At 41.4% G+C, this 288,358-nt stretch overlaps 1 protein-coding gene and 1 long non-coding RNA gene across 24 annotated transcripts; both read left to right on the top strand.

Moving 5' to 3' along the window:
* The first annotated feature begins 3,617 nt into the window (after nucleotides 1–3,617).
* On the top strand, nucleotides 3,618–18,031 carry LOC123373413. 3 transcript variants are annotated; one of them, XR_006580717.1, is made up of 4 exons: nucleotides 3,618–4,064; nucleotides 12,012–12,095; nucleotides 13,653–13,756; nucleotides 17,843–18,031. It is a non-coding gene; the product is annotated as an uncharacterized LOC123373413 (long non-coding RNA). The 3 variants fall into 3 exon arrangements; XR_006580716.1 differs by lacking the exon at nucleotides 17,843–18,031 and adding an exon at nucleotides 16,857–16,959; XR_006580715.1 differs by lacking the exons at nucleotides 12,012–12,095; nucleotides 17,843–18,031 and adding an exon at nucleotides 16,857–16,959.
* Nucleotides 18,032–82,457: 64,426 nt separating this feature from the next.
* SEMA6A (semaphorin 6A) lies at nucleotides 82,458–287,978 on the top strand. 21 transcript variants are annotated; one of them, XM_045020630.1, is made up of 25 exons: nucleotides 82,458–82,567; nucleotides 87,461–87,592; nucleotides 88,267–88,341; nucleotides 88,669–88,784; nucleotides 88,987–89,102; nucleotides 138,088–138,196; nucleotides 213,317–213,454; nucleotides 217,687–217,804; nucleotides 223,320–223,380; nucleotides 225,503–225,565; nucleotides 226,407–226,508; nucleotides 229,964–230,054; nucleotides 233,421–233,540; nucleotides 234,692–234,780; nucleotides 235,642–235,859; nucleotides 239,492–239,623; nucleotides 243,068–243,223; nucleotides 245,283–245,459; nucleotides 246,119–246,259; nucleotides 246,382–246,462; nucleotides 247,882–247,940; nucleotides 252,936–252,956; nucleotides 253,090–253,140; nucleotides 259,086–259,250; nucleotides 283,632–287,978. In XM_045020630.1, exons 7-25 carry the CDS (start codon nucleotides 213,355–213,357, stop codon nucleotides 284,819–284,821), a joined length of 3,135 nt encoding a protein of 1,044 aa, XP_044876565.1. In that variant the 5' UTR covers nucleotides 82,458–82,567; nucleotides 87,461–87,592; nucleotides 88,267–88,341; nucleotides 88,669–88,784; nucleotides 88,987–89,102; nucleotides 138,088–138,196; nucleotides 213,317–213,354; the 3' UTR covers nucleotides 284,822–287,978. The 21 variants fall into 21 exon arrangements, with proteins under 21 accessions (XP_044876565.1, XP_044876566.1, XP_044876573.1 ...); XM_045020632.1 differs by lacking the exon at nucleotides 82,458–82,567 and adding an exon at nucleotides 87,216–87,284; XM_045020634.1 differs by lacking the exons at nucleotides 82,458–82,567; nucleotides 88,669–88,784 and having other exon boundaries at nucleotides 87,453–87,592.
* The last annotated feature ends 380 nt before the right edge of the window (nucleotides 287,979–288,358 follow it).

The following is a 288,358-nucleotide window of genomic DNA, read 5'->3' as shown; positions in this document are numbered from 1 at the left end:
AGTATCTAAGCTTTTCAGGATTCCTCCAATTCATACCAAACCTGTAAATCTGTTGTAGCTTCATCCACACTACTTAAAAGTTCACCAAACAAACCCTGAAGTAGATGGATAATCCTTGCTCTTTTAAAAACAAATATTAGTAAAAGTGACTCTCAACATTTCAGGATCTAAAAAATTCTAAAAAGCCACTGCCTGGAATACAGAATGTAGTGCAAGTTCTAGGCAGACTCCCTGTGAAATTCAGGATTTTGTTTAATAGCCCATAGTTTGGATGGTTCATGAAAAAAAATGACGACATTTAAAAAAAATGATTCACGGCAAGTCTTTGTGTCACTGCACATTTCTTTAATTTCTAATCCTTAGAGCAGCTTCTGGGTTATAACAATATTTCTATTACTAAGAGCTGTGGAAGTTAAACCCTGGTATTATGGTGTATAATTTTTTTTTAAATCATATTTTTAGGAGACTTCACTGTGCTTAATTCTTTGGTTTGTCCTCAATATGTTGAAACCCTATAAATAATTAGTACCATTTTAGATTATGGGGAGAAACAATTAATTATGATTAATAATCATAATTAAGGGCCCAATTGCACCTTTGCAGCAAGATTTTCAAAAGCACTCAGGACCAAATTTCCCAGTGCTCAGTACTTGGGGTTGGTAGAGAGATGTGCCATCTCAGGAGGAGCTCTTGCAGGAATTATTTCTCAAGGAGGTTGATTCCTGAGTTTCTGGTGCACAGGGGGAGGAGGCACTCTCTTAAACCCAATCAGAAGGTGCAAAACACTCCTTCTTGTGTGACCACCTAGCTTTTCTGGCTGACGTGTAGGGGTTGAGGCAATGGCTCCTCCCCTCCTGAGATGTCTTGAACCCCAAAGAGTACACAGAAGGAGTATTCCCTGCATTCCAGGAAGCACAGGGACAGTTAATGCACCCTGCTGCCAATCAATGCAACCTGATGGAATCGTTTTCTGCCTTTCCCCTATCCTGAGCACCTGCAGAACAGCATGATGCAGTCTGGCTGTACATGACTATATAAGGATAAATAGGACTGAGAAGACATGGAAGGCAAGTGCATTTACACTCGGCCTATAAGTGCTCAGGAGCATCTTAAGTGGAGCTGGTTGGAAAACTGGTTTTTCCTCCCGCAAAGTATCTCAAGATTATATAAAAATTTTGAAACAGAAAATCAAAACGTTTCATTCTGAAATGTTGAAATGAGACTTTTTTGACATGTTCAAAATGTTTTTCCCAAATTTTTTCAGAACAAAATGTTGTCAACATTTGTACAAGTTCATGGAAAAAATTCATTTTCATCAAAGTGGCATTTTCCAACTATTTTGATGAAGCTCTTTTCAGTATTTTTATGCTTCTACCTCTTTCACTCTTCTGTCACAATCTGTGCTGTACCTATTAGATTCTTCCCTTTCTTAAAGTTCTGTGTGATAAGTAAAAGTAAATAGATGGGAAGAGATAGCCTTTGTGGTCGTACTTAGCAGAGCTGGTTCTAACCAGCCTTGTGGCATTGCATCCTTGGTTCATGAAGAGTTCTGCATTAACTCTTCAGTGGTCACTGTTGTATCCATTGTACTCATCATAGGACAAAATTAGTTTCCTTCAGACTTTCGTGGAGCTAACTGAAGTGTTCTTCACCTTTGTCTCCAGATCCAACAACCAATTTGTACTTCTAAGACCAATGTGAGTAAATTTCCTATCCAGGGAACAAACAGTTTTTAATGTACTATTAATTCAGAGAGGAAGCGAATAAGAAAATATATGGCTACACTGAAACAAAGCTCATCGGTTGTCTCCTAACTGGGTCAGAGAAAGTAAGGATAGCTGTATTCCAGCCAAATATTTGCCTCCCTTACTGTGAAAACTTCCTATTTTCAGTACACAGTCACATGTACCCAAAGTGTTTTCAAGACATGTTACATTAAGTTGTGTCAGCTACTGTATTTGAACAAGTTAAAAAGAGAGAGGGACTATCTGAGGGTTGTGAAAATTTCTATAATATCTCCTGTCACTCCTGAAGATTTAGTCTTGAAATATTTAAAAGAAAATACCAGTGTTTTTCAGATACTCCAGAATCACTTTACTTTGTTTTAAACACAACTATAAACTGGCACTTTAAAAATAATTATATTATTTTATTATTATTAATTATTTAACATAAAAAACATAAAGCCTATTAAAGAAACTGGAGGCTGATATTTTTGGCAGGAATTGGCTCAAAATAGGACGAAAGGAAATTCATTGTGCACTTCAATTAGTGCTGCAGAAAAAGTAGGAGACTTTGTAGTTTGTTTTCAGCTAACTTTCATCCTCTTGTCCCTGCAGATTGTGTCCTGTTTTTTTTTATAGAAAGACAAATGTGAAGATTTATGGGCTTGATGCAGCAATCTGACACACAAGCCACTGCAAGTATACAGCTCAACAAGGTGTGAACCTAACAGCAGCAGCACATACATAGGGAGAAAGAAGGGTGTCCCTTCAGAGTCAACTGATTTTCTTAGTATTAAAAACTAAACAACTCAGACAAGCTAAGCAAAGATAGGGCCCAATCCGGACAATCTTATTTCACATTGTCCTCGTCATTCCTTAATGTCAGTGAAATCACTTGTTTGAGTAAGGTTTAATTAGGTGCATAAGGGACTACACTGCAGTATTGTTTACCATGTCTGTGGACTGGGACAGGTGCATGTTTTGAATATGACAATGTGAGACAATATATAACCCAATTCTCAAAAGTACTGAGCATCCTCAACTCCTATTGAAGTCCATCGTTTTGCAGGATCAGGCTCTTAAGAAGCAACAAATATACGAAGTGACAGAACAAGGAGTGATGGTCTCAAGTTGCAGTGGAGGAGGTTCAGGTTGGATATTAGGAAACACTATTTCACTAGGAGGATGGTGAAGCACTGGAATGGGTTACCTAGGGAGGTGGTGGAATCTCCTTCCTTAGAGGTTTTTAAGGTCAGGCTTGACAAAGCCCTGGCTGGGATGATTTAGTTGGGGATTGGTCCTCCTTTGAGCAGGGGGTTGGACTAGATGACATCCTGAGGTGCCTTCCAACCCTAATATTCTATGATAAAAATAGAACACCCCAAAAATCCAGTAGTTAGGCCAAGAGCTGCCACTTGGTTGTGACTCAGCCTGTCCCCACAAACTGAGATTCCATTGGGAAGGAAGATCCCTTTAGGAGGGAGTTGCCTGCTTCTGCTGAGACCCAGGACTGTTCAAAACAATAAAAGACTATGGCTACATTTCTGGATAGAAATGAAAATAAATTACACAAAGACAATGTATGGTTCTAAGTGGCAGGAATCCAGAGAATATTTATATTACGAGCCAATTAAAAGAGTTCAAAGGAATTCAGATTGAGCAAATTTACAGTAAATTATCCCTAAAAATAAACAATGATTCAAATAGACAGGATGTTCTTTTCTTAATTTTACGAGGTAGCAGACAAGTATTCAAAATGAAAGTTCTTTCAAGAGTAAACAATACAGAGTATTACAAAGACCCCAGAAATAGATAGAATTAACTGATAAGCACATCCTAAGAGTCATATGAAACAGGTATTATTATTATCTATTATTTGTATTGCAGTAATGCCAAGGAGTCCCAGTGATGCACCAGGATACCTACCACTGCATATGTCATTACAGTTCTTGAAGAAAAATGGACAACAAGCCTTGACTAAGCTGTGGTTATACTTTTGTGCAACTTTCACAGGGTAGCTATCCCCTGTGAGTAGACTGGATTCACTGCCCCTGTATCAGAGCAGGTGAGACCAATCCAGACAATTAAAAGGGGCTTGGCTACACCTGAGCCTATAAAGGGCTATTAGAGGCAGCAAGTGATAGGGCTAGTTTGTATCTGGGAAAGGGAAGCCAGGGTGGAGCTGTGATGAGGGTCTAGAGTAAGGGCCAGGTGTTTAGGGAGGCAGCCCCAGTACAACTGCTCCAGGAAGGGACCAGAGCTGATAAGAATTGGGAAGGTTCCAGGAGCAGGATGCTGGAGGCCCCTGGGATGAGTGGCCCTGAAGCCTGAAAGCAAAGAGTGAGTTTCTGTTTGTTTGTTTTATGTGCTTGTGAAAGAGACTAAACCTGTTTAAAAGAGACTGTGGTAGCACATACCTGGCCAATAGCTGGTGTGGGAGAACTCCCTCATGATTACAACATCCAAGTTAAATATAGGTGGGATGTGGATCAAAGATTATGAGTTCAAATTCTTACATGCTATAAAAGTGACATTCAGTACCACTGAGAGAACTACTGCTTCTTAGTCAGCCAAAATGGGGGGGAAATCACACAAAAAAAAAAAACCTGTAGGTTTCCAGTGGGCTGAAAATATGGGAAGACATAAGAAAATGACTAGTTCTTTTACGCTGATTACTAGTTATACTATCTTAAGTATTATCTAACTTCTGAATGTGTGTATGGGAAAATTATATATTCAATAAAACATTTAAAATCTTTCTCACACAAGATAAATGCAAATTAGCAAAAGGCACTTGTATTGTCTTATACTGAAATCATAAGAACTGGAGGCATTTTAAACGAATTGATCTTTAATAGATCACTATGTATAGAAATTAGAAGGTAAACATCTAACTAGTTTAAAAACAAATAGCCACACTGTACAAACTCAGTAATCAAAACACCATTAGTGCTAATGTGTTTCCCTCTAACATGTGGGCTTTTGAACTCTATGGATCCAGTCCCACTCCTCTAAAAGTTGATGACTAGGTTCCCATTAATTTCAGTAATATTTGGATCAGGGCCTCAAGACCCAGCCCAACTGTCCTAGAAATCAGTAGCAAAACTCCCATTGACTTCCAGCGGCTTTGGCACTTTCCTTAACTTATTTAATTCTCTTATCTCTAACTTTGTCACATTAACTTGACCATTTACTCTTGTAAGGGGCTGTCACAATGATCACATATTGATATGACTGAACTGATCTACTTCTAATTTGAAAATGTTTTGCATATTAAATATTCTGGGTCTGTTTTTTATTTAGAAAAATGGTAAATGTACTATACATATTAATACTAAACCTTAGCCTGTGTTTATATCACATATCACTCCTGGTCATCTAAACTCAAAGTAGGTTGTACAGCATGAAAATATTCATCAATAACACATAGAATCCATATGGAGTAGCAAAGTATATTGTGCCTATCATTTTTGACAGGCAATTTTCTCCACTGAGACCAAGTCTTGGACCTGTGGAACATCTGTCTCTTGGAGAATACTGGACAACAAAGCATGCCTGTGCTCTATAACTTCTGATCATTGATGCAGCATGTCCTGCTCTGCAAAAGAACTTTTTATTTATTTAGTGTATTCTCCAGGCGTATATATCTGTATTTGCATCTTAATACCTTTTGTTAAGTAGAATAGTGTTTTCCCCTTAAAACAACTGCCACAGAATGTGGGGTGGGGATATTTTTAAAACGAGTGCCTCACTGTGTCATGTATTCTGCACCATTCCTTCAGATATGAGTTGCTGATAGCCTCACGCTAGAGGTAGGGTAGCTTAGGTGGGGAATCTGCTGTAAAATCAGGCCCAAACAGCAAATGCTTGATGACTCCTGTAGCTATGTCAGACAACCCTTGGCCCCAGGGGTCCAGCTCCCAAGCTATGCTGCCATAGGCTCCCCTGTTGCAGTTGTATAATTCAGTCCCCACTGTGGTAAATTAATGACACAGCAAAAGAGTTAATTCCAGCCCAACCAGCATTGTCTGCTACAATCTTCCACAGATACAGCATTTTTCCCAGGAGGGCAAGCTGCTTACAGCATCCACTATCTAGCTCTGACTCATTCTGCTGACTGTGCTCCAGGCTCTAACACCACCAACCTTTAGGGACTGATTTTTAGAGGTGCTGTGCAGCTACAGCTCCAATACAAGTGGAAATAGGGGGCTCGGCATCCCTGAAAATCAGGCCTTTAATGTCAAGGGGCTACTACAGATAAGGGGAGGGAGCATGATGGAAAATCACAGCTTCCCTTCCCTGCAGATTTGCTGCTACCATCCCTACCCTATATTACACATTAGTTCCCTTTATGCTCATGTAGCGAAAGGGAGCAGCAAGTCCATGAATACTCAGCTATAACGAATTTCTACTTTTCAGGCTGTCATACTAAAATCTACAACACCTAGAAATCAATTTGTTGCTTTATTCTTTCTGTTAAATAATTTCATTGTTTTATGCTTGGATCCAAATGTAGATATACTACCTCCTTCTATTTTTTTTCTTCTAATTTATGTACAAAAACTCTTACCCAACTGTAAATGCAAATTAAGAATTTTTCAGTAGTGGCGGGGATTAATCTACAATGACCTAGATGGAAACAAAATTCATACAAGATGTAATAAAAGTACAACTTCTGCAATTCTGAACTTGAACCCTTAGAAATTGGAAACAGGCATGTTATCCACCTGGCTACATAGTCTTTTATCTGATCTCCAAGAGGTTTTGGATGGTACACTCCCTCATTATAACAAATCTTTAGAGCAGAACAAGTTAAAAATCATTAAGAAATCAAATATAAGAACTACACAGTTCAAACAAAGCCTATTCCCTAATTCATATAAATATCTAAGTGCATAGAAAATGTCATGAAAATTAAACTTGCAATAATAGTCAGTTTTGCTTGAAGAAAAATGTTTGAAAATTTTTATTAAGGAACAAATCTTAGTCCAATTTAAGCCAATGGGAATTTAGCTACTGACTTAAATGGGAGCAAGATTTGGCCCTTAACAGCCTATTTTGGCATAATGAAGTATAGTTTGACACAAGGAAACCTAGCTATGAAAAGTCTAATAAAAATGCAGCTGACCTAGTTGTAATAGCGTTGTAATATATAGGATCACTTTATCCACTAGGCTGCTCAGTTTTGTACCGTTAACAGCCATAGGGATATATTGAGGTATCATCCTACAAGAGAATATTGAAAATTATAGGGAAATTTAATAAGTCAAATAAGTGCTGCATTCAAATAAAGAATATTCCTTAGTTTGTTCCTCTGTGTGTACAAAATTTAATAAACTGAAATAATCTGTGTTTTATTTAATTGGAAAAATTGAGATGGAAATGAAGAATAATGATTTCCCAACATTTCTGGAGATATTTATAGCTAAAAGGTGGCACCAATTAAAATGACCGTGGAATGGAGAGTAATTGGGTCTCTGCAAAATCATTGAAAGGATAAAGTTTAAGGGCTTGTTGTTTAAGGTTTATATGGTGATTGATCTACCTGCAGGGATAAAATGAGCTCTCACTTGCCTGAGTTTTTCAGCAAGATATCTGAAGTTGCCCAAAGATATCAGGATAAACTTATTGCCCATGACACTTTTATAAGAATCTTAATGGCTAGAACTGAGCCTGGCCCTTAAAGTCTCATCTAAAAGACTTCTCCCTCCACCCCCAAAGAAAATTGGAAGGTCCAACACAGTCTACTTTTGAAAAAATGAAGGGTCGAGCTAATAGTGCCATGGTGTCCAGGGTTTTCTATAATCTGAGCATTGGACTACAAACCCATGTCCACCAGTCAGCAATACAACAGAGTAGTAATAAAGCTCTTTCTAACTTGGATCAATCATTAACATGAACTGACAGACTCGTAATGGGGACCACTATTAGTTTGCGACTACCTGCCAGAAGCCACTGTCATGATGTCCAGAGTGGCTCACAACCATGAGTATCAACCTCACAGCAGACTGTCAAAAAGCAGGGCAGATGCCCTAAACTGGTTTTATGTTCTATAATTAGATTTGCACCAACTCAGTAACAAATGTGAACTTCTGAAGCACTGTAAGAGTTTTACCATGGTGTTACACAGTCCCTTTGGGCCCTCCAGTATCTTGATACCCAAGCAAGCTGGACTTAGTAATAGTTGGTTGCCATACACCAAAGATCCACAGTTGCCAACTTTAATGTAGTAAATAAGCACCCTGACTTTCACAATAAGCCAAAAATCAAGCTAATCCCATTTCAAAACAAGCCAATCCCTAAGAACCCCAACACTCTGTGTGACTAGATTTTCCCCTGCCCCCCTCCCCCCCGCTCCTCGTGTGCAGTCTGGGACTCTGGTGGGCCCGTTATGCACCCCTCATTCCTTGTCTCTCCCCCCCTTGCTTGCCGGGAGCTGATCCCCCCCCAAAAAAGCAACAAGCTACAAACCAAACAGGCTACCAGCCAACAAGCAACTCATAGCCCAATTAAACCAAAAACAAGCCCAATTTCTGTTTGTTTGTTTTTCCCCATGGGTTTGGCATGTCTGCAAAAATCACAAAAGATTCAGGTTGTTTCCAGTCCCAAGAGACTAGTTACTTCCCTCAGGTCAATTTGTACCTCAGATCTCTCACCAAAGACAACACTTGTAGCCAAACCTATAGTAAATTAATGATTTATTAAATAGGAAAAAAGTGTTATTTACAGGTTAAAGAAGGCAACATCTATGCGCAAATAAATCAATCCAGTGTTTTAAAAAGTGACAGTTGTAATCTATCAATTCAAAATGTCTTTCAGGGCAGACCCAAGGAAACCCTGGGGATATGTACTTCACTTTAGTGTCTCTGGCCCTGTCACAGTCCAAACATCAAAAGAGAGAGGGGATTTTCTTGTGTCCATGTTTTATCCCCTTCATCCAGCATTCAGGTTGATGGGATGGGCTTTCTTGCAAGTAGCACCCTGATGCGTGTGAAAGGGCCATTAACCAAGACTTTGTATCATGATGTTCCACAAGGACCCATTTAGTTTTGATAGCCCTTCTTGAGGGGTGGGAGAACCCCTCCTTCTGAGTGGGCTCACAAGGTCAGAGCAATCATTTTTACAGTTATAAAGCAAAGTTTACATATTATTTTATCATGGGACATTACAAGGAAGATTACTGCATGCAGCAACTTACAGGCATTTTATAGAGTCTAAACACATCCTTATAAATCTAACACCTATCTTGAACAATAGTAGCATATAGGTGAGCTGGTCTGGTTTCCAGCTATGAATTTGTAAGTGCTCAGCTGAAACCTACAGATTTGGCAAGAGCTGGCACGTGGTCTACCAGCCTCACAGCTGCCATCAAAGTATCCCCTTTGTTTTGCCAATTGATCTTACTGGCATAGAGAGATGCTCTCTTAGTTAAACCAATAACTAGTCACACTAATCTTCTTTGGAGAAGCTTTGTGACAGTAGGTGAATGTATTAAAACTTCCGGTCTTGCTCTGCTAAAACTGGTGAGGAAGAGGCTGCTGCTGGACAAAGTTTGTTCCAACTGTATTAGAGAATCTATCTTAAGCAACCAGTTTCTTTAAGTTGCCTAAAGATAGGGTAAATGTAACTTTCTATAAATATACACCAGTCTCTGGACACGCACACTGGAAAGTGGGGAAGGCAGGAGACTGGACTCCAGTATTTTATATTATCATTAATAAGTGTAAAATCAAGAGGTGAAATATCTCTATGATGTAGAAGGCCAGAGCAAAGTCCCACACATCACTTAATCCCAAATAGGGGGCTATTCAGTGGAATATTTGAGGAGTAGCTAGGCAGCAGTAAGTGGTGCTCCTCCTGCACATGCAACAGAAAGGGGCAGGAACTACAAGGCTGAGATGGAGATGAGTTACCTTTTGGGAAGGGGCCACAGTATCCGTGTAAAAATGGATTCTAAGACCCCAGTACCCCATGCAGCCCTGTTATTCCAGGCCAGGGCTTCTCAATGAAACTGTCCTGAAGTGTGGATGTCACCACCCTAAATCATCTCATTTCACTCTCATACAGCCTGATTATTCTGACCTTATGCAAGTGGGATGAATTTCACCCAAGGTAATTACTATGTTGCCACTACTCAGGACTGAAATTATGATGGTTGCTCACATACAAACATCTAAACTAGGGTACTAGTGCATTGTGAGAGTAGCATGGTGGCCGATCCTCTCCCAAACATAAATCACTAGGACATCAGCACTTAGTGCCAGAGTTCCTGTTACCTTCTTATCTCTTCTGTAGGATGCTCATATAGGGCAGTGATAAATACATAGGTAGGTAAACAAGCACTACCCAGACATCAGTCATTCATGCAGCAGTAGGTAAAATAAGGAGGAGGGGATTTAAGACATCTGGTCCATAGAGGATTAGACTTCTATTCATTAACACACATGAAATTAAGTATAAAGTTTCAGGGCCTGATTCTGTAGCCCTTGCTGCCTTTAAGTAGTACTTACTCACATAAGTAGTTCCATTGAGCTCAATGGGGCTACTCATAAGTCTAAAGACTTCTCAGACTCAGAGTTGAAGAAACTGGCCCTTAAGGAGTAAGACATCTATGCTCCATTTCCTACTAGCAAACTACTGATAGGCTTCCTGTAATAGCCTATCAGTGGAATATTCTTGGTGAATTTAAGGGTGAATGGGTGGAATTGGGGGGTGGGGAAAATAGCTTACAGATAAGGTACAAACACAATGAGAACAAAACAGTATGTTCACAAAAGTGTTCTTTCAACAGCACGTCTGAACTTGCAACCCAACTGTGAACAGAGAGCATTAAGAGAGAAAATAAGGATGTGTAGTTATAGCAGGTGATCTATTGCAAAGGCTTAGGAAGAAGAGGCATTATCCAAAATACTCATGATGGGGCCTGATCCTGTGAGGTGCTGAGAACTTTCTGAGAAGTGCTAAATGCTCTCTGCGCCTTGTGAAGTCAATGAGAATGGAGGGTGCTTGCCTTCACGGGATGGGGCATCAGCATATTCAGGTGCTGTTCACAAGCAGAATGTGGATTGTCTGATCTAGTGATTAGAGCTGGAGTCCTGCCTAGAGGTTAGAGCCAGGGCCAGGAACCAGAAGTTGGAGCCAAATTCACAGCCAGAATCAGTAGCCAGTAACTAGAGCCAAGGTTCAGAGCTGGAAACAGGAGAAGGCCTGGAGCAAGGCTGGAAACAAGGCAAGGAGTGATTTCAACTGCAGATGTGATCATCAAGGAACTATTGATCATCTGCTGATGGAGACTAAGCTAGCTAGTCCCAGGCTAATCTTCAGCTGTCAAGGTCTATGTTACAATTATCCTTGATGCTTTCATTCTTTTGCTACTCTAGGCACACAGTCCTCGGTTGGGTTGACTTGATTCTTGGTGCAGCTGAAGTGAATTGGGGAGGAAAGGGGCTTTAAGATCTACTTTGCCTGAGAATTCCTCTTTGTCAAGACTTGAGGAATCCTCTGCTACCCTTTAAGGGCATCTTTCCAGCTGCTATGCACTACGTCCAGGACTGGGGAGTGAGCCCTAGCTGATTGGACTGGTATACAAATCTTTCAAGCAAGTAAGACACACAGTACAAGTTCTCTGTCTCATGGAAAAAATCCTCCATCTCCAGAGAAACTCGCATGGTGGGGCAGGACTACCACAGTGATAGACAAGAGTGTCGACATCGCTGTGTTGCACATGAGAAGACTGGGGAGTTGATGGCAAGGAGCACCACATGACCACCTCAGTAACAGCATTAAGCAATCCAGCTCTAGCATCTGTACATGCTAGGTTGTCAAGATGACAGTGATTTTTAAATATAGCCAAAATTCTTAAATGATTGAGGTCTTTATTTTATTTTTATTTTTATCGAACCTGCTCATTTGTTGATAGCCCTAGGTTAAAAATATGTTTGTGCAGGAGCTCACTCACTTCCATAGCAGAAAGAAGCTAAATTTCTGGCTATCTGAGCAGAACAATTGTACTCTAAACACTTGGCAATAGATGGAATTCACCATTTGATGAAACTGTTTACTCTTACATTCTAGCTAGGAATAGCCAATAGTTAAGTGAGGCTATGTCTCACAAGAGTATAATCTATGGAAATGAACATAGCATCCCATGAATACTAAACAATTCATTATGATCAGCAGTATATCCAATGAATCTATAATGATGGAGCCCTTAAATTAAATTGTCTCTCTCAATTTTTCAGTGTAATCAAGTTCACAAACACATTTCTTCTTTTCTCTTTATTTAAGGCATCAATTCCTTAAGTTCCTCAAGATATATAGCTCTCCCTTGGCTGTGCAGCCCAAGAGCGAGAGGGGAGGAAGTAGAGGAAGGTATAATTCGTTGCACTTTATTCTTGATTTTAAAAACACACACACATTCACACCAAGACTTAAAAAATACAACACAAAGCATCCCTGCTAGGGCAATGCAGAGGACAAATTTTCTGTACTGTATTTTACAACTATACCATGATAATATGTAGTGATGAGCAACTCGGACATTTGAATTAGAAGTCTTGAGGAAGAGAGGACAATGATGATTCCTAAAATATTTTTATATAAAGCGCAACCCCTGAAGATGGCAAGCCCCCCAAACCTAACCCCCACACACCAAAGTCAGTCCCAAAAGTTTTCTCCTAATAGCCCTTGAATTCTTGGTAGTGACTTCAAAGGATTGTTTCCTCCTGGACTGATCAGAGAGTAAACTGATACCTCCTCGGGTATCCGCAGAGCACTCTTTTTTTCTTTGGGTAATCTAGCTGTCAGGACTCTAGGCTTTCCAGCTGGACCCAAATTCTTTTATCTTTTTACCATCACCAGTGGGTCATCAAGAAAACCCTGACTTCCTTGAGCCACTAGTATGCTACCGGCATAATTTCTTCCAAGCAGCGGTGGTCTTTGGTTGCATTATTTGCTCCAATACTGCTTGGTAAACTTCATGCTGTGCAGTCATCAGGCTGGAGCTACTCAATCTTCATGCGATAGAACTTCTGATCCCTTTTCTTCATCCTTCTGTGTGTGTTTCTGTTGGTGTGGATCACTGTTGGGACTCTTGCTTTTATCTGCTGCAGGAAATTCATTCATAAAAACCTTAAGCTTTAGTGTTTTGTCTGTTTTTAAGCATGCCAGTCAGCAAGCATATATGTTTTCAAGCTGAAAGCTCTTCTATCTATAATACAGATGCTGAAAAAGAACATTCATGGTCAGTAAAAGGCAACATTTATCAAGTTTATTGCTTGAGCAAGTCCATATGATTTGAGCACTTACCTGAGTGAACAAATTCCTAGGGTTTTTTATTCCTTTGTCATAAATTAATTTAAGAAGGGGCACTTTCTTTCTCTTTATCCATGTGCATATGCATAGATAAAAATAGTGTGTGCCTACCACATATCCGAATTTGAGCTAAATTAAATTATTGTGAACTATTCATCAACAAAACTTGCAATTTTTTTTCAAGTTGCAATTGCAAATTGATCATGAGCAGATAGTGATTTTTTTTCCTCAGACTTATTCATTAATTGAAATTGTTCACCAAATTTCTGTGAATAATTTTTGGTCTATAATTCATTTGCAAGCACTTCATTGAAAGAATTTGATATTCAAAATGTGAGCTGTGTGATTGGTCACCTGCATCAGGTTTCTGCTCCTTGATTGAATAAGCTTGACTCTTAAAGTCTGATTTCCTGTCTGACTTCTCTTCAAAAAGATCATTTCAAATGTGCTTCTCACTAATAGTCTCCAATAGTCACAAAAAGGGAATGAACATAGTCAAAGTTAAGTCCTTTAAAAAGGGAAAGGAATATTCTCAGGTTATCTTTCCAATATTTGCCTAGTGCTAATATAAACATAAATATCTTATTCTTATGTCTATTTTTCCATATAATATAGAAACATAGGAACATCAGACATGCAATCCTGAATGAGATCAGAAGTCCATCTACTCAGTATCCTGTCTCTGACCATGGCAAGTATCCTATACTTCAGAGGAAGATGTAAGTACCCAGTGGTAGGCAGGTGTGGGGTAATCTGCCTCCCACATTCAGTCTTACCCTGATTTCTAATAGTTAGAGATTGGCTTAGGCTCTGAAGCATGAGATGTAATATCCCTTGTAATCATTAGAGTTGAGTGATTGCACTACAGTTCAGATAATTCTGCCTCCCTACAAAGGAACCATTACAAAATACTGGAAACCTGTCCATATTTCATGCTACTAGAGGATGTCAAGTTAATTGCTTAACAAAAGGTTTTTAATGTGCCTGCGACAGCACTGTAACCAACACCTGCTCACTCCTAAGTTCACTGAATACCCTTCAAATGCTTGGGCTGTACATCTTTGATTTGTTTTAGTCTGTTGCATCTCCATGACAGAACTAATAGGATAAAAAGCGCAACATGCATTGTGTGACCTTTTTCCTTCAGTGTGAAATGACAGCAGTAAACACATATTTACAGGAAGTGGGCAATGCGACTAGAGAGCACAAATATTTTATTGCAAATACAAGCCGCTTTGTATAAATAATTCCCTCTTTCAATTGCCCTGTGAAATTCTGTTTCAACAGCACTTAGGACCCTGCTCATCAACATATCACTTATGTGGGTGGATCTTCATTTTTACATGATTCTTCAGTTTGGACAGATGGATGTGTTGGCAACACTATATTCATCCCCTGAAGTCCTCAAATATGTGGCACCATAGCAGCAACAGGGCTGGCTTTGCCTGGACCCTATACTTAGGCCCGGATTTATAATGCTGGCAGAAGGAATCTCCTTTTGATCATATAAGGCAGCAAAGCAAGTCTTAACAGATTTTACAGTTTCTATTATTTATTATGAAGGGGCTGATCCAAAGTCCATATAAGTCAATGGGAGTTTGTCCAGTAATTTCAATGGGCATTGGCTCAGGACCCAAATAATATGGTTCATCCTCTCTCCAACAGTGCTAGATAAAACATATATGCTTCATAACACTGTCAAACCACTTTGTGCTGATGTTTATAGTTGGAGGAATAAAAATAATTTACAATACAGTAGTGCCATAATCTGCTCACTGTGGACAAACATAAAGGAAGATAAAGTCCATGTTACCACATACCTATATTATGCAAGCAGTTTCCCACAAATCTTCATTCAAATTTTAAAAATAAATCACATCAGTAATGCTCCGGCTCCTTAGGGTATGTTTACGCTGTAATTAAAAACCTGTGGCTGGCTGGTATTAGCTGACTTGAGTTTGAGCTCAGGGACTGCTTAATTGGAAGTGTAGACATTTGGGTTTCGACTGGAGCCCAGGTTCTGGGACCCTGTGATTGGGGGAGGGACCCAGAGCTTGGGCTCCAGCCGAAGCCCAAATGTCTACACTGCAATAAACAGCTCCTTAACCTCACGAACCCAGTTCAGCTGACAAGGGCTAGCCACAGATGTTTAATTGCCGTGAAGACATACCCTTCATGTTTGTTCTCTGCAAACCTTCAAACAATTAAGTTTTACTGACATAGATATTTGTGAAAAGGAAATTTCAAAGTCGCCTGTTAGTATTTATAGAAACGGAATTTAAAAATCACGCACACAGATATTCAAATTTGAAGTCATTTTATGCTCAGAACAGAAGCAAATACCATGTGATTTGTCTTGCCAGCACATCTCAAACAGCCAATGTCAAATATTAAATCAGATTGTGATATAGTAACTCTATAAGCATGAACAAAAAAAGAAACATTCAATTGAGACCAGTTCTGTTTTGAAGAACTACCTGGTTATGCGGGCAGTACAATAGATTAATTTGCCTCCTTTGCTTCTGGGAAAGATCTGCCAACAGAACTGAAGAAACTTCCATATACTGGCCCAAATGTGGGTCTCTGAGCCTGCTAATTCTTGCTTTCTCAAATAAACTAAGACACACACAACCTTCTAAAGGAGGAAAACTTCAGAGACTGAGGCTATGTCTACACTACTGCCTATGTCAGCGAAATTTATGTCGCTTAGGGGTGTAAATATTCCACCCCCTGAGCAACGTAAGGTACACCAACATAAGCGCTAGTGTGCACAGTGCTATGTCAGCAGGAGAGCTTCTCTCGCTGACATAGCTTATGCCGTTCGTGGGTTTCCTTATGCTGATGGGAGAGCTCTCTCCCATCAGCATAGTGTCTTCACCACTATGCCACTGCAGCACTGTAAGTGTAGACATGGTGAGGTGAAACCCAAAAGCAATACTCAGGGCTTGTCTACACCACGCAACTTTGTGCGACAAGGCTGTATCAACACAGCCTTGTTGCTAAGTCAGCATGTCCAAACGCTCTTTGTTGATACTTTTTGCTGACAAAATACTTCCAGCCTCACGAGCCGTATTAGCTTTGTCTGCAGGAGAGCACTCCTGTCGACAAAGCCACATTCACACTGCTACTTGCATTGGCAAAACTTTTGTCTTTCGCAGGGGGGCTTTTTTAAGTGCCCATGAAAGACAAAAGTTTTGTCAACAACTTTGCAGTTTACACAAGCCCTCAGAGAAGTTGATAAACACCAGTTTAATAGTCTGCAAGTCCATTGAGGGCTTTCACCTTTTTTAAACATAAAACCTCCAAATTAATTCAAAACTACCCAGCTGTTTTGCTTGGGGAATCCCAAAGACATAAAAGTCACTGGATCTGGGTCTCACTTACACTAAGCTACTTTATGCTGCTGACAATGTATAAAGAGGCATGAGTGTAAATGAGAACCAGGCCTTGCAGTACTATTTGCAAAAAGACTTACCTAGCAAATATGGACTCAAGTAAAGCCTTCCTCAACATCCCCATGCATTCCAATTACAAGCGATTCCTAACATTCTCTCTGAAATGACTCCTATAACAATGGAGTGTAATGATATTGCTAATGGTTGCTCCAAGCATTTTAACAATAGTTATGAAACCAGTAATATAGCTCCTTAAGACTCTAAGAGTCAAAAGTTTTATTAGTAGTATTACATAGACAATATTAAAATGGCAGCAATCAGCAGATGTTAGAACTGCATATCTGGACCTATTGAAGAGACTGAGGACTGGTAATCTTTAAAAAGTCTATTTTAACTGCAAGTATAGAATGTCTGTCATTTACAGGGGAAGACACAGATCATGAAAAAGAAGAAAGCCGTTAAGTGAGAATCCACCCATTACTTGTCAGAGGCAGCTTTGTCCACACATAATGAAAACTAAGCTTACCCCTCATACCCCTCATAGTTATTAATAGGCCCTTAGATCTGATCCTGCACACATTCTTATATGTGCTTAATTATAAGCATCTGACTATCCCATTGACTTCAACAGGAGTACTCAGCTGTGTAAAGTTAAACATGTGATTAAATGTTTGCAGGATTGGTGTCTTAGGGGAGCCTGTATTTTAAAAAAAAATTAATCTCTCAGTTTCTAAATAAAAACTATATAAATACAGAGAACACAATGTCTAAAATAGAGATTTCCTTCCTTTTTGAGCCAAGATTGAGAGATGGGAGGATAAGATTTATTTCTAACTATATGATTGGCGATAGAATATTGTGGAAAAGAATTAATCTTCACTCTGTCTTAGTCCTCAGTTTAATGCCCCTTCTCTGCCCCTTCTCCCTTCCTTAATACACATGTGTATGTAATGCTAGTCAGAGCAGTAATTGTGTAATTAAAGTCTCTACAATACAAAGTGATACTAAAAATTCTTCAGTAATCGCCTCAATGTTTGAAGAGCCTGCATAGCTACCCGTTGTTATCAAACATCTGTTTCTCTCTCTCCCACTAGCTCTGTTATGTAAAATCTAAAGGAAGCTACTTAATTATCCTGAAGGGGTGAGCTACATAATGTGATAAATCTTATCACATTTTCAAAGATATTACTTTCATAATTTTTGTTTTAACTAATAAAATATAAAGAGACTCATCTGTCCCCCCCCAATGCTTTGAATGTCATATTATAGTTTGTTTTATCTTCATAAATGTAAACATCTGTGGAATTAGAGCTTCCAGCTAATTTCTCGTGAAATTAAAGCAATCTTAGTCCATTTTTAATCCACCCATCAAATGCAACAACATTTCTAAGCAGCTTTTATTTGTTTTAGGGGCTTTCACTAATATCTCCTGACGAAACTTCATCCCCTTCCACATGATCCTTATACCATGGGAGCCCCCCTGGCTTCCTTAATTGAAGTGGCAAAAGTGGAGCAAGTGCACAAGGAAGTTTCTGCACCCCTTGTGTTCTGAAGGCTTGAAATCAGCCAACATGGAAGGAATGATGGAGGTTGCAAACAGCCCACTGGATTTATGCTGACAGTGAAATCCCCTATTGGGAGTTCTGAAGGGCAGCAGCCACAATTCTTGCCCAAAGTCTGAAATTGTGTCAGTAGGTTGTGCTGCAGCCCTGCCCCATGCAGCAGACTGGGGGCGGTGGAGTGGGATTCCATTTTCTCCTCTCCCATCACCTGCTTAATTCCCAGCACAAAACGCATTTGGTTGGGTTCTGTGTGAGGAAGAGAGAATTTCACCCCTGTGAATAAATTAATGACAGCAGTCATCAACTAACCAAAGCTACTTGAAATCAATATCATGGGGATGACTTCATTTAGACCTAGGAAATTGAAGTCAACACCTGGCTAGTCATTATGCTACCTCAATGTGAATACACAAGGCACAGCTATCCAAACACTGGTTGATACTGCCTACAGTGGCAATAACTGTTATAACCTTTGTCATTGCCTTGGAATTTCACATTATGTAGCATTTCATATGTCATGAAACTGCAGACAGATTTCTAAGGCCTTTTCTGCCTGACAAAGTGGCATTGTTTTTGAACTGATTTAAACTGGCGCACTCTTATTTCAGTTTAAAACAGGTTTATTTCAGGTTAGCTTAATCAAGTAGGAATCCGTTTAAGCTAAAGCACTAAGTAAGCCACTCTTCAATCCCTCTCTGGATACTTTTATTTTAGTTTAACTAAATTGGTTTTTAAACTGGCTTAAGTTAAAGCAGTATAACTTTCTCATAATACAGTCTAATACATACCATGTAATAGTTTCCCAAGGAATATACATAATGGTACTATATATTCTCACCAAATAATCACTTCACTGCACTGCACCGTTTTAATTGAAAATAGCTTTATACCTGTGATTTTACTATCACTACTGCATGATTTTATTAATTTTTTTCTTGATCTACTGAGTCAAAACTACTCGAAATTCCACTCTGATATCTTACATTTGTACTCAAAAATATACATTGGTGCACATAAAAAGGGATTTGTATGGGCAAAGTAACACATCGGGGCATAATTAATTCCTTTTATACTCAGAAATACCCCTTTAGGGAAACAAAGTCAGGCTGGACACAAAGCAATTTAGTTTGAAAGTTTGGCGTACTCCATCACACATTTAAAGCAATGTCTGCACCTCACAACTTCTGGTCTCTTTTCCTTTTCGCAGTGTGGGATTCTTGGATCTATGAAAGGGATTTAAAACACAAAGTGTGGTGCCATTAGCGCAAAAATACAGAACTTGAGGGTGATAGAGAAGTGCTACTGCACTGAAAAAAAAAACAAGAACAATTCTAGCTTTGGGCTTGATCCTGTGAGGTACTGAACTCCTTCTGAGAGCCCTCAGTTCCCATTGTCTTCGGGAAGTTCTCAGCCTCTTGCTGAATTGAACCCCTAATTTTCTAAACTGGCTACCCATCAGTAACATTTCAGTTAGCTGTTAGATTATTCCACATAGTGTAGCCAGATTTCTTCCAGAAAGAAAACGGTGTACTGTTTATGATAATGCTAATAAAATATGAAGGGGGATTTAAAAATCTTACACTTATATAGGCAACAGTACTGTCTATCTTATCCTCAGGTGGGAGAAGGCTTCTTTTTTGGTGGCTCTCATTACTCACAAATACTGACCACCTTTGTAAAGCACTTTGAGATCTAAAAGATTGAAATAAATGCTAGGCATTTTTTACTTATTTTATTATCTATCTATAATGTTTAATTTTAAAGGAATTGTTTACATCTTTTTCTTTAAGAGCATTTATTCCTCTCTCTTCTCTTTGAGACATATTTTATTCTCTCTGAGTTTTGCCTTGCCCTTCAGCTGCTTCTTTTTCTCTCTGCTCAGTTTCCTTTCATTATTTTTTCTGCCCTTATTATATGCAAGCTTTTGGTTGCATTCAGGGGTTGGATCCATGGGCCAAATCCCCTATTTAGTGGGGGGCTACAGTGACTGCAGAAACTACAGTAGTCCCTGGGCTGCAGTCCCAGCTACTCCACTAGCACTTCATAATCTGGGGGAGAGGACTTCTTCTCCCACATCTGTCTCCCCAAAGAATATCTACACATAGAGCTTTTAAAACAAGCTTTGCACAGAGTGGGGTAATTTGGTCCTATCTCCCCTGGAACTTCAACCACTGGAATCAAGGATAATTTGAATAATATGCAGCACCATTTTTGCATCCTCTTTTCATAATGTACTACATCTATTGCAATACAAAAGCCTGAAGAAGTGAAATAAGTCCAGAAATTCAGCCTAAATGCTGAATTTCTGGACTTTTATAGGCATGTATGCTGAACATTGGGCTTCAAAGATACACATCTCCAATCATATTTACACATTTCATTCAGCCCTTTTTGCAGCATAGTGTTGGAGAAAGAAAAGACATTAGAAGGTCGTGCTTCCAAAGAGCAAACTTCCCATTGTTCTTTGAATAAGAGATTGTATTTGAGTACAGAGCTTTGCATAAGAATTAGTCCTTTTTCTTCTATAAAGTCAGCTATTTTCAGCTCAGTGCAGCAATCTTCGATTTCTTGTTGTAACTATGGCAATACGATTAGACGGCATTCAGTAAAATTCGTTTTACAAATTAACATAGCGGGGGGGGAGGGGTGCACCCATGACACGGATAGAGGAGCAATGCAAAACCACTATGGAATGAGATTGAAATGGAGTCAGGATTCAGAATATTCCTCTCACTAATGATCCTTGGATTCATCGGACACCCTCTGGTAGTTTGAGAGTGATATACAGTTAGCCACAATAAACATGATGTGCCTGATAGGATCAATGTGCCTGATAGGATATATTTCCTACTTTTTTTTTTTTAAATAGCACCACATCATCCCATTTTGAAAGTACATTTTTAACCCCATTTTGGGGTGTCAGCTGATTTCTTTGATCTGGTACTTGTATAACAGCAGTCAAATCAATTTCAAACACTTTCATTATGGTACAAAGCTCATTATGTTCTGGGGCAAAAAAAGTTTTGTGCTGGGCCTTGGGTCATGTTATAATAAGGATAAGAATGATCATTGGTGTGCTAGACAGAGTTCTGCCTCCTTACCTTTCTGCTGAATGGAAGGCCTCAATTTGCACACACTAATGATGGCTTCCTGAACTTTTGCATTGTTTGTAATAAATCTAGTTTTGATCATATTTCATTATGAATGAGTCTCCTATTCATTTATAGCCCATTCCTTTCTTAATGATACATGCAAAACAAAGTCAGAAGGAAGGGGAATTTTATGCACATATTTTTCAAATGTTTAATGTATTTCCCTCCTTCAAAGGAGACTTTTCTTTAAAAATAAAGCCGTCATAAAATTACTTAAAAATCTAATCAAAGAACTTATTTTTTTACTTTACAACTACATTACAGTTCCCCTCAAAAAAAAGGAAGAAAACAGTGGAGCATTTTCCTTTTTTAAAAATATTTTCCTTGATCTTTCTGATTTGGTTTTGTACATTGTTTAATCAGAAGGAACCAATCCTGCAGTCTATGGGCATACTGGGTGCAATTCATCTCTGAACACACAGCCTATGAACTGTTCAGATCTCAACTGAGTCCTTCAGTATCGCATAAGGCTTTTGCTGAGTTTCTGCACAGAGGTGAATGGCACTCAAGGAACTCCCATGGGATCTTTTGCCTGCATAAATACATGCATAGGAGTTTTGCTTCCATAAACAATTTTCTGCAGCCTTCATTCACATGGTGAATAGCTAAATGGGATTTCTCACGATTAAGGGCTTTAGGATCAGGCCACTCGTAGAGAAAATAGCAGATCATGTAACCTCACACAGTGCTACTACTACTATCTGGTAATGTCACCTTCAGAAACTGAAGTCTAATTGTTTAGCTGTTTTAGGGCCCAATCCTGGAGTCAAGAAGACTTGTAGGTGTCTAGCAGTTTGATGTCATGACTAGCACGTGAATTGGATTTAAGTGATGGAAAGTTGTGCAGTCTCTCCTTCACTCTCTCATCCATGCCTGTCTGAATCCAGTGGCACAACGATGTCAAGACAGGTCTGGATGCAGTAGGAGGTCATCAAGTCCTACTGTACCTGAACTGATGTCCTAAGCTGTCTACACAGTTCTTACCATCCACTTTCACACCTGGGGAGATAAGCATATCTGCTTGATTGCTTGGTCCACCAGCGAAACCTTTCTAGAGGGAGGCAGGTGTAGCTGTCCACTCTGCTCAACAGTCGCAGGTAGTATTGCCTACTGTTACTTACGGTAGCAGGCGTAGCCTGACCTGTCTTGAGAAGTTTGGACTGCGCTTCATCTGGAACCACACCTCAGATCTGTTCATCAAGGGTGGGCCTATCAGGAGTACAAGACTCCGGATGACAAAGTTCTGAGGATTGTTGGGATACACAAGCCTCTCCACCACAACAAGGTAAAGGTCCAAGGAGTAGAGTCTGACATGCAGCAGAGTATGGATTATTTCTCTTCAGCTTGTGACACTTTTTTGGTCTCTCAATCAACATCAGGAAGACAGAAGTGGTGTAACAGCTTGAACCAGGAAAGCCTTATGTAGAGCCTATCACAGTGAATGTTCAAATCCTCCAGGCAGTGGACAAGTTTACTTACCTTGGCAGTACACTGTCAGGTGAAGTTCACATCAGCGATTAAACCAATGCCAGAATTGCCAAAGCAAGTGTGGCCTATGGCAGACTACGTGCAAATGTGTTAGTGCAGAGGCATTAGTTGTCAAACAAAACTGAAGGTCTACAAAGCCATCATGTTGCCAACTCTGATGTATGCATGGAAAACCTGGATGGTGTACAGATGCCATGTTATAAAGTGAAATCACTTCCACATAGTTTGTCTGAGGAACTGATGATAAAATAGCAAGACAAGGTTTTAGATACTAAGGCTCTCTGAGGTATGGGCAGGTATTTCAAGCATCTATACTCTGTTGATGAAATCACAGATGAGATGGGCAGGCCATGTCACCAGAATGTCAGATAAGCAACTGGCAAAAAAGATCTTTTATGGTGCACTAAAGGAGGGAAGGCATACACAGGAAGACCAGAAGAAACATTTCCAAAACTCCCTCGAGGCATTCAACATTGACCCAGAATTTTTGGAATATCTCGCTCATGATCATTCTATCTAGCAAAGTCTCATCAATACTGGAGTTAGTCTGTGAGCAGAGGAGAACTGATGAGGCAGAGCAGAAGTGCCATCAGCCTATATCTCGCAACATCAGCATGTCCACTGTTAACCAAAGTAACCTATAGCAGCATCTCTTGTTCAGTGTGCAACGGACAGTTCAAAGTTCAAATTGGCCTGATCAGCCACTCATGTGTTCAAAGAAACCAAACTAATCAGTGATGTCATGATCATCTTGGAACTTGAAGGATGAACAACAAGGTGTCCAGCACTTTTAAGGATTAGGCCATTGCTGCCTGAGTGACCATCCAAACTGGCATTAAAACAGCAAATAAATGTTCTACTGTTTGCTATGTTTTCCCTTCAATACTTTCCTCCACAGTTATTTAATTACAAATCCTCTTTGAAAGACAGGAACAGAGAAATTACTTCAGTAGACACATAATGCATTATCAAAATTGCTTGAGTTTCTTCTCAGGTAGAAGCAAACTATTGAGGTGGAAATTTACTTGCTTTCACTACTGGTATCTAAATAAATGTTTGCAGTTCTGAATGAAAACAAATGAATGTTTGCATATAAATAACCATAACCTGTTTTCTTGCCAGCAAAGCGTACTCTAGTTGGCGGCATAGAGAGCACTAGTAACACAGTAGCTTCAAAACTGCTCTGCCTCTTTTTTTTTATCCTGTGGAACAAGCCATTTAAGAAGACTTTGTTTGTACGCAGCATAAGCAAGAGATAGCAGTTACCATGTTAAACTTGCAGTTCTCTTGAAGAACAAGAATCAGCAGTTTGTTCAGTTAGCTGTGAATCTCTGAAAATGAACACACTAAGGAACCAATTCATCTTAAACGGGATATGTATTATAACCCGGGGCTGTAAGGCAATGTGACAGCAAAGTGAGAATGACACACATACCAGATTACTAAAAACTGTATATCTGGTTCCTGTGTTATTCCAGTGCAGAGTGTGGAAATGAAGTTGAACAGTGGGAAACCTGAAATCTAATCCTGTAATTTAGCAGGTAATATCAGTTCTGGTTTCAAATGTAAGAAATTAAAGGATTGGGTGGAACTATGAACCTCTCTTTTCCAATTAAGAAGAGCCTCATGTTTGAGCATGCTTCAAAATATAAGGAGTTTGTGCAGACGAGGCTGAACCAGTGCTACCATATATATAGTAGCTATTAAAAACTTGATATTTGCCAGTAACTCCCACACCGTTACCATAGACTTAAATCACCCCTTCCTGAGGAAATGTCCCTGGGATAGAACTGGGGGCAGGGCGGGGCTCTTCAGGCATTCCCTCATGGAATTTTCACTGAATCATTCCATCGTGAAAGAGAGATTTGCCCTCTCCAAATGGGGAGCAGTTCAGCCCCCAAGGCTCACAGGTCCAATAGCTTCTTCAGGAGGCCAGAGCCAAACACCTAGAGGTGTTGCTTCTTGCAATACTCCTAGGGCCCTGGGCACCACAAGTCCATTCAAACACCATTGCTAGTGGTTCCTAAACCAGTGGCTGTCCCAAAAGCCCCCTTCTAGGGAGTCTCCCAGGCACTGAGTGGCATTCTGAAGGTTACCCATCTAATTCCTCAGTCTCCCTCTCCCTAGCCACAGATCACCAGCTTATTGGACCACTCCTACTTCATCTCTCTGGGACAGGGGAGAACCAGGACGAGAATCTTGTGTACAGCCCTTTTGGGGAGATGATGAGATTTCTCATTCTAAGTGCAGAGGGGAATTGTGGTATTTCAGATGGAAGTGTGTGGTAACCAGTGGCAAATGCTGATTCTTTAATAGTGACCGCTGTGACCAGGAGTACTGGGAAATCATGGTGACTGAGCCACAATTTGTGCTCCCATTTCTCTGGCTGGTGGGGATTCTGTCTGAGTAGCATAAAAATGATGTATGTGGTCTGAGTGGTCTGTGGTACACAAGAAGGTTCACCTGCTATTGACACCTCTGATCTTTCAGGGGGATATGAATGGCATTAGCAACAGGAGGTTGCAAAAAATTATATCCTGCCCACCCTAAGAAAAGGTGCAGGTTATATTTACAAAAACGGGGATGGGACCAGGCTTAAAATGAAAAATAGTTTCCAGTCACTAAGGTGACTTGCAGGACCACTTAGTACATCTCTCTCCTAGGTTTGCCCCTCTTTTTTTTTTTTTAAAGCCAACCAAATGTTCCAAAAAAGCCTTGAGGTTTAATGGGACAATCAGATGGGTATATCAAGAGCCTATGTAAATGTTGACTGTTTCTCTCCTTTTAATTTGTGAATGCAGAAACTGTGGTTTCATAATGCCTGCCTCTGATTGAGTGGAATGTCAAAGTGTAATAGGAGCCTGTGGATAAGGTTTACTCTTCTGTTGTCTTCAGTATTGGGAGAACAATGCACAAAATGAGTCATTACTTAGCTGACAATATAGCAGATCAGAAGTAGCTGATACTTATCTATGATTAGGAAGGCATCACTATAGTTCTTTTTACCAGAGCAATTTAAAACCTTTCCTTTAATCAGAGAGAAAGGAAGCTCTGCTTTTTTATTGAGTGAAGGATATTCTTAGAGTTACAGAATACTATAAGATCAGAATTTCCACCTGTCCTTGAAACAGCTTCAAGTTTTCCTATTCTTGTGTACTAGAATTTCTTGCACCAAAGAAATCTTTCTCAATGAAACCTGTCCTACACTTTGTATTCATATAGGTCTCCTGGGAAATGAGAAGTGTATGGATAGTGGAGGTACAACTGTGTGGGGCAGAAGGAGAGGAGTGAATGACTTCTGTCCCCTATATGGATAAATACATTCAGCCAAACTAAATTCATCTGTCACATTAATTGGAGAAGATATTTCTTTACTTCCTGTCCATATATTGCTGGAGCTGTTATAATGGCTGCCACCTCTAGGGTTGCCAACTCTGTAATATTTAAAAAACAGACACTCTAGCAGAAATGCCAATACCTCCCCCACCCACACCACCTCTTCCCTGCTAAGTCTCCATTCACTCCCCTTCCTCCCTTCTCTCTCCCTCTCCCTCTTCACCCGCCCCCCCCCCCCCCGCTGCCCCTGGCCCCCAACCCTTGCTTTTCTTCTCTCCTCCTCCCTCCCCTCTGCCTGGGTCTGGAGAGATTTGCCTGCACAGCCAGGGCTGCAAGCTGCAGCTGCCCAACACAGGTAAGAGGTGGCCCCAGCTTAGTAGAGGCTGGCACAGGTGATGCCTGGGTGTCTGGTCAGTAGATCTGACTAGACTCTGTCAGTTCCCCTTTTCGACCAGACTTTCTGGTAAAAAACCAGACACCTAGCCACCCTGCCTCCTGCCATGCTAGTGGCATTAGCAGTGGATGAAATGAGTACCACAATCCCTGTTTAAGAGTTCATTTATAGCATCTCTTGGATTTATAAGATGTTCAGATACCAAGGTGATGCACATAGTAAAAACCGCATAGACAGATACATTTTGTCATTCTGTAAAGTTCCTTGATGCTTGTGAAAGGCGCTATATCAATATTTATAAACAGTTTGAGTTTTAAGTAAGTTGCGAGGAAAATCACTGATTTTGTGTAAAGAATTCAGGGGTGGAAATGTTAAGTATTCATCATATATGAGGGTTTCCTGGTGCACAATGGAACTTCCAGCTGAAACAGTCTAGTCTAATGTCTTCTCTGATACAACTGCTATAAACAGCCTTGTTTTCCTCTACCCCAAACGTACAAGTGAGTTCCTCTTCTTTTTTCTTAAAGGCCCATACTATTTTGTCAGTCGGGTGGTCTAGTTATGGCTTGGGAGACCTGAGTTTGGTTGATAGTGGTTTGGAGTACTATGGCAATGCACTCTGCTCCCGAGGAATAGAGAATACCCATGTGGCCAACTCTAGAGTAGTACTGATAGGGTCTGCATTGAATCTTTTCCAGTCTCCTTCCTTGAAAAGCTGGATAGTATCTCCTTTGAGGGTTCAGGACTAATATGAAATATGGGAGAGAGGGCTGTTCAGATGGAGGAAGGGAAGACAGTGAGGAGTTGGGACCCATAAAAAAAAGGTTGCGTAGAGCTGAATCTCTTATCTATGTGTTGTACGTCACGGCAGACACGTCCATTACTGAGAAGGCGGATCAGAAACTGCATCAGCAGCATCACTGTGCTGATGACATTACTGCGGCCATTCCTCTTTCTCTGCTTTTCATCCTCATCATCATTGCTGATGTAGTGGGAGCTGTTCATTCCATTCACTGAGTGCAGTGCACAGGTCACTGATGCTTCCATTAAGAGTGGGAACTTTCATGAGGACCATGCTGGAAGGGTCCAACCCTGCTGATACTTATTATAGTTATTGCAATAATGCCCAAAAGCCCCATTCAGGAACAGCACCCTGTAACAGAGTGGTATGTAAGCCTCTTAAGGGCCGGGGCCAGCCAGCCCTATCCAGTTGTCAGACCCAGTTGGGAAGGGCTCACGACATCCCTATAAAGGACTGAAAGAAGACAGTGGGAAGAGAGCTGCAGGAGGAAGGTTGGCCAGTGAGTAGAGAGAGAGGCACAGAGTGAAAGTCCTCTGGGCCCCTGGAGCCTGTGTGGGTCAGGACAGAATAGCTTTGCTTTGTGTGTTACCTTGTGAGTTTGTTGGGTTGTTTTTGTTTTTTTTTTAAATTGTACCCTCCAGGAAGAACCTGAAAGAGATCTCGGAGGAGCTTTTAATCCTTCCTGGGCTGGAGATACAGGCCAGCAGCCTACAGCCTCACTGTACAAGCATATACAAAGACACAGCCTCTGCCCTGAAGAGCTGCTCTGGTTCAGTGTGTGAAACTGTACGTATGTCTTCCCATGTAATCTTTGCATGCTCTTTTCATCTTACTGGAGCTGCTGTCTGCAGCAGACTTATCTTATTGATCACTATGTCTTGCCTGATTTAAATTCCATCGTACCCACTCAGGACCCTGTGTTTACTGGCAGACCAACAGGAATGCTAGTACTCAGTTTACTGCCATCTTTATCTGTTGATATAGGAAGGTTTTGGGGGGGAGGGAATTCACGTCACAACCCTAGCATATGGGCTGGTTGTTGGATGATTTTTAATTTTGTATGTGTCAGCAGCCACAGGGACAGATTTCAGGAGTGAAATTTGAACAGGGAAAACCGATATTACTGCCATAGTGCAACAGCAGCAATATTCAGGCCTGGAGGCCTCACTGTACATTTTCTATGTGATTTTGCTTGGCCACTGGTTGTAGGGCAAATGAGGGAGAAGAGTATGGCACAAGGAACCCATTCCACTTCATGCACCCTGCCAACCAAGGTCCAGGTGTATAATCACAGTTACTGCACTCATGGGAGTGCAAAGATTTCACTTGTTCCACCGAGGATACACTCCAACTCGTGGAAAACAGGGGGAGATGAGAGGAATTGGAGCCAAGACATGTGGCTGGTGAGACAAAGGAAGCTGGGAGACTAAGCAAGTTAGCCAGCTGACTATAACAGCAGAGGGGGACCTGAAAAGTCTCCAAATATGTTAAAGGCTGTTGTAAAGAGAATAGTAATCAATTGTTCTCCGTGTCCACTGAGGGTAGGACAAGTAATGGATGTAATCTGCAGCAAGGGCAATTTAGGTTAGATATTAGAAAAACTTTCTAACCACAAGGGTGATTGAGTTCTGGAAAAGGATTACAAGGAAAGTTGTGGAATCCCCAACATTAGAAGTTTTCAATAATCAGCTAAACCAACACCTGTCAGGGATGGTCTAGGTTTACTTGGTCCTGCCACAGCACAAAGGCCTGGACTTGTTGACTTCTCAAGGTCACTTCCAGCCCTACATCTCTGATTATCCTCAGGATCAGTCAGTGGATCTGGCTGGCTTCAAAGTGAGGGGTACAATTCACACCATTTTCTGAGATAGTGCTCTCTGCGCCAGCCATGTTGGGAAGGGATTATTGTCTCCTAAAACACAACCCTGCTCAGTTCCTACTTGGACTGTACCAATTCACACAATCCCTAATGCAGGCCTCTGTTGATTAGGGACAATCTGGCCCATTTCATGTAATCTGTTGCACAAGCTGAGTGAGGCAACAGATGCATGGTTGACCAGTTACTCACTGTTCCCTGAGTTTGTGACCTTAGGCTACAAAGTAAGGCCTGGTCTACACTACAGAGTTAGGTCGACATAAGGCAGTTTATGTTGACCTAATTATGTCAGTGTGCACACTATAGCCCTGCCCCTGCCGATGTAAGTGCCCTACTACATTGACATAACTCCACTTCCATGAGAGGTGTAGGGCTTCTGTCGATGTAGTTAGGGCAACAGTGTCTGTGTAGACACTGCGGATTACTTACAACTGCTGGTAGCTATCAATTTCATGGCTCATGCTGGAGCCATGAAATTAACAAGAAAGCCACTTACAGCTTGGGCTGTCACCCTGGGGTAGGCCCAACTAGAGCCCAGCTGCCCCTCGGGCTCCTGATTCCCTGCTGCTGGGCGTCTGGCAGGGAGCAGAGAGCCTGGGGGACGAGGGGGAACTGGCTCCTGACAGGGATCTGCAGAGAGCTGAGGCCTGGGCCCTCAGTCCCCCATATTGCCCTTCTTAATTTGGTGGAAGCGCCCCTTGTGAGGACACGCATCACCAACAGAAGGAAGGCAGCGTGGACATGAACAACTGTGGGGGCTGTAAGCAGACCTAACACAGGTCAACTTAAGTTTGTAGTGTAGACATGCCCTAAGAAACAATGTGATGTGCGATGGGGGCTTTGTCTACCTACTGTCCTGTGTGCTCATTGAAAACTTGTCTTCATGCATCCCTATAAAAAGAGAACTAAAAAATAAGCCACTTACACACACAATTACACAAGCACAAAATTCAGTGGAAAGTAGGTTTTTGCATGTTACCAAGCAAAAGGGTAACCTTCTCCTCGAAATTTGCAGAAAAGCAAAATTTTAGGGGAAAAAAATTGTCTGGAACATAAGAAAAATATTTCATGCTGATTTCCCCACAAAAATTGTTGTCCCTTTCATGGTGCAATAAGAATGTAATCCACTCCTGTTCATAAGGCCTATGCTCCACTTATTTCCCACATAAGCCCCTTTTTGAGGATGTAAACGGCACAGAGGGCTTCTCCACGTGGAGACTTAATTCAAAGGAAGCTACAGTGTGACTGCATGGCAGACTAGCTTGCCATGCAGTAAGTCTGTGTCCCTGCCTTGGTGCACTAAAAGTTCTGTAGTGCACTTTGACGTCCTGCTCTCTGAAACAGCAATAAGTCCAAGCATGCTATGGAACTTTTAGCATGCATTAGCAGATTTCACGTGACTAGTTAGGCTGTGGGAGGCTTGAGCACTGTAGATATGTACCCTGGCTTGTTGTGCTCTAACTGACTGTGTAGACGAGCCCTTAAATAGAGCATAGCCATTGTGTGGGCCCTCTACATAAGAGAGAATTTCACTGTAAAAAAGCAACACAAAAATGCTAATGGGTTCCACTGAAATCTACCAGTGCCTCCCCTGATTGTCACTAGAAATAATCCCAAGATGTAGGTCCAAGTATGAATTTTCACAGATTTTGATATTCTGATGCAGGATTTTGTTTGGGTCAGTTTCTAACTGCAACAAAAAGGCAAAGGTTGGGTGGGCAATGAATCTTACCAGAGTGTGTTTTGTCAGTCTGGCAATTGTCATTAGCCTGCAGGAGAATGAGATCATTTTCTCTAAGAGGCAGTCAGCTCAAAAATGTCAACCAACTCAGAAAATTAATTCTTGCAGCTGCTTTATGTTGGCTTCTGCATATTGCTAAAGAAGATGGATAATATATTTTATTATGGGGGATCTGTTATAGATTGTGCTGATTTAAATATTACAGTTTAGTCATCATCCTAACTGAATGCATTTTGTTTTTAGAATCCTGGTGAATAAAATGTAATGTTAGCTGAAGTGAAAGGCTAAAATGTAATCTCATCAAAAGCAATAACATTTTTGAGCCAAAATGTTCTCATTTGAATCATTTTGTTGTTCTGATTTATTGAATGACTGCTCTCATCTGAAATCTTTAATGACATTAAAAATTCACTGATGCATTCATAAATCAGTTGAAATTTGAGTAAAATGCTTTGCATTCATTTGTTTAGGACACTATGGCTGCATTTCTCTTGACAGCTACCTAAAGAAATAAGACTGAAATTCTCTGTAGAGATTCATTCCATATTCACCAGTGAAAATCTTGACCAGGGCTTGTGACCCACTCTTTCATATAGAACTGAACTACTTCAGCGACATACACCAGATCGTAGGGAAGATAGCCTCCATTTTCCAGTAATGAAAATTCTTGCTAAGCACTAGTCTAATATAAAACAAGAAGAACAAGAGAAGATGTGGGCTTGATTATCTACCACCTTCCATCCTATGTGGTCATTTACGCCTACTCATAATAGGTACAAAATGCTACTGATGATGGGATTGAGTGGAGAATTTGCACTAGATAGCATTTTATGCAAACTTTGCATAGGTGTAAATGGCAATGCATGGCACCAGGCAGTGAAGAATCAAATCTACTCAACAGATGTATGTTACCTTCATTACATTCATTCATTCATACATAGTATTATAGAAGCAGAAAATGTATTTCCTACCAATTTCTCTTGTAAAAAGTAATTTGATACATCAAATAGTAAGAAGAAATAGTCTCCTATCTAAGCCTTTTGCACCTCTTCTCATTCATCTTGCGATAGCATTTCTATTCCAGTCTGTCTCAGATTCAGAATTTTTACTCTTATGATATTAACTATTTTTTCTTCTCTCACAACAATGTATAATCACTGCTTCTTTTGGAAAGTCCTTTTTTTTTTCATTTACTATTGCAAGGTACCTTGAATCCAATATGTTATTTTTTTCCTACATAGAACACATTTCTTTTCCAAAGGTAATGAAATGAAATGCCGTGATTTTTCCAATAGATATTTATATAGATTGTGGCAACTGAATTAATTTTCCTTTCTGATTTCACTCGGTATTGACATTAGAGGTAGTGTACATGTCAGTGATGATGATGCTTCCTTTTTCTATTTATCTTTTGAGAAAACCTTGTATGAACGTATGTCTTATCAGATTCAGCTTACTGAGTGCAAATGGAAAGCAACTAATTAGCTTCCTGTGCCATTGGTTATAAATAGCATCCAATAATAATCATTAATGTCCACTCTGAAATTTGCCAATCTTGCTTCCTCTTTTATGACATGAAAGATTTCACTGGAAGTACCTTTGCTTTATCTCACACTCCAAGCCATTTATCATCAAGAACCATGGCTTTAATCAGCCAACCTTAATAGTCATTGGCTTTGTTACAAGCGGTAGGTATATACCTTCCATCTTCAAGTGCTTGACTTAACATTCTCTAATTAGGCAGAAAGAGTAGACAATTTCTGTAATGAAGGAAAGACTATATGAAAGATTTTGAACTCTTAGAGCAGAAAAGTTGACACAAAAAGACTTACTGTCCTTGAATAACTTTGGGTTTTGCTTTCATGGTATTTATATTAATATACACCATGCAATACCTATTGAAATAGATTATTTATATTAAGGTAGCAGCTAGTGACCCCAGCAAAGGGCAGGGCCCTTTTGTACTAGGTTCTGTAAAAAACAAAGTAAGAGACAGTCTTTACCCCCAAAGAGATTACAACCTAAATAGACAAGGCAGACAAAGAATGGGAGAAAGGAAGCATCATTCTTATTTTTCATGTTTTAGAGATGAGAAACAGACATACAGAGAGACTAAGTGGCAAATTCTGTCCTATGTCCTGAACAGAGGTCTGACATAGCTGTAGGGGTCAAGATGGCAGGGAGCTCTGGTTCCCTGATCCTGAGGGCCAAACCCAGCCCCAGCTCCACTGAGAGTTGATGCTAAGCAGCTCTATGATATTTTCAGTGTATGTCCAGAACAATTCTCCCAAGATTATCTACCAAACAGAAGGCTGGTGTCTCTACCTACTACAAGACTGAGTCATCAAAGTATCCTGTAAAATTCAATCATAAACACACATGCATATTATAGTGTGTTCATTTATATATAGAGAGAGAAATATACTCAAATCCCAGTTCCATCAACACAGGTCATTTTCATATTTAATCACATATTGTTATTACTGTGTATTATATCTAAAAGAGCACAGGCAGGTATGACCTTTCTTATTCAGTTTTCTATCCAATTTTAACATAGCTCTGCCTTTTGGTTCACATAGAATAGTTGTTACTAAAATTAGACTTCTTAATAACAATAATGAATGTGAGCTTTATTCTGCATGCAGCTCAATAGTCTTACCCTGATAACATACTAAATTGGGAAGGTTTAGTGCGTTGTAATTTGGGAAGTTGTTCCTGGGCAATCATACACAGAGGGAACATAATCTTTCTTCCTCAGGATGGGAGATTCCTTCCTGCTGCTGAAGTAGGGACTATGGTTTCCTTTTCCAGGATACTGATTTTTACTGATAGCAACTAACTTACTCCTTAAAACATGCAATACACTTGATTCTGCCAGGCCCTTGGTTGTGTGACCTGCCCTCTTGATGCCGAGCATCCTGTACGTAAAACTATTGTGTTCCACAGCATGTGTGCGCGTGGAGAATGGTGTGGGTGTAGGTAATGTGCGTATGAAGAGAGAGAGCCTCTTTCACTGAGGTAACTGCAGCCTACCAGCTGGAACAGCAGACAGAAGCAAAACATTGAACTAAAGTCAAGGCAAGAAACAGGAAAAGAAGTTTGGCAGAAACGAGGGTAAAAACAAACAGCTTTTTACTGACTCTAGCAAGAAAAACACTGACATGAATCATGTGAAGGGGAAGTAGCATGCTCTCCTAATCAAATGCTTTTTCTGGCCTCTATCTGCATTGCCCCACATGCTGTGTAGTCATTTGCACCTGGCTGTAAATCTACCAAACCAAAATTTTCACCTTACACCTGTGTTAGTGCTTTTCATTTACCCTGCATTCACTCGGATCAAGATGCAAGGGAGAATCGGGTCTATGAGATGTTTGTATAATATAATCTTAATCTAATTTACTCCATTCTCACTGTGGAATAACACTGTAACTTTAAGAGAGTATTGTTTTATATCAGTGTAAGTGAGAGCAGAATCAGCCCCAGTGTATATCTCAATTACACCCAGAAAACTATGTTAAAATATTAAGGTTGCAAAGTCAATGTTTCAAAGATAGGAAAGGCCAGAAATAGTTGTCTGTGCAATTATCCAGGTGCCATCATTTGCCTTAACCAGGTGACCATCCTTTCTCTTCCTGCATTCTCCTGGCTTATTCACTAGACACCTTCCAATTTATGCAACAAAGGAGGCAGAAGTCCTACAGACAACAACCTCCTTCACTACATAACTCTGATTCATCCCCACAGCAGGTCCGTCCTGAGAGAGGCAGGGTCTTGTGAAAATAAATTATGATTGTGTAATTAAAGACTGTATATTAATGCATATGCACAAACAACCTTAATGCCGGCATTTCCTAACTTTTGAATGCTTGACTTAGAAACTTTACAATGCTTTCAATTTTCTAAAAACCTAGACATAATTTTCTAGGTTTTTAGAAAAGCAAAAAGAAATGCCATGATGTGGCATCATGATGATACCCACACTGGTCATCAACAGGATTGGAACCTATAGATCCATCACTCAGACCTCTGCTACCCAGCTAAAGGCAGAATTGCCAACCTCAATTGTTCAAAATGCATGAGTCAGGGCCCCAAAAATCAAGAGATTGTCTTAAAATCATGAGGGTTTTTTTAAAAGAATATATTTTGGGTTCTTCTCATTTGACATCTGTTTTCTGAGCCTTTACAATGCACTCAGATCATGTTTCCAAGCTTTTCTGTATAACCGGGAGGGAAAACCACATACTTTTTTTAAAAAGTGAAAGCTGAGATTCTTAGGTAATGCCATGACTACTATGTCTGAAGCTTTAACAAAAACAAGAAGTATCACAACTCAAGTTGGAAGCACTTTAACAAAGTAATTGATAGCAGTAGTAAATTGTCATCCTCTGTGCGGACCAGCCACTAGATGGGCATGAGACCCACAGTTTGCCAGTGTATTTCATCAATATTCGTTCACAGCAAAGCAATGGTGAGAGTCAGGAATCTTGGTTTCCATTCAAGGTTCAGGAGGGAAGTGTTCTTTCATGATCACAAACCCTTCTGTCCCTGTTCCCTCCAGCCTGTTCCTGTCTCTTTCCCCCTCCCCATATGGCTCCACGTCCCAGTCCAAGTCCCTGTACCCTCACCTAGCCAGTCCCATAGGCTCCTCGTTTCAGTCTTCTTACCTAGCCCGTCCCACTCTCTCTCTCTCTCCAGTGCTTCCCATATGAATCTCAATCTTCTTTTCACCCTGGCTTCTTATTCTAGTCTACATCCTCAAGATCCTCATCAGCCTTCCCCCCCCCCAAAAACCTCCATGTTCCAGTTTCCTTGCCCAACCAGTCCAAGTCTCTTCCCTCCCTCCACCCAGGCTCCTCATCCTGTATCCCTGCCCCTAACTCTTTGCCCCAGTCCCTCACCAGGATCCTTCTCCCAGTCTCTTAGCCCAGCCAATCCCACTCTCTTCCTCTAACCCTAGAGGAGTCCTCCTCCAATCTTAGCCTTCCTCACCCCTGTTCTCTCACCTCTTGGCTCCCAGTCCCAGACTCCACCCCTAACCCACTAACCAGCTCTCAGTCCCAGTTTCTCCCCTACATCAGGTCAAGAGCTGAATCAGGGTGTTTCTTCCTCCTCACTGCCTGGACGCCAGCAGTGAGAGCATGGAGAGAGAGCCTCGCTGCTCTGAGTTCTGGTGCCCAATGCCACAATGGCTGCTAGGAACAGCAATGGCACAGAGAGTGCTGCTTAGCCCCTGCAGCCCTGGGCTGGAGCATGTTCAGTACAGATGGAACTTTCCAAGAATTTAACTGCCAAGCCCTAAACAGTCTCTGCTGAGCATATGTGATCTGTGATTTTTCAAAGGCATTTAACTTGTCTATATTTAGGCAGTTTTTCACGGAAACAGCAAAAGGCACCGGGGGACCATCCTGCCAAATTTCAAGTCCTTGCTCCAAAGCACAGAGTCACTAGAGTTTATCAATCAAAGTATTATAAAAAAAAATGTTAACATGGGCAAAACAACATATTTTTCCACCATTCTCATAAATATCTGGATTTTTTTTTTACTGAAACTTTCCAAAAAATACCAGCCTAAGGCAGATACCCAGCATGGACAATTTCAGCCTGCCACCAGGAGGCTGACCCCTTTAAGAGAAGTCAGGGCCCAGTCTACTTGTGATGGACTAAATTAAGAGGAACAAGCCCATCTTGGCCCACTTGTAAACAACTTATTGACTAAGTGGCTGATTGGCAATTAATTGATTAACAAGCACCTGGACCTATTTAAGAGCACCAGTGCTCAGTTAAGAGAGAAGTGCTCTTAAAGACAGGAGCTCGCAGAGATGCTGGAGGCTTATGCCCCTACCCCTTGCCAAGCTGGCAGGCAAAAAGAGTGAGTAAAAAGAGGTTGGTTGGGAACCTTTGACTGGGTGCTATAGTTGGTCTGAAGCATCATTCAGTTCTGGCCCCTCATGATTATTATGGAGAGTGAGACTTTGGATGACAACCCAGTTTCTGGCAGAAACCTAGGGATTCCTGAACTTGTCACTTACCTGGACAGAAAAAGGGACTTGGCGGGCTAACAAGGAGATCTTTTGTATTCTGTAAAAGGAGCTAATAAATTAGAAGTTCTTGGGTTTGAGTAAAGGATTAGAGGTGCCAAGAGGGAGCTGAGAGCAGCAAGCCTTCAGGGCCACAAGAGGGCACGCTTGAGGATGGTGCCCCTCATGCAGCCCAAACGGTTACATTTTGGCAAAAGTTGTAAGCAACTGAAAAGTGTCTTATAATGGAAGTGTAAGGCAGCCTTAATTACAGGTGTCACTACTAGTTCTGCCTATAATAAAGGGAGACATATTCCTAATAGAATCTATACCTGTCTATGTGTCACTCTGAAGCCTAGAATGTCTGAGTCTGTGAAGTAAGGGAAACAGCCAAAAATGTGGTTGAGAGCTCTTTGTTCAGAATATCACCAGGTTCGATCATTACTGAGATTTGTTGTCTATTGCCATTCAATTTTAACTCTCTCATTTTTACTTTCAAATTATACCAACATGGTGTACTTCTACTGTAATGCATGAATCTATTCCATGCCAAGAGTTCTAGACCCTTCTGATATCAGAGGTAACTCAACCAATCATCGCCCTTACTCTATAGCTAACTTGCATGCAATAATTTCATTGGTTGTATGATGGAAATGGTGGATTACTTGACTCAACTACCACAACCAAGCCACTGCACAGGCTTTCAGCTACTAGTACCTTAATAACAAGATACCATAGTTAGCATAAAGTTAGAGCTAAGTATATATTAAAAAATTCTATTCATATTTTTCAAGAGATTCATTTTGGGTGTGTACACATCCCTTTTCTGTTCATTTTCTGATAATAATCTAATGAATGTCTGCTGGCAGGAATATTCTTGGAAATAGACAACTGTAAACAATTATTAGACAATGATCACAAAAAGTAAATCTTAAATTCTGATTAGGTGCCTACCATGCGATGTAGGTATCCAACCACTCAGCTCTGCTCCTGAATATTAAATGCTCACAGTCAGCATACCAGTGCCAGTTCAAGGATAAACTTAGCTCTGATTTGACTGACTAGCGAATAAATCTGAGACAATCATAAGCTGCTTCCTGACTCTTCACAAACAAAAAGGGGAAATGAAATGAAGAAATTATTTGCTCAGCTCTACCAAAGGCAGAGGGACAAATCATCAACTAATTTAAATCATCATAGTCAATGAAGAGATTAAGAGATGCCTATACTTGAGGCCAGAAGGGACTATTAGATTATCTACTCTGAAATAGGCCATAGACTAGCATTCACTTGCCTTATATTGTGTCTAATAACTAGATGTTTTTCATGAGTGATTTTAATGAGTTGTTTTGACTGAAATATTTTTTTCACTAATTTGAGTCTACTATGACCACTCTGGTGTAAGAAACCTGGTGAGGGACTTTTCAATGTCATTTGGTCTGCAAAAAGTATTCTGATATTTTTACCAACATGGTTGCATCACAACAATACACCTTAAAGGTTGAAATTCACTCCTTTCGGTGGTGGTGGTGGTTTGTAACAAGATGCTAAGCCCTATTTATTAAATCCAGTCCCTTTTATTTCTTTAAACAAAACCCCTTGGTGACAATTAGCTCCTCTCTCCTCACCAGCAGTTCAACAAAGGGTGGAAGGAGGAATGACCGATTCTAGCCCCTTCAATATGTCCCATAGAATGCAGTCAGAGAAGGAGGGGCTGACTTCCTCTCCTAGCATATCCAATATAGTAGTACCATAGAATGCAATCCATAAATGGAGGAGCAAGTAAGACTAGTACGCTCCTGTCCCTATGAGAGCTCCTCCCTCCACTGAAAGTACACAGTAGTGCTAATTGCTCATTCCTCTGTGGGGCAGTGTGGTGTGGCGGCTGCCTCACCCCCATGAGAGAGGGGGCTAGAGTAGGCCAGAGCGGCTGTGCAGGCTGGCAGCCAATTAGGAAAGGGCCTGCTGAGAGCCAATCAGGGCTGAGATTAGAGCCAGCCAATCAGGGCTAGGCTAGGCCCTATATAAAGGCAGCCCCATAAGGGAGCAGAGCGTCTGTCCCAGACCTTCATGGGGGAAGGTCTGTCTACAGAGCAGGAGACTAGCACCTCTGATAGAGCAGTGCTGGGCAGGCTCAGGAGGAGCATAGTAGGGCTCCAGCCCAATACCTGCCAGACTGTGGGCCCTGATAGAAAGGACCTAGAGGGTGTGAGGGGCCAGAGGGGAAGTGGCCCAGGGACAGTTGGACAAGGGGAGAGAAGGAGGGCAGGGAGGCTGCCACTAGAGGGTCTCTGGGTTGGGACCCAGAGTAGTGGGTGGGCCTGCCCCCCCACACACACACACACTTCCCCCTTGTACTGCATCTGGTGGTGGAGGACAATAGATGGATGGGACACTGCCAGCAGAGGGCGCTTCAGGACTATTAAGAGCTAATTCCCAGACAGAACAGAAGGAGGCGCTGTGGTGGTGAGTCCCCAATACTGTCACAGGCAGAATCAGGGGTATCCCTAAGAAGTGATGGTCAAGCATAGCCCCAGTATAGTTCTCTGCCCACACCTCGGGAGCAGCAGTGGGGTTCAGCTAGGAGAAAGAAGAGGCAAGAGGAGTGGGGAGCTGACCAACTTGTAATTGCAAGGAGAAAGAGCGGGCCTTTCTGTGAGGGAGTGACTCTGCAGTCGTATGAAGACCAATCCAGACTAGTTCTGAGCTCTCTCAAATTTTACAGTTCCTCAGCACGTTGTAGAATCAGGCCCCATCTATCAAACATAAGGCCAGACTCTGATTGCATGAACATAACTGCAAATCAGAACCTGCTACCAGCCTATCCTAAGAACCATTACCTTTTCTCTCTGCTTGGAAGTAGCATCTGGACTGTTGATAGCATTCTGAGAGACAGACTCTGTGAAACCCATCATGAAAGCTGCTGAGAGTGCTTTAGTGAAACACACTAACATAGACATTAAGTACCAGATTTTCAAATGGGCCTCTAAACTCATATACCCACCTGAATAAACACATAACTATTGGTGGAGCAAGTTTAGAAGCCTACTTGAACATGCCTTGAAGCATGAGGAGTTATCCTTAATACAATTTTAACCTCTTCACAGGTTCCAAGGCCAGATGGGACCATTGTGGTCATCTAGTCTGACCTCCTGTATAGCCAAGGCCATAGACCAGGACTCGGCAACCTTTCAGAAGTGTTGTGCCAAGTCTTCATTTATTCACTCTGATTTTAGGTTTCGCATGCCAGTAATACATTTTAACGTTTTTAGGTCTCTTTCTATAAGTCTATAATATATAACTGAACTATTGTTGTATACAAAGTAAATAAGGTTTTTTAAAATGTTTAAGAAGCTTCATTTAAAATTAAATTAAAATGCAGAGCCCCCCCAGACTGGTGGTCATAACCCTGGCAGTGTGAGTGCCCTGAAAATCAGCTCGTGTGCCGCAGGTTGCCTACCCCTGCCATAGACTTTCCCCCAAATAATTCCTTGAGCAGATTTTTTAGAAACACATCCAATCTTGGCTTAAAAATTGTCAGTGATAGAGATTGCTACAAGAGTAAATTACCCTCACTGTTAAAAATTTAGGCCTTATCGCCAGTGTGAATTTGTGTAGCTTCAGTTTCCAGCCGTTGGATTATGTTACACCTTTCTTTAATGGGCTTTTCAATCTAGTATCAAATATTTGTTCCCCATGTAGATACCGATGGACTTTAATCAAGTCATCCCTTAACCATTTCTTTGTTAAGCTAAATAGATACCTTCTAGTAATTGAGCTCCTTGAGTCTGTTTTCTATACCTTATCATTCTCATGGCTCTTCTCTGAACCCTCTCCAGCTCATCAACATCCTTCTTAAACTCTGGACGGCACAATTGGACACAGTATTTCAGCAGCAATCACATCAGTTCCAAATGCAGAGGTAAAAGAACATCTTCACTTCTGAGACTCCCCTGTTTATGCATCCAGGATCACATTAGATCTTTTGGCCAGTGCTACACACGGAGCTTCTGTTCAGTTGATAATCCACCATGACCCCCAAATCTTTTTCACTGGTAGTGGTGGCCCTTTCCTGGAGGAGTACTGCTCTGTAGCAACAGGAGAGTAAGCTTCTATCATGGGGACCTGACTGTGAGTCTCCCCCATCCTCCTAAATGTTCCCCAAGAAGGAGGAAGAATCATGGGCAGGAGTTTGAGAAGGCTGCAGGCATCAGCTGTAGTTTGGGAGGGTTGGAAGCCAACTGTGACCACCCCCCAAACTGAGATGCAGGGGTGGCTGGAAGTGGCCCAGGGGAAGATGACCAAGTGGACCAGCTGAACGTAGGCTGGTGCATGCAGATTCACTCGTGGAGAGGAAGGGCCCAGGTCTCCCTACACAGACTAGAGCTACAGCCCTGATCCCAAGGAGGAAAGGGCTAGGGGTTCCCATCAAAGGCCAGTCCATCTAAGACTTCATGCAGTGGGTAGGGATACCATGAACTAAAGGCTGGAGTTGGAGGCCCAGACCAATAGGCCTGCTGACCACCCAAACACCCTGCTACACACTAATAGAAGGGCTGGACTCAGAGCCCAAGGCCAGCAGGCCTGCCAGCTGACTAAACCCCCTGTGACAATCTGACAGAGAGACTGGAGTCAGGCCTGGAACACTAGGCCCACTGATTAAACAAACCACCCTGTTATAAGGCTGCACATTGGAAAACAGCAACTGCCAGCAGATAATGGCTATGCTGGTGAGCCAGCAGGAAATTCAGGTTTTCACAGTTAGGGGTGATAAAGGTCTTATTTATGATTATTCTGGGCATTTTAATCCTTGCGCTGCACATGCCAAACTTGTATGAGCTATTGGGAGTATGGAACATCTCCAGTCTCAGTAAACTATTTGTTTCTGGTAGAAAGAGAACTTTTACTAAGATTAGATCGGTCCCACCAGGTCAAAGTCTTAGGCCTTGTCTTCACTGATTAAAAAGGTGTTTGGTGGGGGTTGTTTTGGTTTTTGTTTTTGTTTTGTTTTTCTCTTCTCCCCCACCCCACAGCTTGGGACAACTAACCTGTATGAGCTGTTCAGACATAACTAAAATGTCTTGTCTTCATTGTGGGTTTTTTGTTTGTTTTTTTCTCTTGTGAGGTAAAAAGCTCTCTACTCCTCCAGGGGTTGACCTCAACGAATTTACCTCATGGTAAAACTAAACTGCCTGGTTTTCATTGTGTGTGTCGTGTATTTTTTTACCTCAGGGTAACTAATACGAACCTTTTTTTAGAAGTGAAGACAAGGCCTTTGTAAGACCTATTGTGTGTGGGAGAGAGTGATTGATGCTCAGACACTACAGACAGGTGGCCCATTGACCGTTCATGAGAATGAAAAGAAACCCACTTGTAAGCAGTCGTGATGGGCAAAACCACTGAGCCCAACTAAAGCTGCTCTCAAGGGACACCCCCAAACAATGTGGGACAGCTCCATTTCCCTCTGAGTACCATCTCTCACTATGCTTGCTTCCTCCTAAGGAAGCTGTCAAAAGCTGGCACAGCTGACTCTATATTGTCCCTACTCCCTCCACTGCTGTTGAGATGTCAGGGCCACTCAGGACCAAGTGGGTTTTTTCTGGATGTGAAAAGAGGCAGAGTTGAATCTCAATGTGTTTCACCCAACCATGGCCAGTGAAACAGTCTCTAGGAGGCTTTTCTATCTCTTTTATCTTAGAATGGCCCTGTTGCCGGCTCAAAGGGCCCGAGGAAAAGCAACAGCGGGGGTTCGTGGCCTGGTGTGCGTCGCACTAATTAACACATCAGGGTGGAGAAGCAAACCAAGTTTATTTGAGCCCAAATAAGGTGCCGGGGAGAAAAAGCATTCTCAAATCCTGCACACCCGCGCGCAGGCGGGGTCCCAGCATTTATACCCCCCTTGTTTGTGTAAGCCTTTTGTTTGGTTTTCCCCCTCACCCCTCCCTTCCCAACAGCAGTTACTTTAAACATTACATTTCAGCGTGTTAGAAAAGTTCCCATTCACATATTTATCTGTGGCCTTCACAGCACAGACACATGCAGATTTTCCTCCCCCTCCTCCCCGCCGCTTTCTGCTGTTTCAAACTGTCCTACAGCTGCAAGCTGAGACAGCTGACAGTTACACATTTTGCTTGCTGTCTGTTAGCATCTTAGGCTGGTTAAAGTTCACAGCATGGAAGACCTTTGGTTACCACTTTGGTTTATTTAGGCCTAGGGACACCAATAATTCCCCCCTTTGAGAATACTCAACAAACTTTTGGCGAGTTTTCTCAAACTTTAAAGACAAAAAGCAATGAAGCAAGCTCTGCAGAAATATTTACAACTGCTCTTTTGAGCTTAATCACCCCCAACCCAGGAATGAATGCATGGACAAAAGAGTGGAATGTTCATTTAACAACTAAGGGATTGGGGCACTGACTATAAATCAAGTAGGTATACCAAGTGGTTTAATTTCCCAGATGTCTCGGTGAATAATTCAGTCCCATATGCATGCTCCCCATGGACCCAGCAGGATTCGGTATGTGGGAGCCCACACCCACCCTAACCGGTCCATAAGCTTGGAAGGAGCACTGTGAATGTCCACACTTCCATCCAGAAAGTGTCCAAGTATGTCTCCACGACCACAGATCAGATGGTACTCCTGATGCGTCTGTAAGGGCAGTGGGCCAAGTCTGGTGCTTAAGATCACTCGAAATCCTGAATTTTTAAACATACTAGATCCCACTGCAATGCCTTGCCAGCCTCAATGATATTCAATACCATCTCTGTCAGTAACTTCTGGGTCATAGGGTGGAAATGACATGTAACTCGCCAACTCCAGCCTGTACTTAAGATAGATGAGCTTCAAAAATAAGGCTAGTAGCCTTTTCTAGTTGGCCCAATTTCTTATCATGTTCTTGGCTTTTAAGAATATTCCAAATGGCTGCTGCACTATTGGCCCCTAGCCCACAGGGATTTGGTCAATTCTCTTTCTTTCCAGAGGAAATAACCCAGGCCCTCTGTTGTGCTAATCTAATGGCAGCCCCTTGTGAGCAATCTGGGTATGTAGAAGTGATTTGAAAACCTGATAAGGGCAATGTCATTTAAAATCCAATTAGGGAGGGCAATACATACTGAAGGATTTATCCAAAACACAGGGCGCAGCTTGTAGAATAAACCCCAAAATCCAATCAATACCACATTCCCAAGCATGGTTCCCACAAAAAAAAAAATTTCTGCCAGTGTATAATTCTTTGTTTCTTCACCAGGGTCAGTTCTCAATGTCCTTTTTAGTCAGGAATTCCTGGACTTTGGCAATGTCAGTGGAGTGAGTGTTTCTTCTTCTTTCCCGAAGCAGTCGTGGTTCAGCATCCTACAGGGGAGATTACCAGGACATCACCCTGTAATGATTCTGCTTCTTCTAGAAAAGTTCAAAGGCACAGTAGGTCTGTCAGTGGACAAGGGAGAGGTTACGAGCACGTCACCTTGTCCTTTTTCCCTGCTGTCCAGAAGCACAGTAGAACTAGAAGAAAGAATAGGCTAATCATCAGTAGGAAAATTCTCCTGATGTGGAGGGGTCTTTTTGCAGTGAGAATCCTGGGTCCAAGCAGTCAGTCTTTGGCACTTCACAACAGTGTTGGTAGTCAACAGGACTTGGAAAGGGCCTTTCCAGCGTGGAGCCAAGGCAGTCTTCCGTTGATGGATCTTTATGTAGACCCAGTCTCCTGGTTCCAACGAGTGGCAAGGTTGCACAGGATCCTTCGGTAGTGCTTCCTTCACCTGTGTATAAAAAGACTTAACACATTTCATTAGTGCCTGACAATACTTAAGCATTATGTTATCCATCAAATGAATGTCCATCTGAGCTAGGGTTAGTGGGGGTGCAGCTGGTAGTCGCATTGGGCATCCTGTCAAAATTTCATGAGGGCTGAGTCCAGTCTTTCGATTGGGAATGGCTCTCATACTCATCAGTGCCAAAGGAAGGGCATCTGGCCACTTTAAGTTTGTCTCAGCACAAATCTTGGCCAGTTTTTTTTTTGTTTTTTTTTTAAATCCCGTTCTGGCGTTCCACTGTCCCAGCAGACTATGGGGGGTGAGGGCAGTGAAGGTTGTGTTGGATCTGCAAAGCTGCACATAACTCCTTTACAATCTGTCCAGTAAAATCAGTTCCACGATCACTGTTGATACTCACAGGGATGCCAAAACGTGGTACAAAATCTTTAAGCAAAATTTCACAACAGTCCTGGCATCTGCTTTCCTGCAGGAAAAAGCTTCAACCCAATTGGTAAATACATCAACTAAAACTAATACATATTCATAACCACAACATTTAGACATTTGAATAAAATCAATCTGAATATTTACAAAAGGTCCCCAAGGAGGAGGGTGGGCTGCCCGGTGCACACCAATCTCGTTTAACTGCAGCAACCATCCCCCCTTTTCTTGGTAGTCAGCCAAGTCTTAGCTGTGAGCAGTGTCCTTAACAGGGGCCAGCGCCTTATTCTTAGACTGAGCATGTTAGCTATTTTTTTCTCAGTTAACTCGTTTTCTTCTTTTTCCATTTTGGCTTCTTTAACCTATAAAGGAAACTTTTACTTATACACCTTTTGTTAACAATGAACACATACACATTGCTGTTATACAGTACATTAGTCTTATTATTTAATGTATGCCACATATACCCTTTCACTAAAATAACCTTATTACAGAGGTTTAAAACAACAAACCAGGACAAGCATACCCACTTTGAGAAGTTTACTTAATATAACCTCTAGTCCAATAGTTTCCCACAATCCCCAGCCCTTGCTTTTAAAGACTGTTAGTATGCAAATTTTAATAACAATTTTCACTTAAAAGATTTGGCCAATGAAGTTTCTTTCTCTTACTTAAGAAAATGTATTAGACTTTAGTATATCACATTTTTCTGATGTATCCAAACACTTTGTATTCTAAGTTGAACAGAACCAGTATCTGCATTTCAATCCAACCCTTCCGCTTGATTTCAAATCAGACCATCCCATGAAAATATTAAACACATCAATTCTGGCCACAAGACAAACACCACAAGACAGAACATAGAACACAAAACATAATTTTTACTCTGTTAGTAAATGCATGGTATGTTGAATGCTGTTCAGCTGGCATTAGTTTTCTTTGATTATCTGAAAGACAAAAACAGGGGTCTACCCCTTCTGGGCAGTCAATCATTACTTAAAATATACAAATACTCTTGTTGATTTCAGGCAAAACAGGGGAATTACCCCATATTTTCTTTGCCTGAATTTATTTACAAACATTTCAAAGACACCAAAAACTTTTCTCTTTAGCATTTTTACAAAGTTCAACTGCTGTTCCCTCCAGCAACTACAGAGTTAACTCTTCACCTTCCCTTAAAAATCACTTGCTTTTCCCTTAAATCACTTGCTTGCCTTCCAACAGCCACTTACCGATTCAAATCACCATTCCAAATATCCTTCTGAGTATTTGAAATTCCCATGCTTATACTCACTTACTCCTTTTTTTTTCCACTACCCTCAAAAGTTTCCAACCTGTTCTCCAATCTCTCTGTCTGTTGCCTGCCCACCTGGGCCCGATCCTGCTTTTCTCGCTGAACCGTCACTTCCATGGGCACAAACTTGTTCCACTACCAGTTTAGCTAGGAGGGTGGGCTTCTCAACTAGCCCCCACCCTTCTGGTCTTTTCCCTAAAACATTTTTACTTACAAGACTACCCGAGTCCTCCCTTGTGAGGCTTGCCACCTGGGCAAAAATACATGGCCATTGGGTAAAGGCCATTTACTTAACAAATAATCCAAACCCCATTAGGGGGTCTACCCAGAGACCCACCCATTTGTCTGCTGACACTTAAACAGAAAAGAAAATTACACAGAGAGCAGAGAAAATTACAGTCTAAGCCAGATTTTTCCTACTTCTATTACATTGTCCGTTACAGGGGGCGGGACAGAAGGATCTCAATACAACCTCAGAGCTTCGTCGCACACATGGCTTCCACCCTGAGGAATTACGAACGAGAAGTTCAGTTCCGTCCACACACCTAATGCCCAAATGAACAGAGCAGAAAAACAACAGTAACCGGTTAAACAGAACAGAACCAAAACTAGATAGTGCACCAAAACCAAATAGTGTTTCCTTATTCTATTAGGGCTCACTTTTAATCATACAATTCTTAACATATAACACCAACAGTACCAAACAAAGCAAACATAAAATAACAAGGGTAAAACAGATAGATGGTGTAAATTCTGCAGGGCTCCCCCATTCTTAATTGCTCACCAAACTGTGACAAATTTCTGTTACCAATTTATCCCTCATGTCAGGTGATCAGACTGACACTGCAGGACGGTGGGGGAGGATAGAGAAAATACACCATATAATCAAATTTTAAAGCTTCATTAAAAATAATAAAACAACAATGGAGAGTGTTGGGAATGCTCCCACCTCACTTAGGAAAAATATGAATGCCCCAAGCCTTAAGCCACTTTAATTCTCACACATGTCTCACTGGAAAGTTAAGCTTTGCAAATGTAATTTCAATTCTGTAACTTGTACTGCCTTTGGTTTGCCTGTCTCTATTTTTCCACAACCAGCTGGGGCTGAAAACAGTTTTTCTTTGCACTTAGCATAGTCTGCGCTGGTTCTTGACCTTGAACACAAAGCAACTTTCCCTTTATCTCTGGGACAAGCTGAATTTCAAATTAACCCGTTCCTAGACAAATTGCTCACACTGTGTCAGAGGCTTTTCTTTGGTGATTAAAAGCTCCTCTGAGATATATGATCTTATCTAGATTTAAGGTACCTTCTAATGGGCATTGTTTAGATGGATTTTCACACGTGTGAAGATTCCAATTCTCTAAATACCTGCAGGTTTTAGGACCATAATGTACGTACATGTAATATGCTGGGGTACCCTTAGGGGGTGAGGTGGAATGTTTAGACTGTCCCTTACCCATTTTCCACTTACACACACAGAGAGGGTGCCCTGTCCGCGCTAGTGGTTCATAAACTAAGGATCTCTCCCTACAGGACACTCACACAGAAGAGACTAACGGGGATGACCATGACTCTCCTACACCTCCCTTCAGCAAAGAGCATCGGCTAGTCTCTGGGAGACGGCGCCGCTTACTCTGATTGCATCCAGTGAGATGATCAGACTGTCAGTAGCCCACACGGAAAGGAAGTGGGGGGGAGGGAAGATGGGTTCACACACTCCTAGACCCAGGTAGCTTCCTCGCCGGACGATGCCAGGCCAAGTCGGCCCACCGTGGGTCGGATCTCCTAAAGATCCACTAGTTACCGGGCTTGCGTTAGAGTAGTCCTGATCATGAGCATTCGCTTCACAGGGTACTCTGGGCGTCTTCCGGTAACAATTACTCACACTGGTATACACACACACACACACACCAAGGCCTTTATTTCCTATTACCACGATGCATCTTATCTTGCTGCACAGTCAATAAGTTCAGATGGCATGAGCCCAACAGAGACAGACGTCCCCACGGACAGTTCTCCTCCCAGTGCAGCTCTGGGGCATATGATGGGGGATTTTTTACAAGAGCTCTCCATACAAACAGCTTCAGAAGCTACCTGTTCGCTGACAAAACAGAAGTAATTGAAGGATCATGTTGTAATTAAGTGATCCTTCTGCTGGCCACCTTTCCTGGCTCTCTAACTGATACTGAGGCCAGTCTACTGTACAAAATCTTTTCAGTTTACTTTTAGTCAATGGATCTGATTCAAACACTTTCCAATTCTTCAGAATGCATTCTAAGGGAGTACACCATGCCCTACCTATACTCTGTCCCTGCCCCATACTCTAGGGAGACACTGGGTGTCCCCAGGTCTTAACAGGAAAAAAAGGTTCACAGCACTGGACTGTTCCTACCTTATCCACAGGACCGGTTCCTCACTGTCGCCCGCAACTGCTTCTCCACTATCTGAGTGCGTTGCACCGTTGTGTCCTTCAAGGTCAGCCTGACGCATCTCTGCCGAGGCCCCCGGTAAAGGCACCGGTGCGTGCTGGGCGTCGGCTGTGACCATCGTCCACCGGCCATTGGAGGAGTCCGGGCAAGGGGCAATTTTGCCTCGAGCCCACCCAGGGATGCCAAAACTGTTGCCGACTCAAAGGGCCCGAGGAAAAGCAACAGCGGGGGTTCGTGGCCCGGTGTGCATTGCACTAATTAACACACCAGGGTGGAGAAGCAAACCAAGTTTATTTGAGCCCAAATAAGGTGCCAGGGAGAAAAAGCATTCTCAAATCCTGCACACCCGCGTGCAGGCGGGGTCCCAGCATTTATACCCCCCTTGTTTGTGTAAGCCTTTTGTTTGGTTTTCCCCCTCACCCCTCCCTTCCCAACAGCAGTTACTTTAAACATTACATTTCAGCGTGTTAGAAAAGTTCCCATTCACATATTTATCTGTGGCCTTCACAGCACAGACACATGCAGATTTTCCTCCCCCTCCTCCCCGCCGCTTTTTGCTGTTTCAAACTGTCCTACAGCTGCAAGCTGAGACAGCTGACAGTTACACATTTTGCTTGCTGTCTGTTAGCATCTTAGGCTGGTTAAAGTTCACAGCATGGAAGACCTTTGGTTACCACTTTGGTTTATTTAGGCCTAGGGACACCAACAGCCCTATGGCTTGCATCACCACCAGCTTCAATCACCACCAGCACCAGGATTGGAGGACGTGTAGAGGTAGTTTAGAGCCACTTTTGCCCTTTCCAGCCCTTCTCCTTTGAGGATTATGCACTGCAGTTAGGATCTAAACAAGGAATGACAGAACATCATGAAAAAGCCTCCCATTTTTTCTTAAAGGATTTTTTTCTTTTCATTTTAACACATCAAAACTTACCACACCTGTATCTACTTAGAATCAATATCGCTGAGAAACTCACAACATGTACCCTAGTTTTACCTCGAAAGTCACTAATGTCCTACACCAACATATAGAAGGTGAGAATCAAGCCCTTAGTATGCAGTGAGGGGTAAGATTTGCAGAGAAGGAAAGCAGATCATGCTTGAGTGCATTTGAGAACTCTTGTTTCTTGCCATGCTCATTTTTTTCAGAATTCCTTGACATTTCTTCTGCTGATGAAGAAAACATGTAAAGCTGAATGCAGTTAACTAGTGATTGTGCAAAATAATATAGGCAAAACAAAGCATCAATAAGGTAAACTTATAATACTGGGCACAAATCTTTCTATGAAATATCTTTCTCCATTTAATTACCCTTTTAGAGCACTTGAACAGGCACTGCTCAAAGCATTCTCACATAAGAATTCAGTTCTGCAGCCTGTTCTAGCTGTTGCTTTCCATTGTTTCTAAGTTTCCTGCTGTTTTTGCTCTCCCTCGGTGCAGGCCTGCAAAACATTTGCCTCCATTTGGGTCCTTGCAGCCCAAACACGAAGAAGCCCAACTTTAGAGTTCAGAGGAATGAAGACCTGATTATAAAGGTCATTGAACACTGCTATCCTGCAGACTAATGCTTAATGTTGGATCCTCATTCTGTGCCATGCCTACACATTGGGATTGTGTACATAACTAAACAATTCAAATTTTGGGCCTCACTCTACTACTCTGAGGCATTAATAGTACCTAATGCAATGTGACCTTTCGCAGAATAGTAAGTATGGTAAAAATCAAGCCCTTAGTCCTCTCTCAAGTACACTGCAGAGCTCTGTGGCATATTTTGTATTGTTTGGGAGCAATATTGTAGTTTTAGCCACTGCTCTACCTTGGAGAAAGTGCATGGAAGGAGCGCCGTGAGGCATTCTGTCTCTGAGAGCTTTCCCAGTGTGTGAGCTGAGTACATGGACTACTACACTTCTTTAAGGGTTACATTATGATACTGCTGGCATGAGGAGCACAGAGCCATTGCTCTGCCTATTTCTTGCCCTTCTCCATCCCTTCCTGCTACCTTCCAGCTGAGTTGCCCTTTGATGGGAATATCTAGATAGCAACCCCAGGCCTCCCTTGAGCATAGGGGCTGCAATTCTAGCTGACCTTTACAAAGACCATGCTAATGTGGTGGGAAGCTCCCTACTCAGTCCCGTCCCCACTACATGGCCATGTAAGGGCCAGTCATGATCTCACCTTTTGTACACATACCTTGCCCTTTGCATTCCAAACATTCAACAAGTGCAGAAGGTGGAATATATGGTCACACTGCTGCTACCTTTAGAATGAAGTGAACAGTTCAAGTCTTTGTCTTCCCAGTGTTTTTGTTTCTTCTAGTGTAGGTTGGGGAGGAGAAAGCCCAATGCATGATGCCACTATCCCCTATTCTACATCTTCAGTCTGGAAGACACTAGCCCAGACATGTCTGGTGGGCTTTATTGAGTCACAAAGTTGAGCAATCCCTCATTGTGTGATCTTTGTTTAGCCCTCTGACAGTATTGTAAATCCCTTTTTACAGCTCCCCTGCTGATTAATGGTCACTTAACCCCCTCCTGGGAGTGAATCATCACCTAGTAATAGAGACTCTCAAACTTACAACATTTCAGTAAACAACCATAGAGCAAAATTTCATAACTTCACATACTCGTGGAATATGTACATAAGGTGTGTAGTTATGTTTAAAAAATGGATGATTGAGATGCTGATGGTAGCTTTGACAAGTTGTTAGATTTGGTGACACAGCAATTATTATAGGTCATCACTGATTAAGTAAAAGTAGCCATCTCTGGCCTCGTCTACACTGGCAAGTTTCTGTGCAGTAAAGCAGCTTTCTGTGCTGTAACTCCCAAGGTGTACACACTACCAAGTCACTTAGTGTGCAGAAACTGCGCAGTTGCAGTGCTGTAAAAAACCACCCTGAAGAGAGGTGTAGAGCTTTCTGCTCCAGGGCTACAGCGCTGCGGTGCCAGCGTAAACACCCTGCTCAATTACTACACTGCAATTGGCTTCTGACAGGTGTCCCGCTATGCCTGTTCTCGTCTTTCTGGTCATCAGTTTGAACTCTACTGCCCTGCCGTCAGGTGACCAACTGTGAGCCCCACCCCTTGAATTCCTTGGGAATTTTGAAAGTCCCCTTCCTATTTGCTCAGTGACGCATGCAGTGGTCTCAGCGCATCTTTCCAGGTAACCATGCCTGCTCCATGCACCAGGTGATTCCCCCACACACACTTGGAGTAATGCCAAGCTGCTGGACTTCATCAGCATTTGGGGAAAGGAGGCTGTCCAGTCCCAGCTGTGCTCCAGCCATAGCAATTATGATACCTATGGACAGATTTCACAATGCATGACAGAAAGGGGCCATGACTGGGACACAGTGCAGTGTCAAAGTGAAGAAGCTGCCGAACACCTACCACAAGGCGGGGGAGGCAAACAACTGCTCCGGTGCTGCTCTCACAAGCTGCCAGTCTACAAAGAGCTGGGCACAATACTCTGTGGCAACCCCACCTCCACTGCGAAGGCCCCTGTGGATACTTTGGTTGTTTGTATGGCAGTCGAGAGTGGACTGAGCCAGGAGGAGGAAATCTTGGATGAGGATGTAGAGGGGGAAGGGAATCCAGAGGCAGAGGATGACTCAGAGGTCAGAGATGCATGCATCCAGGAACTCTTCTCTACCCTGGAGGAGGCTAGCCAGTCACAGCTGTCGGAGCTTGGCAAAGTGTAAACAGGAGAGGAGGCTCCTGGTAAGTGGCTTTGATTTTGGGAATCGCCGAAGTGAGTTGTTGGGGGCAGGAGGATTACAGAAAGCAGGCTTGTGTCTGTATGATGCATGCACCACCATGTGCCTAGTCTGAGCAGCAGAACAGGGTGTTGATTGGCTCTCTCACTTCATGGGAATCTGCCTCAGAGGTCTCCACAAAACTGTTGTGGCGATACCGGGCAATTCACTCCTGCAGGTTCTTTGGCAGAGCTGCTTTGTTTCTTGCCCCATTAAGGATAACTTTCCCACGCCACTGTGCCATTACTGTGTGGGGAGACCATTGCTGCACACAAGCGAGCTGCATAAAGGCCAGGGAGGAAGCCACAGTCTTGGAGAAGACCCTCCCTGGATTCCCTGATCACCCTCAGCAGCGAGATATCTTCCATAATGAACACCACCAGTAGAAAATGTGGGGACACTAATGATTATCAGTCCACTCCGACAGTGCTGGCTCTCCCCAAGAGCCACATGCCCAGTATACAGTATGGTCCTGGAACACTGATTTCCCCTGCCCCTGCAGTTGCTCACCATTTTGGGGGTCTTGTGACTAAAGTGTGCTTGCCTGGGGTCAACCAGCTAGTGACAGGTATGTGAATAGTAGCTGTGTTTTAGATCAGTGGTCTGTGTGCTCATGTAAAATGTTGCATTTCGGCTTCAGAGATGACTTTGGAACCCAGCCTCTCTCTTTATCGCCGGCTGAACAGCTGCGCAAAATGAGAAAGCAGCCCAGAAGAACTAAAGAGGACTTTGTGGCTGAAAAACAAGAATTGAAGGAGTGGCGGGACAGTGAGAAGAGGGACCAAAAGGAGAACGCAGTATGGCACAATGAAGCCACAGAGTGCCAAGAGGGCAGGCTCCAGGCGCTACTAGCACTGCAAATCGAGCAGCTCTGTGCCCACCCTCCCCTGCAGCTGCTGTCGCAAAACTCTTTCCCATGAGCCCACCAGACAACACCAACACACTCTTATCAACCTCCTGGCTCCAGTCTGTACCCGCTGCATTCCACTCCTGCCCCGTCACACTCCAGCCTGTGGACTCCCAGTATTCACTGCACTCAACACCCGTTTAGCCCTGCTGAAGTACAGCACCCACTGCACTGTACTCCAAAGGAGAATGTTGGATATGATACCTGGATATACACAAATCTTTAACTGTCCTGGGACCCCACCTCCTCCTGGGACCCTCCCTTCCCCCATACCCCACAGTACTGATGTGGTTTTTTGTTTAGTTTGTCTCTCTCCTCTGGTTGTTCTTTTTTTAATAAAAATTGTTTTGGTTTGAAAGCAAACTTTATTCCATTAACTGAAAGCAAACAGAGCCCTGCAAAGCAACAGGCAATTTTCTTAAACCTTCATAGTGCATCTTTTGCCCCAATCACAATCCTAGCAGTACAAGCACTGTACTTCTGAGCATAGCAACAAATATTAGTGGCTTTTAGCATCAAATTGGTGCCTCAAGACCAGGGGTGGCTCCAGGCCCCAGCACACCAAGCACGTGCTTTGGGCGGCATGCCGCGGGGGGCGCTCTGCTTGGGGCGGCGAAATTGCTAGAGCCACCCCTGCTCAAGACATCCCTGATCCTTATGGCCCTGTGCTGTCCCCTCTAATAGCCCTGGTCTCTGGCTGTTGAAATTCAGCCTCCAGGCGCTGAGCCTCAGTGGTCCAGCCCTGAGTGAAGCTTTCACTCTTCCCTTCACAAATATTATGGAGTGTGCAGCACAGGGCTATAAGCATAGGAATATTGTCATTGGCCAGGTCCAGTGCCAGTGGGCTTTTAAATGGCCAAAAGCACTCTCAACAGTCATTCTGCACTTGCCCAGTCTGTTGCTGAACCGCTCCTTCCTGCGATCCACGGTGGTCAGCACCTCTGTGAATGCAACAAGCAATGTCATGTCATAGCTACTATGCGTGGCGAGATCAACATTTAACTCCTTTTGCGTCTGTAGTTTAAGGAATAACTCCACTGCCACTCGTGACATGTTAGTGAGAGTAAGCAGCATATTGGTCAACCATTCCTGCAGACCAAAGAGGCAGAAACCGTTGAAAAATGGAGCCAAATGTGGACGGAAGCACAGGGATTGCTGGGATGGGAAGCAATGCATCGGTGGCACTGGGACAGGACTCAGGATGCCCTGCAACCCCCTTTGCCTTACCACAACTCTTAGCAGCAGAAGAGGAAGAGGTGCTCTGTGGGCTAGCTGCCCAGAGTGCACCGCTCCAAATACCGATGCAAGTGAACACGCTATTTCACAGGCAGCTAACAGCGTGTGAACACAACAGCGGTTTCTCTTCAGCGCTCTCTGAGTGGCGATGTAACTGCCAGCGATGTAACTCTGCCAGTGTAGACACATCCTCTGACAAAAAACCTTCCAGGGTTTTGGTGGCAGCAGAAATTGCTAATGAATGTTGAATCAAGGACTCGGGAGGGATGCAAACCTCAGGGGAAAGGGTAATCCCTCTGTTCCCCAGATTAAAAGTGATGAAAGGTTTAAGAATAAACCTAACCCCAACTTTGTTTAAAAAACCTCAAGGAAATCCAGATTTTTAGAACCTCTTATCCTAGGGTAAAACAGACAATTTGCCATCACTGTGGGGCTCCTGGCCATATAAAATCAAATAGCCCCAAACTTAATGACCCCACAGTCTGCACCCCGAACCCTCACCATAAGTGCCAGTGCTACCACCATGACTGCTGAGGCTACCACCTTGATCCCAGAGGAAATTGTGAAGTAGGTGAGTGACCTCATAAACTATATTAGAACTGAGTCTTGGAGTGGTAGTAAGAGTGTGAGAGTAAAGGGTATTGAGTGTACTGAGTGAAGGGACTCTGCCTCTCAAGTCACTTTGGTTAAGAAAAATTTTGTGAGGGAAGAAGACAAACTACCTGGCAAAAGTCTGAATATTTTAGCTTTGGTTGAATTTTCTGACTGTTCCTCCAGCTAAAGTCCACATTGAGTGGGAAGATTTTAAAGGTGATGTTGTGGTTGGCATTAGGAATTTGCTACCATAGGTAATAACATTTTAGCCATGTCCAAGCATACTAATGTTATAACCAGGTCCCAGGAAACACCTGCTTTGTCTGTGGTCAATGAAGAAGACTGTGAAGGGAGCGAAATCCTCCTCAAGCCTTTGTCTGTTGAGAATAGCAGTTTCATTGTAAGGTTCCTCTGTTTTGCCAGAATCAGCTCTGGGCTTAAGTGAAGCACAAAAGGAATTTGTGTCTGCTCAGCAAACTCATCCTACTTTGGAACATGAGAGATGTGCAGCGCAGAATGATATCCCGGCTGGGGAAGGAAAGGGTAGATTTTTTTTCTTTTTATGCAAGAAGGTTTGTTTTGGCGAGATTTGCAAGCAAGTAGTTGTGCCTGAGGCATATGGGAGAAAATTGCCCCAAATAGCCCATTCACAGGACAGCTGGGAGTGGAAAAAAACTGAGACAGGCTGAAGCAGAATTCTATTGGCCTCCTATGTTTGAAACAGTTAAAAAAAATTGCAAAAGTTGTGGTTTATATCAGAAGTGTTTGATCATTATTAAAGAGGCATTTGCCAGAGTATCTGTGCAAATGGTGCATATCAATAGATTAAAAACTTACCATTACAAGAAGATAGCAGTAAACATATGTTGTGCTGATGAGGAAACCTCTTCACCCCTTTAATTATTCAGTCAAAGAGAGCAGGGGAGAAACTCCTCTGGAAAGCATCGAGTTTGGGGATGGATTAACTCTACCCCCAAAGCAGGAAATGCTGACCCTTTTAAAGCACAACACACAGGTATTTTCCAATTGGCCAGGTTTGACTAACAAGACTGTACACTCCATTCAAACCACAGGGCCCTGCCCCGTTCCTAGCAGAGCATGCTGGGTAAAGGGCAAATGCAGAAGCAGATCCAGGAGGAGGCTGAAAATGGGGCTAATCACTAAGTCAAAACACCCCTGTTGTCTCCTATTGTGATGGTACCTAAAAAGGACAAAACCATGATAATTTGTGTAGATTACAGGACGCCTGATCCTTACTCCATACCCCAAGTAGAGGATTTACTGGACCTATTGGGAGTGTGTGCAAAATTCATAAGCACACTGGATTTGGCTCGTGAGTACTGGCAAATTCCCTTAGATGCTGATGTCCAGGAAAAATCTTCTCTGATAGTGACATCTGAATTACATGAAGTTAAGGTTATGGCTTTTGGATTAATAAACTCTGGGGCAACCTTTCAGTGACTTGTTAATGAGGTGCTGCAGGGGTTACAAACATTTGCCAGAGCCTACATAGATGACTTGGCTATTTTCAGTAGCTCCTGGCAAGACCACTTAAACCATGTGGGAATTGTGTTACTAAGGCAGAGGGAAGCCAACTTCACTGTCAAGATTTCCAAATGCAAGACAGGGCTGCAGATGTATCCTACCGAGGACACAGAGTGAGCAGTGGGTTGGTTTGCCCCAACCCTTTAAAGGTAGAGGCCTTTAGGATATGGCCTGCCTCTGGAACAAAGAAGCAAGTCCAATCCTTTATAAGTCTGACTAACTATTGCCATAGTTTTGAAAAGGGGTTTAGTGGCATTGTGGCCCCCCAAAACAGACCTTACAAAAAAAAGAGAAAACCAGAACAAGTGGTATGAACAGAGAAAGGTTTCAGTCAGTCCTAATTTCAGCAAATCATTTGGCTGTGTACTGATGCTTCATATTTTAGATTGGTGCAGTACTGATGCACGATGGAGTTGGAGGGGGTCACAGGCACCCCATTGCCTACTTAAGCAAAAAACTGACCCCCCTCACTGAACAAAGGGAGGGTCAAGGGGGATCCAGTGGACATAGTGTACTTAGATTTCCAGAAAGCCTTTGACAAGGTCCCTCACCAAAGGCTCTTACGTAAATTAAGCTGTCATGGGATAAAAGGGAAGGTCCTTTCATGGATTGAGAACTGGTTAAAAGACAGGGAACAAAGGGTAGGAATTAATGGTAAATTCTCAGAATGGAGAGGGGTAACTAGTGGTGTTCCCCAAGGGTCAGTCCTAGGACCAATCCTATTCAATTTATTCATAAATGATCTGGAGAAAGGGGTAAACAGTGAGGTGGCAAAGTTTGCAGATGATACTAAACTACTCAAGATAGTTAAGACCAAAGCAGATTGTGAAGAACTTCAAAAAGATCTCACAAAACTAAGTGATTGGGCAACAAAATGGCAAATGAAATTTAATGTGGATAAATGTAAAGTAATGCACATTGGAAAAAATAACCCCAACTATACATAGAATATGATGGGGGCTAATTTAGCTACAACGAGTCAGGAAAAAGATCTTGGAGTCATCTCGGATAGTTCTCTGAAGATGTCCACGCAGTGTGCAGAGGCAGTCAAAAAAGCAAACAGGATGTTAGGAATCATTAAAAAGGGGATAGAGAATAAGACTGAGAATATATTATTGCCCTTATATAAATATATGGTACGCCCACATCTCGAATACTGTGTACATATGTGGTCTCCTCACCTCCAAAAAAGATATTCTAGCACTAGAAAAGGTTCAGAAAAGGGCAACTAAAATGATTAGGGGTTTGGAGAGGGTCCCATATGAGGAAAGATTAAAGAGGCTAGGACTCTTCCGCTTGGAAAAGAGGAGACTAAGAGGGGATATGATAGAGGTATATAAAATCATGAGTGATGTTAAGAAAGTGGATAAGGAAAAGTTATTTACTTATTCCCATAATACAAGAACTAGGGGTCACCAAATGAAATTAATGGGCAGCAGGTTTAAGACAAATAAAAGGAAGTTCTTCTTCACGCAGCGTACAGTCAACTTGTGGAACTCCTTGCCTGAGGAGGTTGTCAAGGCTAGGAATGTGGCAGTGTTTAAAAGAGAACTGGATAAATTCATGGTGGTTAAGTCCATAAATGGCTATTAGCCAGGATGGGTAAAGAATGGTGTCCCTAGCCTCTGTTCGTCAGAGGATGGAGATGGATGGCAGGAGAGAGATCACTTGATCATTGCCTGTTAGGTTCACTCCCTCTGGGGCACCTGGCATTGGCCACTGTTGGTGGACAGATACTGAGCTAGATGGACCTTTGGTCTGACCCAGTACAGCTATTCTTATGTTCTTATGTTCTTATGAACAAAATGATGCTGTGATTGAGAGAGAGTGTTATGCCATTGTCTGGGCTGTTAAGCAACTTAAACCTTATTTGTGTAACAAATTTACTGTTTAAAATTATCATGTCTCCTTGACATGGCTGCACCGAGCTAAAGAAACCAATTCTAGCTTACTGTGTTGGAGTCTAGCCCTTCAGGAATTTGACATGGACGTAATTCATACCAAGGTAAAGGAAAATGTGATGGCTGATGCCTTGTCAAGAATGGGGGAACCCTGATGACAGCTGTACACTGTATCTAGACCAAAATTAAAGATTTGAGAGTCTACTTTTAAGATAATCCAATAATGTTTGTCTGTTATCTTTCAGAAAGTGGGAGGTCAGAACTCTCAGCCACAATGCTGGTTTTATGTAACTTCTTCATGGCAAACCCCAAGAGGCATGCATGGTGATTTCTTCTTGGTCTGTTATTGCATCATACTATTAAACTAGCAAGAAGGGGCAATATCAGAGAAGTCCAGGTTCATTTTCCTCCTGAATGATGTCCTTCTTCCTGAAGACTCTCTCTTATGATCTAGTGTCACATTTTATTCTGCCTGGTATAAATAATTGCACCAGGTTAATATGGTTAATGCTAGTGAGCCATTGAACCTCATCCAAAAAATCTGTCATCAAAGCATACTTCCACTGATGAATTCATTAGTAAAATACAAATCTCCTTTTATGTGGGATATATGCCACCATTATTCCAAAACAGTGTCAGTGTCTAAGCAGTTTCTCTATGATTATTCAGTTTTATGAATTTCAGAATATGACATGGGAACAAGGATAATGCTAATGAGCAATCTGGCACCAATCCTCAGGTCCCACAGAGCAGAGATCAGCATGCGACTCAAAGTAGAAACAGGGCAAGGGTAGTTGTTCGCCAAGCATCCCATGTTCATGAAAGCAGGGAGAGTACACATTTCTCTTTCTAAAATGTGTACTCTCATTCATCAGGAGCAAAGTTAGACGGAGCACATAGGGATGGTGACGAGGAATAGAAGATCTGGATGTATTTGTGGATATTACATTTTTTATGATCACATTATACTAGAAACCCATTGTGTAAAGTTCTTCAGTTTGTTCATAGACAAAACCTTAATGGATAGAATTACAGCTGGGAAAAATGATGTTGTTTCCTTTCCATTGGGTTCAATTCATTTTTTTTTCCAGTTCAAAAGTAGCCAACATTTTAAAATTGAAATTCATGGCATTTAAAGCCAGAAGGGACCGTTTCGACATCTAGTCTGACCCTCTTCATAAAAAAAGCCAAAGAACCTCACCTAGTAATTTCTGCATCAAGCCAATACCTTCTGTTTGAGCTAGAGCATATTTTTTAGAAAGAAATCAGGTCTTGATTTAAAGAATTCAAGCAATGGAGAGTCTACGATATCCTTCAGTAAATTGTTGCAATATTTGATTATCCTCACTGTTAATATGATCTTCATTCCCATTATTAGTGTATTGTATTAATTTGGCCAAAACCACCATGTTTTTCTTGGATTTTATCATCCACAACAGCCCTGACAGCCTTCAACAGTAAGAGAAGAGAAGACCCCACCCCCCCAAAGGGGCTGGGGAGTGAGGGATCATGGGTCTCTTCGGCAGTCCTCAAATCGCGGCCACCACCTGGCAGCTTGCTGGTACCAGCAGGGAGCATCAGCTGGTAGACCCTAGCTCACAAGAGAGACCACCCATGGAGCTCATAATTTGAGGAGACATCCAGCCTCTCTGGCTCAGATTAACTATTTGTGCCAGAAGGAGGCACAGGAAGTGTCTGAGCAACTAGGTAAATTCCTGGCTGGCTGCTACATTGGACCCTGCTTTCTTGCCTGAGTCTCGATACCCGCCTTGTTCCTGATTGCTGCCTTCCAGTTCTGTTCTTTTCCTGGTTCCTGCATCCTGCCCTCCTGATTTGTTCCAGATCTGTGCTTCTATGCCCTACCCCTGGCCTTGACCCCTGACTCCAGTGTGAGACTCCTGGCTCCCAACTCCTACTTTGACCACTGCTGTTAACCATTGGGTTTGACCACCTACATCCCAGTCCACAACATGGGGTAAGAAGACTAGAGTCACAAGTCTTATTCCTTACACGTAACAGACCTTGACCTTTCCTCTTACCTTTTGCCATTTTCTGAGTAGGCAGGCTTAGATGGCTGATAACTGTTAGAGCTCAGAAACAAACATATGCTGGGATCCCAGGCTGGCTAGGTCTAAGTCTAACCGGGTAAAACTCACCCATTTTCCTGTATGGGCCTGGTGTGAAGCCCAACGAAGTTTGCTTAATAGTTACTACATGTTCAATAGGCCTTTTGTTGAACCTCAGCAAAATCCACTTTCACAATGAAAAGCAGAAGTTTTTTTACCAAAGTTTTGCACAGCCCTGTGCAATATATAATCTGATGTCGTTGCTTGTGGATTTATTCATGTAAATCTTCACAAATCAAATTAAAAAATTACCTTTAAATATTTATCAGTTTCTACTGAATTATTTAGTTATTTTGATTTGTAAACAATGCATTCAATCAATAAAACTCATTTCATGTTCTGGGCAACTTTATTGACCATTAAAATTTTCATTCTCATCTAAAATACTAATAGATATCACACAGTGACATGGTAGAAGAGAAGAAAATAGACAGGTTTTATATACTGCTTTCCAAAGTGATGAGTTAAATAGGAGAGGCCTTTTTCCTTGTTTACTGGTATGTAAATTCTATGGAATTAAGTCACTGTGTACTGCTGAAAGTGAGATCAGATTTAGGCCTTAAAAGTGCAGTGACTATGTAAGCAAAACTCAGCAGTCATTTGTAATCAACAATAGCTCACACATTAGACACTGACATTAGAAACTGCTTTTATTGAGAGGAAGAACGTTGGCCAGGGTTGTGATGCTGTCACCAGTCCATTTTGAAAATAGCAATTGGATCTTTGTCTTTCAACTGACAAGCACCACAAATGAGCAGATAGGGCCTTAAAGTATGCATGCAATTAATTGTGTGGCAGAGCCAGGGGAAACTGCAGGGCATATCATCGTCAGTAATAAAGCACCTATGCAAAGCTAAATATCTTTAAAACACTTTACAAACAATGCATTAATCCTCACAAAGGGCCAGACTGTGAAACCCATACTCCCCAAAGTGAACAATTATTCCCACAATGAGTCATTTTACCTCCAATAGGACTACTTATGGGCATGAAAGTAAAAGGTTCGCAGTCGCCCTGTACCCCCCCCTCATACACACCCAGCCCTCTGCTTGACTCCTTCACACACACCCCATGACCCCAGCCCTGACTCTGGCACCCCCACACATAGCCAGCCCCACCACCCCCTGCCCTGATACCTGCACCCCCCTCATATGCCCCAGCCCTCTGCCCTGACTCTTGCACCCCCCACACCCCATGCACCCCCCACATCCCCACCCCAACCCTGAGCACCAAAACGGGAGCTCCTGTACCACCCCACCCCCCACATTCCCACCTGCACCCCTCGCACCAAATGGGAGCTGCTCAGGTAAGTGCCCCACACCCAAACCTCCTGCCCCAACCCTGAGCCCCCTCCTTCATTCTAGTTCCTGGCTAGACCCTTCACCCCCAGCCCTGTGCTCAGTGCACTCCCACCTTCAGCTGAGTGCAGAGAGAGGAAGAGAATGGGCCAGAACCAGGGAGAAGGTAGGTACCCACTGTATGTGGGCAGGGCCGGGGACCTCAGACCTCAGACCGGCAGTGGGCTGAGCAGGTCCACCAGCCAAGATCCCAGCTGGCAGGAACTGGTGGATGGAACCCATGAGCAGCAGTGGGCTGAGCCGCTCAGCCCACTGTCGGTCTGGGGGCTCGGCCACCGGCCCCGCACAGCCTGCTGCCGGTCTAGGGTTCTGGCTGCTGGACCCTTGCCAGCCGGACCCTTACCAGCCTAGCAGAACAGAACCCCAGACCAGCAGCAGGCTGAGCAGGCCAGCAGTGTAAGATCAACATTTTAATTTAATTTTAAATGAAGCTTCTTAAACATTTTGAAAACCTTGTTTATTTTACAATACAACAATAGTTTAGTTATATAACTATAGACTTAGAGAGAGGGACCTTCTAAAAACATTAATTTAAAGTTTCACGTGCCAGTAATACATTTTAAAGTGAATAAATGAAGACTCAGCACACCACTTCTGAAAGGTTGCTGACCCCTGAACTAGACTAAGAATTATGCAGAGAATCAGTGAGATGATTCTTTGGGGATAGATACCAAAGTTAACTGATCCATCTTAAAGACATTGTGCATGTACATGGGATCTTTATGTCCCCCTCTTCCTTCTGATGAAAAAGTGGAGACAAGCTACTGTTCTTTCAGACCTTTTAATTGGCATATATCAGTTTAATCTGGTTTGCATTTTCCAGGTGATCTTTGCAAAGAAATGGTGAGGTCCAGAATTTCTGAACTTGGATGCCTAAAGTTATGCGCCTAAGCCCATGCTGTTTAGGCACCTGAATAAATTATCACCCACCATTGCTTGACTTCAGGGCATTTCTAGCTTCCCCAGATCACGCTGACTGTCATAAATGCACGGGTGGTTTCTTCAGTAAACTTTGTCTTTTCTCAACAAAGAGCTTGGCACCCCTCTAATACTGTGTGTAAACACTGTATATGAACCAAAGTCCCATTATTAGGGTGACCAGACAGCAAGTGTGAAAAATCGGGACAGAGGGTGGGGGGTAATAGGCACCTATATAAGACAAAGCCCCAAATATTGGGACTGTCCCTATAAAATCAGGACATCTGGTCATCCTACCCGTTATGCAACAGGAACCTATGACGTCCAGGGGCAGAAGGCCTACAGAGTCATGCTAACACCTATTCTGTACTACCAACAAAAAACAATCTAACTACTAACCATGCTTTTAAGACAGAGGCGGGCAAATTTTTTGGCCTGAAGGCTGCATCAGGTTTCATAAATTGTATGGAGGCTGGCTAGGGGAGGGGGCCGTGGCCCAGCCCCCACCTCCTATCTGCCCCCGCCCCCAGGACCCCTGCCCCATCCACACATCCCTGCTCCCTTCTCCCTGACTGCTCCTGGAACCCCTGCCCCTGACTGCTCCCCCCTGCCCCATCCAACCTCCCCTCCTTCCTGACTTTCCCCCCAGGACCCCTGCCCCTATTCAACCCCCTGTTACCCCTCTGATCCCTATCCACACCTCTGACCACCTCCTCAAACTCCCCTGCCCTCTATCCAACCCCGCCCCCGCTCCCTGCCCCCTTACCACGGTGCCTGGAGCACCAGTGGCTGGTGGCGCTACAGCCACGCCACCCAGCTGGAGCCAGGTCATGCCGCTGCTGCCACCATGCAGCTCAGAGCACTGGGTCAGGCTGGGCTCTGCAGCTGTGCTGCCCCAGGAGCTTACAGCCCCGCTGCCCAGAGCATTGCGCCGGTGGCGGAGCAAGCGAGCTGAGGCAGCAGGGGAGGGGCTGGGGGCTAGCCTCCCAGGCCAGGAGCTCGGGGTCTGGACAGGATGGTCCTGCGGGCCGGATGTGGCCCATGGGCCATAGTTTGCCCACAGGCCATAGTTTGCCCACCTCTGTTTTAAGAGATAGTTGTAAATGAAATATATGGTAGTGCACCCACATTTTAGCAAAATGCATTGATTGGTGATTTGTATTAAGCTGTCTGTATATATCAGCTAAAGTAAGGTGAAATAAATCAGCTAATGGAGACTGTTTTAAAGTTTATTCATCGTGCACTTTTAAGGAAGCACAACTGCATATTAAATGTTTATTCATAGTGAGCAGATTTTTCACTTTGAAGGAGACATTAAACTGGCCATAGTAGACCATCCCAGAGGGATTTCCTTTTTCCAGGTACTATGGGGCCTGCTTTGTTGGTCCACTGGCATATTCACACTAAAGTACTATGAAGCTCAAAAGATCTTTTAATTATTCATTTTCCACCCCCTATGTTGACTTATGGTAACCTTTTCATTGTTCCAGTCCCTTGTCTGCTCAGAGAAACTGGGCCTGATTGACTCTCTGTAGGGATACCTTTCCGCCCTCCTTTTGTTCAAGAAGTATTTGTATAAGTGGGGTGATAGGAGTGAAACTGGAGAAGTTAAGACATTTAACTGTTTGCCTTCCATTCCTTTTAAAAATGTGTTCTGAGAGTTAGTAGGAAACATTCCCTGAGATAATTATACCTAGTGTGAAAAGAGGATGGAATATTCATTTTACAAAGGGGAAAGCTTTGAAAATATATTTTGTTGAGTGTATAAATTGAGGGGTTTGTTTTGACAGACCATGATGTCTTTAAGTGCTTTTCTAATATTCCCATGTATTGAATGAAAATGATGTTCATTAATTGACTTCTAGCTTTTGGGTTTCCAGTTTGCTTTCAAAAAGTTAATTAATGTATTTAGGCAGCTGGGGTTTACATTTAAATGGAAATGTGTTGAAAGTGTAGCAAGTAGAACATCCCCCAGTTATTTCTAGTGTGTAAACAAGGGCATATTAGAGAATGGATACAGTACATGGGAGAAAATCCAAGTAAAAGGTGTCTCAGACTAATTCATTTTGGGATGCATTAATCAATGTGAAGCAGGACAGTGAACAAGTCAGTTGAAAGAGTTATATTGATGACAATTAACCTAAGTGAGAGTTTCTCTGAAGTTTCATCTTGATTAGCCAATTCATTACTCTGAGGCTTTTCAGCTGGTAGCTAATTGGGTCTGTTTGGTCACGGCATATTCTGAGAAATGCTTTGTACAATATTGACATGTCTTCAGAGCTAGCATAGGAGCAAAAGTTGCCAAAAGGCTTCTCAAATAAGTCTGCCAAGGCTGATAAGCTTCCACAGAAAGGGATTATGTATTAAATATAGTACTGAGTGACAAAATTAAATTGCCATCCAGGATACACAGTGCAGTAAAATGGGAAAGGAGTCAGAGCTTGTGCGTGATGCTGATACACAAGTTTATGTGGCTGTTTATTGCTGAGTGCACCCTCATAGCTTCTTTCCAACAAGGGGAAGAAATAGGAACACCAAAGACAGGCTGTGCACACTCTGACCAACATAGAGGTCATCATGGTTTTTTTTAGCCTTTTTTTCTTGGCTTTCTCATTTGGAGATTTAATTTAGGATGGGAAATAGGTTAATGAAGAACTCATCTTAATAAAGAGAGCGTCAACATCTAAACATGAAGAATCTGGGGGCATGGGGTCAAGTGACCTTTAGTGTGAAATACACTTTCAACAACAAAAAGGGTTAAAATGCCTGCCAGCCATGATGTCCTGGTTTTGTGTGAAGGGAGGTTTTAAAAAATATTCCTAAAATTAATGAATGGATCCTAACTTTGGGATCTAGCATGTCAAACCATTTCTCTTTTGTTCTGACAATGCTTATATGTATTTTGATTAATTGTATAGATGGCAAGAGCGTAGGACCTGCACACATCTGTTGCCTAAACTCTCGCCATCTATTCACTGCATCTTCCTCATTATAGCAAAGGAAAATAATTGCTTATTTGATTTGTGTGCACTACTGCCCTAACCTATTTTTTCATATATATAATATATAAAAATAAAACTAGAGCAGTGGCACTAACATTTTACAAATCAAATAAGCAATTTTTTTTTTTTGCTATAATGAAGAAAATAAGCCTGAAAATTGGATTTTTGAATATTTAAAATAAAGGATAAGGGATTTGGTCCAAACTGACCTGTTAAGTTAGGTAGAGGAAGAAGGGTTTGTTTATTCCTTGACATTCTCTGGGAGGTTAAATGACACTGAGTAGTGAAAGCATAAGGTTTGGTGATGACATTTTTGCTGCATCAGTTGATTCCATTAATCTTTGAACAGTAGCACAGGTGGCTGTGAGAGGATACCCCCCAGCCAGCACGCTCATTAGGCTTTTGATGCAAGTGTAGGAGCATCAGCTTCAGAACACAATAAACTGTTCCTGGTTATCTCTTGAAATTGTTTCCTTTGTGAGGAGATTTCATTGTCACCATTCAGCTACTGGGACAGATGAAGTCCCTAGGAATGCAAGCTTATTCAAGGTCTACAGTTTCAAAAGTGAACAGTAATTTTGGGTGCTCCCATTTTTGGGTGCTCAATTTGAGACATAAAAGAGGCCAGACTTTTTTTCAGTGTATAGATATTCAGCACTTTCTGAAAATTAGGTCTCTGTAACATGTCTCAATCTAAGCCTGCAAAATTACTAGTGACTTTTGAAAATGTGTAGGCCTCTGCATCCTGTGCACAAATCCCAAATGACAGTGTTCACTTAATCACACCATATAAAATGTTCCCTATGTAGTATGTCAATGCTTCATTTATTTTTTTCAATGATGTAAACTTAGCACTGGTGAAAAGTGCCACACAACCCTGGCTTGAATGAGTCCATGATATAAGGGGTTTACAGTTTGGGTCAATAGCTCTCAGCACCCCCACTATACAAATCGGTCCAGCACCCTTGCTCCACCCTTCCTTTGGCCTTGGCTGCAGCCAGAAACATAAGAGTTTCCATGCCAGATAAGGCCAATGATTTATCTTATCTGGTAGCCTGTGTCCAAGAGCGGTTGGTACCAGATGCTTTAGGGCCAGGTGTAAGATACAGTTGGGCAATAACATGCCAGTGGGGAAATCTGTTCTTCCTACGCCCAATCTGTTATGTTTGATGTCCTAAAGGAAGAGGACTGATTATACTTTATAATTTTTTGCCCCAACTAGCGTAAGTGTGGATATTATTTTTATATGTATACATTTCTACTTTTTTGAAGCCTGCTAAGTTCTTTGTCTGCTTTGGATAAAGTTGAACAAACACTGCAAAAAATATCTTTTTTTTTTTTTTAAATCCTGTAAATTCATTTTGATGTCATATACATCCCCATGCTTTTTGCAGATAGGACCACATTCAGACATGTGACTACTACACTACATAAAAATGATGGCAGTGAGTGGTAGCAGGAAATGGAGATTAGTCATTCAGTCACTGCACTTAGCGAGAATACTCCATTGTTGTAGGATAGGAATAGAATACAACACACCAGTTCTGCTCCCAGAAACAGTTCCTGGGACAATGTTTCAACTCAGAAAGAGATAGTGAGCTGCAGAGCACTCTTGCAAATGAGATTATGCACACACAAACACAATCCAACTACTTGATGTGTGACAACAGAAAAATTGAATATTAAAAATCTATCTGCTTACCAGCCAGTATAAAGAGGTTTATCTCTCTCCCATGGTAAGAAAGGAATCCAAGGATATTAAAATGAAGGGTTCAAGTAAACAACAAAATGTTATGGCTTCAAGGTGGAAAAAATGGATGATGATGGTTTTAAAATTTCCTAAAATCCCCAAGTCTTATCTCCTCCTCCTTTCTCTATCTTCCTAAAGTCCTCCCAACTTCCCCCCCTCAAAGTCGTGGTGCGCTGAGCAAGCTGCCACCTTTCTGATAATGTTAGTTCATCTAACTAGGGAATAGGACATAATATGATTTGTTAGTCAAGTCCAGAGAAGATGGTGAGAATCTTGTAGATATTGTGGGCCCTGGACATTGACCACTGGAAATGGAGACCATAGAACTCATTTCATAAAGGTTAGTAAACAACCAATGCTCAGTCACTTCTAATTTAGACCGAATTTGAATCCCAGTCTTGAAGGTGAAAGGCTGTACATTCCATTACCATCTCCTGAGCCATCCAGTCCCCCTAAATATCCACTCTATTGCCACTGTCATGAAGGGACTATGTCTCAGTGCAACTACTCATGTAAGTAAAGAATAACCCTGGACCTCAGGCTTACAGACCTGGACCCCAAGCCTAGTAGCCAGAGACGGATATGAAAGATGGGAGCTCCACCAGTTGAGTTCAGGCGCAGTGCTCTGGTGAAAAATTCCAATTTCTGGGAGAGAAACACTGGGATTCCCACCAGGAGGGCCTGTCCTGACTTTGCCCAGAGACTCCATCTAATGTGTTGGTTTTAATGAATAAACGTCTGATCATTTTTTCTGTCTTCCCCCATGTTTCCTTGGCTGCCTGCAAGGACAATGAACTTTCTGTCACTTCTTGTCACCTGCAGGAAGGCAGAAGTCTGATCCTCTCAACTTTCTGGCACTGGCTGCTGTTCCCAGTGCTTACAGTGTGTGACAGGTGGGGATATAGCAAAAGAGGGTGTCACGGTGGTTGCAGACATGGGGCAAAGGAACCTTATTAATTGATCTGGGAGTGCACTTTAAGCATTTTTTTACCCATGTCCCTGCTCCCAGATTATGAGAGGACCCACCGCCCACACACACACACACACACACACACACACACACAAAATCACTCCTTACAGACCACTTAAAGCACTGGCTGTACACACTACCTCCCCCCGCCCACAACTCTCTTTCTCACTTCTCAAGGATGTAAAAGGAGGCAGAACCTGGCCATGTCTCCTGGCTTCTCGGGAAAAGGAGCTCTCTCCCCAGCACGTTTGCATCCCCCTACACCCATTGTTTGTCTCCTGGCTGTGAGATGCCACTCTCCTCAGCTCAGAGAGTGCAATTCTGCTTGCTTCTTGCACAATATCTCCTTGCAGTAACGCCACTCCTGGGTGCACCCACAATCTGGAAAAATCCATCTGTTCTCCTTCTGATCAGACCTGCCTAGTAGGTGAAGCTGTGCAATTAGATGTGCTCTTTAAATGCTGATTATACAAATATACAGTAAATGCCACTGTGCTCACATCTTGCTTGTTATCACCTCCTCTGAAATTTCTGAAGTTCATTTGCAAATTCCTTCTCAGAAGAGTCATAGGTTAGTTAACTGATATTAAGAGATCCAACATTCTCACCTACAGGAGACTCTAGTACAGTAATCAAACTATTAAACATAGTCTCGGATCATTATTGTCGGGTAGCAGTTAGCATTATGCTAGGCATTGTACAAACACAAGAGCAGAATGTGACCCTGGCTGCATTCCTGTCAGGGCTGGCGCCAGCGTTTTTGCCGCTCCAAGTGGTCAAAAAAAAAAATTAGCGGCAGCTCTACCGCTGCCGCTTCATTTTTCAGCAGCAATGCAGCGGCAGGTCCTTCCCTCCGAATTGCTGCTGAAGAGCTGGACGTGCCACCCCTTTCCGTTGGCCACCCCAAGCACCTGCTTGCTGCGCTGGTGCCTGGAGCCAGCCCTGATTCCTGTGCAGAGGAATCAGTGAATATAAAGAGCCACTTCACTCCCCTGCATAAGCTACTTGTATCACAAGTGGTAATGCAGTGGGGAAGAAGCTGCCACTGGGCTGCTAAGCTCACCCTGAATGGGTGTGCAATGAGTGGGAGAGCAGGGGTGGTAGTGGGCTAAGACTTAGCTCCACCCCTACCATCTTATACAGCTGAGACAAGCAACAGGAGGAAGTGAGCTGTGCCAGGAAAAGAGCTCATGTAGTTTACTTCTCTTCTGGAGTATGGGAGAAACGGGTTGAAGTGTGACTACACCTGTTTTGCTTGGGAGGCAGTGCAACTATGCACTCAGGACTGATTGTCAGGTAGGGGCCAGATTTTTAAAGGCATGACTCAGTGAACTGTCGCATGAGGGTGGGGGAGAGAAAACCAATACCCAAACAGCTGATTTCAATTAGCCAGTTCTCACAGAGGCTGCTGGGAGTCAGAGGGGTCTGAACCTAAATAAGCCAGATCCAACTCATTTCAAAGGGAGAGAGCAAGATGAGAAGCACTCAAGAAAACTGGGAGCCCTAAGAAGTGTGGCGGGGGATAGTTCCAGAAAGAGGAAGGAGACGAGCTCATTGCCTTGGAATGAAGGTATTGAGTTTCGGGAGGGTGGGACATCAACCAGGGCCTGCTTCCCTAGAAAACAGTGGACTTTGCCTGAGAGGCAAGAGAATTTGTGGGGAAATGAGACTAAAGACTTTGGGTGTAGATGACAATAAACTAAAAATTGATACACCCTTTTATAAGTATACTACCTTCTTTCTTATTCCTACCTTTCCTTCCTCCTATCTTCTTTTTTTCCTACAGTGATCAGGTCATCCTGTCCCACCAAGCAATAGTTTAATGACTGTGCTGAAAGGTATAGAGAGGCACCCAGTGCTATTTTCAAAAGTGCCTAGGCACCTAATGATACTCTTGAAAATTCCACTAAATGCCTATGTGCATTTTTAGGCATCTAAAAATCTAGCCCCTGGGCTCTTTCCCAAAGATCTCTGGATCTAGATAGATGAGAGACAAACAACTTAAATGCAAAATGGTAAAAGTACAAAGCTTGCCACATGTTTGTGGAGAGGAAGTGATTTATTTTTTATTTCTACCTTGATTATGGTTTTGCAACCAAATACAATGTCAGTGTTGCTTTCCTATCAGATTGGCTTTATTTGGTACATTAAAGAAAACATCCCTCTGATAAATGTTACAATGGGAACTATGACTCTGAAACCTGAGAGGACCTATCAAGGAATGATTTCAAGCAGGTTTTCATTGCTGCACCACTATCAGCTTTTCTGAGAGCATTCTGATGTCACTAGATGCATCTTCACCAAGCCTCTCCAGTGGAAAAACAAAGGGGGGACAATAGCTTCTAAAAACATCCTGACTATTCACTTCAGGCTTCATAAAGGGTGCCTGTGCTGTCTGTACTGCAGCACTTAAAAGAATTAGTTGAGCACCTTTTTTTTTTTTTTTGTTCTTTTTCTTTGTCAGCTGTATAAACTCAGGATCATTTACAAGCAGGTACTCAGTGTTTCCCAAAAGCAAATGGTGGGCGAGAGATACAGATATCTTTATTTCATTCTAGGATTTTTACTTACTACATAAAAATCAGAAGGTTGACTCATTTATCATGCACAATGATTCCCCTGGCCATCTTCTCAGAAACCAGAATGGGGCAACATTCTCTCTTGTCTTGCTGCCAAGTCTCCAGTTTTGGAGACGTGGCTTTTAGGATTTCTCATAAAAAGCTGAAGAAGCAGCAAAACTACATTTTGCCACAACCATTACTGCAGAAAATAAACCCTCCTACACTACCAGCCCTGGAACTTTTATTATTCAACTTTGGCCTTTAGTAAAACAGCACTGCCTAGCTCCAATTAACATTATCATTTATTTGTATTGTAATGCTTAGAGGCCTCAGTGAAGGAGTGGGGCCACACTGTGCTAAGCACTTCACACACATGACATATAAACAGTCCCTGACCCCCAAATTGCCACACACAGTTGATAACACACCCTCTCGTTCCCTTGTGTTGAGCTATGCTGCTTGGTGTTGCTATGCCTATTCTGTATCTATACTTAAGCATGGGAAAAGCTGCTGAATGCTGTCTGGTTTAGCTCTGCACACAGCCAATTAATTCACAGTTATGGCTCTCATGTCTTCCTGTGCTCACACCATTGCAGCCATGGCACTGCAGAAGGTGTTGTGCTGTAACATACGGTATGGAAGAACAGTGTTTTCTTTGATTCCTGCAGCACCTCTGCATGAAAGGCTGGGAAATAGAGAGAACCTGTAAACATAAGCTTCCTGCCTTGCACAGAATGCCTGTAAGGCTATTTCACCACTCTGTTTTGGGGCAGATGCTGATCCCAGTAGCATGCTCAGTAGCATTCCACTCTGCAAGTAGCCCCATTATAAGGGTAGCATTATCTGGTCTTTTGTGTCTAATCTCACTTGGGAGAGGAGCAAGGGCTGTACAAAAGAAATAGGGAGGAAAATTGTCTTTGAGATTGTGTACAGCACCTTATTATAAACATTATTCCCCCGCTGAGAATGCAATGGCTTCAGTTTCAAAGAAGTGTCTGACATCTGGACACAGTCTGTCTGTTTTATGGGTATAAATACAGAGTAACTCCACTGTTAGTGCACTTACTCCAGATTTATATCAGTATAATTAGTTCAAAATCAGATCCCCTCGTGTGATGAGGCCCCCAGGGTACAACCTGGACTGTGGGACTACTTAGCCCTCCAAACCCCTCAACCTGGGCCGCCTCTCACACTGTGATGCTGATGTCAAGATACAAACCTCTGATGGGCACTGCACTTACACATGCAGGGATATGCCCAACTGCGTTATATGAATGATCTCCCAGCCACACATGAATAATCAATAGGGGAGCTCCAGCCAGCTCCCCAGCCTTGCACCCCAGAACTGTACTGTCTTGTATGGGTCAGAAGCCTGGCTAGGTTGCCACTTCTTTGAAGGAAAGTGGACATGCACAAGCCTTTGTAACCTGAGCTGAGATTTCCCAAGCACTTCAATCAAAACACAAAGTTTTAGGTAAAATATAAAACAGATTTATTAACTACAGAAAGATAGATTTTAAGTGATTATAGGTAGCAAGCATAGAGATCAAAGTTGGTTACTTTAGAACTTAGACTGTGAATTTATTTTTATTTCTTCAAACTGAACAGAATTTGAATCAAACAGTGTCTCACCCTGACAGATGGCACAAGCAGGCTGCAGTTCCTCAATACACAGACTGGGACTCTTTTTCCAGCCTGGTATCAGTTCAAAGTCTCTTTCTTACAGACATGTCTTTTTCTTCCAGAGGGGAGTGAAACCAAGTGATGATGTCACTTCCCCTCTTTTATATTTTCTTCCAGCTTGCTGGAAAGGTCTTTGCTGTGATGTGGGGATCAGGCAGTCCCCATTGGTCAAGCAGTCTACATTGCATACATGCTTTCTCTGAGAAGTCTCTGGGATGGCCAGTGGGAGAGTGGATTCCCTTTAATGGGCCATCAGCACAAATCTGGCTGCTCCTTTGTTGCAATTGAAAGGTTAGCTGTGGGCATCTCCCAACCTCACAACATATTTCAGTAGCACATATAGTAATGCTTCATACAATCCATGAGGATATTAATGTTTAACAAATAAAGACTTTTAAAATGATACCTCACAAGGCATGCTTTGTACAAAACATCATAATTATGACAGCTGTGAATGTGGGGGTTCCAAGGTACTACTTTGAAGTACAGAGTGCCACACCTAGTGTTTAATATACATATTAATATTTTAGTCGTATTTTGAAATTTAATAAAACAAGCAAATATGCCAATGGAGACAAAACACAAGAACACAAAAGTAGAATGTTCCAAATCTTTCCCCAAAATCTGCTTATTGAAACAGCATATACAATAATAATGGCTTCAGAGGCCTTGGACAATGTTGATTATATGCTGTTTGCACCAGAATGTGACATGCCCTCACATGGGTTTGTGAAGGAAAGAGCCTCTTCAACACCTCCTTGAATCCACATGAGCTGGCCATAGTTGCAATCCCTAGGAAACTGCTCCTTCAGTGTGTCCCAGGGAGTGCCTGGCACCCCACGGGGGAAAATAAAGGGAGGAGAAAGAGGTGTACCAGACCATTGGGACAATGCGACAACACACTGTTCCCTATTTATGCTGCAAGCAAAATGCTACAATTTCACTCTTTCCATGTCAAAGTGCAGACCATTTTATGTATATGTTATGTACACAAATTACAAAAGCACTATTAATTATTGCAATACCAAGCACTCAAAACTTAGGGAATGCTAGGATTAAGGTTATACTCTCAAAAGCTGGGGCTGGATAACAGGGGATGAATCACGCAAAATTGCCCTGTTCAGTTCATTCCTTCTGAAGCATCAGAGACAGGATTCTGGGCTAGATGGACCATTGGTCTGACCCTATATGACTGTTACCTTTTCACCTTAATTTAGCCCCTTGTGCCTATGCATTATGATATCGTGTTTAATTACATGATCACATACTATTTTTCCCTAGGAGTTCTGCCTCATTCAGTGCAGGCAATGGATGGTGCTCAGTTAATGAAAAGCTAATCGATGCTTTGTTTTCTGTTCATTGTTCAACCTTTGGCTCTCCTCCCCATGCCTTATTTACTGCACATGATTCAAACCCTACTGTGAAGACAGAGTTTCTGCAGAGTATCTAAGTGACTTACAAATTTATTTTCACAACACTCCTGCGATGTAGGGGGTATCATCTCCATTTTACAAATGGGAATGGAGCCAGAGAAATTAAGGTCAAAAGTATCCATTAACTAATCTTGGGCACCCAACTGGAGGTGACTAGGACCTGACTACTTAGCATTATATTGCATTTCATGCATTCAAAACACTGCTCCTATTGGCACTCTCAGCTGTGACTGAATTCAATCAGGCATGGGGACATACGATGAGTGACCACCTCTCAAAATGTTGGCAGTGGCAGGAATAGATTCCAATTCTCTAGAGCCTGTAAGGTGTCATTCAACTGCTTAATAAACCCAAGACCATCCTTTCTCTTGCTGCTGTCCCCTGAAGTCTACATCCCACCCACTAAAGACTACAAGCGACTTCCTGGTCACCTACAGGTCAATCCACAGTCTGGTCAGCGCTAGGAGCTGTGAGGGGATGGAAGAGGCTTAGTGAGGGTTAAATCTTCTAAGGTTTTAGCTGCTAAATTCTGCCTCTAGTGAGCATGTATAAACTTACTTTTTTTCTGATGGTTTATAACTTGGCCAAATTTGGGAGGATTTTCATAGGAACAGCAAAAGTCATGTCTCAGATCCAAAGGCCACGCCCCTTGCCAATTTCAAGTCCCTGACCCAAATGATGGGGGCGCTAGAACTTCTCAAAGGAAAGGTTGCCAGGCTTGTTTTAAATAGCCTTGTTCTCAGAAACAGATGAACTGATTTGGCTGAAACTTTCCAAAAATATTCAGACTGAGGGAAACACCCAGCATGGAAACTTTCAGCGTAAATAGTTATAAGCAATTGAAAACAGGGAATTATAATGGCAAGTTTAGGAACATTAATAAAAGGTGGTGTTTCCTGCCCCACCTATAATATTTAAATCCAGTATCTACAACCCACTGCCATTATTTCCTCAACTCTTTACCTCCATGGGGCCTAATCCTGTCACCCTTACTCAAGGCTGAGTAATATCTTGCTCCCTAATTAGTTCCATTGACTAAGGGTGGCAGAATTAGACCAGCTGTAAATAGATGAACTATAAGTCCTCCTAGAAGGAATTATGAATACATAGAGCAGATTTTTGTACTACAGTAGCTCAACTAATTTTTTTGGTTTGAAAATACTCAGAGGCATTAGTGTATATTTTGGACTGACAGCTTGTACTCTACACTCAGGCCCTGATCCTGCAATTCATTGCATGTGGCTGAAAAGCTTTGCCCATGGGCAGTAAATTGCAGTATCAAGGCCTCAAATAGCTCCTCTGAAGAAAGTTGCTCAAGGTGCTTTCCAGACCCTTTAGAGCCATAAGCTTTTATTTATATACTTCACACAAAGTGCAGTCAACCAGTGGCCAAAACTATATGTGGTTCAGAAAAGAATTAGATAAGTTCTTGGAGGATAAGGTCCTTCAATGGCTATTAGCCAAGTTGGTCAGGGACATAACACAATGATCTGTGTGTCCCTAAACCTCTATCACTCAATAATTACCCTATTAACTGTCTGGCACTGGACATGATTGGAAGACAGGACACTGGGCTAGATGGGCCATTGGTCTGACCCAATATGGCTGTTCTTATTTTAGACTCTAAATCACATAATGTTTAGTCGTCCCTTTCCTCCCCCTCCCCTCCATACACACACATGTAGCCAATCTAAACTACATCTAACAAAAACTTTTAAAACTTACTGCAGAAAAGTTTTAGCTGATTCCAGCTTCACGGATGAGTTTATTATATTGAAAAAATACAGCTTAGGAGAATGAAAAGACAAAGCTCATTCTCTTTCCCCCGCCAGCCTACCATCCCATGCAAGGATGAATTTGTTCCCATGCTACATTTCCTAAACGTGCCATCAGATGGCATTGCAAAGTGTGGGGGAGGGGGGGCGGGGGGAAGGAGAGAAATCATGAGTTTTAGATGAAAATCCAACAGAAGCAACAACAAAAGAGGGAGGAAGCAAGACCTACTGCTACAAGGTTAAACTTTCTTTTAAAAAACTCATTATCAGTTGTCCTTTACTGTCCTGCTCCCCTTCATTGTGTGAGTTGTTTTGGAGCATGGCAGGCTTCCAGAGCCATTTTTCAGATGCTTTGCAGCAGATGTGATAATTACAAGATACACCATCAAAGGATTTTGGCATTTATCTGTTTTCCGTAATTTCATTTTTTACTACCTTTCCTTTAAAGACAGAAAGATATAGACTGAGGCCATAAACTGTCAGATTCTGTATCTTATGAGGCTACCAATATCCTGAAATGCAAGATGATTTAAATTTCCAATCAAATGGACAGAAATGAGAAATTCAGCACAATTCCTGTGACAGTAGCAATGGTTCCCAAGTGGATTTTTCTCCCCCTAATCCTTATAAATCCAGTATTAACACAAAATTATAGTTTGTAGAAAATTTTCACAGTCCAAAATTAGATCAGGTTAATAAGAATTGGACTTTAAATCATGGATTGTAAGTTGTTTTAATTTGCCTTTTGCTTGGTGAATATAGATACCCCATCCTCAAAGGAGTCAGGCTATATGGGGTGATAATACAATAATTCTTGTCCTGAAACAAGATGATTATGACACATGATAACCAGAATTAAAAGAAAAATAAGGTGGAAAATAGCTGTTTTGCTTTGCGATCACTTTTTTCTGTATCTAAAGATATAAATATTAATAAATTAGAAAGGAATGAGATGGAAAATTAGAGTAGGCACTCAGTGGACAAAGTAGCAGATGTTGCTATTCTCTTCTGATAAAAAGGAGGATCTTGAATTAAGGCTGTGAGTAGCCCCACCCCCACTCGCTATTTCATGTGTACACAAACACACACACACACACAGAGTTCACCAAGGAAGCTGCTGGGCATAAACCAAATAGATCATTGGTCATAGTTAAGAGTACTGAATATAACCCGCAAAGCAAAGGGGGAAGTAGAGCTAAGGACATATGGTGATGTTTCACTGTGCTTGCTATTGTCTTGACATGAAAGGGAACTCTGCAGGAGGATTTGCAATGCCCATCAAACATGCAAAAGGGAGCTTTCAGCTAAGCAGTTCTGATAGCATTCAGTGGCTAACAGGCATGGAAAAGTGAAGGCCACCTGGGATCACAGGATAATTAAATGCAGTCCTGGTTGGGTGTTGTTTTTCTTTTTTTTCCCACTGTGGAAAAACATAAGCCCTAACCCCTGGAAAACACACAAATTGCAGCTATTCTCCTCTCCTTAATTACTGTGTCTGGTTAACTTTATTTGCAAGTATAGGGGCTTTTATAGCATTTTCACATCTCTGTGCAAGGTGTGGTAGCATAATTAAAACCCAGGGGTGAAAGTGAGAGAGATGGTGGGAAGGAGAGGGGAAGTGACTCTCCCACCTGAGCTGCTGTAACCACTCACTCTGGTGGTCCTCATCCAATTAGTTATCTTGCATTAAAGCTGTATTAGCAATGTAAAACATTCAGGTGTCAAGAAAACACAGAATCATCTGGCCATAGATAATGATTGTACCATTCTGGGACAGAACACAACTGAACTGTCTGGACAAAAGGGACAGGGTATTCAAACTGCCCTGCAATAATTACTTTCCCAACATTCAGCTTGACGCATGAAGGCTTTTTGGACTCTGTAAACTTTACAAGCTCCTCCTTATTGAGTTGAGAACTATTTTTTTTTTAAATGAGCTGCTCACAAATAGTAGTCAACATACTTTTTTATGGGCTAGAGCTGATGTGGAAAATGAACTTCTCAACACACACATGCAGAGTACTTGCCTTGGCAACTGCCTCCTTTTAAACAAGCTATACAGTTGATGCTTTATGCTTACATAAGACCTTTACTGTTTGTCACAAGACATTTTTATGGGGGTAGAATTTTGCTTATTTAACTATTGTACTTTCAAGCTGATTCCATTTGGTTCATTCTTAATGTAGAGATTTCAGGCTTTTGGAAGCTCTGGCCAGGGCCGCCCAGAGGGCGGGGGGTGGGGGGCAAGTGGGGCAATTTGCCCCAGGCCCCGGGCCCAGCAGGGGCCCCCACGAGAGTTTTTTGGGGCCCCTGGAGCAGGGTCCTTCACTTGCTCTGGGGGCCTGGAAAACTCTTGCGGGGCCCGGGCCCCCGGAGCTTCTTCGCTCCCAGTCTTCGCTGGCGGGGGGTCCTTCCTCTCCGGGACAGAAGGACCCCCCCCGCCGCCGAATTACCGCCGAAGCGGGACCCGCCGCCGGAGTGCAGTCGGATCTTCGGTAGTAATTCGGCGGCGGGGGGGGGTCCTTCTGTTCTGAGACCCGCCGCCGAAGTGCCCCGAAGACCCGCGGTGGGGGCTGCACTTCGGCGGCGGGTCCCACTTCGGCAGTAATTCGGCGGCAGGATGTCCCCACCGTGGGTCTTTGGGGCACTTTGGCGGCGGGTCCCGGAACGGAAGGACCCCCCGCCGCCGACTTACCTCCGAAGGGGGGACCCCCGCCGCCCAAGACCCCGGGCCCCCGGAATCCTCTGGGCGGCCCTGGCTCTGGCTCACAAAAAGACTCACTTATTTTTAAAAATAATACTTAATAAAGCTATAATAATCCTTACCACTTATAGCATCATCTTTTCCCTTTAAAAGCACTTTTCAAACATTCATTAATCCCTGTTATTGGACCAATTTATGTTGGTGAGAGACAAATTTTTGAGGTTACACAGAGCTGCTCTTCACAGTCCTGAAGAAGAGCTGTATGTAAGCTCAAAAGCTTGTTGCTCTCTCTCTCTCGCTGAAAGAAGTTGGGCCAATAAAAGCTGTTACCTCACCCACCTTATTTCTCTAATAGTCTGGAAGCAACCTGGCTACAACAACACCGCATACATTAATTAATCCCTGTCAGATAGGGGAGTAAGTATTATTCTCTCCATTTTACAGATTAAGGAACTGAGGTAGAGCACATATTATTTTACCTTAGCTATTAAAAATCTCTCTCTTCTCCCATATTTCCACTGACCAGCATGTGGTGAATTGCTACTAGTGGCATTTTCACATTGCAAGCAGGCATGACCATATGACTCCCATCCCGTGACACTTTTACTGGCTTCTCATTCATTGCAGGATCCAATTTAATATAGCCCTTCTTAATTTAAAGGGTGGGGGAAATTCCCAGTCCCTCTCTCTACTTCCCTTCCACCGCCCACTATAGGTTTACTGTTGACTTCCTCTCTGTCACTATGTAATCTAGCCACTGGCAGTGCAAGAGCCTTTGCTTCTGCATTCCTTGTCATCTGAGAATCCCTTCATTATTTTTATTATTAAGAAGAATTTGTTTGTATTGCAGAAGCACGTAGGGACCCCAACCATTGACTGTGACCCGATTTAGCTAGGCACTAAACAAATGTAACAAAGGAGCTCACAATCTAAATACATCTCAACCTCATTAACCCCAAGGGCTCTTGACATATAGACTAAAGGTGTATTTTTAAACTGATTTAGTTAAGCCAGTGCAAGTTTGTGTGTAGACACTATTATTTGAGTTTTAATATAAATTAAGGTCTGTGAGGTTTTTTTTGATCAAGGGGGGTCACTTTTAAATTGGCTCCTGTACTGATTAAGCTAAACTAAAATAAACTATTCTTAAACTGAAATAAGGGTGTTTACACACAAACCAGTGCCAGATTAATTAAATCAATTTAATTTAGGAAGTGCTATCTAGCCCAGTATCTTGTCTCTGACAATAGCCAGCACTCAATGTATCAGGAGGATGAAGAACCTCGCAGCAGGAAGCCGTGTGATAACTATAACCAAGACTATGGGTTTGTCTGCACTGGTGCTTTACAGCACTGCAACTTTCTCGCTCAGGGGTGTGAAAAAAAACAAACGCTCTACCCCCGAGCGCAGCAAGCTTCAGCGCTGTAAAGCGCCAGTGTAGACAGTGCATCAGCGCTGGTAGCTACGCCCCTCGTGGAGGTGGGGGGGTTAGAGCGCTGGGAGAGCTCTTTACCAATGCTCTGCCGTGACTACACAAGCCATGTTAAAGCGCTGACGTGGCAGTTGCCAGTGTGGACAAGCCCTAAAACAGGGTTCATGGAGGATAGGCCCATCAATGGCTGTCAGCCGGGATGGGCAGGGATTGTGTCCCTAGCCTCTGTTTGCCACCAGCTAGGAATGGGTGACAGGGGATGGATAACTTGATGATTACCTGTTCTTTTCATTCCTTCTGGGGCACCTCGCATTGGCCACTGTCAGAAGACAGGATATTGGGCCGGATGGACGTTTGGTCTGACCCAATATGGCTGCTCTTTTGTTCTTAATCTGCCACTCACAAATTTGCATGTAGGCAAGGCCTTAGTTTTAGCTGACATTTGAAAGTCTCTTTCCTCCTTTGCCTATAATTCTTCATTTCTCTCCCCCTTTGGTAATATTTATCTCTGTAATTGATTTATTGAACCATTTGGGGGATATAATTCATAGGAATGACACTTGACAAAGGAAAGCTGTATTTCACTGTAATGTTTTTTGCAAATAGGGCCTGATCCAAAGCCTGTGAAGTCAATGGAAAGATTCCTATTGACTTCTGGCTAAGGCACTTCACAGAGAATAATGGGGTGGGTGTTTTTTTTCCTGAGGAGGGTTTACTTGATTGTTACCGTGTTATTTCAGGTATCAATAATGCTCTATTGCTCGTCAACATCTTTTATTTAGTGAAACAAATGTCAGGTAGGAACAGATGACTTGTGGCAGCAGTACTCTGATGTTTTTTAGAATACAAGCAACGCAGACATTTCCTCATTGAGCCACCCCAAAGGCACGCCATTACACCCTGTAATACACAGTACCTCATGAAGTGACAGGAACATGAGGTCAAAAAGTCAGTCTGTCCCATGCAGTTCACTGGGCTGATAAGGTTACAGCATGCTGGTTTCTAAAGCCACCAGTACACAAAGGAGACTGTCTTTCTGCATCAGATCAGCAAGACTTGTACCCAGGGGTGAGCTGGAGCCGGTTCGCACCGGTTCGCACGAACCCGTTGTTAAATTTAGAAGCGGTTTTAGAACCGCTTGTTAACTAGCTTCCCTGCGAGGGAAGCTTTGATGGGCTCTGCCTGGGAAGCCTGTAATTCCTCCTCCCGGCCGCCGGGGGGCGCTGCGCTGTGCTGCGAGAGCTATGTGAGCTGCCTCCTGGCCCTGTTGCTGCTCCTGCTCTTTGGACCTCTGGCCCTGGGGCTCCGGCTGCGTCCTGCTGCTCCCCCGTGTGAGTATCTGCGCCCCTCCCCCGCCTTGCCTGCCCCCTGCCAGCCCCTGCCCCCAGCCAGCCCCAGCCCGCAGCCAGCCCCTGCCCCCAGCCACCCACAGCCAGCCCCTGCCCCCTGCCAGCCCCTGCCTGCAGCCAGCCCCTGCCCCACCCCCTGCCCCCAGCCACCCCCTGCCTGCAGCCAGCCTCTGCCCACAGCCACCCCCTGCCCACAGCCACCCGCAGCCCGCCCGTCTGCATCACGTGCCCACAGCCAGCCCGTGTCACTCCCTGCCTCCAGCTAGCCCTGCCCCACGCCCCTATCTGCAGCCAGCCCCACGTCCACTGGTGCCCTGCAGTTCCCAGGGCAGTAACCCTGCACACGTGCTTTAATGAGGGGGGGCAGGGAGCACCTGGGACCCACACATGTGCACACCCTAGAGTGACCAGACAGCAAGTGTGAAAAATCGGGACGGGGGTGAGGGGTAATAGGAGCCTATATAAGAAAAAGACCCAAAAATTGAGACTGTCCCTGATCACCACCCACACATTTGAAACGGAGCTCATTTCTAGTTCAGCCCCATCTTTTTAAAAAAGAACTTTAGGTAGGGTTAAAATACATCTGTATTTCCCTGGACATGTCAGGCTTTTCGGTTCTTAATCACCTCCTGGGAAAATATGGACGTATGGTAACCCTATTGGTACAAAAAATACATGCTGTCGCACATCCCTTAAATCAGAACTTTTTATAGGGAACCCGTTGTTAAATCAGAACTTTTTATAGGGAACCCATTGTTAAGATTTTGGCAGCTCATCTCTGCTTGTACCCACAACATCCAGGATTGTACCCAAGCACCTGAACCACTCAGCTGTCACACCTCCTATGAAAGTGAGGTAAGGGACCATAAATTATTGGCAGACTGCAATGTTACAACACAGTGTACAGTAAAGATAATGCATTTTATAATCATGTATTTGTTATTGTTGAAGCAAGTATTTGCTCCTCGCTCAGCTAGTGACCCTTCAATCAGTAGTATCCCCTTTGGCAGTCTCAAACAAAGGCACAGCATTCTTGGCAAGCAAGACATTTTCAGCCACTCATGAATTGTAAACTGCTACGCTCGCCACACACACAGCACATTCTAGTCTTAAATCCTTCCTGCAGTCCAAAGCACATAGCATAGGCTGTGTGAGCCATACAGTTGCATGAAGTGACAAGGCCATTGTTCAGACCACAGTAGATGAATGAAAAACTGAGAAATCAGCCAAGAAACCTGTTTCTGCATCTTTCCCCTAATGTATTGTTAAATGCTGTGCCAGCTAGGGTGAGGGTAACACATTTTATTAGGAGTCAGAACTATGGTATGGAGTGTTTCCAAGATGTCTTTCACATGCCCTTGCTACTCCTCTAATAAATGGAGATCACAGCATTTTTTTGTTTTATTCAGTTCCTAGAAGTCTGGTGGCCACTCTGACAATGGTAAAAATAAATTAATAGTCATTTCATCTTAAACCCTTTCTTCTGCCCTTAGCACCAATCTATATCTTTCAAAATCAGGGTGATGTTGGATTAGTGTGTATATGTAGGACTGCATTAGTTCACCTCTATTGGACAGAAGTGGTTAACATTCAACAAGGAAGCTCTTTTTATTGTATATTGGTGTTTTCTAAAACAAACAGCTATTGACTGTGAAATTTACGGGGCTGAAAACACTAGATAGTTCTGAAATCCATATTGGTAGTGATAGCAAAAGGAAACACCCAGCAACAATAATCTATTTAAATCCTGACTTAGATTACAGCATACGTTGAGTTGTGAAGACAGAAAGAATGAAACTCTATGGGCCCATTTTCAGTTCCCCCTTTTTCCCCAAGGTTTGATGTATAACCATTCAAATAGGAGATATATTCTAAGAAATGTATTAATGACTTAAACCTTGCTGTGGGCTTGATTTTTCAACAGTCTGCAAATGCAGCCGGGGGGGCAAGGAAAAGATCCTACTCGCCATATATGTCGCTCCCTTGCCCCATATGTTATAAATTAGCTGACAATAAAGATGCACTGAAAATGTTTTCCACAATATCTTCTCTCTTTAAGAATCTTATGCTGTCGGACTTGTTTAACATATTATTGAACTTCAATGAATATGTGATATGGCATTAAAGTACTATACACAGATGCCCCTACTCTTTAATTAGCCAGTAACTTTCATATCTGCAATTCCTATAAAATTGTCTATTTATTTGGGATTATTGTAGAATTCTATGTAAATTTGCAGAAGGTGGATAATACTTGATTGTAGACTACAATTAACCATAGAATCTCTCTGGGCCCAATTCTGCCAGCCTTACTGAAACTGAGTAGTAACGTACGATGCCTGTAGTTCTATTGACTTCCACCTGACTACTCATGAGTAAGGATGACAACAATGAGCTTTCAAATCTCACCGAAAATGCTCTTTTGGTTTTCTTATGCAAATATTTAAGCAGCTAGAGAGGTACAGGACCAAAATCCAGTACTTTTAGGCTAACATAACTGGGTACAATTGTTGTATTGCAAATACAATACCCTCATGCCATTACAGAAGCTTACATTGTCACTAGCTCAGAGCAAAATAACTTCATGCTGCCTCCTAGTGAACTTGAGGAGTGCACATTGGTATCAAACTTCTGAAGCTTTGCTACTGCTGATGGGCACCAGATTTTCAAAGAAGCACAGTATTAGATTTTTCAAGAGCTCAGCCTCTACAATCAAGCCCAGATTTTCAAAAGAGCTCATCTATCAATGAGGCACCAAAAAATGGTCACCTTTTACAAAAGCACTCAGCAGCCATCAGTCGATTTGTAACACTTATAGTCACATTTTGAAAAAAAAACAGCCTCTGACATGATGCACTTTTATGAAAATCTTGTTTCAATTTGGGGGTGCTGAGCTCTTTTGAAAATTCCGGCCATGGAGAAATGCTTTCTCATAACTAAAAAAGCAGACAGAACCATTTGGCAAATAAACACATTCAGGTGCCAATTTTCAAAAGGACCAGCTTCCCTTTATGGGAGCAATTTGACCTTGCCTAATTTGAGCCCACTGTTTTCTCCCACAATTGAATTGTGGGAGGAATTTGGACCTGCACTTCAAATGCAAGAGCAAATCAGAGAAACTGCCTTTTGCCTACCTAATTAAAGGCATGGTTCATGTACTGAGAGGTAGGAGTGTTCTGATAGCTGCTCAGTTTTGCAATGAACAATTTTCACACATTGTCACAGGGTGACTGGCCCCTTTAAAAGGTAGTGGGTCCAGCCCCACTGTACCTCACTGAGCTCTCCTCCCTGGATGAAAGTTATCACAGTCACATGACAGGTAGTCCAAGCCTGGTAATAAAGGAGCCCCTAGAAAGCCAACCAGAAAAGAGTGAGCGGATAGCTTAAAAGAGGGCTGTCTAGGGAGAAGGATAGAATTAAAAGGGACCAGCTCAGAGAAGCTGATCCAGGGCTGCAGCCAGCCTGAGTTACCAGGCAACACAGGCCAATGAAGCAGGGTGATGAGGCTCTTGCTTAAGGGAAGGGGAATCTTCTTGGAGTATCGGACAGATTCAGAAGGAGAGCTATGGGAGCCCTGAATCCAGGGAGGAACAAGGGCTAAATTTAAAGGGCAAAAGATTAATAGATATTGTGTAAGAGACTTAATAAATGTGAGACCTCACAGGAGGAATTCTGCTCTGGAAGTGATTTTACACAATTCAAATGGGGGAGTAGAGGGCAGTGCAGTGGAAGAGCCACAACATATCACAAAGAGGTGTCCTGAGGGACAGTTGCCTGTCACACCAAAAAAACTTTTTTTGAAAATCTAACCCTGAGCATCACATTCTGGAAAAGGTTATACTTTATTCCTGAATGATATACTGAGGATATTGCATAGTGTTCAACTTGTGAAATTAAGAGAATGGGTTGAATGAAGAGCTTCTAAGAGGGACTGAGTGTATCATACTGTTTAAAATACTTGGAAATAGATCTGCAAGAAACTGCAAGAAAATGAAGTTGACATACTGAAATCGACTTTCTGTGGTGTCTTCACTGTGGTGAGTTGACTGCTGCCACTCCCCCGTCAACTCCACCTGCATCTCTTGCAGAGGTGGAGTACAGGAGTTGATGGGAGAGCGCTCGGGGGTTGATTTATCGCGTCTAGACTAGACGCGATAAATCAACTCCCGCTAGATCAATCGCTGCCCGCTGATCCAGCTGGTAGTGTAGAGATTCCCTTTGACTACTTTTGTGCTCTTCACTTCAGTCAGTGGAGTTACAGTAGCATGAAACAAGTTACTCAGTGGTAAATTAGGCCTTATGATTCTATGCTGCTTATCAGTTCAGTTGTGGCTTCTAAATCATGCTATGGCTGACTTGTTGCTGATTTTACATAAACATTTATTTTTAATTGATTTCAACTATGTGTATCTTTAAAACAATGAAATAAGAGTGAGCATCTAGCAGCACAATGCAGTCTGTGAACCTCTGCTAATCAGGATGACTGCTTATTTGGTATGTTTCTATTTTTACTGGTGTATGTAAATTAACAACTTTCTCAGATCCACTCTTTCTGTGAGGGGTACGCAAAATTGTAATGCCATAATCATTATCTTGGTGGGCGGCTGTAAGGTATAGCTCATGCAAATTGATTTAGCCAAAAAACTTTATGTAGAGCCTGAATGTCAGAGGTGCTGAGTACCCACAACTCCAAGTAAAGTCAATGGGAACTGTGGTGTTCAGCACCTCTGAAAATCAGGCCAACAACGTATATAAAAAGTATTTAATGCATATAAAATATGGATATATATTTTGATTTTATCTTTGCCACCAATCTCCATATGGTCTCTCTCTTCTTAGACCCCAGTTCCACAATCTGATCCATACGGGCAGACCATTGTGCGCAGACGGAAGTCAAGGACCCTACCCACAGATGCAAAAGTCCATTCATGCAGCTCAGATTTCAGACTAAGGCCTTAGATTGTAAACTGTTTGGGCCAGTTTGTGTCTTCTGGTGCGGGTGGACAGTACCATGGCCATTTTGAGCATTATCAACAAATAATGGGCCAGATCTTCAGCTAGTGCAAATTGGCATAGTTCATTGGCTTCAATGAAGCTACATTAGTTTACACCAACAAAGAATCTGGCTCACTCATAATAAATCTACTGTCACTATAAAAGGCTTAAAAGTTTAAAGAGTGAAATGCAATGCAAAATAATGTTTTTCCTTTTTCCTTTATTTCTTTAACATGTATAGAGGGGGTGCAAAGTATGTTTTTTTTTAAAAAGCAAACATTTCTGTTTGCATTTTCCATGAGAAATATTTGATCTGTATTTCTCTCTCTGCTGGAGGTATTCTGGGAATCACTTGGAACTGTCCATAGTGATGTCACATAAAGCTGTAGCCTGAGCTATGGCTCTCCTCCCTCAGATGGTAACTAAAGGAGTGGGATGCTGACTCTCAGAATCATCAGAGCATTCACTAATACTGTGGGAGACTGCTGGCCAGTTGTGGTAGACACGTGTTTGCCAGACTGCCTAGGGAAGCACATCTGCTATAGTTGGCATGGTGGTGCTGGTTTTTGGATGAGAGGTAAAACAGAGGTCTTGAACACTTGTGGTCACTTAAAATCCCATGGCATTTTTGACAAAAGTAGAGGCTTTCATCCTAGTGCTGTTGTTGAATTCCAGTTTGAGTAATTATGTTCTGCCCACCTCCAGTAAATCCCCCCTGAAATTTTAATAGGATATGGTGTTCTTCATTTCCAGTCCACAACTGAGGAGCAGCATTGCTTTGGACCTGATCCAAATACCAGTCAATAGGAGAGAGAGCCGACGGGCTGGTGCATTTTGCTCCAGGGATGTCTACATTTACATGCTTCCTTCAGAAAGAAGAAATTTGTAAGGATCTTTGGGCTCTTCAATCATTGGATTTTAATCACCACAAATAGTCAGGGTTACAGTTTTATGACCCATACAAAAACAAACACTATTGTGCCAGCTGTAGGGGTTCTATGTTCTAGGCAAACTGGAAATGCTAGATCACATCCTTGGTCCTGCTCCCACCCATTTCACTGTTCCAGTAACACAACAGGGTCAGAAAGTCATCCTGCACAATCAAGCATTTTGCAGTAATCCCCATATGGCATGTGTTGGGCATATAACCAGGAAGAAAGGGATTGTAGCAGGAGCACCACTGCTCTCTGGCAAACCTCACCTGATGAGATCAGCTTTGAAGCTGGTAAAACTATGCTGGGCATGTGGACAGAGTAGTACCAGCTTCAAGATCAGGGAACAGCACAATCACCTTTACAACTTCCCTTCCTCAGCTGTGTCAGATCTGATTAGGGGCAGCTGAGAACAGAGCCCACAGTATGTAACACCGACAAACAGGTACTAAAAAGTTAATAAATTTAAATAGCTATTGAACCTTTGGGGGTTGACCTGTTTGCTGCAGCCAGCCCTGATGCCTCCAACCTCCATGAAAGCTTTTAACTAATGCCCCACCTTGTAAGGAAGAGTACTTCCCACTGAGTCACTACCACCACTTCCTGTGGCCACTGTGTTTCTCCTAGAAGTTGTCCCTATCCAAATATTTACCTGGCCTGAGTCTGCATGGGTTGAAACCTGACAACACTCAAGCTTGAGAGGTATGTCTGGCTCCATGTATATAGACGTATATTGTAACATTAATTGCAAATCACTCAATGATGCATTGCTAGTGGCTCTGTACGTTTTTTATTTTTAAATTAATGAGTGTGATGTAGATAGCTTTGTAATTGCTATTATTTTGTGCCATTCTGTGTTCAGCTCAGCTGCAGAGAGGACACATACAAAGAGATTTTAGCCCAGATCCTCAGCTGATATATGGTGGTGTAGCTCCACTTGGTCCATCTTGTTTTGTTGTTCCTCTTTAAGATAAGTTGCATTTTGACTGAAAGTACATAGTAGCTCATTTTGTCTGGAAAACCTAACAGATAGAAGCAGGTCTGCGACGCTGACCTGAGTGAGAAGGGAGGGTAAAAGAGGCAAGACCTCCGTGTTCACCTGAAAGAGAGCCCATTATTTCCTGAAAGGATATCATACTGTACAGGTATCAGTCCAAGCAACTGTGGAAAAGTGTCCTGGTTAATAAAGCACTAGGATATTAACCTACAATTTATTCCATATTATCCCAGATTAATTACATGATAACTCTTGTACTTTAAAATGATATGGTACCATTTTAATGATATATAATTGTATATTATAATATACTTGAATTATGAAGGAACTCTTTGTAATTCTCCTGACAGTAATGGCATGTTCCAGTCCTCTGATGCACGCATGCCCTAATTGAGGAAGAGAGTGAAGGGAGCCACTTTCCACCCCCACCAACCTGATTCAGGAATGTATCTGATTATTTTAAAAGGTAAGCTGTACTTCACAGCATGTTGACCGCCTCGTTTCCCCCTTGCCCTCCTAATTCCCATCCCCAGGCTTAGTGACATATAGTGAGTGCTCTGCACAGGAAAGATGGTTCTGAGGTCTAACAACTAGCCAGCACTGGTCCATTCCTCCCATCTCTGACTCCACATGGTAAAAGCTAAATTTTGCTCTTATGTGAATGGGTGGGCTCCATAATTGGAAGTTGATTTTACTGCACTCAGGGCCTAAATTCAATCTCATTTTCCTCAGTTTTACCCAGTGTTACTCTTTCGACTCAGCTAAGTTCCTGCTGACTGAACAGTAAGGCCCTTGGACTCGACGTACATATTCTCCATTGGGTGTAATTCTATTGATTAATTATAGCAGCAGACAACTTGACCCAGTAATTCTCCCAATCTACAGTCCACACATTCTTTTCATTATATACAGTAATAATACATAAAACTGCCACCTGCCAAAATAATGTCAAATCTAAATTAACACACAAAGATAGCCTAGTTAGCCTATTTGCATTTGGAAAACACATCCTACAGGAAGATTTAATCACCAAATGCACTGAAACTGCAGCTAAACAAAATAGCAATCAAATAGATATGAACCAGAAAAAAAATTAGCAGTCCATTTCACCAACAGAAATTCAAACAATAAATACTGTGTGTAACTGGAGAGCTTTCACTGTGTGATATAAAATGCCTCTTATTATTTCTGCTTGTACTCAGTGCTTGGTGAGACCACTTAGCTCTCCCTCCCCCATTCTTCTCATATTTACACAAAGTGAGTCTTTTTATTTGTTTGTTTTTGCAAGTTACATTTTCGAATTCATTTTATTTATGGAAAAAGAGAGAGCTCTGTCATGTCTACTAATTCTATAAACAAATATGAAATGCTGCAAAGCCAGAAAGAAATCAAACCCTACCACTGGAAACAGCAGAGGAAAACATGCTTTTAGTAATCTTGATTTTTAATTTTCAGCTGATGAAATTATCAGTGAATAAAGGGTGATAGTCTTATGTGAAGAACTTGGTACAGTTTTTCTCTTGCACTTTTCAGTAGAAGAATATAAAAAATAGTCTTCCTTGCTGGAACACTGCAGTTTGGCCTGTAAGTGTGACTTCTAGGTAAACTTATGAGTGAAGTTCTGTGGTTCAGTTTGCAGAGTGTCAGTGGAATTGTTTCTTCCCTTTCAATTCAGGCGGGTTTCAAACTAACCCAAAGCTTCAAGGCTAAATACTGTCACAATGGCAACTGTCCATAAAACTATAACTCAGCTCAGATTCACTCAAACTTTCCAGAGGTTCACGAGATACTAGGCCCCGAGAAGTTCCTTTTGTCAGACAGAGGAATCAAAACTGCCTTTAGTGAGAGGCTGAATCATAGAATCATAGAATATTAGGGTTGGAAGAGACCTCAGGAGGTCATCTACTCCAATCCCCTGCTCAAAGCAGGACCAATCCCCAACTAAGATTTCCCCCAACATAGTGGCAGTGTTGGATAGGGGTCAAAGCACTGATACAGTGCATTGTGCTCAAGTAGTCTCCACCATCTTGAAGGAATGATACAAGATGGCACAATGCGGAGCAACCATGACATGTCTGACAGGACTCGCAGCTGCTCCCAATATTGGAGGGGTAAGCCCTGTATTACTGTCCCCGCACTTCCCAATATGCGCTACAGATTCAACCCTAAAAGTGTGTAAACCTTAACAAACCTTTCAACAGGCCTGATCTGTATCTCCAGTTTAGTAAAACTGAGCATTTAGATAATGCTTCACATGTTCAAAGCACTCTGTGAACAATGGGGCAGATTATGATGTGACGTATATAGTGTAAATACAGAGTAAAGTTTTCTTCACCAATAGAATTAGTGCAGTTTTCCATTTGGTCTAAATCAGGCCCATTAAAAGCTCTTTTCTTATTGTCTAAATCTGTATAAGATGGTGGCAAAATATGTAAAGGAATCATGATTTTAATCTTTCAATTCTTCTTACAAGTTTTTGTAATTTCCCTTTTGGCTCTTGCTCTCCTTTTAATTACGAAAGTCTCAAAAATGCACTTTCAATTGCTAACCAAGATGCTGAGTAATTGAAATGAGTGGAGGATTACTTGTTCTGACACACACACGAGCTAAATTTCCTTGGGTTTCCATACTAAATATCAAATTCCAACCTCTTTCCCCCCCCACCCTGGGGCCTTTCTGTGGGCTTGGTGAGTTGTTGGTTCCCCCCCCCCCCCAACTACAAAGCAGACATGTGGTAGCGCTTTGATCACAAGGGCTGACACACACATCTTATCATCATGCTTTACCCATTTTTCTGGTGTAGATGGGCAGAGACATAGTTCAGGATTCAGAATCTTATTCAGATTCTATGGATTTACATATGATGCTATTCCCCCACCCCAGCCTTTCTCCTTAGGAAAGGCTATAGTAATATTTCTAATAGATATCTCTAGTAATTTAAGGGACCAACCTTCCCTGGGTTTCAAATCATGGGGATTCCTTCATTTGGGAGCAGTGCTTTTGCCTTGTCTCTCAACTAGCAAAAGTATTGGGGGAGCTTCACCCCCCTCCCCCAACCCCAAGAGGCAACGGGTTTCTGAACTGAGACCCCTTACCTGTGCACTGGCACCTGGCCTCTGCTGCCACAGAGAGCACAGTTCTCCCAGAAGACGTTGTCAGGAACTTCCCAACCTGACTTGCCTCTGGGAAGAATCCTCAAGGGGGAAAACATGACACATAGGAGGAAGGTTCTATCTGCAATAATTTATGCTGCTCATCCTTTGAGTACTTGACAGTTCACCATAGAGTCCTGCCTGGCCATGGAGTTTCATCCTCCTGTTTAATCACCATTAAGACTAGTCTGATATTGCCTAGCACTAGATAAAAAAAAGTATTGATAAATGATTACACTCAAACAACAAGACAGTCATTTAATGTTCTTCCTTTTATCTGACATGTTCTACTTGCCTGTATTTTTTGCATAGATTGTGATTTTGTTTTTTATTGTAAAATTATTACAAATATTATTTCTACTGTGCATCTTCCTCACATGCTCTTTGAATATTTAATAACTTCCTATTGCCTTACCTTTAACCTTCCATGACACACCCTCTAAAGTCCTTTAGGAGTCGTATAAAAATAATCAGATTTTATTCCCATGAATGCTATGAAGTCTTCTACTCTTTCAGTACTAAACTATTTCAGCTTTCATGTTGACACATAACACAACTTTGTTGTCAAAATACTTCACTTTATTTATGAAATAGCTTGATTTCACATGATGTTCCCCATTCGCCTTACATGATACATGCTGGATAGTTTTGAAATGATTTTGATATTTGGTTCTGTTAATTTCTTTGTGTTGCTTATAGATTTGCTGATCACTTTCTTATCATGTTTACTTCGCTCTTACTGTTTTATACTCCAATTTAGTTAGTTTCCTGCTATCCACCTTCTTAATGCTTATAAATAATTGGCAGTTCTGACTATAGATCTCAACCAGCCCTACCTCTTTACCACGATGCCAGCCTAGAATAATGCCTTCAAACATTCTCTGAATAACTGATAATTAACTCTCAAAACTTCATTTTTCATATTCTGAACAAACCATCATACTGTTCGGAGAATTCATATGAATGTGTCTCATAAAGCTTTAGTATTGCAGAATATCTGAATTTATAAATATGGAAACGCAGGTGGAAGAAAAATTAATGCTTATTTAAAAATGAGGTTCATCTGATTAAATCCAGGCTGGAAAGTTCTGAACTGTGAAATGTGCAGTAGTAATGAGCACAAAATGCTGAGAAGGTGCCGTTATCTCTGACTCAGTATTGGTTTGAGTGTGTCAGTGGCATTTAACACAGTTGATTATAGAATACTCCTGGGAAGTCTAGAACATGTATGTGAGTAGAGAAATAATTTGCAGCTTCAATTTTTTTTTAGCTTCTGGATTATTGGTGAGAATATCACTATTTCCTCAACAGTATTTATAGTTCACAATATTTTTTACAATTTTTTTTTAAAACTCTGTTGTCCTGTCGTATTAGGTATAGTGCCAGCAACATTTTTTGCATGAATGTTCATGAAAAGCAAATTCAGAATGGGCTACAAACATGGCCAAGGCTGAGTTCATTGAAAAAAGTCAAGCAGATATTCACAAAAACATGTCTGCAGTTATTTGCCTAGGTTTAAGGGAGAGGAATTTTCTTTTATTGGCCTTCCCTTGTTTATTCATGTGCAGCTGGCCAGCACAAGTATGTGACCCTTGTATTTCTAAACACTCATTTTCTGAGCCTTCTCCCTGGTCAAAGGTGCATAATGATTCTGACGTAGATTTTACTGCAGAAAACTCTGAGCATGTGAGATCTGAAAATAGCAGTGAGGATGTGTACTGTTCATTTAAGGCTATAACACACAGGTAGTGAGGAAGAAGCTGGGAAAGGTTCTAAGTAGATGCTGTGTGTACAGTGAAGCAGACAGAGCCCGAGTAAGAGCAATTACACGGCTTTTTGTTTCCTTATTCTAACCTTCTTCAGTGTTAGAAGGGAGTAGCTTTTGGTGATTCTGTAATACTATCACATGATGTAATCTCTACTGGACTAGCTGCTATCAGATTTGCTCAGATGCTGCAATGGAAGCTGCAGGATATCAGCATAAGTTCAGAGTTGTTATGGAAAGAATAGTGCTTTGCTAGCATAGTTATACTTGTCCAAACCACCAATCCAATAAGAATATTGAAAAGGATTTGGGCTTGAATTGGTGATCAAAATTATTCTTATTTTTCTCACTCCCTCCATATAGGGTGACTAAGTGGAGGTCCCCAATAGAAACAATTTGTTGAAACTGATCCGATTCTTCCTTCTGCTGTTTAAAAAGTGGGCAAGGTTGTGCTACAGACTGTTCTATCTGTCTGATTTGTCACTCACAGAACACAGCTGGAATTTAGCCAATGCTATCATCACGGACTGATGTAGTGCACGTGTCTGTAATCTCTTAAAAAATAGACTATTGTACTGCTTTACTTTCTGGCTTTCCTGAGAAAATGCTGCATAGCTTCCAACACTGGCAAAATGCTGCTGTCACTAATCATGAAAGAGCTGCATTGGCTCTTTGTCAAACATCAAATTGATTTTAAAATTGCTTTGATGACTTATATAGTTGGGGAACAGTTTGGGGCCTATGTGTTTCTCTGTATGAGTCTTGTCACAGTATGAAGTCATTGGGAGCTTGTCTATTGCCCATGCCAAAAATATAAGTTAAAGTCTTATAGTCCATATGCTTTAAGCTGCTGTGCACCTCAGATCTGGAGTACAAAGCTGGCTAAAGTATTTTTTTAAAAGACAAACTACATAAGAACAGCCATACAGGATCAGACCAAAGGTCCATCCAGTCCAGTATCCTGTCTTCCGACAGTGGCCAATGTCAGGTGCCCCAGAGGGAATGAACAGAACAGGTAATCATCAAGTGATCCATCCCCTGTCACCCATTCCTAGCTGGTGGCAAACAGAGACTAGGGACACGATCCCTGCCCATCCTGGCTAATAGCCATTGATGGACCTAACCTCCATGAACTTATTTAGTTCTTTTTTGAACCCAGTTATAGTCTTGGCCTTCACAACATCCTCTGGCAAGGAGTTCCACGGGTTGACTGTGCATTGTATGAAAAAATACTTCATTTTGTTTGTTTTAAACCTGCTGCCTATTAATTTCATTTGGTGACCCCTAGTTCTTGTGTTATGAGAAGGAGTAAATAACACTTCCTTATTTACTTTCTTCACACCAGTCATGATTTTATAGACCTCTATCATACTGCCCCTTTGGCGTCTCTTTTCCAAGCGGAAAAGTCCCAGTCTTATTAATTTCTCCTTATATGGCAGCCGTTCCTTACCCCTAATCATTTTTGTTGCCCTTTTCTGAACCTTTTCCAAGTCCAATATATCTTTTTTGAGATGGGGCGACCACATCTGCACACAGTATTCAAGATGTGGGCATACCATGGATTTATATAGACGCAATATATTTTCTGTCTTATTATCTATACCTTTCTTAATGATTCCCAACATTCTGTTTGCTTTTTTGACTGCCACTGCATATTGAGTGGATGTTTTCAGAGAACTATCCACAATGACTCCAAGATCTTTCTTGAGTGGTAACACCTAATATAGACCTCATCATTTTATATGTATAGTTGGGATTATGTTTTCCAATGTGCATTACTTTGCATTTATCAACATTGAATTTAATCTGCCATTTTGTTGCCCAGTCATCCAGTTTTGAGAGATCCTTTGGTAGCTCTTCACAGTCTGCCTAGGAATTAACTATCTTAGGCCTTGTCTACACTACAGGACTATTTCGAATCTACTTAATTCGAATTTGTGGATTCGACCTTATGAAGTCGAATTTGTGTATCCATACTAAATACACTAATTCGAACTTCTGAGTCCACATTAATGGGGCCGGCGTCGACTTTCGAAGCGGTGCACTGTGGGAAGCTATCCCACAGTTCCCGCAGTCCCCGCTGCCCATTGGAATGCTGGGTAGAGCCCCCAATGCCTGCTGGGGGAAAAAATGTGTCGAGGGTGGTTTTGGGTAACTGTCGTCATTGAACCGTCAATCACGCCCTCACTCCCTCCCTCCCTGAAAGCGCCTGCGGGCAATCTGTTCGTGCACTTTTCTGGTCAGTGACAGCGTGGACGCCACAGCACTGCAAGCATGGAGCCCGCTGCGATCCTCGCCGTTTTCTCCTCCTCGCACTTTATCGTCCACCTCTTCCACATTCAGCTGCTGAGAAATTGGGCTACTTTTCAATGGTTCTGCAAGCACTGGGGGACCATAGGGGCCTTTTTACCAACATGAACGTCGTATGGCCAGGCAAGGTTCCTGATGCGTGTGTTCTCAGGAAGTGTGGGCTGCTCAGACGCCTGCTGGAAGGTAGTTTCTTCCCGTACCACGAAATAACTGTTGTGGATGTGCATTTGCCTATAGTGATCCTCGGTGACCCAGCCTGCCCGCTAATGCACTTGCTCATGAAGCCCTATACAGGCGCCTGGGACAGCGACAAGGAACTCTTTAAATACCAGCGAGCAGCGTGACCTGTGACTGTTCAGTTTCTTTACAGAGAAGCTGACCCTGCCCCTGTTTCTTTACCCAGTTACTGTTGACTCTCCTCTTCGGTTAAATACCCCGTTCTCCCCGTTTCCCCCACTTCCAAGACACGTGTAAAAATAAAATACATGTCACACTGTTACTGAGGAGAGGTTTCTTTATTCATGACTTTTCGTTAAAGGGTCGAAACTGGAACGCAGACTGCGGTGGGTAGGGTGTGCGCTGATGTAAAGACCGCCTCTAAACTCAAGGAATGACAGGCTCCTGCTCCTACAGCGGTCCGCATTGCCGGACTGCTTGTTTCAACGGAGCCTGCCATCCCTCCTTTTTGGGATTCTGTGTGCGGGGGGCTATGTGGCCTTGTGGCGGAGGAGGACGGATACAGATTCCTCTGCTGCGTGACTCAGCGGTCCACGACAAGGACCGCTGTATAAGATCTGTACCCGCCCTCCCCCGCTAAAAAGTCACATCCCCACCGCCCACACAGAACCTGGAAACCACCTCCCATACCAACCACAGTGCCTGCTGACTGCACTGTGTGTGTTACCCGCTGCTGATCCGGCCCCCGTGTCTGTACCCTGCGAAAGGTGCCTGTCCTATGCAATTAGCAACGCACTTCCCCACGCACCCCATTCAAACACAGTCTTCAGTGAGGAAACATGACGGAAACAGTACTTAACAGCAAAGTATTTTTATTACTTAAGTACACAGTTATGGGATGGGACTGGGATTGGGACTTGTTTGAGTCCGGAAGGGAAGGACTTATGCAAACGTAGGGTATGAGAGCTTTTGGTTACTTGAGCACTCTGCTGGGGTGCAGTGACAGTATTCACGGCCCAGGGTGGGCATCCTCCTGGTTATTTAGGGTGAGGGGGGTATGTGACTTTGTGGCGGGGGAGGGCGGTTGCAGAGATACTGCCGGGGGCTCTGTCCTGCAGCGGTCCTGCAGAACATACACAAGTCGCCAGAGCATGTCCGTTTGCTCCCTCAGTAGTACAAGCATTGCTTGAGTCGCCTGCTTGTGTTCCTCACGCCACCTCTCCTCCCATTCGCTGTGTGAGCACTGGTACAGAGAGACTTTCTCCCTCCACTGCCTCTGCTGGTCCGCCTCGGCTAGGTAGCAGCCCACACATTCATCGAAAATCGTCTCCCTTGTCTTTTTCTTTCGCCGCCTAATCTTCACCAGCCTCTGCGAGGTGGATGCTGTGGAAGGTCTGGAGACAGTGGAAGCTGTGAGATGGGAAACAGTTAGTTAATTCCTTGCAATGATACTTTTTTGCGAACAATTAACTGAGTCTAGGCTGTCTCTGTGAATTTTTTGTTGAGACCCCTGTGCCTGCTGTTGCACAAATCATTTGCGCGGTGGATTCTGGGTAAATGTCGCCAGTCATTCCTTCCTCCGGGAAAGCAACGGCAGACAATCATTTCGAGCACGTTTTCCATGAAATGCCCTGGCACACGCCATAGCGTGGCAACAATGGACCCTATTTTGCCTTTTGTGTATGTCACCGTATGTGTACTGGATGCCGCTGACAGAGGCGGACCAGCAGCGCTACACAGCAGCATGCTTATGCTTTTGCATGACAGCAGCGATGGTTACCAGGCATACTGCACCGTCTACCATACCATGAACTGGTAAGAAGACGGTAATAAGATGGTCATGGTTACCTGTCCTTTTGCACTGCGCCATTTGGTGCTGTCATAAGTGCCCCTGGTCGATCAGCCAGGGGCGCAAAAGCAAAATTTGGGAATGACTCCCCGAGTCAATCCCTCCTTTTTGGGTATCTAAAAATAGAATCAGTCCTGCCTAGATTATGGGCAAGTGTACTAGAGAACCACTGTATCATACAACCAGAGACCACAGCTGCTCTCTGTCCAATCCTGCATAAATTTTGAGCTGAACGCTATTCACAGGGTGTGCTCCTGAAACAACCCCAGCTGTTCATTCCGTTCTTCCCCCAGCCTTCCTGGGTTCCAATACCATTGTCCCCCCACTTGTGTGATGAAGTAATATAGAATGCATGAATAAGACACAGGTAGTCGTTTGTGAGAAATGAGTGGAAGGAAGCCTCCAGCTGCAATGATAGTCCAGAGATGACATTAAGGGGTGTGGAGGAGGGAGCCACTCATCCCTCTGCTAGTCCAGGGGCAATTGAATCTTTTCTTTACAATGAAGGGTGGGGGCTGATGGAGCTCAGCCCCCTGTTGCAATGATGAGGACGGTTACCAGCCATACTGCACCATCTACCATGAAAAATTAGCAACAGGCGGCCTTGACCGACCTGTCCCAAGCAAGTTGGTATGGTCGTTATGGTTACCAGTCCTTTTGCACTGCCCCATGTGCCAATAGGCTGATGATGAGGATGGATTTCCATCTTATTGTACCATCAGCCATCCATAGCGTGGGGGGAGCAAGGATGTTGGTGTTGAGTGCTGCACCATCGCGTCTATCTGCAGCATTCAGTACAGATACGGTGACATGTAAAAGAGTCAACAGAGGATTGTTTTCCCTTTAACTTCTGGGGGTCGGGGGGGTGCGTAAATTGCCGAGCTATGCCCCGACCCACCGCGGACACTGTGTTTGACCCTAGAAGCATTTGGAGATCAGCCAAGAATGTAAATGCTTTTCGGAGACAGCAGGAACTGTGGGATACCTTGCGTCCTCGTTCCCCCCTCCCTCCATGAGCGTTCATTTGATTCTTTGGCTTTCCGTTACGCTCGTCACGCAGCTGCGTGCTGAGTCTGTGCTATGCCGTCTGTCCGTTTATTTATTAAAAATACTTTGGACCCGGCAGTGCTCCCTGAATACCGCATGAAAGCCTCGCGCAGAAAAGTGTGCTATCACGGAGCACCCAATAAGGCAGCTCTCCCCAGGAACCTCCTGCTGATGCTTATCGATTAACGGCAGGAGAGCTTCGTGGAGTTCTCCCAGGAGGATTTCTGTTCTATCACCATATATACAGAGACCTCCTTTTCACATACTTCAGATTCCTGTTATATTAAGAATAAAAGTTAACATGGTTAAAGCACTTACCGACTGATCCTACCCCTGATTCAGGATCCGGGTTCCTGGCCGGGGAGGGTTGGTAGGGGATCTCCATGACGGTGATGAAGAGATCCTGGCTGTCGGGGAAACCAGCGTTGTAAGCGCTATCGCCTGCCTCGTCCTCCACAAACCCTTCCTCATCTTCCCTGTCCGTGAACATCGTCGAGGAACTGTCCGTCGACACTGTCCCATCATCAGAGTCCATGGTCACTGGTGGGGCAGTGGTGGCAGGCTCCGTAGCGTCCGTTGGCCGCTTTGATTTTTTGGTAGGCTTGTCTGGGGTCCTTGATTTTCACGCGGCACTGCGTTGCATGACGGCTGTATCCTCTGTCTGTATCATGGCTTTGGAGACCTTCTCGTAGGTCTTTGCATTCCGTTTGTTGGAGCGCAGCTCCGAAAGCACAGACTACTCGCCCCCCACACCGATCAGATCGAAGAGTTCCCAGTCAGTCTATGCCGGGTCCCTCTTTCTATTCAGAGATTACATGAACTCCTCTGCTGGAGAGCTCTGCATTGCTGCCGGTGCTGCGGAGCTCGCCCCGATGTGCAACCAGAACGTCAGATTCAAACCGCCCAGACAGGAAAATGAATTTAAATTTTCGCGGGTCATTTCCTGTGTGGCTGGGCAGAGAATCCAAGCTCGGGCTGCTGTCCAGAGCGTCAACAGAGTGGTGCAGTGTGGGATAGCTCCCGGAGCTACTAAGTTCGATTAGCATCCACACCAAGCCTAATTCGAGCTAGCCGTGTCGAATTTAGCGTTACTCCACCTGCCGGGGTGGAGTACCAAATTCGAACTAAAGAGCCCTCTAGTTCGAATTAAATGGCTTCCTGGTGTGGACGGTTGAGCGGTTAGTTCGAATTAACGCTGATAAATTCGAATTAAAGTCCTAGTGTAGACCAAGCCTTAAGTAGTTTTGTATCATCTGCAAATTTTGCCACCTCACTGTTTACCCCTTTTTCCAGATCATTTATGAATATGTTAAATACGACTGGGCCCAGTACAGACCCCTGGGGGACACCACTATTTACCTCTCTCCATTCTGAAAACTGACCATTTATTCCTACCCTTTGTTTCCTATCTTTTAACCAGTTACCAATCCATGAGAGAACCTTCTCTCTTAACCCATGACTGCTTATTTTGCTTAAGAGCCTTTGGTGAGGGACCTTGTCAAAGGCTTTCTGAAAATCTAAATACACTATGTCCACTAGATGCCCTTTGTCCACATGCTTGTTGACCCCCCTCAAAGAATTCTAGTAGATTGGTGAGGCATGATTTCCCTTTACAAAAAACATGTTGACTCTTCCCCAACAAATTATGTTAATCTACGTGTCTGACAGTTCTGTTCTTTACTATAGTTTCAACCAGTTTGCCCAGTATTGAAGTCAGGCTTACTGGCCTGTAATTGCCTGGATCACCTCTGGAGCCCTTTTTAAAAATTGGCATCACATTAGCTATCCTCCAGTCATCTGGTACAGAAGCTGATTTAAATGATAGGTTACAGACGACGGTTAGTAGTCCTGCAGTTTCACATCTGAGTTCCTTCAGAACTCTTGGGTGAAAACCATTTGGTCCTAGTGACTTATTACTGTTTAGTTTATCAATTTATTCCAAAATCTCCTCTAATGACTTCTCAATCTGGGACAGTTTCTCAGATTTGTCACCTAAAAAGAATGGCTCAGGTTTAGGAACCTCCCTCACATCCTCAGCCATGAAGATCAATGAAAGGAATTCATTTAGTTTTTCCACAATGGCCTTATCATCCTTGAGTGCTCCTCTAGCATCTCGCTCATCCAGTGGCCCCACTGGTTGTTTAGCAGGCTTCCTGCTTCTGATGTACTTAAATTTTTTTTTTGCTATTACTTTTTGAGTCTTTGGCTAGCTGTTCTTCAAATTCTTTTTTGGCCTTCCTAATTATATTTTTACACTTCACTTACCAGAGTTTATGCTTCTTTCTTTTTTCCTTATTAGGATTTAACTTCCACTTTTTAAAGGATGCCTTTTTGCCTCACACGGCTTCTTTTACTTTGGTTAGCCACAGTGGCTCTTTTTTTGGTTCTCTTACTATGTTTTTTAATTTGGTGTATACATTTAAGTTAAGCCTCTATTATGGTGTCTTTAAAAAGTTTCCATGCAGTTTGCAGGAATTTTACTTTTGGTGCTGTACCTTTTTAATTGCTGTTTGTTTAACCTCCTAATTTTTGTGTAGTCCCCCTTTCTGAAATTAAATGCTACAGTGTTGGGCTGCTGTGGTGTTTTCCCTGGCACAGGGATGTTAAATTTAAGTATATTATGGTCACTATTACCAAGCAGTCCAGCTATATTCATGTCTTGGACCTGATCCTGTGCTTCACTTGGGACTAAATCAAAAATTGCCTCTCCTCTTGTGGGTTCCAGGACTAGCTGCTCCAAGAAGCAGTCAGTTAAGGTATCAAGAAACATTATCTCTGCATGCCTTCCTGACATGATATATATCCAGTCAATATGGGGATAGTTGAAATCCCCCATTATTATTGAGGTGGTTTTTTTTTAGTAGCTTCTCTAATCTCCCTGAGCATTTCACAGTCACTCTCACCATCCTGGTCAGGTGGTCTGTAATATATCCCTACTGCTATATTCTTATTAGTCAAGCATGGAATTACTATCCATAGAGATTCTGTGGTACAGTTTGGTTCATTTAATATTTTTACTTCATTTGATTTTATGCTTTCTTTCACATATAGTGCCACTCCCCAACCAGCACGATATATTTTGTACCCTGATATTACTGTGTCCCATTGATTATCCTCATTCCACCAAGTTTCTGTGATGCCTATTATATCAATATCCTCATTTAATACGAGGCACTCTAGTTCCCCTATCTTATTATTTAGACTTCAAGCATTGGTGTATATGAGCATTTTAAAAACTTGTCACTTTTTAGCTGCCTGCCATTACATGATGTCATTGAATGGGTTTTTTTTTCATTTGACTGTTTTTCTCATCAGATCCTACCTGTATTTTATCATCTTCCATCCTCTCCTTCTTATTAAGACATAGGGAATCTCCATTTAAGGGAGGTCCGAACCACATGCTCCTATGCACCTGTCAGCTTTCCCCCAGCCCTTAGTTTAAAAACAGCTCTACAACCTTTTTAATTTTAAGCGCCAGCAATCTGGTTCCATTTTGGTTTAGGTGGAGCCCATCCCTCCTGTATAGGCTCCCCCTTTCCCTACACCATCATCTCATCCACGCACTGAGACCCTGCAGTTATGCCTGTCTAACTGGCCCTGCGCATGGAACTGGAAGTATTTCAGAGAATGCTACCATGGAGGTTATGGACTTCAAACTCTTACCTAGCAGCCTAAATTTGGCCTCCAGAACCTCTCTCCTATTCTTCCCTATGTCATTGGTACCTACATTTACCACGAACACGGGTTCCTCCCCAGCACTCCACATAAGCCAATCTAGATGTCTTGAGAGATCTGCAACCTTTGCACCAGGCAGGCAAGTCACCATGCGATTCTCCCAGTCATCACAAACCCAACTGTCTATGTTTCTAATGATCAAATCACCCATTACTATTACCTGTCTCTTCCTAATAAATGGAGTTCCCTCCCCCAGAGAGGTATCCTCAGTGTGAGAGGCTACCACAACATCATCTGGAAGGAGGGTCCCAACTATGGGATTGTTTCCCTCAGCTCCAGCTGGGTGGAAAGTCCTAAGACTTTCATCCTCCTCAACAGGACAGAGGCTGTCAGACCGGGGGTGGGACCATTCTACTGTGTCCCAGAAAATCTCATCTATGTACCTCTCTGTCCCCCTTAGCTCCTCCAGCTCAGCCATCCTGGCCTCCAAAGCCCATACACAGTCTCTGAGGGCCAGGAGCTCCTTGCACCGAATGCACACATATGCTACCCGCCCATAGGGCAGGTAATCATACATACTACATTGAGTACAATAAACTGGGTAGCCCCCACTCTGTTGCTGGACTTCTGCCTGCATTCTCTTTCCTCCTGCAGCTGGTTCCATTGATGTTGTTTTGTTTTTATCGGGGGGGGGGTTACCTTGAGTTTAAGGACTGTTAAGTGTATGTAGCCCCACCCCTGTAAACTCCCTCACCAAACTTCCCTGTTCACTAGCTCCTCTGGTCACTTAGGAGGGGGCTTTTTAAAGCCCTGGTCTTCCTGAGTAGCCTGCCCCCTGGTTAAGGGTTGATGGGTGCTAAAGGGCTTAGGGATCAAAGCCTCATTAAAAAGCTCTCAGCCTTGCCTAGCAGGCCGCTAGGCTCAGCACCCACACGGTCAGCACACAACAAACAGACCACATGGTATATTTCAGTCCAGCAGCAAGCACACCACAACAAACACAAACACACACACAACAGACAACAAACTTACCCCAAGGATCATATAATCGCTCCTCCTTCACCTGGAGAAGTCCCTCACAAATTTCCCGTTAGCAGCTCCTGTTTGCTAGTTGATTTAAAATTAAACTTCCATTTTATCTATTTTTTTCTTTTAAAAATTCCTTTTAATGGTATATCACTGCATTTTAATTAAGCTTATATGTAGGCTGTATATAATTTTAGTTAGTATTGTATATGTGAGAGAAAGAGACCAAGAGAAAACTATGGCTTTGTCTACAAAAAAAAATCATGCTGCTTTAACTATACAGGCTGTTATACTACTATGACACTACTTATACCTGTACGGGTTATTCTCATAATGGAAGGAGAATAAGCTACACCAGCATAATGCACCTTTATACTTGTGTAACTGTGCCCATACTAGGGGATGTACTGATTCAACTAGTTCGGTAGAAAATCACACCCCTAACTTAACTATTTAAATTACTACAAAAACTTTGCATAGACAAGGCCTGAAATAAAACAGTACTCAAACTGCTTTTTAAATTTATCACAATACATGTTTTAACCCTCCTAGTTCTAGATTATGTGCTAGTCATCAGCAGTGGGAATTATTCTTTTCTCAAATTATGTACCTGAAAAGAAAGAAAAAGTCACTTTACTATTGGACTGGAAAGATTAAAGCTTTCTGTTCAAGCAAGAACTGAGTATTAAAAATTCAGAAACTGAAGACCAAGAAGAAATCTGACCCAAAGGTCATGTTGAATTGCTAAACTTTCTACATTATTTGTAAATTTAGTAGTGATGTTAATTAGGTGAAATTAGGAAGGAAGAAAGTAGGACAGAAACATGATAATCTGAAAACAAAACTTTCTAGAATTCTTGATCAAGCATGATTTGAATCTAGGGATCTGTCTCTAACATATTCACAATTTTACAGAGAGGCAAAAAGCACCAGACCTTGAGACATATTTGATGGATTAAACTAAAATCTAATGTGGAATATACAGTATATAGCAGCATGTATGTGTAACATGAGTTTAGAGAAAACTTCATGATCGAGGGACTGGATGACTCCAGGAATGGGTAATGGGATACAGAGCCTTTTACCTGATAGTACTAACTTTCAGATAGTATCAGTGGCTGTCTGGTGGCTTATGAGGTGGTAGCTTTGGTGCACTCTTCTTTATACTCTTGGCAGAAAGTAGGGACAGAAATGAGATTGAGGCTGAACCCTCAGCACCAAAGGTGGTCCCTCCAGAGTAGATTTCAACATATTGATGTGGGGCACTGACAATGTCCAGGCTGGATAAATAGAATTTCAGGTGACCAGAGCATCATCTGAGGTAAATCAGCCTAGCTCTGTTAGAGTCAATGGACTTGGGTCAATATACACAAGTAGAATATCTAATCCACAGTGTCCCAGGCTGTCCAGCTGATTGCTTTCATGAGCCACTACATTTAAAAGGAAAGAAAGAAACCAACTTCCAGATTTACTAGGCCTGTTTCAGCCCTATGTTACCCAAGTTTTATTCTGGTGTAATTTCATGACTTCAGTGGAGTTATTCTGGCATAAAACTCAAGTAACCCAAGGGTGAACCAGGCCCAATACGTTTATATACCACAAAGAAGCATTAAGGGACAGATTCTGACATCCTGACTCAGACTGTTTCCCTTGTCCTCAAGCAGTCTGGTTGCAATCAGTGATGTATGTCACAGAATAAGGTACAATTTAATGTGAGTAAAACTATCCGAATCTGTCCCTATGCGATTAGCTTAATAATGAAGGACATTCACTTGCCCATAGCTAGCTGACTTCTTAGCTCCAGCCTTTCACAGAGATGGAAGAGCTGGTTTAGTTGTTGGTATATTTTAATTACAAAATCTCTGATTCTTTCACGACACACCTAGCAATTATTCCCTGAATAATGCTAATTAACAAAAGGAGCAGTTAAAGTAATGCACTGCCACATTGCCACATCCTCAGGCTTCTGAAGCCTAGTTAGTATATACTGATCTCGCAACTGCTCAAGTCCATTAGATGAACAGGTAGAGTTCATCGCAGAGAAACAATTATACTCAGGACACACAACAAGGCCGAAAACAGTCAAGACAGAACAAAAATCTGATCATTTTACCAGGGTAAAGCTACAAGGTCCCAATTTAAGCTCTCTGTTATTAAGTGACAAAACTTGAGAGACCCATTAATGAGATATTTAACCTTATATGTTGCAGTGATACTGTTCACACTACAATAGGTAAAATGGGGCCAATATTTCCAGTTATAAAGCCATATTTTCAGAGAATATAGGTCAGATTCTCTCTGGCCTCCAGCTTATATTGAGTGCAACAGTGAAGGGAAACCATGAGGGAACTGGCTATTACCCCTTGATTCTCTCCTTAGCCCCAGACACAGGCTTGAGTAGCTTGGGGTTTGCTGCAGCCTGTGGCAGCTGTCTATGGTCCCCATGGCTGGACCACATCACGCTAGCAATTTCCTTCCTGCCCAGCATGCCCCTTCACACACCCCTAATTGCCCTGGTAATGAGGGCATTAGGAAGGGAGACATAGGAGCCAGTTATGCTGGATCACTATGTACAGGAGTCATCCTCGTGCCCAGGGTATCCCCAGCTGGAGAGTTGCAGTTAGTCTGCACTCCTGGTTGCACCACCTGAGCAGTACAAATGGAGCAGAGCAATGGCAAAGAATCTGTTCTTATGAGTTTAACAAAACAGGCCTGATTCTTCCCTAATTTACCCTAGTGTAAACGATGAGTAATTCCACTGAAGCCAATGGACTTGCTCTAGCATAAAACCAGAGTAAATGAAAGGAGAATCAGGCCTAATATATTTGCAGGTATGCAGATATATATGAACCTTATTTTTCTCTCATTTAAAGTGGGTTTTACATCTGTGTATCTTAATTGACGTCAGTGGAGTAACCGCTGATTTATGTCAGCATTGTGAAAGGAGACTCAAGTCCGTAGATATGAATAATCTGTGCACTCTTAAAAGTGCTGTTAGACCATACACTCTTGGTATATATAATCCCTTTGGTAGATCAGAGGCACTATCAAAGCATTCTGAGTACATGAAAATGCCAAGGGCTATTTGTTTGGGGTTTTTGGTTTTTTTTAGTTCATGTTAATTAAAACTGCTGTATCACAGAGTTTAAAAAAATTAATCCTCCAGATTTGTGAGGCATGTAAGAAAATGATAACATATTGTCCATATAACAGGGCCGGGCTCTCTCAATATGCAGTTGCTTTCAGTTTGAGAAGTATCCTGAGAAACCAATTAAGGCTTTTCAGAACCTCTGAATGTATGCAAAAGTAATTAGAGCACTGTTCAATATACCGGAAAAGACATATGATCCCTTCTTGGCACAAAAGATTTTAGTTAGGCTCTCCAAATAGAGCAGTGCTTCATTCTTACCACTGATGTTCCAGGTGCTGCCTGACCAGACAAGAGGTTGCCAGAGCAATTGCTTAGGGCCCTGAGCCACTCAAGGCCATCCCTCTACCATTTGCTTTTATATGATGTTTTGTTGGCCAAAAAATATTCCTGCTTAGAGCCCCCAATTGGCTAGGACCGCCCCTGCAGGTCACTATTTAAAGTCTAAGACTGAGGGGGGGAAAAGGAGGGGGGTGAAATATCAAATTAAAATCTACTTTGCATATACAGTATAATTCCAGTTATCCAAATTCCCTTGATCCAAAAATCTTAATTATCCAGACCCAGTGTGTCCCACATGTAACCCTATGATAGTTAATAGCACTTCCATTTATCTGAGCATCCAGTTATCCAAAACTTTCAGATGTCCTCCAGGCCAGTGTGCTGTAAAACCAGGCTCTCACACAACCTCTGCTCCAGAGATCCCTGTGGGTATGTTTGATGCTCATGCAGAGGCCTGTACCCTTCCAGAATAGTGAGAACCCCTGTATACTCAAATGCACAGGGTTATTCATATAGGAAAGGATAAACAGGAGAAGGGGATGCATGGCAGCATTATAACATCTGTGCAATTCAATGAATTACTTACGTTAGAAAGGAAAGACAGTACATTGGTTCAGGAACTGGACTGGAACTCAGGAACAGAACCCAGATCTTATGACTCCTCAACAGACTTCCTGACTGACCATGGATAAGTCACTTAGGGTAACATTTTTAAAAGCACACACGTGACTTAGGAGCCTACATCCTATTTTCAAAGATGACTTAGGCACTTGGCCTGACTTTCAGTAGGATATAGAATCTTAGGTGCTTAAATCTCTTTCAAAAATGGGGCCCTAGGCTCCTAAATCACATAGGTCTTTTAGAAAATGTTGCCTTTTTAACTACAGAAGAAGGTTTTCTGGATACAAATGTCTTTTCCTCCATTAAAACAATGAAATCAAGAAAAGTGCTGTAAACAAAGGTATAGTTACGTGTACTAAAGATGTTATTCCATGTAGAAAGTGAAAGGCAGTAAAGAAGAGCTCCTCTTCAACAGAGAATTCTTGAAATTGTCTCCCTGAAATTGTATGCAAACCATTTATTCTTTCCAAGGCTTTTGTGTTCTAAATTTTGCAGTTCTGGAAGCTGTACTTTATTTACAAAGCAAAATAGAAGCTACAGAAATAAAAACTAATAAATTAAAAATAACTCCAATAAAAACACTGTAAAAAAAGGAACAGGGAAACATTGGAGTTCTATTTGTTAGCATTTCCTGGCTAGGCATACGTCAAAGTATCACTTGGCAACAAACTGGCAACCAGCCAGAACAATCTAAAGCACATGACAGTGCAATTAATGCAGCCTTAAATTCATTGTAACTGCTGCTTGGTAAAAATCACGTAGTCCTTTCATTACCAGGTGGTTATCTCTTTGTCCATCCTCCCACACACACACACACACAGAGAAAATCAGGTATATAGCAACTTTTCAATTTCTGATTGCTCTGGAATACTTGAAAGTATACACACTCAGAGTTCACTGAAGAGATGCATTTCTGAATTCGGTTGTATTTTAAAGGTAATAATTGGAGATATACCAATCTCCTAGAACTGGAAGGGACCTTGAAAGGTCATCAAGTCCAGCCCCCTGCCTTCACTAGCAGGACCAATTTTTTGCCCCAGATCCCTAAGTGGCCTCCTCAAGGATTGAACTCACAACCCTGGGTTTAGCAGGCCAATGCTCAAACCACTGAGCTATCCCTCCCACCTTGCTTGTACAAACACTGCCCACTCAAAGAACCTTTTGCTTTACAAAATCAACTATTGTTATAGGTTTCCAATCAACAAACAGTTCTAAATGTCCTTTAAAATTCAGTCTATTTTGGGTTCTGTATTGCAATAAGCCTTTTTCCCCCCCCAAAAAAAATTGTATCAGAAGCAAGGCATTTAAGAGGCTGAGCCATAGTCCACTGAAGTCAACAGGAGTTTTTCCACTGAGTTCATTGGGCTCTTGATCAGGCCCTCAAAGGGTTATTGATGATCATCTAAACTTTCCCAGGACTATACCAGTCAGCTGGAATTGACATTGGCCCACCTGTGCAATAGGCAGTGAATTCTGCTCCGCACAGAAAAACAATGAAATAGCCAAGAGGATTTCTGTAATTTACTCATGCCCTCATTCGAGTGTAGGAAACTGATGAGGAAAAAATGGGACAAAATCAGTCTTTTGGAAAATGTGGGCTCTAAAGCAGAGTACAGTTCATAAAGTAAAATTCCTGCAAGGCATATCAGTTGATTGGTTTTTAATGGAGTGCAGACTTTAATCCAGTTAAAAACCAAGTCACACCTAAATCAATTTAGGATCCCTCTAACTGACTTCAGGAAAGGAATGTATCACAAAGCAGCTAGTTTGTTATCGCTTTCATAACAGGTTATTATGGACGTGGTGATGGGGAACACTTGTACAGGGTGCATAAGAAATATGGTATCTGCACATACCTCAGTGTTGGTGTAATTAGTGAGTAGACCTACAATGCTTTTCCCAGCATCCATTGCCATCTGGCATTCAGAAGGCAAAAGTTTTTGTGTTTGCTGAATTCCCCATCATTTATTTATTTACTCTGGAATTTATGAGCATACAGCCATCTATAAACTTTTCAGAGTATTTAATTGATACATAATCCAAACCACCCTTAAACAAATACTTGAGCAAACATGACCCTTGTACCATGGGTTAATAAACTCCAACTTTGGTGAACCAATGGAAAGCAAGAGGATTCTCTATTGAGTATGTCTTGCCTCCAGATCCCCAGAGTCAACAGAAGCACCTATACATATCTCAGTATTAGGAATGGTACACAGGAAAAGGTGTGACCTTCATATTAGCCTGAACCCAAATTCTGGAGGCCTCGTGTAAACCTAAAATTTAAGTTCACCTAGCTATATTGCTCAGGGCTGTGAAAAATGTGCAATCTAGTTTGGTCAACCTAACCCCTGATGTAGATGAAGCTAGATCAATTGAAGAACTCTTATGGCCTCTGAGAGGTGGATTTACTATAGTGAGGGTAAAGCCCTTTGCCACTGTAGTACTTGTAGTATAGACATATCCATAGGCTTTTTTAGATTAAAGCCAGCACTTGGAAATGCACTCAGAAACAGATAAAAAGTAAGTGGAGCAATATTTTCAATACAACTTATGCTGCTGAGCAGGTGGGCTACATTAGCTGAAAATTCCCAGTTCTTTCCGGGGTTGCTCCAAGTAAATTGTATTGTAGTAGTCTAACCTGGAGGTAACAAGGGTATGGCTGCTTCCATAGAGAAGCAATCAGCTCTGTTCTGAGCAGGCTCAATGGTAGCCCAGATTGATCAGGCTCTTACCAGTCAACTGTTCTATTGGTGTGAAAACTTTTCTTTCTTGTTTCTCAAGGAGTAGTTACAGAAGGTCACTTTGAGGTTGGTGTGACACTGCAGGTGATTATGTGAACTGTAATCATGATGATTTCTGCATATCCAGAGACTTTCCCTTTAAAAAAACAGTAAATTTATCATCTCTCCCCTTTCTCTGTCCCCCACCCTCTCTTTTTGTCCAGAAGTAATACCATAGCTGAAATACTAATTGATAATAATTAATAATTCTTGGCAATTATATAGCACTTTACATTTTCAAAGACCTTCAGAGATACTAACTACAAAACCCTAAAAACACCCAATGACTTTCTATTAGTGTGCATCATGCATAACCATAATTTATACCTGGTGAAATACAAGAGGCTGCTTTCTCAGGACCACCTTGTTCTGAGGCTGGCTATTTGCTTTCAGGTCAACTACACAGTTGTGCATGCTGTGCTACCAAATGCATTTCTCATCCAAGCTATGTTGGGAGACAAAGTGGTTTCAGTAGAGTATGTACATGAGCTTACAATCGTAACCTGCTGTTAAATTGCCCAATCTTTTGTTAGACCAATTACAACATGCTGTGCATTTTCTGATAGAAAGTTGCTGTTTTTTAGGGGGAGAAGGGTGTTTCCTTGGATACAAAATGAGGACATTTCTTTAAACATATAAGACTACGGGGAGGGTAGAATTGATAGGTGAATATTAAATGCCCCAAAGGAATGCTGCCCTCTCTCTCCTCTTATAGTGTATTCATTGTTGATAGAGGCTGTCTTCCCTTTGTTTGTGTTCATTGTGGAGTGAAATGCACTAGTTATTTACTGGTGAAAATGAGATAGTGTTGTTTTTCATTTTGCATTGATGCCCCTCTACAGAAGCATGCATTTCTCACATTAATCTTCTCAAAGCCTTTATTGTCCTAGCTTCCTGTTACAAATCAAGCTAGTGATGGCAGCCCCATGAAATCCCATTAGAATACTGAGAGCAGTGTATTACAGTACCAGGCAATAGAGTAAATGTAGAACAATAAGTATAATAGGGAACGTATTAACCCATAATGAAATGGAGGCACTATACCACTAACGTGCCTTTTCTGCTGTTTGAAAACAAACAGAGTATTTGGGGTTCAGCTTCACAGCCAAATGTTCAAATGACAGAAAAGAGATAAGCAATAAGAATTGAATGCTCAGATGCTTCTGCCTGGTCTCCCTAACTATTCATGGACTCTAATTTGAATTTCCCTGAAAAGAGATTGACTTGCAGGCATAAAAAGCTGTGTACATTTGATCTCAGGATCTGCAGAGGTGATTGGAGCCTGCAAACAGATGAACTCATTTTGGAGACTTTTCATCCAGTATCGGATGCAACTCATGGTGATCATTTGCCTTCAGGAGAGATGCTATCTTTAAAAGCAGCAGGGTTGATTTTCAGTGTCAGCCCCTGAAGGATAGACTGCAAGGGAAGCTGCAAGTTTGTAGCCAGGGGTCCAGGAGCCTGAGAGAATATGGGTGAATGGAAAGACAGCTGAGTCTTCAGCATATGCCAACACAGCAATTATGCTGACAGCTTCCCAGGGGAAGGCCTGTATATGTCTTCTCTATTGGTGGTCTTAATGGGTTTGCAGTAAAGGCATATGCACAGGCAACTGCAAGCCACCTGTGAGAGACAGTGTATTTTTGCACTAACAATAAATTGAAATCTAGTATAGACACCACACTAAAAAGGAATTAGCATTTACCCCTCCCTGGAAAGAGCAAACCTTTGAAAAGACTCTCTGAAAGCCAGGCCAAAACTGTACATTCCCATTGTCTCTCCTGCCCCCAAATATCTGTGTATTGGAAGGGTGAAAAATCAGCTTATATGACTTCAGAATGACAGCAATCATCAACCAAAAAAGATTTTTAAGAAGGGATGTCTGAGTGTCTTTTTTCATGTTTATTGTTTCTTATGACAAATCATGTTCTAAAATGGAATAAGTGCATTGTACTTCTAAAAATGGATATTGGCATTTAAAAAACCCACATGCACATCATAATTGCTGTATCACCAAGACAGTCAGTGTCTGAATGTGGACATACTTTTTTTCCCCTGAAATTTAGTTTCCAACTTGGGCCCTGACTTTACAAGCTGACCCAATGAGGCCAGTGGGGCTCTGTGTAGGCTCAGGGTTTTGTATACACAGATCAGTTTGCAAAATCAACACAATTCTATTCACCCTAATAAAAGCAAGTGGTGGGTGACCTCAGAAAGTCAGACTGATTGCGATAAGCACCAAAATAGTCACTTATTTAACTGAAAATAACTGAACCATATGTTTTGAAAATGGTTATTATATTAATATTTCTATGTTATATTCTGCTACAATTTCCTTTGGAAAATGCAAATTGTGAAATTGAACTTGTGCTGGAAATCTCATAAAAACAGCCATCTATATGAAATTCTGTATTTTCTGATTCCAAACAGGTTAAATTACCTAGGTTAAGACAAATGTAGGAAGTTTTTTAAAAGCAGTAGCATTTTAAAAAAAGCCAATGGGGGGGAAATCCTAACTTAAATACCTTTAGAATCTTGCAAAAATTTCCATTCAGGCTCGATGTGGTTTCTGGACAAAGATTTAGGTTGGACAATAGAGAGAGTCATCGTCCCCCTCCCCCTTTTTGCCCCCCCTTTTTATTTTAATGGACCCATTCCTACAGTTAGACCCCTTTGCCATGGAGACAACTTTGCCATACAAACTTCATCTAGGTTCCAATATGTCCAATACCAGCAAAATAATAGTAGTTTAATGATATTTTCAACAGTATTTATGGAGTTTGTTATTTATACATCCAGGGACAGGCTATATTTCTCCTCTTAAAATATTCAAGAAACTTCTGAGAAAGGTTTTAGAATTCCACTTCCAATGATGCTTCAGTTGTTCAACAGCACACATAGAATCATAGAACTGGAAGGGACCTTGAGAGGTCATGTAGTCCAGTCCCCTGCACTTGTGGCAGGGCTAAGTATTATCTAGACCATTCCGGACAGGTGTTTGTCCAACCTGCTCTTAAAAACCTCCAATGATGGAGATTCCACAATCTCCCTAGGCAATTTATTCCAGTGCTTAACCACCCTGACAATTAGAAAGTTTTTCCTAATGTCTAACCTAAACCTCCCTTGCTGTAATTTAAGCCCATTGCTTCTTGTCCTATCCTTAGAGGTTAAGAACAACAATTTTTCTTCCTCCTCCTTGTAACAACCTTTTACATACTTGAAAACTGTTATCATGTCCCCTCTCAGTCTTCTCTGCTCCAGACTAAACAAACCCAATTTTTTCAATCTCTCCTCAGAGGTCACATGCTCTGTGAGGTTTAAGAGCAGCTGTCACTACAAATGAAGGTTATCTCACTAACTCTAGATTAAACTTTGAGGAGTCCCCAAATGTAGAAAACTACAGAGGCAGCAAATGGTAGCATCTTTATTCATGATGATGATAAACCTTTTACTCCAAGAGCATTGCTCTTCCAAAAAGCTAACAATGAACTACTAGTAATCCCTCCAATTTGAAGATCCATGTTTAAGCAGAAATATCATACATATTGTAAGAAGTAATATAATATATTATTACTAAAACTGTAATTGACCATACCGCGATAGCAATGATGATGATTACTACTCCTATTTTATCTCTGTTGTACCAAGTGCATGCATGACATTTCACAGGCCAAAAAAAAGGGCTACATGGCCTCTAGTAAGTATAAAATGCAAAAGCAAACACTATTTATTTTTACCTCAAACTAACCCACTTGTAAGATTCTCCTTAAAACTACTTTGAAATTATCTCTGTGTCATTCAAAGAGGAGTTCATTCAATGTTACATACTGGATCAGGTTATTGCATTCTTCTTGATTCCCTGGAAGTCTTCTGTGCTTCAACACCCTCTTGTCCAGGCTTCCTAAATTGTGAAGGTCACAATGATTACATGTTAAGTCTTTCTTTACTTTTTCAGTAGTGGTGTGAATGGGGTATGATAATATATTGGACCCAATTCTGAAGCCCTTATTGGGGTACTCGCAGGGTAAGTGTTACTTAATATGAGCCATCAAAGGTCCCTTTATCAGATCTTAAAAATATAAATGTGTAACATTAAATTATTCAGGAATATCAAATATAGCTCAGCCCCCAATAAGAGAAAGCCATTAACAAATATTTTAATAAATCAAGACAGTCTCTAAATCTCCACAAGAAAACCTTACTACAACAGTAATCCCCACAATAATACCCTCCTATGGTGCTAAAGGCAAACTGGATAAAAATCATCTAAGGTGTGTCTCAGCATAATTTACTTTGTGAGCTGGAATGTAGTTTTATGACACATTGAACTTCATTTCTAGTTAGCCTGAAGAAGTTCTCTAACAATTAAAACATTACTACTGTGAAGAATGGATGTGGTATGGCAAACCATCATTTGGCCTAGGTGTTCTTTGTGGCTTCCCCTTTTTTCAGAAAAAATAAAGAAACAATGTATCCTTAATAGAAAAGAAAATGCAAAGCCTTAAAGTATCACTATTGATAACAGACCACTAGAAAATATTATTTATTTGCATTACAGTAGCATCTAATATCTCCAGCTCAGATTAGGGGCCCTCTAGTGAGGTGGTGTGGCCTCCCTATGAGCCAGAGGTAGAGGAACCCCTCTCTCTGCCTGGGTGGGCAGAGTCAGGGGTTTCTCCACCTCTGGCTCATAGGCTCAACTGGAAGCTGAGAGGCGGGGCAGGAAGTATGAAAAGGAGACAGATGTGTCTTGCTGGCTGCAACCCACCAACGCTGCGGCCAAACTGGGTGGCACCCTGGACTCAGAGAGGGCTGAGGCCGGGCAGGAGCTGGTGGGACTGCCGGGGGCTGAGTACCCTGATGAAGCAGAGGATTCTAAGGCCACGGAGCCTGATCTGGAACTCTGGTAGGAAGTAGCCCAGGGAAACCAGACTTCAGTTTGGTAGTGGTGTGGCTTAACAGTCGGTCAGTGTGTTGCAGGAGGATCCCCAATGACCCAGTGGTGGGACACCCCACCACTTTTAGGGCCCTGGGCTGGGACGCAGCAGAGTTGAGCAGGCCTGTGGCCCCCTGCCTTTGGCACCCCACCCTGAGGGCTAGAGCAGATACACTACTTGTTAGCCCAGCCCTGCCTGAAAGCCTAGGGCCTATTGACTGTTTGGGGTTCCACCCTGTTACAAAGGCTGGGACAATAACATCTAATCTGCTAATTCCCCTGACACTAGGCCGTGATCCCGGTGACATAGTGAGCTGGTGTGGCCTCTCTCTGACCCAGAGTGGGAGAGATGATCGTAACACCACTACAGTCCCATTGCCCTGAACTCTGTATGTATTTACACATTGTAAGAGAGTCCCTGAACTGATGAGCTTACAGTCTAAAGAAACAAAGGGTGGGAGAATGGACATTTTTTATTATCCCCATTTTAAAGTGATTTGTTGATGTCATACCAGAAGTCTGTGGCATAGGTGGGAATTGAACCTAGAAGTCCTGAGCCCCAGAACTGTGCCTTAGGACCCGAGTCAGCAAAGCACCTAACTTCTTCCTTTAAATGCATGATGAACAAGACGTTCCTGCCACTCTAAAATCTGATTGGTATACTTTGAAAAGTATGGGAAGGATAGTGGAATTTAATTTTAATGGTTTATACTCAGAGTGCTACTCAGCTGCATCAATCCAAAATTACTTTGCAAAATTTCCTGTTGGTGTCAGCGTGTTGCCCTCATAGTGATCAATGAGGCATCATATCTGGATTGGAAGTGATTTCTTTAATCTCCTTTGATATGTACAAAAGTATAAAAAGACTTGCCACCTTTTGGAATGCCACTGATCCACAGTGTAGGGATTGTGAGAAAGTCAGTTGAAGCCAGTTACACCCTTACAGAACTGCTAGAGCTTTAAAAAGCCAAACAGAACTTCTCGATCCTTGCAAGATGGCATCTTGCTTCTATTTATTGTCTGATTTGGAGACGTTACAGTCTTATAGATCTGAATTTAGAGAGTATTTGGTTATAACAATCAAATTGGGGTTAGAGCCTTACTAAAGATTTCCACTTGTTTCACTAAGGTATAGTTTGTCCATCTTGCATGTTTCCATTGAACTGTATTATATTGTAAGTAATGCCTTTATTTTGAATAGATATGACAATGTTAGAATAAGGTATGGGCAAGAAACTGATATGAGTAAGGTATAAGTAAGAAACTGCCTAAGCCTTCAAAATCTGAACTGAACATGAACCATTTTGGGAAATATTAAGGTAGGTTGATGATTACCTGTTCTGTTCATTCCCTCTGGGCCTGGCATTAGCCACTGTCAGAAGACAGGATACTGGGCTAGGTGGACCTTTGGTCTGACCCAGTATGGCCATTCTTATGCTCTCATGTTAACATTTTTATTTTATAGGTATCTCTGGTGTTCCTACTTTCAGCCAAAGCCAAATGTGGATGTATTACAAAAGACAATAAATGTCTTATGTGAAATTCTGCCTCATGGGACTTTCAGCCCAGTTTCTTCTCCAACTTTATTTATTTATTTAGGTAAGGTTGGTTAAGATTTGAATAAACACCCAAAACTTGAAACTACAGTGTACCTCTGTGCCATTTGGGATTGATTCATAAACTGCTTAAAATACCATCAAGACATGACTAACACATTTGAGAATTTCACTCTGATCTCACACTAGTGTAGTTCCATTGACTTCACACCGTTAAATTTAACTTACATTGGAATAAATGAGATCAGAATCAGACCCCAACGTATATTCTACACTGGGGCCAGATCCGCACATGTAGCATAAGGATTTCCTCACAGAGATTGACACACACAGAAAGGTCATGGAGCACACCCATTCATGGTACATTGATCCCAGGGAATCTGTAGAAGGCCATGCAGGCTGCCTGGAGGCCCTGTGCCTCCATATCAGCTATAGCCACGAGCTACCTCCATCCCTCAATTCCATAGAAACATAGCTCCATTATCTCAGCATGGCTGCTTTGTTCTCAGAGACTGAGGGGGGACATAACTGTTTTTAAGTACATAAAAGTTGTTGAAAGGAGGAGGAGGAAGAGAAATTGTTCTTCTTAGCCTCTGAGGATAGGACAAGAAGCAATAGGCTTAAATTTCAGCAGAGGCAGTTTCGGATGGACATTAGAAAAACTTCCTAACTGTCAGGGTGGTTAAGCACTGGAATAAATTGCCTAGGGAGGTTGTGGAATCTCCATCATTGGAGATTTTTAGACAAACACCTGTCAGGGATGATCTAGATAATACTCAGTCCTGACAAGAGAGCAGGGGCCTGGACAAGATGATCTATTAAGGTCCCTGCCAATCTATGATTCTATGTTTGTTTTAAACCTGCTGCATATTAATTTCATTGGGTGACCTCTGGTTCTTGTGTTATGTGAAGGGGTAAATAACACTTTCTCAATGCTATTCATGATTTTATATATCTCTATCGTATCATAGAAGATTAGAGTTGGAAGAGAGCTCGGGAGGTCATTTGGTCCAACCCCCTGCTCAAAGCAGGACCAACCCCAACTAAATTATCCCAGCCAGGGCTTTGTCAAGTCAGGCCTTAAAAACCTCTAAGGATGGAGATTCCACCATCTCCCTAGGTAACCCATTCCAGTACTTCACCACCCTCCTAGTGGAATAATTTTTCCTAATATACAACATAGACCTCCTCCACTGCAACTTGAGACCATTACTCCTTGTTCTGTCATCTGCCACCACTGAGAACAGCCAAGCTCCATCCTCTTTGGAACCCCACTTAAGGTAGTTGAAGGCTGCTATCAAATCCCCCCTCACTCTTCTTTATTGCAGATTAAATAAGCCCAGTTCCCACAGCCTCTCCTCATAAGCTATGTGCCCCAGCCCCTTAGTCATTTTTGTTGCTCTCCGCTGGACTCTCTCCAATTTGTCCACATCCTTTCTGTAGTGGGTGAGGGGGCCAAAAGCTGGATGCAATACTCTAGATGTGGCCTCACCAGTGCCAAATAGAGGGGAATAATCACTTCCCTTGATCTGCTGGCAATGCTCCTACTAATGCAGCCCAATATGCCGTTAGCCTTCTTGGCAACAGGGACAGTGTTGACTCATATTTAGCTTCTTGTCCACTGTAATCCCCAGGTCCTTTTCTGCAGAACTGCTGCTTAGCCAATCGGTCTGTAGCAGTGTATATCCACTCTTAGTCATCTGTTTTCTATGCTGAACAGTCCCAGTCTTTTTAATCTCTCATAGAAAACTTGTTCCACTCCCCTAATCATTTTTGTTGCTCTTCTCTGTACATCTTTTTTGAGATGAGGTGAACAGAATTGCACACCGTACTCATGGATTTATATAGTAGCATTTTGATATTCACTATCTTGAGTAATTTTGTATCATTTTCACTTTGTCACCTCACTGTTTATCCCTTTTTCCAGATCATTTTTGAGCAGCACTGGTCCCAGTAATGACCCCTGAGGGATCCTGCCATTTAGCTTTCTCCACTGTGAAAAATGGCTATTTATTCCTACCCTTTGTAATTGTCTTCTTGCTCAATTGAAGGGAAAATACAAGAAAAAAATTCTGTTGTTACTGAGTCCCATTCAACTTTCTCCTGGCTGACCTAGACAGTCAGAGAGGTACTGAACACCCCATTCTCCATCAGTGTATTCAACACAATGAAATATACTCTTCTGAGCCAGAGGTGAAACTAGAAAGGATTGTTAGTTCTGCTAAAAACAGAAAATCTCAGATGTCTGTCAATTCCCAGTCTTCTTAGCTAAGGCAGCACTTAAAGACTGAAATGTATTGGTTTAGTTCATTGTCAGTAGCCTTTGCTGGGTCTTCAAGTTGTCCACAAATTTTTATTTCAGACTTCAGGAATATTTAGGAAATCAAAACTATATGTTATGACAAAAGAAAATCTATAAACAGTTTTTTAATATTTAAATTGTTTAGGAAACTAGATTCTTTAATTCCTTTTATTCTTAGAACTATTAGTAATATTGCTACAGTTGACTAAGGCATTACAAATAAACCCTAGGCACAATATAATTATGTTATTTGGGTTTTTTGTTTTGTTTCATTTATTTATTTATTTATTTATTTATTTTAATAATCCACATTTTCTCTGAAAGTGAAATCGAGTGATCTGCCCTTCTTTTAACCTAGCAGATTAGAATAATCTCTTAAAACCTCATTCTCAGAAACTGTGCAAAGAGGTGTTTTACCAAAGCTCAGTCAGGGCATTTTATCCAACCATGGTACCCTAGAAAATAGTGAATGTTTCAATCAGAACTCCCACAGTTCATTAAGAATTCTACCAGAACTTTGCTGCTAATTGAAGAAATGGATAATATGTCTTCACTTCAGCAGCCTTTATTTATTTTAAGGATATTTTTCATCAACTTTAAGAGATTTTTCTCTTTGAAATGCAACATAATTTAATGTTCCCCATCTGGAAAGTTAATAATGTGCATTAAGAAAAGGAAAGGTGAAAACAAAACTTTAAAAAGGTATTTGACTCCTGTTTCAGTGGAACCAATTAGCTGCATCAATTTCCAGCTGTTTGAGCTGAAGAAGAGGTCAACAGCTGCATCCTTCAGGAAGGCAGCTGATAAAGCCATGAAAACCTTTTTAGCACCTGGTGATCCTCCCTCTTCACTAATATTACAGGTATCAAATCAACCAGGCTTTGTGTGCTAGCTTTGAAAACTCAAATCTAAAATGAAAAAACAAAACCCCTTATTATTTTTTCTTTTGCGGTGAAATCCCTTTGCAGGTTCATTTATTTAAGTGGTTTTGGTTTCTATTTTATTTTCTGTGAGTTGGATTGAACAGCATAATCCCATATGTGTGGAAATGTATGGGTTTTCTTGTCTGCCCATCAGTAAACACACCAGAGTAATATTGCAAATTACAGAGCAATCAATGAGTTCCTTTGGCACAGTCTAACTATTCAGTTAATTCATAATATATATTGTGTTGGGTGGCTTGTACTTAACTTATTTATTTGCTTAAAGAAATACTATAGCTAAACGGTAGGTATCAGTTTATACCATGAAAACCAACTTATTTCTCACATTTAAAGGGTGCTGTACTTTTCTTCTGAAAAACAGGAGCATGTTTACTGTAGGGATTGGTAAACCTCAATGAGTCCATAGTCCAGGCATAGCTGGATTGAGCAACTAAAAGTTCTGATGTTTGTTCAAAGCAACTCTTGAGCCTGCAAAACAAGGCTGGAAATTTCAAGACAACAGGCTTTCTTGCAAGATTTCTGGTGCTTCTGGCCCTAGCTGGAAATATTGAGAGAACAGCATTTTTCGTGATATTTTGATGCTTCTGTTTCCAGGCCACATCATAAACTACAAGTGAAAAAAATCACTTTTCTGCACATTTCAGAAACTTTGATTCAGTTTGGGGTTGGTTCTAAAACTGAGTGAAGTGTTTGGAGAAGAGCCGGCAAAAAAATTTGAACAAATGGTTTATTTGGCAAAAATAGCTGCTTCGGTTGGCCCAAAACTATTTGAAAATTTGACAAAAATAGTTTCAACTATTCACAAAATGACCAGAGGGGAAGATGATGGTGATGATGGCAATGATGCCCCCTCCCTGCAATATTTAGCCCAGCCGTTAGGATGCTCAATGATAAAGTGGGAGACTCATATTTGAATCCCCCCTGTGGAACAATCCCCAAACAGACTTTTTCAATTCACAAAAAATTCTGAAAAACTTCAGATTCGGTTCAACCCAAACCAATTTCTTTTTTCAGTTTTTTGGAACTGCCACTGAAGAGAAAAATCAGTTATTTGTCCAACTCTGGTTTGGCATCAATCCTATTTCATCCAAATCAGTTTGTCCATCATTAATTTCACAGCAAAGAAAAAGAACAAGAGACAAAGCAAAGCACACTATTCATAGTGAATAAGTTATGAATCTGGGCCTTTTTCTGATTTTACATTATTCATGTATTTTGCATTCATTATATTATGTTACTCATTCATTTCCACTGTGTGGTTAGACACTTTAATCATGTGGTATGGCTGAGTGACACTAATAAAGAGCAAGAGGACATGGCCAATTCATTGGGTCATTCATTATCTCAGAAAAAGCTAGAGTTTCTGAAATTGGGAAGCCTTAGGCCAGCCAGATTAGGAATTTTCTTTCTAGGTTACCTGAATATGTAGGCCTTGCCTGAGAAATCACTGGTAGAAAAATTAGGCTATTGTAATATTATTGGTTTGTGTCAGTCAGAATTAAAATTTAATTTTGTCTCAGCATATTTACAAAAAGTAACTGAGCATAACTATTCATGCACAGTCCTGGTTAAGAAGTTTGTGAGCAGATTCTAGTTAGATTTATTTAATTGTCTCAGTCAGAACTCTGGTTGGGGGAGTTGTGTGGTCCTATTGTAAAGAGTGTGTCACATACATTGCCTCTCATTTAAATTAGCTATCTCCAGGTCTGGGGAATTGGCAACATAATCTCTCCCTATCCTGTTTGTTTTTTTCAAACATTTCACGCATGTTACCTAGTGTATTTACCAGTCTTCAATTATTTCTCATACCACTATTTCCCACAGTAATTCTCACAAAAAATTAGTAATTGCAGCATGAATGTATGTACACTGTCATAGTCAGGAAGGGTGCAGTCAAATTCTCATAATATCTCCATCTCCTAGTCTGTCCAGAACATTTGAATAAATTTTTGTCCCTCTTTTGTGTTAATTAAGCTTTGTTCTATTTGTAGGTGTCTTTGCTGTAATCAGCATGCACAGTAAACAAGAGAGGTAGCAAAAAGGGAGTAAGAAATATGTATCTGAGCTCTGTGCATATGCCAGGGAACAATCCTAACAAGAATTATATCAACACAGCTTCATCCTCACAACCTGACATTTCTACTTTGGAAATCTGTGTGTGTCTGTCGCTTTCATTCTTTCATTGTACATGCATAGAATCTGTTAATGGGCACCTAGGAGTAGCCACATTTATTTAGCAGACTTAGTTTATTTTCAATGTATTTTATAGCACAGAAGAGTTGTAGGTAAACAGATTATATGACCATTCCTTTGAATGTCTGCACTATGCTGGGGATTTGGGCAATTTATTAGTCTACCTTAACAGGCTGGCCACATTGGAATAGCAGCTAAGGAGGATATAGCATGTGAAAAACAGGAGATTGTGATGTCCTGTATATGGTATAAGGGGAATGACATTGCTTCTCCTTCCTTGTCTACTTTATATATTTCTGTAATTTAATTTATGGGCCCGCATCTAGATGGCTTCTATGCTACTTCCCCTTCCGTCTGAAACAAAAGTTGTTTTATCATGGGCAGTGGCCTAAAATGTGTTTTCCATGAACATTCATGTGAAGAAACCTTGCTCAAATGCATGTTCATGGAAAAAAAATACAGAAAGTCATGCCACTCATGTTGAATTGATATTCAGTATCTAACGCACCAAATTCCTCACAAATAGTTTTTCTCTATGTTCCCCCACCTCAAAAAGAAACATTATCTTCTAATGTCAGCACATGGAATTAACTACGACCAAGATCCTAAAAGATTTATGCATGTGCTTAAATCTTTGCAAGATAAAAGCTTTAAAATATTCTCCTTTTAGACTCTGTCATGATATCCAAAGCCCCATATAAACATGATAATGGTTTATGACAAATACTTATTTCTGAAGTATTTCAAGCCTCAAGTTGCCAGTATTTTCTCATTGTATATTGTTTATTATTATTATTATTATTATATCCAAAAATATGTTAAAAGAACATTGTCGAGCACTCAAAAGTTAGGAAATGCCAAAATTAAGGTGCAACCTTAATTCAGCTACCTTGTGCCCCTAGAGTCTAGGAGCAGCAATTACAGGGAAAGTCCTGCTCAGGCCCTGGAGTCCTAGGACAGAGCATGTTGAGTCACTCTGTGGAGATGGCATATGTGCAGTCTGGTCAGCACAGCTGTGAAGGAAAGGAGCATGTTCATCACCGCTAGAAGCTTCAGATAATTTAGGTGCCAAATTCTAACAAGTCTACTAAGCATGTACAAACTGTGATTAATTTTATTTTTAAAAGCTTTTTTAATTTGGGCAAATGTTCATAAGGATGGCAAAAGATGCTTTCCCAAGACTAAGGTGAGTACTCTGCCAAATTTCAAAACCTTTGCTCCAAAGTATGGAGTTACTAGAGCTTCTCAGCAAAACAATTGTAAGATTTTTATTTATTTATTTATTTTAAGATGAGCAAAATGATGCATTTTCCCTAATCTTGTTCTTGAATATGGCTGAACTGTTTTTACGGAAACATTTGAAAAAAAAATCAGCCTGAGGCACATCACTGAAAATTTCAGCCCAAACAGTTTAAGTTTGGCAAAGTTATAAACAACTGGAAAAGGGTCTTATAATGGGAAGTGTCAGGCAGCCTAAACCACAGGCATTGCTACCTTCACCACTTATAATTTGTATTTATTTATGCATTACTGATTATATTTTTTTAAAAACGCAGCAGAAGCAACAACTAAAATTGTAATGATGATTTTTTAATCTAATACAAAATGAAGGGCTTTTTTACTGGCAATGAATTTCTAAGATAAAGCAATGCATGCAAAAACACAGAGTAGTACAAGAAAGCTTTTAAGTTATTCAATATTTTGAGTCCTCAAAGGTCCATATATCTTTGGAGGATAATGACTTTTTTGACATAAAAATCACTACCTTACAATGACAATATCTGATGTTGAAACTGTCTCTGTTAACATATGTTTCAAGCCCAAAGATACTGCTTATCTCATGAATAAGAGAGTTTAAAATGACTGAATCTTGGATCTTGAATCACTAGGCTATTGTGTTACAAACTCTTATGCTGAAGTATAATGTTTCTCATAAGTATAAGGTTTACCAGTACCTTCTCTCTTCATATCTATCCTTCTGTTCTACTTTCCTCTTTTTGGCAATTACCCCCGACAATAAGTATTTCTTGACAATATTACCCTTTGTATCCAAGAACACTGCAGATCATAATAAGAGATTCTGCCATTAGCTTTCGGAGATGAGATAAAATATCCATAAATCAGAGATTAAGCTACATTGGCTAATTATATTTTTCTTTATTATTGAAGCTATTTGTAGAAGGTTTATTCTCAACTTGTATTCAATCTCTTTTAAACTTACTTCTAATGTAGCCAGCTCATGCTCCAAAGATTTATAAAAGGTGTCTCTCCATCCATAAAATCAGCTCCAGATTTTAGACTTTCTAAAAACTGCACCTAGTCAGGAAGTTTTCTGCTCCAGCCTACCCACTATAAACATCTAACAGCTAAACATTATTAGTCTCCACTCACAGTGCATCTCTATCAGAGATTTTGACATCAAAAAAAGAGTCTTATAAAGTTTAATGTACTAGGTAGTCTCACCATTATTACCCTTGTTATCACAGTACCTCTTGAGAACACACAAACAACTTGGCTCCTGAAAATGGTTTTATATTGTACAAAGGGTTCATTAGCTGTATATGGTATATTATATATCTATAGATCAAGGAATGGAGAGAGAGAGGGATAATGGGCCAGAGCCACTGCTTTACAGTGGCCAAGGATCTGGCCCGGTGAATCCTAGGTGTTTTCCTGATAGATCAAAGTAACAGAAAAATATGTAATTCTACCTGGTAAAAATAATGAACATTTTTTAGATTAGAAGACTGAAATAGGGACAGGAGCAACCATCTCTGCCATGCCCTATATCAGTGTTTCTCAAACTGGGGTCGCCACTTGTGTAGGGAAAGCCCCTGGCGGGCCGGCCAGTCTGTTTACCTGCCCCATCTGCAGGTCCGGCCGATCGCGGCTCCCATTGGCCACGGTTCGCTGCTCTGGGCCAATGGGAGCTGCTGGAAGTGGCGTGGGCTGAGGGACGTACTGGCTGCTGCTTCCAGCAGCTTCCATTGGCCAGTGGGAGCCACGATCGGCTGGAGCTGCGGACGGGGCAGGTAAACAAACTGGCCCGGCCCGCCAGGGGCTTTCCCTACACAAGCAGCAACCCCAGTTTGAGAAACACTGCCTTAGTACAATAATGTATTTACACACTTTATAAGTATGTACATGGGAAACAAAAAATTGATAAGGGACTCTTTAGTCTAGCAGATCAAGGTCTAAAAAAATCCAAAGGCTGGAAGCTGAAGCTACACATATTCAGACTAGAAAGAAAGTACATATTTTTAACAGTGAAGGGTAATTAACCATTGGAACAGTAAGTTTTATGGTGGATTTCCCATTATTCACAATTTTTAAATCGTTTGGATGTTTTTTCTAAATGATATGCTCTAATTCAAACAGAAATTAACTCAGGGAATTTCATGGCCTATGTTGTACAAGTGGTCAGACCAAATGATCACAGAGGTCCCTTTGGGCCTCATAATCTGTGAATAGTCTGTTAAAAATTAGTGTGTAATATATTATACACATCTCTCTCATTTCCTATTTTGTTCTGACTTTGATAAATAAACTCTGCCTATTGTTATTTGTGTGATTTTTATCAGCTTTGAATAGGACACAATGGAGCAGTGGAGAGGTGAGAAGGTGAGCAATAGGAAAGTGAGGTGTAAGGATGCATTTAGGCAAGGGGAAGAGGAGAAAGTAGGGAAATTGTTGAAGGTGGGACAGGGCATTTGGTGAGTGCAGGAGGAATGGGGCGGGGACACAATATATTAACTGTAAATGACCACAAAGAGTCTAATCCTGAAGGTAGGTGTCAGTTTGAAAAATGTTGGCTATAATGTCAGGATGTGCTTCTATCCATCACAGCTGCTGCTCACAATCCATCCACCCCCACCCACAGATGCCTGAGGAAAAAATATGACATTTGCCATATTTCTGGAAGGCTAACACATTCAGACTCTGGTGGACCAACAGGTGGGGAAGAAAATTCTAAAGTCTATGTGCCCTCACAGAGTATGCTCCCTTTGGAAATCTCATTATTTACATCACTGGAGCACCCAATTGGGCACCTCCAATCATCCCAGTGATATTGCCCAGTATTATACAGTGGTAGATGTTGTCTCTTGGGTATCTAGGTGTGAAAAAGATATAGTTATCAACAAAGGGCCTAACTTTGAACCAAGAAGACTTGTGGCAGTCCTATAAGAAAGGCTTTGTATCTGAGCTTTCAGTTTTATGTAGTATTTTCATACTGTACATTTTCTTAAGAAGAAACCTGGATGGATTGCACTCAGTGACTCAATTTCAGATGCTGTAGAATAAAACAAAGGAAAGGGAAAAGAATTCTCAATGGAATTAAGCACATTTCATGTCAGTTAACCAACAATATCTTCTTGTTTGTCCCACATGAATTATTCTACTAGTTGTTCAAGACTTCATAGGTTTCATTTTTTCTTTTCTTTCTGGTGTTGCAATTATTATGTAGGTGAAATCACTGCTATAAATGAATTTCTTCTGCTGCTTATGTCAAAGCAGCAGTAGCCCAAGTGTGCCTTTCTAGTTACGTGTAAATGACAAACAACAGGAAGGAGTGAAGTTAATTAAAAAGTGATGATAACTTTAATCTATTGTTTTTCCCATTTGTATTGTGTCCTTACAACCCCATATGCTCTTTCTTGATGTTATGTTGCCATGTGAAAAATAATATAGCTACTTGAATCATTTTCCCAATTCTCTTTAAGTCTACTGTAGACTCCCACCTATAACAACATTCACTTAGACAAAAGGCATTGTTCCACTGGATTTACCACAAGACTCTTCTGGTAAACAAACTCACCTTTAAAAAAAGAGGATTGTTGAGCTTTCAAGCTTAAGAAGAGCTTCTTTAAAATCACTAGTGAAATCAAAAGTCTGAAAAATTAATGCAGCGAAACACAGAGGCCACGTCTACACTACCCGCCGGATCGGCGGGTAGTAATCTATCTATCTGGAATCGATTTATCGCATCTCATCTAGATGCGATAAATTGATCCCCGAATCGATGCCCGTACTCCACCTCAGCAGGAGGAGTAAACAGAGTTGACGGAGGAGCCGCGGCAGTCGACTTGCTGCTGTGAGGACGGCCAGGTAAGTTGAACTAAGATACTTTGACCTCAGCTATGCTATTCGCATAGCTGAAGTTGCTTATCTTAGATCGATTTCCCCCTTCCCCCGCCCCAAGTGTAGACCAGCCCAGAGAAAAGGATAGCAGAGAAAATTAAAAAAACATGATGGGTCAAATTCAGAGATGGCGCTAAGCAAATCTCAGTTCATGTATAGAAAGCCCACTTGATGCAACTTAGACCTACTTCCAGTATCTTAAGTGTATATATTATACAAATTTTGGCCCCAATCCTACAAAGACACATTTGCTTAACTTTACACTCTGTGAATTGTCCTGAGATTTCTCACAGTATATGTAGATTAGCCTGGATAGATAAATTATATATGGGTATATGGATGTCCTGAACATCTCCTAACTCTGTTTCTACCAGAATCTCTTCCCCAACCCTTTTCCCCAACCACCTAGCAGATGGCTTTCATTGGGTACAGCTATCATGGGTTAACCACTACACTTAGTGCTTCCATATATAATACTTGCTGCATGTTCTTTATTCCTTGACATGTCTACAAAAAAAATCCCGACTCTTTTAGCTGTTTAATCAAGGGCAGGGGTTCTCTTGGAATAACATCTCTAATATTTTGTTGTGCTTCAGGAAATTCTCTGTGGCTAAACAGCTCCCCAGTCATACTGGACACAATAACAGCATAGCAAGTATCAAAATAGGATCCGCAATATTTTACCTTCCTAAGGGTATACCTACACTTTGAGCTGGAGGTATAAATTCAAGCTCAAAGAGATACATCGGTGCTAGCTTTGATTGAGTTAGTGTGCTAAAAATAGAACGTAGCCATGGCTGCCCTGAGCAAGTGCCTCATATCTCGGATGAGTATGTACTTGGGGCAGCTAGCCCCTCCCATGGCTTGTGCTGCTACAGCTTCATTTCTATTTTTTGCACGTTAGCTCAATCAGAGCTAAAACAAGTATGTATCCTCCAACTGGAATTTACACCCCCAGCTCAAAGTGTAGACAGGAGTAGTGGCTAATATTCTACCACTTGTAGATCCTGTGCTAGTGTCTTCACAGTCACCACACCTATTAGCTGAGCTTGCCAATGGGAAATCTGTCTCATTCCCCTGGACTCATGGCTCAGTTCTGACACTAGAGACGTGAGTTGGGTGAGATTTATTTTAGACTTTTACACAAACTGAGATAAGGAGCTATATTGCATTGTTGGAAACTAGTGATTTTTCTATAGCGCTCTTTGGAGTGTTCAGTCATCTCTCAGTGTTTAAGATGCTTCCTTAAACTCTACTTTATTCTGTGTGGATTCCAACTTGCTATGCATTACAATAAACTAGACCTTTGCAGCACCTCACTCAGGGCAGGGCTACACTTGCAGATGTAGGGCACTGTGAGTTAAACCAGCCTTCGTAGAGTGCAGTAGGGAAAGCACTGCAGTCTGTCCACACTGACCGCTTCAAGCGCACTGGCGTGGCCACATTTGCAGCACTTGCAGCGGCATTATGGGCAGCTATCTCAGCATGCAGGTGACTGCAACGTGCTTTTCAAATGGGGGAGTGGGGTGGAGTGTGACAGGGAGTGTGTGTGTATGTGGGGGGAGAGAGAGTGGGTTTTTGGGATGCTGAGAGTATGTCAGCATGCTGTCTTGTAAATTCAGACCCCCCTGTCCCCCCCCCACCTCTCTCTCATTCACTCAAAGCAAACAGTAAATGTTTGCTTTTCTTGGAGCTGATAAGAAGCCAGGTCCTCCGAAACAGAGCTTTGAAAGGGCATTTCTGCATTCCTGAAGCCAATTTCAGAGTGGCTACTTGACTTAAGGGGATTATGGGACGTTTCCAGAGGCTGATCACAGTGCAGTAACGCAACACCTCATTCACACTGGCACCATGGCGCTCCAGCGGGGGCGCAGCAAACGTTATTCCACTCACCGAGGTGGAGTACCAGCAGCGCTGTAGCCGCGGAGTCAGAGTGCTCTACGTGCCTTGCCAGTGTGGACGGGGAGTGAACTAGTGTGCCCAGGGCTCCTTTATTGTGCTGTAACTCTCAAGTGTAGCCAAGGCTCAAGAGTTGCTGTCTGGGAAGCAAAGCCCTTAGAGGCACAGTCCCCAATAGCATTATGTACAATGTTATTTAGTAAATATTTATATTACCTATACAAAGTTAATTTTCAATTTTCAAGAAATACCTGCCTCTGTTTCAGTATCTCCCTTCCGAGAAAGGCAGAACCAGCTCCAGGCACCAGTGCAGCAAGCAGGTGCCTGGGGCGGCCAACGGAAAGGGGCAGCACGTACAACTCTTCAGCGGTAATTCGGCGGCAGGTCCCTCAGTCCCTCTTGGAGAATGAAGCGGCGGCGGTAGAGCTGCTGCCGAAGTGCCACCGATCGCGGCCTTTTTTTTTTTTTTTTTCTGCTTGGGCCGGCAAAAACGCTGGAGCCAGCCCCAGTGAAAGGAATATTTATTTTACTCTGGGGAAGCTACTATATACTAAAGCATGTTTCCAGTTAAGATGATTTCTAACATGGTTAGATTAGATGGGGTTAAACAATACTTGAATATGTTTTAAACATGATTCTATCACTTTTGATCCCATATTCACGTTGGTTGACCAAATCACATTAGAAACCTGTGTAGGTGGAACTGCATCTAAAACAAGTGTAGATGGGGGGGGGGTCAGAGGGGGCTTTTCACACCCATCTTCCTTGACAACCTTTCAAAAATAGAAAAAAATATTGTACTAGTCAGTGTGAATGTAGATGATTTTGCAACTTTGTGAAATGGCTACAAATAGAGCATGATGGAAAATAAAATGGAAAATCCCCTGCCCAGTGAACAGAGAATATAGCGAGAGTTGAGTAATGTCAAATCTGATGTTCTGTTTGATATAGCAAGAGATGTACAATATTCCTCTTCCTGAGACCCAGTCTCAAAATCTTCCCCCACACAAAAGTTTTCCAAAGATGAGCAACAAAACCATTCAAACATATTGTTTTTCTTGCCATTTCCATGCGTCATATGTGGACTCCCATGTAAAAAATGATCTGAAGCCTGTGGAGAAAAATCATTCTCTATGGAGCAATCTCCTTTTTTAATAACCTTGCCCTCAAAATCAGAACTTTTTAATATAATTTTCAAATAACAGTATTACAGGGAAATGCTGAAGAAACAAACTGTGGCCCTGATTTCTGCATATAAAAAGATTTACATGCATAACACAGCTTTACTCCTATGAGTTACCCCATTGACGTCAATAGGAGTTTTGCCATTGATTTCAATGGGGCCAGGATTTCACCCAAAGCGCTTACTCATGTGAATAAAGTTAGTCACATGGGGTAAGTCTTCACAGGACAGGACTTTAAACTGTCTGCTGGGATAGCACAGAGAAATCAGGTAACAAATGTTTTTCTTCTGAGTTTAATGGATGAAAAGTGGTTGAGGAGAGGACTTGTTCAAATCTCTGGCAAACAGCTTGCTGCTGCAGTTCTATTTATTAATTCTGCAGTGGGTGTTTTGTAGACATCACACAATGCCATTGAAGGTTAGCACAGTAACACAACAAAGTAGCTGAGTACTACAAAGTCATTGGCAGTTTGTTTTAATTCAGCTGGAAAGACTGACTTGTGTTTTTATCAGCCTTTGTATTTGGCAAAGGTTAAGATTTATCTCAGTTTCACAAGGTGCCAAACTGTTGAGTAGATCCTGCCATTGTCTCAGTGAAATCTGAGTTGAATATTAAATCTGAGATCTAAGCTTCTGCATCAAAAGGCAAAAGGGTAACCAAACATTGCCCAGCTGGAAGATGGGAATCTCTGGAGCTAGATGGGATTGTTTAATTTGACAACCGCATGAATCTGATCCAATTTTAATTTTTCCTACAAAAATGTTACTGACTCCTTTGAAAGTTTGACTAGAATTTGCTACTACTTGTGGCTTAAAATGAATTACTGTAGACCAGCCCACTAGCGCAGCATGATTACCTTGTATGCCATCGAAATGACCCAAGTTTGGAAACAACCTCAGGGCCCCTGCTCTCAGGGCCCCTGGAAGCCAGGTACATCATGGAGATGAAACACATGATCTCCTAGGTGATGTATTGATGACCCACACTGCTGCGTGCATACCCTGTACCTGCTAACAAAGACCCAGTCAAGAATAGTGGCTTCAGAGGGACTGCATAGTTCTCCTTTCCAGGGGGTAGATGATTGTGGTGAGGGCAACCACAGCAGCTGAGGGAGGAGTGCTTCAGAGTGCAAAGTGATATAGCCTCTGTTTGCCACGAGCTGGGAATGGGAGATAGGGGATAGATCATTTGATGATTACCTGTTCTGTTCAGTCCCTCTGAAGCATGTGGCATTGGCCACTGTTGTTGGAAGACAGGATACTGCACTAGATGGACCTTTGGTCTGACCCAGTATGGTTGTTCTTATGTTTTTAACAGGCAACAGTCATGACTTACTCGATAGCTAATGATTTAAGTAGCCACATTTTGGCATTTGACAGACTGTGTGTCATAAATCCATCACCCACAGCTAATTTGTACAATCTAAATCCAAATCTGAAGTTAAAGAAATGGGAAAATGTGTTTTAAGAAAAAAAATGTTCAGAGGAAAAAGCCGTAATTTAAAATTGAGTCCTTGAGGTAAAAATATTATTTGCAATTTACCCAAATGCTTAGCGGTGACTTACAATCCCCACCCTGCTCCCAGGTCTAACAAAAAAGAATGTTTTTAAAGTAGTTTTTTCTAGATAAATTATGACTTCAAAGAAAATGCATCCCATTGACAAAATGGGTCACTCAAAAGAGCTTAAGGGTTGAAGGAAACTATAACAAGCAAGGAAATATGAAGAAATGGGAAGTTAATTTCCTGAAGTTTTCTTCATATTATATAAAGGAGATCCTTGGCCCATTCTTGTTCTCTGCTGGGAACAGTTTTTATCTGCCTTGCTTTTTCTAACACAGAATATTCAAACTTCTGTAACCATGAACAAAACCTTGAGAAAATGACAAGTTTGGTTTTCTCTTTAATTTTTGAATTTTCCGGGAAGTTTTGGCTGGAATCTTCAAAAGGACCTACCCTACTCTGTTGAACATCAGTCAGTGCAGCACCTAGCTCCCATACAAATCTGACCTTTTATGTTTGCATTACGGAACAGAAGACTAAGAGATGGGAAGCAATTCACCTCCAACTTCCATTCTTTTATTTCCCCATTCACCCTGATTGACTCAGCTCCTCCACAGGATTCCTTTTCAACCTATTATTCTGATGTGAATTTGACCCTTACGAGTGCCGTGCGCATGCCTCCACAAAATTATTATTGTTGTTGTTGTTGTTTATTTTATTTATTTTATTTGTATTACCATAGCACCTAAAAGCCCTAGGGTCATGGAGCATGGCCCTATTATGCTAGGTGATGTACAAAGACAGACCAAAAAGATGATCCCTACCTCAATGAGTTTGCAATCTAAATATAAAACAGTTGTTTAGCCAGTAAGGAGGTACTTGTCATATATATATATTAACAGTGTTTGCTCTAAAACCTGCACCCAGCATGGTGGTACCTATGCTTCCTAAAGGATGTAGTACCTTGGTTATCTACATTCTTGGAGCTGACTTGCACAAAAAAGTTGATTGCTCCTCCCTTTTCAAGTAGAGTCAAATACTGCAGCTGGAATTTTGAAAGAGATGGATAATTTTATCACCATTAATAATATGTGCAGATATGCAAGCTGTGATACTAAAGCTAATCAAATCTCCTGTGTCACAATGTAAACTGGTCTGCTGCAGATATGTTTTTAGTGCATTATTGGGATTTTGGCCGCCTTGTGAGAACTGCTGGAGGCAGAATAAATTGGTTACTGTTTAAAAAATCATCATTACTATCAGTTACTATAAAGTGCTGTTTATGATGACATCCAAACCTCCCCTACTTCTCCTCCTGCCCCCACCACATTCTCTATATTGATGGTTGCATGGGTAATTGTTGGCATATTTTAACATTTTAATGGCAGTCACTCATCTGTGTCAGTATAATGAATACTACTGTCTGTTTCCAAATCTTAAAGATAGGTAAGTTTCCTTTCGCAGTTCAAGCTTAAATGAGTATCTATAGGACTCAACCACATTTTTTTTCCACTTTGACAATGTGTGCAGCAATATATGCAGCAGAAAACTCTCTAACCTTCTGGTTCTATTGTATTTGCTTCCAAAGATGAGCTCAAAAGGGACCTTTTTTTTATTTTTATTTTTTTTGGGGGGAATGAATATCCTGTATCTTCTGTCTTCACCAATCATGCATACTGTGTAACATAGAGTTATAACTTTATCTATAGCACCATTCACTTTCTTATGTGAAAAAGAGGCAGTACTGTTGCACTTCACATCAAAATCAGCCAGTTTGTAGCTGCTGGGACTTTTAATGATTGATGAGAACTTTGGCATAGTTTCTATTGGGAAAGGATAGCTTTGAACTGATGGATGAAATGTGAAAGGAAGAGGCTTAGATAAAGGGCCCATCTCCCCCTAATCTCCTCACCAAAGAATACTCAGGAAGAAAAACAAGGAGTCCCTTGCAATGACAAGTGCCTTGTTTAATGTATTCAGTTACTTATTAGTAGACCAATATAAATCTTGCAGAACTGTGTGCAAAGTCAGCAGGGGATCTGAATCCTGATGTTATTTTTCCCACCACAGAATAAATGATTCCTATCACTAGCTTCAGAAGCTCATCCTCATTAGTATGTATGAAATGAGTGGAATAAGCACTGGGAGATTTATATTGTTCTATATGCAATTTAATTAATAAAAGGCAGCGCTGATTTCTGGGGGAAAGAGGCAATGTCCATAAGATTCCTGTGCACCTTTCATTGTAATTAGTGATATAAATCTATCACAGCATGGAGACCTTAAAAAGTGCCCTCATAATTTTCTTATCCTACTGATATTCATTAACCAGACCTTTCAGCAACCTGCATATTACAACGTGCTACCATCATTAAGGTGGCAGCAGAGTTTTTATTACAAGGCCCTCTACTTGCAGGGGTTTATAGCTCTGCTGGAAAATTAAGGACGGAGGTGAACTGCTAAGGAACTTTTTTTTTAAATACAGTCTTTGCAGAAATAGTACCTTGACTATTTTAAAATTCTAGACAGGTAAAAACAAAAAGGGGGAGGGGATGTAGCTTTGAGCCCATATGATTAATTTTTAAACCTGATCTTGTGGGCCACTCCTACCTAATCTGGCCATGAATCTTGCAAAGTCTTGAGAGGGACACTGAAAATGCCTACTTATCGCCATTTGAATAGTGACTAATGAACATGAACAGCCACTTCTACAAAAATGTCAAAAGTTCACTAACCAAACCCCTGTCTCCTCATATGTGGAGGTTCCCCAGGCACTGAAATCTGTGCAGTTCTGCTCCACCTGGGTGACTGGTTGGGGCACTTATAAGTGTATGTACTCCCTTTGTGGCATGGATTACCTTCTGCAGAATGGACACTATAGAGCCTTGGGGATCACACAAGGTTCCAATGGGCTGGACTAGGCTATGCATTCCATTAGATGAAGTAGGCTGTGGGAGAAAAGAAGGGAAAATTCCTCCCTGCCTGTCCCTCTGTATGTATACCCTGTGCCTGGCCTGACTGCTTGGTGCTGGGGTCTGGATTTGCACCTAGGGGCCAATTCCTTGTTGCACTCGTCAATGCCAGTTTTGCCATTGGCTTCAGTGGGACCAGAATCTGGGCTAGACTTTCTAGGTATGTGCATATTGTACCACATATCACAAAGTTTAGATAAATACTCTGTCTGATGCTCTGCAATCCCAGAGTTTAGAAGATAGTATCACAAACTGATTTATGTAAAGAATTTTGAGCATCAGAATTGAAATCCACTGAAGTGAATGACAAAGCTCCCAGGCCCATATTCAGAAGGGGATAGAAGGTATGTATACATTGCAATAAAAGACCCACAGCACAACTGTGCCTGGCCCAGGTCAGCTGGTGTGGGGCTCAGGCTATGGGGCTACAAAATTGCAGTGTAGATGGTCAGGCTCAGGCTAGAGTCTTGGCTCTGAGACCCAGGGGGAGGGGCTCAGATCCCAGGCTTCAGCCTGAGCCCAAATGTCTCCACTGCTATTTTTAACCTCACGGCCCTCAGGAGCCCAAGTCAGTTGACCTGAGCTCTGAGACTCGCTGCCATGGGTTTTTTTTAATCACAGTGTAGACAGACCCTTAAGTGTTGTTTTAGGCATCTAGAAAATCACTGGAACAGCAGTGGGATACACAGAACCTGAGTTAGGTGCCAACGGTCCCTATATAGTGCAGAGAGGTGCCTTAGAATGCAATCCACAAAAGCCAGCATGCTAGGCTGCTCCCTGCCTAAGCTACCCAATGAAAGATACTGACTAGAGGGTTGTGTCCTAAGTCCGGGCTGCAGAGAGGTGCCTGTCTTTTGTAGGGAGCCACAACCACAAACCAGGTACTTAACAAAACAGCCAGAGGAGGAGGAACCTCCCCAGGTTAGAATGTTTAGACTAATGGTTAAAGCACAAAGTTTGCTCACCTATTTTGCATATGGAGTCCAATCCAGCAGGTGTCATTCAAAACCCATCCAGAGGAGATGCTGATGCCCATCTGTGGTTAAAGCACTCACCCAGGATATGGGAGACCCAGGTTCAATTTCCCCCTCTGCCTGGGCGGGTGACCTAACTACTGGTCTATACAGTCACTCTCTGTCCCAGTGACCGTTTAAGTATTTATGCAAAATGGAATAGCTCCAACAGACAGAGAGACTCACACCAGAATATCCCATAGCCCAATGGCTAGAGCATTTTCCTGAGGGGTGTGGAGGACCACTTGCAAAAGGGAGGATTAACCTTGGGTCGCCCACATCCCGAGTGAGTACTCTAGCCACTGGGCTAAAAGTTATAAGATGGGCATCAGCATCTCCTCTGAATGAGACCTAATCTGTAGGCAGCCTCGGGGCACACCAGCCGGATTGGACTCCATATGCAAAATAGGTGAGCAAACTTTGTTCTTTCAGGGGCTTGGGCAGGATAGGCTTCTAGGCACCTACAGTGAGGCTGCAGTGTACATGCCCAGAGGCGGAAACGTAGGTGCTTAAAGATCTTTTACTGCAAAAACTTATGCGCTGAGTGAGTTTAGCTGCTCACAGGGTTAGGCAGCAGCCAAGCTGGGCTTTTGCAGACCACAGTGGTACCTAAAAATGGGACTTAGGTGCCTACATACCTGTGTGTATCCAGGCCCCAATTACTTTATTGGGGGCCATGATTTTACCCCAGGTGTTCTAGCCCATAGAAAATATAGGTAATTTATAACACCAGATTTGGCCTTTATGCAGTTAAAAAGAAAAAGACTTAACTCTGACAGTGAAAATTCACTACTGGGCAGAGGGCCCATACAATGCTTATGCGCTGCTTAAATTCACTTATACCTTCAAAATAGGGCTAAAGTGGTGTGTAGGCCCTATGTGTGAGCTCTAATGCATATTCTATGTGAAATCCAAACAGCCACCACAGGAAGTCACAGCAGTAAGGGAAGGGTGCTGATTTCAGATATAGCACCAGTAAAAGAGCCAGTCACCAATAATGTTATAAATGATGCTGTTGAGAATAATATGCGAAATTATTTTTCAGAGAATGGAGTTTCATAAATGATAACACAAATTTAGTGTGATGTTTATTTCATGCAATTTAATGTTTTTCCATATTTTCCCTCTGTTATATATAAGCTGTTCAATTCTATTGTTATTTGTGTATATTGCTTATGTTAAAGCATATAAATATATAATGTCAATATTTACCAGTAGAGGTTCCATTCTTATGTTTATGTTTGGTGAGCTGGATTAGAAAAAGGGCAAAGTTTTAACTCAGAAATCAAAGTTTGTGTCCATTAGTAGCTGGAAAATTCCCATTTGTATAAAGACTCAAACAGGCTTCTGTTCCTACATGGTTTCCTGACCACTTGTTGGTTTAATGAAAAATGTTCTAACTGGCTGTACTCTCCAGTGTATTTCACTTCCTTCCCATTTTGTTATATCAGTGTTGGCCTCAGGGGAGTAACTAGAAATTGTGACAGATACAACGATTTCCTGCAATATCTTTGGGAGAGCTTACTGAATGAAGTTTATGTATCGTTGTAGGCCAGTGATTGTATGTAATTGTATGTGGGAGGGCAAGCACAGCCCCTCCAGGATCTAGGAACAGTGGAAGGTGATTAGGTAAATTCACTCAGGTTGTAACACTTCCAAAGATGTACCACCTCCTGGGGAGGCTCACATATACTAGTTTAAACTAGATTCTCCAGAGGCTAGCAGGCAAAGAAAGGACTTTTGGATAAATAGTCTGAGTTTAAAATGACTCAGGGCCTTCTTTCTGATCTAGCAAATGGACAGGGCCTTCTATCCAAGGAGGGTAGGGGATGGGTAGTGTTTAATTTGTGCCAAGGTTTGCCATGGCTGACCCAGCATCTGTAGGTTTGGCAGTTCTAGCCCCAGCATCTCTGGATTTGCGGTGTCAGTTATGAAAGTAAAAAAATTGCTTGAGCCTCGTCACCTCTTTCATTACAGATTACGCACTGGTGTGAGGGCACAATCCTTAGAGAAGGATTGGAAGATCTGACACCTACTAGAGCCCAAGGTTGGAGCTGTGGGTGAACTCTGCCAGGCTTTATAGCATGTATGTATTGTTTTGATACTTTTTTTTTCTGTAATGGTTTCACCTGAAGAATAAATGTGCTTGTTTAAAAGAACTGTATGGTAATTAACTGTGGGAAATTATGCTCATAATATCTTTGGAGAAGATAAAGCAGGCCTGCCTAGGCAGACTGACTTGCTGAGGAATTTACAGTGTAGGCAGGGAACCATGCAGCCTGAAAATACCCACCTCAGGAGAGAGAGAAGAGAGATGTCTCCATCCAAGAGAGGTGATGGCTGGGGAGCCAGAAGCTTCAGAGGGGGTTCCCTTGGTGAACTATAGAGGGGGAATACAAGTGCAGTTGCCCTGAACTGTGACAGAACCTACTTAAACAACCCTAGAATTTTTCAGCTGGGATTTACCTGGGCCTGTCACAAGTGAGAGAGATTAGCTAACAGATGGTTCCAAGGAAATGAGCAGACACACACCATCTTCTCTCTCTGGTAACAGGGCAGGCTTCATTAGCAAATGTTTTTCAGCTCTAATAATCACCAGTAAGTCCCAGACTAGAATTTCCTCTCTTGTGTAAATGTAATCTAGTTACTTCCCTAGCTAGGCCAAGATACTAAAATTTAGTTTGCAGAGTGCAATACTAATTTCTCATAATTAGTCTGAGGGGAATTTAATGTCCATCACTGGCATTTAACTTCCACCAAGATGATAATATTTTTCAGTTAGAATAAGGCAAAGAATGGTCTACTCAGTGTAGCAGGTCACCAGTAGTGAAATCCTGACTCAAGTGAAGTGAATGGCAAAATTCCTATTGATTTCAATGGGACAAGGATTTCACTCCAGGAGTTTGGGCTTCTGACACTCTTCCGGATTCTGCCACTGATTCAAGCTGCAGGACAAGTTACATCGTAGCTCAATTTGCCCATCAGTTCCATGGGCATCACAATACTCTCCTACCTCATAGGAGTCTTGTGAAGGTCACTTAATTAGGGCCAAAATTTGCATTATATTTTCTGAACTCATCATATAAACAATTTTCCCTCTAAACATATCAGGCATTGGTAACCATTCTGTAGTGCCAGAAGAATAAATCCCCTAGATATAATATATAGAATACACACACATCTATTTCTGTATCACATATGTTGCCCCAGTTCATTAACCTGTTCTGAACCCGAGAATTCTCTACCCTGGTTGGACTGTGGTTGGGAAATGATCTCCCAAGTTGGGGCAGCATATTTTCTCCTCACAGTGTATCCAAAGTATCAGAGGGGTAGCTGTGTTAATCTGGATCTGTAAAAGGCGACAAAGAGTCCTGTGGCACCTTATAGACTAACAGATGTATTGGAGCATAAGCTTTTGTGGGTGAATACCCACTTCATCAGATGAATGTAGTGGAAATTTCCAGAGGCAGGTATAAATATGCAGGCAAGAATCAGTCTAAAGATAACGAGGTTAGTTCAGTCAGGGAGGATGAGGCCCTCTTCTAGCAGTTGAGGTGTGAACACCAAGGGAGGAGAAACTGCAAAACGCCACCCACGAAAGCTTATGCTCCAATACGTCTGTTAGTCTATAAGGTGCCACAGGACTCTTTGTCACTTTTTACTAACCCTAAGTCAGCTGGGCTGCACTAGCTGGTGCAATAGGAGAGGGTGGAGCTCAAGCTCACTCACTCTCAATTTCCTCCCTGCCCAGGAGTAACAGTCAGGTAAAACCTGCTTTCCTCTCACTCCCAGAGTTGCAATCTGGGTAGGCCATGCATGGAGTGGTGCAACCTCGCAACTCTTTTTAGCTGCATTAGTCTTGGCTGTACTCTGGACTTAAGTTCAGAGTATCTGTTGTTCACCTCTTGCATATCATATATAACTTTTCCTGCACCCAAAATAAGGTCAAAATAACTCATCAGACCTCTTTGTGAGTTGATTGACATAGATGAATGCTGATCAAACAAAATGGAGACATACTCTTTTCTTTCCTTCTTCTTTTTGTCATTTCTTTTAACATGCTTTCAGTCACTCCTTTCTTTCTTAGCAGGCCATAATGTGTTTGCCTTTAATTTCTCCTTTAATATGCAAAAGTATTATGCTGCTTCAGAACCCATGCAAACACAGAGCAACCCAGGCTCCCCTATCCCAGGTTCCCCTTATATTTTTAATTCTATGCTCCCACAAGATGAGAGGAGGAAATCTGTTTCATATGATCAGTTTTCATCAGTCGCTATCATTTTTCAGGGACCATCAGTGATTGGCCAATCACATTTTTCCTACATTCTCATCCTCTAACCTGCTAATACGTTGCTAGGCATAATCCTATTTCTCAGCTTTTTGATCCTTAGCTTCCTCTCTCTCTCTAGTACCTTTCTCTCTTTCCTTAGTTCTTTCTATTTCCCACCCCCCACACACACACCTCCACTGTTTTCTCAGTCTGTTCTAATCTCAGCAAACTCTTCTCAGCTGGGGCCTCTCTCAGCTCTTCCATTTTCTTCAATCTATTCTCTCCTCTCCTCTCCTCCAAATCCTTTTCTTTCTTCCACTGTCATCAGCTAGAAGGGTTTTTAAAAAGTCAGCTGTATGAGATTTAATGTTGTGAATTAAAGTGTGGGGGAGGGGGGGAGAATAAAGCATCTTTCTTTCAGCTACTGAAACCATTAAAGATTTCTCTTTTGGTAATATTGTATTGCCTAGCAATTCCACACATGGAGTGTTCCTAAGGGCTCAGTTCAGCTGAAAGGACACTGAAAGCAATGATTTTTACTTATTTAACTAACTACTTTTTATTATTTAAAATTGGATTTGCTCTCAGTTTGATGCTATAATTGTATTTTAAACATTTTATTATAATATCGACCTCTTTCAACACTGTCTTTTCAATTATGATAATTTTACACTTTTCTTGCACCCCCACATCTGAACTTTTCATTGCTATTTTGGGAACCGCAATAATGGTCTGCTTTGGGACACATTCATCCGCAGTAAGAACACAGACAAAGCCAAAATAAATCTACTCTTCCCTCACCACCTTCCCTAAGCTCTTGATTGATGCCCTGATTTTATCAAGTCCTGCTGAGAACATCATGAAAAATGCTTAAACTGGCTTGACTCTCCAGTCCAGATATCTTTTGCACATTCTCAGAGCGCTTTTTTTTCACCCCTAAACAACACCATTGGGTTAGCTTCAAACCTTGATCGCATAAACAGGGACAGCAACTGAGAATCTATGAATTTTATTATCTTTGGTTCTTAGCTGTACTCAGAAAGGATGTAACGGCAATGAACAAAGCAGAAAGAACTAAAGAAAAAACAACTTCAGAAATGGCGAATAAAAAATGTACAGTACAATACTACTAACTAAGCTACTGTGTAATTACTAACTAAGGAGCATATCACACCTTCCCCCAGTAAAACCCTTGAGAAGGACAGTCTAAAAACTCCACACAATTCACCTTATACAGTTTCTGCTAAATTCTCCCCTCAAAGAGGACAGGGTTTTGGCATTGTAGGAGACCAATGTGCAACCTTCAAAATCCAAAAAACCTGGGAATGTGTGAAGAAAAGAAGCTTTCCCTTATGGAAAATCTTCTAGAATTTAACAGCAAATGATAACTTTTCTATAGATTTTTGGGACTGTTTTATAGAATTCAATAGAGAATTGTATCCTTGCTATAGAATTCTATAGGATGGTTAAAAAACTCTATACAAAGCGAACCATTCTCAATTAAATTCTATCAGCCAGATCCTCAGGTGGAATAAATCAACTATAGTGGGCGCAGCTGATTTTTCTTTCAAATGGCAAAAAAGGTTAGCGACATTCAACCAAGTCCAGATTAGTGAGCCAGTGAGTTACCTTTGGAAGTGGCTAAGTGTCATCTGAGATGCCAACAGCAAAGGACTGAAGCAAGCAATGTGGTCTGCAGTTTGCAACTAGTGTCCATGCTCACATTGTGCATTGTCTCTTATATTCCAAAGATGACAGCATCTGATGTATGATGTTTTGAGATGGTTCAGTGCAGACCATTGTTTCTGGGATAGGCTGAAGTGTGGAAGTTCTTTTGTGAGGTCAGCAATCAGGTGTTGTATGGGACATTAGCATTATCCCAGAATTATTTCAAATGTGCGCCAGCCAGGATTCAATGAGGATGCTTTGAGAGCTTTAGCCTGATCCCCAAAGGGCTTGCAAAATTTCAGGCATGTCTTTGGAAGGTTCTAGAAGTCCTCATAAATTGAGAAGACCAACTTGGCCATGAATTGGTAAGATCAAGTTGTTCTCATGAGCTCTGTGTGGGTGTTTTCAGATTTTGGGTGGAGTTATATGTGCCAGAATGGGCAACCATTGAACAGGGGTTGACGTTAATGTTCAATTTAGAATTCTCATTGCAGCATTCAGTTGAGCATCCAGAGATTTGGTATGTGAGCTACTCACCCAGATTAGTGCACAATATTTAGTGGTCAAGTATACCAGGGTTAGAGTCACTGTTTTAAATGTGCATTGGTATCCTATATTGTGCCCACAAGTTTTCAGGTGAGGCTAGACCTTGCTTTTACTTTTCTTCATATCTTTTTTCCAGGTTAGCCTTAAAAATCAAGCTTCTGTCCAAAGTTGCCCCCAGGCACTTCAGATAGGTCTCATTTCAGACCACAAAAGGTGGCACTGAGTGGTTCCTTGAGGCCTTTTTGTTTAGGTGATAGGCTATTACTAAGGATTTGAAGGCACTGGGGAGGAACTTCCAATACTGAAAGTATTCTGCCATTATCTTGAGGTTGCTAGAGAGGGTGTTGCTGATGGTGGTAAGATCTTTGCTTTGTGCTGCAAGAGCAATGTCGTTAGCATAAATGAATTCATGCAAAATTTTGTCAGGTAGTCACTAATATTGATGTTGAATAGTGAAGGAGCCGGCATGAACCTCTGAGGCAGACCATCATTGAGGGTGCATGCTTCCCTGATCTGATGATTTAAAAGGACATGGTATCTATGATAGCGCAATACTGTGACCAAGAGTTGCATTGTGCTATGGCATTTGATGCTCTTCGTCCTTTGAGCAATAGTTCATATCCCCATACTGTGTTGTAGTTGGCAAATAAATTTATAAGTGCTGTTTCAGATTTTAGATTCTGCTGGGAGCCAGCCTCAATGAGACTAGTAATAGTGAGTATCTGGTTGCAGCAGCTTCATACCAGTCTAAAACTGGCCTGTTCCTTTGAGGATGGCCTCAAAGATAGGGGTGTAACTGGGCATCTTCATTGACTTGAGAGTTGTAGAGAGGAGTGATATTGGGCATTAGCTGGTGGCATAAGGAGGTGGTTTCCCATGTTTGAGAAGGACAATGACTATCTCCTCACACCAGCTTTGTGGGATAGTCCCTGCAAATAAATAGGTCTGCCAACCATGCTTGTCCCGTTGGCCAAACTCTTAAGGAATTTTGAATACATGCTGTAGCCTTTATTTTTATTTAAAGTTAATTTTAATGATGTTATATTACACCATGGAGGGTTCAGCTCTGACAGCTACAATCTCGAGTTCAACAGAGTTCTCTCTGCCTGGTTTAGATCTAGAGCTCATAGGAACACATGAAACCATAGGCAAGTAACATACAATCATGAGAACAAGGTCCACTATCTCTTACCAATTTTATTAAAGTTACCAACAAAGTTATGAATGTCACAGCATATACAATTCCTAGATCGATCCATGCACCAGTTATAATTACAGACATATCCACCTCCTCCTAGATAGTGTTAGGGTCTGATCGGTCACTCATGGATTGATCATCAACAGACGGATGGTTCCTGCTGGAGTTTTCCCATAGGAAGCTCAATTTTACCACTCTGGGCACCCCTTTTTTATAAGGGGATTCTGCCTATACCTACACTATGTGCACATAGAAAAGAAGGTAAAGAAGTTATGTCAGTGGGCATAGGCAATTCCTGAATTGCATCCACCTTCTGTTGGGCTGCTGTTCAACCTCCTTGAGACAATGTGATACATAAAAACAAAAGGAAAACAAACAAAACAAAAAAACACTTTTGGGACTATTAGTCATACCTTTGTTGGGTTACACTTCAGTCCTGCTTCCTTGATGATTTGTAAAAGCTCATCCAGGCACTCCAGCTGTTCCTCTTGAGTCTCTGTTGCTAAACAAATGTCAACTACATATTGAAATAAAACAGATGGCTTGGAAAACCTATACAGAATTTGCTTCATTTGTCAATGAAAGATAGATGGACTGTTACGGAATGCTTGGAGTAAGACTTGGAAAGGGTACTGAACCTCTTCTAGCATGAAAGCCAGATGGTGTTGACTTTCCTTAAAACAGGTGCTGACCAGTAGCCATTGGCAATATCAATGGTAGAAAACCATTTTGCTTTGGATATAGATTTATTTAGGTCAGGCATTTTGGCTACAACACCTGCACAAGCTGGAGTCACTTGATTTAATTTTCGATAATCAATAGTAAGACGCCATGACCCATCTGGTTTTTGTACTGGCCAAACTGGAGAATTGCATACTGAAGTACACTCATGAATGATTCCTTGTTGCAGCAAAGATTCAATGGTCTTAGCAATATGAGGTCTGACCTGATCTGGAAAAGAATACTGCTTCTGTGAGGGAAAATCCCCTCCTGCAATTTCAATAGTTACTTCCATCCTTTCACACTCATGCTTGTGTTTAGCAAAAGCGTCAACATGTTTAGCCACTAATGCCTGTATATCAGCTCTCCCTTCTGCAATGTTTTCTAGGGTACACATGCCTGGTTTTGTTATTGTTGAAACAATGTCACATATGGGAATGACAGCAGGCTGATTGTCTAATGTCTGTGCTGTAGTTACACATAGTGAGCAATTGGTCAAATCTATAATGTGCCTATGTTTTCTCAAAAAATCTACTCCCAGTAAATTGTAGAGTTCCTTCAGACTGGCAAGTGTAAATACATGTGTTCTCTTCATGTCTCCTATTTGTATCACCACTCTTTTAGAGCATACAGCTGTGACCTGGTTACTTGCAAATGTTGTTAGCACCCTAGTTTGTCCTGCTAAGAAGATAATTCTGGATTTTTATCACTGATTATGCTAATTGATACCCCAGTATCAATAATAAATAAAAAATGGTGGCCCCCTCACCATTGCTGATACCGTGGGTCTCCCATTTACATCTCTTCCCAAAGAGGCTATAACTCTCCATGGGGCCACCTGGCATCATGCGCTCCATCCTTGTGAGTCCACATTGTCCGTTCCCTTCCTGGATTTTATACTCCATGTATGGAGTTGAAGTTCAGGACAATGGTTCTGTAACTATGGCAATGGATTGAGGTGGAGTGTGTTAACCATCCAATATCATAGAGTTCATTTGCTGCTGCATTTCTTGAGTTTCAGCCTTACTTAGATAGCTAATACATAATTATTCCTTCTAAATACTGATCAGTCTTATATTTCTATAATCCTACAACTTAATTCTGTTTAGCATATATATTATATATAACATGACATGTTAATTAATCATAGCATCACACAATAAATGAATAATAAATTAAAATAATTGGTTACAATGCCATCCTTGCCAGCAGCTTTTCCACTTTTAGTGGCCATGAGGGCTTTGTTCCTATCTTCTATAGTATATGGAGATGAGAGCAGTGAAGTAGTGGGGCTTTGTCAGATAGGAAGAACTCTTTCTGAACCTTGTGTCCAGTCATTTTGTTAATTTAGGTCTTTGAGTTACAGAGAAGATATGAGGCAACGGCATTGGCCATCACTTTTGGTTTTACAGGGTCAGTGATTTCAGGCTTATGGAGGAGTGCCCAGGCTTCGCAGTTGGAAAGAATGAAGTCAAGACCCTCCACAGTCTCATTCCATCTCTTTGGGAGGGCAGAGTTCAATGACTCTATTAGTGCTTTTGCTGTGTCCAGATCACAGCTCTTCTCATACTGTTTGAAGAATGCTTATCTCTGGCTGCCAGCAAGGCTTGCAATAGCTGAAGAGAATGTGTTTCATGGCAACTTTGATAAGAAGTTGAACAAAGTGGTCATAGTTTTCTGGAATCAACTTGGTACAATATCTCGTTTTCAATACCAGCAGTATATGCAACCCAGTTCACTTTTTGTGGAAATTCCAGTGCAGTTTTGGTGTTGATTCAATCAGCAAAATTCTAAAGCCAAAATGCAGAATGTGGTGTGCTACATAAAGAAACTTTCCCAGTACTGTCTATGAAGTTTACAGAGGAACACCGCTATTGTCTTTCATTAGAAAGCACATGTCTGAGTTGTGTTCGGTGTTCCATCTGGCCAAGTGAAAAGTCTGATTGTTTAGGGTAAAAAATGAGGCCCAGTCTGTGAGTTTCTCAGTTTTCCCAGCTTGCTCATTCTCTGCAGCATGAGTTTCTTATAGAGCTACAACATCAGTTTTATGCACTTTGACAACTCTTTAAAGGGACTCACACTTGACATGTGACAGACCTTCTACATTAAGTTGCCAGACACATAGAACTGGTCCTACAGTTCTTCTGTGCTGTCCCAGACAAGGACTTTTAACACATTTCACATAACTAAAATTTGATGATATTCATTATGTAGAAGACACACCCACACCCACATATACAAGCACGCATATGCATATGTGTACAATCAGTGCTCAATTCCTAAAAAAAAGAAGAGCCAGAACACCCCCTTCCCTAGAAGGAGAGAGGCATGGTTAGCAGCCCAGCATTAACCTGTTTTTACTTTCAATATTTTTACTTGTTGCTTTTCTTTTGTCCTCCCATCCCCCAATATTTATCCAGGAAAATGTGAAGTTAATTTTTTCACTGATTTTTCATTTATTTGTTCATAAACACTAAAATTCCTGAGAAAATTTAAATAAAATCTGGAAAGGAAGAGCCAGGATAACATGTAACAGGAGTACCATGTGAAGACTATCATTTTGGAAGCTGCACTGATGTCAATATAATGCCACTTTATATCAAATGAGGATCTGACCCATATATTTTTAGAGTTATTTCATAGCAGAACTCTATTAAATAGCTATAGAACTCTACTGGTTTAACATCTATTAAATTCTACAGTTCTTTTCCATATTGTGCTCCTGATACCTGGAGTCTTTGTGTAGGGGACAAGTCAGTCTGTTCTCCTGACCCCATCCATGACTTTCTCAGGACCTCTGCTGCCACTACCTACTTTGGCCAAACCTGTGCACCACTTCCCCTGTATGGGAAGCAGATGACACAGATGAGAAGTTATTGTTGCTCCTACAATAGCATGAGTTTCTGCTGATTTTTCTGGCAGAAATACAACTGACTGACCAAGGCATAAACAGCTGCTCCCTGGCCCTACTTCCCTTCCATCATTCCCCACAGCTGTGCAGACCTAGTTGCATGGAGTTGGCACAGAGAGGTTCTCTGTGGGCTCCCGGGGCGGGGGGGACATATCATTCTGTGGAGCCACTGCTCTCCTGGTGTGGATTATGTGGCCTTTATAACCACATTTCTCTCTTAAGCACAACGCACAGGGCCATCCTGCTCTTACCCTGAGTTCAGTTCACTTACAATGTATCTGAAATATGTTGAAAGCTTACAACTCCTAAATCATGGGCTTCATTCTATAGCCCTTATTCAGGCAAAATGTCCATTGACTCCTTGCCCAAGTAAGGAGTTCAGGATCGGGACTCCATAAGTTAACTATCTACCCAGCTTGTTCTTCCTGCCAGCAATGGTGTGATCAGGAATGGTTATCTACTGATCTAATATCAAACTGCTTTTAAACATACTTGAAATACAGCTGAATTTTGAGAATTCCTCTGATGTGATTAACAGAAGGATCTTATCTTCTCTGTGTAGGAGTAATTACTTTGCTAGGCATTCAACAATGTTGTCTTGACAGAAATCATATTTACAGTTTGGGCTTTCCTTGTTGCAGTAAGATTAAGAAAAGGAACAAAAACATATCTATATTAAGATGTCTTTTTGCTCAGTGCTCTATTCTTGCATTTTAACACAGATGTATCTCCCAACTTTAACGTCATCTTGGCCTGGATGCACAAAAGAATGCCACCTGGAAAATCAATGCAATTCATACAGCCTGAATTAGGAACCAAAGCTTCTGTACAATGAATGGGGAGAGACAGGTGCCTTAGACTACAGTTCACAAAAGCTAGCATGCTAGGCAGGGAGCCTCCTAAACTAGCCACTTGAGCCAACCACAGATGTGTGTGTTAAGACCCACACTTATCAAGGAGATAGGCACCTACCTCTGCTAACAATTCACAGCCAGGAATCCTCTTTGGAGCTAGGCGCCTCTGCCATTTTTGGAAGAAGAAGGAGCAGTATAAAATTAACATGAACATATGAAATGGATGAACAACTGGCTAACCAACAGGTCTCAAACTGTAATTGTAAATGGAGACACATCATCAGGCAGGTTTGTTTCTAGTGGGGTTCCACAGGGATCGGTTCTTGGCCCTACGCTATTTGACATTTTTATCAATGACCTGGAAGAAAGCATAAAATCATCACTGATAAAGTTTGCAGACGACACAAGCCTGGAGGAGATCTGGTTCACTTGGTAAAGAGGGTACAAGCAAACAATATGCATTTTAATGTGGCACAGTGAAAATGTATTGTGATAGACCCAGGCCAGTTGTGAACAGCAGAGTAGTAGAAGGGAGATATACTGGCCACTGGATACGCAGTTTTCTGTTCCCTGAGTGACCAGAGCAGGGGCTGCTCCAGGCTAATGAGAACCCCTGACTCCAATTAACCTGCTAAGAGTCAGGCGAGGCTGTTAAGACCCTGATTCTAATTAAGGCCCCTCTGATGCTATAAAAGGGCTCACTCCAGTCAGGCCAGAGGAGAGGAGAGGAAGTGGCGTGGCGTGCGAGGAACTGGGAGCAAGAGGCATGCAAGAAGCTGAGAGTGAGTAGGCATACTGCTGGAGGACTGAGAAGTACAACCGTTATCAGACATCAGGAGGAAGGTCTGCTGGTGAGGACAAAGAAGGTGTTGGGAGGAGGCCATGGGGAAGTAGCCCAGGGAGTTGTAGCTGTCGTATGACTGTACCAGGATGCACTCTAGACAGCTGCAGTCCACAGGGCCCTGGGCTGGAATCCAGAGTAGATGGTGGGCCCGGGTTGCCCCCAAAACTCCCAACTCCTGATCAAACACAGGAGGAATTGACCTGGACTGTGATTTCTACCAGACGGGAAGGTCTCTGGGCTGTTTCCTGACCCACAGGGTGAATCTGTGAGGCGAGCAAATCTGCCAATAAGTGCAGGACCCACCAAGGTAGAGGAGGAACTTTATCACTGTATACACCTAGGAACAAAGAATGTAGGCCATACTTATGATAGGGGGGACTCTGTCCCGGGAAACAGTGATCGTGAAAAAGATTTGGGGGTCATGGTAGATAACCAGCTGAACATGAGCTCCCAATGTAAGGCTTTGGCCAAAAGAAGTTAACGTGACCCTGGAATGCACAGACAGGGGAATCATTTGAGTAGAGAGGTTATTTTATCTCCGTATTTGGCTCTGGTGCAACTGCTGCTGGAATATTAGGTCCAGATCTTGTCCCCACAATTCAAGAAGGATGTCAATAACTTGGAGAGGATTCAGAGAAGAGCCACAAGTGTGCTTAAACTATTAGAAAACACGCCTTATAGTGACAGACTCAACGGGTACGTCTACACTACAATTAGGCACCTGCGGCTGGCCTATACCAGCTGACTTGGGCTCATAGGGCTCGGACTAAGGATCTGTTTAATTGCAACATAAATGTTCAGGCTTGGCTAGAGCCTAGGCTCTGGAGCCCTTCCACCTTGCAGGGTCCTAGAGGCTGGGTTCTAGCCAAATCTGAATGTCTGCATCACAATTAAACAGTCCCTGAGCCCTGCAAGCCTGAGTCGGGTGGCACAAATTGCTGTGTAGACATACCAAAAGAGCTCAATCTATTTAGCTTAACAAAGAGAAGGTTAAGGGTGACTTGATTACAGACTATAAACGTCTACATGGAGAACAAATATTTCATAATGGGTTCTTCAGTGCAGCAGAGAAAGCTATAACTCGATCCAATGGCTGGAAGTTGAAGCTAAGCAAATTCAGACTGGAAATAAGGTGTACATTTTTGACACTGAAGGTAATTAACCATTCGACCAATTTACCAAGGATCATGGTGTAATCTCCGTTACTTACAATTTTAAAATCAAGATTGGATGTTTTTCTAAAAGATCTGCTCTAGGAATTTTTTGGGGGAAATTCTATGGCCTGTGTTATACAGAAGATCAGACTAGATGATCACAATGGTCCCTTTTGGCCTTGGCATTTAGGAGATCCCTCATGAATTTTGGCCCAGTGGTTAGGGCACTTACTTGGGATGTGGGAGAACGCCATGTTCAAGTTCCCCCTCCAGCTAAGAGAGAGATGGGATTTGAACAGGAATCTGCCATCTTGCAGTTGAATGCCCTAACATTTGGGCTAGGGATATTCTGATGTGGGGCTCCCTCACACTCTCCTGTTGAACCTGTTGTACTGTGGATAATAAATACAAAAAGTTATTGGAGCAAGGGGACTGGATCCTGAGTCTCCCAACTCAGTGCTCTAGTCACCTCAAGTTATCAGGTGAGAGAGGGACAGAGAGAGTATGAGAATGATGCTGACTCTTTAGCCTGAACTGGGAGGTGGGAGACTCAAGATCCAGTCCCCCTGCTCCAGTGACTCTTTTTATTTGTTAGCCACAGTGCAACTTCAACAGGAGAGATTTAGGGTGCCCTACATCAGAATATCTCATAGCCCAGTGGTTTGGGTACACACCTGAGAGGTGGTAGATCCTAGTTCACAATCCCATCTCCTCAGGTGGAGGCGATACTTGACCTGGGCATCTCCCACAGGTACAGGTGAGTACTCTAACCACTGGCTAAAAGTTAGGAAGGAGCTCCTCCTCTTCCCATTTTGTGCAAAGCTCACCTATAGAGAGTGATCCAGTAGGCAAGGTCTCGGTGCGCTTACAGGATTAGGTCCTGCAGGCAATTTATATGGAGGAATACCTATCTTCTCCCCAGTTTATGCATCATTCTGGGTTTTAAGTGTCTGGATGCCTCGTGTACAGCTTGTGCTCAGAGGCAGTAACATAAGCACCTAGGGAACTCTTACTGCAAAAATGTAGGTGCTGAGCAAGTTTAGGCACCTACAGAGTTCTGGGGCAACAGAGCAGGGGTTTAGTGAATCTTAGTGGCCTGATTCTGGGATTTAGCCATGTGAAGTGGCAGTTAGCCAGTACCTTTACCCTACATTAAAAAGTAGGCTCATGGGGCCAAATCCTCCTTCTCATATTCACGTACATAGGCCCAGCAAGTTAACTTATTAAGGTGAGCAGGATTTGTCACTCAGTTTTCAGAAAACCAGACCCCACCACAAAATAAAGATAGTGTGAAGGCTGATGTTACAACGCTATTAAAAATAGCACAAAATGCTTTGCCGAGGGAGTTAGAAGAGAAAAGGAGAAAGAACACTTCACTGAGTTGGGTACCGAGAAAAAGTGAAAATGAAGTAGAGATGGAGTTAAGTAAAAGGAAAGAGCTAAAATGTTTGAAGCAGTGAAAATGCAAATAGGTAATTTTTGCAGACTGGTTCTAGTCAGCTGAGAATGGAAGGTTGCAGTAAGGAGAAAAAGGAAAGGCGAGTTTCAGAGGCTGAAGCAGAAAGGGAGTTTTGAATGTGAGATTTGAAGAGGAGAAATGAATCAATGCAGACTGGAAGGAGAGAAATGAAAGGAACAGATAGAAAGTGGTTGGATAGGAAACTGTTTTGCAAAAGAACTCAAACAATATAACTTCTCACTACTAATGTTGTTTGGTAAGTAAGGAAATAGGTTTCTCAGCTGCCTCTTCTTACAAAGCCTTTTGAAATATAAAAATCTGGTCTATATTCATGAGAACCTACGTTTAAAAAACCCCATCCAGTTGAGAGTCTTTTTTCCTCTGACGAGAGGAGAGCAAGTGTCAGAGTATTTCTGAAATTTTGGTAGAGTATGAAGTGTACAGTCTGGGCTGGATCTTGTTTTGCTTCCCCTTCAAATATCCAGGAAAGTCAATGGAATTTTGGGTTCCCAAGCAATAGATTATCTAATGTAAATGTTGCATATTGTTGAATAGATGACCTCAGTCTGTGGGGGAGATAGTCTTTCAGTGTTCCTATTTCTGGTGAGTTATAGAAGCATAATATTAGTCTGGTGCCACTTTAGGGATGTGGAGCTAGGGTCTTGTCAAATCAAGTCCCATTCATCTGGCTTCATCCCTGACACTGGCTTTGGTATCCAAAGAATGGGTACTGTACTAGTTCAGTTCAGTTTCTCTAATTTCAGATTTAGGGTAACATTTTTGTTTAGTTAAAATGTATCCACCCTCAGCAATTATTCTGCTTGGTGCAGAGCTGTCTTGTTTTAAATTTCCAGTGAAAAGGAAGAAAATATATAATGTGTCTGTTCCTTTGGTTAGAAAATTACTCTAAGTACATATTTGGTTTAAACTGTCAAGGGTTGGGGGTGGGGGAATTTTCTTGATACCAGAAAAATCCTTTTCCTTGTAAGCTAACAACTAGAAATTGAATGTGTTTGTGTGTAACTTTAGATCCTAAAACAAATACCGCAGCAAAGCCAATTTCTAGCAGTCCTTTCATTATCTAAAAGTAAAAAGCAGAAAAACAGTTGTCATAAACAAGTAATTATTTTAATGCCATGCTTCTTATGGCCAGCTAGTAAATCCATCATTTCACTTACCTGGTTCTGAAATTACTTGAGGCTGTTACTGTAACATGGGTCAGTTGAGACCTGCAAGATGCAAATGATTATTGAAGACATTAAGGTCCATACCACATAATTGAAGACCGCAAGAAAATATACAATTTTGTTATTAATTTTTTTGAAGTTACAGATCTAGGTTGTTTAATCTTTGATATTTTTATCTTATTCTGCTCCAGTATTTTTTTAATTTCCCAAACAATAATTTGATATAAAAAGTGAATGGAGCTAAAGATTCAATGCAGTACAGTAGAATTATTGTTGAAAGGGAAAGAACAGCAGCCCTGTGGATCTATTCATGGGGCACAGATACAGTAAAAGTACTGTTAGGAAACATTTGCACACTAGTTAGATCAAGACAAGAGGAGATGGTCTTGCATCCCCCCAAATGAATTCAGGTTATAGTTTAGCTCCTTCCCAGGACTTTAAAGGTTATGTTTTATAGCCAGATTTAAGATCCTTGAGAAGTCTCCATGTGCTGCGCTGAATTGCACTTCATTCACTGTAAAGAGACTCCACTGTGGTTTGCATCCCTCCCACGTCCCAAGCAGTGCTTTGTTTCAAACTGGAGACTAACTGATTGAAGTGGAATTGAGCACTGTGAACGTCAATCCTGTCTGTGAGCGTCAGGTTTTGACCATATAGCCCCTAGGCTTTAGAGGCAGCAGTCAGCGAAGGAACAGGCTGAAATCAGCAAAAGGGGGATGGGGGATCTTTTGCTTTTATTCCCCCTGCTCCTTCGCTTGCTGTCAGAAAGGCACTGGTAAGAGTCTTAGAGCTCCAAGCGAGCGGATTTACACGTGGCTTCCACTACAGTTTCATGCATCTCATAATCGAAATCCAAACGGTTTAAAATGATAGCTGTCTAACTGGATCGTAATGCAGCAGGATTTGCAAAATCAGAGAGGTGGGCCACAGCTTTCTTTAGTGATATGCTATGAAAACATAAGCAATTATAAATCAGTGTATTACTGGTTGGATTGTGCAAAAAAGTCAATAGAAATATCCTCCCCCTATAATGACTCTGTGAAATAAAATAAATAAACATTAATATTCAAAATAACAAATACATCCTGCGAAAGAAAACACCCCCCCCCCGCCCTCTCCAGAAAAGCAACGTGTCTCCCATTTCAACGATATCCATAAAGCAAACAAGACAGCTTAATTGTTTGTTTCTCTAAGGGAAGGAGCTAAACCTGGAATTAATTTGGTTCAGCCTGTGAAACAATCCGTTTGCTCTGCCTAATTCCGGCAATTAAAGAAGTTTTCCCAGACACAATTAACATGTAAATCAGCCGCGGAGTGTGGGGCTGGGGCGGGTGCTGCTGCTGGAGCCAAGAGTGAAAGGCAGGCTGCACTGTTCCTGCGCCGCACCTGAGCCTGGGGGGCGCTAGTGCTGCCACTCGCCGGAGTAGCAGCATTGACTGGCAGCGGCAGCAGCAGGGTTTCTGGGCGGGGGATGGGAAACCGGAAGATTAATTTATTAGCTCTGTTCTTGCTCTGAGACACGGACGGATTAAGCCAGCCAGCAGCTAACAAACTGGGATTGGTGGGGTGGAGAAGACAACTGGGACCTGAGCTGCCAAACCCGTCCAGCCCCGTTTCCCTAGAGGGTCATCGGACGGATGGCATCATGGTATTTCGGATTAGTGCCATCCGTGAATGTGTAATGTCAGTAAAATGCGATTAGGAGGTTACACAATAGAATGGGATACTTCTCCATATAGCATGCGTTGTGGAAACTGTATAGCGGTAGCTAGAGACATACAGAGCAGACTGGAGCGGGAGGAGCTGTGTCTGTGTATCTGCGCACACAAACTGAACACGCAGCTGAGAAGTGCGCCACAGTACTACACTAGCATGACAAGAGGCAGGGGAGCTCCCGCTGTGCTAATACGTGCGCAACTCAGACGTCCGATCCTGCTGCCACCGAAGTTAGTGGGGGTTTTGCCGTCGCCTTCAGAGGAAGCCGGATCAGGCAGCAACTTTGCAAATTTAATCAAGCCTCGCATTGTTTGCCCAGGCGAATTAGTGCAGCGGCCCCTTCTGGCACACAGGGAAAACCGCAAGAGATAGCTCTGAGACGTCCTTCTCCCAAGGCTAAACCCCTCTAAACTAGGTAGAGCTATTGTTTGCGTGCATGTTCTTAATCGTATAATCTGAGATGCACACACAGACTGGAGTTATAATATAGGCATATGCTGGGTAATTTGTGTACATACGCAGTGGCACTTAGGTTTCAGAGGTGCAAATTAGACCACCTGAGGCTTCTGATTTGTTTTTGTCTCCGGGCACTTTTTTATTGTCATCTTTTCAGCTCTCTCCTTCTGCAGATTTTGATATACAAGTATAGCTCCCTGCTCTTTTGCTGCTGCTTTCTCTTAAAACGAAACATTGCTACTGGTATGGAAAACAGCTTTAGTGAACAATCGCGGTGGTGGAAAATTTCGATTGCCAGCATTTATGGTTGCCTCACTCAGTACAAATCTGAGGTAGACCTAAGCATATACATATGGGGTAGAAATAAGGATATGCCTTGGGAATGGAGAGGAATGAGGATGTATTGGCCTTTGGCAAGTTTCCTTTAAAAAAAGTCTCTTTTAACGCGGGCGATGGATGGAGGCTGTGTCTTGGCAAGTTAATGTCTGTAGAAGAAAGGTTATCCCTTTTCCTCTCTTCATGCACCTGTATAAAATAAATCAAATATTTAAAATGTGCTTGTGTAGGTGTTTTTATTGGGGATTTTTTATTGGCACTACATTCACTTTTAAGGATTTAAATACAAATTTTCTCATTGCATGTAAATACAAAATTTCAAGCACAATGTTCAGACTATTATAATTCTGTTAGTTTATTCTTGGCATATATTTTTCTTTCAAGAGCTGTTATATCTACTTATTTGTATAAGAATACTATGTACTGAACAGTTATATTTTACATATATTTACATATCTTCTAGTCAATTTGCTTTATGTGTAGGACGTTCATTGCTCTAGGATTTGAGCACTGGAACAGTTCTCAGAATTAGAAAGTCTTAACAATTCACTTACCCTCATCCTTTAAAACTTTTTCATTTAAGAAAATCGATGAGCAAATCCTTTCATGTATCTCGTCTCCTGGAGCACTTCTTCCTTGCCTTTTTTGCGTCAGGAATCAGTAATACTTCTCTCGTCACTGCTTCATCCTCAGTCCGGATTACAAACACAGTACTGTACATAAATACTGTATATGGGGTAAGGGCTTTTTCAGCTCTTCACTTTCGTTATCTTCTTGTTTGTATATGTCGGGGGGGGGGAATATCCACTTGGAAACTCGCCATGCTCTCACCCTATCCCCTACCCATTGCACATGCTCATCCTTGTTCGGTATAGCAAGGGACTGGAGAGGAAGGGTGGGTGGAATCAAGTGAGTCCATCTGGAGAGATCCAGTCCGGGATTTCACTCCACCCGCAGAGAAGCTGCCTTCCTTTGACAGAGGAGTTGGGACTCGGAGACTAGCAGTGGGAAGAGAGGCAGGGCACAAGGAGAGAGGTTGCTCTGAACTCCTCTACAAACACAGTTCAATGACCAGGAGCTTTGGGCTAAAGCAACCGCGCTTTCCTGCCGTGGCGAACAGAGTGCCGCCTGCCTAGGAGTTTTCCTGAAGCAGCCTCTACACCTGGCGCACTTTTGGTAGAAAGGGAGCAGAACAAGACCCTGAAATGACTTATTTCCTAAGATTCGACTGAAGGGGACTTCCTGGAGTGGGATCCTAGTGGAATTTGGGTTTGGAGAGGAGTTGCTAAACCTTTTTTCCTCTTCCCCCTTTTGTCTCCCGTCATTGGAAATGAGCAAATTGCATTTGCATTCCAGAAAGTAGCAATATTAAACATCCCATCCCCCAAAGAAGCACACATGTAGTAATGACAAAGGATTGCAAAGGAGAGAGTGGATCCAGTTTCCCAGAGAGATCCCCTTAAATGGATTACTAAATGGGACACTACATCAGCTAGTTCTGTCCTCTAGCTGCCTAGATACATGCACCGAAAAGGTACAGTACTCCCCTCTCCATATCTATATCTAATCCTTTGGGTTGCTTGCAAAGGAAGGCTCCTCCTGGTTTGCACTGGCGGGTCCGGGAGGAGCGTGTTCGGTGTGTGGTTAAGGTTGGCTGCTGGTTTCTAGCTCGGCAGCGCTTCGGGAAGGCGGGGGAGAGCCGCCTGCCCTAGCACACGTTGTGCGGCTGCCCCTGCCCGGTCAGTTTGCGGCTTGGGCTGCCTTTTTTATCAGTCTGGCTGCTCAGCCCGCTGGCAAACAGGGGCGTCCCTCCCGGGCTGGGCGCTAGCGGGGCTGAAGGCGTTTGTCCTCGCGCCTCGCTCAGCCCCGCTTGGTCGCAGCGGACGCGGAGCCGGGCTGCTTTGCCCCGCCGCTGGGCGTGCGCGCTGCCTGCGGTGCGGGGCGCCCCGGGCCGTGTGAGATCCGGAGCGGGCTCTGGGGCTCCCAGCCCCCGCCTGTAGCTGCTCAGCCCGGGACTGCAGAGCGTCACGGGGGAGCTGGCGAGTCTTTGTTACGGGGACAATGTGGGTCCCTTGCACGTGCGTAATCCCTGGGCGCTGCTCTTTAACCCGGGTATTGACGCGGTTGTTGTTGACAGGGGCGCTGGGTGTGGAACAAAGGAGCCTCCTGCCGGCGGGGAGCCCCACACGCTCTGCCCCGTGCCCATGCCGGGCCTGGGTGTGGATGTGCGCGGCTGCCTGGCTGGCTTTGTTCGCTAGCATGGGGCTGGCGCTCCGGGCTGAAACCCCCCTCCCAGCCGCGGGCTCCTGTCATTGCTTTGCCAGCAGGGAGCGGGGGAGGCTCTGGCGCTGCCCCCCCTGCGCCCCCCACTCCTAGCTGGGGTGTGTGTATGTGTCGGGAGCCACCACGGGCTGACTCCCCGCAGCAGCAGCGCCAGTCGGCGGCTCTCGGGCAGGACTGTTCCCCGCCCCCTCTAGCCGCTGCTGTCAGCTCCTCTGGCAGCGGGGTGGGGGCGGCTCAGGCACTCCCTCCCCCACGGGCCTGCCAGCCGCACTGGAGGGGCTACGGGCTGACCCCCTCTTGCCAACTGTCCGCACTGACCCGAGCATGAGGGAGCGACCACACGGTCCTTTAGGAAACCAAAGTCCTCGCCCTTTCCTTGCCCTGCTGCTCCCCCAGTGTGTCGTCCTCCCCCCCACCCCCACCCCGACCCTTCAAACCCCGGGGAACCAGGCAACCCCATGGCAAAGTTTGTCTAAAAGGGAATAACAGGCCTGGATCGCACAATGGAGTGTTTGTTCCGAGCTCCCTCCTAAAAGTGCTGCTTGGGTGAAAAATACAAGGCGGGGGAAAGGGAAGGGGAGGCGAGGGGGGGCTCCCTGCTGTAGGGAGTAAGAAGGGAAGGAACCGTCCTGGGATGGCGATAAGCCCCCTCGCCCTCCGGGCTATTTCAGACAGAGGGTGTTAGATCTGAAGGGGCCAGAGGGCTTTCCGCCACTCTCACCACCGAAATCCCAGCCAGCAGCAGGGGGCGGAGGGGGATGATAGTGGCAGGGAGGATGCTGCTGGTGGGAGGGATTTTGTGTGTGTGTGTCTGTGTGTGCAGGAGCATGAAAAGCTCTCAGTTGAGAGTAATGTGCATTAAGTGCTCTGGCTGTGAATTTGCATGAGCGAAAGTGGGAGCCTGAGCCTGCAAATCCCCATGAGTTGTTTTCCTGCCTGCTGGTGTATTGGAAAAGTGGAGCAGAACTGAGACAGCCTGGGGGAAGGGGGAAGGTTGAGAGCTGGTGGCTGCTGCCCTCCTACAAGCAATTACAGAAGTAACAATTATTAGATAAATCAGTCTGGGTCAGGGGATTGTTGGCTCCGGGGCCAGTGAAGCCATTTGGGGCATTCTCGTGGCCCGGGAAATGTTAGTGAAAGTTTGAAAGTGTGAAAAGGCATCTGGTTTGGGCTGCACGGAGCGCTCTGTGCCAAAGATTTTTGCTTTGCTTCCAACTAGTTTTGCTTGTGATGAGAGGAGGGGAAACTGGTGCTGATGACTGACATCCAGAGGAAGGGTTAAATGTAAAAACCACAGCTTTCCCTGTTCCTTTGAAGCTAGGCTCCCAGCAGCTTTGACAAAGTTAAGGCAGTAGGGCTTTTTTTAACCATAGTCAAATAATTTCTCACGAGTGACTATTTAATGGATAGTTGTAAAATAGTAATTATTGGGTTCTTCCTACATGTCTGCTTGACCACTTGTTTAGAAGGAAATTTGTTCTTCTCTTTTTTCTTTCCAAGATAATTGCTGGTCTTTAAGTATGTTTGTAAACCTACATACTTATGCCAACGTTTATGCATTTTCAGACCTCTTTAAAATTGATGCAGAATGAAGATCATGAAGTTCATTGCAGATACAGAAATAGTGGCTTTAATTAACTTGGTTATAAATAAAAAACGCAAATTCCTAATGGGGGGATGTTTGGGTCTGTAAATACATAACAGGAGAGTTAAATCATCCCAAACACTTTCTATCTCTGGTCTACATATAGTATGGTATTAATTGAAATACACCCTGATAACTCCTGCTTAATATAAACCAGAACTAACGTTAATTATTAACCGAACCTTAAATAAAAAGGCAAAATCATGTCTCCAGCTATTATCCTGTCTTTGTAAAAAACAATTTCAATGACTGTGCGAGTTTGATTTACACATTCTTATTTACTTTGGGCCTCATCCTGCAGTCATTCCTCATGTGAGTAATCCTTACTCACAGGAGTAAATTCATTGACTTCAATAGGACTCTTCCAGTGAGTAAAAATTACTCGCAGAAGCAACGCTTCCAGGATCAGGCCCTTTATGCAGCTCTTGCCCAGATTATTTGACTGGTTTAAGATGTGCATAAATATTACCGTTTTTAGAGATTGGTTTGTGGATTTCAGAAAAAAATTGAAAAAGACAAATGACCTTGTTTTGGTTAATGGGGCTGGCCAGCATATTTTGAAGAAAAGTGGGCCATTGCCAGCAAGCCCTTCCTTACAGCGGTAGTCCCACAGGACTTTGAATGGAACTACTGGCATGAGTAATAAAATAACCCCCCAAACCACCTACAGTGCCAATATGTTTCTCTGTTTATAGTTTTCTTTAGAATATAAAACATCCCATTTTTATATTGGTAACAATTTATAAAAGACCCAAAGACAATAAGACAAAGGGAGTATTCTTCTTGTATAAAACCAAACACACCCTAAATATAAAAAATATGGGTGCAATTCTATACTCCTTGTACAGGAAAATCTTCCGCTGACTTCAATGGAAGTTTAGTCAAGGGACTGCAGGATCCAGCCTTACCTCTGTAAATGATAAACCGGTGGTTTTTTTTTTTAAGAATAATTAATTTCATGCAATACAAGATATTTGCTACATTTGCTTTTCATATAATAGGAGTCAAAGAAGATATGAAACATGAGTGAATAGTTTGAGTGAAAAGAATCATATGGTCACAGATGTTCTGCATATTCTCAATTAGTTTACATTAGAACTGTATATTTTTCTTTTGATGGCAAAATCTACTTTATCAGCTAAAGCAATACTCCTGAAGGGGGGGAATAATTGGGCACTAAAATTTACTAGGAACATGTGTATTTAACATGTCTTAACTACTTGAAGATAAAAGTAGATGGTAGCTATGGCCCCTTTTTTAATGTTTGTAAATTGAGGAGGGCAGCTATTGCAATTGGAGTCAGAAGAAATAGGTAGCAGAGGGTATTCATTGATTCATTGATTTTTTTTAAAAAGGAGCAAATTAATGACCTGTGATAAATCCAAAATAGAACTGTTTGCATTAAAAAGGAAATAGGTGATTGTGAACCTGTTTGTGTGTGTGTGTTTTTGTAAGGAAAGGGGAAATTTGTCATCTTGTTTTGAAGAGCGAGAAGAGCCATACATAAATACATCTGAAAGGAGTTCACACGGTTTACAAAGGGAAGACATAAAATGTTTTAGGATTAAATTGGCCTGAGATAACACGTGGGTTGCAACCTACTTGTTTGCAGGAACACATTGTTATTCTACCCAAACAAATGTTTTATGTATAGTACATGGCTACCATACATCATAATAAAATGCTCAAAACAAACTAGAGTAAAATCTGGAAAGTAATATTCATTCTGATATATTTTTATATATTTTGGCAAACCGTATTTAGGGAGAAAGGCTAATCATACTAAAATAGAAATATTATATTCCTAAATAGGTACAGATGCTGCTTTTACCTTTTTTTCCATGTGACCTCACTAGTAATGTCAATTCCAGAGCCGGATCTTCAAAAGCTGACTCACATGAATAATCCTTGCTCCTCTGAGTAGTTTAATTAAAGTAAAATGGGATCATGTAAGCAGGGCTTACTCTGGTGAGCAAGAGTTTGCAGGATTAAGTCCCTACACTGGAAATTGTATCCTATGGTAAGAAATGATCCATAGTCAGGGCCTGATATAGTGAGGTGTTGAGCACATCCTTGCAGTATGAAACCCTTGATGCTAATTTGGCCCTAGAGCTCTGTATCAATGGTCTGATATGAGTGAGGTCAGAGTCAGGTCCGTAATAAATTGTGCTGAACTCCATGTCTTTTATTTCCCTCTTACACCTACCAGCACACCTGGTGATTCTTAAAGCATTTTACAACCATTAACCAATTATCACCCATAGCATTACAATGAGGTGGGTAAGGAATATATGGAGATCACTTTGACAGTGAAATGTGGCCACCTCTGTTACAGAGTGGAATTGTTGTTCAGTAGTACACAACTGTTAGGATAGGAAGCAGAGAAAATTGGGTCCTGATCTGTGAACTCTTAGGCTGGTGAGTAACTTTACTTTATCTCAGTGGGGCCACACATATGCTTAAAGTCACTCGGTAGTCAATAGGCAGACCTGGGTCCAAATCCGGACCACCAGATACTTTTGAATAGACCACAAAATCTTTTTACAGTATTTACTTACTATCATCATCATTGTTATTATTTTTGTATTACTTTCTCTGGAGTCTGGACCTTGACTATATCTTGACTAAGAAATTGGGACCTTGACAACAAATAATTGATTACCCCAAGGTGTTTGCAACATTGGACAAGCAGAACTTAATTTCCAGTTGGAATTTGGTCTGGCACCAGAATTAACATCTCTCCTTATGATGCACAAATCTATTTTATCAACTAAATCAATATTCCAGATGGTGGAAATAAGTGAGCACTGAAATTTACAGTTTTTGGGGATATTTAATTATCATAAGTGGTCAAGAACTTGGTTTAGGGCTCATCCAAAGAGTGGCACTGGCAGATGTATAATGCCTCCAAGCACAAAGCTGGGATATTGATATAGCACTGAGAGGGAAGAGTGCCCCTTACTGAATTGCCATTTATTGCAGATCCTAAATTTCTTCTGAAAATCTCCAAACCACAAACTGATCTGGCCTGTTGCTTTTTAGCAATAGTGAGCTCTAAAAGGGTCAAAGCAACAGGGGAAATGAAAATAATTTTAAAAGTGAAGACGTACAGCTAATAAATCAATCGTTCAGAAAGTCATAGTTTGTTTTAAAAATATATCCATAGAAAGACTCATTATTTTTTACATTTCAGAAGCTGAAAAGCTGCTAATGGTTAATGAAGGGGCCACAGGAAATATAGAAGGGAAGAGACACATAGGAAATATCCCACTTCCTTCCCCCGCACAAAATCAGCAAATTTTTGGCTTTTGTGCACCAGATGAACAGAAATAAGGCTGCCAACCTAATGCCTTTTGAAATTTAGAGTTTGACTCAAGGCATAATTTTACAATTTGAAATAGATATCACTTTATGAAAACAACTTTAAAAAAAACAAGAACAACTAGAAAAGAACCACAACCACATTGTCCCATAATTCAACTGTGAAACCCCATGAAAGTTCAGTCTTCCATAGCCTTCCACAGTTTGGAATTATAGTTATTTATCAGCTAAAAAGAGGGGTAGGTAATGCTGTGTGTGAAACACACAGATTTTCTTGTATGAAAGGATTTTTTTCAGTTCCCAAAATATAGATGTAGTGGTTGAAACAGAGATGTAAAATGAAATAGATAAACTAGCTATTAACAGAACTGCCAGTTGCTGTATCTCAAGAGTGAAGACATATGGTAATTCATTGGCTTCATGATGACCTTTTTTTTTTTTTTAACTATTGTTAGTAATAGCTATTTCTGCTCTAAAATACTGTATATAGATACTTGGAATTCATGTTTAATATGCTGCCTTCTCCTATTTCTTTTCTGTGGTTATCAAACAAAACTGCTACTGAGGGGATTTCTGCAAAAGTATTTGTTAAATGTTCATGCCATATTGGAAATTAATAGGATTTTTGCCTGCATGAAGGAGTGCAAAATTATGCACTTAGTGGTAGGTTAAAAAGAAAGTATGTTCCAATACATAGGTGGTTTCTATATCTAATTGCCTTCAGTGGAAACCAAATGTTTATGGAAGCAGAAGGAAGTGAAGAGTGTTTTTTGTTACGGGATCTTTAGGGTAGCCTCAGACCAATGAATAGAGGGTATGTATCAGAAGTTTTCCTGGAGGGGATAGTGACTTACTTATTGATTATGCATTTTTATAAGTGTTCCAGGCCTTTCATCAATGTTGTAGTAACCACTGGCCTCCAGCAGTGAAAATGAGTGTCCTGATGCTGCTGATGAAAAGGAATGTACCTCTTATGAATCCCAAACACAATGGGGAAAACTGTATCCCAACATATTCCCGACCCCAGCAAACATTACCCCCACTTCTTTATACCCAGCCATGCAGCCTCAATTGGATGATTCCAATATTAGATATGCTTGCATTTGGCTTTGAAACATCCAGGTAGGAAATTGTCTGTATTGTTCCCTTCATCACTCTGGTGGATTATCTGTCACTTGTATGGGAGACACCCATCTTTTCAGTGTGATATAAAAAAGCATCTAAACAATGTTTTGGACTTAGGAGAACAAAAGCCCAGTTTTGTTGATGCCTATCAAAATCTACTTTTTATTGGTAGTTTGAGATGGATTCTATGCTAATTTCTCCTGCTTTCTTGAATTATGGCCTACCTAGACACTGTCGCTGGGATCTTCATCTATTAATCATGGAAGCTGCTTTCTTATTCGGTTGCCATAGTTTCAGTGTCTCAGATAGTGTTGGGGTGCCTTGGGAAAGGCTTGAGATATACTAGGACTTGCAAACCTTGCAGTTATTTTGGCAGTAGTAGAGCTCTAAAAGAATAGAAAACAGCTTCCAACGTAATTCAGTGTTGGATTAAAAGAGGCAACTCCTAGATATGTCTCTCTGGACCTTGTTATGTGAACATCCAGCTGATTTTTTAATCTCAAGATTTGCTTCTTGCTAAGTCTTGCTGGTAAAAATGTACAGTTCAGAGACTAATGGCTACTTTTATCTATTGCAAGAGCAGAAAAGGCTTTTCATTAGGACTGTTGATAAATGGTTGGGTAAATTAGGGCATTTAGGGCTTACTAAGCAGTCCAGGTAATGTTTTAGAAGTTCTTGGGCCTAGGTACATGACATCATGTTTTTGACAGAGTAAACATTTGTTTAGTTTCCATTATTAGTTTAATTTAACCTTTCCTTTTTGGGGAGGGAGGTCTTTGTTCACAGTGAGGAACATTTTACTGGCTACAGTGGCCATTTGAGTTATTCAGCAGGGAAAAAAGGAAGTAAACTTTTGGCATCCAGAACTAGTTCTCTTTCAGCACTGTGTGAGAACAAACATTTACTTTTCTTTAAGGTTGTAGTATCTGTTTTTAATTATAATATTAAAACATTTGTAGCTTTGTATAGGCAGAACTAGAAACAGATACTAGTAGCTCACCTGTAAAATGATGTCATGTTTGACAGTGAGGGGAAAAAGTGGTAGACTGGTAAACTGTTATAGTAAGAAACACTAACTATTGCTCAATATGCATTTCTCACTCTGTTTAATTATTTGTGTCTGTCATATATGATGTAAAATACTGCACAGCTTTCTTTTGGTAAGCAGATTATGGATCTGCCTGTCTTCCCATTGAAGCAAAATTTCCATTGACTTCAGCATGAGAAGGAATGAACCATTTGTTTTTAGCAGATTCTTAAATCCCATTTCTGTTCGATTTTATTTCCAGTTTCTCAAACAAGAATCAAGTGCTTCCCTCCAGTTTTAATAATACAATTTGATTCCCATATAGATAAACTTGACCAGTATTTTCCCTGTAAAATTCATATTAAGCAAGGCATCATACTAAAGGCTGTGCAGTGAGATTAAAGAAAGCTTGACTTCATTATAAATGGAACTAATCTGAAAAATTAGCCCCTTTTTACTGTAAAATGGCTAGCTTTCATTCAAGGATGAGCTTCAGAGCTTCAGTTTGGGATTTCACTACACCAGCTTATCAGTTTTCCGAAAAGATCAACAAATAATTTTAGTACATGTGCCTACTATACATAACCCTCCTTCATGAATTATATCAAATGACTGATTTCAAAGTCCAACAATTGAAAGTAAATTAGAGGGGATAACAAGGCTTTAATTGCTGTTAGCTTCTGCAGATTTCTGGGCCCAGAAATCCATATAGTGAAGTTTTGTACTTTTAAGTGACACAGAAGTTTTTCATCCTGGTGTGTGACTTTCCCTTATGCTGAAATTAGCCCCCCAAATCTTTTCCATTAAACAGAGAAAACATGTGTTAGTGTATCCATCATTGTGGTAGCTTGATGATTTAACACTTTAAATGGATATGCCCTGGTCACTTCACATTTCCCTTATGGATGGGAGTAGGTGGTTTCAAAAGCAAACTGATATTAATGAAAAAATACTTCAGCTCAAAGGCAGTAAAGACAGTTTGCACTGGTTGTGCTTTCTGCTTCCTGAACTTGTAGTACTCCATTTAGTCTCAGGTTAGACAAGGTATTGTTCATGCAGCTTTAAGGAAAGGAAGCAGCTCTTTTTTGGGGATGATAGTCGTATATAATTTGGAGTTGAAATAACCTTAATTAACAATTTTTGATTACATATTTTTGTGCCTCCAAGGCATAGTCATATCTGAAGTTATGTTACTTCAAAGTATTGTTTTAAGCAGCAAGTTAACTACAATTGTATTGTCTTTGTATGTACAGTGTGCCTAGTCCTGTTCCTATTGAAGTCAGAGGCAAAACTCCCCAGGATTGGTCCATGAGTATATTTTCAATTTAATAAAGCATATGATTGATTTGAGATTGGGCAACTGAAGAATGTGTACACATCTCTTTGTAGCGAAACTGTAATATTGTAACACTGAATCCAAGGATCTCATCAAGGAAAGACAACACACTGCATGAAGAGGATTAAAGTATATTTCCTAATAAGTACTGGATTTCAACAACATTATGCAGCATGTTCTGCCACCCTTATTCATACAGAGTAGTCTCTTACTCTGTGAGTAGTTCTAATGGGCTAAATTCTGATTTGGACTGTGGCCCTGTGCAGAAGCTTAAGAAGGAGTAATGTCTCCCCACTTCTTCTCCACAACTACATAAGAATGGCCATATTGAGTCAGACCGCTGGTCCATCTAGTCCAGTATCCTCTCTTCTGACAGCGGCCAATGCCAGGTGCTTCAGAGGAAATGAACAGAACAGGCAATCATCAAGTGATCCATCCCGTCGCCCACTCCCTGCTTCTGGTAAACAGGCTAGGGACACTCAGAGCATGGTGTTGCATTTCTGCCCACCCCGGCTTAAAGCCATTGATGGGCCTATCGTCCATGAATTTACGTAATTTTTTTTTAACTCTGTTATAGGTTTGACCGTCACTACATCCCTTGGCAAAGAGTTCTACCGGTTGACTGTTTGTTGTGTGAAGAAATACCTCCTTTTTTTTTTAAAAACCTGCTGCCTATTAATTTCATTGGATAACCCCTAATTCTTGTGTTACATGAAAAAGTACATAACATTTCCTTACTCACTTACTTCATAGAGGACAATTATCATATCCTTTCCAAGCTGAAAAGTCTCTGTCTTTTTAATCTCTCATATGAAAGCTGATTCAGTCGCTTAATCATTTTTGTTGCCCTTCTCTGTACCTTTTCCAATTCCAATATATCTTTTTTGAGATGGCTGACCAGATCTGCACACAGTGTTCAAGATGTGCACACACTATGGATTTATCTAGAGGCATTATGATATTTTCTGTCTTATATATCCCTTTCCTAATGGTTCCTAACATTCTCTTAGCTTTTTTGACTGCCACTGCACATTAAGGATGTTTTCAGAGAACTATCTATAATAACTCCAAGATCTCTTTCTTGAGTGGTAACTACTAATTTAGACTCTATCATTTTTATATATAATCAGAATTTTGTTTTTTAATGTGCATTGCTTTGCATTTATCAACATTGAATTTCATCTGCCATTTTGTTGCCCAGGCACCCTGTTTTGTTAGATCTCTTTGTAACTCTTCACAGTCTGTTTTGGACTTATCTATCTTGAGTAATTTGGGGTATGTCTTAACTACTGGCCGGATCGGCGGGCAATGATCGATCCAGTGGGGATTGATTTATCGTGTCTAGTCTAGACACGATAAATCGATCCCCGAGCGCTCTCCCGTCGACTCCTGTACTCCAGCTCTGTGAGAGGCACAGGCAGAGTTGACGGGGGGAGCGTTAGCAGTCAACTCACCCATAGTGAAGACACAATGGTAAGTCAATCTAAGTACGTCGACTTCAGCTACATTATTCACGTAGCTGAAGTTGTGTAACTTAGATCGATCCCCCCCGCAGGCCTGAGTATCATCTGCAAATTTTGCCATCTCACTGTTTACTCCCGTTCCCAGATCATTATGAATATGCTGAACAGCACTGGTCCCAGTATAGACCCCTGGGGGGACACCACTCTCCATTCTGACAACTGACCATTTATTCCTACTCTTTGTTTCCCATCTCTTAACCAGTTACTGATCCATGAAAGGTCCTTCCCTCTTATCTCATGATTGCTTACCTGGACCGTAGGTCTGGGCAGCATCAGTAAATGGGTGCTATGCACCCACTGCTTCCCTCCTAGAGAAGAGGGATGGGGAGAGTAGTTGGAGCCTTGGCTTTGCTTCCCCAGTGTTCTGGTACAACTGAGCCATTGTGGGCAATGTTGTACGGTGGTGCTGGAACAGGTCAGCAGCAAAGTACTACCTCCCACGGACACATGACAGAGGAGTGGGGACGCAAGGTGGGATTTGTGCTGCCAAGAGGCACAATTCATCTTCTGTACTACTCCTGGGGTACAGCTATGTGTCTTCCCATACACAAGTCTTGTTCCAAAGTAATGATCTAGTCCCAGGGGCTCTCCATGGAGTGTGGTACTACCCAACGTCAGCATGGCAAAATCTGACTCAGTATTTGTTTTGAAACACCTTTTTCATTATCAGGTACCTCAGAGCAGACCTCAACCTATTAATTACAATCTTCAAGCCCAGTTGATGAATCATCTCATCAAAGCCCGGTTATCTTTCATAGTACTTAGCTTCTAGGAATAGCTTTCTACTGAACATAGGGTATAATACATTAGAATTTTAAATTAAATTTCTGCGCGTGAACAATAAATTTGTAGCTTACATAAACTTCTAGTAGCATTCAACCCATCAGTTTTAGAATAATTTGTACTCGTTAATTATAAATGCTCAGTTTTTGTATTTATGACTTACTGATCTTTAGCCATCTTACTGAGAAAGGTCCTAAATTAAATTGATTTTTAATATTTGCTGTAATGTGTTCTAGGAAAGTGATTTCATAACATAACTTTTCAGAACTGTACTCATCTAACAAGATTTCCTCTAATAGAAATAAATTCACGCATAGATTTATATGGATTTTTTTCTAGGGGCAATAACTAGAGTGGAGAGAAGAAAGTAATTTAATTTTTTGCAAACAAATAATAGAGTGTCTCTTTTGGGTCCCAATACTGCAGTTCAGGCAAAAAAAAAATCTTTGAATTCCATAGGAGTTTTTCCTGAGTAAGTCCTGCAGAATCTGGCCCTTAAAGAGAGATTCTGGGAATGGGAAAGACTTTTGCATAAGCTATTACACTTTTTAAATTATCTTCAAGGTGTTTCCTTTTAGTTCTGAGGAAGGGAAGTTCACTGTGTTCAAATACTGATTAACTTCCTTACAAGAAGCATATATCGTAGGGTGGTGTCGTCTTTTTTCGCCTTTTATCCTGTTCTGGACATAAGACCCAGAGATATTGCCAGAGCATTTCCTTTCCCAAGGAAGAAAAAAAAAAGGTCCTGTTCTTGTTTAACAGTCCAAAGGGATAGTTAGCCAACCTGGAGCGAATAGTCTGAAAACCTGAGATAGAAGGTGGATGGATGACTGACCACTGGAATAACACAGTTCTTTCATTGACAAGATATGTTTCACAGTATATAATTCAAATATGTTTATAATAAAAGTTTGACTATACAGACACTACCTGGGTTATGCAAGACCCAACTTATGCTAATTCATACTTATGGAAAAAGTTCCATAAGCCAGAAATAGGATTTTTTCGAGTTGCAGAAATTTTTGCGTAACGTACAGGTATATGTTTCCGACTTAAGCAATATTTGAGTTACGCAAGGCTTTCCGGAACGGAACGATTGCATAAGTCAGGGGGCGTCTGTAATTGGAAAAACTGTTTTAAAAATAAAAATATAGTCTGTGTAATAATTAGACCATGTTCTCAGACAAAGGTATTCTATTTCCTTTTTAACAAGTGCTTTACATTTTAACAGATATATGTTTATGCAATAGTTATATTTATCTGTGTTTATGTCTTAAGATACCTTGTGTAACTGAAATGCTGGAGATGACATCACTTGCAAAATCATAAATAGCACCTAGCAAGTGTTGTTTGTAACATTGTGCTGAAAGTAAATGCTGATGTACTGAAGAGGGAAGGAAAATGTAGAATGTGTAATGATAGTTAATGTGAAAGAAGGGATCTGTAAGAATACATGTATTGATTCACCTTGAATAGCAAATCAGTTCTTTTAGACATTTTTCAAAAATGGTCAGTAATCAGTGTTAGTTTAAAACAGATGGAAACACTGATTGTCATTGCAATCCAAGAATCCTAAGAACTTTTCAGAATCTAAATCTCCTTTACAGTATTTTCTGAAAACAGGGCCTAATTCTGCAGTCGTGATTCATGCTAAACTCCAGGATGCAACTCTTGGGGCCTAATTCTGCAAATCTTTTTCAGGCAAGTAGTCCTTACCTATGTGAATCATCTAATCAAAGCCAATTAGACTGCTCATATGAGTAAGAACTAGTTGAGTGACTACTCATGAATTTTTTGAGACTACTCACAAGAGTAAGGGTTAGGAGGATCTAGCGCTCAATCTATTTACACCTGATTCACAAAATTAAGGGCCAATCCTACTCCAAATGGTAAAATCTCCATTTATTTCGTTGGGAACAGGATCGGTCTATAAGGGCCCAATCTGATTCCCACTCAAATCAATGGAAGGACTCCCACACATTTCAATGGGAGGTGGACTGGGCCCTTAATCTGGGAGATTTTCAACTCTCTAAATAAATGAATGAGAAAATTCGGTGACATTCAATCTATGAAGAAGTGCTTTATTTCTCTACATATATAAAGGTGTTGAGTCTGAGTTAGTAGTTGTATTGAAGAAATAATATCTTTTAGAGTCCATGTGGTTGAAGGAGTTTAGATGTGAACTTTTTTCAAAAGTTAAACCTGGAAAAGCTTGTTATTTAGTATAGCAAGACTGAAACACACTTCCAGGTCACAATTTTGTTTACTTCTTCTGGAGTAAATAGCCAAAAATGAGCTGCTCTATGAATTGCTGAGGAGATAAACAAAGAATTCTGCAAAGATGGGTGAAATACACTTACACCCTTAGACTGTGTCTTTCTAGAGAGTTCTGCAGGTAGAATTTACTTGGAGGGTATATGTTGCATTTTCACTAGTTGGAACAGCAAAACTGGCACAAAACAAGCAGCTTTCCTTAGTGTTATAAAAGAGCTTCAGAAAATCCCTATACTTTCAAGAGAAAAAACTTGTCACTTTATCACAAAGCTGGTTTTAAAATCAAGTCTTCTGTAAAAGTACCACTAACAATGAAGTGCCTAAGGGAACAAAGAAGGGCTTAGCTAGATATTTTTGTGTTGAAAATTAAAAATATTTGTCTTAAGTCTTGGTTTTTTTCACCTCAGCAATTTAAATTGTGAAAACTAATAGGAAAATATGCATTTCTTTCCTGTTCCTTTTCATGTTATATATAGTCTGCCCTCTTGTGTTTATAAATCTCAGTGCAGACACTCTTGTCAACCAGATTTTAGTAGGGGTAGTGAAAACATTGAAGAGAAACAGGAAAAGACAGACCCAGGCAGCACTTTTGAAATGCGCTGTAGCTTTTATGTTCATGTGTTGTCTTGCTGTTTATAAGTAAGCAATGTAGTTGATAGCTTTTTGCAATAGAGACAGCTGATATCTCAAACTGGGTTAGTGAAACTGACTCACAGACATGCACTCAGAGCCAATTTACAGCAGTGGGTAAAGGCCATAATGTGTCTGATTCAAATGAGATTCACTGTCTGCCCTGAGGAACTGCCGCTAGGATTAACATACACTTTTAGGGCCCAATCCTGCTTCTAATGAAAGTACTGGTAAAATTCCTGTTTAATTTCAGGGATAGTAGGGTCTTGCCCTAATACTCTGGGATAAATAGGAATTTCAGGATATACAAGTGTTAACAACTTAGATATGAAATAATACAATTTTTCCTGCATCGAGGCCATGGCTGTTCATTTTGGCAGTACTTCATCTCAGGTTAATATTAAAATAGTGTGGTCTAGCTTTAGCAATAAATTTATTTGGTTTTCTGGTTATCATGCAAAAGGGAATTCCTAAAATTGCAGATTAAGTTCAAACAAATTAGCTGGATTTCCCTACAAAGAAAGGAAGGAAGCAAGGAAGAAAGATTTCACGGCCTTTAAACAGTCTTTTTCCCCCCTGGTGAAACGAGAGTAAAAATGGCTCCAAATTATTAAATAGTTTCTGGAAATAGTCCCAACTCTCCCCCTTACTCAGATGAAGTATATTTTTCCTGGCTCAAAGGAGTATTTATCCCCTATTTTATGTTTTAAACAAATATAAGCATTTTGAAATGTAATAAAGTTTTTGGAGGATGCAGAAAAATAGGCTGCCACAGTTCAGTATTAAGCGAGTGCTCAGCAGCACAAAGAAAATCAAGGTCAGTTGCTGTTTTTATTGTAAACTACGTTCATAATTCAACTAGTGGTGGGCCTCCCCTACCGATCCAGATCCTGGTGAATCCTGAGCCTTATCATCCAGATCTGACTTCCTCAAACCTTGGTGTGTATTTCGATCTAGGATTTTGGTACAGGTCCACTTCAAAACTCAATGGTTTTAAAACATTTCATTTGCATTGTGTTGAAACAGGGCACAAAAGCTATCAGCCTTTACACAATTTATTGCTTTAAAACTTATCAACTTGTAGATCTGGAACAGGCGAAAAATAATTTTTGTAGTGTTTTTTTTAACCACTGCCTGATTATCAGCATTTAAGGCCTAATTCTTAGTGTGCTCAAGTCCTATTGAAGTCAGAGGGTTCTATTTCAGACTTTTCTCCAGATCATTCTACTTGGGGATGAGGTTTATGTGTATGGAGTGAATGGAGGGCCATGCAGAACCTTTGAAATCCATGAGGATGCCAAGAAATGTGCAGAAGAGCAAAGCCATCTCCTTAGAGGCCCTGTGACAGGGGCTTCCTAACCCTCTCTTGCCTCAGGGCAGTGTGTCACCATAGAGTCTCTCCTGCCAGGGCATATTCATCTAGTATTTGCCACTTTTGCCCCAGGCACCCTTCACCTCTTCTCTGCCCACTCCTCAGTCACAGATCTATAACCTTACACAAGTCCTCTGGGGAGGCAGTTAACCTCTCTTTCCATGGGAAAAGGAGAGGATCGGTGCACAAAGGGTTCCCTCAGCTCACCAATCTGAGTGGGGATAATTAGGTGTATTTGTTTGTTTGCATTATTGTGAATGTTTATAATATGTTTCAGCCCCAAATGGCAAGGGACTAGCAATGTAAATAGCCTAAAATTCACATGTGAATAAAATGAGGGAATTAGGCAAATCTAAAGTTTTTCTCTCCCTGGGTGTGTCATGGAAGTGAGCTACCTACGCTCAGATGTGTGAATGAGAAGAGGGATGATGCCTGATTGCTTCACTGGTGCCTTCTACCTGCCAGTAAACCAACCTTTCCAGTCAAGCCATTTATTTCTTTGGATTCGTAAGATGTGCTAGTTAATAATCTTTTAGCATACGTACAAATTTAAAAACTGTACTTAAAATGTCTAAAACTTATCTCAGTGTCAACCAAAGACTCTCCAGCCATCTACTCCAAAACCCTAATTAACAGCCCTCTGCCCATTAAAGAGCTTGGGAAAATACGTGGGCCTTGCAGTACATCCTGAAGGACACCAAAAATGTAGTCTGGCTGACAAAGGTGGGGCTGGGGAGGAGGGAGTTCCAAAGGCAAAGACCTCTCATTGAGAACACCTGCTCACCAATCCCATCTCTTAAACCAAGATGTTAACTTTAGCTCCTTTTGTGCAACTGATGCAGAATCAAACAATAAGAGAGGTGGTCTCTGATGATGCCTAGATTATGATGGGTGTGGCTAGGAAGAAGAACATCTGTTTAATAAAGGGGAGGACCACACTGAGGATAGTGTCTGAACTGGCTTTCAATTGGAGGTAGAAACAACAAAATAATGGACAAGCTCAAATGCCTGGGGTAGCCTACTACCTCTAACACAGAAAAAATTGTGTTAAAACACAATCTTAGAACATATGATTTCCTAGAACTGTGCACAGTACTGCCATTAACATCAGTGGGGGTTCAGCGTGCAAAACAAGAGCAGTATTTTTGGCTATAGCTTTAATTTAATCTAACAAAAGCAAGAACATTTAAAGTTAAAGCTGTCACTCTGTGGTTTAAACTCATTCTATTCCGCCTCTACGTTACAGTACACAATATAAAAGATCAAACATGGTTCTGGAAGCCTGCAGTACTAAATGGAAAGTTAAGGATGGAATGGCTCCATTATCTACATTTCTTTGCTTTCCTTGACTGAAATGAAATCCTTAACATTCTTTAACCAAGTATTTTGTCTCTAATACACAGTTTTAGTTCTGTTAACCCTCCGTTGGCTAAAGTAGCCATAGGGAGATGTGTCCTCCTGGTTCAGCATACATCTTAGAGCAATAAATAATAAGTTAGTTACCTAGAGGTAACACCTGTGAGTTTCTTAAGAGAGGGTTTAGAGACATCTTTGGAAAGTATATAATGTTTAAACAATAGTTTATATGACAAGCTGATACCTACTGTGTATGTTCAGTACAAAAGCTTCCAAGCTGAAAAAAACCCCTTCTAGATAGCCTTTTGCACAGCAGCAGTTCTAAGGTGGTCCAGTACAAGGTATCAGATTATCTACCTCATCTACATTTTCTTTGGATGGAGCTTCACTCTATTTGAATTAAATGGACAGTGCTGTATTGATTGTAAATCCCCCCCACAAAAAAACCCTTCATTAAACTGAAATGAAGATTGCAGGAACACATCAGTGGTTTACATGTATATTACCTTTCAGGGGTAAAAAGAAATAAATTAAATAAAGTTGTAACCCAGTAAATTCAGAGTTAAGATCAAGCTCACAAGAAGGACAGGCAGTTGCAGTGACGGTAGCCTTCGGTTCTTGGCAGGTGCCCTGCCATCCTAACTCTTGGGACACTGGTGGAGGGAGAATAAAGACATCCAGGGGAGTGACAGTGTGACATTTAGCCAGGGTACAATTTGGACTGTTGAACAGCTGTCTCTCTCCAGTTTCTCAGCCTAGGGTACCTCTTACATTGCTTTACTGTGAGAACAGTCACTCCTGGCCGGTTAACACACAGTGTCCAGCGTGTCCCAGTTATATGGTATTGCATGCTCGTAACTAGCCATTCATGAATTAAACTGCAGAAGAACACTTTACCCCAGAAATGTGCATCTCGCACTGTCCACCACACTGCTGAATAATGCAAGCTCATATAAAGTCTGTCATTTCATCAATGGAAAATGATATGCACCAACCTTGTTATCCCAAATGGAGCTTCCCGCATACTTTAATCCAAACACACTGGTTAAGATAAAACAGTTAAACAAATTTATTAACTACAAAAAGATAAGAAAGATTTTGAGTGACTACAAGCAATGAGGCAGAAAAGTCCGGATTGGTTACCAAAGAAATACAAGATAAAATGTGAACTGATGGCTAACTTAACAGACTAACAGAATTCAAAGCAAAGGCATTTATTTCTCTTACTGCACTCTGCAGTAAATTTCACAGGCTGGGTCTCTTTCCAGCCTGGAACCCTTCCCCTTTAGTTCAGTGTCGCTCAGGTATTCATTGATGTCATGAGAAGAGAGATGGGAGGAAGATGAGTGAAGTCGAGCATTTTCTTCCCCTCTTTATAATTCAGTCTCTTGTACTAGAAACATCCTTGCTGAGTCATGGTGACAAAACAGACTCTTTTGGCTGTGAGGTTTGAACCTTCCCTGTGGTGAAATGTAAATTTCTTGTTTACCCCTTCCCCTCTGCTGGAGAATGGCTCTTAAGCAGGCGATAGCCTTTTAGCACCTGGCTGGGGTGTCAGTGTGTCTTTGTCTCTGAGAAATGGGTTTGCATCTGCTTTTCTTAACGTGGGAGCATATTATAACAATATTATACAGTAGAGTCTTGTAACTTTATGTACAATGCTGCCACACATATTTTATCATGACAATAATGTTCAGTAGATTATGACCTTTCAAATGATATCTCACAAGGTATATTTTGTACAAAATCTATCATAACCTTATAAAAGGGTACAGGTTGTCACAGGAGACATTCAGGGAACATTTGAGGGAGAGGGGCTATAGGGAGCCAGTAGGAACAGGTCTCTGGGTGGGCCACAGGGGGACTTCCAGGACTTGAGGTGGGGAGGTGTGTACTGGCAGGAAGCTCTGAGGTTCAGGAGCTGAAGTGGGGAAGAAGCAATAGCACCTTTCCTGTCTTCTTCACCTTACAAATCTGTGGTTTGCACCAATGAGATTTCTTTCTGATGAACCCTTCCATAAAAGGACCTCAGGAGATCCACAGTGTGTGTGGGGTGGGTGGGAGGGGGGCAGTCAGAGAAAACAGAAGGTTTAGGGAACAGGAGATCATCTTCCCATAGAACTCCTGAGATTTGTAGGTGGGGAAAAATAGATGTCCCCCACCTGACTTCTCTTTCCTACAAAGTCTCAGGAGACTTGCTGACCCCTCTTGGAAGCCTTTGGTGGGAAAATTGTCTTTTCACCATTAACAAGTGATTGGGTTAGAACTGGAGGTTTAGCTCTCAAGGACAAGAGCTTGATACTTACTTGTAGAGAAAGAAGATTTGCCTTCCAACAGTCATTTGACATTCCACATGAGGGTCACCAAAGGCAGAGTTGACGCTCTTGATTCAAAGCAAATAGGTTTTTAAATTATAATTGAAATTTTGGTTCTGAACAGCTAAAGGGCAGTAAGGTAAATTTTATTGCTCTCCTGCTTTCTTGCTTGCTTTGTAATAAAGTGGCAAAAAATTAGAAGACATTTTGAACTCTGGTGAATACCTCTATTTTTAAGGTGTCCAAAATTAGGAAGCTAATTCACTTCAAACTATGGATCTTGGTAGAATATTTCTACTTTGACCTCATCCCTAACCTATCAAGCACCACCTATCAGACGCTTTTAATGGATTTTATGGAAAGGGATCAATTTGGGGCCTCTAATGGAAACTCTGTTTTAATCTTAAATCTACAATAGGTTGAAGGAGGCTTTTCCAAGCATTGGTCTTGAAGCAGTTATAACAAAGAAAACATGTTGATCCTTGCTGAACTACCCACTCATCCGTGGAGGGTCAGACCAAAATTGCGGCATTTGGCACGGCTTGCATTGCTGCTGTCCATGCTCTACCTCTTCTGTGATGGGCAGGGGCATTTCTGGCATTTTTCATAAGGCTTAAAGAACCTGTTTATTGCAAAGAATATATTGCAGTGACTTTCCAAAACCCAAACTGCAATGGAAATATTCCCTGACATATTCAAAATACAGGAATACTGGACTTTTCAAATGAGTGCTTTATAAAAATGATTAATCCCTACCTTGATTAGGAACCTTGCTAGAGGAGCTTGTAATTCATTAGTAACAGCTGTGATTTTTTTTTCAAATATTTTGATTATTTTTAAAAGGATAGATTTGAAAAAGTCCTAAATTATTTTCAACTGGGCTTTTCAAAGCTAAACGTGGTTGACAATGTCCCATTAATAATTAGATGGACTTGCTCCTACTTGGATAGGCTGCAATTAACTGTCTTTGGTTTGAACAGACAAACTGTCTTCTCAGTTCCTGGAGCGCTTTGTGAATGTTTTTAGTATTGGTTGCCTGTGTGTTTTGAGAACAAGTGCTAAAACCTGGCTTTATTATAAATGATGCTATTTTGTGCCAAACTGTTTGAACTCAGCAGAAACCTGTCATAGTTACATTATAAATTAAGTTACACATATATGTATACCATACATATTTTCTAATGGTAGTTATTTGTTTATGACCCATGTCTGAATTGGTTTATTCATGGTGCAGTGCTCCATGGAACGTGACAGCATTCAGAATGTAAGGACCTTAATTGTCTTCCCTTCCCTGCTACCCATCCCCCCTCTGCATGGAAAGTAGCCCTGATTAAAGGAGCCAGAACATACTCAATCGGTAGTGCTGTGTGCTATTGAATCCATTGTTTTTATTCTTCCAGTAAGAAGCCAAATCTCATTTTATAGCACAATGTGTTGTAGAATTTTCACTTCATTAGGACAACAGGCTTCCCTATGTCTCCGTTTTTCCCATTTATTGCTACTGCTGACAGTACTGTACTATTTGCTGCAAGTGTGATTATAATCTACTTCTCTGAAAATTTGGTCCCTAATATTATCAGGCACCATATACTATATCATGTGTATACTAATGATCTTGTATACTAATGAGATGAAGAGACAAAGATGGCAGTGTCTCTGATATTTATTCTTAGTGTAGCTTTTTGGACTTATTTGGAATTTCAGGGTGGTCTTGGGGGAAGAGTTTTGATAAAGCATTTGTTGTGTGTCTTAATATTTGCTAACATTGAAGTAAAACATTATTAAATTATTCATTCATTGTGACACCACAAAGTTAGAAATATAAAAATACAGTTACATCAACATTATGATATAGATAAAAATACCATAGGGAAACAAACATATTTGTTTGAAATTTGTCAAAATTTCTGTATATGCCACCTATATGTGGTGTCCATGTGATGAATGGCAGAGTCACACATTAAATATCTTTGGCTGCCTCACCTGCATTTTGCCCACTAATATAGCCCTCCTGGGATTACTTACAACATTCCAAACTTAGAAGCATCTTCATACAGCTGCAACTTTCTTCAATAAACAGCCCACCAGAAAACAGCCCTCTTTTACCCAGTAAATGAAGAATTATGTGCCCGAAACTACACTTTGCCCAAGATCAAGGACATTATTCAGTCCTGCCCACAGTGAGAGGTTTAGGGGTTATCTTCTGACCTATCTTCAGGGTTAGCGAAGCATACAGCTGAGTATCAAACCCCATAGCTCTAAACTGTTGGAAAAAGGAGATCTGTATACTGCCAACCAGACACAAGGCACTTTCTTCCAGGGACATTTTTAGATACCAGAATTTAAAATGTTGACATTATTATGTCTAGAAAGGCTAATTTGGGTCATTCTGAGGTTTCCAGTGTTATCATGTTCATAATTTCCCCCCTTGGGATTTCTGTAAACTTGGATGCTGAGTAGCTAAAACGGTAGGCTCAGATGTTAACAAAGGGATACAAAAATAGTACCAAGTGCTAAGTGTGCTTTAACATTGTTATTGCTAATAGTTTTCAACAACAGTGTGCACAGAGCCTTAATTTCATGCCATAGTTATTTTGAAATATTATGTAAAACAGATTTTTTCATGGGAAATAGAGGAAGTTTTGAATGCTGATTCAAATGATAGAAATGATATTCCAGCTTTCTGCAGCACTTCTCAGACTCTCACAACCAATGGAGGTAAAGGATGAGAGAACTATGGAGCCACACTGGTAACAGAATACCGCTCTCAGAGAGCTTCTGCACAGCAAAATATTGTTAGCATTAGCAAATTTGCTAGGTTATTTCACAGTGCTGATTTCAAACCCCAGAACTGGAGCATTGAAGCTCTGCCAGTATCAAGTAACATTCGAGATAATTCTTTCTGTAACCTTTTTACAATCCATATAAACATTGCTGACATTGTAAAATTTGTCGCAGACCTTCAGTCTAAAAGTGCAGTTCAGTTTCACTCACCATGGAAAACAAGTGTTACTTATGGTTTTGTCTGTTGTATGAGAGAATCACAGGTTTAGGGAATTGGCATTGGGAGTAGATTGCATTAAGCGGATGACAAAAATCTGCAGGCCTCTGAAAATATATGCAAGAAAGATGTTAATAAAGGATTGATGCATGTTATACAATATGATCTTTCGGAGTTCTGCTCACTAGCTTATTAACATTCAGTATGTACCAGAACTGATACAGACTTTGTAAAGTAAAATGGAAATAGGGATAGATAATCTCTTTTTGTATGGATTATATAGAAGAAGTATTTGACTTAATTATCAGAGACCTATTTACATGCTGCATGGGAGAGAAAGGAGGGATGGCCTCATAGTCGAAACACAGGCTGTGGAGTTAAACTATTTTCATTTTAATCCCCACTCAGATTCAGATTTCTACACAACCTTGGGGAAGTCACTAAACCTTTTTCTCCCATAGTTCCCCCCATCTGTAAAATGGGGATAGGTTAAATGTATCTGGCAGGCGTATTACAATGTTAAATTAATTAATGATTGCGGAAGATGCTGCAGAAGTGCAGTTTATTCATTTATTTAATAATAATGGCTAATATTATTAAAATGAATGTCTTATTACAAATTCATATGATAATTTTCCTTTTATTACAAATGAAGGGATTTTTTTCTCCAGTGTTTTGCCTTCATGATTTATCTTCCTCATTCATTTTTTGCAGCTGTTAAGAAAGATGTTTGGTCTGACTTCCAGACTTGCTGGATACCCAGCAATGACAGCTGCAGAGGCTCCCTCCCTCTGCAGATTAGGTCACTAGGTCTTTACGTTCAGCAAATAGGGTAAGTAACATTGGTATTACCTTGAGCCAGATCCCACAGTTCTTCTTACGCAACTCTCCCATTGCCCTCTGTATGTGTCGCACATGCATAACGGCGTCAGAAGTGGGCCCTTAATGGATTAACTGACATGGAAGGTACATAACAAAAGCAACCAGATCCCCTTGCCATTTTCCCAGAAAGATTATGACGAAAACCATTGCAACACACCAAGTTTTCATAGGCAGAGTCCATTCCCAAATGCAGGTCTCACAAGTGGCACTAAAATGTGTCACTGGATAAGCTATGTCTGGTTAAAATTAAAAGAAGACAATAGTTTTCAGGAAAGTTTTTAACTTTTTGAGTTCCTCAGAATTCCAAATAAATACAGTATTGCCTATTCAAAAATCATGAGTCAAGACTCCAAAAAACGTAAGGAGGTTGACTTCTAAATCATAAGATTTTGAAAAATACTTAATGTTGAGATCTTTTTGTTGCCTTCTGGTTTTTGTGTCTTTTGAAATTCACATTTTCATTCTTTTCTCCTTAACTATACAGGCTAGAACATAGGAGTTTTTTTAAATAGAGATTTAGATTCTCATATAATCACATGATTCTGGAAGCTGAAGCTTTAAAAGAAACCCCAAATATCATGTGACTCCTAATAAAATGGCAAGAGTTAGAAACAATGGAACTATAAAAATATTGCTTTAAAAATGTAAAATGGGCACACTGCATTTCCTGACAATTGTTCCTCTGGGTTAGGGGTTCTCAAACTGAGGATCGGGACCCCTCAGGGGGGGAGGGGGTCACATGATTCTTACATGGGGGGGTCATGAGCTGTCAGCTCCACCTCAAACCCTGCTTTGCCTCCAGCATCTATAATGGTGTTAAATATATAAAAAGTGTTTTTAATTTATAAGGAGGACTTGCACTCAGAGGCTTTCTATGTGAAAGGGGTCACCAGTACAAAAATTTGAAAACCACTGCTCTGGGTCATTCTCTTTGCAAACAACATTTATTTTTGTCACCTGTCACTTAGCACAAAAGATACCTTGAGTAATAAAGAAATGAAGGTTTGCTAAGTGGTTACATCATTCACTCATTGTCAGTCACCATCGTGTAAACAAGATAACTGCACCACAGTAAACAGACAGTTTGTGAAACTAATGCTATTCCTGTGGATTTCAGGATTGCATTGGTTAGGGGATGGATTGTTTGTGAATCAATTGTTGGATATACAACATGGTTTAAACAGGATTTCTCACACAATAAGGGACTAGTCAGCATGGGTAAGTATGGCAGAATCTGGCACATGGTGACTAATGCAGAAGAAACATTAGTATAGAAGAAACAGCCAGGCCTACAGATAGCTCTTAATATGTACAGTTTAAAAAAAATAGCATTTAATCTTAAATTTTCACAGGCTGAAAATGTACATATTTTTGTATGAGAGAAAGATGAGAATAATTTTAGAACTGTATCAATAATAGTCTAGTGTGTGATACAAATCCAGATAAAGGTGATTCTCAGGGGGTAGGTGTTCAGCATAGTATGTGAAAAATATGATGCACAAGTATGTTGAACTTTATTCCTTGAGCTTTACACAGAAAGTTTATCCTTTCATGATCAGTGAAATTTTATTGAAAAAAATGCCATGTGCAGTGAAAGCTATTTTATTAACCCCAAAAGCCTTCAGCACCTGAATCTAATGGTTGGTATTGGATTGGACACCAATTTTATTTAAAAACAGGAATTAAATCCCTTTAATCAAGGCTTGAAACAGAAAAAAAAATGTTCAAGTGAGCAAGGTCACCCTAACTTGGCCAGGCGCAGTTCCATAGTCACCAGCTACAACCACGATGGAAGAATGTGCCAAAAAGCAGGGAAAGAGGTCCAATATCTCTGTTAAAAATATATTTCATGGCTGGATATCTGGGTTCTGTAGTTGGCAAAAATAACCTGTAGCTGCAGGAGCTAGCTTCTATGTTACAGCAGATACAGAAGGATAAGATAAACAAAAGAAGAACATTCTCAACCCTTACTTGAGGTCATCTGAAAGCCAGAATAGAAAATACATGATGATTTACTTTAGCAAGCATCCCTTTCAGCATTATTCATGAAGCCTGCATAATTTCCCATGGCAGGAATATTTCTCCAATAGCATTTAATATTTACTGTTTCTGCTGAAAGTTGCAGCCAATAAACTAATTTATTGGAGTATCTACAAGAGCAAGCAAAACAGGGACATGAAAACAGTAAGAGAATTTATTTAAAAATTCATAGGTATATTTTGTAGGATATGCTCAGCTCTAGTGATAAATTAATGAAATAGACTCTTGAAAGTTAAGGATGAAGAAGACATACTAGATTATTGAGCACATCCCCTAGCAAAAACAGGATATAGTCTGCAGGCAGAGCAAACACCAGATGTTAAACTGACATGATATTTGTTCTTAGCCAAAAGGCCAAGAGAATATTTATCGAGTACTTATAGACAGAAAAACCCATTTGCAATTCAGATGGGAACCAATAAGCAGCATAAAAAAGTTTGTGAAAGAAATAAAACTAATTCAGAAAGAGAAATGATATGTTAAGGTAAATGTTGTGTGCTTGAATATTATTCATTAGTGGGTTCTAAGGAGTTTTAGATTACTGGTATTGTTATAGTATCTTAGCACCTTCCACATAAAATCAATTAGTAGCAGTGAAGTTCCTGTTGGACTTCTGGAGGTTACAAAGTATTATTCACTTACTTCTCCCACATTTTTAATGTTCGGCTCATTGGAATTCTGTGCTGTAGAGGAACTACAATACTGTAATTTTCATGTTTTGAAAGAAAAATTCATAGACCCTGACCACATATTCTGTATTTAAGAAAAGCTCCCCTTGACTTTAGTGGTCTGTAAAATAAGTGATAATTTCAGGACATATACACATTATATACTGAGCCTGTAGATTAGTCATCACTTTTACATAGAAGGTCTTATTCTGGGCTGTGATGAAGAGTACATAGCAGAACACAGCTCATGGGGAAGTTCTGTGAAAGTTGTGCCAAGGGGCAATCCCAGTAGGTGGAAATCACCAGAGCATAAAAGCACTTTGGTTATATCCTCATTCTTCTGCGTTGATGGCTTGGAGGGCAATAGTGCAGGCATGTCTGTAGCAGGTCTATGCCAGCAGAAGATCCCCTTACCAAAAGGAGTCCTCAAGTGGTTGGATCTGATAGGCTTATGTCAGTTTTGCACTGGGGGAATGGAGCAAATAAGATGCTGGAGAATGAGAGCCAGAAAACTATTTTGTGTTACTTATTTGAAAAACTATGGTATTTACAAAGTCCAAAAAACACCCACAAAGAATGAAAACCCAAAGAATATGACACAGCAGCTCTTTGTCATAAAACAAGGAGGGGCTTAGAAATGTTTCTTTGTTTAGCCTTGCAATTCCTTTTAATTGTAGAACATGATTATATTTTTGTTAGTCATTATACTTTAAACATATAAAACTAGACCTCAACATTTTGCATGCCTTATGGAACACAACACCTGCACTATAGAGGATAGAATTCTTAGCTGATATGACTGGAGCCATATTCTATCAGGGTAAACAGAGACTGTAGATTTTACTGACTGGATTTGCTAGGAAGAATTAGCCTAGATTAGACTGTTGTTTGGATTAGTTTTATCCTTATCACAGTGTTCAACAACACTTACTTGGGGAAAGGGCCTTTATTTTATTTATTCAGTGAGTGACTGTAGTTTGTAGTTGAAGACAAATTCAGAAGGCCTTTGTATGAAATGAACAAGGGGAGCAAACAGCTTGCATGTGTAGATGTGTCATATTATATGGCTGACTGTAAAATAATAGTTTATAAATCACCACTAGTGATCAAGGGGCAAGGTGAATAGGGAAACTTGTTTGCATGAGAAGGAATAGGCCAGTTCATGGCAAAGTTCTGCTATCTTAGCTGCAGCCTTGATAATTATTAAATAACAGGAGCAGCAAGGGCAGAACATGCTGTGCTTTTGTTTGAAATACATTTCTACTTGTAGTATTTCCAATAGTAATTCATGGGGTATTCAACTGATTAAATGCATCAAACTGCATGTAGTGCTTTACATGGACAATTTCTATGATGGACAAGAGACTGAGTTGGGTTAATACACTTGGGAGAATCATTTAAGACCCCACAAGCAACTTTGGATGTTAAATCCTACATATACCGCTGTGGAAAAACTGGCTATAAATAGTGAAGGTCAAATCTCAAAGATCCGGCTTTCAGAAGCCATAAACCCTCATAGATCTGAATGTCATCTGAACCTTCCACCTTTCTCCAAGTCTTATCCTAGGACATGTCTACCAGGGAATGCTCAGGAAAGTTAAGCTGAGTTAACTAAACGTGTAAATTTCAAATGCAGTATTTAAAACTCATTAACACCCTGTGTGGACACTCTTATTCAGAAGCAAAGTGGCCTTAGTTTCCTTTAGCTTAATTCACTTTGGAAGTTTAATGTACTTTACTTTAAATTCATCTCTTTAGTTAATGTGACAACTTTCCTGAGTGTCTTCATGTAGACGAGTCCCTAGCATTCTTCCCAACTCAACCTGATTCTTCCTTTCTCCCAAACTATGCTATCCAGATCCAGATTCTTTCTCCTTCCCTCCTTTTGTATGCAATCAACTTTCTTAATGATTTTCCCAGTCCTACAACTTGATTCTGATTATGCCTTTTCCTCTATGTTTTTCTTTTTCTTCCATTTTTTGTATCCCTAGTCCCCAGTCTTACTCTCTTATCTTTATTATTGCCCCAAATCCCCAGTAACATCTCAGCAGTTCTGGTCTTCAAGTCACTTGCATTACAGGGCTTTCCCAATTCATAGGCATCCAACAACACCGCACACTGCATTCCTGAGGAAACCCTGGATTACCTGAGATTTAGAGATAGCAGTCAACCCAGCAGAGACTTCTCCGCCTGTTGAGCACCATATGATAGAGACTGATATTATCCTAATAACTAGGGGGTCCTGACGATGACATCAGAAATTACTTATCCAAATCTTTAGAAAGATTCAGATTTCATTCAGTGTCTAGGCTGAGATTCCAGCTGGTAGTCATTTGTCCCCAAACAAATGCAGCCATCCCTAAGTACATTCAGTGATTTAATGTTGTATTAAAGGAGACTCAAATCTGCCTTTATGTACTGTTGATAATACCTTGATCAAGATGAATCCCCTGCTAGTACAAATCAAGTCATTGCTATCAAAGCTCTTTGTGAAAATTAAATCATTTTTATTCATTACTGTAACTGTGGAAAATACTAGTTTTAGTGTGCTTTGGAGTGGATATCATAGAGAATCAGTGGACTGCAGATGTGTGTCCTGTACATGATTAACTTCATTAATCATCATTTTTTAAAACCTTCTTGTTTAGTTGCAACTGTCAGATAATGAACCTGTGTCCAAAACAGATGGAAAAATTATCTGCCAAATGCATCTAAATACAATGTTCATCTTAAAAAAAAAGGTAGTTTTCCTGCTGACTTAAATAGGAGCAGAATAGGGCCCTAGGAGTCCAGGGATGAAATCCGAGCTCCATTGAAGTCAAAGACAAAACTCCCATTGACTTCCATGGGCCACGAGTTCACTCCAGATTCTCTTTTCAGCGAGCTGGAATTCTGGAAAGATAATATTCTAGACTAGATGCATTTATCTGCAAGGTCATTATGTGCTAGTCATCAGGTTGGAAAGTCTGCATAATAGTTATAACATTTTTGTAGTGACTTTAATGGGCAAATGGCTGGAAATGTATCCTATTGAGTTTAGTTAAGAACCAGGGGGAAGTAACCATGAAGGTTAATCCTTTGATTGAAAGTAATCTCTCAAAAAGAAGAAAAAGAAAAAAAGGGGAGAAAAGAGGGTGAAAAAATGGAAAAAGAGAGATCACCTTTCTTGTATCATGTTCAGTTTTTCTACAGATTATATGGGTGTTTCATTCCATATCCCCAAAGACTGGATGTTTTTCTATACATTAAGAAGGAATGAACCTGAGAAACAGTTGATGGGCTCTGGCCAAGTAAAACAAAAACCAACACAGGTCCTTTTACACTTTAAAGGTGTTCTAGTTGCAGCTGGCACTTGGTCAAAACTCTCATCACCTCCATTGCCTTTGAACTTAGAAGACGTTTCAGTAAAAGATAGAGAAGTATGTCTCCCCTCTGGTTTTGTTTACAAAACTTTTTTTGATCTTCAGCCACAAGAAATGCTGCCTACATACAAACTGATCTCCACAACATCTTAATTTATGGAAGTTCATGTTTATTAGCTTGTTTTAACATGCTGATCATTAATTACAAGAAGAGACAACAAATGTGAAAGAGAAAAGGGTGGAGGATCGTGTGTCTGTGGTTAGTATAAACCCTTTAAGTAGCATAGTATAAAGATCAAAAACAAAGAAATGAAAGTGAAAATCCATCTACTCTGGAAATTCCATAAAATGGGGAAATGCTGTGATTCTTAGAAAATATCTTTACATTTTAAACTCTGCATCCTTCCTGGGCATTTATAAAATGGGCTTTTCAGTGTATGCTTAGATCTAAAGAGAGAAAATGGAAAAGAAGCAGGAATGTGATAGGCAGGAAGACAAATGCTGATTACTCTTTGGAAGTTATTTTAGTGAAAATGGCCTACACCTCTGAATTAGACAAACATATTATTAAAGACTTCAAAGGCTAAAAGTGTGTAATTTCTAATTATAGCCTTAGAGTATTACATGATCTGTGCAGCAACCAACTCCATTTTTGTAAAAAGAATATTGTACCTCATTCTGCTCTGACACTGGTGTAAATCAAGAGTAACTCCATTGAAGCCAATCAGTAATTCTGTCATTGGGTACTAGTAAACCTGGTGTAACTAAGATCAGAATCTTTTCTTTAAATTGAACTTTGTCTGGAATTTATCTGCAAAGCATATCTCAATCTGCTAAACTTCATGTAAGACCCTCAACATTACATGGATGGTATTCTTTACCAGGACTAGTATGATAAACTTCAAGTTGGTGTAAATAAGGCAAGTAGTTTGGTTTGTTGGCTACGAAGAGTATACCACCACAAAGCAAATGTTTGTGAAGCTGGAGATAGTGCTCTTAGTCTAAAGAAGAGCAAGTTGTGCATCTTTAATTGTTACTTCCCTTTTTAAATAGAAGTGTGTTTTATAAGACCTGGCTGCAGTGATATAACTCACTGAAGGAAGATGGGACTAATTTAGAGGTGAAGATTAATGCAAGAAAGCAAAGATGCAAACTAAGATGTAATATATTAGAACATGAGACTTCACATCCTCATGGATCAAATTTCTTTAAGGCTTGCAGAATTTAGGGTTTTCTCCTGCCCTGAATATCCATTCATGTATAAGATACAACTAAGCGCACTGGAATTATTAATGTGTGCTCTGGAATCAGTATTTGAACAGTAATGAAATCATCAGTATTGACAGACAAAGTTGTGTGGGCGGACTATTATCAGCAGCATATAGCAATTAATCCTTTGCTCTGTCCATGGTATTCTTGAGTTTCCAGCAAAGTTGTGTGCAATTATATTATTATATAATTTTCCATTCAAAGTCTGTGAACCATCATCACCTTCAGAGGTGAGAAATCATTCTAAAGTTTTAAAGTATCTTTTCTTTTCTTCCTTAAATTAATCATTTTAGTTTCCAAAAACTGATGGAAAGAAGGATTGTGGTGTTAATTTTATTTCTACAAAATCAGAATTTTTTGACTACGAATTGATTATTGCTAATTAGCAGTTTGCCTCAGCAAAGCCAGCATGTAATTCAAGCATTCATCAAAGACTGGGCTTTCTCTCTCCCAGAATAATGTGCATAAATGTTCATAAGGATATTCAGCCTCGAGTATATAGGGAACAAATCTAGTTGTCTAGTTGTTGACCTTCAGCTGCCTTGCCTTCTTTTAGAGATCTCTATAAAGAACCATTGCAGCAGGGATAAGAGACCTAAATTATATGTCACTGTCAGTGTGACTTGTTTTAATTCCTATAGTTTACACAGAAAACTCTGACATTGACTTAACTTTGCTAGTGGAAATTATATTTGCCATGGGTTTCTAGCCTGAATTTAGAGACAAAGCAATAAGATGTAGCCCCAGGACTGAGAGAGAGAGTAAAAATGAAGCAGGGAAAAGAGAGAACTGTGCCAACTGGAAAAGGGGGAACTGCCAAGGAATAATATTATCATGTACTGTATTGCATCTTTTATTTGAGGATCTTACAGTGCATTACAGACATTAATTAAGCCCCCAACAGCCCTGTGAGGTAGCTATTATTATACAAATTTTGCAGATGGATAAACCGAGTCACAAGGTCTTAAAGAAAGTAAGAGGAAGAGCTGGGAAGGGGAGCAAGGAGTGACTAGTCTAGACTTTTCCTGGAAGACAATGGAGTGAAAATGATAGATAAGTTACCCATACTGTATCTGGTCTTGGATGAATAGAAGGCTCAATCTGTAGGACTACTGGACGTCTTTCACCAGACTTGAAACACTTAATGCACATATTTTGTTTGTTCTTAAGAACAGAAGGGGAAATGAAGGCAGAGATATTTGAGAAAAGGAAAAATCAGGAACTCGTGTATTTCAGTTCTTCAGAATTTGTTCCATTTAGGTTGCCACTATCAACAGCCCTGCCCTGCCTTTTGGCACATTGTCCTCTTGATGTCTTCTTATGCTGTTTCTCTTATTATTATTTCAGTTAAAATCAGATAATCAGGAGCCAGTAATAAATATTTACAGTTTGGTGAATTTATGTCAGTAGCTAATACCCTTTAGTCAGCATCAGCACAGGGATGGACTCAATGATCTAAAAGGAATTTTCCATCTCTAATTTCTATGACTATGATTTATTGGGGGGGGGAATTAGGTTTTTTGGGGGGAGGAGGAATCCAACCTTTTTTTCATCTGCCACAGGGCTAACATATAATGACAGCGTTGTGTCCTTTATTCTTCTCTCTGCTGGAAAACATAACCATTCAGAGGAAAATGCTCCATTTTTACCTCACTGTGTACAATGGGCATGAGTGGCACTGTGACAGAATGTTTGATCACTGTATGCCAAAATAACTGCCTTATAATTGACATAAAAGCTGCTCCTGGCTTGGTATTTAGGATGTAACGCTGCTCTTAGCACAGGTCTGGCTTCCAGAATAAAGCATATTCCTTTTTCTCATGCATGTTAATGCATTGTCCTTCTTCCTTCTTCTAATAGCCCGTGAGATTTGAACTTAGAGTCAGCAAAGTACTGGCTTTGTGATGCACAAAAGAACACCAGGTTTTTATCACACTATGCCTGTATAAAAAAAGCTGTTCAACCATTCAGTTGCTGCTTGTATTGTGCAGCTGTTATTTTACTGCTGAGAACATCTTGCTGTCGACAATGTAGTACCTGAAGGAAACACTAGCACACTGAGCTTTTCAGGAGGAGCTGGGATTGGGATTTTGCCAGTTCACTCACTCTCTGGAAGGTTCAGGCTTTTTCTTTTCTTTTTTTTCCGCCATCTTAAAATCTTTGCAAATAAGTTACACTTTTTTGCTTGTTTGCCAGTATTTGCTCCAAGATTTTTTCACAGTGACGTCTTCTCAACGCGTTGGCAGTCACAATTTGAGCCCACCTCACTAAAACTTACAGTGAGATTTTGATTGGTCATAGTCCACTCACAGTTTGCAATACATCATTGTGTTGACTGAGTTCCCATGAGTGTGAATTCCTGGGACAATGTCCCTTTCTTCACTAAACCGACAGTCAATATCTGGTCAGTCTCATCTATTTAAAGTCAGCCAAGCAGGAATCCCAGTGCTCATGGAGAGGTCTCTTTGTTTGCTTACAAGTTAACAGGAGATTCAATTGTTCCTAATTAAAATTAAATACAAACAACTGTGTTAAAATAACACTAAGGGGCTGATTTAAACCTACAAACCCAGGAAATTCAGAGATAACTTCAGCCTCACATAGGTGATAGACTAAATCCTGCTTTTGGGGGGGTGAGGTGGGAATTCAATTCTTATTGCAGTCCATGGCTCAAATCCTTCTTGTCTCAGTAATGCAAATAGCCACATTTTTTTTAGCAGCAACTTTTTCCCATACACAAATGGAGCATTCCTGACACAGGATAGTGCAAGGCTGAATTTGTGTATTAAGATTCACAGTGCACAATACAATCTATAACAAGACACAAATTATCATTCTAGTTGGTACAGAATACTAATTTCATAGGGCTCCATGTTGCCATCCCCTAGCTGGCTACCCTCCCATTCACTTAATTAAATTCAATGGCAGATTTGCAGGATCAGTCTAGTAGTTTGAATGTGTGACAGCGTAAACTAATGCTATGGTAGCATCTAAAGCCCTGACCTTTTCACTTCATAGAATGCTAAAAGTTTGTGCAATAAAAGCAACCCCAATAAAATAAAATGGTATTTTAGTAAAAATTGGTGAAAAAATCAATGTCTGCGCTCTAACAATCATAATGTGTTGTATAATGTGAGAACTAATGGATTCTAGTGTGTTCTGTAAACCAAGTTCAAAGAACTATTTTACATGCTCAGGAGATATTTTTCAAACTTAAATAGTGGTGTTTTGTCTGATTTTTTTTTTTCTCCAGAAAATGCCCAAACTTTGAGTGTGTTACTGATCCAGCTCCTATATTCATTGAGAATCTTTCCATTGACTCTAATGTGAATTTGAACTGGGCCCTATAAGTTTATAAGCGTTTCTGTTTTTTAAATTAAACTGTCCTTTCCTTTTCTTAGGAACTGTTTACAAAGGGTCCAGACCTCTTTAAAAATACAACATCAGGGTCCAAAAAAGAGTTTTGAACAGATTCTGGGTTCTTTTTTTTTTTTTTTTTTTTTGTGGTGGTGTTTTTCTTAGCTGAATTGATATCTGGGGCTGCTGTCCATTGCATTTGGAAGACCTGATTTACAATGTTAAAACCTCTTGAAAATAATGGATTTATGGTGGAAACATGGGGATGCATGTTCATCTTTGCAGCTGTATAAAATGGAGGTCCATTTTATTTAAATTTGACAACAAGGATTCCCACAATCTATTAAAATTAAGTTAGTGTGTGTCAGGGTTTGTTTGCAAATTCTTGCTTTCTCTCATTTCTTCCTGATTCCCCTCCTGCTGCCTAGACTTCTCCCCAAACTCATATTTATATCCTTATGCTCCTTCTTCCTTGTTGCCCCTGATACTTGGAAGCCTTTCTCTCTCTTTATGGGCTATTGCTTACTCCTCTTCTTTCCAGGCACTGTTTCAGGTATACTTGTGTTCATCAGGAATAATTTTTTTTTTTGGTGCTTCTGTAACAAGTCCATGTGCACACATGAACCCATCTAGGGTGCTGGGACTAGAATCCAAGCGCTTTGCCTCTAAAACCACACAGCTAGAGAATTCCTTAAGTAAACTTTTTCAGTTTGAACCGCATATGAATACAGTGATTGTTTCAAGGACCACCCGCTTTTACCATTCATGAACTGAAGGCTACCTCCCCTCTCATATGTAATCAAAATACATCCCTGTGGAACTTCGGTAATTGCTGATGTGGAAATGTGAGATTAAAGAAGTATGTAATGTATTTTGGCTCTTTTAGTGTGAGTTAGCAGCAGGAAAAGAGGGGAAGAGCCAGCAGCAAGTGACCAGCCAGATGTTCACAGAATGATAAGGAAGTGCCCCTCAGCCTACATGCTACAGTCTACATGCTACGGTTTGAGAATGTCTGCTTCTGCTAGCAAGAGAGAGAGGGTCATTGTCCTCTCTGTGGACCAGCCGCTAGAAGTCAACTTCATTCACTCACTAATATATACACGGTGTCAATATACACAAAATACTTTGCTCTTATCCTTTCACCTATGTAAGATTAAAAGGGTTGGTGAGATTTGAAAAGCAAAATAATATATCACATCCATGAGAGCCAACCTCCAAATAAAGACTTGGAATGAAAATGAATAAAATAGACAGCAGTAACTTTAAAGTTGGGGGGAAGGCGTTTTTTCCTCAGTTTACTTGTTTTCCTTCTTTATTTCCCTCTTTTCCTGCTGGGTCACTTTTCTCTTGTTCTTTTTCACAGTGAACCCTCATTCGTCTTTTCCTTCTGCCTCTGCCCATGATCTCATTTCCTTCCTTCTAAAATCATCTCCACTTTTAGCCCTCTTTGCAATTCCCCTCCTGCCCCACAGAATCATCCTTCTTCCATCTATTTGCTTTTTGGGATTTCCCTCCATCTTTCATTCCCTCATCCATCCTACTTCCCTCCCACCCTTCTTTTCCACTCTAGATCATGTCCCCCAAACACTTCCCTTCCTCGTTCTCTGGAATGCTATCAATAACTCCCCTCCTTCCTGGTTTCCCATTCTCAGACCTGTCTCCTTCCGCGCCCCCTCCCCCAGCCCCCTTTCCAGCTATCCTCCCCGTCTCCACCACACTCTCTCTTTTCTCTGTCCCTTTTCCAGGTTCTCTTTGCCCTCATCTCAGAATAAATTCTACTTTCAGATACTTCCAAGTAACGTCTGTTGACTACGATGGGAAATGCTTGTACAAATCTGAGAGCAGAATTTCACTCCTGGGCCTAAGATTGCCAGAGCAGGGCAGGAATTATCTTGAGCTTTCCATTAGCACACCCCACTCCTTTGTTTCCTGTTGTTAGGAAGCAAGGAGTCTTACTACTGTCCAGTCAGCAAGGGGGCAGAATGAGCAGCTGTTGCCTTGCATCCCAAGAGTTACTGTGTTCAATGTGAAGTAGTACTGCTATGGAGTAGACCAGCCTGGGAACAGTGGCATGGGAGAGAGGAGCAGCCAGAGTCTGTAGAGGATTTTTTGAAACTCTTGCATTGTGACACCCGCTTGGGTCTACACATATGTTCACCACTACAACTTTTTCATAACCCTCTTTACAGGTGTTTCCATGAGGCCTAGCAATATTAACCCTCCTTAATAGTGTTACGTATACATAAAACAAATTAACTCCATCATATTGCTGAGTCTGTACTGTATTGTTTGTATCACTTAGTGCTCACTTTTGCAACGGCTTCCCACAGAGAATACATCCCCTCATACAGTGCTGAGCACACAGCCATGGCCCAGTAAATAACAGATACATAGGAATAATAATGAATAAGGCTAAGTTTTTGTCACGGATATTTTTAGTAAAAGTCACGGACATGTCACGGCCAATAATGAAAAATTCCCGGAAGCCCATGACATGTCCCTGACTTTTACTAAAAATATCCGTGACAAAATGGGGAGCCTGGGCAGCTGCTGGTGGGCTGGGAGCTCCAGGGGTGGCACCTGGGGCTGCCAGAAGCAGTGAGGGGCTCCCGCCGCCTGGGGTGGCAGATGTACCCCACAGCACCCTGCTTCTGCAGGCGACACAGGACCCTGCAGCTCCCAGCCGGCGCTGGCTGAAGTCATGGAGGTCTTTGGAAGTCACATATTCTGTGATCTCCATGACTAAATTGCAGCTTTAATAATGATGCTCTTGTAGATTAAACATCCTTGTATAATCAGGAGCAAAGCATTATATTGGCAAATTTTATAATTTCTTTCAAGTTTTGAAGAAAGTCATCCAGCCTATACAGGGAAAACTCACTGAAACTTTCCCTTTGCACAATATGTCCCATGTTTCAAGTGACAAGGAGGGTAGGTTTTTCTCATCAGTAGGACGCAATGTGATTAACCTGTCTGGGCACCAGCAGTAGGCAGCCATTGAACAGATCGTTATTAGGGTGGGTATAATTACATTCAAAGTGTCGGCAGGTTATCTGCTTTGAAAGCTGAGGATGCAAAGGCTTATCTTCTTTAAATGTTGAGTTCTGGGCTGTCAGTAAAGTACCCACAGATTTTTTATGTAGTGTCAATCATGTCTTAGGCTGTTAACTGCTGATGTTTGCTTTTGGAAGCCTGCGTGTTTTTACGATTATGACTAGGGGGATGTAAGATATGAACCAGTGATGAGTAAAGGGCTGTAAATGGTATAGCTGTGACACTTCCACAAGTGCTGTCATACTATTTCTCTAGTCATTAGCTGAGTGGATACTTGAGCCTAATCAGTATCAAAGGGACGTCCACAAAGTCATCTATTTCATTAAGCTAATTTACATGACTCAGCTTACCCAAGAATCAAATTTTCATGTAGTGTCAATCTTCCTATCAAGGAAAATAAGGGGTTGGGGAGAAGGAGGCCACAAGGCAAGGCCTATGGATGTGCGTATTTCTTTAATCAGATACCCTCTAGTCTTTCATAAGTCCACATTGCTTTTAAAAACCAGAGATAAGTACCAGTAAGCTTTGAAAAGCTTAATTTTAGTCACTTCTCATTACAGGGGACTGACTTAGAAGGAAGAAATTGCATTGCCAAAGTTAAAATTTTAGAACTGGCCTAAGTGCTTGAAGGCTTTAGCCTCTCCTCAGATTAGAAATGAAGGTAAGTGTTGTTTTCAGAGAGGGGGATCTGAGGGTTAGAATAGTTTGCGCAAACAGACCTTGAAAGCTCCAATGGTCCCTGAGAGACATCAGTGACGTTTGTATATAGACTCACACAACAATGTGATCCTAGGGGAGTCGTGGCTGCTATTTATATCATACAGGAACCAGCTGTTACTTTAACAGAAAGCTGTAATGTGCTGCAATGTTTTCTTTCTTTCCCCTGGTCGTCAGCATACCATCTTTTTGTAATCTGACTTTTTAAAAAAATCATTACAATATTTAGTATCATCCTTTTCATCATTGCTAGAACTGAAGCTTAAAAAATTAATGACTCCTGAGTGAAACCTTATGCCATTAGTTGGATCAGCTAGTAATTGTTCATATGTTAAATCTTGATCTTATCTAAAGGAGTTGTTTCTGAGTTTTGTTTTTAACTGTGAATTTGTAGTGACCACTGGCATATCCTTGTTAAATACAGGTGCCAGAAACCATTAATTACAATTCATTTTACATGACAAACAAAAACTGTTGTGTTGGATTTAAAACTATGTTTGAAAAGCACTTCTAGTTATTGGATGAAGGACGGGGTTCAGCTATCTGACCCATCTTCAAAGGTTTCTAAACCTGTTCCAGCTTCTCTAATAATGATTTCATTGTTTATCCAATTGTTGCTCTATTTTTGATGGCAACTTTTCAGGATAAAGATCTCACAGCAGTCCTCTTGGTATTTATGTAGCTCTTGTCAATGCACCTAAAAAGTGCAGCTCTGAGTGACCATTCAGTAATGAGGAAAACACAAAACAAAAACATCATTCTGAGTTGACTGTTACCAGTGAGATGACACATCATATTTGTGCTTCTTGAACTGGAAACTGTACTTTCAAGCCATGTCCCTGCTGGAACACAAACTGTGCTAGCAATAACTCATCTTTTTTGGTGAACATTTCCATGTGAATGCGGAGGGTGTTGATGGCCTTGTTACAGGACTGAGGAGCAATAGTTTTATATATTTGTCAGAGTGTTGGCCATGAGTGACGAGGCATGGCTCAGGGTTAAAACTGGTGATTTAAAAATCAAAATGACTAAATATAAGTACCCAGTTTAAAACGTCAGAACTGCAAATGAGGACTACTTTCAACATGCTTAAGTGAGAAAAAAAAATCTTGTATTTCACCTCATCCCTCTTTTCCTCTTTGTCAGTTTATATGAATTGTACAGGGCAGGAACCTGTTTTCTTATGCTTTGTAGACCTCTATCCCACTTTTGGGAGATATATAAATAACAATTGGATGGTTTGGTCCGGTGTGGCCAAGGCTATTTATTTATTTTTTTCTCCAATTAAGCAGTCTGGTTGATCCCAGGGCACAGATTAATCCCCAGCAGTATTCTGGCACTGGGATGTTGCACAAGGTTTGTAATTTGTATGTATGGTAGACACAAATTGGGTTACAACCATCACTTTATGTGTGAAAATGGTTCCAAACCCAGTTACAAGCACTGGTGTGAAGAGGGCCTCATACTGCAATCTTTCCTTCAGCTGGCACAGTGTCACTAAAGCCTTTTAGGACATTGGTAATGGTGTGCGGTTGGTTAGAAGCAAATCAGTAATCAAATTTCTAATGTATAGGTCACTGGAGTCAAAGAGAGAGGATGAGCCAGGGAGGTGGGAGGCTTTTGTTGGATAAGCTGGGGGGATAGGTTTCCTATCCCAGCAGTCACACTGCCTTAACTCTAAGTAGCATCTGGTTTTGCTAATTAGGGCTGCTGTATTTCAGGCCTGTCATAAAAGAGAACATACCTTTTGTCTGTGTTTACATTAGAAATACTTTGAAAGTAGCATATTAGAAATGAAAGGTTTTCTATGGCTCTATGTATTTTTTTTAAAAGTGATAATAAATCCTGTTTAAAAAAAATCCAGAGAGAAGGAGAATGCTGGCAAATATTTGCATTTTTTAAGCCGCACTATACAGCTTATATTAGGCCTGCATTTTTTCTGATATGATTAATTCTGTTCATTTCTAAACATGCATAACAATCAAACAAAGACTGTGACTTGAAGAAACTGAAGTGGAAAATGTTACAAATTAGATTTTTTTCACCATTTGCATATCCAGTCAGGCAGAATGCTGCTGGGGTACCGCCCCTCTCTCCTGTAGCAGAGGGGCCTCATACTACTCAGCTGTTCCCGGGAGAGAGAAGCAGCACATTCCACTCCAAGGGGAAGAGGAGGCAAGTCGCCCAGTTCCATGGGGGAGCAGGCAGTGAACTTCATTCTGTGGGGAAGAAAGAGGTGAGGGGAGGAAGTGCACTCAGCTCCCAGAAAGGTGAAGGCAGCTTCCTATACAGAACTCCCTCCCACCCCAGTACAAAAGCTAACCACATCTTTCCATTGTAGTCTCTCCTTAGAACACACCTCTTCTGCAAAACCTACCAGTGTTTTCCACTAAGTGAATGTTACAGTCCTGATTTCCACAAACACAAATCAAAATGTACCTTCCAGCATTGTGAAATAAAATAAGACCATTTTCTGGCCATCTAGAGCATCCTGGTTATTTGAAGCACTGACCGCGTACTTGGCAGTGTCCGAAAGGCAGGGGAAGAGACTGTCTCTGTCCCTCAGAACTTGCAATCTAAATAGGCAAACAAGACCATTTGGATATATCAACTCTTGGGAGAGCTGGAACTTCAAGAGGTGTCTGGGTGTAAGGGGGCGGGGTATTCAATTCCTAGTGTAAAGGAGGCAGCATTCTTAGCTTTTGTAGGTGAGGGAGTCATCATTATATCTAGCTCTGGTGATGGAAAGGAGATGGTGGGGAGCTTTTGGGTTTAGGACAGAAAGCATGCTCAGTGTTTTCCTGTACCATATACTCAGTAATAACCTTAGAAGACTCCATTCTTATGAAACTGAACTGACTGTATATTAAAGCAATTTATGGCTGCTCCACTTGCAGCTTAGTCTTCCTAACTGTGTGCAAACTCTGACTTCCTGGAGCCTTTTCCAAATACTTCTCTCCTGCAACCCTCGCTTATCCCTCCAGATTCCATTCAAGTTGCTGTACTCAGCTTCTATGGGAGGAGGTAGTTTGCCCAGAACCTTAGCGGAAGGTGCGCACTTGCTTGCTGGCTCAGTTCTAGAGCTGGAATGAGGACCAGAGTGCTTGGATCCTGAGGTTGGAGGTGAACTCGGGTCCTAAGCAGAGTGATAATGAAGTACTGGGTGAATTTCAACCCTTTTTCTATTTGTAGATTCAAGTTTTTAAAAATGTATTTGTTATTCAAAATAATTCATCAAAATATTTTGCAATTTCATTTATTCTGTGGATGATTCTTTTGGCTGTGTTGCTTAGCTGTGATTGGCCAAGTGGCGGTCTTTCTGGGATGAGCCTAACTCTTACAATCAAGTTCCTGGTGGGAATGTTGTAAAAAATGAATTCAAAATTTGCTTTCCACAACTATTTACAAGTATTGTGTCATTCTGCAGCTGCTTCATTGACTGATTCAGCTCTGTGATGGATATCCATGAAAAGTCCCTCCTGACAGTCAGGAGATAGGAGCAAAGTGTAGAGATTGGGAGTAGAGATGCTCAGCACTTCCAGAACAAGAGATTTAGACAATAAGATTTTTAATTAAAAATATTTTTTCTAACAGAACTGGTGAACACACACCAAAACTTCAAGAAAAAGAAAATAATGCTGGCCCTTCACACTATCTTAATCTCATCTCTGAGAGAAAGGACCTCTAAAAATCTGTTCTAGAGGGGATACTGTGTCCTAGAATTTTGTACATATGCACACACACCCCTCTTTTAGTGTGAATTTTAAACTCCTGTGAATAATGTGTTGGCTGTGCTGCATTTAGAGTTGAAAGCCTCTGAACTGAGCAAACCATATACCATCACATAGATGATATTGATTCTGTTGTTCAGGACATCAGAAACTCTCTGATGGCTGGTTAGGAGGGAGAATTCTGTTATATTTCATGGGCAGCTGAACTGCAATATGTGCCTTTCCTCATTTCAGCAGAGAGAATGGGAGTCAGGACATTGGTCAGTAAAGCTGTACGAGGACAGGAGAAGGTAGTTGATTCCAACGGGATTTATGAAAGAGGTATTGCAAAATCATCCATTCCATGAGCCAAATGCTCAGAGATGCTGAGCACCTACGACTTCTGCTGAAGCCAGTGGAAGTTGTGGATGCTTAATCCCATGGACATCAATGTCAAAATTTCCACTGATTTCAAAAGAAGCAGGTCTAGGTCCTTTATTTGTAACTGGTATTTGGCATTTCTATAGCAAGCCAAAGAATCTGCTCTAACGTAATGAGAAAACATAAGACTCAGGCCTTCAGCTCGTACTCATGTGTGTATTCCTATAGATGCCAATGGTCTTATTCATATGAGAAAGGGCTGGAGGACTGAGTCTATGGCAAGAACATGAAACCATCATGCCAGCAAAGATCTCTCCAGGCTTTTCAAGTTACCACAGTACACACATACAGCCTGCAGTCTCATTAAAAAGCTATTTCAGTATCTGATCTAATTCCTTTTGTGCTTTTTAAAAAAATCTGTTCTCTCTCTGCTGGCAGAGATTCTTGTCTTGGCTGTAGATCAACAAACACTGGCAACTGACCAATTGAACATACAGGTTATTGAGACCCATCAAAAGTGATAGGAAGTCGCTGTCTGCCATACTTGATATAGGTTACATAACCAGCCGAGGTGCAGAGGGAGAAACAACAGAGCAGCAGCTACAATGTTCCTGTTCCTACACAGGAATTATACTTTTCTCAGGCAATTCATGAAGTATTAATTCAAGCCAGGAAAATACACGGCCATGCTAGAGAGATCACAAATGTTCATGAATTTTTCTTTTCATGCACCCCTCCCCACCTTCGAAGGGCGAAGTTTGTGGTTGGGGAGGAGGAAAACTCTTCGGTCATCTGAAAAAGCACTACTTTTCAATTACAGCCAAACCAAACAATTGTATATGATCCAAACGTACGTCGATCCCTAAAGTTAGCGAGTACCCTATCCCGGCAGTGAGTTGGTGGGTATAATTTCATAGTTTGGCAGAGTGCCAATGCATTTTTTTTAACTCTACAAAATTAGCTAGAATACTTGTAGTAATGTTTTCAGCATCAGACTTAATTGTGTTTCTGAGCTGTTGAAGTTTTTTCCTCTCCAATATATCTCATTATTGTTTGTTGGAACACAAGTGCAGTCAATCATTCCTAAAATAACTGTAGAAACCATCAGTGATATAGAAATCTTTTTGTTTTACTGTTACGGTGGTGGGCTGAATAGTTTAGCCTGGCCTAGCATGCTACCTGGAAACAGATTGCTGACTCATCCATGTGACATTCTTTGTTTCCTTTGCAAAGACCCTGTATAGGTTATTGAAAGGGCAGAGAATATTTCCTGCAGGAGAGGAGAATGACTTTGCTTTGTTCTACCAGTTATCCAGACAGTGGATTAGAGGTTTCCCCTGTTGACAAGAAAGCTAATCCATTATTTCAGTTCATGCATTCATACTCTGTAGACCCCTTTTCTCTCACTGCACTGGACTGGATCTTTTCCTCAACCTTTCCAAAGATGTAAAGTACATAATAACAGAGTTATTACTCGTATAACTTGCACTCTAGGCAGCTATCAGAGTTGCTCTGACTCCCTTTCTATACTATTCTGAACCCCCCAAGAAACAGGTGTGAACGAATGCATACGGATGCTTGTTGTACTCTAGAGTAAATGGGTGAGGGCATGTCTATATTAACAGTGCTGCAGCTGCACCAGTGCAGCGGTGTCACTGTAGCGCTTAGTGAAGACGCTACCTATGCCTACAGAAGAGTTTTTCTCATCATCATAGGTACTCTGCCTTCCCGAGAGGTGGTAGTTATGTCAACAAGAGAAATCCTCCCGTGAACATAGTGCTGTCTACACCGGGGATTCAGTCCACACCCATGAGCAACGTATCAGAGTAGCAGCCGTGTTAGTCTGTATCCGCAAAAAGAACAGGAGTACTTGTGGCACCTTAGAGACTAACAAATTTATTTCAGCATAAGCTTTCGTGAGCTACAGCTCACTTCTTCGGATGCATAGAGTGGAACACACAGACAGGAGATATCCTGACATAAGTTTGTAGTGTAGACCAGTGCTGAATGCATGCCTGCATAGAAATGTAGTGTGCCTCCTTGGTGCCATGTCTGAGCTCTTCCTGAATTACCACCTTTTTGTCTGACCATCAGTATCTCAGTTTTGTGCCTGCTTTTCAAATCCCTTCACATCAGATAATTTCACATATCCTCTTGATACTGGTCTCTTGGTAATTAGAGTGATTGTGCATGTTCTATTTATTAAAGAAATTGTGATTTTATATTTAGGGGTTAATTGGTGATATCTGCATATAACATTTTCCTAAAATAAATTAGATTACAGTAATTAATCTTGTGTCCAGTATAGCAGACAATAAGCGTTTGTCTTAAGAGCATCCTGGAAGTAGGATCATTTAATATAGCTATTGGCTCCTTTCATTGACTTTTTTCATATTACCAAAGTAGGTGAAATGAAGCTATGGATGAAAAATATGCCATGTTGTCATGAGTGATCCTTTTTCCACAAAAAAATTCTCGGATAGGATTTTTTCTTGTATCAACCTCTCCATAAACTGTTAAAATTATAGATGATGTATAATTTGGTAATTTTCTGGGCATAAATCCAGGCAGAGTAGAGCTCAGACTGCCACTTGCAACTAGCAATTACCAGCAGACTGCAGGAACTGGATGATTGGTAACTGCAAGCCTGGGGATCATCCCATTTTGGAAAAGCAAAACTAGAAAGATGTCCAGAATCCTTTAGGGTTTTTGTTTGTTTCTTTAAGGCCACACACACTAGCGAAAAGATCTGAAAAGTATATGATTCCACAAATTACCAGTAAAAAGAATCAGAGGGGTAGCCGTGTTAGTCTGGATCTGTAAAAGCAGCAAAGAGTCCTGTGGCATCTTATAGACTAACAGACGCATTGGAGCTTGAGCTTTCGATGAAGTGGGTATTCACCCACGAAAGCTCATGCTCCAATACGTCTGTTAATCTATAAGGTGCCACAGGACTCTTCGCTGCTTTTACAGTAAAAGAAATAATTAAAGACAAATAAAGAACTAGACAATCTATCTAAATTTTACATGCCCCTTACCTTGATATGTGAGCACATGAGATAAAGTGTGTGTGGAATGGTGGAGGCAACATTCCAGACTCATTCTTGCTGTAGTGCTCTTAGCTTTGTTATCACCATCAACTTATGCTTACCTACAAGGTGCTTTTAAAATTTGCCATAGGGATTACATCTGTTTTTCGGCCATTACTCATTTTTGCAGCAGTCTCCCTCTTGCCATTCTGAAAGGTGGAAAGAAACCAAAGAAAATTGATTTCATAAACAAATAAGGGAATAAATGTATAAACACAAGTCTTCAAGAACTCTTTGCTTACCTGCAGTTTTTATCTGTCAGGGACATACATAAATTCTCATGATGAATTGGTTGCTTTCCAGGGGGAACGTCTTACCTTTACCTTCTCATTCTCCTTCACAAGTTGTGATGTACATTTATAAAAGTCTTCTTGCCTGAGTGGAATGTTGCTGTATTTCACTGAGCAACCTTTCATAGATTATGATCTTGAAATTTGGCCTACCGGTAAATCCTGGACTAGACTATTCTGGTATATAATGGGTACTGGATTCTCTTAAAGTTGCCATCGTTGCTGTGGAAGTAATGCACTTTCATGGGGGCATGGCACAAGTGATTGGTTTAATCAAGCCATGATTTAAATTTTTAAAATTGATTAGCATTGTGGGATGGTTACAGTAAATTTGATCCATATTTTTTGGACTGTGGAGTTTCAGTCACTTTTGAGCTGAAGTTGATTAGTACCTTTTGAAACATATACTGTAGAAAGTTGTTATTCTACTGAATGTAAATCAAGCCAGGTTAGTGACTCTTTTTTCTGAGTAAATTGCATTAATGTGGCCAACATTACATATCAGTAATTGCACAAAAGCTAGATGATGTGCTCTGATTATTCAACAGCTGAACTTAAATGTGTTCTCTGCTGTTTCGGGAAATTAAAAAAAGATGGACATTTCCATTTCAAACAAATAAAATTAGTGTCTTAAAGCAGCCAGATGCCACAATCAAAAGATAATATTTCATTTCTTGAGTTTAGTTTTGAACTTTAAAGAAATACGCAAAATAAAAAATATTTATTTATTATTATGTTAAGCAGCAATCAGCCACTCTAAAACACAATGATATGTTATGTGGGATCCTAATTTTGGTCTGGAATAATGCTATGCTCTTCATATGATTTGATCTGTTGTGCAGACATAAATCCATTGTAAATTACTTTTTTGTTTTCCTGGGTGGGGGAGGAAATTGAAGAAAGGACTGGAATCTATTTAAATATGCACCCATAATAATAAAAGGGGGCATATGCTAAGCAACTGAGGGAATCTGACTTGAAGAGTTTAATGCACTAGAGGGATTATTTTAGGATTACTGCCTGATCCTGATGTTATGTTTAATGCAGACGTGTAGCAGCTCGGACGATGTCTGCAGGGCTTTGTCAAACTTTTAATCAGTGGCAATTGGCAATACTGTTGTGAAAACATACATGGTTTCATGTTTCACCTTTGTTGTTATCGATAATAATAAAAAGGAATAACACATTTCATTCTCTCTATACCTGTGGGTCACAGGCTACAGTGTAATTTTTATTCCATATGCCGAAAGAGAGAATAGAAGGTCTATTGACTAGCACTGATATTTCCCAGGCAAAGTTAGGGTCAGGAAGACTAATGGTATTGCTGGTAGTGTATCTGTTTTCTATTAAGGTTGCTGAGATTCAACAGCAAAGAATATATTAGAGATGGTGTTCTTTCTTGTCAAAAGGCAATGTTACATTTAGCTCTTCCATGAGTTAAAAATCTTGACAGTGGTTTATTGAAGCCCCCAAACAATCAATAGAGCTATTTTTATCTCTTAAACAAATGAGGTGTATTTAAAATAATAAAGACATCATTGTGATGACTGAACAAGCTGTTCTAAAGTTAGATCTGTTGCTGTGTGTTTCTGGTGGTAAGGAAGAGGAATAATTTGGCCACTGTCTTTGTTCTTTAATGCAGGCTTATTGCCTCAAAAATAAAATTGAAAATGTTTCTAGCAATAATTCTCCAAGCACAAATGGCTTTCTTGCTAGTTTTGGCAAGCCTAGCAATTATCAGAATGTGAAATATTGCATGATATAATACCACCATCAGCATCAAGACAAACAACATGTTCATTGTGTCTTTTGCCATGTGAGCAGGTTATTGCCATTGCATTATCCATTCCTCTAAGATGTGTACCTCTGATACCCTGACAAATAGATAACCAGAGAAGTAGAGAGGAGCAGATGCTTTAGCAAGGAACTGTGGCCATTTTCTCATTTGTGTTGGCTCCGTATTTCAATGCAAATATCACTGAACAGGTGGCTGATGAGGTCCCTGTAAATTGTTTACAGTAAAGGTTACAACCAGAATCGATAGGCCTGAGATACTTCTAATTCCATTTGGGAGATGTTCATCTTCCATCTAAACGTTCCCTCTCTGAACAACATCATCCTATTAAAGCTGAAGTCACTGGAACTCAGGTCAATGGAAGGTTCTTCCTATTAAAGCCTTCATTTGTTCTTCACATTTTCCTTTTGTACCATTCTGGGGTGATCAGTAATGATGATCTATACAAGATAGGTTGCCAGCATTACCTACTGACATGACACCTTCTTTAGGAAGAGGTTCATCAGTTCTGACTGGGGAGTTTCCAAATCTGTTCATCTTATTAGTCACTGAATCAGGGGGTAGTGAGATAACACACACAGCTGATGTTGCAGTGTATGATTTATTGCTTGTGTAACACTGCAGATGAGTACTCACATTTACACAAACATCAGCACGCTACAATAGACCCAAATCCTCTTGAAACATATTTGAGAAATATTTGCATTTTGATTTGAAACTTGATTTTAGCCTTAAGTTTGCCCTAGCTTTACTGGAAAGTTGCATACATCCTTGAATAGATGATGACATAGTATCTGTTATACTTGTTTGGTAGGTTTTATTACTCTCTTCGATAAAGGTGTATGCTGTCACTTGCTATATAAGAAAAAATATATCCTATGTTCCACCCTTGTATATCCCCCGAGCCCAATCGTTATATCTGGGATGTAGCCTGCAGCAGGGAAATGAGTAAGCAAATGCTAAATCCAATTAAAATGGTAGTAAAGTGCATATATCACAGGATGCCCATATATTCCCCCTATGTGTAAGGAGCACTTTGGGGTGTGCATAATTGATGTGCATAGAATGTTTGTGCATGTTTCATTTATTTATTTATTTGTTGTGGTTGCACCTATGGAGTCAGATCATAGACAAGGAGGCCATTGTACCAGGCACTATATAAACACCTACAAAATGTTAGACCTTGCCCCAATTAATAGAGGGCATACTCAATGGAAAGTGGGAGGGATATGGGCCTCTCTGCACAACCCTGGACCATGTGGCATTCTCTGCCTCCTAGTAATGTGGTTCTCTGCCCCCCTAGTAATCAGTGGTTCTCTTTTACTGGCCAGATACCTGGAGTGTTTGAGACATGTTTGGCCACAGGGATCGGATGGGCAGCTGTAGAGACAACAGGAGCAGGACAAGATAGGGAAAGATGAATGACGGATGCACAGTGGATCACAGAGAGATGTTGATGGTTAGTAGCTATGGAGGAAGACGAACCTGGCATGAGTAGTTACAGCCACCTGCACTCAGGTGACTGATTATCATCACAGGAAAAAAGAATTGGCCATCCCAGACATCACCTTGCTGTGTGCCAGTTCAGTGCTAATTTCTGGCACTCAAAGCGGTTTCCTGATGATTACCACTGTGTTATCTGCATTATAGTGCTTGTTGAGCTCTGCAAGCACCCTTGAGCTTTCATTGCGTCTGTTCATTCCTTTTTGTCTGCTGCCTGTGGCACCATTCCATTTCCCAGTGGTCATCAGGACCCTTTGTGTGATCTTTTTCACTGCCACACTCAGCCACACCTGAGAGTGGTACCTGGGTGATAGATCTAATTGTTACAAAACAGAACCGCTACCCAAAAATCACATATAGCAATAGCATGTCCCCCTGGACACCTCCCTTAGCTGCTTGCACCTGCCTAGCTTTCCTCTTTTCACGGGGACTGTGGTTCGCAAGCTACATTCCTGTTATTGCTGTTTTATTTCTAGCCTCTTTTTCTGCCTTACATAGAGCCATGTCTTTCTCTGTCTAGGAACTGTGAATTTAGAAAGTAGTAAACAACAATAATATAATAATTAATAATAATGATACTCTGAATTTATAATAGTGCCTTTTCAAAGGATTTCCAAAGGTTTCTCCAGCTGCAGGCAGAGGGGCATAAGTGAATTGCCCATCAACACGTAGCAAGCCTGTGGTAGAGTGGGAAATAGAATGCAGGCTATGTGACTGAGTCACATACCCTGCTTTTACCACTAGGAAGCACTCTCCTTATATAGATCAAGAGGGACACACACACACACTCTTTCAATGAGAGTTAGGCTCCAAGTGTCTAAATCACTTTTGAAAAATGGGACTTAGGTTCCTAAGTCACTTTTCAAAATTTTATACCTAGAGATGAACAAACAAATTCACATGAACCTGCCTTTTAGAACGTTTTAAATGTTTTTAAGTTGTGTAATTCCTCCTCCCATCCCTTCATTATTTTTCATGTTTGCTGGGCCCCTGAATGTGATGAGAGCGCCTGTTCTCCAGATATTTATGGGGATCCCCCTGGATTGTGGATCCATGGATACTGCTGGTTTTACTGGTCATGTCTCCTTTCCTCATGCAGTGGTTGAAATTCTTTTCCCTGGAGGGAAGGTATGACTTGAACTCTTAGATTTCTTACTCGCAGATTCTTCAGCACATTTTATTCCACACATACTCCAAGGCTTGTTTGCAGGAAGGTAGCTTGTCACCTTTAATTAGTACAAATATATACGTCGTCTTCTTATTAATAGAGTCATAGATTGTTATGGTCATTAAGGTCATTTAGTCTCACTTCCTGCCTTACACAGGCCACTGGATTTCATTGAGTAATCCCTGCATTGAGCCCAATAGTTTGTGGGTTGAATTACAGCATATCTTTTGGAAAGACACCCAGTCTTGATTTAAAGTAGGTTTATGATATGTGTGAATCCAGCAAAAGCTATGCAAGACTGATCATGATTGGAGACCCACAGAAAAACCCTGGCATTGTTCTGTATTCTTACTTTACTTGGAATTATACCTGATTAACTGAGGGTACAGCTGAGCGGAAAAGTTAAATCGGAGTTTCTCTGACATGGAATATTGTAGCCTTTAAGGGCTAAGCACCATACTCTTCTGCAAATATATTTGCAGCTGCTACTGATTTAACAGAAACTATCCCTCTATTCTCAGGCTTCAAACTGGCCTTAAATTATCACAGAATCTATCAGGAAATTGGTGCTTCATTTTTACATTTTACTTGTAATATGTGCAGAGTAAGGCAAACTCTTCTTACACAGTCCAGACACACTCACAAGGTAATAGGATATTATGGGAGTAGCAATATATTCATTTCCTTAGCCAAAGGGTTATTCTGCATGCATTTCTGCCTTGAACCATCACTCACTAAACACTAAAAAAGATCAGACAGCAGAAGGCTGATGTCATGCTGGTGTCTTTCTCTTTGGTTCCGAGAGTCATGGTTTCCAGAAGTTATATATTGCATTTGGCTCAAAAAATCAAACCATTCTCCTTATATTGCAAGCCATATTGAGCCAGGGAAACTATTACCTCCTTATCTTCAAATACTCCTTGAGGCCAATAATTTGGTTTTTCCCAATGTATAAATTAGAGACTAATAGCTATAGAAACTTTATTTATTTATTTGTATTGAAGTAGCACCTCAATACCCTTATCAGGATCAGTGCCACACTGTGCTGTACTCTAGCACCAGGAGTTTACAATCTGAGGAAACATTTCCCTATTTTCTCCCATAGGGGACTCAGATTTGCATATGAGACAAAAGCTGATATGATTTCTTTATGCCTAATCACTACAACGACTAAGACAGGGGAAATATGTACTTACTAAGGAAAAGTCTCCTCACTAACATCTGTGCAACTCCATTAACTTCAAGAAGACAGTTCAAGGAAAGATACTCTTGGATCAGTGTATACTTGCATTAGTCCAAGGAATTCAAGAAAACAGATTGCTTGTTTGTGTTCTTCAGAACTCAAAAGCAAGTCATACCCTTTCGCAAAACCTCACTATCTCAATGATTAATAATACTGTGGATTGATATAGAATCTTTCATTCAAGTACTTTAAAGCATTTATCATGCTGTGTCTCCAGAGTTAACAAGTAAAAAAACCAAGCAAACAAAAACCCACTTGCCAAAATTAATACTTTTTCTGTTGGAGCAATGTGCGCTTTTTGAATAGGAGTAATGGAAGTTCTTGGCGCCAGAGCCTCAGCTGATATAAATGGGCTTAGCTTTATTTAAGTCAATGGAGCTACACCAATTTACACCATCTGAGGATCTAAACCTTGATGTTTACAAAGCCATTATTTGGAGATGGTACCTGTACTCTCTGGGCATCACCATCTGGTTACTTGTGCCTCATCACATGCTGCATATGGAAGGACATTTTGTTAGGAAGTAGTTCCATCACACTTGTAAGTCAAAACACTTGTATCATTCACAGGAGCCCAACTAGAGCAGAGGACTTGCTGAAAAGGGAATTTATATTAGAAAGGAATGTAACTATTTCTAACAAGCATCTTTCTAAAATGTCACTGAAACTGGACAAAAACCTTGCACCACAGAAAGGATGCCAAAATGCATATTAAATTAGTATAATTACCTTCCAGAAAAAGCTGACATTGGCTGATAGACTCACCTTGGACCCAGTTCTCCATTGCTCTGTAGGCATTTATCCCAGGGAAGAGTGGGTGTAATGTACTAACATATCAGAATGGGAGCGGTTTGTACTTACTTTGTACTGGTGCTAATGACTACACAAAGTGTAGGGCGCTACATAATCAGCCTTCATGTTTATTAGAAACAAATAAAAATATCCTTAAGAATGACAGAGGATTTTGGCCTGAATTCATTAAATGAGTTAGGTGCCGAAGTCCCGGTTTTGGAACCACTGTGATGCACAAAACTCCCACTGAACCCTGTAGGCATCTAAACTCACACGACACCTACTTTTTTGCCGTAAAGATCTGTGGGCACCTATGTTTCAGCCTTGGAGCACGCGTACTCATGTCTCCCAATTGGCACCTGAGCAGCTATCTGCTGCTGAAACCCCAGAGCAATTCACAAACCAGGGAACGCAGGCATTCCACTGCCTAAGTTGGGTGCAGGGCCCAATCTGGGAGGGGCCCTCTGAGCATGTCTAATGGATTGGGGCCCTTCAGATGAGTTCTCACAAAATATCTGGGAAAGAGGAGGCGTTCCCTCATAGCATTTAGCTCAGCAGTTAGGGAACTCACCTGAGGGGAGAAGGGATTTGAACAGGGATTTACCACCTCTTAGGTGATTGCTCTAACCACTTGATGTGGGGCTCCCTTAGTTTCTCTTGTTGAAAATTTTGCACTGTGCATAAATAATTAAAGAGTCATTGGAGCAGGGAGACTGGATCCTGGGTTTCCCACCTCTCACTTGAGTGCTCAAACCTCCAGAGTCGTTCACATGCTTGTGCTCTCACTCTCAGTTTAGGAGACATTTTGGGTAGAGAGTGCAAGCAAGCAAGCATGAACATGACTCTATAACCAAGTGCAATGATATTCCCTCTAATTTTCGACATCCCTGTGTGGAATGAATTTTGTTATGTCCACTAATATGGAGGTGATGTGTGGTGGGGGTGGGGCTGAGGGGTTTGGAGTGTGGGAGGAGGCTCAGGGCTGGGGTAGAATGTTGAGATGCGGGGGGTGAGGGCTCTGGCTGGCAGTGCTGGCTCTGGGGTGGGACCAGGGATGAGAGGTTTGGAGTGCAGGCTGCTCCGGGACTGCAGCAGGGAGAGAGGACTCCCCCCAGCCCTGTCTCACCACAACAGCCCAGGGCCGGGGGGAGCAGGGGAGCAGGCTGCTGGGGCAGCTCTGGGGCCAGGGCCAGGGACGAGGCGCGTCTCCCACCTGCATGGCCCTTGACAGCCTGTGCGCGGCCATGCGGCTGCACAGCTTAGCAGGAACTTAGGCTAGGTGGTTAGAGCATGCAGCTGGGAGGCGGGAGACAGAAAATCAGGTCCCCATGCTCCAATGACATTTAATTAGTTACCTAGAGTGCAGCAGCTTCAACAGGAGAGACTAAGGGACACCCTGCTCCCACCTCCAAATATCCTATAGCCCAATGGTTAGAGCACTCATCTGAGAGGTGGTAAATGCCTTCTCCCCTCAGAGGGAGGGGGAATTGAATTGGGGGCTCTACCACGTCCCTAACCCCTGGGCTAAAAACTATGGGGAAAGTACCTCCTCCTCCCAGCTTCTTGTTAAAATGGTGTAGGCACCTAATGCCAAGAGAGGGTTTGCATCTGGGCATTGCAAAGAGCAATAGGGCCTCCCTGCGGCCTGCACTTAGGCACTTATCTCTGAGACGGGAATGGGGCTTAGTACACATTCCTATCGTTGGCATCTCTCATTGGCTAGTTTAAATGTGGCATCTCCCATTGGCTAGTTTAGGTAGCTCCTTGCATAGCATGCTGGCTTTTGTGAATCACAGTATAAGATGCCTATTCATTTTATAGGAGCTTTGGTGCCTAACTGAGGCTTTGTGAATCACAGTGATTCTCTAGACACCTAAAAAAGTTAGGCATTATGACGCTGAGCATCACAACGCCTCACTTCTTTTTGTGAACTCAGGCCTTTGTGTGTAGAAACAGCTTTGCACTATTAAGCTGTTAGATGGCAGAACTGAAAACTCCTTAGTCTTCTCTTTGTGTTAATGTGAAGAAAAAAATCCTGTCAGTTAAACTATACTTAAAATGACTGGGTAGTATAACAGAGGTAATCTGACTGTTTGTAAACTCTTGTCTACATGTTTACATGGGACGGTTCAGAAAGTTGAGTGAGAAGAAGGGAGTGATATATCACAACCCTCCTTAATAAAGTTTTTAAAGCTCTAAAGTGGAATGAGCAAGATTTATCAACGCTGCCTTAATGCTTTTCCACATATAATACATACATTGTTAGCTAGCTGACGATGTGCTGATAGGGTGTAACATAAAGCAGCTATTCTTCTGTTGCAGTCCCACTGTAAGCCATGTTAAATTTGAATGATCAGCCTGCCGACTGATATTGTGGGTGGAAAGGGTTTAAACTGAGAAACTGAATTGCTTGTTAAATTTCTTCTAGATAAATGACTGTTCCTCTCCTGTACTTCAGAAAAGAGCTTTGCATTTGACCAAAGCATTTGCAAGAAGGAAGGAATTGAAATTTGTTGATATAGTAAAGCAGTGTACTTTGTTTTGTCATCTTGCAATGCACTTGTAGAGACAAAACAGGCGCTTCATACTGAATATGAAAAATGAGTCTTTAAAGGTAAAGGCAAAACTGTATTTCAAAAGGCTTGTAAGAGGGATGAAAATCAGCCCCTTAATTCTTTTTTTCTTTTTAAATCCTGCCTTTAATGCAAACCCTGAGGAATCTGTGGTTTTGAGTATTTTCCTTCTTATTTGTTATTTCTGTTGTGGTAGCACCTAAGAACCTCAAACAAGGATTATTATATCAGGCAATATACAAAAAATAATGTGGAGATAGTCCCTGCCCCAGAGATCTCACAATCCAGACACTGGGAAACAGGTAATTAATGAGACAAATGTGGGAAGGGAGAAAATAAAGTAGCTATGGGGAGGCACAGTTGTCTCAGTAGTTGCAGGTGGCCACTAGCCTAATGCCAGACAGAACTATTTCTCTTGAGACTCCTGTGCATTATGCTCTCCCCATATGTTTCCTTGTGTAAAATATAATAGCCAGCCAGTTTCTGTTTTATGTTTTACTTACTCTTGCTGTTGTACCTTTGCCATTCTTTTAATGCTGTGTGGCAGTCGAGGAGTCAGTTAATCACAGAGTGGCTCACATCAGAGTTTATTTTCTATGGGTTCAAACTTTGGTTAATAAAAATACAGAAGCAGCCAAGTTTTCAAGTGTGTGTGTGAACAATAATAGGCAAACATGGAGTATAATAAATCATCTAGTTATAGCCCTGAGGGATCACAATGCCCTTCAACAGAGTTTCCTTCTGAAGTTCAGTTATAGGAGCTGGGATTTTATTTCAAAGCACATATCAGAAAAGGCAAATTAATTAGTGTGACGTTTCCAATTGAATAAATGATTGGGAACCAGCTGTGTCTGTGAAATTGCAAGTAAAAATGCAGCACTCAGAACTTGTTAATGCTTTTTTTGGCATGGAAAAAGGAGACATAGGTATCTAATATTAAATAGTGTTGCAAAAGGGCAAGTTAGCACTTTATTTGCCAAAGTAACTTTCAAAGACTATCTAGGTTACAAAGTTTGACTTTCTGCACATAAATCTTGAATGATTGACAGACTACTGTTAAATAGCTTTGTTCAGAAAGATAATCTTTGGCATGCAGCATCAAAGGTTTGAAACCCTGGAAGGACTGAAAAGAAAACCCCACTTTTAGACTGATTTCCCCTGCAGATCAGCACTCCTGTGAAATTTGCCTGGGAGTTATGAGCTATTTACTGTATTATGTTTTTTTGCACTGTATGCACAGGCACCTTTTGTTCTTTTTATCTCCAAGATTTTGGGACTTATTTATTTATTTAGCACATGAAATGTTAATGAGCGAATGCATTGGTGAAACATGAGGGGGGAAAGCCCTGATGTTAGACCGTTCTGTTCACCTTTATTTTATTGCAAGTTGGAGTGTTGGTTTTATGGTACTTAAATTTATGGGTACATATTTTTATGGTAAAGCCCAATGACATGTTCAGTGTGCTCCATCAAACTGTCTGTGTTTCTGTGTTTGATTCACAACTCTGCAGGGTATGAATCAGTCTTCCAGTATAACCTTTAATCACTTTTTTTTAACCTAAATAATGTAGTGTGGTTTTTATTTATGGCCTGTGTCATCATCTAATTATGTAAACCCACCTAAAGAAACAGCAGATAGAGTATTTCCCTAAAAACTCTTGTCAGCTATTGATTGACTCAGAAGACAAAGTTTCTTTATTGGGTCCAATCAGCTGAGACAGAAAATTCACAGGTAGCTCACAGCATATTTAAATCTGTTCAAAGCCAAGTTGCAGGTGCGACTGATAGGGGCAAGTGAGGCTTGAGGAATGAAAGAAAAGTGGCCCAGCATGGCAGGCCCTTTTTAAAATTACTTATTTGTTTCTTATTTAAAAAAACTTATTTATTACTTTATAGTGAGAATCCCCTTTGTTACCTGTTGACCATTCAAACCCTACTTTCTGTGTGCAGTAGTTATAACAGAATGAACAGGAAGCTCTTATGCCCTTGTTTGTTTTTTACAGGGTGAAGTGAAGAAGTAAAGTCTCCCCGCTGAACTACTATGAGGTCAGAAGCCTTGCTGCTATATTTCACACTGCTACACTTTGCTGGGGCTGGTTTCCCAGAAGATTCTGAGCCAATCAGTATTTCGCATGGCAACTGTAAGTATGAAAGGTCTGCTGCTTTTTTCCTCCCCCAAGCTCTGAGAAGGAATGTATTGATCACTGAACTTCAAAATTGTACCGTTTTAGCTGATCTGAAATGAATGATGTTTTTTATTTCTTGATGGCTCTTCAGATCAGCCAGATTACATTCCCAGATGATAAAACTAGAGCAGAACACTTCTGCCCTGACTTGGGTTTTCAGAACTGATGAGCTGCTTGCTCCTCCAAAACCATAACCTAGAATACTCTTCAAATGGGAGTTTCTGCAGTGCGGCCAGTCCACAGTTTCCCATCCTACCCAACAACAAATGAAGAGAGCTTGTTTTTCATGAGCAGAGAGTTTCTTACCTGAATCCCAAGAAGCAAGGTTCTGGAGAACCAACCAAGTCCATATATCAGGTGTAACTCACTAATGTAGCTGTGTTGAGGACATACCACTGAAATGATTTTTCTAGAACTACACAAATAACCAGATTTGTTTGCTCAGCCTTTGATGAATCTTTGTCCCACTTTCCCATTTTGGGCAGTAAAACTGTTTAAGATTCTGACAAAAACATTTTGATGAAAAGGCAACATTTTTGCAACAAATATTCTCCATTTTCTGACCTGCCTTAATGGGGAGTCTCTCTGAGATTAGACTAGCAAAGGGTGCTGCAAGTCAGGATCAAGATGGCCTGGCTGGACTAAGTGAGAAAGCTTGTACTGCATTTGACCACCTAGGCCAGACCCTCAGTATTACCAAGTTCCTCTTTATCATGGTTATCACAATTATTCCAAAAAGGCCTTCTGGAGACTAAAGTCACAAGGGGGACTTAGGCATCTCACAGCCCCTTTAGTAGCCTAAGTACAACAAGCAGGTGCCATTGGCATTCACACAATCCCCATTCAGCTGCTTCCTAACTCTGGATATACCTAGGCATCAAAGTTTCCACTTGTGAAATTTATGAGGTGCTTAAATTTATGCCACGAAATCCTACACTGCCCAGCAGCTTGGTATCCAATTCACACCTGTGCCCCAGTGAGTTTACAAAGTAGGCATCCTCCCCACCTGTGTGGCCTGATCCATTAGGCATACACATAGCCCAGACAAGGAACAGGGGGTTGAACACAGAGCTCCTCCTCACAAGTAAGTGCTGTAATTTCTGGGCTCTCTCTCCTGTTGGAGCTATTCCACTTTGTATAAATAACGCAATATTCATTAGTGTAGAGACTTGAACTTGAGTCTCCCCCTCCCCCCAGGTGAATGCCTTCCAGGCTATAGAGTTATTGCCACTCGCTCTGACCCAGGAGTTTTTAATTATTTTATACAAAATGGAACAGTGTCAACAGGAGAGACTGAGAGAACCCACCCCAGAACACCCAGTGGTTAGGGCACTCTCCTGGAAGGTGCGAGAACTGTATTCAAATTCCCCTGTGTCTGATTTGAACCAACATCTCCCATCTCTAAGATGAATGTTCTAACCCTTGGACTATTGGATAAAAGGGTGAGATACCATCTGCAACTCAGTTTTTCTTGGGAAAGGGCTGACCTGACTTAGGTACCTAAGTCCATGAGAGGGTTCACAGCCATGAATCCTGAGGGGAGATGGGCATTTCCCTCTGGCCCAGACTTCGGCACCTAACTCCTTTTGAGGGGCAGGCCTTAGGCCTCTTTCCTCAGCATTTCCTAGTGGCCAGGGGTGAAAGTAACATTAAGCACTTACCGGTATGGAGGCCCAGCCTCGGATGGAAGGGGCAGGGCTGTGGGTCAGCCTCCCCCAGCCAGCCTGTCCATGCCGCCTGGCCCATGCTGCCCAGGGCTCCAGCGGCAATTTAAAGGGCGCGGGACTCTGGCCGCTGCCGCAGGAGCAGCAGCGGCAGCGGCCGGGAGCCCCGGGCTCTTTTGTGCCAGCCCCAGAGCAGCTGCTCCTTTTGCCCTACTGAAAAGTGGTGGACAAAAGGGAAAGCGATGCTAAAGCTCTGCTGCAGTAGCACTTTAACATCGGCTGCGTACGGGCTGGTACCAGCAGCCACTTCTTACCGGTATGCCGTACCAGCCCGTACCGGCCTCCTTTCACCCTGCTACTGGCTAGCTTAGCTGGCAGACTACTCAGCTTGCGGGCTTCTGTGAATCCCATTTTTAGGTGCCTAACTCTCCCCACACATTGTATAGGAAGCCTTGGTGCTTCACTTGGGGCTGTGAATTCCACTAGGTGTCAGGGCACCTTGAAGTTAGACAGACAGTGCAACAACTAGGGTGACCAGATGTCCCGAATTTATAGGGACAGTCCTGATTTTTGGGCCTTTTTCTTATATAAGCTTCTATTACTCCCCATCCCTGTCCTGATTTTTCACAGTTGCTCTCTGGTCACCCTAGCAACAACTAAATCCCCCTTGTGAATCTAGCCCTGGTGTTCAGCAATTGTCAGAATTGGCACCTGCATTTGTAAAAGTGTGGTTAAGGAATGGCAAGTCAGCAATCTTAACCCCTCTGCAGAGGAAAATATGTAAAACTTCTATTTCTATGTTATGAATGTCAAATGGCTGCAAACATACAGGCCTCAGTTCACACAAGGGCAGTCAGTTACAAAGGAACCAGTGTTGGACAGAGGAAAGCTGGAATGTTAAAAATTAGTACTTCTCAAGTAAATCTTGGTCAGGAAGATTAACCTTCTGAACCTCAATCCTCTGTGAGTTTGGTTAATGTATTTACCCAGGAATGCTCTGCTCAGATGCAGCATCTGGATTGCAGGGAAGTTCCTGTTTGTACCAAATTTTACAAGCAGGCTGACTAGACACAAAGTGATTTGCCCAAGCCTATGCAGTGAGTCAGTAGCTCAACCAAGATTAGTACCAAAGACCCTCCTAAAGAGAGAAAATTAAAGCAGAATATCTACAATAATAGCCCCCCCCAAGGTAGTGCTGTTTGTTTGGCGCAAACAGATTTCGGGAGAAAGGGCTTAATGCTTGAATCGATGCCAGTTAACTGCATTATGTGAATGTGCAGGAATTCTGCCTTCTGATGCTGCTCCTACTCATAGTCTCACTTTCTTTCTGTTTTCTGGGCATCTTTCTGATTGCTTTCCTGGGAGCTGCCTAGGTGACTGACTCTTACATCTAGAGACATGCATTGCAAATACATCAGACAGACAAACTCTGTCAGAAATGTTTTCTGGGTGTCTATTATAGGATCTACATACAGATTGTATATAGATCCCATCAGTGCATGTTGACTTCCCAGCAATGAGAGCTCTGGAATATAATGAATAAGTGCTCTCACTGACTGTCAGAGTTGAGGAAAAGGCTGAGTGGCTACTGGTACAGACTTCCAATCAGCATTATCATCTGGCTGCCAGGAAAACTGATGTATCAGACAGGTTGCCAAAAATAAATAAATATGACCAAAAACAATCAGGTTAAATAAATAAATAAATGAAGGTCAATTAATGGCTACCCACAGCGTCTACAAAAAATACAGCTGCCCTGCATTAGCAGCCCAATCCTGTAGGAAACCTGTGAAGCTGGCAATTTTATACCTAGTAATGCCAAGTCCTTAGCTCTAATCATTAGCCAGCATAGCCATTGCAGTGACAGGTGGATTACTATAAAGTAGTGGGGTTTGACCCTCTTTTATTTGTGGACCCCTAAAAAATTTCAAATTGAGATGCGAACCCCCCTTTGGAAATCTTAGACATAGTCTGCGGACCCACCAGAGTCCATGGATCACAGGTTGAAAATCACTGTACTATGATAATGACAACCTTTCACAGACCCTTTAGACATAGTCTGCAGGCCTCTGGATGTCCATGGACCACAAATTGAAAGCCACTGCATACTATACCATAAAATAGCTTTGTTCTGAAAGATAAACTTTGGCAGGCAGCATCCAGCATTTAAAACACTGCAGGGGATGAAAGGAAAACTGTGTGGAAGTGTTAAGTACCTTTATGCCAAGAGCTCTCAGAGCAGTTTTATGCTCTCAGAAATCACAGTTTTTCATTTCTAAAAGCATAATGGCTTTCTCCTTGACAATTGCAAACAAAGATTATAACCTTGATGAGCTATGCAATCCACTGTGCTATTACTTCAGTACCCCAGGCTGTATGGTGGGGAAAGACAGCAAGAGCAGGAATTATAGATTTTGGCAGTGGGTTTGGTGATGGGGATATTCCATGTTAATATGACTTCATAATGTGAGTGTCTCTCTATCTTTTTGCTTTCTTTCTCCCAATCCCTTTCCCTTCTCACAGATACAAAACAGTATCCTGTGTTTGTGGGGCACAAGCCAGGACGGAACGCCACACAAAGGCACAGGCTGGACATCCAGCTGATCATGATAATGAACAGAACCCTCTACATTGCTGCTAGGTCTGTAGTGTTTTCCTAATTCCCTTCTTGCTATTCCTAGAAAAAAAATTGATATTCTGAGTTTATCTCTGCCAGACATTTATTTTAGGATTTTATCACACACATTGGTCTTCATAGTCTATCTGTGATGCATCTTAAAAGCTACATTGGTTTGTCATCTTGGGCTCAATCCTGCAAGGCGCTGAGCAGCTTCTGGGGGTGCTGGGCATCTGCAGCCCCCATTAAAGCCAGTGGAAGTTGAAGGGACTCACAAGGACTTGGAGGATAGAGACAAAATTATTATTTCCTTAAAGGAGTTTGTGATTTTGTTTGAGCACACAATTAATTACATATTTTGGAGAACAAACACAAATGATCCACTGTGTGCATAAGTACATATTTGAATAAGAGTAATTAAACTTTAATGTTCTAGGCATATTTTATAGTAAAACCAAAAACAAGCAGAAGAAATGTTTACTGCTTTTCTTTTGATGTATTCCAGGAGGTTAATTGAATGTCTTTTCTGCATCTTTTTGCTAGTCAGATATATTTTTATATACACAAACACATGCATTTATATGAGAAGGCTTATAAGGCCAGCTCCTTAGTCGGTGTAAATTGGCATAGCTCTGCCAATTTCAGTGGAACTACACCAATTTTTAACAGCTGCAGACCTGGTGCATATTATATGTAAATACTCATTCTCTCATATGTTTTTGGTTTTCCAATGCTAACAGGAGGTCAAAGCTTATTGTTATTACATAAATGTCACCGAATGGTACCTAAATACCATGCTGATTGGCACATAAGAGAGAATATATTCAGGGAGCAGATGGGTTAGAGTCATTGACTGATGGATTGATTGATACGCCAAGGAACAGAATTGTTGAGTAAGAAGGTGCTATTTTTTCCCCTGTAACTGCACTTTCAAGTGGCTTCTCATTATGCCTAGACATTGGAGGAATCTGAAGATTTCACTGCAAAGCTCGGTTTCTGACAAGCTCTTCATATATAGGCTTGCATTTCTCACATGTCCTGGAGATTTTGGGTCCACAGTTTTCTGCTGGCTTCCTATGATCTTTCCTTTCCTTTCCACAGCAAGTACTCTCCAAGGCCAGCAGTTCCTAGAAAAGGATGCACAGTCTTAGAGCGGTGACAGAGTGGGGAGTAGTGTTTTAAGTTAAGAGCATATATTGTCAAAACAAAGCCATTTTGTCTTTTTCCCCCTTTACCCTTTCCTCAGACCCTTCCCATACATCACTGTGCTGATCTTCATGCGTGCTCCAGCCTATTACAAAGTATTGCACGCCATGCTTCTGTAACATTCCCAATTCCTGTCCACAAGGCATTAAAAGATTATCAAGTCTCAAACTCAGATATTCTGCACTGCAGCCTGTTGCACTCAATAAAGGACTAGATAACCAGGCCAGCCTTTAATTTCCATTAGGGGCCAATTCCTGGGAAAGAGTGACCAGCCCAAATAAATAGATGGTTGTACATCACAGGCAGAGGACTAGAATCCTCAGCGTCTATAGCCCTGCCATAGCACCTCCTACACTGCCCAGCCAGGTGCTAGTTTCTACTATAGATTTGGGATGGGCACAATGGATGTGATTTATGCTGCCCCATGTAGTATTTTGGGCAACAGGATCCATGTTATGCATGCAGCCACTGTCCATGCCTCCTACCGAACAACTTCACCTTCAATTATTCTTCAGAGAACAAGTGTGGAACTTGGCTCAATGACACAGAGAGTGTACAGGGAGAGTGCTCCACTCTTCGCCTTCCCATGAAAACGTAGTACCTGTGTGGTTACATGCATGTGGGGGAGTCAGAGGGATTGCAGGGTTTATCCTTAATGTAATTTTTCATGGGGGAATTCTCTTATTTTTTTCTTTTTTTGTGTTTGTTTTCTTTTTTAAATTGGCAGGTTATTTGCAATGTGACAATTAGAATTCACACGCACTAAGGCAAATCTGCTTGGTGGATTAAAATATCCAAACATTGTTCCCAGACTAAAATGTTGATGCAAATATTAACTTGTAACCAGCAAGCTACATGCCTCCGCTATACACTGATGCTACAGTTTGAAGAAGAATCTGAACTTTTCGTGATGGCAAATTACAATTCACAAATTACAGCTCATTTTTTAAAAAATGAATTGGCTCCTTAATCTGTGTATGTGTAATATATACCATATTTGTGTGTGAGTGTGTATATATAAAATATTATATTATATTCAAATAGAGAAGTGCTTCGACATTATTGGGGACAAATGACCTGCAAAAAGAACAGAAAGACGTAATCCATTTTTACTTACACAAGCACAAAAAATCTTCTTAAACTTTTCTTTGCTCCTGTAACTAAAAAACTGTTAAGTAAATTATTTTCCTTCTCAGAATGTTACTGGACAAAAATCCCTGCTAGGTTGAGAAGCCTGTGTGATAAAAGTTAAAATTCAAAAGGTCATTTTTATCTTCAAGTGATACACTATTAAAAATGAGTAATCTTTCCATAATTAGTGTGAGTGAAAGTTTATATCTGTAACACTAATGGTGGCAATAAACTGAGAGACTGAAGCAAATGTGAACACAATCAAAAGTGTTTATCAAAGAGCTTCATAACAGGATTAATTGAAACTGTATTTAGCATAAATCCCTTAGCTACCATATCAGATGCTTCTTTTAAGTTGTTTTCTGGGTGTCTAAATATAGTGATACTAAGTTTACATTTGTACCCAATTATCTGAAAAGCAATCAAAACAAATGATTAAACATAGAGGTTTTTAAGAAAATCCAGTGCTCAGTGTTCACTTTGCGGTTAATTTCCCTGGAAAAAAGGACAAACTAATTTCAGAGACAGCTAACAGTTTATTACTGGATGTCTGGCATACAACAAAATCTGTTTGTCAATTGCCTGTTTTGTCAAATAGGATATGGGGATTTATATAAGAATTTTGTACTAATTATTATTAAACACTTTTTGAGGGTTTTGAAAGATTTCACTGCAAATTATGGGCTGGATAGTCAGCTGATGTAAGTCAGCATAGCTTCACTGAAGTCAATGAGGCTAGAGCAGTACACCAATTTACATCAGCTGAGCATCTTTCCCAGGGGCATCATTTGCTATGGGACAAGCGGGGCAGTTGCCCCTCCAGACCTTAGTTTGCTCCCCTCAGACTTTTCCTAGACCTATATGCTCCAGAATATCTGCCACTTTTTGCCCATCCCCCAACTTTGCAGGGCACAGTACAATCATAAATTATGTTCTGTGCTGTCACAACTTTTCCCATCTCTTACCCCCAGCTGAGTTTTTCTGAAATGTGGCCCCTGAGCTGTCCCTCTGGATATGTAACAGAATAGCAGCATTTTCTTCTTCCCTCAGAGGGTGCAGGTTTGCACACACTTTTCCTGAAGTTCACTGTGCCATCTCTTCCTGCTGCCTTGTTTGGTGGTTGCTTTTGTTCCCATGATCTGTCACCTCCCATATGTATGCACAGAATGGTTCATTGAGCCAGTGCAGTTACACATTTCCAGACATTGCACTGAGTGGCCAAGGGTCATGCACAGCCAGCAGCATTACTTAAATTCTCTTCCTCCACAAGATTATACCATGGCAACAAAATTCAGTTCTGCTGATGAGGTGGGAAAACGGAAGCACTAGGATTAAGTCAGTTTGTGTTGGAATAACTTAATTAGCAGAGAACTGTACACATACCACAGCCAGTAGGCAGTATTGGGGATGAGAGGGCAAAACAGTCCATTAGTATCTATACTGCCTTTCATTAGACAGTTCTTTTAATTTTTGCCAACACTGTGGGCAACTGTGCATTCGATACAGCATGCAGAAATAGTTTTAGTTGTCCTGAAATCAGATTTCATTGACATAATTCCACAACTTGGTGTCTGAAGTCTCCTATGACACTTTGGCAAGCCAGAAAGTAAGTCGTTTACTCACTTAAGTTGGTCAGAAGGGCCATGGTGCGAGTGATGCTAAGTAACACAAGCCTCTCTCTGAATTTCACCCATTTATTTTTACCCAGGTTTTTGTTGTTGCTAGTTTGACTTTTTAAAAAGAAATCCACAGCACTAAAATGATAATTAATGTAAAGAGCTGTGCCGGAAGGGGGCCAATCAGAACACTTTTTCAGGTGTTGCCAATGCATAATAATTAGTCAATTTACAATTCAGATTCTTGGTTTCTACTTCTATGTAGTAGCCCCAACTGCAACTATGAAAATATATATATGTATAAAAAGAAGTAACAGTGCTAATATGTAATTTTATTCTGACCCTGACCATAGCTCTGCTGGTAAAGTCAAGCAAATAATAAGGCATTAAACCCATCTTGAAAGTAAATGACAGTTCTGGTTTGTATTGAAGACTGAGAGAGAAAAAAAAAACCTCCTCAGTTTGGCATCTTACAAAACAAACTGCCTCAACTGCAGTGGCAGACAGATTGTTTTTTTTTAAAGCCAGTTTCTATTAACAATGCTGCCCCTTTTCTCCATGTGAGAGAAGTGTTGCTTATTTTCATCTTACACCAAAGAGTGTTTTCTGTCTGCTTTAGTTAGAAGCTAATATTGTTTTCCTCAAACTTGATGAAATGAAGCTAATCTTGACAACAGAGGCTTCTAAAATGGAAACAATCTGTATCCTACTTTCAACAGACTCCTATATAGCCCCCTTTTAAAGCTATGAATCGTTTTCTAGCCACAAGACTTCCTGCATTTTTTAAAAATTCATTGTTATTTCAAGGAAAAATGAGAGATTGGGTGTTTTTTGCCCCTCCTGCCCAATTTGGTGTGGCTCTTGCAGGTGTTTAGTTTTCTTTTTTAATTCTGTGCCCCGGTCAAAAATGTCTCTGTGCTCCACTCACACAGAAGGGGACTGCTTAAAAATATCCCCTCACATGACTTTCTGAGTCTGTTTCCCCTTGCTCAGGGAAGATTGGTAGCTAATTGTAGAGAAAACCAGGTTCTCAGCAAAACAGGAAGGTGAGCACAGGCGAGACGTAGACTACTTTTGAAGGTGAATTTTAGAGTTTAATTTGGCCATCGGCGTGTGAAGAGAAGAATAATTTCTGGAAACAATTTTGTTGCTGTCAATTTTTTCCCTTCCATATTGTCAATCAAATCATTACGGCTGAGGTTGGAGGTATAACTTAAAAAAAAAAAAAGGCAGCATTAACCTCAGATGACTAAGACTGGCATACTGAATACCATCCCAGGAAGCTGATAAAGGTTGCCTAAATAGGATTGCAGTTGATATAAAGATGCATAAAAACATCTGCCCACTAGCCCCCTTTCTTAAATCTCATTCATACAAATAAGATACTGGGAAGAATCTTGAGTTAGTTTTTTAGAATTTCTCTTCTTTCTAATTGAAAGCAAAGCAGTTTATGTACAGTGGTGCATTCTCAGAAGCAGACCAAGCAATCAGTAGTGTTCTCTTGTATAGTGTCTGTTCTTTTTTTTATTGTATAAAATAAACTGACTAGTGCTTTTGACTTTGCATTGATTTACCTTTGTTTACAGGGACCATATTTATACTGTTGATATGGACACATCACATACAGAAGAAATTTATTTTAGCAAAGTAAGTAGCTTTTTATCATCCTGAAACTAAAGACACTAGAAAGAACAGGGAATAAATAGGAAGTGGGCATTGGTTCAAACAGCTGTCCAGCATTGCTGTAAAAATTGTACTAATCAAGTAAGGTGGAATTGCTAGTCATATATAGGGAAAGCTAGAATAGCAGTCATGACCTCTGTGAATTTCTTATAAGCGATTTAGCTAGCTTGATAAGCAGCCAGTACCGAAATACACTGAGCTCCCTGGAATCCATCAAACATCTAGTCATTGATATTATGTAGCTTTCTATAATTGCTATACTATACCAATTAAGAATACTAAAAATCTCATCATAAAATGCAAAGTCTACTTATATATTTTCATATACACAATTTTTAGAGAGTCATGCCAGTATGCAGTAAATAAAATCTTATTATAACATCATGCTATAAAGTGCTGTAAGAAAAACCACATTACATTCACGGGAAATTATATCCAAAATGGGAATAGTTTTTCTTGCATTGCTCTCCTCTTTATTGTGTGAATGTTTCTAGAAATGACCTCCCATCAGTTTCGTCATACTGACTGGCACATGGCATACCCTATATGCAATATATGATATTCATAGAACACCGGGGTGAATTTCACCTCAGGAAAGGAAAAATGGGCATGTTCAATCCAGGAATGATGCCATAGATGAGCTTATGACATGATACCCATATTAAAATGAGGTCACAGAGCAGCTGAGGAAAGAAAAACTAGTGTTGCATCCATGGGCAGTGGGTGAATCCTGGGCTCGGGGAGGCTAGCCCCTGGCCCGGCCCACCCCTTCTGCCTGAGGCCCTACCCCTCCTGCCTCCCCTTCCCCCGCTGAAGCCCAGAGCTCCCACCAAGGGAGAAGGGCAAGCAGGAAGGGACCTCGGGGTGGAGCATGGGCAAGGCCACGTGCTTCCCCTGCCTATTATACCTGCCACCCATGCTTACATCCATGAAAAATGTTTTAGTGAAGGACTGTTAATGAATGATGAGCACTAACTCAATTCATTAAATGGAGCTGTCAGGTCGAAGCCATAATTATTGTTATAAGGGTGTTAGTATTTTAAGCTAGGGACTTTTTAATGAAGTTTTACTATAATTATTCAACTCTAATACACCCAATCCAGGGCCTAACTGATGGCAATATATGGAGTCAGGAAGGAATTTTCCCCCAGGTCAGATTGTCCATCATCTTTTTTGCCTTCCTCGCAGTGGAAGGTGTGGGCAACCTGCAGGGATCACCCAGGTGTATCACACTTAATTCCCTGCCCTGGCATGGGGCCTCAGGCATTGGTGCACCTCCCATTCTCTGCCTCTGGCACATAATAGCCTAGTCTCCTGTGGGCTGTAAAGCAAAATACTTTGCTTTAATTTCAGTTGTTGGGTTATTGTGCAGGTGCTGGGTGGTACTGGTGGTCTGTGATATACAAGTAGTCAGATTAAATGATTTGGTGGTCCCTTCTGGCCTTAAACTCTATGACTCTATAACTCAGCTGCTTGGCAAGTTTAACATAACTTCATAACGTGGTATATCTAGATTCCGGTTCATAGAGGAACGAAAATCCAATATGGACTTTACCTATAACCATTCCAGGGAAACAATGTTAGAAAATAAAACCTTAGTACTTTGATAGCTAGAGGATCTCTGAGCCTGTTAGCTAATGTGAAGTAAGGAGAATAACCTGAATTGGATTTCTTTGGACTGTGCCAATGTGTATGCTTTGGCTTGATAACTAATGAGTTTATAGTCCACTTGCAACAATTTGCTTTGCAAAACAGCATCAAATTAAAAGAAATGATGAGAAAAGAAAAGTCTTTTTAAAAAGTGCATATATTTAAAAAAAATGGCAAATTGCTAAGTTCACATGTTTGCAGGCTTTAGAAGGTGAGATGGGTTTCTAGTTTAATGAATAGATAGCAACAGAAAATTAAGTGAATGTTCTACATCACTGATCTTTCATTGTTATGGTGAATTAATCATGGAGAAAGGGTGCAGAAAGCTTTCAATAAATATATGTTCAGCAGCTAGTCTCCCCTAGGGAACTCTTATTTCTGAAATCAAATGCAACAACCTCTGGGCTCTAATTGATTTCTTTCTTGATCCTTGCAGAAACTGACATGGAAATCTAGACAGGCTGATGTAGACACATGCAGAATGAAGGGAAAACATAAGGTAGGCAATTTTCATTTCTCCTGCAGCTGCCACTTTAGTTTAGTTTCTTAACTATTATCTCAGACTGCTCTCTGTGATGTGGAATGGATCATGCCATTCACTTCTTTGCTAGTAATTGCTTTTTCCATCAACTTACTGAAGTCTTTAATTTGCAAAAATAGTTTGCTTTTAATGTGATGAAACATTACGACAGCAGCTGCAGTAACATCATGAAATACTTAGAAGCAGTGGGAATTATGGACACAGTGCTAAGTGTACTGACATTGCTTAATGCTGCCTCCTATAGCTAAACACTGTTGTCCATTCTCCATTGGGAGTTAACTGAAGAGCTCATAAAAAGCCATAATACAAAGTGTGTGTTTGTCGATGCAGAAGAACTGATTCTGATCTCGCCCCAGTTTTACACTAGTGCAAACACTGACTAACATTAGTCAGCTCACAATCAGGCCCAGAGTTTCTGGACCTGATTTTCATCAGTTTTACTTTAGTGCACTGCACTGAATAAATTAGTGTTACTATTGTATTACAGCAATATATCCGAAAGGTCCTCAGTCCTGATTAAAGCAACAAAATTCAAACAAAATTAATGAACAATAATGAAGTCTGAACTGTAATGTAAATAAAATGTCCTCAGTTCCTAGCAACTGTGTTGAAACAAATAGAATGAAAATTCATTGTCTTGTTCACTGTCAGTTAAAAAATTATGAAACTAAAGCCCAGAATGTCACAGTGGCTACTAGCCAGCTTCATTTTAGCCCTGACAATGAAAGATCATGGCAGAAGAATAAAGCCAAACATTTGTAATATATTGGGTAAAATACTTTTTATTATTTTTCTTCAGGATGAGTGTCATAATTTTATTAAAGTCCTCCTGAAACGAAATGATGATACCTTGTTTATCTGTGGAACAAATGCCTTCAACCCTTCTTGCAGGAACTATAAGGTAGGTGTTCTCAGTTGTCTTGAATAATAACTTACAGCTCACTGCAAAAACATGGGCTAGTCCCCTGTACTTTCTTAAGTAAAAAGTTTACTACTGACGCTTCTCAAAGTACAGGCCTGATGCTGAGGATTTCTCATCCATAAAACATTTTGAATCTGGCTATTGTGTTGTGTCCAATCCCAAAGATACTAGCCTAGACACTTACGGGCTTAGCATAGTTGAAACTATGCATTTTTTGCTGCATTGGTATTTGGGGACCCAATTAGTAGGGAACCTGTGTAGGACTCTACACACTTCTTCATTCTGTGACAGTGATTTCAGCAGTAGACTGCTACAGGGAAATGCAGAGGGGAGGAAATGTGGTATCTACAAGGTCAAAACATCATATAGAGATTAGGAACAGGCTGCACTAAACAACTGCCCATCTGCCCTGCTAGTAAAGCACATGTTAGAGCTGAAGATTCCTTCCCTCAGCCCAATTATGTACCAGAAACCTGCATGCATGCGAAGCCATTTATTCCACCTTTGTCCATTGCCTGAGCAGTAGGGTTTTAGGCCCTGATCCAGACCCCATTGAAATCAATAGGAGTTTTCCAATTGCTTTAATGGGAGTTAGATCAAAGCCTTAGTATTCAGCCTAAGAGCAGTGCACTCTTTTAGAATCTGCCTTTGTTGCAAGGTGCATTTCTAACCTTTCTTTGGAGAGGAAGAAGATTCAGTTACTACTGATAAAAAGCCTACTCCTGCTCATATAGTAGTCAATGGCAAACCTCCCATTACTTCAAGGTACAGGATCAGGTCCAGGATTATTGTAAGAAGTGTCCTGAAAACAAACTGAAGATATCAACTGCCAGGAAAGCAACTACAGCAGTGATACACAGTATTACCCTACTTCTCACCATCGTTTCTCTGCCATGCTGGTTTAGCCCCTGCAATGGCTTTAGCCTGGAAGGTACACCAACACATGTGCAGAGCAGCAGCACAGTCTTCTCTATAGTTCTGTGTTAATTATATAGTGCAGATACCTGATATAAGGAGTACTGAAATTAGAACAACTGGTCTGGTTGAAAAAAAGTCTCTTTTTTTCTTTTTCCTTCCCTTATCCCCCATCTCCCATCCACATCATGTAGCCAGGTTTCCTGTTTCCAGTCCTAAGTTTAGTTTTCTGTTTGTCATTGCTTAGTGCTCTGTACAATTAATGCTGCTAACAAATTCCTAGGAGTCCCCTTGCCGGAAAGCTATGTTTTAGTACAAATACGGATTTTCTTGGCATCCTAATGTGAGGATCCTTTCTGCAGATGTTTCATTCCCCATGATATATGGCCCATGCTGATTCCCTCAGCTGTTGCTATGCTCTGAGAGCCTGCACGGTGATGTCTCTTGGGGCCTACAGAAGGTCACTCTGACACCTGCACTGACTTTCCCTGACTGTATTTCAGGGATTACAGATGGCACCAGGGCACTTGAGATATGTCAAACTGAAGATAAGGCCGTCCCTCAGCACTGTAAAGTGAAAGTACAGATGACCCTGGAATGTTGTGCTCCTTGCAGAGGGAAGGAGCTCTGGAGCATAGCTCATTTCCTTTCACCATGCTTTCCCATTCTAGAGTAAACACAACTGATTCCCTTCAGAAGGTCTTGACAGAAAAGATACATGACAGAAAACAAATGATGACAAATCATTCATTGAATGAGTTAGGTTTCATAACATATGAGCTTAAAGTTGATTGGGGTAGCTGGATGGTGCTAGATGGATTATTTTTCATGGTCTATGATTCTGAACTCTGCATTTGATTTATACAGTGTGTACTGTTGAAGTGAGTTAAATGTTAGAAGGATTTTACCCCAGCATACAAGTTATTGATGTAGCCTGATCCTTTTGAATGGTTAATAATAATTGTATTGATTGGCAATTAATACTAATGAATGAGCTGGGGGGTGGGAGGTAATAGTGTTCTTGTCTCAGAATCAGGCTCCACAGAATTAAAACTGACAAGTTCAATATCTTGTAGGGAACCTCAGGGTGAATGGCAAAGACACTTACACTGAGGCTAAAGCAAAGCCTTAGCTATCTTTATTAAAACAAGCAGTAAAGACAAAAAAGCTCCAAACCACATAAACAAATAGCTGTAATACAGTATTAGGGATATCTTTGGTGTCATTCCCTGCATATGCTCACATTCTTATACTCAACCCCTCCTTGGAGCTCTGGGGTGAGAGACAAAGGACGAGCCCAGTCCCTGGCATGCTGACTGAGTCCGTTGGTCCAGAACCATAACACCCAAAGGTCAGTGGTAGATAACAATGAAGAGCTAACGGATGGAAAGCTAGCCCCTGCTACCTGGTGGCTTTGCCTATTATAGGACCTGGGCACTATCACAGATATTCACTCTGATGCTCAGCCTTCCATGTCCAAATCTAATTTCCTCATCCTCATACTATTGGGGTGCACTTATCCTATAGGTTAACATATTAATGCCATTTACCTCTTTATCATTTACGTCACCTATTGCTCAAGCAAGTTGGTGGTTAGACATCTGCCAACAATTGTATCCTAAAATATCCAGGCCTAGTATCAGTTCAGAGTTCCTGTGGTTGCCTGGTATTATGTACTAACTCCCTCTCTTGAGCAAGCTATTCCCACTTTCCCAAAATCTAGGGTAATTGTCAGGCCGTTTTATCTATGCCAAGGGTCATAGGCCTATTTTACTTATTCTATATATACTTATGCCAATGTCTTACAGGATACAGGCCTGTAGGTTCCTTGCATTACTGAAAAGTAAAATAAAATGCTAAGCTAGCTCTGTGGGCTACACAGCTGATTAATCTTACCAGCCCTAATATATGAGTCTTAAACATGTGGAATCTGCACCTTTACGTGTAGTTTACTAAAACCCCTTGAACTTTGGGCATGAGGTTGAATTGGTTATTTGTATAATTACCTGTACCTGGTGGTGAATTAATTTCCTACGGGTTACACTTAAGCCTAAGATTTTAGAAGTACCACACATATTAATTCTTGCTTGATGGTAAGAGGGTTGCTATATGACACAGGCCCAATGTATGCAGTAACACCTGGAGAGTGGTCCTTTCCAACATGCAAATCAGAAAAGAGAATAGCACAGTTTTGACTACCCCAGATAGTGCCCCAGCTTAAGAGGGGGAAAAAATGCACACATACAAAATTACCTTGTGCTTTTCCTCTCACTTGTATGGGTTGCAGGCTATTGCTCTGGATAATAGCACTTCTTTGCATCATGTTGAGGATAACATTTGAATATTTCCCAGAACCACAGACCGCATAGCCCATTACAGTTCAACAGGAAACCCATGTACAGAGAAAATATCAGCTGAAGACTTTTGTAAAATATAATGAGAATAATAGTATCATAGGTTTTGTCCTGGGTAATAAGTTTCATTTTTTATTCTGAAGAGATTCCATTGTTTTTTTTCAGATGGAGACACTGGAGTTCCTAGGAGATGAGTTCAGTGGAATGGCCAGGTGCCCCTATGATGCAAAACATGCCAATGTTGCACTGTTCGCAGGTAAATAAGGAAAAGTGACACTAACCCATTCCTTCCCTTCTTCCAGGTCCTGCTTGCCATGATACAATATCCCTCCCATACAAAATGACACTTTTAAAATGTGAGAGACAAGATGGGTGAGGTAATATCTTTTATTGAATAAACTTCTATTAGTGAGAGAGACGAGCTTTCGCGCTTACACGAAGCTCTTTTTCAGGTCTCATTTAAAATGTGGCACAGTAAGTGAATAATGACTCAAAATAGAGGCCACAAGGAATCATTAGTGCAGGAAACTTCACAAGCTGCTGTATTAACTTCAGTACCATAATCAGCATTGTTTAAAGCCTCAGTTTCCTGATTCACTTTTACTGGATTCGTGGTAAAAGAAATGAGATAATATAATGCCAGATTAGTGTGAGACAGAAATACTGACCCTATTCCGCTTCCACGAACGCCAAGGACAAAACTCATAATGACTTTAGCGGGAGCAGGCTATGGTCCTATATTTGGTTAAAACTAAGGTACCCTTCATAATGAAGGTCAGTTCAGAGATGTTTAAAAATATCTGCGAGTGCACTCCTCTCTGCATCAACAAGGAAAGCAGAAGTGCTGGCTTTTTTTTCTTTCTTTCTTTCTTTTTTTTTTTTTAAATAGAAACATATTGACAGATCATTCCCAGCTGTGGCAGGGGAAGAAGAAATCTCTTGTTTTAATGATGATTTATGCTGCACGTAACAGAATGCAGTTAACTATTGTTTGTCACAGTAATTTAAAAGTGAGTGCATATTAATGGTTTTAATTTGGGCCATTGGTTATAAAATGGTATTTTGGTTCTTCTTCCCTTTTATAGATTTCTGAATATATTGTTTCATTTTTGCACTTCTGTTACTATGAACTCTGGTGACCACATCTCAGGTTTGGCTGTAATGTAGATGGTAAAGTGTGTTGGCAACTTAGGCTTTGACTACACTTGCAAATTTGCAGCGCTGCAGCAGGGTGTGAAAACACACCCTCTCCAGTGCTGCAAATTGCGGCGCTGCAAAGCGCCAGTGTGGTCAAAGCCCCAGCGCTCCCCACAGGGAGGTGGAGTACGGACAGTGCTGGGAGAGCTCTCTCCCAGCGCTGGCGCTTTGACTACACTTAGCACTTCAAAGCGCTGCTGCGGCAGCGCTTTGAAGTGCAAGTGTAGCCAAAGCCTTAGGATAACATTACTGCTGTTTTTTGAGCAGGTATCTTGCTATTACATAGAAAATAATGACTAGCTATTTCTTAGAAAAGATGTTAGAAATTCACTTGCGAGTGTAGCAGTTCATAAACAGATCAGCCACTATTAAGTGGAGATCATTGCTGTAACCAAAAAGACATAGTACCACCTACTGTGTCTGAACTGACATGGTGTCTTTTACAAAGAAGAGATTCTCTAGTAGGATGCAGCATGCCCTCCCTCAGCTTAGTATAAATTAATGGTACCATCTAATTTAAAAATACTAATGAATAGTTCATTAATTATAGTAAGGACAAAACTAGAGAGATTTTTCTGGATGTTGGGGAGTGACCTTTTTACTGACTTCTCTTTTTTTAATCCAAAAGAAGTTAAGTGCTTCCAGAGGAAGAGAGTTTTAAAGAAACAGCATCCACTAATATAAGTGTATTATATAAGTAGCTGCTGTATATTAGGCACCATTCCCATGTCATAGGCACATATCACACATTCTTACAGTACGCTCATTTTAGATATGTTCCTAGGAGCAAGATACAGTGTAAGTTATCACAAATTAGTCAATTGAATAATGAGGTTCTGTGTATCAGGACTATTGCCTTTCAGTATAAGAGGTAAAGTTTGTCAAATAAATTGTTACAGAATGGATCAAGTAAACTTGCCAAGCTTTAGTAAAAGCATTCTGTGTTTGATAGGTTATAACGTCTGATCCCCTGGGAAAAGCTTTTGTAGTAACCAGCAGTTTAGGGAGCTAGCCCAGCTGACTTTAATCTGTAAGATGCGCTTATTGTATATGACTCTTCTTGCAGCTATTGTAGCTAGTGTGTGTGAAGTGTGATTGTCACAAGACCTACTGGGATGTGGCAGGAAGTAGAGTGATTATATTAATGTTGAGCTCTGACATCCACAGGTGAAAAGTTCAGCCTTTTTTTTTGGTTTTAGTGTCTGCTTTTAAAACACTTATTTATTTTCGCCTAAGAAAGTAGGCCTATTTTTAAACAGCCAAAATCTGATAGGAGTTGCGTGATGCAGAAGATTACTGCCCTGGTAATGAAAAGATTTGATCTGGTTTTTAAACCTTGAAGGGAAATGAAATGCTGTCTGCTGCTGTTCGCTGGAAATAAGCAGAGGTATAGGCCAAAACGGTTCAGAAACCTCTGACCAAGGGAGCACCCACTTTATCATATATCCAGCGTGGATAAATTCTAGCTTAATACCCATTATAGCTCACAATGAGGTGGGTGCAGTCCATACCCACTTCATTTAGACACAACTGAGATTTGAGTTACTGGAGCTGCATAATGTTCTATTGTTTGTGTTACTGTGAATTATCATGGGTGAAAGACATTTCTTATAACCTAAAATGGCCCTACGGGACAATGACCAGATTTTGCAATTGCTATCAAATTAAATTTTGTCAGTGGTTTCCTTTAACTTGTGATGTTTTGCCTCACTCTCTTGTCCTTGCTGTGCCCTGTTTACAGCACATTCTTAGCTTTCCTCCTCTTATGCTCTTTAAGAGGTAAAGATGCCTAAGCATAGATCAGATATCCAAAAGGATAGGGAGCTTTCATCAGTCTCTTCACAGTTATATATTTGCTTTGCCATGCCATACATTGATGATTTTTGTGCTAAAGCTCTTAAAGGAGCGGAGCTTTTTGCACATTAAGACAAAAAAGGAAGAAATACTAAGTGTCAATTAGCTAACATAACAAAATCAAGGAACAATGCTCTCCAGAAGTACATAGTTTGACAAACTTGTTTAAAAACTAGCAGTTCTCTTGGTATCCCTCATATCCATTTATTTTGTTGGGATCTGTGGATAACAACTCCATCTTTTCCAGCCATTGTTCCAGTCACATTAGATTACCTGTGGTAGTGGTGTCCACAATGAAGCCGGGCATTTCAGTCCAAATTTATCTAATCTAGTAAAACAGAGACGTTTTCTAGGAATGCCCTTTTTCCAGTGCATCCTTCTGAAATTGCCATTTCATTGTAAAAATGAGGAACGTTTCAGTCTGCCTGTGATTCCAGATACCCACTCAGAATTTTCGTTCCAAAGAGATTGAGATGAGTTCATTTGTCCCATCTCATTTGATTGATGAAGGAAAATAATTACATTATTTCTCCTCCCTCCCATTTTTTCTTTTTCTTTCCCACTCCCCAAGAGGGAAAGCTGTATTCTGCCACAGTGACTGACTTCCTTGCAATAGATGCAGTCATTTACCGGAGCCTTGGAGACAGCCCAACCCTGCGGACAGTCAAACATGACTCAAAATGGTTAAAAGGTGAGTACAAAACTGAAAAAAAGGGGAGCTGTATCTCTGATGAGAGTCTTGGATTGCTGACAGACCTCGCTGCAGTTTCATTTCAGCAATGCTTTCTGTCAGATAGAAGAAACTAAATTACACCTTTTACCTACTCTGATTTACTTACCTTCCTTCCCCTTCTTCCCTTCCCACCTCACCACCCTGTTACTGGATACTGAAAGAAACTACAAGTACCACCATCTTAAAATACATTACATCCAACTTTCCAAGCCTGAATTCATTTCATAGCTATTTTGTAAAAAAGATGGAATTTTCAGAGAGGAGATCAATGTTCTTGGGCTGTGCATGAACCAACTCCTTTCCTAGGATTGTGGTAGGTAACAATCAGGGTTTTATGAGATACAGAGAATTTGTTCTGCAACGTTATGATTCATCGATATAAATAAAATTCTGGGGCTATGACACAAAGCGTTCATTTTATAGTTTGTAGGTGCTGTATGGCTTTGCTGTTGAATTAGGCAATTTCTAAATACCTTCATTGTTAAGAAAGTTACTGCTTACCCTCACAAATGCATCATGAATGGCAGTGAGACAGTGAGCCAAGCTCAGGTATAAGGGCTTGGCTTGCATGCAAAAATGCTGAAATACAATGGGGTTGAGGGAAGAAACCATTAGGGGTGTGTGTGTGTGTGTTAATACCAGGTACCCATGGAGCTAGTCCATATGTGCTACTGCTTTCACTAAGTCTAGGGAACAGCAGATTGTATGGTGTGCTATTCTCTCCGTGCGTGAGGTTTTGGCCATAAGGATCTACCCTTGCACCAGCTACCCATGCCCATATTTGAAAGTGTTACTATCTTCACCTTTCCTAATTCTCCTGCAGAAATCCAAAGGGGGGTCATTTCAGTGACATGCATGCAAGTGCGTAATTGCCTTGCATTGGTTCTCCACAGAGTTGCCTTCAGCCACTGCATCCATCCAAAATGCATTGTTTCCCGTCTGATAAGCCATGGTCTGGGTGAAAGGGCTGAAAACTGAGCTCTGCCCCCCTCCAAAAAAGTTTTTCTCTTTGGGTATGCAATGATATGTTTTGCTCTTATCTGTGCCTTTGATTCATTTTTATTTTATATATGGTGTACACATAGACAGAATGTGTTGTCTGTTTACAGAGCCATACTTTGTCCAGGCGGTAGATTATGGCGACTACATCTACTTCTTCTTTCGGGAAATAGCAGTGGAGTACAACAGTATGGGAAAGGTAAGAGAATTGCGTTCGATTCTTTGTAATATTCAGAAAAAACTGCTCTTGGACCAGTGCTTTTAGGAATGACCTTGAAATGAGAACCATAAATCACAATGACAAGGTCATCATTTTGAGAGGATCCTACTGCTCAAGCCAAAAGGTTGGTTGGAGTGAAACATTGCACTGCCTGGATACACAACGTGATGGTGGCAATATGTGCTGGAAGCTCTTTTATTTTCCTAACTCTGCAAAGTAAATGGCAAATTCATTTAATTCATCGTATCAGATAATAGTTAAAATTTTTACTTAAAGAGGCAGTTGTATTTAGAAGATGAGAGTTGAGAGCACTAAGTAAACAAGGAAAGAATTTTGTTCTTTGCCTTATTGTAAAGAACAATTGAACATTTACTGAATACAAATTTTTGATATTTCCACAATTGACTTCTGACTAAGCAGACAAAAAAGCTGACCAGGGTCACAAAGGTGCAGAGTATGAATACAAGCCCAGCGAGGTTTGCATAGTTTTGAGTGCCAAAGATACAAGACCCAGAGGCTGGCAGCGTGGGTTGCAGGGATTGTGAATATAAAGTGCTTTTGTTTGGGGAAATAGAAAGCTAAGCAGTCTGTATGGAAATGAGTTTATATGGGCTGAGAACTGATCTCCTGGAGGATTTATGGCTGGGTATTAAATGCCTCAGCCTTATCTTTTATAGCACACTCTTCCAAAGCTGAATTTTCCTCTGTTTGTTATTTGTCACAGATTATGGAAACATGGGATTAAATTAAGCACCTCGCTGTGTCATTTCTATTTTTTTTAATAACGTTTCTCTGATCAAAGAAATATTTCATTTTCTCTATTTTTTTCCTTCACTGCAGGTAGTTTTCCCAAGAGTGGCTCAGGTTTGCAAGAATGACATGGGAGGATCTCAGAGAGTTCTGGAAAAACAGTGGACTTCTTTTCTCAAGGCTCGCCTGAACTGCTCAGTTCCTGGTGATTCACACTTCTACTTTAACATACTGCAGGCTGTTACGGATGTTATCCATATCAATGGCCATGATATTGTCTTGGCAACCTTCTCCACTCCTTATAACAGGTAACCAGTGCAGTAGCTTTTTGGCTTGTGCTTAATATGTGTTTTGCCTTTTCATTGCAGTTTCTTCTTACACTTTAAAACTACAAGAAGCAGTAGCTATTAAAATATAATTTTTATTTAGCATGCACGTATGGACACCCATTTTTCCAATTTTAAATACTCTAGTATTGTTTATTACATTAGATGACTGATGCTTGAGATGAGTTTTAAATCATGTGCTACATGGTTATATACGTTAGGCACATTGTCATTTATGCTGGAATAATTGTAGATAGGAGACAGAAAACTCTGCAATGTCCAACTTGCAGAGTTTCCTACTCATTCTTCTATTGGCAGAGTGTGGGTTGCCCCTCCCAGAACCCCCAAAAAAGCCCTGGGATCTGCAAGATACATACAGATGTCCCTTGCCTCCACCCTGCCACCTTACCCCACCAACTCCTGCTAGCCCTCTTCTGGAACAGCTGTTCTCTTAAGGTCTCGACCTGGCTGCCCACATATTCACAGAAAAGGGCTCCAAAGTGTGGACAGGATAGTAGTGGAAGTTAACACATCCTCATCTTGTGTTAATCGCTATAGCTCTCACCATGAGTTTGTAGAGGAGAAACTGGAAGGCTCCAGATCTAGCTTGCCACCATCCTGTCCCTTCTAAGCCAATGGAGCTGTAACCCCATGATGCTCCATTAAGGGCATTCTGAGAGGAAAACAGCAGGCATGCCAAATGAGAGGAACTCTCCCATTTCATTGGTGCAGGATCGCCTCTGTGCATAGACATGTCTTCCTGAGTGTTTGTACAGAACCTAGCACAATAGAGGTCTGTTTTTGGTAATGGCACTGCCACAACACAAACAACAGAACAACGGGTCCCATTATTATTTAACACCTGCATTTTATAGTTCAGCATATAAAGGCTTTCCATGACATCTGTTTAGAATTTGTTACATGCTGCTTGGTAAGTTATTAAAACATGTAACTGCATCTAATTACTGAGGTCTCAGGAAAAGTTAAAAAATGTTCTAATTAAAGAAAAATTCCTGCAGGGCCCCAGAGGGTCTGTTTCTTTTCCCCTGTTCTATATTACAAGGGACACTGGGGCTGCAACATGAACTTTATTGCTGGAGTTCATCTGCTCTTGGCCTACATTTCCCACCTAGAGTCAAAGGGTGACCCCTCTGAGGTCAATGACAAAACTCCCACTGATTTCAAATGGGAGCAAGCGCAGGCCTCCAATGTATAATTACTGCTTCTGACAACAAAATTAGAGTAGCTGCTGTGGAATGATTATGCCACAAATGCAGGACGTGACTTCAAATAAAAACTAAGCAAGAGGAGCAGATGATTCTCTTTTCATGCAAATCACCTAAATAAAATAATAATTAATAAAAAATCAAAAGAATGCACCGGAAAGTGGGCTACATCATCAGAATTGCCTCTAAATTGAAAGTTTTCCAGTGTTTTCCATGCTGTGCTGCTAGTAATCATTAAGGTGTCTACTACTGCAACCGTCAGCCCCGAGACCCACCTCCTTGCAGCTGAAGTCCGGAGCCCTGCCACCCTGCAGGAGAGAAGCTCCTAGACCCACTACCCTGTTGCAGGGCAGAAGCCCTGAGTCCTCCCGCCCCCCACCAGCCTAGCAGCTGAAGCCCAGAATCCCAAGCCCAGCCCACACTGGGCCCTGGAGATTTTATAGCGTGTTGGGGAGGTTTTGAGGGCTCTGGGAAATAATCTATGAGAATTTAAGACTTGGAAACCATCATATAATATGTGAAGTATTATTCCTGTGGGCAAGGTCTTTTTTGCAGGGAATGGGAGGATGTACATTGTGGCTGGAGACACTGCAACAACAGATCTATGCATGGAGTGGCTAAAGCTAATTTCTTATCCATTGAGTGGGGCCTTGTAAAATGTCTTCGTTCACAGGAACTAGAAAGGACTAGTAAGAAGGGAGGCCTCAATCCCTGCCAAGAAGTAGGCCATGGGTCTGGGTCCAGCTCCTACTGGGTTATGGGGAATATTTGATATGGCTTGCTGTTCCCCCACTGTGCTAAGTGGATCCACCTGCTGCGATCCTCAATAGCCAGACCTTTGGCCTGCCCATATCCACCTCCACGGGGCTCTCTTCACTATGCAGGGAGTGTGGAGTTGAACTCTGCAGGTGTTTTTGTTCTCTATACCAAACCTCCTGCTGTTAAATTGCTTTACGCCCTTCATTAGGGGCTTAATCTTATAAAGTGCTGAACTCTTCCATCTCCAATGGGACTTCACTGGGAACTGAAGGTGCTCGGCACATACAGGAATTGCTCTTCACCTTTCAGCATTGAGCCCTAGATACTCTAGACACCCTCAGTTAGACTCTCAGGACCAAATTCACCCTGGTTACACCAAGATGAACTTGTCTCTCTCTCTTTAAAATGTTTCAGAATGTGGACTCACATTAGCAACCTTTGCACTAGGTCTCCTTCCATGAGACAGCCCACCCTTTGGAAAGCTAACCACCTCCCTTTGTTTCAAACAGAGCTAGTGAGGTTTCCCTATTTCTGTTTCATTTACTAGCCCTCTGGATGTTGCATTTTGAAATTAAAATGACAAACTCTCATTAATATTTATAAAACTATCAATTTACGTTCCCTTCTAAGTCTTGTTCTATCCCCCCCCATAGTTTTGTTCCCACTTTCAAAGGCCAAGGCACAAGGTGTCTTCTGTGGTTTATTATAGTCCACTAGCCAAAAGCCTGATTACAAATCTTGGCCAGCTGGTGCTCAGTATTTATCTGATCAACATCAAGAGGCGGAAGTCAGACACAAATGCAAGAGTTCATGTGTAAACAATAAAGGTAGATAAATGAATAATTCATAACTTAAAGTCATTGACCAAGGGAAACCTCTAAGCCCTTCCAATAGTGTTTATATAAGAATGTAATTATATTTGGACATGGTTACTATCCGGTTACATGCAAATAATCAAAGTCTAATTGAAATTTTTAGTGGCTATAAGCAACACTGTGTTTGTTTCTGCAAACTCTTTACAGTTGATTGAGTTAACTGTGTGTAGGAAGTCAGTTAGAAATGTACAGGAAAACCTGATGGAGATCTGAACCTGAAAGGATGGTGTGATACTGTTCAATCTGAACCTGAAAGGATGGTGTGATACTGTTCAACTCTCAGTCTTAATGGGATCCTTCAGCACAGAGAGATGCATCAGCTCTAACTTCTGAATTATCTCTAGATTGTATTTTTGGGGCACATCAAGGACAGTGAGGATCAGCACTGAGAGTGTATTATGAATTACAGGAACTTGACTTTCCAAGTACTGGGCACTAAATGAATAGCCTGTTACTCTTCATACATCACCAATGGCAAGCAGAGTTTCCCAGATTCTTTTCCCTTTTCAAGATTACTGAAATTCGTTCTTTCTTTAGAGGCTTTTGAAACAAGTTATGCTAACAGGAACTGACTACCCATTGGTACATTTCAAACTTTTGCATGGGGCAGCCTTTTACTGTCCATACCCGGAGGTTATAAAGTTCAGGACTAAGTAGCCAGTGACAGGAAATCTTCTATGCAGCATTTTTTCAGTCAAAATTTTATGCATAACTGCATAATGAGTAACAATTTCTGGGAAATGTCACGTTGCAGCATCCCTGGCTCTGCGGTCTGTGCCTATGACATGCTTGACATTGCCAATGTATTTACTGGGAGATTCAAAGAACAAAAGTCTCCAGATTCTACGTGGACACCAGTTCCTGATGAGCGAGTGCCCAAACCCAGGTATGCATTCATATGCTGTGTAGTAACGGATTGTGTCTTGGTGCACACAATACAACATGTTAGACAGCTTGAGCAGCAATGTGAGATAAAGATGTAATGGGAAATTAATATTTTAACTGAAATAGGAATTCAGCCTGATTCTGATCTAAGTTATGGTGGTGTATCAGGAGTGGTCCTTTGAAATCAGCTTTAATACAGGTCAGATCAGGATCAGACCCATTAGGATCAAAATCAGGGGTTGCTTAAGATGGTATAAGTTACACATTGTCAGGAAATGAATGGCACCAATTTGCCATTCGGGGGTAACATAACAAATATAACTAATGTGTCAAGTAGAAGGAAATAAGGGGGAAGAAGGAAAAGCAACTAACTAGAGGGTGTAAGATTAAAAAAGGGGATCTGCTTTATCTAATACCACCTATTAATTGTTTCCCTTATGTTCACTTCCCTTCCACTCCCTTCAACATGTTCATTGCACTCATTTTGTAGACCCATTAGATACCAGTTCAGTGCAAGTTACACTACCTTGCCACCTACACCCATTTGTTGACTCACACTCAGAGCCAGATTCCACTTAATGGTATACTGGTGCAAATCTGGAATAATTCCATTTATGTCAATAGAGTTATGCCACTATAACCATTAGTAGAATCTGGCCCCAAATCCATCATTTAATTGGTCCAAAAGACTTCTGTTACACCAAGTCTGAATTTGGCCCATTATGTTTTAGAGACTTACCGAACCTAGCATTTCAATTTCTTCATTAGGCCTGAGTTTATCTATCTTCAACTTTATTTGTAAGTTGTTCCCTGGACAGGAACTTTGAAATTCCATCATATATATGTTATGTCTACTGTCCCAGGGACAGCCCCAGGGAGCACCTGAGCAGCGGTCCCTGGGACCTCGGAGCAGAGGTTGCGGGGGGCAGTCAGCCCCGTGGCCAGTGCAGGGGCTAGCCATCGGTGGGCCCCCACAGCAACGATGTCCTAGGGGCCCCACAGAGCAACAGCGCCCGGAGCTGCTAAGTTTTAGTCGGGTATTTATATAGTAAAAGTAATGGACTTTTGTTGTGTGGATGTTTTGTTTAACGCCCGTGACTTGTCCATGACTTTTACTAAAAATACCCATGACTAAATCTTAGCCTTACTCATGCCTATAGTACTGGGTGTCACAATTCAGGGCAACTACACCTGTATTCCTCTCTATGGCACAGCAAGGGCACCCACTCTCAGGCTTTCAGCTCCCTAGAAGTTACCTCTCTTGGATGGAGCCATGTGTCTCCCTCCCTCCTGACTAGGGTATTTCCAGGCTGCCCAGGATTATACTGTGATTTTCCCAGCAAAACACAGTCTTCCTAAACAGGCCTGCTTGCTTCTCCTCTCAGAGACAGCACACAATGTGATTGCCAACAGTTATGAGTTATCACCTGGCACTTACTATGCAGGCCTATTTTATTCATAAGGAAAACACTACAGAGGAAACATTAAAACAATAAAAGAATCTACACTCCTGCTAATAATCTTACCAGGGTTCACCCCAACTTTAACATGGGCTCTGGTAGGAACAGTCCTTCATATCTTCACCCCAGAGGTTTCCTTGTGGTTTCAGATGCAGATGTGGTCACCACATCTCAAAAAAGATATATTGGATTTGGAAAAGGTTCAGAAAAGGGCAATAAAAATGACTAGGGGTATGGAATGGCTTCCCTCTGAGGAGAGATTAATAAGACTGGGACTTTTCAGCTTGAAAAGAGACAATTAAGGGGGGATATTATAGAGGTCTATAAAATCATGACGGGTATGGAAATAGTAAATAAGGAAGTGTTATTTACTCCTTCTCAACACAAGAACTAGAGATCACCAAATGAAATTAATAGGCAGCAGGTTTAAAACAAACAAAAGGAAGTATTTCTTCACACAATGCACAGTCAGTCTGTGGAACTCTTTGCCAGAAGATGTTGTAAAGGCCAAGACTATAACAGGGTTCAAAAAAGAACTAGATAAATTCATGGAGGATAGGTACATCAATGGCTATTAGCCAGGATGGGCAGGGATGGTGTCCCTAGCCTCTGTTTGCCAGAAGCAGATAATGGGTGACGGGATAGATCACTTGATGATTACCTGTTCCGTTCATTCCTTCTGAAGCACCTGGAATTAGCCACGGTCAGAAGACAGTATACTGGACTAAATGAACCTTTGGTCTGACCCAGTATGGCTGTTCTTATGTTTAAGTTGATCACAGCTCCAGCTCAGAACAAGCATAGTCATGAAAAGTTTAGTCCAGGGGTAGGCAACCTATGGCACACGTGACAAAGGTGGCACGCGAGCTGATTGTCAGTGGCACTCACACTGATCTGGGGGGCTCTGCATTTTAATTTAATTTTAAATGACGTTTCTTAAACATTTAAAAAACCTTATTTACTTTACATACAACAATAGTTTAGTTATATATTACAGACTTATAGAAAGAGACCATCTAAAAACGTTAAAATGTATTACTGGCAGGCAAAACCTTAAATTAGAGTGAATAAATGAAGACTCTGCATACCACTTTTGAAAGGTTGCCAACCCCTGTTAGTCCATCCTTTATACAGGGGGTCTTTGATCTGGGGTTTCCAGGAGTAGGAACGGCCTCCCAACTACCTACTAGGAAACCCACTTCACAATATTCTCCCAAACAGTTATTTGAAGTTCCTAACATTTACATTAGTCAAGTCCCTAGAAAAGTTACATAGAATCCTACAGTAACATGTAAACAGTTGCTATTGTAATACAATGGACCCCAAAGATATTAAATCTACTTCAAAAAGGTTTAACTTAATTCACTAAAATTAATCTTTATTCAATCAGGTTTGTTCAGGATATTGCAGGATACTGTCATTCTGCCACACTGGGATTCTCATGCTTGTCAGAAACAAAGTGAAACCACAGTAAATAAGGTGTTCACATTGATGCTGGGTTCTCCCACCCCCACTGGGCTGTATTTTAAACATTTTATTTCACACTGTAAAAAAACAACTTTCCCCTTGTAAATTAATAGAGTACACTTATTCCATGAGAAAGTGCCACAGTACTGGTGCCAGTTAAAGCCGGGAGAGTGCCTTATCCATGTACAGTATTTTGCCAAATAAGTCTGTACATTTATTAGACTCCATGTGGGTGGATGGATTGCAGACTCATGTATTTAAAACTTCATGATCTGCCTGTTTGGGTGGCAATAAATCAAAGTATTCCTGAGATAGGCAGAACAGAGTCCTGGACTCCCACTAAGGTCTCAGCAGGCCCAAAGGAAATCTAACAGTACTTCATTTGGTGGTATTCTGAATTGTTCGGCACAGAATCTTTGGCAAATTCTTGCCTAGTGCCAGATGCTTAGAAAAGCAATTCACTTAGAAGATTTGCCCTCAGGCACTAAATAAGTACTTTCCCCCCTTGTTTTATTTAGGCCAGGTTGCTGTGCTGGCTCTGTATCATTAGAAAAGTACATAACCTCCAATGAGTTCCCAGATGATACTCTAAATTTCATCAAAACGCATCCTCTCATGGATGAGGCTGTTCCTTCAATTGTCAGCAGGCCCTGGTTCCTGAGGACGATGGTCAGGTAAATAACTAACTTCCAAATGGACTTTCCTAACCCTCTTAACATGCTGTCAGGATGTGTTAATGAACTATGCTTAGAATATTTTGGAATTCTAATAATCATTTCTGCTGTGCTGGGCATGAATCCAGCAATGAATGATGACAGTACTGAGTAGATGCCACAGAACTCCCAGAGCAGCTTTCAAGACTGGAAATGATTTCTGTCCTTTCCAACCATGCTGCACTGAAACCAGATTGCAGAGGAAATGTAGAACAGGGAACATTGCCCTGACCTTATGGGTCAGTATTTGAAACAGCTCTGTAGAAAACTTTGGGTAAAGTTCAACAGATAGCCAGGGGATATGTCCACAGGAAATAAAGATGCTTGTCAGGATATGTTCACAGGATACAAAGATGTCTGTCAGGATATGTGCTGGTGTGTTTCAGTGTTTGCACAAGTGTACAAACAGAAATAATCACATAACCCCCATCTGTTCTATGACAATGAGAAAAGAAATAATAATACAGAGATTTGTACAAAGGCACATAAATCAACAATCCTCAGATTGTCACCACCACACATTGGGAAACACATTTCTGTTCTATTCTGTAAAGGTTCTTACACTGCTGTCATCATGATAATATCTAAGCACCCTCCTCTAGCGCATTAAGCGAAGTGACTAACATCTGCCTCATGTAGTTTATTCTCTCGCTCTCATTCTCTCCCCAGGGGGAGAATTGTGTGTGCAGTATAGTGTTTAGTTTGGGTTGGGTTTTGTTTTGGAGGAGTTTTTTTTAATGTACATGTTGCTATGTGTTTATGTTAAAGAAGACAAGGTCAAACAAATGCACCTAGCACTTGGAGAAGAAGGTGATAAGGTTTGTGGTGGTCTGTGAAAGTTCATTCCACAGTCTCAGACTGGCCTCAAAGTTTTGTCTCCCACTTTATCCTTATTGTAGAAAATTCCATTGTGCCAGAGGAGCAGAAGTGTCAACCATGGGAGCTCTAGATGGTCTTTTAGATACCGTGGGCCCAGGCCATTGGCAGCTTTGAAGATAAAGGCAGAGACCTGGAACTTGAGTTAATAGTCTATTGGAAGCCAGTGTAGAGAGGGGAGGAGAGATTTGATGTGTTTGTGGTAGCCCATGTTGTTGAGAAGATGTGCTGCAACATGCTTGTTTTAGATTGAGTTTCCTAAGGGATGGAGGCTTCATGCCCAGGTATATTGCAGTGCTATTATCCAGAGGAAGGTGAAGGTATGTGTAAGGAATAATGAAGGACTGGAGTCATTGGCATTTCCCAGCCCACCAGAGAAGACAGAAAGCTGCTATGTGAGGACTTAGCATCAACGAGGAATCGAGGCATACTCCTAAACTATGAATCACATTGATCCATTGTGAGGGTGTGCCTTCAATGAAAGGAGACCACACTATGGCTGCAAAATCCTCTAAGGTTTTCTTCTGCCCACTAGCATCACCTTTGTCTTGCTCAGGTTCAGCTTCAACAAAGCTGTTCTTCATCATGAGCTGATGTTGTCCAATCCCTGAGCTATCTTGGTGGTAGTGGTATGGTCATACGTGGTGAAGTATAAGTTCAGCTGATTTAGCTTTTAGCTTTTCAATATTGTGCTGACACAGCTTTTACTACCAAAAGGATGAATATGGATATGCCATCACTATTGCTTTCTATGACAGAATATGAAATTTTAAACATTTCCACGCACTAATTTTCTTTCCCTGCTCATAGAAGTCATCAGACTAACACTTTGCTTCTGATTGGAAGGGTAATTGCTAAGTGGTTTCAGACATTTATGCACCTCTTCAGCTGGCTGCTTGAGCTTTGCTGCTGCAAACACTTTTGCTAGCTGTATAACATACATATTCACACACAAAACAGCATCAGTTTGGTGCCCAACTACTACTCGCTGTGTGTACTAATAGGGTCAGTTCAACTGAAAAAAATAGTTTATATTTCTTATATGATTACTAGAAAGCTATCAACTATTATTTGAAGTGGGAAAAGTGATAAAATAAATGATAGACTAACTCAAATAGTGACAAATTCTATGTTGTTGTGCTAGATACCGTCTGACCAAAATTGCAGTAGACACTGCTGCTGGGCCACATCAGAATCACACGGTGGTTTTCCTGGGATCAGAGAAGGGAATCATATTGAAGTTCTTGGCCCGGACAGGAAACAGCGGTTTCCTAAATGATAGCCTTTTCCTGGAGGAGATGAATGTTTACAATCCCGAAAAGTACGTATCTGGTTCTTTGTACTCATTTACGGGACAGCAGTGACACGTCTAAATTTCCATGGTGCAGGTAGTCCCATGAAAAGGGAATGGCCACAGAATTCAGAGAAGGTTTTGAATGTTCCTTTTGTGTTTGCTTCCCTCTTTTCTACATTTTATTTTATGTATTTTAATTTCAACATGCATAGATAATTGCCCATCACAGGCAGCTCTTAAGCACCCCTGACAATGCAATCCAACAAAGACAAAAATAGCAGTAGCTAACCAACAACTTGCCCATAAAAATGAACCCCCCCACACTCAAAATGCTGATTCCCCCTCAAAAACCCAGCCCCAAAAATAAGACCTCCTGACCTTCAGCCCTCCTCAAGTGTAAATAGATTGGTTTGGCAGCATACCATAAAGGTTAAGGAGGGGAGTGAATTTGGAAGTCAAGGAGCTACATGGAGTCGTCCATACTGGCAGCTCCCCCTTGTACATATCCTTTTTAACAGTTGTTTATATATCTTAGTAACAATGATTTTAATAGAGTTCATGTATTCTTTTCCCCTGAGCTAATAATTTCTCCTCTCTGGAATTCACTCAGATTAAGAAATCATTATGTTATAATTAAATTTGCCAAGAGAATCCATTTATAACATTATCCTACTCTGTTAAATCAGGTGCAGCTATGATGGGGTAGAAGACAAGAGGATTATGGGAATGCAGCTTGACAAACATAGCAGGTCTCTCTATGTAGCATTCTCTACCTGTGTGATAAAGATTCCCCTGGGACGATGTGAGCGTCATGGCAAGTGCAAAAAGTAGGTGTTTTGTGTCAGGGTTTCTCCTCACATTTACAAACTCTTTTTCAAGCCATATTGAGCATTAGAAAACTGAAGAAGAAAAAATTCCAGACTGCTTTATGATCTTCTTCTTTCTTAAGGGCCTGCATAGCCTCCAGAGACCCATACTGTGGCTGGGTGAAGGAAGGTGGGGTATGCACACAGCTGTTACCTGGTGTAAAGTAAGTAACCATTGGCATTGGACAGACAGAGTAAAAATTAGGGGCTTTAGCAATTATGCCAATCAGATGCACTTTTGGACAGAACTGTTTGAAAAAGCCCCACAGGAGCTCTTGGAAAAAGAATGTGCAAAATGTTTGCTTTCATCCTATTTGCATTCTCTGGAATTCCAGAGTATGATTTGATGCAAACTCTCCACTGATTATTTACCCTTAGGAAAAAGAAAAGAAAATAGATACACAGTAAGTCCCGACGTGTATTGCTCAAAGAGGGAGAACTATGAGCAAGTTTGGCACTGGTGCCATCAAAGCTGATTAAAAGAGGCAATAGAATCCAAATTAGATTACTGACGCAGTTTGACCACCGAAAACAAACAAAACCAGCCCTCCTAATTTACTGTGTATTACTAAAATGAATCACAGCTCACTAAAGTACACCGAAAGAATTGTTGGGTCTCTTATTGCGTAACAGTGGAATTTCAGTACTTCATAACAACATTTTAAGGACTCTGAAAGCTTGTTTTAAATGCATTTATAAATGCCTCCTTGCAGGCAACAGATCCACCTGAAAGGTCTCATATTTTGGCCAGGTCTGACACACCACAAGCTTGCTCACTTTAAGCCTTGACTGTACTTCAGAATCTTGGTACAGGTGTATTGTTAACATCAGATAAACTCCATATTCCTGCCGACAGGAAGCCCCCTGCTTCCTTACAGGTCCTCAATAAATATATAACTGCTGCGTTATCATTCTTATACCTAGATCAGCCATCTTATTCTCTCTATTACTTTAGAATGTTTTTTTAAAGATTCACTGTAGATCTTCGTTAACTATAAGTGCCCTATTGCATTCTCTTCATTACAACAATGTGGACTGTGCCTCAGATGGGCCATTTGGTAGAATAGTATTTAAGCATATAGTGTTGACATCTATTTCTGCATCTGTGAGCATTTCTGTAGTGTTTATTATCATAGTTCCTAGGCTCAGTACCTACATATTGGCTTAATGTATTTTTCTTGTCAAAATACCAATGCACCTTCTGCAGAGTACAAGCAAGTTCAGATAGAATCATAATTGCTTTCTGATAACTTCATTGTTTGTTTTAGACTTATCACTTTATTCACAGATGTTCTCCCATTTTTCATAAAGATATGTATCTGTTTTCTTGATTTAGCAATACAAGATGTAGTAGATTTTGCAGAAAAATATGTCAAAGCATCTTCTGCACCCAAAAGAACCATTAAGAGGTGAAAATAACTCAATTTGTCTATGTTTGCATTTTGCAAGTTTCCCAGTGGTGTATTAAAGAAATGACCAGTTTCTCTCTGTATCTTTATTTCATTTTTAGATGGTATGATTTCTCTCCGGTGATGCCTGTGAGTGTTGTTATTCACACTATTATGTTTCTTTCTGTTATTTAGGTTGGCATTTGAGCAGGACATAGAGCATGGCAATACAGATGGCCTGGGTGACTGCCAAAGTAAGCAAAGCTTTTACTCCCTGTTTATCTTGTGTCAGAGAATCTTTCAGACTGCCCAGAATCACCATTACCTGCCAGGACTTTATTGGTAGCAATGAAAAACATAACAACAGCAACCACACTTAAAGTAACCAGTCCAAGAAAAGCATTTGTGTGCCTGTTTAAAGAAAACAGCATTTTGGTTTATACAAACAATGGCACTTGTTTTAATGGCAATTGTGTTGTGGGACAAATCCAGCTCTGAAGGATATTAATTATAGCAGCTGTATACACTGTATCTTCGTTGCCATTGTAAACTCAAGGGTGGGTTGGTTTATGTGTATGATCTTGAATGCAGGGTCTCAGCTACCCAGTGCAAAATGAACATTTGTTGCTTTACAAATGTTGGGTGAGATTGTGACGTGGTCTGTGTACCTGTACATGAGAGCCCCTCTGCTCTCTTTACTCAGACCTTGAGTCGCAGCCCACAAGGGTAAGCAAGGCTACTCTTAGTCCCTCTCTGGAACAGATGGGCAGCAGTGACTTGAGGAGGGATGAGGAGTGTGCATAGCCTTGTCTCCACTCCCTACTCACTGGCCGGCACAGCTGAGCCAGCATGTTGTGGGAGGTAGTACTTTGCAACTGGTATGGCCAGCAGTAAACCCTCAGGAGTAAGGGGCAGCATGGAGCGAAGTGTGACTCCCTGAGAGGCAGTTGCTGACTTTGGCTACTCCTGAGGAAGTGCAGCTACCCATCACCCCTTATTATGAACTGTGTCATGTGCCAAAATATAGCTCTTTCAGATTAAGCATATTTAAATTTAGACTTTAGGAAAAATACAAGTGTCTGCATAATAAGCCTAATCTTTTATTCTTTGTGCATCCAAAACCCTAGGGGTGAAATCCAGACCCCACATAAGTTAATGGGAGTTTTGCCCTTGTCAGTAATGGTGTCAGGATTTCATCCTTGTTGCCTACAGAATTGGGCTTGTTTATGTTACGGACTTTTTTCTGATTTCCTTGAATTTATGTACATTTACTAACAGGGACAATGTAGACAAGGAGTTTGGAATGCAGACTAATTGCTTGGGACCAAATTCTGATAAACTGAGTTTCCATGAGCAGGGCCTAGAGTATTCACATTGAAGTCCAGGGCACTCTGGTCAAATACGGTGCTAGTCAATATGATGAACAAGGCTAGGAGAATGTGGCCTTTGGGGTGAAAGAAATGACACACGTTATATGGCCAAGCATTTAATCTTCAAACTCATGGACTGTACATGTGAAGTGATTTTTAAAAAAAATGACCCTTAAACTCTGCCTATTTGTGCTAACTCCATGAGAAGCATTTAGAAAACCCATGCCAAAAATCCTTTTAATAACTACTCCCATGGCATGGCTTTACGCAAAAGATCTATGTCAAAATTCGTTCAGCAGTGCTTAAGGTTATGTTGAGCTGCATTTGACATACTTTAACGTACCTTAATATCCTTAAAGAGCCTCAGCATTTTTAATTGGAGGGAAATTTAATACAAACCACATGTAACTTTACAAGGTAAATTTCTTGTGCAGCAGAGTGCAGGATTTCACCTCATCATTCCCAGCAGTGGAATCCAACATAGGCAGCACAATCCCTGTATAAAACTTTGGATAATATGCCTCTTTATATCTCAGAAATTCAGAGTGAAAGCTGTCACTCAGTCTTTAAAGTGCATGGTGCCCAGGGACTGCAGCACGTCGCATGCAGTGAAATCTTATGTGCTGATTAGAGACTCCAGAAATACCTAGGGCTGCGTTCAAGACGGCCATTATTCTTAATGTTCTTGCCTGTGTTGGTTTAATTCAGAACCCGGACATTACTTTAAACCCATGCAACCAAGAACTCAGTTCTTCATAAAACAATTTCCGCTGCTGCCTGTGGCCACAATAAAACTGCTGAAGCTGAGGAGTTAATGTACAGTGAGCCAACACTTATGGACTATAGAGTAATGGAGCATGTAGACTGAAGGCCAGAGTGTGCTTGACTCGTGCACAGACGCACTGCTGAGGACAATGCCAGGACCCTCCCACTCCTTACACAGCCATTTCTTATTGCAGGGAGAGCTCAAGGGTTTAATCTTTTGTATCAGATGTACTTAGATTTTCAGAAAGCCTTTGACAAGGTTCCTCACCAAAGGCTCTTTAGCAAAGTAAGCTGTCATGGGATAAGAGGGAAGGGCCTCTCATGGATTGGTAACTGGTTAAAAGGTAGGAAACAATGGTAAGAATAAATGGTCAGTTTTCAGAATGGAGAGAGGTAAATAGTAGCGTCCCCCCATGAGTCTATACTGGAATGAGTACGATTCAACATATTCATAAATGATCTGGAAAAAGGGGTAAACAGTGAGGTGGCAAAATTTGTAGGTGATACAAAGCTATTCAAGATAGAGCTACAAAGTGATCTCACAAAACTGGGTGGCTGGACAACAAAATGGCAGATGAAATTCAGTATTGATGAATTCAAAGTAGTGCACATTGGAAAACATAATCCTAACTATACATATAAAATGATTGGCTGTTACCACTCAAAAAAGAGATCTTGGAGTTACTGTGGATAGGTCTCTGAACATCCACTTAATGTGAAACCACAGTCAAAAAAGCGAACAGAAGGTTAGGAATTGTTAAGAAAGGGATAGATAATAAGACCGAAAATATCATATTGCCTCTATATAAACCCATAGTACGCCAACATCTTGAATACTGCATGCAGATGTGGTTACCCCATCTCAAAAAAGATATATTGGAATTGGAAAAGGTTCGGAAAAGGGCAACAAAAATTACTAGGAATACGGAACAGTTTCCGTATGAAGAGAGATTAAAAAGAGTGGGACTTTTCAGCTTGGAAAAGAGATGACTAAGTGGGGACATGATCGAGGTCTATAAAATCATGACTAGTGTGGAAAAAGTAAATAAGGAACTATTTACTCCTCCTCATAACACAAGATCAAGGGGTCACCAAATGTAATTAATAGGCAGCAGGTTTAAAACAAAAGGAAGTATTTCTTCACACAACGCACAGACAACCTGTGGTACTCTTTGCCAGAGGATGTTGTGAAGGCCAAGACTATAACAGGGTTAAAAAAAGAGCTAGATAAGTTCATGGAGAATAGGTCCATCAATGGCTGTTAGCCAGGATGGGCAGGGATGGTGTCCCTAGCCTCTGTTTGCCAGAAGCTGGTAATGGGTCAGGGCCGGCTCCAGAGCCCAGCGGGGCAAGCACCCGCCTGGGGCGGCCCTTTCCCGGGGGGGCAGCAGGCTGGGCCGGTGGACCTGCCGCAGTCATGCCTGCGGGAGGTCCACCGGAGCCCCGGGAGCAGCGGACCTGCCGCAGGCATGACTGCGGAGGGGACGCTCGGCCGGCGGCTCCAGTGGACCTCCCGCAGGCATGACTGCGGACGGTTCGCTGGTCCCGCGGCTCGGCTGGACCTCCCGCAGGCGTGCCTGCGGCAGCTCAACCGGAGCCGCCGGACCAGCGAACCGCCCGCAGCTGCGGGAGGTCCAGCCGAGCCGCGCGACCAGCGGACCCTCCGCAGTCATGCCCGCGGGAGGTCCGCTGCTCCCGCGGCTCGGGGGCGCCTCCCGGGCATGACTGCTTGGGGCGGCCGAATTTGTAGAGCCGCCCCTGTAATGGGTGACAGGGGATGGATCACTTGATGATTACCTGTTCATTCCCTCTGAAGCACCTGGCATTAGCCACTGTCAGAAGACAGGATACTGGTCTAGATGGACCTTAGGTCTGACCCAATATGGTCATTCTTATGTGTGTGTAACACCGACAGACCCCAGTCATTGGTGTGCAGGGTCAAGCCTCGGACTTCTGGAGCTTAGCCTATGAGCCTCTACTGCATGAGCTAAAAGCCACATGGTCCTTAGCTAAGGCTGTAGCAGAGTCATTAATCTCTAAGTGGTCTCAGTGCCACTAGAGGGAACAGAACACCACACCCTGGAGGTGTGTGGGTCACATATGCATCCCGCCTACTTCCACGTCAGTCTGCTTCATGGACTAGGAGGATAAGGTAGCCTGTACTCTGGGTCATTTGAGAGATTTATGCACAGTCCCTGCAGTGCTTCCCATGGGGTGACATGGCACCTATCTCAGGACAATATCTAAATGGCTCTTATTGTGTATGGGTTCAGTCCCACTTTTCTTAAAGTCCATGTGATTTTTGTCAATAACTACAATGGCAGCAGAATCAAGCCTGTTTTTATATTTACTCTGTATAGAGTTTCATATTTGAAGCAGAGAAATCCATGGTACCCTTCACTGCATACCAGTGTCATGTACATAGAGACACCAAGAGTGATCTCACTGTAGATTTGGTCCTCCCCACAATACCAAATACTGACAAAACTCAGCTTGAGACATGGAAAAATTAGAGTGTGGATTTCTCCAAATTTCTCCTTAAGCAGACACCTAATGACTTGACCACAATCAGCACTTGCAGATTTTGAATGTAAGAATAAGTTGAGGCTTTAACTATTTAAATGTCTGATAACTAATGGTCTATGAGGCAACTGCCCTGTTCCTGTCCCTTCTCAAGACCCATTTCTGCTGCGATGGTTACAAGAAATTGGCCAAATAATGGTTGCCAGGTTGAATGGCAGTGGGGGATATCTGACATCAGTCACCTCAAAGAAGGGTGAGAAATGATTCAGAATCAAGCTGTGCACATTTTGTGAAATTCACTTCTTGGGACTTGATCCTGCAAAGAGAGCCATGTGGTGACTGGGGTCTGCTTGCACTGTTGTCTTCGAAGGAGTGAGGCTTTAGCTTGTAAGCTCTTTGGAGCAGACACTGTGGTCTTCTTCTATGTTTGTGCAGCATGTAGCACATTAGTGTGCCGATTTTGATTGGGGCACTTGAGCACTGACACAGTACAATTAAATAACAGAAGCATAACAGGTTTTGTTAGTAGTAAGTACTTAGCACTGTGTGAGAAACAATGATTTTTATCTCTCGTTTTTGTTTTTCTTTCAGATTCCTTTGTAGCACTGAATGGTAAGGAAGTTCTTAGTCACATCATTTCCTAACTGTGCTGCTCAATTTTGGAGGGATCATCTTACTAACCTTTTAAATATTGTCATGCCTTGATTTTTCTATAATGTTTTTTCCTAATTTATTTTTTTCATAGCTATTTCAACTACTTCACCAGCTCATGAAATATCTTACAACACAGCGTATGGTCAGTTTATTGATATTTTTAAAAATTCTCCCTCAGGTCCTTGTGTTAGCTGGTAGACCCCATTCCCTAATAGAAATTGGTTTTTTTGTTTTGTTTTATTGGGGTCTGATTCACTAATTTTAGGATTATTTGTGCTTTTTGACATACAATTTTCCATCTTGGACCAAAACTAACTTAACTGAGCTAAAGCAAGTTATGGCCAGTCTTAATGGCACTCCAAATTCAGAACTTTTAACCAAGCTGACCCAAGCATGCTTCACCAGAACATCTAGAAAGAGTACATGGTACAGTGAATACATTTTGTCTATTCACTGAGGAAAAGAAGGTAGGAAAATAGGTCCATCTAGCCAAGTATCCTGTCTGTGACATCATCCAGTATCAGAAGCTTTAGGGATAGGAGCAAGAAACCCTGCCTCGGGCAGTTATGGAATAACCTACCCATAAGGAAAATTTCTTTGCAAGCCTCATTAGTTAGAGGATGGCTCATGCCCTGAAACACGAAGGTTTCACTTGCTTCCAAACTTCTGGGCTGCCTTATTCTTGCTGGTGCTTCCATGCTCTATGTAACTCCCTAACTTACTGGTGTTGCCAGATCCCAGAAAACCATCTGAAAACAAAGGGCTTCACACTAGAAAGTTCTAACTTCCAGAGCCAAAGAGTTAGTCATTGCTTCCACAACGGATCTTCCTCCAATGCCAGATATCCATAGGCTGAGTGTGACGTATGGTATTACTCCCAGTTAAGGCAATGGCATATTCCCATTGACTTCAGTGGGGCAGGGCTGGGGCTTAGTGATCAGACTCCGATCAGGCAGCACTGGACTAACAAGCCCTGGACGAAAAAAGCAGATCAGAATTGGGACAAAATTAGCACATGCTCTGCATCTGCAAGTGTAGAGTGTTTTCAGTGTTATTCTTCCAAAGCATATAGCAGTAATTTACAAATAGTAAAGTTTCTGAGTCTGAAAAAAAAGAAAATTGCCCTGCGTATAGTACTGATGTTCAAAAAGATTTTGATTGGCAAATGCATTGGTACTCCCACTCATATGAAACAAAGCTTTGCAGCAGGGCTGTGGAAAGACATTTTATTGGTTATGGACTTTGGTGGAAGCTGCTTTTTTCACCTGACCAAAGAGTCATGAAGATGGCCCTCAGTGAGAAGCATCACAGCTCCAAAGGGTGTGTATAAAAAAAAAATCACTCTATCTCCCTCTCCCGAACTGATTTATTGCATTAACATTTCAAAAAAGGATCTTATTTATCTGGTACTATGGAGAAATGCTACCTAGTGCTAACTTTAAGTCCCAATCACATCTTATCTGTCACCTAATACTAATGACATGCCTGAGGCAAATCCTGATATGCAGTCATTAGATCAGTGAATTTTTCTTATTGGTGTCGTAGTTAAAATACAAGTGGTGACATTATGATGCAGTTGACAGTCCTCCTTCCCTCCTGCTTTGCACTCAGACAAACTACCAGAGAAAAGGGGGTTACAAAATCTTGTACATGAAGAGAGAACTCACAAACTCTCCACAACATACAGTAAAAAACAGCCTCATGTTAACAATTCACTGTATAGACACACTTATGTTTGGTATTTTAACTGAGCCAAATAAGTAATTTTAGCATGAGACGAAAAGTATACCTACTTTAACTAAAATTATATAAACAGTGCATTTACTGTTATTGAACATAATTAAATGCAAAATTAAATGGCATTTCATTATGGTTAGAACCTTAGAATGCTGGTATATATGAGCATGCCAATCAAATGAATGCTCAGGATGCGTTTGGAGCTTGTGGGATATATATCTATCTCCAAAGGCATCTGAAACTCCAGATTCACAAGAAGGCTTAGGGCTGCTTCCTCTCATACTTGTTTTACACCATTGTTACTCCAAGTTTATGCCAGTGAAAGTGAGAAGAGAGTCAAGCCCTTAATCTTTGTATTCTTGGCATCAGCATCCTCCTGAATTTGGCAGATGGGGCAGCCTCGCTTGATCATCTATAAACATCTATAAAGTGCAAAGCCCACATCGATGACTGTTCATGCACATTCATTTTTCCATGCAGAAGGCCACTCTGTGAAGGTCAGATACATATGGAACAAAAACCACATATTTAGACAAAAGGCTAGGATTCTTAGCTTAAAGCAAGCTTTCCGCTGTGCAAAATTGTATGCAACTTAATTACCTTTTGGAAACATCAATTTTTAGTGAATTGGGCCCTTATTTTACCCCCTAGCCACATTCTCCCTCTGTAGTATTGATTTAGCCTTTCCCTCTATCTGTCTAATTAGGTTGCTATAGTTGTTAATAGGATAGTGTGTGGAGCATCTTAATCTCTAGAGTCTTAACACCTTGTGCATATTAGAGCAACTATCAAATCCATATTGCATCCCTGACTTTGTGTTAAAGCTAAAAAAATCATCTCTTAGTTTCATGAAAATATGGTTAGAATGAGTTGTAATTACAGAAATACAGTTCTTCTGACTCATCGTCAGTGCTCACAGACACTAACCATATTACAGCTTCCAAATTCCTCAACACGCACTACTCTGGTTATATCTGCTTTCTTGTTCTTGCTGTATTATTGTGATTACAGACTTGCATACAAAAAGCTTTACAAATTAATCACTACATCACTTTTTTTCAAACAGCATGTGTCCTTAAACTTCTGCTTTCAAAATCAGTGCTTGAGGAGCACCATAAATCCGCAGTTGTTCAGATGGGGGTAGTTTAAAACAACAGCAGAATCTTAATGAGGAAGTAACTGTAGACATTTTTTTAAACATAAGCCATGTTAAAATAGAGCTGTTAGGCCTGGTTCCCATTATGCTAAAGCTACTTTGTGTTGTTGTAGTTGTGTAAAAGGGCTTTAAAGTGGGTGTAAATATAACTTAAGGCCACTTTATGCAGGCAGTGTGTTATAAAGTAGCCTTAGTGTACTTGAGAAAAAGGCATATTACATTATATATGACAGTCATTGCTGAGGAACAGTCATCACTGTGAGTGAGTCACCCCTGCACAGAGGGGCAGCACTAAGCCTGTGCAGCACTTTTAACCCTTGTTTTCAGTGCTTAAGTAACACATACACCTATGCAGTGCGCCATCATAAATCTAAATTTCACAAGGGACTGATTGTGTCAACACTCACAGGGCACGATGAGACTACTGAGGGGAACAAACTCTGTGCCCAGCAGTAAGTGTTTGCAGGATCCAGTCTGAACCCAAGTGGGAAAGGTTATTATGTTCTAATCTGCTGCTGCCCCTCGCTCAGATGGAAGCAAACGTATCTCAGCTACGTGTAGAAAATCATTTCTCAATGCATACTCTACTAACACTTTAGTAATAGAGTGAATAGACTGATTTCTTGCATTTGTGTGAAACACTTCTCTACCTAGCTGCCATCTGGTACACATTAATATCATCATATAGCTATAGCTTTCTATTACAAGGAGTTCTCCATGTATTTGTAGCATATGGTTCAGGAACGCTTTTTGTAAAGAATGTGTCCCTTAGGCATATCTTTCCCCTAGATTACCGTATTAAGAAATGTTTTTCCTTAACTATACTTATTGCATTACCATAAAATTGCCCCTTGAACACAGCTAAATTGAAAGTGTCTGCATGGAGATGGGGGCACAAAATGCATATCAAATACAGGTATAAATTATGACTGCTATTTGGCAATGCTTTCTCCTAAGTCCTTATCAAGCTAGGACTAACAGCTTTCTTATGTTGAGTACAGCATTATTTGTAGGGCTGATCAAATATTGTACAGTATTGCAGTGGTTGAATGGGGTGTCAACTTGCAGTCTGGAACCCCGTGAATAGTGGCACTATGGTTTTGTATTTAGAGAAAAGAAGGCATGGAAGCTCATAACTTCCACTTTCTAGGTTGTTTCTGTCCCGTTGCTTCTGTTATTTCTTTGGGCTGAGCACAGGAGCCTGTAGGCATAAAATGGTATGGTAGAAAAATCTTACAGTTCCAGTATATTCCTAGTTTAAGAAGGCACATAACTGCAGGAGCTGGCTCTGTATTAGTCCCTTTGCATAGAGGCGGCTGTTTGGAATTCTTGGAGACAAGGCAGCAAATTTGGTTCCGAATCCATCCATGTAACTGTTACCAATATTTCCAGCAATGCTCTTGGCTCTACAGAAATCTTTAGAAGTGGATAACCACTTAGCTTCTCTTTTTTTATTTAAGCAAAATTAAAAAAATGCTCTATTTAAACAAAATGAAGCCTGTAATTTGCAGTATTTTAGAAAGACTGATAGTGGAACCACACTTCCCGTCATGATAGATTAAAGAATAATATAGTGCCCTTGTCAGTATCATCCTTCAGCCTGGGGTACACTGCTAAATTAATCTTGTTAATGATTAGCTGTAGCATCTCAAGACTGAATCCATGGTAAAAACACTGGAGCTGACCTCCTTTCCTGCAAATTGTATCAGTTAAATACAGATGATAGTTACATGCATGTCTTGTGTTAAATATTGTTCAAAGTGCTGCTGTGTGTAACCCTATGTGATGACTCAGAGGACCCCCTCAAAAATATAGGGAGGCACAGAGACATTTTCTGTCTCTCCACAATAATTAATATTCAGTACAGCGCCTTTAAATCATAGCAGCAACTTAATAGAGCTGCTGCCTTTTCACTGAATTCATTTGCAACTCAACCTTGTGAGGTGGTTAAAGGACTCTTTCACCCACACAGATCAGTTCTCCACCATATCCCAGCTAAATCTCAGTTCATGTGAAAATTGCCTTGTGCCTGGCTGGCCATCTCTCATGGACATGTTAATCTGAACCATGTCAAAGGTGATTGCCACAACCTCTATAGTTAAAAACAGCAATAACGATCGCAGAATCATTATAAAACTCCATGGAACTATAAGATTTAAGATTATGTCTCCTGTAGTGCACGGTAAATTGCAATAGCCTGCATAGAAAACAATGTGGTTTGGAGCCAAATAAACAGCCTGAAAAAATGCTTTTCTTAAGCAGGAACAAATTAAGGTTTGAAGGTGCCTGGATTGATTTTTAAAAAATAGTTTTATCGGTAGGGGGTTGGTGGGCAAATCTCACCTGGAGACTGCTGCAGGGGCCACTAGATCATGGTCATGAGACAGGGGTATTGACACTTGTGTTCCTGCTCTAGATCAGGTGAGTGGAGCCAGGACCCAATAATCTGTTTTTTTGCCAGCACTCCTACTCCCCTTTTGATCACACTAATGCATCCATTTGGGCAGAGACCACTCCAGAGTATTAAAGTAGTGTTAGCGAATCACAGAGCTTATGGCTTTTCAGAAAATTGATGCCATCTTAAGAACATGGTCAGGCCCTGGACAATCTGTCCTGCCCCTGAGAGCACAAGGCAGGGATCAGCTGCCCTATCCCTGCCACAGTTAAGCTGTCATTCGCCTTAAGAACAGCAGCCTTGTCTAGAGTAAAGTTTCACCAGTTTCACTTTAAGTTGGTTTAAAAAAATCAATTAACTTAAAACAGTGTGGACATGCTTAATTCAGTGTAAACCAGGCTCATATTGTTTTAGCTCAACACCTTCCTGAATTAAGCTAACTGGACTGAAATTGTAGCAAGTGTGCCCACAGCGTGTTTGGCACCAGTTCAACTCAACCAGTTCAAACCAAAACCTTTAGGTAAACCAGTGACATTTTGACTATAGCCAAGGCCCATGTCTGCCACTGACATAGGCACACACATGCCCGCTCTGACTACTCAGAAAGTAGTTTGTCTTACAGCTGCTACATTTCCTTTGGGCAATGTTGTAAAAGGCTTTTGAAACAATTCTTGGTCTCAAGAAACCCTTCCAGCATTCACAAAAAACAATGCTTATTTTATGCTCCTGAGTGTGAGCTAGCATGGTGAGTGACTAATGTGTGGTGTCTTCCCTAACTGTATTTGTAATGTAAACACAGGCCACTCCAGTTCACTAGTTCCAAGCACCACCACTTCTGACTCTCCAGCTCAAGAGGGTTATGATACTAGGGGACGTATGCTGGATTGGAAGGATCCGGTTGGCTCATCTGAAAACACAGATCCATATGCGGCAGTCTCATCCCATAATCACCAAGACAAGAAGGGTAAGGCCTTGGAAATGAATCCATGTGGTGGTGGGGGAGGAGGGAGTGACTACAGTGTAACTGCTTCCAGCTGGATCATGGTAGCCTGTAACAAAACTCCTGCACTGTAATTAAAAGCTTATTGGAAAGGCAGAAACAAAATCACTAATCTTAGACTTAGTTCTTGATATTCACTGACTAAGGAAACCACACAAAACAAATGTGAGTAGACTATGTGTGACTGGGGAAGTGTGGATTTAACCCTGTTTAAGCATGATCTTCATGACTTGATGAGCCACTTCCACAGCTTTATATTATCATTAACACACGGAGCTTCTATGGTGCCTTCCATCCAAGGGTTGAAAACTACTCCTCATACTGTAATTAATTTAGCCTCATCGCCCTGTAATTTAGATAGGGAAAGTGAGGCATGTAGAGATTTAGTGGCCACATTTTTAAATGTATGTATGCACTGAAAGATGCAGTGAGGTGCCAGGTCAGATTTTCAAAATCACCTGGAGCTAGATCCATAAAGGGACTTAGGCATTAGGTGCTGTAAGGGTCCGGTGTGGGGGCTCGGCCCTCTCAGGTGCGGCCGGGAGCCAGGCCGCCTCACTACACAGCTTAAATCAGTAGTTCAGTCTCTGAAGGTCCAAGCCCTAGGTCAGGGCGGGCAACAAACAATAGTCTAACGGCTCAGACCCTCAGGCAGGGGCTGAGCAAAATAAACAGTCAGTGAAGCCCAAGCCCTCAGTCAGGGCGGGGCAACAAACAGCAGTTCACAGGCTCAGACCCTCAGGCAAGGGCTGAGCAAACAACAACAGTCAGGGGCTCAGATCCTCAGTCAGGAGCTAAGCAACAATAGTTCAGGTAAGTCCAGACTTCTATGTCTGAGCGCTGGTGTGAGGGGGAAACTGCCACCCGTGAGTGGGGTGGCAGGGGGGACACAGGCCCACCCACTCCACTGTGTCCCAGCCCGGGGCCCTAACAGCGGCAGTTAGTCTGCTGCTGTGTCGGTGGGGTCCTGACCGCAACACACCGACATCGGCTCAAAGTCTGCTGTAGCCAGACTGGGGTCAGCTACCCACGGGCTACTTCCCATCTCCTCCTCCATGGGTACCTGCTCATCTCGGGTCCGGCGCTGGGTCCCACACCATGGGCTCCTCGGCGTGCTGAGGGCTGGCTAGCTCGGGCTGCTCCTCAGGACTCGGGTCGGGGGGACGCTCGGGCAGCTCCTCGGGGTACCGGGCTCGGGGAAGGCTCGGCCAGTCCACCTCGGGGTACCGAGCTCGGGGAAGGCTCGGCCTAACAGGAGCTCGGGCAGCAGCGTCTGTCCTCTCCGGCGGCCAGGCAGCAAGTGAGCGCTGGGGCCGGGCCTTTATACTTCCTGTCCCGCCCCATGACTTCCGGGGGGTGGGGACAGGCGGTGGTGGCTCCGCCCACTGGGGCAGCTGTTCTGGCTCCTCCCTCTGAGGTGCGGCCGGGAGCCAGGCCGTCTCACTACAGGTGCTTTGCCACCTAGTGGAATCCTCAGCCTTGAGTTAGGTGCCCAGGCTTCTTATACAATGCATAGGGAGCGTTAGGCATCTAAAAAGAGATTCTCAGAAGCCAGCAAGCTGAGTGGAGAGCTGCCTATGCTAGCCAATAGGAAATAGTGAGAAGGGGGATGCAATTTAGGCCCTGCTACTCAAAGTAAGTTAGGCATCTAACACTGGGCCAAAGGGAAGCACTTGTTTCCATTTGGGATTCCATTTGGGAACCCTCTCTTGAAGTTAGGAACCTAAGCCAGGTTTGCCATTTTCTCATGAGAGAAAGATCCCCACACTTTTATACCAATAGCCCAGTGATTAGAGCACTCACCGAGACCTGAGTTCAAGTCCCCGTTTCAGATCAGGCAGAGTGGGAATTTGAAAACAGGTCTCCTAAGTGACAGGTGAGTGCCTGGGTATTCTAGAACACTCACACCAGCCAGCCTGACCCAAACATTCTTGATCAGATAACCCCCAGCTGTCTTTTTTATAGGGCCTGATCAGATAGGGATGCTCTGAGAATGCCCTGCAGATGAGATAGATGGAGAATGCCTCACTTGCACATCTCACCCTGGCTCAGGCATGAGCAAGGGCACTGGGCATCAAGAGTCAGGCAATTTTGCACATGAACTAGTGGGAATTTAGGTGTTGAGGAAGCGTTACCGGCAGAAACGTAGGCACCTGCAGGCTTAGCAGCAGCTAAGGGGAAGTTTTGATAATCTCAGTGGCTGCTAAATGTTTGACTTTAGCACCTAAAGTGGCAGTAAGACATGTAAGTCCTTTTGTGAAGCTAGCTCTTGGTGCTTAACACCCCCTGAAAATAACGCTTTTTAAAATCCCACTAAGTGCCTATCTGCATCTTTAGGCCCCTGAATACCTTTACAAATCTGGACCTAAGGAACTTGCCCATCATGCTGGAAGACTGCAGCATGAAATATAACTCTGGGACTTCTGATTCCTCATCCTGTGCCTTAACTATAAGAGCATGCTTTCACCAATAAGTAATTGCTGGTTCCCACAGACCTCATCTTCACATTCATTTCTTTGTCTTAGTTCTTTGATTGGCCCATCTCTTCTCACTCCAATATTATGATAGCAAACATCAATCAGAACGTCAGCGTTTGGGATTACTCTGAAGTGAAACCCTTGGCAAGTGGCTGTAGTAATCCTTCTTGAGCCTGCAAGCTTCTCCTACTTTGCTGCTGGGCCACCGTGCCTTTATGGGCCTTGTGCTTTGATTTATTGTAAAAGCAATTAGCTCTTGCTATGGTAACAGCTGCAGAAATGTTTGCTTTTCTGTCTGCCATGTACTTAAAGAAAGCAAAACAAAATGACTCAAAATGATAATGCGTGATTTACCTGGAATCCTTAATTCCTCTGGTCAATAAATCTGGCACACTGGAAATGGCAGATAAGTAATTGGCTTGTTTTTGTTCATCGCTCTTGAGAATACACACCATTTTGAGCAAGTGCTTCTGTTCCTTCTCCACTACACTACCCCCAAGAGAAAGTGTTGGCCTCCTCCCATCCACTTAGGCCTGGTCTACACTAAGAAGGGGGTTCGAATTAGGGTACGCAAATTCAGCTACGTGAATAGCGTAGCTGAATTCGAAGTACCCTAATTCGAACAACTCACCCGTCCACACGCAGCGGGGTCGAACTCCGCGGCTCCCCCGTCGACTCCGCCAACTCCTTCTGCCGAGGTGGAGTACCGGAGTCGACCGCGGCACTTCCGGAGTTCGAACTATCGTGTCTAGATCAGACGCGATAGTTCGAACTCCAAAAAGTCGAACTCTCCGCGTCAAACCGGCAGGTAAGTGTAGACGTACCCTTAGACAGATGTGTTTACCCTTAACTGGGCCTGTATCTGTAATGAGGAAAGGCTAATGCCCTGGGGCTAGCCAGCTCCTCAGCTAGTGGACACTGGTGTAGCTCCATTGATGTCTATGGAGATATGATGAATTACACCAGTGGAGAATCTGGTCATTAATGTGCCAGGGAGGAATACAGAGGTGTATGTTAATATTAATGGCATTTGTTATGTGTGGTTCCATGTGTCACAACTGTTTTGCACAGCAGTGCTCTTAATGGTAAGAAGGCTTCTTCTTAAAAGCATCTTGTATGCCAGGAGCAGCTTTCAGAAGAGCACACAGTGAAAATATTAATAAATGTATAGTGGTGAGTTGTAAGCCTTTTTCCTTCTAGTCACTGACTGATGAGGTAGCTTGTACTATATAGTCACCTCCCCAGGGAGTGACGGGTACCAAAGAGTCTTCTTAGCACTTGACAGGGTTATTTAAATATCATGCATTCATTGGGGCTTAATTATGAATATTGATAAAGCTGGAAGTAGTCTACACACAAACAATGGTGGCAGAGGTGACCGCATGGTTGTTTACCATTACCATGTATTTGTGTGCTATTACTCCTTGTCTTGCCCAATCAGACCCCAGTTGGTTCCAAAATTACTATTGATCCAATATTTTAAAGGGCAAAAGAATGAGTTGTTATGCAAAATTAAACCAAACAAGGTCATGCTTAATATTCGTTTATAAGGTTTTTTGTTTTCACTTTCACTGTGTATTTTTTCCCTTCACACCTTTACAAAAAAAACCCAAAATCTCTTATGTTTTTAACATTTTCCTTTTGTTTTGCAAAGTGCTGTGTGGTGTTCTTTAGTGGTTGTGTTTATTCCTTTGGAAAGTGTTTTCTTTCTTTTCCTGCACTCACAAACGACTTCACTCTAATTCTACTGAAACCACTTGCTACTTTATTTTCTGTGACACTGGTGCCTTGATGATGTCACATCCATATGTTCAGCTTTTAATTCAGCACAGGCATCTTGGGGAATATCTGCAGGGGTGCAAAGAGGGAGTTCTTTAAATGGGTTGACTCATGGGAATGTGACATTTGTGTGCCGCAGCTTTAGTAGCTAAATATACTCTGGAATTGTTGTTTCTGAGATACCTCACATTTCTTGCCAAAATGAAAATGTGTAGTACACTTCACAGAGTAGGGGCTGTTTGTTGCCATCCCAATGGCCTTTTCATTTTGGCCACTGAATAATCTGTCATTGATATTGCAGATTGAAAAATTAATTGCGATTGGCAAACTGCACCATTTTTTCTTCTCCCAGCCTTCTCCAAAAAGAACACAATTCCAGAGTATGCTTTTGTTTGTTTTTTCTTGCTGTGTTTTAGTTTAATTATTTGTGTTTCTCACCTTTGTCAAAACAGTAGCTCCTCACCTTGCAGTCTAACCTTCCCTTCTGCTGCCATTGTACTTAGTGTCCCTCCCTCAAGTAATAAAACCAAACTCCTTACGTGGAATATTCCAAGGCTTTACCCTGTTCACTTTGAATCATACAACAGTGCTGTATCTATGTATGGTCCTACTAACAAACTGGGGAGTAGATACATAAATCTACTAGAGGGTATAAATGAAGAAAATGAAGTAATTTTCTTCATCCGTAACTGACCTTGCCCTTCATTACCCTACTGGCCCTTGTCTACTGTCTTCTGTCCTCGCTGCCTTTCTTTAGAAATGCCTGATATCTTTCAAGTACTAGCTTCATTAACACAAACACAGTAAACACTCTGTTTTCTCTCTCACTTGCTAGATGGCTGGAGCCTGCCCTTTAATTACATTGATAAATTATATTCAGTCGTGGCTTCTACTTTCTTCTTTTTGCCAGTTTTTATTCTGTCTAATTCAAGCAATAGAATTACTTGCTTAGTTAACTGCTTAGTCCGCTGAAAGATTAAAGTCCAGGGGTTATTTTAGCAGTTTTAATATTTGTCTGTTGCACAGCTAGGTGACCCTGAAACTCTTCCTCTCAAACTTTTTGTTCAGTGTTTACAACACAATAATAGGACAAAGCTGATTCAGAATAAGAGGTGAGGTGTACAGGTGACAAGAGTAGCCAGTACATTAATTAGGATGTCAGGGATCCAACTGTAAATATTATATGTGATAGAACCTCCCTTTTTCAGCTTCTCTTAACAATATTTGCAAACCTGTCTCTGTCACACAATTTCTGTGCACCATTCTGAAGTAGTCAACTACTAGACACAGGGAGAGCAAAGATTTTACATTTCAGGGGTCTGTCTAAAAGAAAACATTTCCTTTTGCAGGAATAAGGTAGTGCTGTTATTACTATTACTACTATTTGAATGATTTGCTGAATGTTGACACTATATTTAGCCTGGGGAGTTCACAAAAATAAAGCCAGACTCTGCTCCAAAGGGCCAGAATTTTGTGAGGTTTCAGGTACTATCATGATAGAAGGGATTGAGAAGGTAGAAATCCAACTGGGGTTTTAATGGTTATTTACTGAAATCCTGTTCACATTGAACTGAAATGAAAACAATAACAACCTACAGTAAAGATGGAGGCTCAGCTTCATTGTGTATAAATTGAAGCTAATGATGCTGTACCCCTTAGCAGCATGGGTGAATTTGGCCCAAAGAGTACATTTAAATTTACTCTATTTTTACTTGAATTTATTTTGATTTATTCAAGGTATGGAAGGATTCCAAGCATGTTTACAGAAGAGCGATAGGAGAATTCCTTATTATCCTGCTGCCATTTTGTAATAACTCAGAAGTGGCTTCTGTGTAGCACAGAATTAGTCCAGATCATCCTTTGAGTTCAGTGTTGTCTTTTCAATTTCCAAGGTCAACAAAATATTCCTTAGCCAGTCATAGTTATGGGAATATTAGAAGTGACTGACCCTTGCTAAAAATTCAATTTAATCAACGAAATAGCTGCATGCACAATCATTTTCAGGGAGCCAGGAAGGAGACTTGTACCGAAGATGTACATGACTGGAGTAAGCACTACAATTACACCTGTTGCTCTAGATACCTGTTTTCAGAATCTCTGATCAAAACCAAACCTTTGTCCATACAATATGAAGTGCATGGTCAGCTACTTCAGTTTCACAACATTTCTAACTACGAAGAACAGAACCTAGATGCTGGAGAAGCAGAGAAAAGAGAGAGTCAGGGCTTACCCTTTGATTTGTTACTCTGCTGGTGGAACTCTATTCCTAGACTGCAATCAATTAAAACAGAGATATAAAAACAGTGTGACAGAGTGGAGAATCAGCCCTGACTATCTGTATTGCCATTGCTTCTTTAGCATCTATTGGCAGTTCATCGAGAGAGGTTTGAAATGAAGTTATTTATAATCCAAGTAATATTCTGTTCCATACTGGGATTTCAGTAAAGTGTCTTGAGATGGTGCAGGATTTAGTCTGTTTAAATCTTTTATGTATCTCTATGTAGATTAAGACATAATTATTTTTCACATTTGAATTTAAGTAGAGGTTGTTTAGATGAACCTATTCCTAACAAAACCCGATATATTTTTTTTCTTTAAAATGTTAGGTGAATTAGCATCAAATTGTTGTAAACATCCATGTTTATAAAAGGAATAGTATTCATGTTTGTCACATAATGGGTCTTCATTGGAGCTGTAAGAAATTTTCTTTTAAAATAATCAAATGCTTGTCTGGAATAGTCCTAATAAGTGGCTTGTCTTGGGGAATTGGCAATGGGATTCAGAGCTTTTCAACTCTAGGACTCCAGTTTGACTGCGGACCAGGTCAGTACTAACTATCATCACGATATAAATAGAGTTAATGGTCTCAGTGCAGTTCCTAATGGACAGGTGCCCTCATTGCAAAAGCCACCATCATAATTGGCAGCTGTCAACCTTTTTGCTGAGGCTAAATGGAGCTGGAAGCTGAATTATCCTAACACCTCAAGAAGTGGTCCCTGCAGTTCAGATTTAGGCACATTAGCAGTGTGTTGTGGAGAGGCTTTTACTGATGACACTTCTACTGTGTCTCCAGAACTATAGAATATAACTTTTTCACCTATTTCATCTTTCATCACAACTCTAGACCAAAACATGGTAGAATAACAGTAGTCACAGAAAGGTGGTAATTAATAGCAAGGGAGAGAAATTAAGGGGTATAGGTGAGAGAGGAAAAGAAACATTTTCAGCTGAAAGTGGAAATGAGATGGGAAACTAATGCGAGAGAGATGAAGGAAGGCTGTTCCAGACAATAGACTGTCTTAAGACTTTATTTCAGTGAAATGTTCTCAAGACTGTATCTGACAGATGGTGAAGGGAAAGAGAGCAGGCTACTGCAAGGTAAGCAGAGGCGATGAGAGATATGAGGTCCATGAATAAGTTTTAACACAAAGAGGGAGGAGGTCATGTAATGCAGAATAACAATTTAGTAGTATCTCCATTAGCTCCTGGCTGAATCTCTTTTAGATCTTTATTTGAATCACAAAATAATTGATTCCCCAACTGATACAGTCACAAAGCTTTCTAAACAATATGAGGACTCATTTTGGAGTTGTAAGAAAGAAAGCAAAACTCGCAGCGCTAAAAGATGGGAGAAGATCAGGAAGACAGCCGAGAGCCATGCTTTCTGCAAAATGCTGTATCTGGTAACCAAGATCATACACAGGATTGCCTTACACTTGACCACAGTAATTAATTTTAAATCAAAACAGCTCTACAATCTTTCTTAGACCAATTAGCTGGAAGGGTAGATGGATTTCATAATTAGCTAACAGCTGAGGAACCATCAGTAACAATGTATGAATCAGCTCAAATAGCAACAGAAACCTGTCAGCCTACTCCAAGGATAAAGATGAAGATATGAAAACAGAAGCTGCCAACTTAACATGACTTCTGGGTCTCCCTGGAAGAGTGGAAAACCCTGCTCCAAAGAGCTTTTTATCTGAAAGAACATCCAAACTACTGGATCTACAAGTAAAAAGGGAATACATTAAAAACGGAGCTCATCAGGTGCTAAAGTGGCTTCAGGAGATGAGTTCACCCCCAACCTGTAATTATCCACTTACATAGCTTTAAAAGCCTGCAATCCATTGTAGCCACATTTGACAGCTGACAAGCTCTATTTTTAAAGTTTTGCCTTTTTACTTGTAGATCTAGTAGCTTGGGGGGGTCCATTCAGAAAAAAAGCTCTTTGAATTGGAGTTTTCCCCTCTTTCAGGGAGCAAGAAATAAAGATCTCCCTCCAACAGGGAAAAACTGCAATTGACACAGGACTTTTCTCCATCTTTGCAGCAAAAGATGCTGCATCCAATTCAATAAGAATCAGGGTAGCAGATATTTCCTCAAGGACTACGTTCACAGCTGCAGTCTCCTATTGGGGCAGCTGCATGATGGAGCACAAAGGATTTGTCTTTCTGATTCTGGGGCCGGATCTACACTAATCCTGAAATATTTTCAGATTGGGAATGGTTGTAAAGTACGTTAGCTGGGCTGTGGCTCCACATGGTCATCACAATATCAGAAAATGGCCAGCGAACAGTTGGAGGCAATGATGTAAGTGCTTCCTACACCAGCTCTATGATCATTATAGTGGCTTTATGCTAATTGGGGGGTTATCAGGCAGCACAAAGAGGTCAGGTCTCAAGGAGAGAATCTGGCCTTTCCAACTTAAAAACCATGAAAAGGCTCTGAAATTCAGAGACACTTTAGAGCAAATAACATAACTCAAAAAAGTGCTTTAAGACTCTTTTAGTGTTAAATTAATGCCAGTATATAATTAAAATGGCAATACTTTGTTAAATTAAAGCTATTTGAATAATTCATTTTTCTTATTAGTTATATAGTATGTGCTTAGATTCAGTGATTATATTAATTAATAGAGAACATCTTCTGTAATAATTTTATGACAACCCAAGTGTTGATTGAGAGCAGCCTACACTTTCCATATAGCCTACAGATTATTTACTAATTGCATGATTCTATATGAAATACCACTTCCATTCTTTTCATGTCGATAAACTTGCCTTGACCGTTTTCAATATCCTTTCTCTACTGATATTCCGAACTATTGATCCTTACACCTGATTAGGATTATGAAAAAAGATAAATTTAGATGTCTTCTTTCACTCAAGGATGTATCTTAGTCATTAATCAGGAAACTAACACACTTAATTATGAAAGTTTAAGTAGCATAATTCACATTTTGCCATGGTTTATTTTATTTAATATTAAACACAGAAAGCCGATTGCATTGCACCTGATAAGCAATCTCTCCTACAAATGTCCTTGATTCAGCAAAGTACTTCAGGCTGCAGTGCCTGAGCAGGATTGTCCCTGCTATTGCTCCTGTTGGGTATCAGGCACTGTGGCATTGGATAGCACATCTGAGAGCCAAGAGACTGTCTCTCCTGTGCTCTCAATGCCCCTCCCTCTCCCCCCACCATCCCTCCCATGGAGGAGAAAGAAGCAGCAGCCTGACTGAAATGCAAAGGGATGAGGAGCCTGTGCAGTTTCATTCAGCCATCTTGTGCATATGCACGACGATAATAATTATGTTTAAGAATACTGTTACAGTTAGAAATGTAATTTAATAAGTTTACAATAGATTAACCATCCACTAGCTCACCTATGGAAGCAACATTATACATAGCAGCGATTACTTAACCAAGAATTCCTTTGCTGCAGCCATGAAACAAAATACAACCTCCCACCACAACTCTTCTGCAGTTGCTAAAATTCTGTATTTCATCTATTAAAGGAATTAATCCCCTAATAAAATGTAAGTAAGTTCTCTGCACTCTAAATTGAGGCTATACATCAAAATGTCTCTAAACATAATGGGGCAGATCCTCAACTGATGTACATTGCAGTTTACACCAGCTGAAGAACTGCCCCAATAAAGTTAAAAAAGATGGATGGAACAAGTATTTATTGCAGCTAAGCAGCTCCTTATAAGAGAGTTCCAATATCCGTACATAAACCATTTACCCTTGCCCTGAATACTTCATTCATTGCCAGTGAAAAAGGATGTGATCACTAACCTTCTGGAATTAATTTTACTATCTAGTCCCCAACGTCCTCAACTGTAGCTGAGGAGCACACAGCCACAACTCAGGAGACGCGGATAGTGTAAAGCTACCATACTGCTCCCTGGATCTTGGGCACAGCTGTGTGTTGGGCCACACCTTTACTGTATTTCAGAGCTGCGGAGGAGGTGGCATCAGAGCCACCACACCACTCTTATGCTACACTAGCATTCATCTGCACCAGAGTGATTTTTTCATGGACAGTTAAGGCAGCTTAATTTCTCAATTTTCTATCAGATTTATTTACTAATTATTTCCCTTAAATAAATACTACATTATTTTTGTAGGAGATTTTAATGCTATATTAAAGTTAAATCTCTCTGTCTAAATCTCTTAGCGTCTAAGATAGGTGTAATACTTAGATCAACTCACGCACCAATAGATACCTTGCTAGAAGCCTAGGATCTCAACGACCAGAAATACAACTGGAGAATCCTGTTTTATACATATTAAAAAAGTAAAGCGTTTTTTCACTAAACATATTGAAGCAGATCCTCAGCTGGTGTAAATTGTCATATGAAGCCATATTTTAAAATAAATGGCAGTTGACAGCAGTCTCCTCATGAGTTTTTGAGAAGTATTTAAAGCATACCTTAGTGGAATTATAATTTCATGTATGGTACAGCTATTTTAGCAGAACAGTCAAGCCTGGATAAGAAACTGTACTCCTTTTAAGGACAACTGAGGATTGGTATTTTTCACAAAACAAAAGCTCACATGAAAATGCAGCTTGACAACATTATCACATTTAGGGCCCAGGCAGCTCTTTTGTATGCCCAACAATGATTTTTTTGAATTTGAAACTAAAGACCCCTGAATGCTTCCAAAAACATGCCGTCCCGCTAATGATTTGTCTATGATACTTACAATTGTGACAGAAGAAAACAAATGGCGTATTTTAAAAAAACCCAAACCCTATGTTATTCTCTCTCATATACTCCTACAAAAGGACAAAGACGTAGTAAAATCCTGCAATTACTGAAGAGCAAGCGGTATCATTTGAAGCAGTGCTATCAATGTGCATGAGAAAGTGTAAGGGACCTCACACATGGCCACTGTCCTAAGTCCAACGGCTTCAGTGACAAGTTCCATAAAGCTGTTCTGGAGCATCAACTGACAAATATTTCAGTTGTTCTCTCCCTCGCCAGACCAGGGAATCTTACCAGTTCCAGTTTGGAAGCCAGTACAACTGCACTCAGGGGGTGGGGGAGGATAAAAATTCAGAATATTATCAGTCACATCAATTAATTTAATAATAAAGTACTGGTAAAGAGTCTTTTTCAAAAGGTGCTGTCTAGCCCTACCACTACTAATTTAAACTGACCAAGCTGGCTATAGTCCAGGGATGGCCACAAGTCATACTATTTGGTAAACAATAAACATCATTCATCACATCCAACTAACAAAAGTGGCCTTGTAGCATTAGATGCTCTAGTACAGGGGTGGGCAAACTTTTTGGCCCAAGGGCCACATCAGGTTGCAAAAATGTATGGAGGGCCGGGTAGGGAAGGCTGTGCCTCTTCAAACAATCTGGCCCCTGCCCCCATCCGACCCCTCCCACTTCCCAGCCCCTGACTGCCTCCCTCAGAACCTCCCACCCAGTGATCCCCCGGTGCTGCTTGTCCCCTAACCACCCACTCCCAGGACCCCCCCCATCCCTAACTGCCCCCCTGGGACCCCACCCCCTATCGACCCCCCCCACTCCCTGTCCCCTGACTGGCCTCCTGCCCCCTATCTACACCCCACCCCCTGACAGGCCCCCCAGGACCCCATCCCCTATCCACCTGGTCCCTGCTCCCTATCCCCTGACCGCCCCCCGAACCTCTGCCCCAGCCAACTGACATCCCCCTACCCCTACGATGCCGTTCAGAGCAGCAGGGGCTTGCAGCCCGCCGCCCAGCCAGAGCCAGCTGCACTGCCTGCGCAGCAGCATGACTGCAGGAAAAGGGGGACTGCAGGGGCGGGACTAGCCTCCCTGGCCACGAGCTCAAGGGCTAGGCAGGACAGTCCTGTGGGCTGGATGTGGCCCACGGGCTGTAGTTTGCCCACCTCTGCTCTAGTATTACATATTTCCACAGAACCCATCTGTTTGTAGTACTGGAGAAATCCAATTTCTAACATCATTTTATAGCCTCCATCATGTTCTACATTTCTTCATGCGTATTCTTTATTTGACTGGCACCCAGTCAGACTTTCTCAGTGGCTCCATGTCTAGTTGGCAGCTGGTATCAAGTGGAGTGCCCCAAGCGTGGGTCCTGGGGCCAGTTTTGTTCAATATCTTCATTAATGATCTGGCGGATGGCATAGACTGCACCCTCAGCAAGTTTTCAGATGACACTAAACTGGGAGGCGTGGTAGATACGCTAGAAGGTAGCGATAGGACACAGAGGGACCTAGACAAATTAGAGGATTGGGCCAAAATAAATCTGATGAGGTTCAACAAGGACAAGTGCAGAGTTCTGCACTTACAATGGAAGAATCCCATGCACTGCTACAGACTAGGGACCGAGTAGCTAGGCAACAGTTCTGCAGAAAAGGACCTAGGGGTTACAGTGGACGAGAAGCTGCATATGAGTCAACAGTGTGCCCTTGTTGCCAAGAAGGCTAACAGCATTTTGGGATGTATAAGTAGGAGCACTGCCAGCAGATCGAGGGACATGATAATTCCCCTCTATTCGACATTGGTGAGGCCTCATCTAAAGAACTGTGTTTTGGGCCCCACACTACAAGAAGGATGTGGAAAAATTGGAAAGAGTCCAGCAGAGGGCAACAAAAATGATTAGGGGGCTGGAGCACATGATTTATGAGGAGAGGCTGAGAGACCTGGGATTATTTAGTCTGCAGAAGAGAAGAATGAGGGGGGATTTGATAGCTGCTTTCAACTACCTGAAACGGGATTCCAAAGACGATGGATCTAGACTGTTCTCAGTAGTACCAGGTGACAGAACAAGGAGTAATGGTCTCCTGTTTCAGTGGGGGAGGTTTAGGTTGGATATTAGGAAACACTATTTCACTAGGAGGTTGGTGAAGCACTGGAATGGGTTACCTAGGGAGGTGGTGGAATCTCCTTCCTTAGAGGTTTTTAAGGTCAGGCTTGACAAAGCCCTGGCTGGGATGATTTAGTTGGGGATTGGTCCTGCTTTGAGCAGGGGGTTGGACTAGATGACCTCCTGAGGTCCCTTCCAACCCTGATATTCTATGATTCTCAAAGAGGGGCACAAAGCAAGTTTGGCTTCTGTAATTTATTCGCTATGCTCTCACCATTGAGCTGCTTGCAAGCACAACAGAGACGCTGCAGAGATTTAGGGAATCAGAATCCATAATAAAGAACATAGCCGTTTTTTGCAGATGACATCCTGCTTTATCATCACAAAACATTATTCTCCATTCAGTGCCTTAAAGAGGTCTTGAAAGCTGCAGCAGTCTATATATTTTTTGCTAAATATGGCCAAGTCAAAGGTGATGTGCTTAGGCACTCATTCAGCAAGATGCTAATTAATTTTCCATGCCAGTGGTCCTCTGAGGGATTCATATGCCACAGGGTACAGATCTACAGTTTAACTAAAATAATATTGCTAAATCTGCACCTCCTTGTAAATATCTGACATCAAGACCTTCAAAGATGAAATAACTTAGCATTAAGCATTAAGCTATGTTTGGCTGAGAGAGCTTAATAAAAATGAATGCCTATCCCCAAGTGATGTATTGCCTACACGTCCACCCCATACTTCCACCTACATGTCATTAACAAGACCTAAACAGAATATGCAGCAATTTTATATGGCATGGAAGGAGACCTATAAGCAGCTTGTTGAATCTCCAAAGACCCAAAAAAACATCCTCTCCATGGAAAATTCTATAGTAGATCAGACAACATCCTGTCCTAAGGAACATTTTACAAATATGCAAGAAGCCTACCAGTACCTTAGTATAACACCATCATTCTCATTGACTTCCATGGCATGCAGGTTGCCAGGTTTTCCTCAAGGACAGGAAGACATTGATTTTAAAAAATGAACAGAAACAGAAAGTTTACAAAAACAAGAAATCCAAAGAGGAAAATTTGAACTGGATCCTGAAATGAATGGAAAGCCAGGGAAATTGTTTGAAGATGCAGATTGGGAGCATACTGCACATAACAGTCTGGAGACCTGGGACTGGGCAGGAAGCCATAGAGAAGAGAAGTGCAAGAGTCAAGGTGAGAGGAGTGAAAGGCATAGATGTGAATTTCATTAGAGGTACAGACAAAGCAGTTAAGCTGTGACATACTGTGGTGAAAACAGATTTGCAGACGTGGGAGATCTAGGAAAATAGAGTCAAGAATCAACATTATAAGCAATAGAGGGGGAAAAAACATGTCTGAATCATGGCATAAGACCAAGGCCATCAAGTCGTGCTTCTGTTTGGACCTTTTATCCAACAGAAATATTGCTGTATTTGAGATATTTGATAAAGCTAGATCACAGGCAAACGTTTACTTGATCAAGGCAGGGTAGAGAATGTGGAGTCTCTGAAAGTGTTAAAAGATATGCATAAGCAAGTATCATCAGGATAAATATGGTGGACAAGTTTAAAGGTAGTGGGTGAAGGTAGAAAAATGCAGAGGATCGAGAATTTGACTTTATGGAGCTCCACAGGTGGAAGGGTTTCAGTGTGCAGATGGAACTGCCAGCCCAGATGGAGAACGAAGTGTGAGATAGATGGGAGTAGTACCATGACAGGATGTCTAACAGAGAAAATTTTCAACAGCGTACCTGTGCCAGACGTGTGCGAGAGAGAGAGAGAGCATACCTGTAATGATTTCTGTTATACTCCATATTTGAACTGGTGTAACTGAGAATAGAATTCAGCTCCTGGTCTTCTATTTTGAGGTGGGAATGGAAGTGTAGATATAAAGAGGTGTTTCTGTAGTATGGGCATTGCCTCAAATTCAAAATGATTTAACACTCACTGAATTTATTCAAGGTCATAGGGCATGCAATAAGGAGAGAAAAATAACAAGTGTGATATCACCTATGTACCAACTATTTTCACCTCTCCACCTGCTTGCTTCTGTCCTCTGATTATTTCTAAGATACAGTCATCCAATCTTTCCTTTTACTGAACAATAAATAGGAAAACACATCTTGATTCACACATACAACAAGGCTTTAGAGTAAAGCTTTGAGATCAGTTCCTTTAGCATTAGCGGAGAAGCAACTAAAATTTCAACAACCGTATTTGGTTTTTAATCACAAAATACATAATAAATATTAGAGGGGTAGCCGTGTTAGTCTGGTTCTGTAGAAGCAGCAAAGAATCCTGTGGCACCTTATAGACTAACAGACGTTTTGCAGCATGAGCTTTCGTGGGTGAATACCCACTTCTTCAGATGCAAGTGCATCTGAAGAAGTGGGTATTCACCCACGAAAGCTCATGCTGCAAAACGTCTGTTAGTCTATAAGGTGCCACAGGATTCTTTGCTGCTTCATAATAAATATTGTGATTTTAATGATATGAAGGATTCATAGAAGTCTCTCAGATTTTCAAACAGTTTTCATTTTCGCCCTTTCTTTCTGCAGGAGCAGAGTTAACTTAGGGCCTGATTCTGAAACCCTTACACACAGACATAGTCCAGTTGAAGGCACAAGGACCATCCCCATTAACTAAGGGCCACTTGCACAGGATCAGTCCTTTTGTTTTTTGACAGCTTAATAGCACTCTTGATGGACCTCAGAGGATACGATATACAGGGCACAATCTTATTAATTAAACATCTGGGTATTCAATAGATACTTCATTAATTAGTTCAGCTGTGCCCTCTTCATTCACACTAGTAGCTTGCCTTAAAAATATTACTTTCATGTTTTGTCTTGAAAAGAGGATTGGAGTGGATGAGGAATCCAATTTATGATTTTGGGTCACACACACACGATGAAAAATTAACCCCAATTCTTCCTCATCTGCTAGCCAGAGCTGCTTATGCTGACATTCAGAAAACTTGAGTTTTCCCCACTATGCAGAGAGGTCATAGATCAGAATAGGCTGTGTGGAAAGAGAAGAAGTGCCAGAGAATTTTTCAATGACAGCTTCTCTTTTCTTGACACTGCACGTAAGAACTGCTTTGGGCCTGGTCTACACTGGGGGGTGGGTTCGATCTAAGATACGCAACTTCAGCTACAAGAATAGCGTAGCTGAAGTCGACGTATCTTAGATCGACTTAGATTGACTTACTTCGCCTCCTCGTGGCGCGGGATCAACGGCCGCCACTCCCCCATCGACTCCACTTCCACCTCTTGTCCTGGTGGAGTTCTCGAGTCGACAGGGTGCGCGTTCGGGGATCGATTTATCGTGTCTAGATGAGACGTGATACATCGATTCCCAATAGATCGATCATTACCCGCTGATCTGGCAGGTAGTGTAGACATACCCTCGGGAGCGGCACAAGGCCTCCCTGAATACATAATGCCTACAGCTGCCTTCATATAGGAAAATAAAGTTCAATTTGTTCTGTGCCATGAAAGGAGTTAACATGCAGTGAAACAAGAATGGCTAAGATGAGCGATGCACATTGCATGCTACAACAATTACTCTGGAGCCCTGAAATCATACATATTCACAGGAGCGTATGTAAATCTAGTTCAACCCAGCTGTGAGATGATCCCCTGAAGTAAACTAATAAAGAGCAGCTAACTATCTTTAAGCTCATCCCAAGCACTGTAGAAAGGTCCTAAAATGTGCTCAGAGATTCTTTTACATCAGAAGAAATGTAGACATTTTTCTAAGAGGCTTGTATTTTAAGATGCAAGGCAGCATAAAGTTTCTCTCTTCAAAGAAAAAGCTACAAAGGAATTCATTTTCCTGGGGATTTGGATTTTATTGTACATTTTGTTTTATCTTTTGCGAGTGCCCTTATTTTATTTTTTTCATAGGAAACACAATTGTTATGACTTTTCTTATCATACACACGCCTCTAAAATTACCTTTGCTCGTGGTGAATGGTGAAAGGGGAGAAGTAAGTACAGTACTAAAATCAGTAAAGTTCACAATGAACAGCCACTGAATACCATTAGTCATTGGGGGAAATGGTGTCAGGCAATTTCTACTGTAGGGACTTGCCTTATGTCTAATCTTTGGGACAAATGAAAGTGTACAGATTTCAGAGATGTCGTTTCTCTCTCTCATAAATAATAGATCCAGTGGAATATGTACTGTGAACCTAATGTCATATTTAAAAATTCAGTAAATTAGTTCATTTGTGGAGGTACCACTCACAAAACAGACTATAAAAAAATCCAGACAGTCCAGGCCTCCAGTCTTTACTCAGACACACCTCCTTCTTATTCAGGCAAACCTTCCACTTTGCCTGAATAAGAACTTCAGGATTGGGCTTTTAATTCATAATTACATTACAAGTTTTTAAGAGAGAAATTCTAAAAATATTTCTCCTTAACTCTAGATCTTCAGTGTTGTACAGTCAATAGAGCCAACCCATGCTTTAGGATTAACTAAAAATGGATTGCATGCCTCTCATTGAACTAAAGACTGTACAATGACATCTTTCCTGAGGAAGTTTTTTTAGGTCAGCATTCCAGCTGTCTGACCTGGGACCTGTAGAATGCTCATGGTGGTGAGGTTTTTTTACATTTGACCCTTACATTTAAGACTATCATTCATTACATTATTTCCTTCTCATTATAAGCAAAGCCATACATGTGCACCTTCTCCTCTTGTAGGACACAATCACCTTTTTTTTTATAGTGAGTTAGGCTGAAAGTCATTCATCAGGAGTGGTAGGGGCAATTTAATTTGGATCAATTGGAAGAAGGAAAAAAATCACCTTCAAAAACCAGTAGACAAGCCCTTCTTGGAGGGACCACTATTGAGATTAGGGACCAATAATCACAGTCTCTCCTTTATGCTTGATCAGAAACTTCAATGCTTTTCAGTTTGTACTGCATGTCATTAAAGACACAGTCACTGGATTTTTTTTTGTAGATTTGTGGTCTCTTCTGGCCTTGAAATCTACAAAGCTATGAAATATATATGAAACTTTATAACTGCGAACTAACCTCAGTCTTCCCTCCAGGATATGTGCACACTGTTTTGATATTGCAGAAGTTCCTCAGAAATGCTGGGCTGTTGGTATAGGTTGCTCAGAGAGTGAGAAAAATCAAATCACATGAAACTTGCATTTGCAAAGCTGTATGAAAACAACAGGGCAGTGGTCCCCATTAAAAATGTATCCTTTACCAGCAGTTTTAACAAGAGTGTTTTAACTGTTGGCAAATAGTGACTTTTTGTATTTTTAAATGGTGAGCCTGGCAGGCACAGGAGAATGGATACTGAGTAAAACTGCAGTTGGCCAGTGGAACAGACTGAGTAAAAGGACGGGGGAAGCAGGTTGCTTACTTGTCTCCATGATGAGGGGCTCCCACCAGAGTGGGAGATATCAGATGATTGACATTGTGGGTGAGATTGTAGGCTTCCTGACCTTGAAAGTGTTCCTTCAAGCAAAGTAATTATATCAAATAGAAAAAAAAATGGAGACCATAGATATTCCCATACCTGCTATCAGCTCAGATTTGGATGTGCAGTTTAACTTCAGCTGATTATTTTGTGACACACTTAGGGAAGCAAAAAAAGGTTTAAAAATAACTTGAGAGGCTTTCCAGACCTGATATAGAATTTATCAGCATGTGAATGTATGTAAATACAGCACTAACACTTGAATACACATATTGAAAACCCATTCTTTTGCATCCAGAAATTATATTTTAAAGCCCATAAACACAAACATTCATACTGAGCCAATACCACCACTCTTTGTGGTGCTACTTAACTCTAATGCAGAGAGAGGTACACGAACAACAAACAAAAAGCTGGTACTAAACAAAAAATGCGAACAGCAGGTTTTCCTTTTTTTTCAGGCTCACCTTGCCCAATGTGCAGCTATGACTAGCTCCCAATAAAACCCTAAGTGATTCGAAAGGTAGGGCGGAATAGTAGTGGGCTGAATCCCATTCAACCACCGAATGTATCATGTCAAGATGTGAAGCTCAAAATAGCTGAAATGGGTACAACTCATTGGCTGCCTCCTTGCCATGATGTATTTAGTCATTGAAACTTTATACCCAATTAGTAGTTTCCCTTTATCCCTGCCAAAATATCATATATCATTTACCATCTCTAAGTTCCATTTCCGTGTATGCCATTGCCAGCGGTTAGGTTTAGTACTTTACCATCTGGTTCAGATTATACTGGAAAACAAAACGACGACAACTTCCTGCTGAGATAACCACATAGTGCTCTCATTTCACTTTTGGTGTGGTCATCGTGTTTGTCCTGGGTGCAGCTCAGAATATAGAGATCTCTTTTAATACAGATTACAGCTAACAATGGTATTGAAATGAAAATGCATTGTTTGTGGTGACAGGTAGCTAGCTTTTTTCGTGTGTTCTAGTGACGGGAGCAGATTCTGCCTTCAGCTATATGTGTGACCTCCATTGACTTCAGTGGGGCTGTATATGAGGAGATGAGGTCAGAATTCAGCCCCTTGTATTTATGGAATGTCTTTTCAATAAGCTATTCAAACCAGAAAAATGAGCTAGTTCGTTTTCGTTCACCAAAGCAGTTGTGATGAGTTCACTGAAATATCAGACTTGCCTTCACCATAAAGCAAACTCCAGAATCTATTTTTAGAGGACTCTAACTCTAGGGCTTTTCTTGATGGTTTGCCATCTCTATCTATGATCACAGACAAGACAAACAAACTCAGGCTTGTACATGGGAGACTTTTTTTTGTCTTTTTTGACTGAATGTAATAAAAAAGAATACAGAGAGTTTTTGTTGGATCTGTGGTCACTGGGTCTGCTCTCCACAGATGCCTATTAATCACTTCACTATGGAGACAGACACATCCATCATACCATAACAGCCTAGAAACAAGAAAGCTGGTGAACTGATAGCAAGACAAAAAATGGAAGAACCGTCACATTTTATATTATGGCTTGGGCTTTCCTTATTTTGGTTTGGTTCTTTCTATATCATACTTAAACAGGCTGATTTATGACATTGATTGTTTCTTAAGAGGTGTTTCTATTGACTTCGGTGGTTTCAAACCCTTTAAACACAGCTTAGCTAAGGTACCTTATATGTTTTTTGTATAATGTAGGAATGGTTAATTGGGCTTCAGAAGACAACAGTTTTCAGAAACCAAGGTCACACAGTAAAACTGCATTTTATTGTTGAAGACATTAAACATATGGATGATTATTTCCAGGCCAGTAATGAACCAGTGCAGATAAAATAAGAATTCATCTGAGCTTTGTCCATCCCTCATGTCAGAGCTGAAACATTCTGAAGTTTATGAAACATTTTTCTTAGGTCCCCATCAAAAACCCACCACCCACTCACTACCTTAGTAGCATGTTCTCTTGGAGGGTGAAGATGGGCCATGATGCCTGTTTCTGTCCTCCAACACTGGGTCTCCTCTCCTGAATGCAACTTGTTATCATGATGTAGAGTGACAGAACCAAGTTATCCTTCTGCTAGACCTCTAAATCTCACCCCTCTACATGTAAATGGCACTCTGGGGTTTCCTCACAATTTATGCATGATTGTATATAGAGTAGAATGATAAATCCCAGCGGATGTGAGATCACTCCCCTTTCATTGGATGAGCAGCTTTGATAGAAAAGTAGGAAGAGATGATCTTGCATGCTCCAGGATTTTACAGTCTCAGAAAGTACTGGGCATAAATCCTGAGGACACATAATTATTTTCATATTTTAAATTGGTAAGATCAACAGGCCCAGGAAAATGAATACCAGACACAATTGCACTAGTTCAATGGAAAAGGTTCCCTTGAACAGGAGGAAGAGATCAGGTTGATTACTGTCTCCATGAAGAGGAACACCCCACCAAAAAAGTGAGGACATCAGATGACTAAACTGCCCCTCAGTCTCTCAAGAGGATAGCATAGCTGATATGGGAAAAGAGGTGTAATCAGGAGGGAGAGTACTAAGCTGGTTCGAGGACCGCAAGAGATTTTGTTAAATATCAATATGATTAGATTCTTAATTACATGTAGGCCCTGATCCCTAAAGGTGCTGAGCACTCATATCTTCAAGCTGACACTTTCAAGGTTTATTACCGCAGTGCTTTCTCTTGAACGTATTCTGTAAATAACATAAACATGTCCAGGGAATGGTTTATCATCATTTATGGAGATCAACCTACACATGCTATATGGAAATAATATGAACATGTTTGTAGGCAGCTCTTTCAAGTTTCTCTAAAGATAAGGTTAAGTTTGAAACAAAAGAAAAACCCTTCTAATACACTTATAATCACATCAAATAAAATAAGCAAATAATGTTCATATTTAGAAAGGTATAATCAATGAAGAGCTACTCAGGTCATTTTAAAAGTAGCAAATAATATTTTGTATAAGAAATTTGTTATGGTATCATGTATTATAAAATTAGCAAAACTCATGTCCAGAAGTCTTATGATCTTGTTTTAAAAAACCCTCAGTAATTAAGTGTACCAGCACATGATATAGTACTGGGATTTTAGATAATACATAGATTCAAGCCTTTTCAACACAATGAAGTCTTTGCAGTTTATCTGCTATGTCTTTAAAGGTGTAGATTGGATGATGACTTCTACATTTTTGTCCATTATTTTTCTGCTTATGTTAATATTTTGAACGATTACTGTTCAGAAATGCCACTGGAAACCACTGTTCTCTCAATAGCCACTGAACAAGGAATGCATAGGCAGCAGCACAGTAAGTTTCCTCACACTGTGCCCACAGTGACTGTGACTTAGCGTGAGGAGATAGTTTAGACCCATCCACTCTGCCCCAGTCTCTTGGGACTGCTACTAATGGTGCTGAATATTTGGGATGTGCATTGGTAATAGACTGAGATCATCCCCTCATTTCAGATAAGGTTTTGGTGGTGTTCCCCCGTAATACTAGAATGCAAAACACTCAGAGCCACTACTTTTTAGTTTATTTTACTTTATCTGTGCCCTGAACTTCATTAATTTGTGGTCAAATCCTGCCCACCTTAAATCTCATGATTAAAGATGAAGTTGTTGGGATTACTCAAGTAAGTAAGGCCAGTTGGATTTGACCTGTGATCAAAATAACCCCTTTTATTAACACAACATTGTATCCAAAGAATTCATGCAACTCTCAGGATCTTTGTTCCTTAAGGGATCAACTGCTCCTGCTATTTTGTTCCTCACTTGAAATCACAATCCTCTGTCACAACACAAGTAATTTCCATGGCAACCAACTGTGATGTCACAAGCAGGAGATTATGATTTCAAGAGCAGTTCAGCTTTTAAAATTCCTGGTTTGTATGCAAATATCATTTGTCCACTTACACACACTAAATGAAATGGGGACAAGTATGCTATAGAAGTAGAATTGAATCTAGACAGAATGCTTATCAATGCTTTCCACAAGGCAACAGCAGCATTTCAATGTTATTTTGAAAAAGTTTGCTGGGGTTTTTTGCATTTTGTTCTAATTCTGGACCACAGCTATCTGCCTACCAAATACATAAAAGACAGGATTCCTGAAACCATTGATTTATGACATGAAAGACTGGTATCTTCACAAAGTCTTATGAGGTCTTCGAGGTACATTTTCTCTCTCTCTATCTCTCTCATAATAAGAACATTGTTTACATTTCCTCAGAGTATGCTTTTAATGCACTTGCGTTTGCACGCTCTCCAGAGAAGGGAATGGGGTATTTGAGTTGTGTTTTTTTAAACTACTTTGTCAGGCACTTAGTATCTGATAGTTGCGACTCCTTCTCACTTAGCATTAAAAGAACCCAACAGGCTCCGCACCTGCATTTGATTAGCGTGTGCTGGCTTGGTGCACAACTAAGTAGGGAAAGGAAAAGCAATGTTCTTTATATATGCAATATCTTGGTTAATGTTCTGTAGGATTATTGACTGGTGCATTCTCATCATTTTTATTAAGTTGAGGATATTAACTCTACTGAAGAAGCCTACTATGACAGCAAGCCTTAGGAGCAATAATAAGACCTGACAACATCTCTAAGCACAGTGCAATGCCACAAAATAGGCTTCTCACTGTGTGTGCTTTTAGCCAAAGCAGGAAAGAGAATCCAGCATATTTACCTATCTAGAACAGGAGAGATTTTTAAAAAAAAATTAGCAATGACACTTGAAATCTGGAGGGTATTTTTAAACCTGTTCTGTCTCAATGTATTTCAGTGTTGGGCTCTCTCTCTCATAGTTACTCAGGATATAAATACTCTATACCATCCCTGCTGCAGCCCAAACATATGACAAGGCTTCCAAACCTTGTGACAGAGACAACAAATAAATAGCAGGGGAGAAAGCTTGAAAGGATGTGAGATTCATTTATGTAACATACATAAAGCTTCTGACTCCTCAGCTTTTTCAGTGTCAGTGATTTACAGAAATAAAATGTGTGGGAGGAGAGATGGGGTTGAGGAATTGATGAAGAAAAACATGCTATTTCTCAGCCTGAGAGACAGTCCTAACTAAAAACCCTGGGTGAAATCCCAGCCCTGCTGAAGTCAATGGGAATGTTGCAATTGACTTCAGAAGGGACATGATTTCACTTCCTGATCTAAATACCCTGGAATTTCAGGGGTATTTTGAAAGCTGATCTCATACAGATCAAAATTCTGCAAATGGGCCCGGTCTCTATAAAGAATGAACCCTGAACACCCCACCTCACCCCCACCCCGGGCTCCATGTTGTTCAAGCCTGGAACTTAATTCAACACCATGAGTTCAACTTTGCTCAAAGTGAGTTCCAGCCAGCAGGTACAGGATGGATGTGAACTTGGGATAATTAATGAAAAGCTGAGAACAAATAAAATCTCCAGTTAATGCCTTTGAATGGACTAGATACGTTAAGAAGCTTTTCCTGTTAGATTTTTGCTTACCATTGTATGATGTTTGTTGCAGGAGTGATTCGTGAGAGCTATCTCAAAGGCCATGATCAGCTGGTGCCGGTCACCCTCCTGGCCATTGCAGTCATTCTTGCTTTTGTCATGGGTGCCGTCTTCTCGGGAATCGTAGTTTACTGCATCTGTGACCATCGCCGCAGAGACGTGGCCATTGTCCAGAGGAAGGAGAAGGAGTTGGCCCACTCCCGCCGCGGCTCCATGAGTAGTGTTACCAAGCTCAGCGGTCTCTTTGGAGACACACAATCCAAGGAGCCAAAACCAGAAGCTATCCTCACACCTTTGATGCACAATGGCAAACTCGCTACCCCGGGCAGCACTGCCAAAATGTTAATCAAAGCTGACCAGCACCACCTGGACTTGGCTGCTCTGCCAACCCCTGAGTCCACCCCAACCCTGCAACAGAAGAGGAAGCCTAGCCGTGGCAGCAGGGAATGGGAAAGAAACCAGAACCTTATCAACGCCTGCACAAAAGATATCCCCGCAATGTCATCGCCTGTGATTCCAACTGACCTGCCTCTCCGGGCTTCTCCCAGCCACATCCCAAGTGTTGTAGTCTTGCCAATCTCTCAGCAAGGCTATCAGCATGAATATGTTGATCAGCCAAAAATAAGCGACATGGCACAGATGGCCATGGAGGACCAGAATGCTACGCTCGAGTACAAAACCATAAAGGAGCATCTCAGCAGCAAAAGTCCCAACCATGGGGTTAATCTGGTGGAAAATCTGGATAGCATGCCACCAAAAGTACCCCAGAGGGAAGCCTCATTGGGTCCTCCTGGCTCCTCTCTGGCTCAGAGTGGTCTGGGCAAGCGATTAGAAATGCATTCCTCTGCTTATAACGTGGACTACAAGAGAAACTACCCTACGAACTCACTCACGAGAAATCATCAGACATCAACTCTCAAAAGAAACAATACTAACTCCTCTAATTCCTCCCACCTCTCTCGAAATCAGAGCTTCGGCAGGGGAGACAACCCTCCGCCTGCCCCACAGAGAGTGGACTCTATACAAGTCCATGCTGCTCAGGCACAGGCTGTGACTGTCTCTAGGCAGCCTAGTCTCACCGCGTACAACTCGCTGACAAGGTCCGGGTTGAAACGTACACCTTCGCTAAAACCGGATGTACCCCCCAAACCTTCCTTTACCCCACTTTCAACATCCATGAAGCCCAATGATGCGTGTACATAATCACAGTGGGGTGGGGGGACAGCAATGAAACAGAGTTTGCCCTTTAAAGCCAGTGTTCTGCAACTGCATCACTAGTTCCAATTGACAAGAAGGCTGTTGTTAAGCTGAGGATGTGTTGATCCTGCTCTCTGGGAAAAGTGGAATATTTTTTAAACCGAGCCATCTGATCTGTGGTGAAGGTTTCAAACTGCAGGACTCACCCCCACTACCTGACAGTTCTTTACTCAAAACACTAACTTAGCATCACAAACATTGAGCCAAAAGCACACAGGTGAATGATGACTGTGACATTTCACCCCCCAATTGCACAGTGCATTCCTGAACTGGGAAAGAGTGCTCTGAAAAGCAAAGCAAATAAAAGAACTTAAAAAAATAAAAATAAATACAAAGTAAAAAATTCATTGATAAAGCTAACTCTGACTTAACAATGGCAGAAGTTTACTATGTGCAGGTACTGTGAAATGCCCATCAGTGTTACAGCCATTTGGTTATAGCAGATAAATGCCACGTTGGGCAAAACTATGTCATAGATTTCTGCTACTCTTCTTTTAATGAATAACATGTGACTGTTAACGCAAATAACTCCTATTATTTATTGTTCGTCTTTTGTTTTTCCTAAGGAAATGACTTCTGCATATCATCCTATGAACAGCTCTTCAGAAAAAATACATTGAAAATTATACCTATTTAACATGAAACCCATTAACTGGAGTAATTAAAACTCTTTTATTTTTCCAATAAATTCACTGAGTTAAATAAGTTGGAGCTGGAATTCTGAACTTTGTGTTTGGACTGTTTGATCTCTAGCTGAAAAAAGGGGAATATTTATTTAAATCTGTTAGTTAATTTGCTTGCTGGGCTTCTGATCTATGACAGGCAACAAACAAAATCCCCCGAATTTATAACTCCTAAAGCAACTGCAAAAGAAACTCTTTAAAAACTGCACATGTGTGCACCATTGCTGTCAACATGGCTTTGTCAGTCATCAATACTTTCTGTGAAGGCACCAGCTTGTGATGTGCCATCTCATTTCACCTTGCATGTGAGACGGCAAACAAAATCCACAAACAGTGTGAACTAATTAATATGCCGGCTGTTACCATGCATAAATTATGGTCTTATCACACGGGTTTTTCTTGGGAATACATCTGTGAATAGCCTGTTTTCTTCCACATGTAAATTTGTGCCTTACACCCTCAGTTGTGTATATTTGTGAGCTGTAGTATGTAAAACCTTCCCCTCCCCCGCCCTTTGAATAAATGCAAATATTTATTTACCTTCCCTCTCCTAAGCCCCCTGGAGAATTGGAGTAAAGAAGTTCAAAGAAGAATGTAGTGGTTATTGTAATAACACCATATCCATCAAGAAATTAGAGTAATACTATACCCTCCAATTCAGTTTGACTTTCTAGTTGTGCCAATTCTGCCCTCAAACCACCCCTTGGCTATGCTGGCAGCATAGACACTGTATTGTGGTTGGCAATTTCCTCCCCCTTATACTTTCATATCATTTCAGTATGGTGATATTCTCATTAGCCAGCAGAGAAATGAGTAATGTACTGTCTCCAAGTCTGGTTTGTCCACTAGATAGAGATAAGCACTGTGTGTGACTGGCCAGCCATTGGAAGCAAGCCTCAATGACACATGCTGCTGTGTGCATGCACAGTATGCAAAATGAAGTGAAATGGAAGTAGGATGAGGCAGGCTGGTTCCTGCTGTAACTGAATAAGGCCATCCAGAACAATGCTGCAAAAAAACTTTTGGGGGAATTAATTTTGATTTAAATTTTTTCCTTTGCATGTGGCCTGAGTGTGCCCCGTGCCCACGCATAAGGTCTTTTACAATTTTTCAGTCATTCATGCACAAAGGTAGATTTGTTTTTAACCTGTTATAATAACTGTATCAACATACTGTAGAAAATAAGGGAGGGCCATTTTTGTTTTTTATCTACTGGGCAGTATATTTGGGGAGGGGAGGTTGTTTTGATTGTTTTTTAAATTTTATACCCAATTTGTTTTGCAGGGTTTTGGTTTTGTTTCCAAACAATCAAAAAGAAAGAGTTCAAGTCAGCTAGTATGTAGATGGTATTTAGAAAGTCTGGATGGTCTAGACCAAAGTGTGTAACAAGGGTGCTTGCATGTTTTTTCATTCCATCATTGCTTCTTTTATGAAACTGACTTGTTCACCATTAGTGAACTATGCAGACTGCTGTAGATAGATTGTATCCAAAGCAATGCTTTTTTTAATTAAACCCTTCAGAACAGTATGTAGCAGGAAAGTCTTTTTTTCTTTCAAAAAACAAAAAAGTAGCAGCAGCAGCAACTTGCAACCTTTTCCCCCCAAACTCCCATCCCTCGAGTACCAAATGTGCAGTGCCCATTGCTGTTATTAAGGAAAGCGTTCTGACATCATGTAGAAATGAATAATCACTGCAACAGCCTTGTACAGAGATATGCCTTTGTAATATACATCACATCAGTTACTGGGTTGACCTTGAAATGCTCATTTTGTACTCAGTGGGTCTTTTATTTTAATCCTCCCTCACCCCAGTCTCCCAGCACCCCTCACTTGGAGGGGTACATAAACCTAAGTGTGCCTTTGCTTTCCACCCTTGATATACACTGGTAAATGCAACAAATTCAGACTCTCATTTGTTGTAAAGTTGTAAAATATTGTGATGTCACTGACTTTCCTTCATCTCCACATCCCCCTAACATCTGAGTCACAACTTAATGTATGTTGTAAAAAAAAAAAAAAAAAAACCTAAAAACCTAGAAAGAACGGGAAAAAAAGGAAAAAAAAAGAAAAGGAAAGGAAAAAGCTCTTGATTGCATAAGGTAATAAAACTAGACTGTTCTACCTTAGTCTGTGTGTCCTGTTCTTTTGTTTCGGTGATGATTTCTATCCCTGCTAAAGCTCTAATCTGAGAAGTGATGTTGATTGTTTAAAGAAGCTTACAATAAGAAAGGAAATTGTAGGTTATTTTCTACCTCTTATGGAAGATGAACTTGACTTTAGCACGAGACACTGGTAATTAAAAATTTAATTACATATTTGTTCTCCCTCTATTCATATTCTGCATTTTCTTTTTATGGGCTTGTTCATCATCAAATATTTATGGCAGACTTGATAGTTTAAGAGATCAAGGCTGCGATTTTATCATTCATGGTCCACCAAAAATAGATCATTATACAGATGGGACTTCACTTCCCTGTTTTATGTATTAGTAAATTGGAGGGGGGGTCACATTTTTCACATGGCAGGAATAAAACTATTAAATGTCATGGGCATGGTTTACAGGTTGTTATAACATCATATTAAACTTTAATTTTGCAAGAAAATGCTACTAGACAGTTAAAGAATAAAGGAGTTTATTTATCCATTCCTGGATGTTATTAAAAATTACCTGCATACTCAATATTGTGTAACAGAATTCCATAAATGTGGACCACTTTTTTAAAAAAAAAAAGCTATTAAACCTTCAGATACCCATTATTTTAAGTTTTATAATATGAGTTTAAAGCTAATGGAAGCGAGG

The sequence above is a fragment of the Mauremys mutica genome, chromosome 6 (assembly GCF_020497125.1).
Source record: "Mauremys mutica isolate MM-2020 ecotype Southern chromosome 6, ASM2049712v1, whole genome shotgun sequence".
NCBI classification, from domain to species: Eukaryota; Metazoa; Chordata; order Testudines; family Geoemydidae; genus Mauremys; species Mauremys mutica.
The sequence above is the reverse complement of the archived record's forward strand: the minus strand, read 5'-3'. Positions and strand labels throughout refer to the sequence as shown.

What these genes read in the sequence shown, in the direction of transcription:
- SEMA6A (XM_045020630.1), top strand. Translation starts at nt 213,355, where the DNA reads ATGAGGTCAGAAGCCTTGCTGCTATATTTCACACTGCTACACTTTGCT. An exon ending in CTTCTTGCAGGAACTATAAG is followed by an intron (nt 226,509 to 229,963) that starts GTAGGTGTTCTC and finishes GTTTTTTTTCAG; the next exon opens with ATGGAGACACTGGAGTTCCT. An exon ending in TTCCTTTGTAGCACTGAATG is followed by an intron (nt 252,957 to 253,089) that starts GTAAGGAAGTTC and finishes TTTTTTTCATAG; the next exon opens with CTATTTCAACTACTTCACCA.